At 50.7% G+C, this 276,558-nt stretch overlaps 4 protein-coding genes, 2 long non-coding RNA genes and 1 other non-coding gene across 17 annotated transcripts; 2 read left to right on the top strand and 5 right to left on the bottom strand.

The window, feature by feature from the left end:
- Positions 1-23,707: 23,707 nt before the first annotated feature.
- On the top strand, positions 23,708-128,681 carry FGD5 (FYVE, RhoGEF and PH domain containing 5). 2 transcript variants are annotated; one of them, XM_072941918.1, is made up of 22 exons: positions 24,688-24,702; positions 26,290-26,372; positions 32,019-34,659; positions 72,243-72,375; positions 82,016-82,074; positions 82,184-82,214; positions 98,390-98,550; positions 98,822-98,978; positions 99,585-99,672; positions 101,341-101,391; positions 101,955-102,013; positions 108,105-108,176; positions 109,198-109,266; positions 113,839-113,922; positions 115,281-115,360; positions 117,549-117,648; positions 117,909-118,046; positions 119,059-119,188; positions 119,916-120,046; positions 122,728-122,856; positions 126,509-126,663; positions 127,480-128,681. In XM_072941918.1, exons 3-22 carry the CDS (start codon positions 32,135-32,137, stop codon positions 127,514-127,516), a joined length of 4,389 nt encoding a protein of 1,462 aa, XP_072798019.1. In that variant the 5' UTR covers positions 24,688-24,702; positions 26,290-26,372; positions 32,019-32,134; the 3' UTR covers positions 127,517-128,681. The 2 variants fall into 2 exon arrangements, with proteins under 2 accessions (XP_072798018.1, XP_072798019.1); XM_072941917.1 differs by lacking the exons at positions 24,688-24,702; positions 26,290-26,372 and adding an exon at positions 23,708-23,985.
- Positions 128,682-136,063: 7,382 nt separating this feature from the next.
- Positions 136,064-226,435, top strand: NR2C2 (nuclear receptor subfamily 2 group C member 2). Of its 9 annotated transcripts, XM_072941911.1 has the most exons (16): positions 157,365-157,450; positions 157,536-157,726; positions 169,389-169,481; positions 191,359-191,469; positions 202,952-203,152; positions 205,138-205,240; positions 207,393-207,572; positions 208,372-208,519; positions 209,413-209,506; positions 212,398-212,531; positions 213,407-213,584; positions 214,661-214,782; positions 215,440-215,579; positions 216,777-216,914; positions 218,240-218,345; positions 220,783-226,435. In XM_072941911.1, the coding sequence occupies exons 4-16, from the start codon at positions 191,398-191,400 to the stop codon at positions 220,955-220,957; spliced, it is 1,791 nt and encodes a 596-aa protein (XP_072798012.1). In that variant the 5' UTR covers positions 157,365-157,450; positions 157,536-157,726; positions 169,389-169,481; positions 191,359-191,397; the 3' UTR covers positions 220,958-226,435. The 9 variants fall into 9 exon arrangements, with proteins under 9 accessions (XP_072798010.1, XP_072798014.1, XP_072798011.1 ...); XM_072941909.1 differs by lacking the exons at positions 157,365-157,450; positions 169,389-169,481 and adding an exon at positions 136,064-136,190; XM_072941907.1 differs by lacking the exons at positions 157,536-157,726; positions 169,389-169,481 and adding an exon at positions 141,536-141,839 and having other exon boundaries at positions 157,367-157,450.
- On the bottom strand, positions 140,085-141,236 carry LOC140686826 (uncharacterized). The gene is made up of 2 exons (XR_012060806.1): positions 140,987-141,236; positions 140,085-140,492 (listed from the first exon to the last, which is right to left on the bottom strand). It is a non-coding gene; the product is annotated as an uncharacterized lncRNA (long non-coding RNA).
- LOC116284050 (U6 spliceosomal RNA) lies at positions 145,313-145,420 on the bottom strand. The gene has a single exon (XR_004193836.1). It is a non-coding gene; the product is annotated as a U6 spliceosomal RNA (small nuclear RNA).
- Positions 218,724-220,785, bottom strand: LOC140686827 (uncharacterized). The gene is made up of 2 exons (XR_012060807.1): positions 220,505-220,785; positions 218,724-220,166 (listed from the first exon to the last, which is right to left on the bottom strand). It is a non-coding gene; the product is annotated as an uncharacterized lncRNA (long non-coding RNA).
- Positions 226,436-228,334: 1,899 nt separating the features above from the next.
- On the bottom strand, positions 228,335-240,205 carry MRPS25 (mitochondrial ribosomal protein S25). Its single transcript, XM_072941916.1, has 4 exons — positions 239,952-240,205; positions 236,222-236,328; positions 229,193-229,280; positions 228,335-228,704 (listed from the first exon to the last, which is right to left on the bottom strand). Exons 1-4 carry the CDS (start codon positions 240,083-240,085, stop codon positions 228,512-228,514), a joined length of 522 nt encoding a protein of 173 aa, XP_072798017.1. The 5' UTR covers positions 240,086-240,205; the 3' UTR covers positions 228,335-228,511.
- A 3,747-nt stretch (positions 240,206-243,952) lies between these two features.
- RBSN (rabenosyn, RAB effector) lies at positions 243,953-268,367 on the bottom strand. Of its 2 annotated transcripts, XM_031686189.2 has the most exons (12): positions 268,185-268,367; positions 265,912-266,229; positions 261,434-261,574; positions 259,274-259,374; positions 258,361-258,406; positions 258,082-258,243; positions 256,061-256,302; positions 254,755-254,825; positions 250,812-250,898; positions 249,885-249,987; positions 248,601-248,705; positions 243,953-247,931 (listed from the first exon to the last, which is right to left on the bottom strand). In XM_031686189.2, exons 2-12 carry the CDS (start codon positions 266,057-266,059, stop codon positions 246,789-246,791), a joined length of 2,349 nt encoding a protein of 782 aa, XP_031542049.1. In that variant the 5' UTR covers positions 266,060-266,229; positions 268,185-268,367; the 3' UTR covers positions 243,953-246,788. The 2 variants fall into 2 exon arrangements, with proteins under 2 accessions (XP_031542049.1, XP_031542050.1); XM_031686190.2 differs by lacking the exons at positions 265,912-266,229; positions 268,185-268,367 and having other exon boundaries at positions 259,284-259,374; positions 261,434-261,455.
- Positions 268,368-276,558: the final 8,191 nt, after the last annotated feature.

Below are 276,558 nucleotides of genomic sequence, written 5' to 3'. Positions count from 1 at the left end.
CTCCGGCTCCATCGAGGGTTAAGGGGCTCGGCCGCCTGCCAGGAGCAGGAATGAAGCATCAGTGCTCCCTATCTCGGAGCCATCTCCTCCACCCCCCAGCTCAGGCCCGCTAGGCTGGAGCTCACCGAGGGCTGCATCCTAATGACTTTCCCCGCCAGGGAGAGTGGGGTGGGCCCTGCGCTCTCGGCTCTCCCTCGCGTCCCCAGTTCTGGGGCTCCAGGGACCCAGGAGCTGCCCTCGAGCTGTCAGCTCGAGTGTGGAAGAGAAATTGGGTTGCTCCAGCTCCTGGCCCTGTGGGGTTGGAGGAAACGAAATGGGGTTGGGGTAGGGGAGCTGGGAGGGGGGATGGAGCTGCAGGATGCTGACGGTCTGGGGAGTAGCCAGTGGGCATGCCCCCAGCCCTCAGGGTCTCAGAGAACCAACACATCCTGCCGGGGGTCTAGTGAGTTATGAAATCCATTCAGTGGGTTGTGATCCGCATTTCTAAAGAGAGAACCAGAATAGAAAATTGGGTGTACCGCAGATAAGAAAGCGACAAGCTTTATTTCAGTCACCTTGAGGGTAGCGGCCAAAAACAGAGCTGGCACCCACTCGCCTGGCCCTGTGACCCCAGACACGTTACGCAGTTTTCTGGGCCTCAGTTTCCTTATCCGTCCACGGAAAAGAGTAGTCTCTAATGCCTGCCTCTTCTTCCACCTGCAGACTCTGGGATGTGCCATTTTTTAGGGTGACTTTGCCCAGTCCGAAGTCCCTACCCCATGTTTCCTTTGGTCTCCAAATTAATTAACTCTGCCTTCAGACCCTGCTCTGAGATCTGTCCTCACATGCCCTCCTTGGGGCCCGACCTTAGTCCCAGGATGAAGGGACTCTCCAGTTTTTAACAAATAGGCTTTGTTTTTTCAGTGCAGTTTTAGGTTCACAGCAAAAGTGAGCAGAAAGTACAGAGAGTTCCCATATCCTCCCTGACGCCACCCTGCACCCGCCACACACGTGAGCACAGCCTTCCTCACCAGCGGTGCCCTCAGGGTGGTACGCTGCTGACGGTGCACGTGCACTTACACGTTGTCATCACCCACGGCCAATAGTTTACGTTAGGATTCGCTCTCAGTGTTGTACGTTCTGTGGGTTTGGACAAAGGTAGAATGATGTGTGGCCACCGTCATGGTATCAGAGTAGTTTCCCTGCCCTTAGAACCCTCTGAGCTCCACCTGTTCACCCCTTACCCCCAGCCCCAGCTGCTGTGGGCTTCCCGTTTCCAGAATGTCATGCAGTTGGAATCATAGTTTGTAACCTTTTCCAGTTGGCTTCTTTCACTTAAGAATGTTCATTTAAGGTTCCTCCCTGTCTTTTCACAGCTTGGTGGCTCATTCTTTTGCGCTGAATAATATTCCATTTTCTGGATGTGCTACAGTTTATCCTTCCACCTCCTGAAGGACATCTTAATTGCTTCCATGTTTTGGCAGTTATTAATAAGGCTGCTACACATATCCACATGCAGGTTTTTGTTTATGCTTTGGAAACATGTGTTTTCAACTCATTTGTGTAAATACCAAGGAACGTGGTTGCTAATTCACATGGTAAAAGTGTGTTTAGTTTTGTAAGAAACGACCGAACTACTTAACGAAGTGGCTGCACCATCTTGCATTCCCACCAGCAACGATGAGGGTTCCTGTTGCTCCACGTCCTCGCCAGCATTTGGTGTCGTCCGTGTCCTGGATTCCGGTGATGTGAGCAGGTGTGCAGTGTGCTCTCATTGCTTTAATTTATACCTTCGCAATGCTGCATGATTTTGAGCGTCTTTTCACGCGCTCACTTGCCATTTATGCGTCTTCCTTGATGAGGCGTCTGTTCAGGCCTTTTGCCTATTTTTTAATCGGGTTGTTTGTCTCCTTGTCGAGTTTAAGAGCTCTTTGTGTATTGTGGATAACAGTCTATCAGGTGTGCCTTTTGCAAGTGTTTTCCCCCAGCGTGGCTTGTCTTCTCGTTGTCTTGACATTGTGTTTTGCAGAGGAGAAGTTTTTAATTTTAATGAAGTGTAGCCTGTCATTTACTTCTTTCACAGATAGCGCCTCTGGTGTCCTATCCAGAAGGGCATCACCCAAGGTCATCTCGGTTTTACTTACCCTGTTGCCGTCTAGGGGTTTTATAGTTTGCAGTTTGCATTTAGGTCAGTGATCCATTTTGAGTTAATTCTTACGGAAGAGGGTAAGGTCTGTGTCTAGTTTTTGGGTTTTTTTTTTTCCACATGTAGAGGTCCAGTTGTCCCAACCCCCATTTATTGAAAAGACTGTCTTTTCCCCATTGTGTTGCCTTTGCTCTTTGTCAAAGGTCAGTTGATTATATCTATTCCCAGGCTCTCTTTTCTGCTCCACGAAGCCATGTGTTCTTCTACCAATACCACCCTGTCTTGATTACTGTAGCTTTCGAGAAAATCTTACAGTCAGGTGGCGTCAGTCCTCTGTTTTTCTGCTATCCCCATGTTTTAGAAGTGGAAATTGAGACACCAAGAAGTTAAGTGATTTGCCCACATTTGGTCTGTGTTAGTTGGAGGTGCCCCTAGTCACCCAGGTGGAGAGCGCTGAGCCCACCTCCCCCAGGCCCCCGTGCGAGCGCACCCCTGCAGGTGGAAGAGGACCTCTCAGCTCAGGGAGGAGCTTTTGGGGACATGGGACACTGGCGCTCTAAGCTATAAAGGAGGTTCCGAAAAAGGTCACATGCCCTGAGAGCTCGGTGTGGCCAGATCCTGGTTTCCCAGCCTGAAGTCCAGGACCCTTCCCCAAGCTGGTCTGGGGGTCATGAGGGGAGGGAGGTCAGGAGGGGGCTCCCCGAGGAGGGCTGGCATTCTCACCTCTCTAGAATCTTCAAGGACGCTTGTCAGCTGTGTCACTGGCTGTAAGCAGTTCATTTTAGGTGGAAGCAGTCAGGGCCCATCCTCTCGTTCCATCCAGGAGAGTCCCAGGTGGGGGCTGCCCCGTCGTGGACACCCTTCTGACACTTGTTCATCTCCCTTCTTAGCCCAGGGGGAGCCAGTCTGAAGCTGAGCCTCTGCAGGCAGCAGGGTTTGGCTAGAATTTAACAGTGTTGGTCTACATTCGGCCCGCCCATTATGCGGTGACCGTGGTCGGAAGGCAAATCATGACAGTGATCGAAGTTTCTTTTAGATACATCCAAGTTGAAAGTGTGAATGGGTCTAATAATAGATATTCAGTCAGTAAATGTGGCAGACATCGCGGAGGTGCTGCGTAAATCCCGGCGCCGGGGGGACGCCCCTCGGTAACGTGTGTGCCGGGCCGCTGTGAGTTTTGCCGCTTGTCTGGGGCGCTTGCTGCGCCTGCTCCCGCCTGTGGTATTCGCTCCCTTCTTCCTTCTTGTCCCCGGGCTGTTCCCTCTGAGAAGGAGGGACGGTGGGATCCAGCCTTTGCCTCTCCACCTCGCCGGCTCTGGAGGCTGGGAACTGGCCGAGGACACTGGGTCCGCTTCCTGTGGTCGCCGGTCCACGAGGGCATCTCCGCACAGCCAGGCCTGCCCACACTTGCGCTGTCCGATGCTCTGACCCCACGCCTTGACCCCTGCTCCTGAGGGCTGGGGAGCAGCACCAGGTTTCCCCACCTGACGGCCAGGGTCCCATGTCTTGGCCCCACTCTCTGGACACTGTCACCGCTGCCTCCCAGCAGCCCCGGGACATGGGGACCAACGCAGGGCGGGCGGGGCTGGTGAGGTCTCCTGGCAGATGGGCACTGAGTCAGGGTGACAGGGCAGTAGTGGTGCCGGGCTGGGCCCTCGGCCCATGAGAGATCCACGTGGGGCGGGAGCAGGAGGGAGGGGCCTCGGGACGGCATCTCTCCCCAGACTCGGCCTCAGCCGTGGCCAGCGGCTGCCTGCCAGGCCTCGTCTGTTAGGGGCAAAACCAGGTCCCCCAGACACTGGGATTTAATCTGCCCCCCAGAGAGGGCAGTGCTTCACACAAAGGGCTGCCCTTTCCAACCTGTGAAAAGCGAAAGCTCCGCTCAAAGTCCCTCGACATCAATCATCATCTTGTTTATCACATTTACTCTGTATCGGGCATATTCTGAACACTTTACAGGTGTTAACTTGCTCATTTGTCCTAAATACTCTGTGATGAAGGTGCTTTGATTGTTCCCATTTGGAAGATGCAGGCACTGAGGCACAGGGAGGCAAAAAGACTCGCACAAGGTCACGCAGCAGGTCGGCGGCAGGGCTGCAAGTCAGGGTCAGAGAGTTTGGCGCCCCTCTTGTCCAGAGCCACGGGCCAGGCCTGTAAGGCAGCAGGGCCAAGGCTGTGGTCTCCGTTCCCACTTGAACTTGCTGGCCAGGGTCGAGGCCAGAGCCACGGAAGGTGGGGAAGGCCCTCGGCCACCTGCTTCCCACCTGGGCCTGTCAGCCCCTGACAGCGTCCCTGGTAGGCGGCGCGCCACCTTGGCTTGCCCACCCCCAGCGGTGGGAGGCTCACTCCTCCTGGGCGCCTCTTCCGCACCCTGTGAATCCAGCGCCTGGGGGTCTGGCACTACCCTGGGGGCCCCCCGACCTGCCTGCTCCCCTGTTCTGGGACAGCGCCCTGGCCCTCTCTGACCTCTGCAGACCCAGGAGGCTCTCCTGAGCTCCAAGACCTGTGACTGGGGCTCCACAGGCTCTAAGGGTAGTCTGGGGAATTAAAATGAGGACAGGGCCGCGGCCACCTGGACATGTACGTATGTCAGGCTGGTGGCTGTGCTTTCACTCCGCCTCCCCCCTTTGCGCCCACAGCGAGGCCAGCCCGGTGCACCGTTTCCAGGGTCTGGCTCTTTTAAATTTAGCTGCAGGAAAAGGCAGTTTGTGCAGGCCTGGAACACAGGGACAATCAGCAACAGGAAAAAGTCATCCGAGGGGAGTTTTCAATGAATTATGGAGGCATTGTTCCTGTGCCTAAGGAGCTGGGGCTGTTGGTCCAGGCCTCGCTGACCCAGCCCAGGCCTCTGGGGCCAAACACTGCCTGGAGCTGCGTCAGGACAACACAATGTAAGCGTCTGAAGGCCAAAAAAAAAAAAAGCAGAGGAAGAAAAATACTGGAAATTCCCTGTGTCCCAGCGATGGAAGAGCCTTTCTTGAAAATCAACACTAAGGGAAAGGTTACTGCCTGCCTAGGCAGGGGTCCTCAGGAACGGGAGGAAGTCGCAGGCGATATTTTGAGATATTTTCAGTCTGGGGTGATGCCGGTTGATTTTCCAAAACACGAGAGCCTCATGCTGGGGGGAGAGTTGAGATTGGACTGGGGTTGGCCGGGGGTGGGGCCGGGCTCAGGATGGGCCAGGACAAGGACATGAACAGAAGCTGACCCAGCTGGAGCGCACTGGTGCCCTGGCTGCCTGACGTGCAGACCCCTCACAGCCCTGGGAGGCCCGGGGGACAGGGGTCTCCTGTTGATCCAGAGGCCCTTCCAGATCTCATCCTGATGAGAGGATTGCAGACGAATGCTGGGAGCCCCTGCACAGAAAGCCTGCTAGATGGCTAGGCAGATTCTGCTTGCTTACCTCTCCTGATGGGGTGCTCACTACCTACTGGCAGCCTATCCCATCTCTGCACAGCTCAGGCTGGGAGGAACAATCACAGCACTTCTGAAGGGACCCAGTAGTGAACAAAACAGACAAAAATGTCTGTACTCACAGAGCTGACCTTCTAGTGAGGAGACACTGACAAATTCACAAAATTAATGTTTACAGCACGTTAGAAATTGTAAGAACTCCGAGAAGAGAAAGCAGGGGAAGGAGCAGGAGGTGCCTGAGACACAATTCTAAAAACGGGGGTTCAGGAGAAATCCCCCTTACTCTCAGCGGGAACTGAGCTCCCTGGGGTGTCCCACGGGCCCCACTCTGCCCCTGGGCCCAGAGCCCATGTGCTCCCACGTCCTGCAACAGCCCCGCTCTGTTCCAGGCTGAGCGGGGCCAGCTACTCACGGGAAGGGGCTCCAGCCCTTCTCCAGCAGCTCAGAATGGGCTGAAGGCCTCCCCAAGAAGTGGGCACCGCGTTTTAAACCCTGTCTCTCTATGAATGCACCTCTGTCCCAGTCTAGCTCTTTCAGAAGCTGTATCCCACCGTTGCCTCCTACAGAGCGCCCCACCTCTGCCGCCCTCCAGAAGCCCCACCTCCTCCTCCCAAGCTACTGCGAGTTTGTAGACCCAAGAACAAGGATTTGCGTCTATCCCTCTGCTTTCCTCTTCTTGGCTTGGAGGTGGCCACGTGTCAGATGGACAAGAGTTAATAGTAACATACAAAGAGTGCCTGAAAACACACAACGATAAAGACACACAGGCAAAGACTCTGATCAGGCCCCTCACCGCAGAGATGCGAACGGCCAGTCAGTGAGCGCAGAGCCGTCGGCTGCGCAGGGTGCCGTGGGAGCACAAACAGAAAGAGCGGTGAGGTGCCGCTTCTCCCCCCTCAGGCTGGAAAACAGCATTAAATATTGATGACCTCCAGTGCCAGCAAGGAGGGGGCAGCCAAGCAGTTTTGACACTGCTGGTGGGAGTGTGGGCTGTCGCAATCTCTTGGGACAATAATCCACAGTTTCCATTAAAGTTTAAAATGTGTGCGCTCTTCGATCCGGCAAGTCCACTTCGGAGGATTCATCCTGCCAAACCATACGGACGCAGGAGGTGATACGTTCAAGGGTGCTTGTTCAAGGAAAAGGAACATCCTAAGTGTCCCTCAACAGGGCGATGATTGAATCCTGGGACACTCATTCTATTAAATATTTCGCAGCTGTATGTGTGGACCTGGAACTGTGTTTGTGATATATATTCATGGGCAAAAATCAAGTTGGAAAGCCAGGCGTATGGCACGATCTTCCTTTTGTAAATATGTTTTGAAAGAGCAAAGAGTAGAATGGAAAGACGTAGTCACTCGGCTGCTGGCATTGTCCCCCCGGGGCAGGAGGGGGCTAGGATCAAGATGATTATGTTCTTGTGTCACTTCTGTATTGTTGGACTCTCACAGTAACTTTTTACAGCTCCAGTCATTTGAGTCATAAATACTTTTTCTTAAAAGCCGCTTCAAGGGGTCCTTATGGAGGTCCCTTTGTCACACCATCATAATGGACACGGGACACTAGGGCAGGAGGTCATCCTCTCTCCGCAGGGCTGGGAGTCCGGCTCACCGCAGACCCTCTCCTGCGCCCTCAGGGGACATTCCCGTGTCCACCCCTCCCCTCACGCAAGCTCACCGGCCCGTGAGTTCTCCCTGCCTCAGTTTCCCACATTCTACCTCCCCTGTCCTGGAAACTGTGCTGGGTCCAGAAACAGTGCAGAAGGGACTGGGCTGGGTTTCCTGATCTTGGTCAGAGACTCAGGGGTGCAGAGTCTCCGACCTGGACAACAGCCAGTTTCCACCTTGTGTGCCCACTCTGAACCGTGGTGGAGGCTGTTATGCAGAAAGGGACTCTGAGGCCGTTTCTGGGCTCCGCTGGTGCGAGAGCTGTGACTGATTAGCGATGTCTGCTCCATCAGGGGACTGGCGAAGATTGATTAGTGATGTCTGCTCCATCAAGGGACTGGTGAAGGGAAGCACCAATTACTGACGGCCGTGCTTGGTCTAGGCCGCAATTCCCAACCTGAAACATGCACCAAAATCAAGGGGGATCTTGCTAACACACAGACTCCAGGCCACCAGGTCTGGGGCAGGGCCCAGGATTCTGCATTTCGAGCAAGTCCCCAGGAGATTGGGTGCTGCTGGTCCAAGGACCACCCTCTGAGGAGTGTGGGTCAGGGATCTTTGTAACTCCACTCCTCCTACCTTCTCTTCTCCCTCAACTTTTCACACATTTGCAAGCAGAACTGATCAACCCCTCCCCGCTGTCCAGCAGTCTATATCTCTCACATCCCTGATTCTTGGAACAGCCCAGGTTGTTATTATCTTCCCTGACAGATGAGGAACTGGAGCTCTGGGAAGGGAAAGCACTCGCCTGCAGACCCCAGCCCCCGGTGGCAGATTGATGCCCACCTCCGCCACCCCAACCCATCTCCTTTCAGGCACCGGAAACCAGCCAGAAAGACCCTGCCACTCCCCCAGAGCCCTGCATTCATGGCCATAAATACAGGGGCTCGGCCACACCAGGTCCCTCTGCCTCCCTGAGCAACATTTCACAGCAGGCCGGGTCTGGGGCTGCCGTGGAGGGAAGGCAGGCTCGCCGACAGCGTGAGTTATGGGCTGCGGGAAGCCCATTAGTCACCGAAGCGAGAGGAGTTAACTCGAGCTTATTAACTCTAAACGTTTATTATTCACATTGATCACTGGCCGACAGCACCCAGCACCCGCCACCCCGCCCCAGAGCCGGCCCGCGCATTCTGATCGCAGGATGGCGTTGAGGGCTGAAGGGGCTCCAGAGTCCCAGGAAATGCAGGCAGAGCACACGCAGCCGCTTGCTGCCCCTTCCCAGAGGCAAGAAGGGCTTCTCAGCAGCGGCCTGTCACCGCTCTGCTCCCCACACATCTGCGTGTTCGGGGCCAAGCTCTCTCCCCGGTGCGCAATCAGACACCGTCTGCACCAGCACGAGCTGCCCACGCGGCCAAGGAGGTGGGAAAGCCTGGGGCTGGGAGCCCAGCCGGGGGTCTGCCTGGTTTGGTTTCCAGCTCTGCCCCTCGGTGGCAGGTGACCTTTCCTTTAAGTCATGTGACTTTTCAGAGACTCCACCTGTCAGCTATAAAGTGGGGACATATTCATTCATTTGATAAATATTTATCGAGTCCCTATGGAACATAGGAGCTCGCTGCTGGGGATTTGTGTTTGGAGCTGGACGCAGACGTGAAGCAACTGGAGAAAATAAACAGACAGCAATGCAGGTAGTGATGAGTGTGGGAATAGAAGAGCTAGAGGCTCGTGGTGGAGATGGTGAGCAGCACTGCGGGGCACGGGTCGGGGTGCCCAGGGACGGCCTTGCAGGGAGGCGGTATTTGAGCTGAGACGTGAATGATGAGAAGGGGACTCCCAGGGGGAGAGCCGGGCCGGGGAGCAAGCCGCAAGGACGAGGCCCTGCTCAGGCAAAGCTCTGCACTGTGCGCAGCGGTGGAGGAGAGGGGGGCGCCGGGCAGTTCAGGGGGATCAGGGAGGAGACAGACTGCGGCCAGGACTTCAGATTTTATTCCACTGGGGGTTTGGAGTTAAAAGGGTCATTAGGGCTGTAGTCCTCACCTGACCTCCCCCTGTGGCTGTTACGAGGTGGAGTGGACACCAGGTACTGTGCTCTGATCCCCGTTACTGGGCAGTGCCCCAGGCCCAGAACTGCAGTGATGTTGGCTGCGAACAGCTGGCAGCTGCCCTGTCCCTGGAGCGTCGCTGTCAGCTGCCCCCCTTCTCCAGGGCCCCCTCCCTCCAAGGTGGGGCCAGCTGTGCGGGGCTCTTGATGCCCCCGAGCTCCTGGAAGGCCAGGCTGAGGCCAGACTCCAGCCGGGACCACAGCCTCGCTTGGCGTTTTGCTCCTGCCGCCCCCACGTCCCTCACTCCTGCAGAGAGCACCTCTTCAGTAATTCATGTGCACCTGAATCCCTGACCCAGGCTCTGTGTCTAGGGGACCTGACCTCAGACATGAGGAGTAGATGGAGCCATGACCACAGAGGCTCAACCCAGTGCCTGCCGCACAGTGGTGACTCAGGGTGAGCCACTTATCCTGGGCTCACCAAGTCACTCGTGGTTTTAGCTCTGAGCATCCTGCCTCCCAGGAAACCTCTCAGTCCTGGGCAGACCCAGGTGGTTGGCCGCTGGTAACTGCTTGATGAGATTCGTTCATCCATTCAGCCAAACTGCCTGATGTGTGCCTGCGCCAGGCTCTGTCAGCGGAGCTCACGGTCTGGCTGCGGGAAGCCGGCAACATCAACAGATGCTTACTCAGAGCCATCCTGGGCTGGGCAGACGGGCTGCCCTTGAAGGAGAAGTTGTGCCACAGTGCATGGAGAGGGGTGTCCCGCAGGAGCGCCCACCCTGCAGGGCTGCTGCTCAGGAAAGCGCTGGGCTTCAAATCTCTAGATGCAGAGAGAGGCCGCATGAAGCATGCTCTCAGCTGCTCCAGGCCTCAGTTTCCCCATCTGGGAGGGCTCCTCCCGATCCAGCAAGAAAGCCCAGAATGTCTGCAAAGCAAAGACATCTTTGGGAGGAGCCCTCTGAGGCCACCAGGGCCCCTGGGCCATCAGTCAAGATGGTTAAGACAAGACAGGGAACATTCCCTGAGCCCCACAACAGCACAGACAGGTGAGTCTCCATCTTACAGATAGGGAAACTGAGGCTTAAAGAGGAGCGGCGACTTGCCCAAAGTCACACAGCCAGTGAGTGGTGCAGCCTGCGTGGGGCCCTGGGGCTCGGGCTCCGCGGCACTGGGCCCCCTTGTTAGTTCCAGGAGACGAGGAAGGCATCCCTGCCTACACTTGGTTCATTCCTTCCCACACTCCCCTTTCACCCAGGCGCTGATTCTAGAGGCGAGTGGACAAAGTTTAGCTTCCAGGGCCTGCCTGCCTGCCTGCCTGGTCCGGACCCCAGCCCCACCGGCCCCCTCTGTGCCCCAAGGGCCTTGTCGCTCAAAGAGAGGGTCACAGTAGCACCTCCCTCCGAGGGCTGCTGTGAAGATTAAGTGAGTTAACATATGGAAAACACTCCGAGCTTGGCACGCTGTCTCAGCTATCACTGCTGTTTTTATTGCCAGGACTTAGTGCAACAACGCAGGTCATAAAAATGAAACATTGGAAACAACCTAAACGTTCAGCAATAGGGGAGTTATTAAGCCAACCATGATGTATCGATTTCAGGGGACACGATAGTGATTAAGACAGGTGGCCTTGGCACAAAGGTAGACAGCTAGACTGAGGCAGCAGGACAGAAGGTCCAGAGCTAGGCCAGGCTGGGCGGGACCCCCAGATTTATGACGACGGAGACATTGCAGCAGAGTGGAATGAGGATGATGAATTTTAAACAAATGATCCTGGGTTAGTTGAATATGCTCGTGGGGGAGAAAAGATTCCTGGCTCCTGCCTCACACCTTACGCCCGTGTCTGCTGCAGTGAACTCCGTCATCTCAACCACGGTGTTGGCTCTGTGTGTGTTTGCCTAGTCCTGCAAGAACTTGGAATGAGAAAGCCACTTGAAACGTGTGCACAGACTCTGATATGGAAGCCAAGGTGAATTTCAGTGGCATCTGATGGCTTCACGTGAACCAAAATTTGGGCTGTGACAGTTGTCCTTTCAGTAAAATGAAGGACAGTCCTTTATTTTGAAGTTCGCTCACTCAGCGCACCCAGTCCAGGATAATCACAGAAGTAAGTAGGAAGATGAATTTTAGGCAACAAGTAGTCAATAAGAAAGTTCCGATTTCCTTCAGTGAAAGAGGAAAACATGTTTTGTTGTCCTCCGACAGCGAGATGGAAAAAAATAAAGTAACCAAGGGAAAAGTCACCCCACGCTTTCCTTGTGGCCGTGGGCCCCCACCACTGTGGCGCCGTGAGGAAGTCGAAGGTTGACCGAGCAAAACATGTTTTCCTTCAGCAGGACGTCTGTAGGAACTGTTGGAATCAATTATTGGGAAACACAAAAATACAATAAGCTTCAGCCTGTGGTAAACACTGCCCCTTCTTTCTGGGATCGGGAAAACAAAGGTCGGGATCGGGGTCAGCCTGGAACAGTGGGCAAGCGTGCCAGGCAGGAGGCTGCGACCCGGGCTTCCGAGAGGCCTGGCGAGGCAGGAGCTGTCCCGAGCCTCAGTTTACCCATCTGCAAATTCACGAGCCTGTGTCCGTCTCACAGAGCTGGGGGAGCTCGCTACTCAGCACACGTGTTTGGCTGCTCCTCTGTGCAGGCTGGGGGCTGCACGCTCCGCGACGCTGCTTTCCTAGCACTGGTGTGCGCAGGGCCAGCCGCATAGTGACCCGCGCTCAGGAGGGCCCAGGGCTGCGTTTAAACCCCCATGTTCTGCTGTCACCATCTGAAATTCTTAGTTTTCAGACAGGAGGCACTGCATTTCCATTTGGCCCTGGGTCCCACGGCAGTGTCGCCGGGCCTGGGAGTGAGGCAGGAACCAGCGATGCTTCCCCGTTGCTCCCTGAGTGTGTCCGACCCCTGGGGTTTCCTCCAAGGCTTGGCACAAAGAGGATGCTGGTAAATGAGACCGAGTGAACCTCAGAGGAGAGGCCAGGGTTACAGACACCCGCCTGGGGGTGCCCTAGCTGCCAGGAGCCCCTCAAACCCTCGTAAGTGCTGCAGCTGCCCCTGTTTTGGGGGGAGTCATCTTCGTTTTGGTTGGGGCGGGCCTGAGTTAAGTACAGTGGGACAATCCCCAGCTGTGTGGTTACAGCAGACCTGGGATCACAACCTTTGGCTGCTTGCTGCCGGTGTATTCCCAGGCAGGTCTCTGGACCTCAGCTTCCTCATCTGTAAAATGGGTATAATCATGCCTGCCACACAGGGTGCCCGTGATGACTAAACAGATTGTGTCTAAAGCATCACTGCTCCACCAGTGTGAGGAGGCACCGAGCCCACGTCTACATAGGCAGGGGCGTCTGCAACCTGCAGGCGGCAGAGCCTCTTCAGGCTTCGAAATGAAGAGCATGACCAGCTCCCGGGACGCTGTGCCATGGGGACCAAGGTCTGGATGCTGCTGTCTGTTCATCAGTGAAATGTGGACAAACTGTATTTATAAGTAGTTAAAAATTAGTTAACGAACTGTCAAGTCAGGAATGGCGTGTGGAGTAGACCTCACAAACACAGGCAAGAGTCTTCCAGCTAAAAGGCATTAAACCCGAGCGTCTGCTTTGTGCCAGGCGCTCCTGGTTAGTGGCCCTCAGCACCTACATCTAACACACGGAGCAGTCACTAGGTGCAGGCACCGGGCTCAGCGCGGCACGGTCAGTATCTTATTTCGTCTCCCCTAAAAGGCAAGTACAGTAGGTGCTAGAAATGCCCTTTTTCATACCTGCGGAGGGGGACGCCCAGAAGGGACAGGGAATTGCCAGAGGCTCAGAGCTGGGAAATGGTGGGGGGCGGAGGCGGGGGGCTGATGTCAAACCCCACGTGTGGTCCACACCCTCGTCCCAACCTCTGAGCTGTCGGAGCTCTGTTCCCAGATCACGCTGGGAGAGAGAATCGGATTCGTGAGACCGTGTGCAGAAGGCCCTCTCCCCAAGGGTCCCCCTGGGCTGGAGGGTCAGGTCCCAGCCCGCAGCCCCCGGTCGGAAGGCGGCTAGGAGGCAGCTCCTGCAGGGAGGGAACCGTGTGTGTTGACTGTGGCTCCTGCTAGAAGGGGGGGAGCCACAGCTGTGGGGCAGTGCGCCGGTGCTCTGAGTGCTGAGTGTTTTCACGGTGTTCCTGGCCTGAGCCTGATGCATTTCTCTTAAGTGTCTGGATTTCATATGGGGGGAGGCTCACCCCAGCAATTGATAGTGTCCGTGACAGGGGGTCACATTGCCTCCAGGTCCCTCCGCACTGGTGCACACGCGCTTATTAAGCTAATTAATACGTTTTTTCCAGAGCCGCTGTCTCCCGCCCTCTGCACCGGCCGGCAGAGACGCAGCTCCTCTCTGGAGCTCCGCGGGGAAAATAAATCAGGACTCGGCCTTGTGGCTCATCAAAATGCCTCTTTCCAAATCGTTGGTCTTGCTGGTGCATCAGGGAAGGTGACCTCCATTTCTGCAAAGCTGTCCCAGGAGGGGAGGACGGCCCTGTGAGGACGTGGGGGAAGTCAAAAGCAGGCGGTCATCGGAGGTAGGAGGTTGGAACTGATTGCTCGGCAGGGCAGGTGTGGACAGCTGCTGCCCCTCAGACGTTTCCACACACTGTTGGACTGTTAACAGACAGGTGCTCCTCTGATGACCCAGTCAGCACCTCAGGCTTCCTAGCTGTGCTCCTCCCAGACCAGTCTTCATGCACAACGGGGCCTCCACAGCCTTCACCCTGCGTTTTGCAAAGGGAAGTCTCTCCGCTCCAACCCCAGGCACTCCCACCGTACCAGGCCTGGGGGGGTGTTGGAGTTTGTGCTTCAGCCAGCCCAGAGGGTTCTTCAGGCCAGGAGGTTTGTGTTCCCCTGTCTTAACCCAGAGACGTGGCCAGTGGCAGTGGCCTTGACAAGCCCTCGGAGATTTTTCAGAAAGCCCGTCGCCTTCTCTCATCTGTGCGTGAAGCCCCTTTCAACTCTGCGGAAGGTTAAGGAGAACGGCCCAGGTTCTCGGGAGGGTCAGGCCCGGGTTTCCCCTCAACTCTGCCCCCTCCCAACTGTGAGGTCTTGGGCTCGAGACGTTGCCTCTCTGAGCCTCAGTTTCCTCATCTGAAAAATGGGGGTAGTGATTCATCCCTCCTGGTGTACCACAACACAGTGCTTGGTGATTGTAGCATTTGTGAACAAAATCCATTCCTTTATAGGGCAAACATTTAACCCTCACTCCCTCACCTCCAACCAACTCCTTGGGCCGGGAAACCACTGTGTCTTCACACTGTGGAGGTGAAGGGGGGTTTGGTGACGGCCCAGAAAGGGGGGAGGGTCTCTGTCCCTATTGTCCCTTTGGTATGCAGCAGAAAGGAGAGCGGTGCTCACCAAGTACCAGGCTCTGCTCCAGGTGCTCTGCCATCCTGGAGCCGGCATTCCAGGTGGGGAGACGGACACCACCCAGGGAAACAGATCAATAATGGGGCCATCTCAGATATGGGAACATGCAGGGTGGGCTAAGAAGAGGCACTGGGTGATGGGGTGGTGAAGGATAGGGGTGGGGCAGTGAGCAGCGGTGCCTCTGTGAAGAGGTGGCATTTGAGACCTGATGGGTGGGTGAGGGGGGGTCAGTCCAGCCACCAGAGAATTTGGGCGGGTGTTTCAGAGAGCAGGAGAAGTCCCAGGGGCTGGAGGGAGCTGGGCTGATTCTGGGATGGAGGGGAAGGCCAGCGGGCTGGAGCCCAGGGAGGGGGCGTGGTGAGGTGGGTCTCCGAGGCCCTGGCGAGGAGACCGGCTGCTGCCACAGGGCAGGAGCTGCGTCCACGGCATCCTTGCAGTCGCCCTTGGGCGCTGAGAGCGGGAGGGAGGGTGGAAGGGTGTATCCTGGTAGATGGTCCAGGAAAAGGCCGGGCCCCTGCCCTGCCACGCCCCTGACACCACCACGGACAGCCTCTCCCCAGGACTCGGGTCTCTCTGGGGTCCAAGGTCAAGGTCCCCCAGGAAACACTCCTTTAAGAGTCCCTGTCACTCTGGCTGTCTCCTCAGCCAGAGGGAGATCTTTAAAAATGTGAATCATAGTGCCCTGCCTGCTTCACCCTCCCTGGCTCCACCATGCTCTCAGATAAACCCAAAGGCTCTGATGACCAGCCTCTGCCGCCACCGCCTGCTCCCCACTCGCCCTCCCCCTGTGCCTTGCTGGTCCCCGACAGCACAGTCCTTCCCGCCTCCAGGCTTCCCCGGCTGCCCCCTGCCCGAATGCTGCCCAGGTGTCCTTGTCCCCCAGCGTCCACACTCCACTCCCCTGCCCCCTCACAGCTCCAGTCATTCCCTGCAAGTCTCCCTTCTGCACGTGGACCTGCTGGCCATCGGCCTCCCGAGTACGCGCTCAGCCTGAGAGGCAGGAGGTTGCTGTTAATGTTGTGGTCACTGCTGCAAACGGGGACCTAGACCAGCTCACAAGTAGTAGGTGTGGACAAGTCAGGGACCTCAGCACACATGCGTAGCAGCCCTGTGCCGTAGGCCCATTTCACAGGCGAAGAAACTGAGGCTGGGAAGGGTAAGCCATCAGCCCAGGGTACAACCAGCAAGGAGCCAAGACTTCAGCGGAGACAGCCGGACCCCACCATGTTCCCCACTGCACTCGGCTCGCCGTGTGGCCAAGCCTTCGCCTCTGAGTTAACCTCCACGTTGACGTCTGCCCAAGGGCTGTAAGACCCCAGCCCTGTCCTGCCCTCAGAACAGTGCTGAGACTTGGAGAATGTCTCCTGTACGGCGCTGCACCCACGAGGGGCTGGTAAGAAGGGACTCAGCCAGCCTCGACCTCAGAAGGGTTAACGTGGCCTCTTTGTCCCATGGTTGCCATGGGGACAGTTCCTGTCCTTCAGGAAGCAGGGAGAGCAGTTTCCTGTTTTGAAGAAGGCTCAAGGGCTGTTTTCCTCCAATCAGCCTGCCCAAAGAGGGGCAGGAAGCCTAGGGCTGGGCCACCCGGGCTGCTGGGTGTGTGGTAGAGCCATGCCCACGCCCAGCTGGCCAGCAGGGGCCGTGGTGGAAATGCAGCCTCGGGAAAAAGCCAAAGGGGCAGCAGAAGGAAAAAAAATGGCTGGCCGGAAGAGGGCGGTCACTTCCTCCACAGACCTTGGATCCCACCCAGTGGTGATAAAAACTCCGAGTGGCCCTGCCCAGCTCCAGACTCCCCTCCCCCAGGGCTCAGCCCTTCCTTGGGAAGTCAAAGGCCTGCTGGACAAAGGCCTCTGAGGCCCCTGCCTGCCTCTCTCCCCTAAATGCACCCCCACCCACCCACCAGACACATGGTCCCCAGTTCCCCCACCGTCTGGCATGCCCTTTCCTGCTCCCCTCTGCTGGTGTGATTTTTTTGGGGTGCAGAGCAAAGACTGGCTCTTCCTGGAAGCCGTCCTAGTTTGGATTTGAGCCCCTGCAACTGTGGGTCTGGAACATTCATGAATTTAGGCCCAAATCTCTCTTGAGGCCCCTGCCCCAGCCTCCTCGGGTCATCCCACCTGCAGGCTTGTCCCCTGGCTCCCCTCCCTCTCCAGCTACCACAGGTCTGACCCTGTCACTCCCTCCCCATTACCTACCTACAAGGTAAAGACCAGACTCTGGCCGGCCCTCGGAGAGCTTATCCACAGCACACGTCTCACCTTGGCCCAACCCTGCCTCCTCTTCCAGCCCCACAGGTGCTGCTCGGGCTGCATCCCTACCTGGAATGGCCACCCTACTCCCCCACCTGGAAAATGCCACTTGATCTTTCAAGCCCAGCCCAATGTCCCCGCCCCTCCTCTTGCCCCTCAGCCCAGTTCAGTCCATTGCTGTCACCCTCAGCTCTACTGTGTCACTGTTAGCAGACCCAAGCCCTTTTCTTGGACCAAACTGTGAATTCAGGGACAGGAAAGGGAAGAGAGGGGGGCTAACATTCCTTTAATCCTCACCACAACCCGAGGGAAGGGTCTCATTGTTCCCATTTTACAGGGGAGAAAATTGAGGTGCAGAGAAGTGAAGCGTCTCGCCCAGGGCCACAGCCAGTGACTGGTGGACTCTGGCTCCTCCTTGCTGGTGCCTGGCCCGGGTGTGTGCAGGGTGGGAGTTGGGGGGGGATACCTGAACCGAACCAGTCTTTGGAGCCTGGCAGGTGTCTGGCTGACATCTGCCCATTCCTGGATCCAGGAAGACAACTCAGTTACTTTCAAAGGGAGCTAAGCCCTGAAGTGGAAGATGTCACAGCCGCGGCGTTGTGGGGTGAGCCATCCAGGGGACCTGGGAGTGAACAGCCGAAGAGGCTGCAGGGCCAGGATCATTTCCTTTTTCATAACATGCATTTTATCCCTGGAGACAAAGGCATACCTGCTCCTTGTGGAAACTGGGAAATCCAGGGGGACTCTGCTGGGATGCAAAGGTGGCTGGCTTTGGGCCCTAGCTTTATGGAAGAGCCCCCATCTCAGGAAACAAAACCCTGATTGTTCCCCCGCCCCATGCTCCTGAGGGCACCCAACCTTGCCCACTCGCACGCATCCCAGGGTACAGTGGTTGCTCAGTAAAGGCTCTGCCCTGTCCCTCTCCCCCTCTGATTGTGGGGTCTGGGGACTCTGTCAGTAACGTTGACTGTACACCACCAGGTACTAGATGTGTCAGTGACAACGACCATTTCTTGGGTGCCTTCTGTGTCCTCCTCTTCCTCCTGAATGCTTTAGAGAAGATGTCTCACTTAACGAGCAGACACTATTATCATGTCCCTCCCGGGAGGCAGTGAGCTGAACCGGGCACGAAAGCCGGCCCAGAACCAGGGTGGAACTCCCACTACTCACCAGCTGTGTGTCCCTGGGAGAATGCCTCGGCCTCTCTGTGCCTCGGTGGCGCCACCTGCAACATGGGGTAATTAGCATTGCCTTCACCGTAGGTTTATTGAGAGGACTGAGTGAGCTAACATACGCAGAACACTCACTGAGCGCCCAGCAAACACTACTAGCTAGGCTGGGGAAACTGAGGGTGGGACGTGCCCTCCCGCCCAGGGCAAACCCAGGGCAGTGTGGCTCGTGACCCTGCGCGGCCAGGAGGTGTGACAGTGGGGCTCACAGAGCCCGAGCGCTCTCTGCTTCTGGAGAGCACGGCCACGCGCGGTGCTGCTGCCGCACTTGGCCCAGGCTGCAGGCAGGTGGGGACGGGGGCTGGATTCCAGCGGTTTCAATCCAAGGTCACCCAAGCTGTGTGCAGGGAGGTGAGTCACCCAGGAGACCTAAGGATCAGAACAAGACAGGAGACATTTGCCTACCTGGAGGGTCCTGATTTTTTACGCTGCGTTGTGTGTGCACATGTGTGCAGGACGGGGCTTCAGTGGGGAGGGGCCTCGGGTCTTAAAGGGTCTGGCGGTGGCCAGCTCCGATTCCGTCACCCCTCGGCAGGGTCTAAAGGCTTCTGAGGGGGATCGGGAGGTCTGTGTTCCCCGTTAGTGCTCCCATCAAACTGATGGGTAATTTGCCACTGGGTGTCCTGTTTCCACAGCCACCCTGGGGCTCAGGGAGGCATGGAGTGAGTCTGGCCTGTTAACCAGTACCCGGCCTAGTGCCTGGCGCAGAGGAGGCACTCTGCATTTTTATGGAAGGAAAGAAGGAGGTGGCGGTGGGGGTGGGGAGAGGCAGGGAGAGAGGGAAGAAAGAGGGCCGGGCACCTAGGATTCTGGTCCTGATCTGCCAGGGTGATCTTGGACAAATACGGTATAATGTCAACAGCACAGGCCTTGGGGACAGACTCCCCCACCGGCTCAGAGTCTTAAGTCTCTGACCTCTCTGAGCCGCAGTCTTCTCATCTGTGAAGTGGAGATTGTGATGCAATCACATTATCACAAGTGGCATGTAAAGGGGGCCCTAGTCATCAGACTTCATCACTGTCCCCAGTGTCACTGTGGCCGCAGCTCAGCACCCTCCAAGGCCCTTCCACCACATGCCTCAGGCTCTGAGGCTCCCACCTGGCTCTTCTGTGGACGTCTCAGAGCAACAGCGTGGGCCCCTTCGGACTCCCTTGCCCACGTTCCTGCAGATGTGAGCTCAGCCATCACTGGGAAGCTGGGAGCTACTGGCCAATCTGACCATCCAAGGCAGATAGGAAGGAAGAAAGAGGGAGAGGCTGGTCAGGAAGGCCCGACTCCTGCTGTGGATCTGCCTTGAAGGTGTCCCGCCCCCACCCTGCTGGGGTCCTGCAGGAAAACAAAATTCAAGGAGAAGGTGCAAGGTTTCAGGCTCCACGTGATTCCGACTTGGGCCTGGATGTCAGGAGGTGTGCATTCCAGCACTGGCACCCCCGACTCACCGTAGGACCTCCCGGCCAGTTATTTTCCCCTCTGGCCACGTTTCCTGATCTGTTGAGTGAACATAACACCTACCCCACGAAAACCTAGGCAGACTTTGTGCCCATCGCAGAGAAAACCACGTAGCTTGGTGGTTAAGAGCTCAGAGCACGTTTTCAGAGTGAACGGGGTGTGATTCCTGGCTGCACTGTAAGGGCAGGCCACTTCCCCTGACTGGGCCTCAGTGTTCCCATGTGTGAAGTGGGGTGATGACCATCCCTTTACAGGGTTCTTGGGAAGAACAGGTGTGTGAAAAGAGCTCAAAACCAGAGCAGTGATGGTCATCACCCCTACGCGGTCAGGTGCTGTGTGGCGGGTACCGCCGTCCGCAGACTCAGTGAGTGGTTGTGGCTCGTTCCACAGGGACCAAGTGAATCCAGCCGCCAGCGTTAGCACTGGACGTCTGTAAAGCCCTCTGGTCTTTCACATCCATTTTCTCTCATTAGGAAAAGCGAACAAAGGACTCAGCATTTCAGCCTCACAGCCCATCACTCCACACCACCGTGTGGTTCCAGCTGAACAGGTTCAGACCTGGGGTTTTTCCCAGCTGCCACTGGCGTGACGACTTTTTTAAGCAGACTTTGCGCTGAGCCTCGGATCCCAAATTCAACAGTCGTGGCAGGGTCTTAGCAAAGCACTGAGGTCTCTTCCTGCCCTCCCTTCTTCCCGCAGGCCCTGCGGGGAAGGGTAAGTGCCACTGATTGAATTACCTGGCCCTCCCTCTCCAGCTCTTGCCTCGGGGGTCTCAGGTTATTTGGGTTTTATTGCTAATTCCCAGGAACGGTCTCCATTTTTAAAACATTTTTTTCTTGCCTCAAATATCGAAGTGATTTGTCCACTCACTCATTTGTACCCATATTCAGACGCCTCCCACCTCTGCCATCAGCTCTGCCACCGCCCCCACCTCCACCGTCTCCCCCAAGTCCCCCATCTCCACCACCCCCGGGCGTCCCACTGCCTCCACCTCTCCTCCACCACCAACTACATCACGCCTTCCAGCTTCACCACGGCTTCCACAGCTGCTTCTGCCCCCACTTCGCTCCAACACCCCACTACCTCCTTCATCACCTCCATCACCTTCGCTACCACTCCCACGCAGGGATCCATAAAGTTTATTAAGAGCCTGTCTGGGGAGCACAAATTTTGCCATCTATTTTCTGTTCCAGAGGCAAAAAAATTTCTCCACAAAAGGCTGCAGGCTTCAGGACTCTGGGGAGGCTCAGAGATGAAAAGGTCCTTTCAAAGGATCAGATTCATTCCTTAATTTGGAGAAACTGAAGTACACTCTAGGCCCTTGCCTGAAGTGTTCAGAGCCTGATTCCATACTGTGGGCATTAAAAGAAAACGGCCAAACCAAACCTCCAAACCTGGCTAGGCATATCGAAGTGCTGGGTGAGTGTGAAACGCTGTGTGAGATTTTTCACAACGACGGGGAAGAGCTTCCCCTCCTTAGAGCCTTTCCACGTTACCTGACTGAGATGTACTGACCCCTGTCTTCAGTCTGTGTGCACTGAACGTCTGTGTGTCAGGCACCAACTGGCTCATGAAACACTTCGCATCAGACCTTCCTATAAATTATATATTTTTAGTGAGCACCTAATTATCTGCATCTGCTGGCTGCCAGCCCCCAGATAGCCAGAAACTTACCAGCCTTCCAATAATGTCTGAATAAGGAGACAGCGGTCAGAGGGTTGAGTTCTCACCCCAGTGGGAACCTGGGGGACCTGGGATGTCTTTTCTCTGCTTCTGCGTAACTTGGCAGCATATCTGGCCAAAAAGAAATGAGGTGTGTTTCCTAATGTTTCTCCAAACGTGCAAGCAGATCACCTGGAGGCCTTGCTAACGTGCCGAGTCTAGCTTGGCAGGTCTGGGGTGGGGCGTGGGACTCTGCGTTTGTTAGAAGCACCCGAGCGATGGTGATGCTGCTGCTGCTGCTGCTCCACAGGCCTCGCTCAGAGCAGCGAGGTGTTTCATCTCCGCAGCGAGAACATCTGGTTACCTGGGACCGCCTGGCCCAGAGGCTGGACCAGAGGTGTCTGGGTTCAGGAAGGACAGCCAAGGCTGTGAAGTGCCTCGTGTCCATTCGGAATTCTGCCTCCTCGCGAGCTCCTGGCACAACTGGTCAAAGTCACAAAAATTCTCACCTCTGCCACCTTCAATCCCAGAAAACCAAAGTGATCCCAAACAATTGTTTGAACCTCTGTCCTAGGTCTTCATTTTTGTGGACCACATATATATTTTTGAAGACCTACTAAGTGCTGGGTTCTACACTAGATGCCAGGGCTGCAGGGTGAGCAGAGAAGACACAGCCCCTGTCCTGGAGCCATCACCCTGGCGAGGGGTCATTTCTGGGCCTTTCTTCCCCATTTGGGGGACAGGAAAGGATGGTGATGGTAGTGAGGGGGTATGTTTCATGTTCACCCCCAACTTCCACATAGTGGAGACACTGGCTGAATTGCCTAAAATGAATCCAGATACCCCAGCCCCGCGCCCCTCCCACAGAGCTCTGGAATTGCGGAAGGCCTACACCCTGGCACACAGTGCGCTCACAACTAAACTACTAAATGACCAAGCCATACCTTTAAAATTTTTATTTTTAAATAACTTATTTTTAAAAATTATTTTAAACTTATTTTATTATTATTTTTAATGGAAGTACTGGGGATTGAACCCAGGATCTCATGCATGCTAAGCACGTGCCCTACCGCTGAGCTCCACACCTCTGTGCACCCCATCCCTGCAGGCCACACTTTGAGCTGGGCTCTGGATAGGCAGGCATGGAGCAGCCAGGGCAAGAACATTCAGGAAAGCTCATTTTAACTCAGTTTCCTGAGGGGAGAATTTTGATACCAGCTTCATAAGGTTGTGGTGACGCTTAAATGTGTAAACAGGCACATCCAGAGCTTAGCACCTCGCCAGGCACACAGTACATGTTCCACGAGTGTAGCTGCCAGTTATCCATGGAAGACGTGGTCCTGCCCCCAGCTGTCAATGGCTGACTGTATGGCGCTCAAAGCACCGCTCACCCCGACCCCTCTGTGCCCCAGAGATGCTGCCACCCTCTATTTCCCTGCTTTGCCAAACCCCTGAGGCTCTTCCAACAGGTGGTGCCTTCCACACCTCTAAGCCTCTGCCCACGCTATTCCCTCTACCTGGAAGGCCTTTCCTTTGCTGGAACCTTCTCCACTCCGCGTTGCCACAAGCTCCTGTGCATGCCCATCACCATCCCAGCACTTGTTGGGAGAAGCAGAACTGCGTGTGTTTGTGTGGCCAATCCCACAGGAGCTCAAGGGTGAAGGCGTGTTCTGAGTCATCTGTGTCACCCAGCACCAGGCCTGTTCCCAAGGAGGCGCTGGCCGGTGTGCACTGAGTGAACAAAGAAAGGCTCCCCATCCCCTGGGTCTCTCTTTCAATGTCACCTCCTCAGGGAGGCCTTCCGTGATCACTCATTCTCTACTTGAGTGGTTCTCAAACTAGCTTGCATCAGAAGGGCCTGAAGGGTTTGTTAAGCACGGGATTTCTGATTCGTAAGTCTGGGGAGGGTACTGAGAACCTGTATTTGTAACAGTTACCGTGCTGGTCGGCGTGCTGAGAGCCGCTGCTCTGCCCCACGACCCTGGTTTATCTCCCTCAAGGCCCTCATCACACTGAAATGATGTTTATTGCTTATTTGTCTTGTGTCTCCACTGACCTCCCATCTAACTTCCAGGTGGGAAGAATTTGGGGCTGTCTTGTTCTGCCCTCAGCACAGTGCCTGGCCCGTAACTGAATGAAAGCCCAAGGTTGAAAGTAAAGTAATAGATGGTCCGCTGGGCGAAGGACCGGCAAGTCCCCAGGGGCCCAGCCCGCCGGCTCCCTCCGGCCCCCGCCCCATACTCGTCCGGGCTCCCCCCGGCCACGGCCCCTTTAAATGTGCGCGGGGGCGCCTCGCCCCTCGGCTCCCTCGATCCCTGACGGAGCAGAAAGGGAAAAAAAAGCCTTCCTCTCCGGGAGCGGGAGGAAACGTCTAGGAGGGGGCGGAGGCGCAGCGGCCGCGGCGGCGACACCGGCAGAGGCGCGGCGACCGGAGCGCCGCGCGCGGAGCCGGGACCCGGAGCGGACGCGACGCCGCGGGCTGCCCCGGCCGCCGCCCCCGCCCGCGCTCGCGCCCCCGGCCCCGCCCCCGGAGGCCCGCGCCGCGCCGAGTCCCGCGTGGACGCTTCGCTCGCGCCGCCCCGCGCGCCCCGCGCTCGCGCCCCCACGGCTCCCGGCCCCGCCCAGCCCCGGAGGCTCGAGCCCCGCGCCCCCACTGGCCCTGCGCGCCGAGCCGAGTCCGGCGCGCGCTGGGGGCGGGGCGGGCGCCGGGGGGTGCGGGCCCCGCGGGGCGGCCATGGAGTGAGGCGGCGCGCCGACTCGCGCTCGGACGGACGGACGGACGCACAGACGGGCGGCCCGGGCTCCGCGCGCTGGAAGATGAACAGAGCAGGTAGGAGGCTCCGCGCCGCCTCAGGCGCCGAGGGACGCGCGAGGGGCTCCCGGCCCGGCGCTCAAGTTGGAGCCCGCGGGGCGCTCGGGGCGAGCTGCCCCCCGACCTCCCCGCCCGGCTCCGCCTCGGCCGGCGAGGGCTGGGCGGGTCCCGAGTGCCCCGGCCCCGGAGGCTGCGGACGTCGGGGGCCGTACGGACGCCTCCTCAGCCCCGGCGAGGCCGCACCCCGGCCCGTAGGGCCTAATCCGCCCCCCCCGCCGTCCCCACATTGAGGGTCCTCTCGCCACGCAGGGCGCTCCCTTCGCAAAGGCGGCTGGGTCGCGCCCCGAAACGCTCACGCCTGCTCCTCAGGGGTCCCTGCCTGGCCCTCGCTGGCCCCTCCGAGGCCCCTCGTGGCCGACAGGATCCGTCCGAGCTCTTGCCCACGCCGGAGTCTGTTCCTGGTCCCTCGGTTCCCCCGCGGCGCGCCCTCAAGAGGTCCCTTGCTCCCTTCTCTCTCCTAGACCCCAGGCTTGGAGCTCGCTCTCCGGTGGAACTGGAGAGCCCTAAATTACCACACCCCTCCGCAGCCCCCCACCCCCGCCCAGCGCCCTGGCCCGGAGCCCTCGATGGGCCGCCCCCGGGAACCAAACGCCTGGGGGACACCGAGGCCGAGCCGCGCTCCGGGCGTTCCCTCCCAGCCCTCGAGTCTCTGCCCTGCAAATCTGACTCTGCCAGGTCAGGGGTCCCGCGAAATCCAGAATGCGTTTGACAGTAAATAGCGATCCCTCCAGAGGCGTGCCATTTAACAGATTTATTAACTGAGACTCAGAGATGGGCTGTGCCTGGAACCCAGCTCTCGGGATTCGTGACTCCTCCACGGGGAGGGCAGAAAGTTCCCTCGAGGCGAGTTTGCAAGGCTGCAGTCCCAGCTAACTCCATTTGCCTGCCAAGGAGCGATTATCACTCTTTTAATATTTTTCTCTTAGAATTTAGTAGAAGGCAGCTCCCTCCCCGACCAACACCCTTGTCCGAAGCCATACTCCAAAACACACATCCCTAAAGAAACAGGAAGCCACCATTTTGGCTGTCTTGGAACCATATCCTGCTGCCCTGAGTGTGTGTATGTGTGTTGTGGGCTTTTTCTTTTTAGAATCTTTTTAGTGAAAAAAGTCATTGTCTTAGGAGTGAGATGCAGGTGGGAGACGTCTGGCTGCATTGAGCTGACAAAGGAGACACTTGGGGGCTTAGGACGGTGGCAGCCATCTCCCTGTGTCCAGGCCCTGTGTTGCTGGGCATGTGGACACCTGGCCAGTGGATGAGTTTGGTCGCAGAATAGTGGGGTGAGGGTGGGAACGGGGTGCCACCTTTGGGGAGTGGAAGAGGCTGGAGCAGGATTCCAAGGAAGAAGGTCGCCTTCTGCCTCATCTAGCACAGCCTGGAGAGAGGCAGGCTGGCTCTTTCCTACACTCCTAATAAAACTCACCCTGAAACAATAGTGAGAGCCGGTCCAGTTTTCCCACGTCTCCCTGCATGAGGCATGGGCAAGCCCTCCCTTCTCTGAGAATCTGGGGGATGGAGTGAGCTGGAATACACTGAGAGGCAGGTTTGGTCCCAGGAAGTCCCAACAGTTATCACTCTTGGGTTCAGCCATCCTGTAATATGCCTCCAGCATAAACCTGGTTACTTTTTAAGTCAGTTGGCAATCACAGGCCTCACAGAATGATTTCTGTGTGGCGTGCTCTGGGTGTCCTGCTCATGTAACGTAGTGGTTTACAGACTCTGTGGGACCGAATCTCAGAACCACCATGCACTTAGCTATGTGACCTTCTGAAGCAGGTTACTTAACCTCTCTATGCCTCAGTTTCTTCATCTGAAAAATGGAGATAATAAGACCTCTGTCATTGAGTTCTCATGATTGAATTAAACAGAGCTTGTAAGGTGCCTCACACAGTGTCTGGCACATTGTAAGTGACCAATAAATTACCAGCTAATACTGAACCAGGTGCTGCTTTTAAGTGTTTTACTTGTAGCAGTTCAGTTCTCACAGTAACCGTCTGGTGAGTGCTTCTGCTGTTCCCATTTTATAGGTGGGAAAACTAAGCTACAGGGATTTTTATAGTCACTGACTTAACGAGGAGCAGAGAGAGGATTGAAACAGACTGTCCAGCCCGAGAGCCTGCTTTTTGATCCAGTGCCTAACACATAGTAGGTTCACAGGAAATCTTTGCCAGTTGGCTTAATTAGGTATCTTAGACCTGTTGTTTCCCTTGGACTCAACAGCTTTATTTTAAAAAGGGGGTATTTCTTCCATTTTATTACCAGAAAGAAACCGAGGCTCAGAGAGGCAGAGTGATGTGCCCAAGACGACACAGCCGATGTGCAGCAGAGCTGGCACTGGAGTCCAGGTCTGTCTGAGCCCTGGGCCCATGTGCTTTCCACTCTGTCCCATGCTGTGGGCCCTCCAGGTCACGGGTCACCGGACTAGCTTAACAACAGCCTAATTAGAAATGATCAGGCTTGGCTCGGACGTTCCAGCAGGCACCCAGAATGAAAGTTAAATTAAGATGCAATTGGAAGGTGAAACTGGAAGATAATTACTCTTGGAACATATGGTTATGAGAGTTCCAGGGGGAGCAGAGTGAACTGCTGTTGAAACAGACGCAGGGGTTAAAGACGGGACTGTCAGGGGACATCGCCAGGAAAGCTGTGAGTGCCATAGGCTGCAGCCAGCCAGAGAGGAAGCACTTACTGTTTGGTGCAGTCCCTTCACTCTGCAGATGTGCAGACTGAGGCTTGAGGAGGGGTGGGACTGGCCCAAGGCCTCACCTTCAGTCAGCAGCAGAGCCAGGCAGGAGTGAAGACCAGAGCTGCTGACTCCCGGGCCAGTGCTCCTCGCAGTGCCCCTCCTGATTTAACCTCTGCATAGCTAACAAGGGAGCCGCAGCATGAATGTGTGAGTGACAGATATTTAATTAAAATAGAGAGGGAAAATATAAACCGGTACCATGGGGCTGGCTGGGGATGATTTCTATCACCAGGAGCTGTTAAAAATCTCTTTCTCCTGTCACTGTGACTCCCCATCCCCCAGTTAACTCTTAGCATCTCGGCTGGAAGGGTGTTCTGCATTTGAGTCATCCTCAGGCCCAGCAGATTGCCAGGAGGTCCTGGGCGTTGGTAACTCAGGGTGTGGAGCGTGTGACCTCCAGCCTCTGGGTACAGAAGAGAGAAGGTTCATACAGCCCCCAGAGGGACTCAGGAGGCAGCAGAGGGTCCAGGAGTTCCATCCATGCTGGGTTCTGGACAGTCAGAAAGTTAAGCTTCACCCAGAGGAGGAAACCCCTGCTCTGATTTATCCTGTAATCCCCCCATCCCCGCCATACTCTGAAGCTCAGCCAAACTGGACTCTACCAAGCTCCCGGAGAGCTTGCATCTAACTGCCTCTGGGTCTCTGCACATTCTGTTCTCTCTGCCTGGAACACCCAGCCTCTTTTCAAATTATGAAAATCCGCCCTGTCCTTCAGCGTGCACCCCAGTGTCTCTCTCCCCTGGGTCTTCTCTAGGCAGGATTGGTCTCAGACCAGCTAACTGAGTACTGAGGGCAGAGTGGTTGTCTGGTTCCTTTTCTGGGAGGGAGGCAGGGAGGGAGCAGGGCTGGAAGCTCTCACACTCACTCCATCTACTCTCCTCCCTCTTCAGTCTCTTCTGGTGGCTCCTTCTCATAACCTTGGGACCCCAGAGCTCCCTTCTGGGCCGCCCTCTTGTCTCTGCCCGCGCTCTTCACTTGGTGATCTCACCGGGCTGGTGCCTTATTCCATCCCTCTGATGGCTGCCCCCAGCCCCACCTCTCTGGGAACCCAGACTGTTCCATCCAAGAGCCCACTTGACATTTCCTCCCAGGTGTGGGATAGGAAATTCTGGTTTTCCTTCCCCGGCACCTGCAGCCTTCTCCAGTTCAGGTGGCAACTTAACTTTTCCAGTTGCTCCAGCTCAAAACCTTTGTGTTCTCCTTGACTTGTCCCTTTTTCTTATACCCCAAATCCAAACTGTTGGTAAATCCCACCAGCTCTGCTTTCATATTCAGAATCTGACCTTTTTTTTTTTTAACCACTTCCGCAGCTACCAGCCTGGTCCCAGCCTCCACCTCCTCTTCCCCAGATTATTGCAAGCCCCTCCTCACTGCTTCCATCCTCACCACTTCTGCTTAGTTCATCACATTAGCTGGAGTGTACATGTCCTTATGCTCAAGGCCAGGTGTAATCTGCACCCTCCCCGAGGCCCCTCTGGCCTCACCTCCTGCTCCACCCTTCACTCCCTCTCTCCCTTCCGCCACTCTGGCCTCCTTGGACACAGCAGGAGAGTTCTCTCTCAAGTCTTCACTCTGATGTCCTCTCATGTGGCTTATTCTGGTCACTCTATTTAAAATTGCTAAACTCTCCACCTCCTGGTCTTTCCCCACAGGCTTTATGATCATCATATGATAAGATAACATGTGATACATGACGTACTTAATCTTTTTTATTGCTTATCTCTCACCACTAGACTGTAAGTTCTTTGTTTTATTTGTTAATGTACCCAAAGAGTCTAGATGAATGCCCGGCACATACTAGATGCTCAGTAAGTATCTGTGTAATGGAATTAGATGAAAGAAAACTGGATGGGAGCAAAGGAAAGCCAGTCATTCACTTTCTGATCAGTTAGTCCTTCTGACTCAGCCTTACGTGACTTTCTCACATGGTTAGCTGCCCCTGGTCTCTCTGGCCTCAGTCCTCTGCAATTTGCCCCTCTCTGCTTCACCAGAAGCTGGGAGCCCTGAGTCTCCGCTGGAGAAGAAATGCTCAGTGGCAAAAGGGTGAAGGCAGAGGTTCAAGGAAGAAGTTCAAGTTACTGCACCAGGGAGCAAGAAAGCCCTGTCCTGCCGGGTCCCTGCTAGGAGCTCGCGGAGTGATCCAGGCCGGTCACCCGCCTGCTCTGTGCCTCAGTCTCCTCACCTCCTCACCTTGTCTGAGGCATCAGACAAGGCCTTTCTGACCGTGGCATCCTTTGATCTCAGAGAGGATGCAGGTGAAACGCGCGGAGCCCCAGAGCTGGGAGCGTGGACTCTGTGTACTCGTCACTCTCTCTGGCTCCTCTGGGGAAGGCATTTTCTTGCAGGATCACGCCTCAGGCGCCCACTGTAACCTTTTCCAAGGAGACGGCGCCCATGGATCAATATCTTGATTGGATGAAGGATGGGGTGGGGGTGGGAGCGGTGCAGCCCAGGTGACGGTCATTTTTCATGGCCCATCTGACCCTCCGTCAGGTCTGCTGGAGCCCATGCGAAACACCACCTGTTACGGATGAGAAATGAGAGCCCCCACCCCCAAAGAAGAGTGTCATGCGAACGCCTGACACCTGATGTTGCCTGACACCTGATGTTGAGTGGTGACACTAGTATTACTTTATGGATCAGTGCAGAGCGGGGACCTGTAGCAGGGGAAGGTGTCGGGTCAGGGAGCTCGGCTACACAGCAGCTACTGTTGAGTGATCCTACACGAAGTCTTGCTACTAAGCACTTTTAGTATATTACTTATCTTGTAATCTTTGTAACAGCCTCTTGAGAGTAGGTGTTACTATTGTACCCATTTTACAGGCAAGGAGTCTGAGGCTCGACTTCAATGCTTGTACGTGGCGAAGGCAGTATCTGAACTCAGATCACCAGGCTCCAAAGGCTTATTACTCTGTTCCTCCACGTGGACAGGGAGCTGAAGCTTAGCTGTTTAAGTTCCAAAATTTGTGGGTTTTTTTAAAAACTAAATTGGACAGAAGTTTTTCTAAATGAGGACATATTTGATTGCTTATGGAAATAAGGGGTTGGAAAGTCTCTTCTTTTATCTTGAAGACTCTAGGTTATTTTCTGGATGTCAGTGGCTGGCCTGGGTGTTGGTGCGGACAGATGTGGGTGTGGGTTAGGGGGCTGAGGCAGTGGGTGCTTTAGCCTTTAAATCCCTGACAGTGGTGCCCCTTCTCTCCCTTCCTTGCCCTCAGCTACCCTATCTTACAAAGGCAGTATTCCTGCTCTCACTGCCTCCCTAGACCCCTCCTCATTATCTGTGCACTGGGAAACCAGATGACTAAGTTCATTCGATTTATGTGCAGCACACAACTGAGGCTCTGAAATCAGGCCTTTTCAGGAATGGACTTTGTAACCCTATATGATTGCTGTTCTGGGCCTTTTTTATTTCCTTTAGGGCCTCCCCGGCTGCATTTTACATAGCTCTGCCAGTTTCAGGGAGAGGATACTGCCTTTGGCCTCAGACATACTGAAGTTGAGGTGCCACTTGGACAGTCCCACGGAGACGGGGTAAAATCAGCGAGCGCTGTGCTGGCCGGCACCAGAGCCGTCACCCTCGTGTGGCTGCTGAGCACTTGAAGTGTGGCTAGTCGGAATTGCCATGCGCCATAAGTGTGAAATACACGTTAGATCTCGAGGACTTGGTACGACAAAGAATGTCGAATGTCTCGGTAATAAATTTTGTATGTCGATTACCTGCTGATCCAAACATGATTCATTGATTACATGATAATATCCAAAAATGAGAATTTTGTGGATGCATTCAGTTGAAAAAAAGTATTGTTAACATTAATTTAAGCTGTTTCTTTTTTTTTTTTCAACTTGTTAACGTGGCTGTGAGAAAGTGTAAAATCAAGTGTGTGATGGTAAATGTGGCTGACGTTATATTGTCAGACAGCCCTGGACTCAAGATAGCTGGGGTTGGATCTGCAAGGATTGAGCTGGGAGTCAAGTGCATGGGGAGGAGGAGTTTGCTGACGGACCTCCCAGCCCTCTGCTCCGTCTTCCTTCCCTCACAGCAGGCTGGCACTCTGGGGCTGCTCTGTACCACACCCAAGGCGTAGTGGGGATGGAACTGGGAGATGGGACTGGGCTGAGGGGAGACTTGTCCATCCTAATCCTGGGCCGTGGGAGTGGGCAGTGCTTCTGAAGTGGAGGTGTCGGGATGGAGCTGCATTCCTGGAAGTCTGTGTTCCTCACTCTGCCTGCAGCGTGGAGGGGCTTGGATGAAGGGCAGGGGGCTGTGGCAGGAGAGATGCTAAACTTGGAAGTGGGCCCTTTCACTTGTCCAGGCCCCTCCCATCCTGCAAAAGTGAGCTGAAACTTCCCCTTCCCCAAGCAGGAGGTCTCCCCTGCCACGGCCACTCCTGCTTCTCTAGCTGCGGTTGCACGTCTTTTATTCTGCCGTGTCCACAGATCCTCAGCATCCACATGGGACAAGGCCTCTTGCAAATATCCATGCTGATAAAGACCGTATAACTTCTCCCATGAAATTTGGACACCTGTGCAATTTGGATGCACGGCAGTTAGCTGGACACCAGTCCTGAAACATACAGAATTCAGAGGTGACCCTCAGAAGAATCACATGCTGCCATCCCAAACCTTTGGTGCATCATTTTTTGAGGGCAGGAGATAATGGGGGGGGATACTGAGTCATAATATTCCAAGGATCTGCGGCTCGGTCCTCAAATGGTCCTGTTAGTCCCATCTCCCTGATTCAATTGTAAGTGCTCTTCTTGGCCCTGGAAGACCCTAACGTGCCCAGTGCTATGTGTACAGACAGTAGGTTTCCAGTGAACTAATGGTAGAATGAACGTGGGCTCCAGGAGGGCAGCCAGGATGGTGACGGTTTCCATCAGCGTCGTCTCACAGCGCCGGGCACATGGAAAGCCCTGAATACGCAGCTGTGGAGTGAGCAAGTGCAGCGAGGCGGACACTTACTTGAGGAGTGCAGGGCGTCGTTCGGTGGAGCTTTGTTGGCTGGGCTGTGTGGGCAGAAGAGAGGTCTGTTCACCTTGTTTACAGGGTGAACCTTTAGTGGAAAGTCTAGAGGCTCCAAAGACGCTGGTGGAGGCGTAAACCTGTGACGGAACATGGTCCATGGGGTTCTCATGGGCTGGGAAACCATCTTCGGTGTTCCCTTGAGGGCTGGCAAGTAGGAGCCTGAATGGACATGAAGATGACTGCTTTTTCTCTCCTTTTCTGTATTCTTACACTTTAGATTCACCCAAGCCACCTGTTGCTCCTAAGCCGAAGGCTGCCAGTCCCTTGACGCCAGTGACGGCACCCAAGTTCCCCTCGTCACCCCGGCCGGAGAGTCTTCACAGCCCCAACTCCATGTCCAGGGGGCCGAAACCCCCCATCGCCCCAAAGCCCAGGCTGGCCACCCCCAGCGAGTGGCGGGCCAGCTTCTACATGATCAATAGCCTGAGCCAGTGCAGCAACGGCAAGCTGCCCTGCGTGGACAGGGGCCTCTGCGAGGAGCCGCGGCCCACCCCCGACGATTACATCGTGGTCCCCAGGGCTCCGCCGGGAGAAGATGGACTCGGGGACAGGGGCTCTGTGGAGAACGCCGTCACGGAGGCCAGCGGGGAGGAGGGCCAGGAGGGAGGCGAGGAGAGTGACCAGGAGGGGACAGCAGCTACAGAGGACGTGGCAGCCCCAGCTGAAGCAGAGCCAAGTGGAGAGGGTGATGAAGGTGGGCCCCCCACGCCTGAGAACGAGGTGGCTGAGAACTGTGCCTGCGACCCGGGGGCCGAGGCGCAGGGCACGAGTGAGGAAGAAGAGAAGCCGGTGGAAGAACACCACGAGGACGTCCTGGAGGCCGGGAGCCCTCGGGACGGGGAGGCCATCTTCCCGAGCGACATCATTCTAATGCACTTTGGCGTGGAGGATCCAGCAGCTTGTGGCCCCGAGCCCGGGTCCTCTGGGACCCCCCGGGAGACAGAGGAGGATGGTGAGGAAGGCTGCACCGATGCAGAGCCGGATGAGGGTGTGGACTCTGGCGGGCCCGCTGAGGGGGACACCGAAGATGCTGGCAAGACACCCCTGGAGAGCGACGGATTGGTCACTGGCGCCCCGGAGACGGAGGCAGCCATAGACAGCCAGGATCCCTCCCAGGAGGAATGTGAGGACGCCCCCGGCGGTGGCGGCCAGGACGGTCAGGCTGAGCCTCCAGACCAGAATGAGGAAGCTGACCTGGAAGACCTGCCAGCAGTCTCCCAGGAGGCAGGAGAAGACCCTCGAGAAGGCGAGGAGCCCCCACAGGAAGAACCGGTGGAGGAGAGCTGCCAGATCGTTCCCTTCGAGAGTGACTGTGTGGACGACTTCGCGACTCCGCTCTCGGGGAGTCCCTACGAGCTCTTCCCGACTGAGAGCACCTCCTTCTGCAGTGAAAGCTACTCTCCTTTTCCCAAGTCGGCGAGGGGCTTAGAGTCAGAGCAGGAGCCGCAGGTGGGGGAACATGCGGGGCAGGACCCCGTGGCTGGGACTGGATGTGGCCGGCGTGGCTCCCTGCAGGGTGGTGCCGGAGACAGCCCCTCTGTCCCTGACGTGGTGGTCCTGCCGGAGGACGAGGATGCCATGGACGACGCACTCACCAACCCGTATGAGATGGGAGTTGGTGTGGTGTGCGGAGTGGACCCTGGGGAGGGGGAGATGCCTGAGGACCAGGCTGCCTCAGACACCCTGAGTGGTAATGGCACAAAGGAGGACGTGAGCTCTGATGCCGAGGGTGGCCTGGTCCCCATTGACAGGAAGAACGTCATCGCGAGGGCCAGGCCCCACTCCGGGAAGGTGGCTGGCTACGTCCCAGAAACCGTCCCGGAAGAAATGGGACCAGAAGCTGGCTCGTCAGCCATCAGTGTTGGAGGTGCCATCACAGAGGCGAGGAAGATGGGCCTGTCGCTGGAGGGGAAGCCCCTGGACGTCAGCAGGGCCTTGCCAGCAAAGCCCAGAGCCTTCACATTGTACCCTCGGTCATTCTCCGTGGAAGGCCGGGAGATCCCCGTGCCCCTGTACCGGGAGCCCGAGGCGTGCGGCTCAGACGCCCGCAGGATCAGGGGCAAGGACGACAGCCTCTCTCTGCCCTGCGTGATCGGCTCCTCCGGCAGCTTCTCCCAGCGGAGCCACCTCCCGTCCAGCGGCACCTCCACGCCGTCTTCTGTGGTCGACATCCCGCCCCCTTTCGACCTGGCCTGCATCACCAAAAAGCCCATCACAAAGAGCTCACCCTCCCTCCTGGTGGAGAGCGAGCCCCCAGACAAGCACGCCAAGAAGAAGAAGTCGTCCTTCAAGCGGTTCCTGGCGCTGACCTTTAAAAAGAAGACGGAGAGCAAGGTGCACGTGGACGTCAACGTGTCTTCTTCCAGGTCCTCCTCGGAGTCCAGCTACCATGGGCCTGCCCGGCTCCTGGAGTTGGACCGGAGGAGCCTCAGCAACTCCCCCCAGCTCAAGGTGCGGACCGGCAAGGCGCGGGCTTGCGACTCGCCCTCCTCCCTCATCTTCTGCAGGGACAGCGGCAAGAGGAAGGGTGTCCCCTTCAGCAGGACGGTGTCCAGGGTGGAGTCCTTCGAGGACCGCTCCCGGCCTCCCTTTCTGCCCCTGCCCCTGACCAAGCCGCGTTCCATCTCGTTCCCCAACGCCGACACCTCGGACTACGAGAACATCCCAGCCATGAACTCGGACTACGAGAATATCCAGATTCCGCCCCGGAGGCCCGCGAGGGCCGGGACATTTACGAAGCTGTTCGAAGATCAGAGCAGAGCCCTGTCCACGGCGAACGAGAATGACGGCTACGTGGACATGAGCAGCTTTAATGCCTTCGAGAGCAAACAGCAGAGCGCAGAGCAGGAGGCAGAAAGGTACGTGAACTCTGTTTCCTTCCTTGTTATCGGAGTGTCTGAGCTGTGTGAAAGCGTCTTCTCAGGTGCCGGATACGGCACACGTGTGAGCGTGTGTATTTCTGTTACTTGGGGTGCATTTCTCCACTCCTAGGTGCATGGCTTTGCTGCTCGCCTCAGGGAACGTCACCAAGGGAGAAGGTTCTAGGATCTTGCGAAACTAAATCTCTTTCACCATCAGGAAAATACCCTAAATTGAGACTGATACCTTTTTATTGTGTAAATATACACTCTGTTCAAGGGAACTGGAAAAGACAATTTATTTAAATTGCTTGAAGAGCTAAGGATGCCCTGAACTAAATTTCTGAATAGAGGTCTTTAAGAGGTACATCCAAGCTGGGTTTTTTTTTGGGGGGGGTGCTCAGTCACCTTGGAAGCCAGAATGAAACACTGCTATTATTGACAACAGCGGAGGCTTTCGGACCCCACCTTCCTGAGACTGACTGAATGCAGTTATTGATCGTCCCAAGTGGATAATTGCCAAATCTTGCTGTTCCTTGTACATCGCGGATGCAACTTAAAGGCACTGCGATTCAACCTCAGCCATTTACACCCTTGGGGGCGCCTGATCTGAATTAATTAAAAGTCAGAAAGGTGACAATTTTAAAGGAAACCCTGATTCGTTCCCCTCGTGCGCAGTAGCTCAGCCCAGTCCTCCACAGCTGTTGCTGCTAGAAGTTCCCCGGGGACTTGCGGTAATGAATAGACAAGAATGATTTGCAATTAGCATCAGCCGTCCCTGGAGTACAGACACTAGACTTGTTTGTATGCTTTATTCGCCTGAATTTTTTACATGGCTTCCCACCCCGACTCCATCTCCTCTCTGCCCCAAGTCTGGGTGAGGCTATTAATTGGTTCTTTCTAGGTTTGTTTGCCAGAGCAAAGGTAAACACCAGTGCTGCTGGGAGCACCCAGTTTAATTTGGAGCTTTAAGAGGGTGAGAGCGGCTAGGAGACAAGTTCATTGCACTGATAGTTATGAGCAGGGTTTGACGAGGCCCAGCCCTGGCTGACGCCTCCAACACTAGTGAGAACAGAACCATGCTTTGCAACCCTGAAATCTCCAGGCTGGGAAGGACCTCAAAGGGCGTAAGGTCCAACCTCCCACCTCTGATCAGTCTCTCTCTTAACCCAGTCTGTACTTGAATTCCTCAAGCCACGGGGAACTCGCCATGTCCCAAAGCTGCCTCGTCAGTTGCTAGGTGCTCTGATCCAGTTTTTCTTTCTGAGGCAAAAGCCATCTCCCCCTGATAACCCTCCCCCTACTCATGCTAGCTTGTCCCCCTCAAGCCAGGCAGGTGAGCTCATTTTCTCTTCTGTATGACAGCCCTTCAGAAATTGAAATCTGCTCCTGTAGAATCATGGAATTTTGTAGCTGAAAAGGAACTTCAGGCATTTGGTTCTGTTAAGAGGAGGAAACTGAGGCACAGAGAGGGAAAGAGACTTGTGTAAGGTCTCTCAGCAATTTAGTGGAGAGATCAGTGCTAAGACTCAGGTTTTCTGACTCCTGGTTAGGAATTTGTGGTGAGTTATGCTAAGGGATGCCGGGTCTGGTTGTGCAGGCTGTGCACTGCACAACCCCAGGGTCACACTTACCTTTTAGTCTATGTATGGTGCCCTGGGGTTGTGTAGTGCACAGTCTACTTGGCCATACACAAAGGCCCTGTTGCATTCATCTGTACTTTGTCCAAAAACCAAAAAAAGCTCCCTTCATCCAAACTAAGGTGATATTAAGGGAATAAAATACCCAAGAAAATGCCCATGTTTACCATATCTTGGCCGCTTACTGTGTGCCAGGCACTGTGCTGGGTGCTTTCCGCGCATTATCTCACATTTGATGCTACAGCCTGGGGTCTTGGTTGAGTATCCTGAACCATCAGACTCTAAATTTCAAAAGCGCTGTTGCCTCACTCTGAATTTATTTCACTGAAGGCCAGACTGACTGGGATCAGTCTCCCGTGCAGGAACCACATCCTCTAGGACGTCAATCAGTGAGCAAAGCTTTCTTCCGCTTTCCTGCATGAAACAGATGGGAGCAGGGGTAGAGATATCCCCGCTCTGGGCTGGAACACGTCTGGGCAGGGAAGATTTCAGACACATCAGATTGAGAGGCAGGGGGATCTGCCCTGGGGGTGGGGCCCCACTGCCTCTTTGCCTGAATGGGGGCTTTGAGAGTCAAGCGGAGGAGTGCTGCTGATCTGAGACACGTGCCTGGGGTGCGTGGGGTTGGACAGGATGGACGAGAGGGTGGGGAGACGGTTCCTTCTTTCTGCTGCTGCTTGTCCTGCCCCAGAGCTTACTTCAGTGTGAGAATCAGACGCAGAGCTGGAACAAATACTAGCAGTCCTGAAGGAGCGCGGGACAGTGCTCCGGGAGACGTGGCTTCAAAGCCTGCTCTGTCACTGACTTGCTGTGGGATCCTGGGAGAGGCTGGGCCTCAGTCTGCTCTTCTGTAAAATGGTAAGATTGGAGCAGACCTGTATTTCTCAGCCATGTACTGTCACTATTTTTGTTTAAATCAGCCCATCTTTTTCACTTAGAAAATGTTTAGAAAGGAAATTTTTTGTCGCTATTGGGAAATGGAAAAACAGTATTAGTTGTCATAAACAGAAGGCAATTGTAAAAATAAGATACAGAGAGAAATAAAATAGCACAGTTTGAGTCCAGCTTGAGGTTATCACTTGCCGTGGCCGTGAACCGGAAGCTCGGGCCCTTTGTTACGCAGGGAGAGGTGTTCAGGGCCGGCACCACACAGAGACCCTCTGCTTGGCGTAATCAGAAGGATTCAAATGAATTGAAACGGGAGTAACTCTCTCATGGTGTGATTCAGTGTTATTTAAATCCAAGTCCTTTTTCCACTGCAAGTGCCTCCCTCCAAGAAATGTGTAGAGTGTGTAATAGAATCGGAGTCCTTAGAGATCCCTAAATCCAAGCAGCAGCTCAGGCCCTGGTGATGATTATGAAATTTCTTCTATGCAGTTACTTCCTTTGAGATTTGTGTACACAGATAATAGCATTTTAAGGCTACAATAATATTCTTATTAACCATCTTCTATCTTATAAAGTAGAATTGTATACACTGTTACCTATATACGTGTTCCCTTGGTGTACGAAAAGTTTGTCATTGTTTAGTTTAAAGTGTATCCCCACAGCATTCTTTTTTTCCTGAATTGACTCATACAAAAAAAAATGTTTTCAATAGTGGTCTAGTCCAGCACTCGTCCTTTTCAGATAGGATGTTGTATGTCCTCAGTCAGGACCCTGGGTTGGGGAAACCCAGTCTTTACTTCTCAAGATTGCCCAGGACCTCGATATGCTGGTTATTCACCAGGAGCTTAATAAATGCATGTTGATGTGTCAGTGATTTTGAGCTTCACTAGGGGAAGGAAGTGTTATTTATTGTCTTTATAACAGTTCCAGGTGCTTTGTATACGCTTGTTAAATACCCATTTGATGCCAAACGCCACGCACCCTGGTTTGTCCTCAGTGTCTCATTTAAATCCCCGTAACTGTAAGTTTGGTTTTTGCACCGTGATGAGTCTGCTTTAATCACTCAGCATTATGCCTCGACACACATCCCTGCTGCCACTTTCCCCCACTTCAGTATGGAAATCTTTAAACATACAGAAAAGTTGGAAGAGTCTCACGGTGGATGTTCACGTGCCCACCAGCTAGATTTTACCAATGATGTGTTGCCACGCTGGCTTCTCCTCGTCTCTTTCTCTCCAGCGCTCCCTCCAGCTATTCACGCGTATTGGTTTTGATGCACCTAGGGTGGCTTTTCATGTTTACAGATGGGGACGCAGCAGCACAGGGAGCCTGTGAGAGCACAGGGCCAAGGCTGCAGGTCCCCGCCAAGCCACCTGGCTTTCCGCCCTCCACCACCTACTGCCTGAGTGACTGAGCGTGACTTACCTCTCTGTGCCTCTTCACCCATCAAGAGGTGGTAACAGTAGTGCCAGCCTCCTGATGTCACTGAGATGAAACGAGTTAATGCGGCCGGGAGTGAAAGGATCAGTGAGCACTAGCTGTTACTGAGTGTCGAGACTAGGGTCGCAGTGCTGGATACAGGACCGGAACTTGGTTCCAGGGGTGTGGGTGGAGAAGCTGGGCCCTTTCACTGAGTGGGTGTCTCTCTGTCTCTCTCTCCTACGGCTGTTCTGCCTGTGTTTGACTCAGCGTTCAGGACCTCACATCCATAAACTGGGACCATGAACTTGTGAGCTTCGGCCACGGGCTGTGTTGTCAGCATCACCTCTAAGCTCTGTGTGCGATGGAGTCAGGGCTGCAGCCAGCAGCCCGAGCAGCTTGGATGTGGAGTCAGGACCAGGGTTTATGATTCCATAGTCTCATAGCAGAGGGGCCTCTCTCTGCCGCTCTACCTATAGCTGTTATTTCACTTGTAATTCGTGATTAATTAGGCCCCTGAGGAATTTCCAGTCCCCATTTTACAGGTGAGAAAACTGAGGCCCAGTGAAGTGTTATAAGCCATCCTCCATCAAACCAAGACTCGAACCCAAGTCTTTCCGACTCCCAGCCCAGCACTATCTCCACTTCCCACACTTTCTCTGGCTGCGATGTTAGCTGGTGGTCTTCATCCAACAGTGGTGAAGCATCTCCCTTGCTGGAGACAGGCTGCCCCAGCCACCACTGAGATTTGCCCCAGAGGCTCAGGGAAAGTGGAAGGACCCTCTCCTGTCTTTTCTGGCGGCTGGTGGGTTTGGTGTTCTCTTGGCAGCTCATCAAGACTGACTGGCTTTCCTGGGACTTGCTAAGGAGGTGCTCAGATGTCTCTCCCTCCTGCGGGGCGGCGGGGCGGCGGGGCGGCGGGGCGGCGGGGATGGGGACCCTTCCCTCCTGCGGCCCTTTGTGCCTGAGGAGCAGCCGCAGCTTGGGGTTAGAGAGGCCATCTGTCCTGCTCGGTAGGGGAGCTGCACGTGCTTCAGCCCCGAGCCGCTGCCCTGTGGAGGGTCCAGCGCTTCTGGGCTCCCTTTCCGGGCTGTTCGTGGTCCGAGTGCAGCTCCGGTTACCTGCTCCAGCACGCACGTGAGGACGGGGTGGGGACATCCCGGTGCCTGACTGTTGCGGCTAACTGACAGCGACTGTTTGAGAAGTGAGTAATTCTGAGCAAGGAGCTGTGCCCCGTGACACGTAGATGGAGGTGGCGAGGCGGGCCTGGCCTCAGGGGACGTACAGTCGGTGGGGGGGTGGGAAGAGGACTTAGACTCAAGTCCCTGAAACGCAGGAGAGAAAATGCTCTGGACCCGAGGAGTAGGAGTCCAGGGGGTGGGGCGCTTCATGGACACGGGGGCATTTGGATGGACACTGAAGGAAAAGTAGGGTTTCGACACATGGAAGTAGGAGAGAGGTGCGAGAAAGGACAGAAATGTGGGACTGTGGGTTTTAGCAGGCAAAGCCACAGTGAAAAGGACTTAGCCTTGGTTCAGAAGGTACCTCGATATCTTTAGTCTGGAGAACAGTTCCCCTCATCTCAGACACAGAGCATCTGCTGCACGTCCACTCAACGGCAGCTGCTCTCCAAGTGCCAGAGGGTGAGGCTTCCTGCCCTCAAGGTGTTTCTGACTGGCTGGCGGGGAAAGTTAATAGAGTTTTTGTCAGAGGTCCATCCAGCAGTCTGGAGGAGGGGCGGCGGGCAGCCCTCGCTGTCGGGGGTGCCCAAGGGGATGGCTGGAGGAACGGGAGTTCAGGGTGGAGACAGACAGTCCAGGAGGAGCACGAGCCTGGGCACGAGTCCGGGGTAAGGAAAGACCGTGGGGTGTTGAGACGGCGCTCGGCGCCCACACCTGCGAGGTGGACGTGGGAAGGCAGCGGGGCCCTGCTAAGAAGGGCCTCATGCATCAGCTCTCGGAGTCTGTCCGCTACCCCAGGGCAGCGGGGAGACCTGGCGGTGTCCAGCGGGGGAAGCGGAGGCGGGGACGGTGCGTTGGCGCGGACGTTTTGTTGGCAGGATGGAGGGCGTGAAGAGCTGGGAAGCAGGGAGGTTAGTCAAGAGGCCGTCGCAGGGGCCCCTCCAGGGGAATGAGGAGCACGCAGGGCTGTGGCAGCGGGAAGGGAGGAGTGAATTGTGTCTCTAGGATGTGCCCAGCAGCCCAGCCTCCATTGTCACCCTGTGCATTTCTCTTCTCAGTCTCCTATTTCTCTTTTACAGTCTGTCTCGTCCCAAATAAATAAAAGGTTTGAGTTGGTTTCCAATAAAAGACATAGCAAGAAACGATGAGAATTTGGTCCCTGAAATAAAAGTTATAGGATGCAAGCCAAGTTAGAAACTGAGGGGAGGCAATAGCACAGACAATCCAGACCAAGGACAGCGACTCCAATTAAAATTCTGAATTCCAGCGCAAAATCCAGCTTGAGGGCCACACCTTCCCCCGTCCCTGGCCCCCAGCACCCCTACGTCTTTAGACTGCAGCAGCCGTTTGGGTGACATGACTCCCTGAGCGAGTGAAACCTGACTTATTTTTTCACAACCACGGACAGTGCTGCAGCAGCAAAATTACACCTCGTTGTAAAACAAAGGTGAGTTACGGCCTCAGACACACATCCTTGGGAGGGTATATGGCATAGCTGCAACCCAGCCTCCTACCGGCTAATTCCAACGGTGCTGGGAGCTGCGTGGCTGGGTTTTTGGCACGTCCTGGCGGTGGTGTTCGTTGGTATCTTTCTATCTGCCTGTAAGCCAGGAGCTTTCCTATTATTATGTTTTTGACAAATGAACCCATGCAGAGCTTTCATTAAGTTTCATTGAAAGGCCCTGGAAATGCCATAAAAATTATTATAATCTCAAAACCATCACATTCCTAATGCAGGCAGCTACGCTGCTTGTTGAAATTGACTGATGAGAATATTCAGTTTTTAATTTTCTGACTTAAAATAAGACCATCTGCAGCTGTTTCTTTTAGCAATAATTTTTAATTAAATGCAATAAAATTTGCAAGGAAGGACCCTAATAAGAAAACCGTGTCAGGAACACACTGTAACATTTACTAGCATGAGATTATGGCCCCCAACTATTTTATTTTCCCCTTGCAGAGCTATGATGTAGGCGAAACCCTGATCAAATGTTCATCACAGTGCGGTTTTACCTTCATAAAGTCAGGGTTTCCTTCTGAGGGAGGCGTGACAATAACTCTCAGTAGCAGCAGACCGTCTTCCTGCCCGGGCCCTTCGGTGAAATGTCAGCGGCAGGTCTCCCTGACCAGCTGAGCCCCAGAGGAGGAGCGAGGTCTTTGTTCCAGCCTGAGTCTGGATGGTGCTTGAGTCTCTGTGGGGCCTCGCTCCTCCTGGCCCTGCACTGGGGACAAGCATATTATGCAAAGGATGCAGCCAGGGAGCAGAAGTCATCTCTGTGTTTGGCTCATTTCTTCACTAAATACGTACCAGGTGCCTCCCGTGTGCCAGGTGCTGCTGGGGGGTGCGGTTCGGGTACGGCCGTGGTGGCGAGCGCTCAGTTGAGTCCCTGCTCCGGCAGAGCTGGTGCTCTGCTGGGGGGAGGCAGACGGTAAACAGACCGGGAAGTAAACAGGATAATCAGAAATGATGCGAGCATTCTTTTGTGGTGAGATTACTCTTTTGTGACAAAGAAGAAAAAAGAGCAGTGTGACAGGAAACAACTAGTGGGGGGGGGTGTTTCAGACAGGGTGGTCAGGGAAGCCGACAACTGACTGAAACCTGAATGGTGACCAGACATCGTCAGGGGAAGGGCATCCTAGGTGGAGGGAACAGCAGGGACGAAGGCCCTGAGGCTGGAGGCTCTTGGAGGTTTGTGGAGAGGCCAGGAGGCCAGGGTGGCTGGCGAGCAGAAGGCAGTGGGGAGAGTGCCCGGGGATGGGGTGTGCAGGGGCCTTTGTAAAAGATTTGGATTTTACTTTAATGAGACGCCATTGGAGGGAAGTGTCAAGAGCCAAAATGTTTGAGTTAACTGAACTCTTAAAGACTTGTATGTTTACAGTCATCAGCAGACAATTTGGAAATGGAGCAAAATATACCTGCTACTCAGGGTAGTTCTGGGGGTCTCCTTATACTCCCAGGATGTGGAGTTTGAACTTGGGTCCCGGCTCTGCCCTGGCTGTGTGATTCTTGAGCATCTGGGTCTCAGGTCTGTCTCCCACCTGTGACTGCCCTGAACTGGCTTCTGTGAAGAGCAGTTCTGTGCCCCCATCTGCGGGCTTATTACAGAAGATGGTGGTGGTCCCAGGAACCAAGAGGAAGCTGGCCCAGTCGCAGCAGAGGGGGCAGAAAGGCTGGGGAAGGTCTTGAGAGGCAGTGTGCTGCATTGGGACTTGTGCTCCCTGTGTGAACTAATTTGATCTGTGAGCCGGGGGGAGCTACTGAAGGTTTTAGAGTGAGGGGGTGACATGATAGCTGGTGCTCTGGCACAGTCATCGTCAGCCGTGGTGGGTGGCGGGGGGAAAGAAGCCCCCACGGTAAGATGTCTAAGTCTTCTTCAGCCTCTGTGGTGTGACGGCCTCCCAGCCACAGCTACTGCACAGTCACTTAGAGCAGGAGGACCCAGAGCTCCGGCTGCTCTGCATCTCCCCAGTGTGGGGTCCTCAGGGCGCCTGTCTGACAAGCAGAGAGGCAGCAGCCCAGCCGAAGGAGATGAGCTCTGGCCCATGTCATCCGATCTGAGCCTCAGTGTCCTCACTGGTTCAAGCGGTATGATGGCCTTCATCACTGAGCTGTCGGGCAGAGTCTGGGACGCTGCGCCTTCAGGGGCAGCATGAGGGCTTCAGAACTAACACCGCCAGCCATGGGCTTGGCTTCTGGGCGCCGTGCGCCACGGCTCGGGGGGTGTCGCTGCGTATTCACTGATGCCAGGCACCGTCTCAGCCCCTTTACAGGTGTTAACTCAGTTAATCCAGAGAAAAACCCTGCCACACAGGTGCTTTTTTTTAAGTCTACACTCAGCGGATGAGGAAACTATGGTACAAAGAAGTTAAGTGAAGGGCCCAAGGGCACGTGGCTGGCCAGCAGCACAGCCAGAGTCTGGCCCAGGCAGCTTCCAGCACCTGTGCTCCCAGCCATGCTGGGAGGTCCTGTATCACTCTGTGGGCCTCGCTTCAGCGAATTTGCTGGATGGCCCTTTGGGAGTAGTTATCCAGTCTTACTTTTTTAATAGAAGAGGAAACAGGTTCAGGGTGGTAACATGACTTGTAAGCCTATAAATGACTGAGCTAGGACCGGAAGGAAGGTGTCTCTAGGTATGGATTCCTCCCTCTTTCTGATTCACCCTCTCTGAGAGCAGCCCAGCTGGAATTGACCTCCAGGTGTCAAAGGCGAGGGTGCACAATGGGAATGGATCTTTAGAACGGAAATGTCCTCGTTACAGGCATTCAGAATGGACGGCCCGTAATGACTGTCCCCTTGCTTAGATCCTCTTGGCCACGCGATGATGTAAAAACTCTATTTAGAGAGAACAGTGCGCCCTGTGGCAGCAGCAGTCAGAGGGATGATGTTATGCAGGAGGTTAACGCTTCCTAAGATTGCCTGGCTGCGCTCAGGAAAGACCCTCGGGGAATTTATCATCTGTGCTCACCATACTCCAGGTCAACAGGACAAAAAGCTCATAATAATTTCTGAGTGATGAATTAATGTGTTTCATCAGGCTCCTTGAGAATGTCCCAAGACCGTCCATCCTCCAGGAGATGCAGACAACCACTCAGCTGTGTGTCGGGGAATTCTGAGCTTGCAGCTGAGAAGTGCAGTTTCCACGTGTTGGAGAGGCCTCCGTCTTTGGCTGTTTTCCTGTAAAACAGACGTCTTAGGGTTGAGATTGTTTTGGGGGATGATGTGGCTGGTCTCTCTGTAAACAGACCCATTCTCTACGTGCGTTGGGTTGATCTAGAGCCCTGAACAGGGCCCAAGAGAAGTTTCTCCAGGTCAAGGCATGATCTGAGAACTTGAAATTTCAGGCTTGCTTGCATGATTTTAATTAAAGAAAACAAGACACATGCATACACACGCCGAAAACAAACAAAACCCGAAAGCCCTGCCGTACAGGATCTGCACAGGGTCCGTACGTTCTGCTGTGCTGTCAGGACGGGGCTTCTTACACTGAGGCAGGCGTCCAGCAGGGGTGCCCTGTGCGGTAGTGAGCCTCCGTCATGGTCAGTAATTAAGCAGCAGTGGAAAGGAGGCCAGAATCTATCCTGACTTGCACAGGCCAGGAAGTCCGAGCTCGGGGGTGATTTTTGGCTGGGCAGGTAGAGTCCCCAGGAAGCAGCCCCGAAAGGTGTCCAGGCCTCAAGGCTGGAGAGGCCCCAGGAGACTGTAGGAACACTGAGTACAGCTGTGAGCTGGGTTCCACAGGCGCCTCCTGGTGCAGTGAAACAGGTCTTCAGGCCCAGTCCCACTGCACGTGAGCCCTCTGAAGTGCTGAAGAGGTGTGCGTGGCGGGGCTCCGGCCCTGGCCCGCCTGGAGGAGGAGAGCGGGCCTCTCCCGGAGTTAAGGGCCTAGATGCCTTGACGCACATGGGAGGCTTGGTTATTTAGGGCTCCCTGGGGGCTCCTCACACACTTAATCTTAGTGGTTTTCAAACTTTCTGTTGCAACAGCATCCTTTTTCAAATGAAATATTACTCAGAGCTGCAACATGGAAGGCAAGGCTTGCTGTTATAATTATCTTTCCTAAATTCAAAAGTTTGAAAGCCTTCATAGGAATTTAATTAACAAGAGTGTCCCGATGAATAGAAATCTTGGACACTGGGAGTTATGGATTGTAGTGCTCCCCTTTTGGCCTCATGAGAGGTGATGATTATGGGTGCTAAGTGTGTTTCCTAGAGCAGATGGCTGGGTTCAAATCCCAGCTCTGCCAGTTACTGGCTGTATGTCCTTGGGCGAATTACTTAACTTCTCTGTGCTTTAGTGGCCTCACTTGTAAAAGCAGTGACGATGGCGCTACCTACCTCAAGTGGCTGTTGTGAGGTTTGACTCACTTAACGCTTGCAGAGAATTTGGCTGGATCCTGGTCATCGTAAGTGCTTAGTACACTCTGGTCGTCACTGTTAACGCTATCGCAGTGTCTGCATCTGTGACGTTCCAGGCAAACATCTGTGAATCCTGGCCCACGAGAGCTCGGCTTTTCTCAGGACTACAGTTTGAAAACTGCAGCTCTTCTCACGTAATCTGGGCTGGCTTCTTTTAATAAGCGCTGTCTGCCATGTATACGTATTTGTAAGTCTTGTTCACCAATAATTTAATCAGATTTACAGACCCCCTGTGCCAGACACAGTCCGGGAGGTGGAGAAACGGTGGTTTCTGCTCATCGTTCAAAAGCAGGCCTTTTGTTCTGCTGACAGGAGGGAGTGGTGGGTTGAGGAGCTGTTTAGGGGTCAGGAACTATTGGGCCGTGAGCTTCTGGACTGTAGTGACCCCTCACCATCCATTTTACAAGAACGGAAATGACACTAACGACACCGGTGGGGAAAGAGACAGCCCTCGGCAGATTCCGTGTCTGCCAGCAGTCACGAGTGTATGCGCCACTGCTCCATACACAGTGTCTCGGTGACTGTCAGCCCCGTTTCACAGGTGAGAACACTGAGGCCCCAAGGCATGCAGCAGAGGAGGCAGGCAGACAGGGTCTGAGAACACAGAGCCCGGAGCCAGGACCCACCGGGTGGGCGCAAGGAGGGGTCCTCGCCCCACTGAGCAGTGCTTGCTCCTGGCAGGAGCTGCCCCCACCTTGGGGCAGTGATTTGCCCTCACTGTGGGTGTGTGCAGAGGGGCTGGCTGAGCCCCTGCCAGACAGGCTGTCCCACCGATTCCTTTTGTGGGCCAGCAAGCTGGCCTGGAAAGTCCAGGAAGTTGGGAAAGTTGTGAAACCTTGATGTGGCAGCCATAGGCATGTGCACTGCACTTTACAGTTTGCAAGGCTTTTCCATGCCTAGTAGCTCTGTTGATTCTCCCAACAACCATCATTTGGAGTAGGCAAGACTTTGATGAAAAGCAAAATTTGAACAGAGCTGAAGGAGACCAGGAGCTTGTCAGGCAGAGTTGTTTTCTGCATGGGGCCTGTGGTTAGCATTTTCCAGGGATGTTTCCCCATGTCCTTGACTGGAACACGGGGACACCGGAGCGATAGGGACCTGATGGTTAAGAGGAGCCCGTGCCAGGCGCTCGGTGCAGGGCCTGGCATGAAGTGGGTTCTCAGTGAATGCAGTTCAGTTACGATGATCGAACCACACATGCAGATGGGGTCTGAGGAAGGACAGGAGGAGAAGGTCCCCATAAGGCTGAGGGTTTGGAAGATGTTGGGGAAGGGGTGGTAAGAGCAGAAAAGGACCTGGAGGCTGCAAGAGTATTGTCCAAGGCCACACGGCCGGCCAGTGGCAGAGTTGGACGTAGGACTTGGGTACCTGCGGCGTAGCCGTTGGGCCGCGTGTACCGTGAGGAATTGAGCTGAGCGAGGCGGACCCGGGGTGGACCCAGAACAGGCTGTGGTAGGTCCTGGGCACACCTGAAGCTGCGCTGGGTGATGGCAGAAGAACAGAGGTGCTGCCACGGGCTCGGGGCTGTTCCGGGCCCCTGCTCCCCTCCCGGGAGGCTCCTTGCAGATGCTACATCTGGCTTCCCGGAGATCCCTGGTCCAAGCCCAAGTTTCCTTGCCGGCCTGAGACCAGCAGAGGTCGAGGCTGGGTTGAGAGCCATGGAGTGAGTCAGTGGCTTAGCAGGGACCAGCGTTTAGGCAGCTGCTCGGCCTCTGGGATAAGGAGCGCCCCCAAGCCCAGGAGGCCCCGAGGCCTCCTCCGCGGCTGACCAGCGGCACGGTGGTGAAGGGACATTTGTGCACGGCAGCCTCTGCCCCGACTTCTGGTCTTTCTTAGACTCTCCCCTGTTCCCAGTGTGGGAGAGTGAGGTTCGGGGCACCACTGGCCTGTCTGAACTCCTCCACTTTACAGAGGGGAAAATTGAGGCCCAGAGAGGGGGCTTGGTCCTCAGTCTGCCTTCCACTGGGTGCCCTCCCGCCCTCGTAGATTCGTGAGGTGATGATGGAGAGGAGGATCAAGAGGGCAGCAGACGGAGGGCGGGGCACTCTGGTGGGGGAATTTCAGATGCGGTATTCAATGCTCAGGGCACTATTCTGGAACAGAAAGCCTTCTTTGTGTTGCCCAGACCCCAGCAGGTGAGCTCGGCCCTCCTGCCCTCCCCGCCCAGGTTGGGCAGCTCTGTGTAGAGTCCGCCCACCTATGTTGTCTGTGGAACCGTTCCTTTTACTGCACTGTGGGCCCCCCCGGGCATCACCGCCTCAGCTTGTCCCTGTGTCCTTGGCACCTGGCATTGGGCTTGGTACCCAGATGATGCCCAGTATGTCTGTTCAGCAAAGGGATGTCCTCCAGAGGCTGAAGGGCACTGTGTTGTCTCAGAGGGACGCACCACCCAGAAAGGACTGTACACAGATTCTTCCTGAGCCCCATCAGTGCTCTTGGTGCTGGGACGACACGAAAGACGGCAGATTGACAGTCAGCTCGGGGACTCAGACAGGAAGTGCCCAACTGCATACTTAAGTGTTTAAATTCAGCTGTTCTGAGTGCTCCAAAGACCTGCAGGCAATTCTGAGAGCTCCTGACCTACTTGTGGCTGGAGAAGACCTCTGAGAAAGTGAGACTGGGGTTTAGTCCTGAGCTGTGATGAGGAATTAACCTTATAGAGGGAGAGGGTTGGGAAGGACACCGTGAGGAAGGTACGGTCATCGCTCTGGTTTTCAGATGGGGAAACTGAGGCTCAGAGCAGGGATGTTACTTGTGTGGGGCCACACAAGTGGAGAGGAGAACCGGGATGTACACACAGGTCTGTCTAACTCCAGAGCCAGGCCCTTCCTCTTGCTGGCTCAGCCCTGGACGAGGAAGCCCTCGCTGGCCGTGGTGACGCACGGTGTGCTGGCCAGTGCCCTCACTTCCCCGGGGCGGGTCAGGCTGCACACCCACTGCTCTCTCCTCCCTTCCCGCACCCAGGGGCTCACTCACCCCCAGCTCCTTCCTTTTCTCAGTCACTCTGCATCTCACCTGTCTTGGCATCACCTGTGTGACCGGGGCCTCTGTTCCCTCTGTGTGCACCAAGGGGATCAGGCAACAGACTGTCTCAGGCTCCTGACGGTCCGGGATTTTACCACATGTAATTCTGACCTTGGGAAACATTTGTGAGCCTCACGTTCAGAAAGAAATACTCCAGCCAACTTCAGGAGCATCCACTGGGCATTTCCCTGCAGGATTGGGGGCGGGGGTCACAGATGCGGCTCTGGCGTACAGTCGGGGGGCGGGGGTATCCATAAACAGCTGACCAGGTGCGATTATGGTGCAGGAGGCAAATGAACAAGATTCTGGCAGCACAGAAGGAGCAGCCAGGTGCGTCGAAGAGAAGGCTTCCCTGAGGAGCATGCAGGGTTCAAGCGGGGCGTTTGAGCCAGGCTTGAGGGACGAGTCAGTGTTGGCCAGGTGAGGATGTGCGAGAAGGGCGCTGTGAACAAGAGACCACATGTGCAGGCGCACAGTCAGAGGGGCCCAGGGTGTCCGAAGACAGGACAGGGCACGGTGACCAGACTGCGCGCAGGGAGTGGCAGAAGGGGAGGGGTTCTGAAGGGCAGCGGGTGGATGGGAGGCAGAGTGTGGGACAGCTCTGGGTGGGACTCCCAGCCTGGGCGCCCCCTGCCCTACCCGCCCTCCTTATACCAGCCCTGCCTGTTTCAGCCTCCGTGGAAATTTTCTGGGATTACATGAGACTCCTCTCCCCCACAGTTGGAGCAGGGAGGGGGTGGATGTGACAATGTCTTTTGAGGCTGGGGTCCCGTCTGCCTCCCAGTTATCGCTGGAGTGACCACGGCTCAGCTCAGGGGGGCTTCGTTCTCAAGTAGCTTCTAACCATGGTGCCCTGGTGACAGGTATGAATTAGTTCCCCCTGAATAGGCCAATTAGAGCTAATCGCTGGGGGGGCGATGTAATCAGGTGGCTTTCGCCCAAGGACTAGCCTTCTCTAGATTGTGGCTCTTCAGAATCCTGGTCTCTGAGTCGGCCTCTGCCCTGTCCCAGCCTGTCTTTTTGGCCTGAGGAGTAGCTGGGCTTGGCATAAGTCAAGCCCAGCCTGCGTGGACTCTCCTCCCGCAGACATGGAGGCGGGCTGGAAACTGCTCGCGGGCTCTCTGTGAATCACTGCGTTGGAAGTGGCTGATGATGGCCGTTCACACAGGTGTTCTTGTGCTCTGCAGCTTGGTTTTGGGCAGGGAGCCCTGCGTCTCCTTGCGAGAGCAAGAACCAGCCCTGGGCATCTGGGCTCCTTGGCTCTCCGCTTCTTCTGTCTGTTGCATTCCGCTCTCTCAACCTCAATTTCCCCACTTGCAGAAGCGGAGGGTTCAGGGAAGTGACTTCTGAGAGGACATAATAGTTCCCTGTTGCTGCCATCAGAGTTTATCACACGCTTATTGGCTTAAAACAGCATCCACTTTTTAACCTCACTGTTCTGCAGACTTCTGACAAAGTGTAGCAGGCTGGGTACTCCACTTGGCGTCTCACAAGTCCAAAACCAAGGTTTCAGCTGGCCTGGGCTTTTATCTGGAGGCTGTGGGAGAGAATTCAAGGCCAGGGGCATTCAGGTTGTTGGCTGACCTCAGATCCTTGCAGGAGCAAGGTCTTCCCTACTCCTGCTGACTTTTGACGGAGGCTGGATTTGCTCCTGGAGGTGGTCTGCCTTCTTTTGCAGGTTTTCCATGGAGCCCCCTCCAGCAGCAGTGGGTTGACCCTTTCTCACACTTTGAATCTCTCACTCCAGCAGAGGAAGTGTTCTGTTTTAAGGCCCACCCAGATAATCCAAGATAATTTCCCTATGAAAGTGTCTGTAACCTTAAATACATCTGTGAAGTCTCTTTTGTCATGCAATGCAAAATATCGATAGGTCCCAGAATTGGGGGTTGGACATTTTTTGAAGGCCATTGCTTTACCTAGGATAGTCCACCCTCTGGCCCCCAAAGATTTGTGTCTGTCCCAAATGCAAAATTCACTCCATCCCAAGGTCCCCGAAGATCTCATCCCATGGCAGCATCCTCTCAGCGAATCTCGTCTGAATCTCATCAGCTCAGAAATCCCAGATCTCATATAAATCATCTCCCTGGATGTGGGTGAGGCTCTGGGTCTCATCCATCCTGGGTCATAATTCCTCTCCATCTGTGAACCTAGGAAACTAAAGAAACAAGTTGTCTGCTCCCCAAATACAATGATGGGACCAGTTGTATATATTCTGGTTCAAACAAGGAGAAGATGGAAAACAGGGTCATCTGACATTCCAGGGGACCCCATACCCTTCTCCCAAAACGAAGGAGAAAAAAGCACAGCTGGCCCAGCCCCCCAGCCCCGCCCCCGGCCCCCTGCAGCGGCTGGCTGTGTTCTGGCTTGTCTTGGGGACGTTGGGGGAATACATTTGCACAGCTTTGTGCCAAGTGATTAGAAGCAATAGAGAATGTAGTTGAAATATGGCAAAGGATTAGGTAGGACTTGAGTGATGCTTGATATGGGAAGGGTTTGTTAGCACCGAGAAAGGAAAAGCGAGTTTCCAGCACCTCGCCTTCCCTCTCCTCCAGGCCGGGAAGTGGGAAATGCACATATTTTCTGCATTAGATCTGCCACTTTGAAGCTGGGATTAGGGAATTCATCTCACCTCTCTGAGCCTCAGTCTCCTCCGCTGTGGATGGAGATAGTACTGTGTACCCCATAGACTTGATGTGAAGGTCCAGTGGAAACAGTCTCTGGAAAGTGTTTTGTAAACTTGGAACTGTTTGCAAATAGTAGCTGTATCTGTGGTCTGGGCCCTGCGGTTCTCCCCACCCCTGCCCCGGGGAGGACCCAGGAGGTTTGACTGCCCCAGACCTTGTCCTTCCCCTTTGGAATAACGCCCCCAACCCCATGCTGATCTGATGAGCTGACCTGTGTTTAGACGGCAAGAGGTGCAGGACCCCACCTTGGGTGGCACAGCACAGGGTCACGGAGGTCACTGCAGTGGCCAGAATTCTGCCACGAAGGAGGAAGTCATACTGTTGCAGTAGTCCAGCGGGAGAGAAGTTTGACCAGTTCATTTTGGTTCAAAAACCATTTTTTAAATGTTTTGTAGAAGGTAGCGTGCCCTTCAGAAATTCAGATCTGCCGCAAAACCACACCACTGAACTGTTTTCGAGCCCCTCTTCACATCATGTGTGTGCAAACATATGGGGACACACACACACAGCCTGACTCGACCCTTGACTGCTTCTAAACATACATGGAAGCGGATTGAATACACTCTTCCGACCCTGCTTCTGTCACCTGAGACTGTTCTCTGTCCAGGCACGAGACCTGCCCCGTCCTCTTTAATGGCTGCAGGGAGTTCCAACACCCAGTCACCCACTGACGGACGCCTGGGCTGTTTCACCTTGTACTCCTCTGAAAGTGCTGCAGTTACTAACTTGATTCACACATGCGCACACTTTTATGAAAATACGTGAAGGTTTAGAGAGAAGGCAGTCCCTCAGGGCCAGCTTGATCCCTGTCAGCACTGGGGTGTCCTTTGTCCTTGTCTGTGTGAGTGTCTCTAGTGTGTAACATGGAGGTAGTCGGGTTGCACGTAAACTCTCTTATCTTGCTTATTTTACTTAACTGCATATTATAAATATTTGCCTAATAATTGTTTAATCACTTACTAAATTTTTAAAAACTGACTAGGGGACGGTCTGTGCTAGGCTCTGCCGACACAGCGGCGCCCGGGGACGGCTCGGATGCTCCATTTGGGTGAACGTGCCCCGAAGTAACGTGCACTCTCCCTTCCACTGTGTCTGTAGGGCCCTGGTCGTTTCTGGCTGTGCTGTAAGAATGCTCAGGTGAACATACTTGTAATTAAAGCCTTCTTTGGTGTTTGGCTTATTTACACGGGAGAGGCGGCTGGGGACCGGGGTGCCGTGTTGCCAGAGTGCTCTCCAGAGGAGCCCTGCCCTGGGTCTGCGCCGTCAGTCCCGTCTGCGACGGGAACTGAGGATGAGCTGTGACGATCGTTCATAAGAGCGAGGCAGCAGGAGCTGGGTGGGCAGTGCAGCGTGTGCAGGGGGGTGCTGAGAGCCCGGCCGCTGGGCTAGACGCTGCTCTGCCCGGGTTGGTATCAAATTATCGTCAGCATGAATAATTCAAGAGTCTGAGACACAAAAGGGGTTGCTGGAGGGAGGAAGGAGATGAGCAGGCTTACTTAAGGAGAAGACATGTTTTCTAGGATAAGATTTCAGAGAAGATACAGGAAGTCAGACACCAAAGGGCGTGATTGTAACTGACAGCTGTCCTTTCTCCCTCATCCAGGGAGGACACAGATTGGGGGTGGGTGTCCCCAAGCCGTCTCCCATGACCTGGATGTGAAAGGAGGCACCGTCACCAGGCACCAGGCAGTGCTGACCTCACAGACAGGGCTGAGGGGCACCTGCCCCTCCAAACAGCCCTCTCCTGCCTGCTTCCCAGTTCTCAGTCACCTGAGAGTGCAACTCCCTGGGCTTTACCTGCCTGCACCCACCCCTGCAGGATGTCAGGGTCCCCGCCCCCCACCTACCCCTGCAGGGTGTCAGGGTCCCAGAGCCCCCCACCTACCCCTGCAGGGTGTCAGGGTCCCAGAGCCCCCCACCTACCCCTGCAGGGTGTCAGGGTCCCAGACCCCCCACCTACCCCTGCAGGGTGTCAGGGTCCCAGAGCCCCCCACCTACCCCTGCAGGGTGTCAGGGTCCCAGACCCCCCACCTACCCCTGCAGGGTGTCAGGGTCCCAGAGCCCCCCACCTACCCCTGCAGGGTGTCAGGGTCCCAGACCCCCCACCTACCCCACAGGGTGTCAGGGTCCCAGACCCCCCACCTACCCCTGCAGGGTGTCAGGGTCCCAGAGCCCCCCACCTACCCCTGCAGGGTGTCAGGGTCCCAGACCCCCCACCTACCCCTGCAGGGTGTCAGGGTCCCAGAGCCCCCCACCTACCCCTGCAGGGTGTCAGGGTCCCCGCCCCCCCACCTACCCCACAGGGTGTCAGGGTCCCAGAGCCCCCCACCTACCCCTGCAGGGTGCCAGGATCCCCGCCCCCCCACCTACCCCTGCAGGGTGTCAGGATCCCCGCCCCCCCACCTACCCCTGCAGGGTGTCAGGGTCCCAGAGCCCCCCACCTACCCCTGCAGGGTGCCAGGATCCCTGCCCCCCCACCTACCCCTGCAGGGTGTCAGGGTCCCAGAGCCCCCCACCTACCCCTGCAGGGTGCCAGGATCCCTGCCCCCCCACCTACCCCTGCAGGGTGTCAGGGTCCCAGAGCCCCCCCACCTACCCCTGCAGGGTGTCAGGGTCCCCGCCCCCCCACCTACCCCTGCAGGGTGTCAGGGTCCCAGACCCCCCCACCTACCCCTGCAGGGTGTTAGGGTCCCAGAACCCCCACTTATCCCCACAGGGTGTCAGGGTCCCAGACCCCCCACCTACCCCTGCAGGGTGCCAGGATCCCCGCCCCCCCACCTACCCCTGCAGGGTGTCAGGGTCCCAGACCCCCCACCTACCCCTGCAGGGTGTCAGGGTCCCAGAGCCCCCCACCTACCCCTGCAGGGTGTCAGGGTCCCCGCCCCCCCACCTACCCCACAGGGTGTCAGGGTCCCAGAGCCCCCCACCTACCCCTGCAGGGTGTCAGGGTCCCCGCCCCCCCACCTACCCCACAGGGTGTCAGGGTCCCAGAGCCCCCCACCTACCCCTGCAGGGTGTCAGGGTCCCCGCCCCCCACCTACCCCTGCAGGGTGTCAGGGTCCCCGCCCCCCCCACCTACCCCACAGGGTGTCAGGGTCCCAGACCCCCCACCTACCCCTGCAGGGTGTCAGGGTCCCAGAGCCCCCCACCTACCCCTGCAGGGTGTCAGGGTCCCAGAGCCCCCCACCTACCCCTGCAGGGTGTCAGGGTCCCCGCCCCCCCACCTACCCCACAGGGTGTCAGGGTCCCAGAGCCCCCCACCTACCCCTGCAGGGTGTCAGGGTCCCCGCCCCTGACTCTCTGCAGTCCTTTTCCCCAAGGAGGACTCGGGCAGTTGCTAAAATTCAGGCATTTGGCTTTCATCTCTGCTGTGCATCTCAGCCTGACAGGCTAATCCGGTGCCCTTGTTTCCTGGATGGGCATTCGGCTTGGGCAGCTGAAGCTTTCTGGGACCCAGGGTAACATCTCCAAGCTGAAAAAGCCAACTTGTCTTCAAACCAGGAGCAGTGTTCTCGGCAGCCCCTCCACCGTCTCCGCACAAGGAGCCCAGGGAGAGCTTCTCCCCTGACCTCAGGCCTCAGGTCTCAGGCACCGCTCACCCATCAACATGGGGCCAGCTGCTCCCTGGGACCGGGAAGGGCTTTCCTGGAGGGCCAGGCACTTCTGAGTGTGGCCTTCTCCTCCTCATCAGAGCGCAGGTCTGGTGGGTCACGGAGGCTGGCCGCATCCACAGCCGTGAGGCTTCGGAGGCCGACCCCTCTTTCCTCAGCTGGGGCTCTTCCCTGTCTAGACCTCAAGGCCTTGCACAGTTGTTGGGACCTGTTCCTGCCAAATCTCTGCTCTGTCCCTCAAGCGGAATTCCGTCCCGTTGCGCTGAGCGTCCAGCTCCCTGGCCCTTGCCCACAGCTGCACTGTGACTCTCTCTGCAGGTTCACATCCTCCCCAGGGCACAGTTCGACCTGTTTCAAGTCCCACCTTCTCCTTGGAGCCTGTGTTGTAAGTTTTGGCCACAAGTGGTATCTCTGCTGGCATCTGAATTTCCCCAGCAGTTTCCTTCTCTTACGGCTCCTGGGACTTTTGCCGCCTTCCATGTTTTGCGCCGCGTGCGTGTTACCGGTTGGAGGTCCCCAGGTCACAGACTCCCGCTGAGCAGGCATTCCTCACCGCTCCTTCTTGTCTGGCAGGAGTCTTGCATGTTCAGTACCGTGTATGGAGGTGAAGGTGTGGGTGCTGGGTGGGCAGACAGTTGTCAGGAGGGTGGGTGTCAAACACGAGTCCCTCTGTCCTTGGGGTCATCTTGTCCAGCGCGGATTGCCCTGTGAGACCTCTGTGTTGTGCTGTCTCCCCACCATCTTCGTCCTCACTTTTAAAATAAAAAAAAAAGAATTCTATTTTTAAGAGTTAGTTACATTTATCAAATGAAGTCTTTTGTTTCTTATTCTCAATTTAAAAATCCTGAGAGTTGAAAACTTGATGTTTCTTCAAGAAAACGAGAATCTAAATTAAGTTGCCTACTTCTTATGCTTGACATTTTGCTTGATTTATTTTTTTTCTTTTTAGACTCTGGCTCTCCATGAAAGGGAGGGTCCCCATCCAGAACTTAGCACAGCACTTGGCACACAGCAGGGTCTCTGTAAATATAAATTGCACAAGATGGACTGAGTTGTACTGTGCTCAGCAGCCAAGGAACCCTTGGGTCTCTGCAGCTTGGAGATTGTCCCCTACATGGGCTGCAAGTGAGTTTCTAGCTTGGAGGGGGAGTGAGGCTGTGTGCTGTGCCAGGTGTCCTCCCTGCTGTGGTCTTTTCCTTTTGGCCTTGAAATCTGGGCTCTCTTAAGGGCTGACGCCGAGTCAGACCCGGCTGCAGACAGCCCCTCGCCCCAGGGCCCTGCAGCATGAGTTGCACATGGACCGCCATCTGGATGCCAGGCAGCTGGCCCGCCCTGACTGGGGGTGTGCTGGGTCCACCCTGACCCTCCGCAGCCGCCCCATTGATGAGGTCACAGCCAGCCGCTCCCCATCAGGCTAGGTTCCCATGGACACAGTACCAGTTTGGGGCTGGAAGGAACGCAGGTCTCCTGCGGTCTACACCTGTGCATACCCAGAGAGCTTTCCTACCTCCCTTTGGTCCTCACAGCAACCGCTGGGTTGGAGGGAAGGGAGTCCTGTCTGACGGTTGGGGAAACTGAGGCTCAGGAAACAGAAGTGGCTTGCCCGGGGTTGCACAGCTGGGGGTCTGGGCTTTGAACCTGAGTCTGTTACCCATTTATCTGCAGCATTTCTCAGCTCTTACTATGCCTTTAAAAAAAATGCAGGTTTTTAAAATGCAGGTTTCCAGGACCTACACCCAGAAATTCTGATCCACAGGGTCTGGGGTGTGGCCCAGGAACCTGCATTTATAACAGACTCCCCCAGGTACCCCCAGTGCACCTTGGAGAAACGCTCCCCTAACCACGTGACTTCTCCTCAGCCAGCTGCGTGAAGAGGTCACCTCCCCCACGGTCAGGTCCACTGCCGAGGAGAGGCAGCCTTGGGGCCTGGCTGGCACTCCTGTATTTATGAAAAGGAAGGGATGAGGGACAGGTCCCTCCAGGGATGGCCAGCCTGGACAGGTAGATCCACGTCACAGTGCCTAAGCATCTTGCTGTTTAGTCGGGCAGACTTGGTGGACAACCCTGGCTACACAGTTTAACAGTGAGTGGTTTCAGGTCTCTGCATCTCAGAGTTGATGTACCTACTGCATCTACTTGTTGGGAGAACAAAATTAGACAGTGTCTATGAAGAGCTAGCGGTGTGTGCCTGAATACAAAAGAAACCTGATCTCTCCCAAGTAGGCCACACCCACCCGTCTCCATGCCTTTGTTTGGACTCTCCTTCCTGGAAAGGCCTTCCCTCAGCGCCCATCTTAACTGGACACTGCGGGTCTGGTCGGTTGCAGGAGCCCGTGACTGGTGTCTCATTACCTTCTAAGGTGTGCAGGGAAGTCCCTACCCCTGGGCTTTGCTTTGGAGTAGCTGAGAAAGATAGGTGTCTACCTCAGCTCAAGTTCTAACAGAAATTCTGCCTTAGCTCAGAAAATGCCAAGAGCTTCCAGGTTTTTTGTTTTTGTTTTCCCTTTCTGTCACTTGTACATGTCAACAAACCCCTCCTGATGTCGCTCACCCCACCCCACATCATTTCCATGGTAAGGGTTCTGAAGGCAGATGGCAACTCTCCTGCAGGAAGGATTTCATCCAGCTGCATTTTGAAGCCATCTTCAATTTGCCAGCCACATCAACTCATAACTTATTTTACCTTGGGAAGCTTAAATGAAAATGAATGAACTTAGTCACTTTGGGTTTGGAAGGGACTTTCAAGATGAGGGTGCCCCACCCCATCTGGGGCCCCATCCCACCACTCACTAGATGCTTCAGTGCTCACCAAGCTGTCATTTGAGTACCTGCAGGGACAGGGTTCTTGTCTCCCACACAAGGCTGTGGCATCATTGCACGTTTGTCTGTTAGTTCCTCTTCCTGCTCTCAGAGATTTGGGAAGTTTTTGGGAACCAGGGAGTCTGGGGACAGGTGATGCAGGTGGGATGAAGGGAGCAGTACTCCTGAGGCTGGGTTGTGAGAGAGTTTATCAAGACCCTGGGTTAGGGAGGGTTACACAGTGGGCTTCGTATCAGAAACAGCATGGGTGAGGAGGGCTCCGGAGTGGTGATCTGCCCAGTGTGCCCTGACCTACAGGCTCTACAGTGTGGACACCGCCTTGACCCACTTCTTATGTTCAGATCCTGTGGAGCTGAATGAAGTTGCCCAGTTCCTCCCTGACTAGTGGCAGAATGAGTCCGGAATCTGGGGAGAGGCTGAGACTGAAGCTGGTGGGGGTGGGCAGGTGGCGCAGCAGGTGGAGGAGGGACAGGGAGGAGGGCTGCTCAGAGGCTGGTGTGGGGCTGGTGCAGATTCATAGGTGAGAACTCAGCCCACCAGGCCCTGTACTTTCTTCCCTGCAAAGGTGACTCCCATGAAAACTTCCCTCAGGGATGGTCTCCCAGCTGGTTTCACAGAAGACTTTTCACCTGAATCACCAGCCAGGGGCAAACTCATCACTGAACCCGGGTGCAGTCTGAGCTCCCAGTGGAAGAGTATGTTTCAGCTGGCCTGGGAGCTCCGGGGACTGAGAGATGGATTCATGAGAATGGGGCTGAGGGAGGTGGGCACTGTGCCGAACCGTCCTCAAGGGCTGTTTTCCAGCTTATTGCCTCTTTTCCAGCACTTTCTTTCGTCCCAAGCCAAAATGGCCTGTGGGACAGTGGTTTTCCCAGCCTTCCAGTGTCGTCTCTGTCCTGGGCGTGTGGGGGAAAGGCTGTGCCAGCTGGCGTCACAACTTGACTCTCAGAACCCATGCTTCAAAGAAATTACTCACACACAGAGCAGGCTTAGCTGCGTGGCTCTAAATACTTCCAGACACCCAGCCACGGGCCCCAGAACTGCTCACACGGCACCTGGGGTCAGTGGGGGGAGGGTCTCCTGATGTGGCCCAGCCCTGATCGGGAACTGGAGAGGCTTTGTCGTGCGTGGGGGAGACCCCTCAGCCTGGGGCCAGGCAAGCGCTTCGTCCCCATGTCTACTTTCTACTGTGGGACCCTGTGGGCAGGTCGCCAGGCCTCTCTGGTCCCCATTTTCTCCTCTCTCAGCTGGAGGTGATGAGAGTCCGCTGAGATCAGAGACGCGGAGGTGTTTGTAGACTGTGAAGTGCTGGGCCGATACTAGTTTGGCTGTAAGGAACTCATGTGTGGCCCAGTCTTAGAGCATAAGCTATACAGTTGAAGCCTCAGTTTTATCATCCGTAACGTGGGATGGTAACACCCACTCGTAGGCCTGTCGCAAGGAGTCACGCAGTGAGAGGTCCCGCAGGTCGGTGCTTGGCCGGGGCTTGGGGCACAGGACTCTCTCGCCGTGGCTGTGACGTTAACCACACTCAGACGCAGTCAGAGTTTATCAGTGAAGATAACGTTTAGGGATGAGTTGCTTGGGAATGCCGGCTTCCACCTTAAATCCTGACGCGGTGATTTGCTTTCCTGTCCACTGTCTCGTTTATTCTCCCGACAACCCAGGATGTAGACAGAGCGGGGACTTTAATCAATCGTATTTTACAGGTGAGGCCGCAGAGGTGCAGGGGTGGGGCGTGGCCTTGCCCAGAATCACAGGGCCAGTTACTGGCAGAACAAGAGGCTCTTGACTCCCAGGACAATCTTTCCAACTCTGAACTGTGTTAAGGCTGGAAATCCAACCCCAAAACGCATCCCTGCTGGGCTGTAGCCTGCAGGCGTAGGTCTGTCCCGGAGGGAACGGTCAGTAAACACTTAAAAACCGCGACAGTGACGTAGCTACTATGTCCCAGGCACTGTTCTGGGAGATATACGAGTGTGTATGTATGTATATATACACAAACGTATGCCTCTGTGTGTGTGTGTTTATATATATATATATGTATGTATGTATTTCCAGTCACTAAATCCTCACAAAAACACAATGAGATCAGTACTCTTATTCTCCCCCATTTTACAGTTGAGGAAACTGAGGCACAGAAAACTTGCCCAGGGCTGCATGGCTGGTGAGTGGCAGGGAACCAGGTTTTGGAAACCCAGGCAGGCTGGCTCCTGAGTCTGTGCTCCCAGGCAGCGTCCTCACTTCTCGGACTGGCAGTTGGGGCAGAAGGTGCTGGTGCAGATGAGCAGGGCGTGACCCGCATTCCAGGCTCACTCTGCAACCCTGGGCAGACCTTCCCCCTCCACCCTACCCCCCAAGCCCTCCTCTGCCTGCCTTTGGCAGGAGAGTGTTGAACTGTCCAGCTCTAGCCAAGGGTGGCATTTCTCTGGGTCCCAGGGAAGGCTTGGGGTGTGGAGTGGCCGGTGGAGCCCCGGGCCAGCCATTGTGTGCTGGGCTCGCAGGCCGGGGTGTGGCCCCGCACCGCCAGGCCCTCCCCAGGAGGAAGTGTGGGTGTTGACAGGAAGTGCAGGACAAGGCCTAGCGGGTGGGTAGAGGAGGGGAGGAAGATGTGTCCTGAGGGCGGGTCCCCTCTTCCCACCCCAAGGACGAGGCTTTTTGTTGTTGTAGAAGGGAAAGGTCCCACTTCCTAGGCAGCCTGCCCCTCCACTGCCTCTTCCCTCCAGGACGGCCGCACCCCGCAGGCCTCCTCAACCCCAGGCCAGCCGACCCCTCCTCCCGAGGGAGCGTGGACAGAGCTCTGAGCTGGGTGGCAGGAGACCTATTGCTAGTCCTTCGGCTTTGGGCCTCAGTTTCCCCACCTGTTAAATGGGTGACTTGCCGCAGCCCTCACCAGTTCACAGCACAGCCGCAGCCCTCGTGCGGCCCACAGCCCAGCTGGGAGAGGCAGAAGGGCAGCCAACCCCGCTCAGCCTTGTGACCCCTAAGGGAGGTTGGCCTCCCTTAGGCCACAGAAGTGTGCCTGAGAAGCATGTGTGAACTGGCCTTTTGTAAAAATGCTCCCAGGTTGATTACACTGGGAGCACGGGCTATTTTTTAAAGCCTGAGTGAGAACTGGAAAGGGGACTAGCATTCACTGAGGCTGCCCGGGTGTCGGGGGCTGTCTCGTTGCTTTTACATCCCCAGCCTCACCCTTTGAGAGACGAGCGTTCTTTTGGGACCAGGAGACCTGAGCTTAAGTCTGGAGGCTGCGCCTGGCTTGCTGGGTCACCCTCAGCAAATCCCCCGGTGTCTCAGGGCCTCGGTTTCTCATCCGTGACCAGGACAGCAGCTTGCTGCTTCCCACACCGCCCCCTCTCATGGTCCTGTGGCCTTCCCTGAGCCCACCTCTCGCTGTCCCTCCACCCAAGACCGTGGCCAGCCTTCTCTAGTCCCCCTGCCCCCAGCGTGCCTCCTCCCACTGCTGTTCCCATGTGACGAGGGTGGACGCTCCAGGGAGCGCGGCGGGTCTCCCCCTGGCTAGAACCTTCGCTGGCTCCCATCAGGCCCGGGATGCACAGCCCAGGTGCATTTGAGACCCCGCTGCCTCACCAGCCCCTTCTCCCAGCCTTCCTCACCCCATAGCACACGGCCCCAGCGTTTCTCTTCTCTGGGCCTTTGTGTTCTCCCCAGGTTCTTTCTCCTGTCTGTCTCCTGCTCAGCCTTTGGACTATCAGCTCTCACCTTCCTGTGACACCCCTGCCCCCCCCACGTAGGTTTGGGTCCCTTTCCTGCACGTGCAGCCCTCACCACCCTTCTCTGCTTGTCGGTCTGCGTTCCCGCCAGGCTGTGGGTGCGTCGGGAGCAGAGAAAGGGTACCTCCTCCATCCCCGCGTCCCCCGCACCAGGCACGGGTAGATGGTGAACAGGTGTGAGATGTGCCGGGTGAGACGGTGCAGGCAGCGGCCACCCCGTCTGCTGCACATCGTTGTGCTGGGCCGGGGGGAGGTGACAGCTCTGATCTGGGGATGCCCAAAATCCACGTCTAATCACGGTGCAGACTTGAACCTGGCTGGAGCTGCTTCCCCCGAGAGTCCGTTAAAACCAGCAGGTGTTAACTGAGCACCTGCTCGGTGCAGAGTTCGACACTGCGGGCCAATGGGAAGAGGCTCACAGTCTGGAGAGGGAGAGAAACGCTGTGCACAGCTAAGGCCACAGGCCGGTGAGGCTGGGGTGCAGGGCCGTGTAGAGGGGAGCGGGGCCTCTGCAGGCAGGCGTGGCCGGGCAGGGGCAGATTCTGAAGCTTGTGTCATCTGGGGAGTCTCGTTAAGAAGAAGGCTATGCAGTGAAGGATATAAAATGGTCCGTAGTGCCTGAGAGACATGCAGGTGTGGGGCCCGAAGCTTAAGCCTTACGAGGTTCGTGGTGGGCCTGCCTCAGTGTTCAGGGAAGGCTTCCTGGAGTAGGAGGTGAGGTTAGAGCCGGGTCTGGGGTGGAGAATCCTAGGCCCGGGCTGCTGGGCTGATTGCTCAGGCATCTGTTCTTGACCAGCAGCCACACCCTGAGAAGCAGGGTAGACTCAGAAGCTCTTACGGGCCTTTGGCAAAGGAGGGCATGTCTCTAAAAATGCTTCCTCCCTGTTTGGGGCAGAGGAGGTGCGTGGAGTCGGACACAACCACAGATGAGCCACGTGACAAGAGTGTGTGTGGTGCTGGGAGTCTGGGTCCAGGGGGTTGCCCTGTGTCACCTTTCCCTTCTGGGTCTGAGCCTCCGTGTGTCCGTCTCTGTCTGGCTCTGTGTCCCCCCCACCCCCACCCAGGCGTCCCACTCCGGCCACAGGTGACTGGCTTGTCAGGGTGGCTGTCCCTGTGCCATGTGTCCACACTGCTTGCACCTTCTCATGTCTGTGTCCCCCGCACAGAGAGGGCAGCAGTGAACCAGGTGGATGCGCATGTCTGTGGGTGGGCCCACTGCGGAGCACCGGCCTGTGGTTCCTTCTGGGAGAAGCCAGCGGGAGGGGAGCACAGCGGGCCCTGGGCGAGGTGTTTAGCCTCCTGGAGCCCGTTCCCAGGTGAAGGGAGGGGACGATGGGGGTGCTTCCCTCACTAAGCAGCGGAGAGGGTCAGACGGGGTGATCCCCGGGGCGTGTGCAGGTGGCCGCTCCTGCTGTGGAAGCAGTGTAGACCAGCGGGTGAAAGGACAGGCCCAGAAGCCAGGCTCCCTCCCAGCTCTGCATGGACCCTGCCCGTCGTTTCTCCACCTGTGAAGTGGGCCTGTTGATTCCTGCAGGACACAGTGGTTGAGAAGACGCATAAAGTGCCTGGCACGTTGTAAGCACTAAAATCACCGGCTTCTGCCTCTGCTACCACGGCTGCTGTGTCCGTGTGGAGGGGTGTGGAGGGAGGGGTGGGGGAGGGGGCTGTTTCTCAGGCCACCGCACACACACACCGCAGAGGCCCCTCTCGTAGCTCCTGGCAGCTTCAGATGTGGTGTGTGGTTATAAAATTACAGCGCTCCTTGTGACTCTCCAGCCACGGCATCCTCTCCAGCTGCTGGGGTGGCAGCCCTGGCTTCCCCGCCCTTCCTGCCCCGCCGTGGTCTGGCTTCCCCTGAACCCCAGAGCAGACACGCCAGAAGGAAGATGTGTCCGAGTTCCCCCCTGCTCTGGGTGCCAGGGCTGACGGCTGTGGAGCCCATCTGCAAACTGAACCCACCTGTCAGCATCCATTGAAGCTGTGGATGAGCCAGATCCGGCCTCTCCCCCCCCCACCTTCAGCCATACTTGAAGCAATATAAAATTATGGCCTAATTAGCAAAGAAGCTCATTTATCCACTAAAGTTGGCTAGCCCCAGTATCCTCAGTTTCCACCACAGGTGTTGAGCACCTGCTGTGTGCCCAGCCCCTGCCCAGATGCACAGAAATGAAGCACGGCTCACCAGCAGTCTGACGGGACATCAGATGAATAGCTGGGGAGGCCGGTCACCCAGCACACACTTGCTGTGCACCTACTGTGTGCCATTCAGGGAAGACACAGAAGCGCATAGCGAGCCCTTGATTCCTGCCCTGAGAGAACTGGTGGCTAACGAGGACCTGATGCAGTGACATAGAGTATGGTAAATGGTGACAGGAGCTCCACCCAGCTGGAGAGATGGAGGAGGCTTCCTGGAAGAGATGGCACGTGGTAGGCTTGGAGGGGTGAGGGGAGAGGGACAGGCAGGAAGGGGAACAGAGATGAGAAGGTATGAGGTGTGTGTGGGCCAGGGAGTCAGCGGTTTGGCTGCATATGACGGCTGACAAAGGCAGGGACATGGCAGGAAACACTGGGACAGAATTCCTCGACTTTGCAGGGGACCCCTTTGGACACAGACTCAGGGAGCATCATGGTGGGAAGGCCTTCAGAGATCCTCTAACTCCCTTATTCTGCAGATGAGGAAATGGTGGCCCAGAGACAGGAAAAGGCCCACCCGGTGTCACACAGCAAGCTGGTGGCGGAGGGGGGACTGGAAGCCAGGTCTGTGAGCCCTCGAGGCTCTGCCTGATTCATTCAGCGCTGGCTTCAGCTCACACTGATTGTGGCAAATCAGAGCGCCAGGCTCTGTGCTGAGCAGCTCGCCTCTCCCGTCGTGGTCTCGTGCACCTGGGGGAGTAAATACTTCATCGTCTGCGTTTCACTAACGAGGAACTGAGGCAGGTCAAGCAGCTGACCTCGGGTCGCTGGGCTGAGAGCTGCAGGGCTGAGTCGGGGCCTTGGGAGGTGGAGTTCTGACACTCGTGCCCTCAAACACCGCCCCCTCCTGCGGCCCCAGAGCTGGCCAGAGTGCCGGGGTCAGCGGGCGGAGCCAGGCTGCTGCTTAGGGCCGCAGACACAGGGCTCCCTCCACTGCCCTGCCGGGGCCCCAGGTTGCAAGAGGGAGGTTCTGCCTCCTGACCCGGAGCCTGAGAGGCCGTCAGGGTGGGGAGCCTGGGGCTCCGGCTTATGGTTCTCTGCTTGTATGTTACCTCTTTATCTTAGTCTGTCATTTTCTAAAGATCTTCCAAAAGTTTTAGTTTTTCTCCCTGGACCTCTGAACCTCAGTTGATTGTCTGATAAAAAGCCTTTGTAGTCATTTGCTTCTCTTTGAATGGGAAACACAGTAGTGTGTATTTGGGGTGGGAGGAGGCCAAGCTGGGGTCAAGGGGGACAGAATTCCTTGACAGTCTCTGTAAGACCAGTTCAGACTCACTGGGAAGGCTAAAATCTTGAAAGACAGACAATATCAAGTGATGTTGATGAGAAATGAAGAGATCAGAATGCTCAGCACTGCCAGTGGGAATGCAGAATGATGCAACCGGAAGTAGCCTGCATTTCCTCAAAGCGCTACACCCGGAGTTACCGTATGATCCGGCCGTTCCTCTCCTGGCATGCCCACCCAAACACTGCTGTGTGAATGCTGCTGGGAGCACTGTTCGTACTAGCCAAGAGGGGAAACAGTCCAAGTGCCCGTCACTGAATGGACGGCTGAACAAAATGTGGTCCAGCCACGCAGTGGAATATTACTTGCTCACTAGAACGCATGAATTACTGGTTTCATGCTGTGGCAGGGATGGACGTTGAAAGCATTGCATTAAGTGAAAGAAGCCAGACACGAAAGGACAAATTGTGTATGGTTCTGTTTATATGAAATGTCTAGAATGGGCAAATCCATAGAGACAGAAAGTAAATTAGTGGTTGCCAGGGACTGGGGCGAGGGTGGAGTGTGATGGATTGCTAAACAGTACAGGGTTTCATCTTGGGTTAATGAAAATGTTCTAAATTAGACGGTGGTGGTGGTTGCACAACTCTGTGAGTGTATTTAAAAGCACTGATTTGCACACTTTGAAAGGGTAAACTTTATGGTATGTGAATTATGTGTCAGTAAAGGTGTTAGAACAAGAAAACAAATCCCTGTGAAGCCATCGAAGCTGTGCTTAAAGTAGAGGGTGGGGGCGTCGCAGGACAGAGGGCAAGGATGCACTTCTGTTTTTACTTAGTGAAAAATGGAAATTGAATTTTTTAAAAAGCCTCTCCTTCAATCATGTTTCTGGGAACCATTACAAGTACTATCCCTTGGCTGACCCTGGGTGTAGGCTGTGTTCTCTCCAAGGGAACGGAGCAGAGACTCACTCCAGGCAGGCAGCTGCTCTCGGAGCCTGGCCCCCGGGCCATCGGGTGCATGTGGCCTAGTCTCAGCACATGGCTCCACGTCCGTGGGCGTCTTGTTGTCCACCCCTATTCTACAGATGTGGAAACCAAGGCCCACCAGCACAGCCATGCAGCCCTGGTCGTGCGGTGGGTCAGCAGTGAGTCCAGGACTCCTGGGCCTCTGAGCCCCACCTTGGGCAATTTCCACCGTGTTGGATGGGAAGTTCCCGGTTACAGTGCAGGTGATATCTGTATCCATGAAAACCTCAATGTCCCTTTGAAGAAGGGAAACCTGCGAGGGGTCAGTTTTGAGTGACAAGGAAGTAACAGAGCAGAAGGGGAAGTCTGGAGGGACAGCTGCGTGAACTCTGAAGGTGCTGAGGGACTGGGGAGCGGATGAGGGACAGGATTGAAGGTCAGAATCTGGACGTCCGATTTTGTGCCCAGCCCTCCCCTCCGTCCACGCCAGGCTCTCCCAGCTGCTCCTCTGGTTAGGATGGTCACATTCACCAAGTCACTGTGTCTCCTCCATCTCAAACTTCCCAGCTCCCAAAGGGCTCAGCCCTGAAGCCCCCTGCCCCTCCCGCCAAGCTGGCGAGCTTCAGAACGTTCCCAGCCTACCTCAGCGGAGCCGGAGGATGTTCCATGTGCAGTTTTCACACATATTGTTGCACCAGCACGGGCGGTGCGTGGGGCCAGGGCGCCCGCCGGGAGGTTCCCAGTGAGGGGGTGTCCCCCTTTTCATGAGTTATTAGGCTGCTTTGGCCGTGCTCGGGGTTGTGGCTCCCAGTGCATGTCACACAGGATGGGATTTAACGGGCAGAGCTGGGCAGCCCTGGGCCAGGTTTCAAAGTGCTCACCCCCCGCGTGGGTGCACAGGTCCTTTTACAACTCTGGGCTCCTGAGAAAAACTGATCATTTGAAGGGTCGTTTAAGGTAACGAGCTTTGGGCAGCTTTAATTTATGGTCCTTTTAAAGCAAGCCAAGCCAGAGCGAGGATGCAGCTCTGTGGAGACTAGTCTGGGGATTTAGAACTTGGCTCTCCAGCAGGCTGGCCAGAAAGGACCTACTACGTGCCAGGCAGTGGCCGCTCTCACCGTCATGTTTGCATTTAATCCCACGATGAACCTACACAGTCATCCCCACTTCACAGATAAGAAACAGAGATTGGGTGACTTGCCTAAGGTCACACAGTGACTCTCCTTCATCTGATGCCAAAGTTCTAGTCCAGTTGGTCTCTAAACTTCAGTGCTGACCACATGGCCTTTTGCCTGTTTTCCCAGCGTGTGTCATTGCCCTTGATTTACAGATTAAAAAGAAGAAACACTGAGGCATGGAAAGTTTAAGTAACTTGCTTGAAGTGGTAGAGCTGGGATTCAGACCAAACCATCTGACTTCTGAGCCCACCCACTTACCCAGAGAGTCGCACCGTGCCCCCCCGGCGGCCAGGCAGAGAGCCCTGGTCGTCTTTAGTTCCTCCATGTGTCAGTGCTTGGAAGTAGGTGCCAATTTGTATTAGATGAATAGGTGAGTAAGGGGGTGGATGGATGGAAAGACGGATAATTGGGTAGCTGGAAAGTTGAGTGAGATGGAAGGGTGGCCACGTATGTGGGTGGATGCATGGATTCAGGGTGGATGGCGAAGCGGATGGGTGGCTTGGTAGATGAATGGGTGGATGAGTGGGTGGATGGAGGGATGGACGGGGGATGGGAATGGAGGGAGAAGGGGAGGGAGTGAATGATGAGCGGATAAATGGGCAAGTGGGTGAAAGAGTGTACAGATGGGTGAGTGAGCAGATGGGTGGGTGTTCAGGCCAGAGGGCTTTCTCGTATGTAGTGTATTGTGTGTTCAAAGAAAGTGTCTGGAGACAATGCTGGCTTCACTTAGTCACAATTATCATGGGCATTTTGACTAGAGTGGCCGTGGACCAGACAACATCTGTCTGTTCGCCACCCTATTACCAGTAACTACATACAGTACAGAGTCTGGAACATGGAGGGCTCTTAAAATACGTTTTTTTGAATGACCGAAAAACTAAACAGATAGGAACCAGACAGCTTAAAATACAGAGCCTTGCAGGCTCCTTAGTGCGTACCGTGCAAAGGCCCATGTCAGAGGTTTACGCTGACGGACTGGGGAGATGGATGGATCGTACCAGTCTGTCCCCAAGGCAAGAGTCATTACTCAGCCAGGACACAAGCTCTCCAGGGCCTGTCGGAGTGTTTGGGCAGAAGTTGTTAAGAAAACATCTCTCTGAGTGTCTTTCCTCCCTCTGTGTTTGAAGCTCAGCCTGGTAGCGAGCATCGGGCTCTCCAGAAGCTGCTCTGTTGACACTTGTGGTCCCAGACTGTTTCGATTTGCCTTTTTAACTAATGACTTCAGCCCAGGATGAGGCCTGTCACTTCAGCTTTCATCGACTCTGCCAAGGCATTGGGCTGCGCTGGCTCTTCTCTGTTGTGAAGGCGCATCTTTAGTGGCAGTTTGTCCCCGTCTGTTGTGCCCACCATCCCTACACAGGACAGTGAGACAGGCCAGGGTATCATCGGAGCGCCCAAACCCTGGTCTCCTGCCTTCCTGTGTGAGACCGCTCTAGAAAACAGAAGTGCGAGGGAGAAGGAGAGTAGAAAGAGCCCGGCCGCCTTTCTGACGGAGGCCGAGGCTGGACCGAGGGTGCTGGCCAGGGCGTCGGCGGGAACCGGTGTGTCTCTGTAAGGCCTGTGCGTCTTCCGTGGAGGGCAGGATCGCCCTCGTCAAGCATGTTGTAATTATATGGTTGAGTTTAAAAGGTCAGAAGAATGCGGACTGTGACTTCATGGGTATTTTCACTTCGGGGGAGGTCAGAATAGCAGCAAATGTGGAAAACGAGCTGGCTTTGGACAGTGGTCAGTGGTAACAGCCATGTGCAGCCCGGCTGAGCTGGCGAGGAAGAGCTCACGTTCGCGAAGTTAGTGTGCTGGGCACTGGTCTTAGTGCCTGATGTTACTTGACTCACTGAATCCCCCCCAGCAGCTCGGTGAATTGGGCGCTGCCGAGGCTCCGAGAGGTCAGATGAGGCCGGTGAGTGGCCGAGCCAGGATTCGGACCCAGGCAGCCCCGCCGGAGGGTGTGAACTCTCACTGCCCTGCCCTCTGCTGCCTCTCAGAGAGGAAATACGACCACAGAGAAGGAAAACAGAGCCCGTTCCGCCCTTGCAGCCTGAGACCCACCTCCGCACATCAGTGCACCGAGGGAACCCGGCTGGTCCTCTGTTTTCATGTCTCTAAAATGGGACAGGGTGCAGGCGGCGGCACCCGCAGGAGTGACGTGGAGAGGCCCAGGTTTGCCACAGGCCCTTGAGCCAGCCCTCCCCCTGTCTGGGGGCTTGGCGTCCATGAACTCTCCCCCCAGTGTCACCCATGGCTCTGCTCTGCGGCTTGCAGCCCCCTGCCTGGCCTGAGGTGGAGCTCCCAGGTTCCAGGATGCCTGGAAGCGTCTGATGCCAGGGAGAGTTCAGGCAGGATCAGGGCCCAAGGACGCCCACCTTCCCGCGCCCCGGGTCGAGCAGAGCCTTGCCAAGCCGGCTGAGCTGTTGGGGCCACGTATCTTTGAATGGTTTAAGCAAGAGGGTGATAAGATCAGCTTGGGTTTGAGAAGGTCGCTCTGGCCATGGGGCGAACAGACGGGAGGGCAGCCAGGGGGAGCGGAGCAGACAGGGAAGTAACTGTTACCGACGTCCAGGCAAGAGATGGCGTGACCACGAGGCTGCGATAGAGGTGCTGTGGAGTCAGGAAAGGCTGGAAGGCAAATTTGGGAGAGGTTTAATGCTCTTGCACAGCGGCTGGCTGTGCGAGAGATGTTCCGATTTCTGACTTGCTGCCTGGGAGGATGGTGACACCCTTTACCCTGTGGGAGGCTTGGCTGGGAACCCTGTCCTCCTTCACAGCACGTTCTGGAAGAGGCCCACCGCACCTTGTTTTCCTTGGTGAGGAGGAGGAGTGGTCTGGGCGCACGGTTAGCCACTGCACCCCTCGTCATAACTGGTCGTCCTCCACAGAACCCAGTGGCTCCTGCCAGGGCCTCATGTGGCTTTTCCTCGTGGAGGGACGGCACACCGCTGCAAATTGACGCAGGCAGCTCTGGAGGAGGGAGCTGGGGCTCAGTGAGACTGTCCACGCAGTCACTCCCAGCATGGTTCTGAGCTCCCTAAGCAAGCACGGTGTCCTTGACGTTTGGGCTGGGGACAGCTCCTTAGAGGGGGGCACTGGTGGTCCTGGTGGTGTTTTGAGGGGCAGTGAAAGAGGAGGAAAGTGGTTCCAGGAGGGGAGGCTCTCACGTGCCTTTGTATACCTCCACCGTAGACATCTTGTTGCAAAGTATGTTGTTTGCTCTCAGTTTGAAAGAAAAGAACAAAAAGTAAATTTTGAAAAAGAAGAAGAAAGAGGTGTAGCCAGAAGGGGGTTCAGTTGGATAGCAGAGTGGGTTGTGGCTTAGCCTGGGCCGGGGCTGTGCCTCTGCACCCAAGGGCCTGGCTACAAGCCCTCACTACACCCCCCCACACACACACACACATGCTATGGCAGCAGAAGCCTGGGCAGGAACAAACCACTTGTCCCTGATCTGTCTGGCCTCTTGGCCCCTGTGTGGACCAGGGGACGCTGCCCTGCTCCTGGCAGACCCCTTGTCTCCTGGGCTCGAGTTGCTCTGGAGATAGGTAGCCATGCTTCTGGGTCCGCCCATAGTCAAGAAGGAGCTCCAGGAAGGGCCTCTGCTTCCACTGTGGCCTAAGGCTCAGTGTCTCCTCTCTCGGTGAACCCCACCCCTGCCGCCCTTCCCCCGGACCAAGGCCTGAGGCCAGGAGTGTGCCTGCTCAGCTGCTCACGTATGGCCTGGACTAGAGTTAGTACAGCTGCTCCAGAGAGTGGATGCTCCGTCCTCACCACCCCTCTCCCACCCACCCACCCACCCATCCATCCATCAATCATCCATCACTCCAGCATCTCATTGCAACATTCCCAGAGGGCAGGAATAAGTATTTGATAAGAATTTAATGAGAGCAGATGCCTGCATTTTCAGTATGAAGAGTTTTGTGAGAAGTTGTCTGGGACCACATTGCTAAAGGCAAGAGGGAGTCATTGAAGGTTCTTGAGTAAGAGGGGTGGCATGCACAATCTCTGCTATAGAACAATCACTCTGCTATGTGCAGAGGGAGGCTGGGAGCAGGGAGGAGGCAAGGAGGCTGTTGTGATGGGTGAGAGCCTCCTCCGTGGGGAAGGTTTAGAAGGGAGAGAAGAGAGGGTTTTTCTGTTCCCGATTGGCTTATGTCACATGCCAAGCTCTTTGCTGCTTCAGTGCCTTTACACAGGCTGCTTCTCTGCCTGGAACACTTCCCTGTGCTAGCACAAGGCTCCTCCTCCTGGTCTCAGCCTCAGAGAAGCCTTCCCTGATCTGTCTAAACAGCAACCCCGTTCCTCTCTGTGAAAACGCCTCGTTCACATGTCACAATTTGTGATCATATGTTAGCTTTTCCCTTTTTGAGGACAGGGACCATATCTGCTTTATTTTTTACCCACTGCCTAGCTGTGTGCCTGGCATAAAGCAGACAATCAATAAATACTTACTGAGTGAATGTATTACTTACTTAATCAGTTAATGGCGATGGCTACGTAATAGTCAGTTGTACAGACATGAGATCATCACACGTGTATATGCTTTGTAAGTGTCAATCGTCGCAACACCTGCTGGGAAAATGAGACAGACATCATTACCCCCCCAGTAGCCGAGGTGGAAACAGGTGCCTTGCATGGTCTGGCTGATGGCAGGGCTAGGGCGAGGGGCTGCGATGCCCATCCCTGACTCTCTGCCACACCATCACATCCCTTCTTCAGGCCCAGAGTACATGGCCACCTTGAGGACTGACGCTGCTGCCTGACCAGGCCAGTCCAGGCTGCCAGACCAATCAGACCTCTTGCCCTCATAGTAATTATCTATACCTTCCTTCAGCATCACACGAGGCTGTCTTAGACAGCATGTGTAAAGGCACTGAGGCAGCAAAGAGCTTGGCATGTCCAAGAAACTGCAAGGAGGACAGGCTGGTTGGAGTTGGGGCAGGAAGGAGGTTTGTGCCTGATTTTATTCATTTCTGGGTCCCCATGGAGGACATAGAGCTCTGCATACAGAGCACTTGTGACTGGCTCGTGGCGTTAGCAGGTCTCCTGGCCCATTCACTTTCCCTTTGCTGGACAGGGAGGTCTAACCACTCTCTCCTCTGCTCTGACCCCAGTGCCTACACAGAGCCCTACAAGGTCTGTCCCATCTCAACAGCAGCCCCCAAGGAGGACCTCACGTCGGATGAAGAGCAGGGAAGCTCGGAGGAGGAGGACAGTGCTCCAAGAGACCCCAGCCTCACCCACAAGGTAGGGCGCTCCCTCCAGGCCTGGGGCTGGTGGGAAGTGCGGGTTTGGGAGGTGAGGGTGGAGAGAGGATGGTAAACCATCCACCTCTTGGTGTGGAGGGAGCTGTTTGCAAACAGCTGTCCTCAAGCTGGATACAGAGGCTGAGTCTCAGACCTGCTGAGGCTGCAGCTTGAAGACACATGGCAGACACAGGGGCCGGAGTTGCTGATACAGGGTGATTGCTGACGTCTCCGGGCTCCGAGGAAGTTCAGGGCTTCCCAGAGCCTTTGGGGATGACGTGGAACATTGTTGCCTGGCTTGAACAAAGTCAGATCTGGATTTCCAGTGACCTTGGGCCGCTGGGGCTCAGTTTTCTCATCTGTGAAGTGGAAATCGAGAGGGTGAGATGGATTAAGGGGTATGAGTGAGTTTCATTAAGTGAAAACAGTTTTAGAATGAGAGCTGGTGTCCCCGTTCCCTGCAGTGATGCTGAGAGGGGCAGGACCGAGGGATGGGCTGTCATTTGTCTAAAGGCGGGCAGTGACTCGGGGTCCAAGTCTCAGTGAAGGCCCAGACCTTCTTACTGGGCATCGGGCATCAGGCAGGGACCCCAGCTCATCCTTGTCCCCTTCCCCTTCCCCTTGTTCCTGCTCCTCCCTGGCTAGACAGTGAGCTGTCTGTTCTCCACTCCTTATGACTTTGGAGTTAGTCCCATTGTCCCTGTTTTGCAGCTGAGGACACAGAGGTTCAGAGAGGTTAAGTAACTTGCCCAAGGTCACACTGCTGGTGTCCTGCTGGGGCCAGAGCTGGGTGGAGCCGGTGGCCCTGGGGACAGGGCCCACATAGGGAGCCACGCTGGGGACAGGAGCATCCTGTCATTCTGAGAGCAGAGACGGGGAAGCCAGACTCCCTGCAGCAGGTCGGTTCACTCTTGGGGGCCCGGCCTCCTCACCTGCCGCCCTCTGCCCTCTCGTCCTCCCTCACAAGGCCTACACGACTTAGCAGAGGTGACACCACCTTCAGAAGTCAGGTCTTCGCTGCTCAAGGCGTGCTCTGCTAGACTTTCCTGAGGACGTGTGAAGTCACTACAGGCGAGGGTGGAAGTGCCCGGGACCCGCCTTCCCAGCCCTGTGCCCTCAGGGGTAACTGTGATGCACAGCTCGGTGTGTGTCCTTCCAGAACTTTCCCCTGTATTCACCTGTGTGTGTCGTTCACTATGACGGGAATGGATGGTATCGGCTGTGGAGGTGCTGTTTTTCCATACGTCACAGCAAACTGTAAGAAACCCAGGGTGGCTCGGTTGGGTTCGTTGATGAGAACCTCAGGGGCCTTCCCACGCTGGTGCCCAGAGGTCTGACTGCGTTCTCAGTGCTGCACGGCGTCTCAGCATGTACACCTTCTGCCGTTTATTTTGCCATCGGCTGCTGAGGGGCATGACAGAGTCCCTGATGTCTTTGCCTTACTGACCACGTTGCAGGACACTTTATCATGCACCCCCCCCACACACACACACGTGTTTTCCTCGAGGTGGATCCGGGAGGGGCCGGTGGACCAGCGAGCAGGCACGTTCAGTCTTCTACCTGCTGTTAAATTTCCCACCCCCGCCCCGAGGCTGCCACAGCACAGTGTGCTCCTGGCAGCCCAGCCGGCAGCCCCGGAGCGGGATTGTTCCAGATCCCTGGTGCTCCCCAGAGTGAGCAGTCTTCCCTGGCTCTTTTGGTGGGGCGGGGTGGGGAGAGGCGCATTTACTCCTGATTCTTTTGTCTTCCATTCTTTCCAAAAATTCTGTTTCTCCAAAATGCAGACCTCTCCTCCCTGTGCCTCCGTCATGTCCTGGGGGAAGTAGGACCCAGATTTCCACCTCCAGCCGTCCCAGGGAGGGCAGACCTAGACCAGGTGTGAGTGGTCAGGACGGCGCCCCTAGGGCCGTGGGAGGACGTTTGGGGTGTGGCGGTGAACTCGTGAGCTCAAGAGCTCCACCCTCCTTGCAGTGTGATAAGGTTTATGTAACAATAAATAAAAAGTGGTGAGCCCCGCCCTTCCCAGATGTTCTGGGGTGACCGAGTCGGGAGGGGAGAGGTTTTTGGAGCAGGACAGGAAGCTGAGCCCAGCTGGTCCACCCACCTGTCTGACCTCTCTCTCTCCAGCTTGCAGACATTCAAAAGGGATGGGTTGAAGAAAAGAGGGGGCAAAAAGATGAAAATCGAGAAGGACAAAAATAGATTTAGCAATGAAAGAAGACATTGAGAGGCTGGCCGGCGAGTCGCCCCTCCCTGACAACGAGCCGGGTTTTCAGACTAATGGGGACTTTTCAAGCTAAATACCAGCTCCCCGAGACCAGCCCAGGAGCTGGGGGCCCCTCCCTGCTCCCTCCTCCCTGGCCTCAGTCCTGTTGTCACTCCGTTTCCCGGACGGGTCCACCCCTGAGCCTAGGCAGAAGGCTGCCCTGTCCTCTGGAGCAGACCTGTCCTGCCACACCCTCCCTGGCCCCCACCCACGCAGGATGTCCCCTCCCTGACTGCACGGGGAGGGGGGAGGCGGCCTGGCCTGACCCCCCTTGCTGACCTCGTGCCCCCAGGCCTTGCACCTGTGGCCCCGCCCTGACCGTCTGCCTGGGTTAGCGGGTCAGCTTGCGTCCTGCCTGTTTCCCTCGCGGCGGTCCTCAGCCTGGGTTCAGTGCCTGCCCGCTCCGCTCCAGGGACTGCGAGCCCCCTAGTTCCGGCTGCGTGCTGGCTCCGCTGCGGGGGCGCGGTCCCTGAGGCCCAGGGGAGGCTGTACTAAGCCTGCAGCAGCTTCCTCAGGCTGCAGCCTGTTCTCCGTCCCAGAAAATAGCCCCCTCTCGAACTTGAACTCCCTCCCTTCTGCACCTCAAGCTCTGTCTCCTCACCCAGTTTCACCCGTCCCTCCTAACAGAAATTTACTTATTTACTAAGTGCTTACTGAGCGCCTACTGTGTGCCAGGCACCCTTCTAAGGGCTGAAGGTACAGCAGCCTCAAGTCAGACCAGGTGCCTCCCAGCCCTGGTGGGACAGCCAGCCCGAAACTGTTCAGGTGGGTGTAGGAGGTGAATGTGCTTATTCTGGGAGCAAATGCTCAAACCATGGGGGCGGCAGACAGAGCTCGGGCTCAGGAGAGGGGACTGGAAGGCCGTGTCTCGTGTGAGCCGCATGCTGGCCTCTGCAGTGAGAGCTGCCAGTCACAGTCAGCGCCGCTCTCCCGGGATCCTAGGAGCTGAGAGAGCTGACAGGCATGTAGAGGTCACTTTGTCGTGTGTTTTGCTGTGATAAGAGCACCTGACATGAAACCTGCCCCCCGTGCCCGTCCAGGAGTGGGCGGGTAAACAAAGTGTGGTCTCCACGTCAGATGGGGTGTTATCCAGCCTTTAAAAGGAAGGACATCTTGTCACGTGCTGCAAGGTGGATGACCCTGGAGGACAGGGTGCTGAGGGACGTAAGCCAGTCCCCGAAGGCTGATTCCTGCACAAGTCCACTTACAGGAGGAGCCTAAAGCAGTCAGGTTCACTGAAGCAGAGAGCAGGATGGTGGTGCCAGGCGTGGGGAGAGGGAAGGTGGGCGCGGAGTCGGCTGTGCCCGAGGCAGCGCTGTCTTGCAGGCAGGGGCACACGAGCTAGTGCTGGCCGCTTGTCCAGCACCTGCAGGCAAAGCCAGCAGTAGAAGTCAGGGTTCCTGGTGCCTTTTTCGGGGCGTTCTGGGGTAACACGCTGCTGATGTGTTACAATTTGCACCCAGAACCAGAGTTTTTCCAAAACTGAAGGTTTTCTAAAGTATTCGGGCTAGACCCTGACTCACAGCAGCCTATGCTCGGGAACTGGAAGCAGGCAGGGTGTCAGCATGAACCAGAAGCCGACCACTTGGTCCTTGGGGAGCTGGGAGGTGGGGCTCTGGTTGGTCCCACTTTCCTCCCACGCTGTCCTGCAGGCGTTGCCTCTCCTTTGCCCTCCTCAGCCCTTCTCTGCCACCCGTGGGAACACAGCTGGGATGAAAATGAGCCCTCTCTCTCTGAGCTCCTGTCTGAATTTGCCAGCAGCCGTTGAAAGCTGTGCTGGAAACTCGGTCTTCATTCCAAGGGGAAGGATGATGTCCATGCAGGTGGTGCCCGGAGGGGCCTTGGAGACCATGTTCTCCTGAAGGCTGGTGCCGCCTGCCAGCCTGTCTCCCTGAGCAGGCCCCCGTCTCCAGCAAACCCCCTCACCGGGACCCTCAAAACAGCGAAGCCTGATTAAGACTACTCCCCCAGGGCTTGAAACAGCTGTGGACGGCAGCCCCTTCCCTCTTCCCGGATGTGGTTCCCCCGCCTCCGACGGGATGTGTGGCAGAGGAGGCTGGCAGACACGGACCGGCGGGTGCCTGCTCTGGCGCTTTGCCCAAGCATGTGACTTAGAGACACTTATTAGATCACAGGGAAGTTTTGGCCACAGGAACCTGCATGAGCCAAAAAGCCCGGAGATGGGGGAAAACAAAGTGGGCTTAAGGAATAACACTGAGTTCTGTGGGGCAGGGAGAAATGCAGGAATGGTGCCTGGAAAGGCTCTTTAGGCTGAGACACAGGTAAAGGGTAGGACTTACTTGTGCCTCAGTTTCTCCATCTGTAAAGTGGAGGTAATAATAATAGTACCTCATAGGTGGTTGGGAAGATTCAGGGAGATAACCCGTGTGAAAAGCTTGGAGCCAGACTTAGCACGTGCTGAGTGTTTGGCAGACACCCGCTGTTGTGTGATCAAGCAGGCGTTGTCATCACCCCTGTTTTACAGGTGGGGCTCGGAGAAGAGAAATGACTTGTCCAAGGGCGTAGGTTTAGGAAGGGGTAGAGCCCAGGACTTGAACCCAAGTCCTCTGACCCCACGGCACAGGCTCTGAGCATGGAGCTGGACGACACGTGCTTCCTGTGGGAGCTGGGGCCACAAGTGACCGCAGAAGGCAGCTTCCGCCACCTGAGGGGGTGGGAGTAGGTCAGAGGCTACGCCCTCGTGGGCAAGGGACGAGCTCAGCTGAGGGTGGCAGGGCGCTCGGGGGCCCAGAATCCCCACCCACCACCTCGGAGCAGGGCGGCTCTGAGCGGGGCCGGGGCCGGGGCCGGGTGGTGGAGCAGACATAGTTGTCGGGAACGCCATCTGAGAAGGAAGGAGGGCTCCAGGAGGCGAGAGGCTGAGGGCCACGACATGGAGGGGCCGTGCCCAGGTGAGCACAGGCGGGCGAGGGCGCAGGCGGGCCCTGGGTGGGGGACTGAGCCCAGCACCGAGGCGTCAGGACATCTGACAGAGATGAGGGTGATCACAGGCAGACAGGTGTGAGCCTGGGGGCCTGCCAGCGGGGAGAGAAGAGTGGCTAGGTTTTACATGGTTACGAGCACTGTTCAGCCTGGCTTCATAGGAGACCCCTGGATTCTCAAACTGTCTGTTGAAAATGTTGTTTTGGTCAACTTCAGTGAAAATCCGGGCTCACACAGTTGGGAGGGGGAGGCAGAATCCCAGAGTTTCTCAGAGCAGCCTTGGGGAGCTGCTGTTCTAGAAGGAGGCTAAGTACCCCTATTTTATAGCTGGACAAACTGAGTCACGGGCAAGGACCAGGACCCCTGAGTCCAGGCTAAACTGTTTAGCCTGGAGGGGCCCTGGAGGAGGGCTGTTCCTCCCAGCCGGCCCTGGTCCCAGAATAGCCAGCGAGCTTGGGCCAGGGGAGGAAGTGAGGCTGGGCCGCCCAGGGAGCAGAGCAGATAAGCCGCTGGGCCTCCGGCAGGAGGGCCACGGCTGCCGGCTGTAATGCCCGGCGCGCCAGCCGGAGAAATGCGATAGCACAGCCCGCAGCCCCGGAGCCCTGGGAGGGACCTGTTCCCAGAAGCCTGTCCCTGGACACCGCCGCCAACCTCGGGGCTCATTTCCTGGTTAAACAAACATCTGTGCTGAATGGCCCGGTCGGGCAACGCCCAGGAGCAGTTCTGAAGGGGCCTCCCTGTCCGGCCGATGAAGACACATCCATCATCGGCAGAGTCACTAACGCGGGACAGCCCAGGCGGCCCACCCAGAGCCTGCCCACCTGGCAGGGGGGCCGGGAGAGACGTGCAGAGCGGCCCGTGCCCCGACCGTCACAGGAGGCCCTCCCGACATCTTCGAGATTGTGAGTGGTCACAATGGCAACTCCAAAAGTTCAGGTGGGGCGAGACCACTGCCTCCATCATCTCATCATCTAGTCTTTGCAGTGGGGAGCAATGACCCGTCTTGTCCCGTGGGAAGACAGGCATCTGAGAGGGGCTTGCGCTCGGTCACGTAGGTGCCCGTGGGCTGGCTGGGTTGTGGATGGGGTGTCCTGACTTCTAGCCCAGGTCTCTTTGCTGGGGACCACGGTGGGCGCTGCTCTGATGGTGCGGAATCAGAAAGAGCTGAGGCCAGGGGAATTGCCTGGGGCCCCTGGAGTGCTAGACCCCTGCTACCGCCTTCACAGTGCTGGTAAAGCAGAGGTGTTCTGCGATTTTGAAAACTCCGCCTCCTCCAATGAGCAGAAACACCATTTACTGAGTACTTACCAAGTGCCAGATACGCTGCCGAGTGCTTGGATGTTGGAGCCAGACTACCTGCGCTTGAATCTTGGCTCTGCCACTTACTAGCAATGACTCTGGGCAAAGAGTAGGACATATTTGTGCCTCAGTTTTCTCATCTGTGAAATGGAGATCACAATAAGGGTACCTACCCTTCAGGTTGTAGGGAGGATTCAGTGAGATAATACATGGTAAAAACTTAGAGCCATGCTTAGCACAAGCCAAGTGTTCACTAAATCTAGCTGGTATGTTGTTAAGTAGGTATTGTATTATTATTATTAATCACCCACATATTACAGGTGGAGCTTGGAGAAGAGAAGTGACTTGTCTGGGGGCACAGGTGTAGGAAGGGGTAGAGCCCAGAACTTGAACGCTGGCCTCCTAACCCCAGAGCACAGGACTCAGCATCAAGCTGGGTGACAGGTGAGAACCGAATCGCAGGTCCCTGGAAGGTTGGAGGTCATCTGGACTCTTGGCCTCCTCTAAAAGGACAGACCTCCTTTCTCTACAAAGTAATTCTCTTTTTGGAAGCTTGACTACAGGGTTTTCCTAGCTGTTGAGGCCCGTCCTGCAGGATGCATTTCCGTTGTGAAGGTTGTGTTTACGAAGCCTTCCCCTGCTTGGGCAGTGAGCTGCTCTCGCCCACAGAGCCCTGCAGATGCAGAAGGCAGGCAGTGGACCTGGGTTGGCGCCTGTGGTCGGGGGAGGCCAGGGGAGGCTGGGGCCTCACAAGTTTCCCCCCTGCCCTGTGGCTGCTGTAAGAGCGGCGCCCACCAGAGAGGCGGCGGTGAGAGGCAGGAGGGAGACTGACCAGCGGCCCAGGTCCTGCTTTATTGGGTGGCCTTGGAGAGGCTGGAACCTCCAAAACCCCGTGCTCTCAGCCAGGGAGCCACTGGGGGCAGACCAGCGAGGGAAGGGAACTCATTTACTGAGCACCTGCTACGTGCAGGGCACTCTATCTCATTTCGTTTGTTCATTCAAATGTTTCTTGACCATCTTCTGTGTGCAAGGATAACAGCAGGTGGTGTGACTGCAGTAAAGAAAAATGCAGGGGATTCGGGGTGCAAGCAGAGATTCTCACCCCCATGAGCCCCTGGCCCCCAGGAGACGTTTGGCAACATCTGGAGACATACTTGGTTGTCACAGGTTGAGGGGGCTGCGGCTGTCATCCAGTGGGTGAGGTCGTGAATGCTGAACGTCCTGCAGTTCGCAGGCCAGCCCTTGCAGTGAAAAGCTGTGTGGCCCAAAATGTCATGGTGCCAAGGCTGAGAACCCTGGGGTAAGGATGACTGTGGGAGTTCTCTGCGTTGGGTGGTCATGTACGGCCACAGTGAGGATGTGACTTTTGAGCAGAGACCTGAGAAAGTCAAAAAGTAAGAATGCGTCACAGGCAGAGGGAACAGCAAAGGCAGAGGCCCAGAGTCGGGAGAGCATCACCAAGCCCAGGTCAGGCTGGTTGTCCACCATGTCTCAGATGAAAAAGACTGAGGCTCGGAGGTCGTGGTTTCCCAGCCGTCACACGGTTCCACGAGGCTGGAGCCAGGCTTTGAACTTGGAGGGGCTTGATTCCAGGGTCTGTTTGCTTCCCTCTGCCCCGACTGCTTGAGTCAGAGCAGTCGCTCAGCCTTCACTTTGCAGTTGAGGCCTTTTCCTACTTGACCCTGTAAATTATTTGTTCCTATTTCATTGCTGGGCACTTGGTTCTGTTCCTGGTACTGCCTCAAGGTGCCAGAACCACAAGGATGATGATACCCATTATGTCTGTTGTGCTGTGTGCAGACACTGTTCCAAGTGTCAGACACAGACACAGAGGGCGATGTGCGGATACGCAGAGATGGTCACTCTGTGGATGTGTACCCTCATTTATCTTCACCATCATGAGATGTGTCCGCATGACATATGAGAGACTGTTACACCACTGTGCCCATTTTACAGATAAGAAAATTGAGGTACAGAGAGGTTAAATGACTTGTTCAACTAATACAAGGCAGAAGCAGAACTTGAGCCCAGACTGCCTGGTTCTGGAGTCTGTGCTCTTAACCGCAGCCCCATGTGGCTGCTCCCCCGACATGGAGTGCGTTTCTAGTCCCTGGAGTGGACGGTCCGCTGACCGTGGCTCCTCGAGGTTAGCAACACCCAGGGTCGGCAGAGAAGGGCCTTTTCCAGTCGCTTTGCCCACACATGGGAAACAGGCCCAACGTCCCCACCTGTCCTGTCAGGCTGCCCCGCTGTCTCTGCTCTTCCGAGTCCACTGGCAGGGGTCTGATAACCAGCAGGTCTGGGGCCACAGCCTCTGCTCAGCCCCGCCTGCCCTTCTGGTTTATGGACAAAATCTCAGTCATCTGGAGTCTCGGAGTCTCGCAGGTGAGGAGGCTGGGGCTCAGGTGGTTTAAATGGCTCACCTTCTGAGTCAGCCAGGAGAGGCAGTGCTTCCCAAGTGGGACAAACATTCATTCATTCACTCACTCACTCCTGTGTTCTTTCACTAACAAAAGAGGACCAGCCCTGTGCCAGGCACTGCCCTGCACAGGTGCACTTCCGGGTCCCTGCCTACAGGGGAGACGCAATCCGTGTCCTGAGAGGGGGCTGCCCAGAAAGGATACCTCAGCCACCAGTTCAGGGAGGGGGTCAGGAAGGGCTCCGTGGAGGAAGTGATGGATACTGTGGCTGAGTCTTCTAGGGTAACTGGGAGTTAGCTGGGCAGAGGACGGGGAAAGAAAACCGAGCGGGTGGTACGTGCAAAAGCAAGAAGGGAGAGCTCGCCGGGCACAGAGAGCCACGGGGTGTTCAAGGCAGAGTCCACGGGCGGAGGCAGAGTCCACGGGCGTGCTTGCGGCGGCTTAGCGAGTGCTCACAGTGCACCAGGCACTGGGCAGAGCGCGAGCACAGCAACCTTCCGAGTTAGACACCATGAGCGTCCACATTCACAGGTGAGGCTGCCGAGGCTGAAGATGGCACAGGCAGTGAGTGCCAGGGGCGGGCTGAGAGGTGCGTGGAAGTTGCCTCCAGCAGCGTGACCGGCCTTCTGTAAGCCTGCACCGTGGAGCTAGGGCCCCCCTTCTGCTGCCCCCTCTGGTACTGTCCCTCCTGATGGTTCTGTTTCTTCCCGCAGGTGGAAGGACAGTCCAGGGCCCACGTCATCGCACAGGAACTGCTGTCGTCGGAGAAAGCGTAAGTCCCCAAGCAGCTGCCTGTGGCCTTGCGCTTATTAACGGCCCGTCACCCTCCCCGGCTTTCGCAGAAGGAGGATTAATGCACGCTCCACCCTCTCTCCCCGCAGGTACGTGGAGATGCTCCAGCACTTACATCTGGTGAGTTAATCATTTTAATTGTCCAAGTCTAATTGCCCTTTTACAAGGCTGTGATAGAAGAGGCAGAAGAGCCATGAGGAGGCAGAGATGACCTCCGCAAATGGAGGCCGGGATCCCCGAGGCTTTTCAGGGAAGTCCGTCTCCTGATTCATGTGCGTCAGGAGGTGAACAGCACATCCCTTCAGTGGATCTGTCTGTGCCTGGTAGGGGTAGAGGGGGAATCCTCTGGACTCTTAGAGGAAGGGAGGCCAGGTGCAGGGACCACCTGGGGTCCCGGCACTGCCACCCTCATGGCCCCCCAGATGGCCTGGACAGGCTCCCTGTGCAGTCAGTTCCATTCACTTCAACCAGCGTTTTTCTGGACACTTGCTGTGTGACAAGAGTTGGGAATAGAGAATCAGATCAGACAGGGCCCTTCTTGGGGCAGTCTGTCCAGGGGAGGACACAGACTAGTGAGCGAGTAACTACCCGGAGCACAGGGGGCGTGACTGACAGCCTCGGGGAGTCTAGGCAGGCTTCCCTGGGGGAAGACGTGGGGCTGGGTCACAGGGAGGAGCCTAGCATCTGATCCTGCGCGGCTTTGTGTTGTTCGCGTGTCTTTCCAAGCACGTCAGAGCTGGGAATGTCCATCCTGGACGTTTTGTCGGTGGTGACGTGATGGCTCAGAGGGAGTGACTTGGCTGGTGTCACATGGTAGCTGAGCCAGGATGAACCCCCGGGCCTCCTGCCTCCCAGTGCACTGTCGTCATGTTTAAAGTTAACCATGTGTCCCCGCCGCCCTTGGAGCTCCGTGGGGCGGGGGCCTCCCTGGAGGGAGTAGAGCACCCGGCACCGAGCCAGGTCTCCGGTCAAATCCCACTGAGGTCCCTCTCGGTGACATCACCTTGGTGTCACATTACCATGTGTGCAGGGGCACCCAGATCCCCAGGAGGTGGTCCACACTCCCAGCCCCTCATTTTTGCCCTACAGGATGAGGACTGTGTGCACATGATTAAACCCAAGCCCTGGGTATGACGCGTACCAGCCCCAGCACACACCTGAAAGGTCTGTCCTGCATCATCTCCCGTCTCTGATTCTCTCTCCCTTGCTCCTGAGCTGGCAGCGTGTCAGAGGGGCTGGGCATTTTTATTTTATGACTTTGTTAAGAGGATTTTAACTGGGAAACTTCCATCTGTGTTTGCACCACTTCCTGCCAGTTGGAAAGATGCTGAAGCCGCTGGTAATCCCTAACAACATCCTGAGGAGGCAAAAAAAGAGCCCATAAAAAAATCACAGTTTGTAAGCTAGTTGCAGGAAATTGTGGTCTGGAGCTGCGCCGTGACGTCAGTGCTTGTGGGGACAGAAGGGCAGAAGTGCCCCCAACGTGACTCCAGTCCTAGCCGGGAGTGCTGGTCTAAAGAAGACCCACAGATTTTGGGACGTTCTCTGCCTCTCCCATCCCTGCACCTTGTCTGACTGCTCAGGGTGGAGGGTGCTCTCAGGGTTTCTCCTTAGAGATCTGCTGCTGCTGGAATCCCAGGGCTGCCCGGTGACGGGGAGGGGCCGACTGTGCATTCTAACCTCCCCGGCTGGAACAGTCCTGACTCTACCGGGCTGTTGTGGAGAGTGGGGCGGGGATGGCCTCTGGCCTTGTGTGTTTGAAATTCTACTCTGTATGTCACATGGTAGATAGAGCTACCTCAGGGATTACTAAAAGTTCTGGTCACCCAAAATTGAATTCTGTTGGTCAAAATCTTGTTTTTGTACAGTCTATTCACTGAGCGAAGTTTACATTTTTTAAACATTTGTGAAAAAAAGCAAACAAGAATAATACATGACTGAGACCATATGTGGTCCACAAAGCCTGAAATGTTTATTATCTGGTCCCTTACAGGAAAAGTTTGCTGACTTCTGGTTTAAAGACATGCTCTCTCCTTCCAGGAACCCAGTCATAAATATGTTAATCCAACTGCCCATCTGTCTCTGTGATCAACCTCTCACACACTCATCTAACCAGGCATTCACCCACTCATTTGTCCTTTAATCTGTCCATGCATCTAACAATACATCCATGCTTCCATTCTCCACCCTGAGTTCATCTACTACTTGTATGTCCATCCACCCACCCACCCATCCATCCACCTACCCACTGACCCATCCGTCTATCCATTCACCCACTCATCCATCCATCCATCCACCCACCCACCCATCCAACCATCCACCCACCCACCCACTCATCTATCCACCCATCCATCTATGCATCCACCCACCCATCCACCTACCCACTGACCCATCCATCCACCCACCCACTCATCCCTCCATCCTTCTGGTTTGAACATCACAGGATGTTTACAGTGCCATAGACACTGAGATAGGTCTTGGAGCCCCACATGTGAAAAAGGCCCAGAACCTGCCCTTGAGGAGGTCTCTCGTTTTCTGTCGAGGGAAAGGGTTGAGGTGGGGAGGAGTACTATGTCAGTTAACAGTTATGCTGCTCTGTGATGATTATCATTTGTGCAAAATTCTGCAGGAGCTTGGAGGAAGGAGAGGCTTATTCCCTATTGGGGCGTCCAGGACAGTTGGCAGAAGAGGCGCCACTGAGATGGGCTTTGAGGGAGCCCACCAGGCCAGGGTGGTGGTGGTGAAGGAGGGCAGGTGGTCAGCACCGGCCCCTCGCGGACCTGAAAGTACACGATGTGTGTGTGGAGAAGGTTGCGTCGTCACATGTTGTTAGGATGTGGATACATTGAGAAAGGCAGGTTGGAGGGGGAAGCAGGTCCGGCGATGGGCCCGTAAACAAGGTTAGGACCAGACGGGGTGGCCCTAACGTGCCTCAGGCCAGGGGCCCGTGCTCTCCCTTGCATACAGTGAGTCACGGGAGGTTCTCAGCAGGTATGGCCCCAGACACCTTTAATTCTCTGTTTTCTCATCTGAAAAAGAATTCCTCTCCTAGCGGAAGCAGAAAACTCCTACTGTTGGCCCCTCTTTTGGGTTAAGGCATGAGGCCTGTTCAGAAGTCAGCCTGGTGGCTGGGAGCAGTAACTCTGGAAGTTAGTTATCGCCGTCTGATGGCCCAGGAGAGGGTTCCTCACCACAGAGGCCCTGAGTGATCCAGTCCCCTGCGTCTGCACCTGCGCCGTGACCTCTGGCCACTTCCTCCTTCATGGGCCTGGCCACACAGGCCTTCTTGCTGTCCTTCACATGCTGCAATTGCAGGCCCGTTGTGCGGGTTTTGCACTCACCCTTCCCTCTGCTGGCGTGTCCTGCCCCTGACCTTCCCAAAGTCAGTTCTTCCTTCTCATTCTGGCCTCAGTTTAAGTGTCTCCTCTCCAAAGAAGTGGTGCCCCCAGATTTTGTGGCATAAAACAGCCATGTTGTGATGCCCACAAATTTTCCAGGCCAAGAGCTCAGACAGGGCAAGGTGGGGACAGAGTGTCTGCTCCATGAGGTCTGGAGAAGGTTTAAAAACGAGGAGTGACCCGATGGCCAGGGGCTGGAATCGAACACACCCAGCTGCTGGTCAGTGCTGGCTACTGTTTGAGACCTCAGCTGGATGGGTGGCCAGAACACTTACTTGCAGTCTCTCTGCATGGGCAGGTTTGGGCTTCCTCCTAGCATGGTAGTTGGGTACCAAGAATGTGTGTCCCAAGAGAGAGGAAGGAGGAAGTTCATGGCCTTTTTGTGATCTAGCTTGGAAGTAGCAAGATCGTAAAAGCAGCACCACTTCCACCACACTCTGTTAGTTGAGACAGTCACAGACGCCAGGAGATTCAAGAGGAGGGAACATCGTCTTCGCCGTTCAGTGGGAAGAGTGTCAAGTTCACATTGCATGAAGACCATGTGAAATAGGAGATATTGTTAGGGCTATTTTTGGAAAATACAGTATACTACCGAAGCCTTTCCTAATAATTCTGTGTTAGTTAAAAATTGTGCTCAACTGCTAGTAATAAAAACCCAATATGCTGCCTTGCATAATTTAGAGGTACTTTTCTCTTGTAGAAATAAGTCCAGAAGTAAGAAAGATCCAGGTCAAGTTTGGCAGCTCCAAACAGTCTCAGGGACCAAGGTTCCATGTGTCTGCTGCCTCCATTTCCAAGGTTCCTTGTGAAACAGGATGGCTGCTGCAGCTCTCACCATCACATCCATGTCCCAAGCAAGAAGAAGAAGAGAGGCAGAAAATCAAAAGGTTGTGCCCCCAGCTGAGTTAGTTCACTTGAAACAGATTTCCTGAAAGCCTCTGACGACTTCTGCTTCCATCGCATTGGAAGGGATGTTGTAAGGGAGGCTGGGTCAACTGGAAGTCATTTGGCCAAAACTGGGTTCAGATCAGTGGCTGTGTTTCTTGTGTGTTTATTCTGGGGCCCAGGCTGAAGGTGCAGCGGGAACCCAGGGGAGGCTTTTCCCAGGATGACGGTAGGAGAGCAAGTAAAACACCAGAGGGCTTCTGAGATTCATGCTCACAACTGGGACGTTGTCACTTCTCCCCATCCCACTGGCCAGTCCCGGAGGCAGAGGACAGGGAGGTGTCTCCCCAGGGATGATGCTGTGGCAAGAGTGCGACGCAGGGAGGGTGAAGAAGCTCAGCTCCGCTGCCTCATCCGCACTCTCTCCTGCTCTGTTTCCTTCCCTTCACTGCACTTTTCACCATCTAAACCGATCTGATTTATGAATCTCTTCTGTCATGTTTTTATTTTCGTCGGTGTCACATACTTTCCAATTCCCCTTGTGATTTCTTCTTTGACCTAGGGGTTATTTAAAATTGCTTAATTTCCAAAGGAAAAAAAATTTTTTAAACTGCTTAATTTCCAAATATTTGTGAATTTCCCAGATTTCCTTCTACTGCTGATCTCTGATTCCATTCTCCAAAGTGATTGGAGAATATGCTTTGTGTGGTTTCGGCCCTTTTGAATGTACTGAGACTCGCCTGTGGCCTGACACATGGCGCGTCCTGGAGGATGTCCCGTGTGTGCTCGGGAGGGATGTGTCTCGCTCGGCTGGGTGGGTGTTCCGCAGACGTCAGGGTGGCGGCGGTGCTGTTTGAGTCTTCTGCACCCTGCGGTTTCCTGTCTCAGCGTGGGCCCCTCCCTGAGTGTGGGATAGTGACGTCTCCGACTGGGGGTGTTGAGTTGTCCACACCCTTCAATTCTGTCTGCTCTGCTCCGTGCATTTGGGGCTGTTTTTAGGTGTTTGCTTGTTGCCTGCTTCCCTCACTGCACTTGGAGCTCCTTGAAGGCAAAGAGCCGACAGATTTCATTCCCAGTGGTCTGTGATGCCCAGTACACTGTTGGTGCTCAATACATAACTGATGAGTGAGTGATGGCGGGGTCAGTCCTTCCAACGGTCTTAATGTTTGTTTCATCAAAATAATTTCCTGAGCTCCTCTTGTGGGCTCTAATGGAGGAATGACAAGAGGGAGGTCCCTGCCCTCCAGGAACTGACAGTCCAGGAGGAAGGTGGGCATGAAAAGAAATAATATTAATACAGTGGTGGGGGCACCCAGAGGCTGGGGAGGCTCCAGGGAGGTGCCTGCCCCAAGTTTCCAGGGCTCAGAGAAGGATTCCCAGAGGAAAGATGCCTAAGCTGAGACTTGGAGGATGGGGAGGAGTTAGTCCGGTGGGGAGCAGTGAGGAAGCCTTGCAGCTGGCAAAGAGATCAGCATGTGCAAAGGCCCAGAGGCCAGCTCAAGAACGGTGTGATTGGCAGCTGAAAGAAGTTCAGGCTGGCTGGAGTGCTGTGTGTGAGTGAGAGAAGGGTGAGCGTTAGGGCCAGCCGAGGGCGGGCCAGAGCCCTGCAAGCCCTGCAGGGCAGGTTTGGGGTTTGGTTTCAATCTGCTGAAGGTCCATGGGAGGCTGTTGGGTGATTGCAGCTGGGGTGACGGTGGACTGTGGTGCTGCAGGCAGGTTGGAGGGCTGTGTGCCTGGTGATTGGTGGGCTGTTGGGTGTAGGAAAGGGAGGCTGACCCCAGGTTTCTGGCTTGCTGACCCACTAAGGAACCAAGTGCTAGAGAGGGTCAGGCAAGGCTTGGGGACAGATGATGAGTTACGTTGGGGTGGGGGGCTCGAGGAAGGACATGCTAGTGGTCAGCTGGGTGCAGGATGTGCACCAGAAGTGGTCAAGTGTAGAGGGCAACTGAAGCTCCTGGAGAGACCGAGGTTTCACCGAGGGAGGCTGCAGAGTCAGGAGCGGGCTCTCAGGTACCCTGGGAGGAAGGAGGTGCCCTGGAGGGGGTGAGCCTGCGGACTGGCAGGCTTTCGTGAAGGGACGAAAGGACTTAGGGAGGAGTGTTAGGAGGACGCAGTGCAGGGCAGTGAGAGGCTCCCAGATCCTCCCCGCACCCCTCCCGCTGACCACTGATCGCACCACCCACTCTCCTCAGTGGTGGGGCCGCTAGAAAGGGCGCAGGGGCATCGGAAACACCGCAAGGACAGAGCCCAGCTGCTCACACTGCTCGGAGGAGAGTCATTCAGAAACCCTCCCTTATCAGCGTGTGGGAGTTTAATTGTCTGTGGCCTTGGTGCTGACATGACGGGCGAACACAGGACCTAGAGAGACTTGGTAGTGAATTTATGCGTTTATTTACCTAGATTGGTGTGCTAGCCCCCCTTCCTCACCCAGCCAGCTCTGGCTTCTCGTTGTAGTCAGTGTCCCATGTGCCAGATGTGGGGACCGGTGGGGGCAGGAGCATTTTTTGAGCTCCCATACGTGCTTGGCAGGTTACAGACATTGACTCATTTAATTGTACGTAGCTTGTGCTCAGTAAGCATTTCTCAGATGTTTGAATGGGTCCAAAACTGAGTCCCAGGAGAAGGTGAGTGACTTACTCAGTGTCACACAGCCAGTGAGAAATGGGGCCAGGGCTGTCTGACTCCAGAGCCCTAAGAAGGGGAGGAGACAACTAGATGTGGAGTAGTCCTCTTAGGTGGTAAGGAGCCCAAAGAGGGAGGAATCAGTGTGAGCAGGAGGAGTGAAGTCAAGGAAGGCTTCCTGGAAGAGGAGGTGTTGCTATGGACATGGATGGACAGGAAGTAGAAACAGGCCTTTCAGCAGGTAGGAGCGGCAGAACTAAGTGCACAGAGGGGAGGGCTTGGGAGTGTGGGGTGTACAGGGAGTATCTGGAGAGCTGGTCTTCAGGGAGAGCCTGAATGCTGGGACCTAGCGTGTTTCAAAAGGGAGTCATTGGAGTTGAGAGCCCAGAGGACTCCAGCAGGGCAGACGCAGTGCAGGAGTTGTAGGGAAGGTTGGTCTGGGGTTTGCTGGGGGTGGGTGGTGCTGGGGGCCAGACCAAGCCCTCACTCGGCCTCCTGCTGGGGAATGTGGAGCCAGGAGGATGTTGTGTTTCGCAGGGGCAGGGGGTGTGACTGTCTCTGACTCGTCTTTGCAGCCCCTGCCCTTGGGGTGGGGGGAATGCGGCAACTTCTGCTTCCAAGTCTTGGCTGGGCTGCTCCAGGGCAGAGTGAGCATGCTGATCTTCGGGAGGATCAGACAGAAGCAGATTTTATTTGAGTGTGAGAAAACATGCCTTTTTCCCTCAGAATTGCTTGGGGTGAGGGGGAACGGGGTGAGCTCCCCAGGTCGGGAAGGCAGCAGCTGTTGGGGGTATCTCAGTGGAGAAAGTGTCTACCCCAGGCGTGTGGCTCTTCCCTCTATATTTTTGTTCAGTCCAGGAAAAAAACTTGCTGTATAACCTTGAAAAGGCTCTTTCTCCTTCATCCCTCACCCTGAGATGGCCGGTGGGAGCTTGTTTTCAAGTGGAATTTTCCTCAGCGTCCCAGTGTGAACAGTGGGTGAAAGTGGGGGTGCTTTTGTCCAAAGGCGGGTGGAGGCCAGAGCTGGCTCTGCCTCCACCGCCCTTAAGCCGGGTCCCCAGCCGGGTCCCCATGGAGCACAGTGAGGGAAGCCCTCATCCACATCGGTGTGGTCCCCAGCCTGCAGCATCACCTGGGGCTGTGGGCATGCATATTCCTAGGTCCCACCCAGATCTGCTGGGTCAGAAACCCTGGGGGTGGGGCCTGGCCATCTGTGTTTTAAGGAGCCCTCCAGCAATACTGATGGACAGGAACATTTTACACCCACAAATGGGCGATCCTGTAAGGTCTTCTAGCACAGGCGGCCTGTGATTCCTGTCCCCTGGAAGCCAGCATCCTCTAGAATACTGGTCCACAGCCCTGGCTGTGCATGGGTCCCTGCGAGCTTTAAAAAAAATAGAGGCTCAGCTCCCACCCTCAGAGATACGTGTTTCATTGGTCTGGAGTGCAGCCTGGTGATCAGGAGTTGAAAAGCTCCCAGGTGATTCCAGTTTGCACCTGACACTGCGAACTTAGTGGGAAAGTAGCAAGCAGCCATCAGCGCAGTTGTGAGCAAAGATGGGCCAGTCTGAGGGCAAAACAAAAATGAGTGAGCCGTGGTCAGCTCTCTGCTTAACTGGAGGAGGTGAGTAGCCTGACAGTGCAAACTTCTGTAAAGCCATTGCCTTTCAGGCTGGGATGCGGGTGACCCCGCCCCACGTGCGCAGCAGGTGCCGGGGAATACTCAAGGCCACTGGAGAAACACAGCACGTTTTTTAAGAGCCTCTGCTTTGCTCTAGATATGTAATTTTAAGCAAATTAAATTGGGCATGGATATATTCCGGAGAATAATGTAAAATATGCATTAATTTTTAAGCCATAGTTTGAGACTTCAGAGACATTCTGGGATCAGGGTGGCGCCCTTCAGGCTGTGACCCAGATCTCTGGAGGCCGTAGGACACTTGAGAGTTCCTTAGACTGACTGCTGAAGTAACCCAGGAAGGTCTCGTGGTGGAGGTGGCGTTCAAAGCAGCTTTGAAAGATGAACAAGATATAGATCAGATGCTGGAGGCACAGAACAAAGACACAGGCTGGAAAAGAGGGTTCTTATAAAGCAGCAGTTCCCAAAGTGTGTTCCTGGGACCAGCAGCGGCAAGGACATCTGGGAACTTGGAAGAAATGAAAATTATCCAGCCCCACACCCGAACTACTGAGCAGACACTGGGGGCGGGGCCCAGCAGGCTGGGTTTGAATCAGTTGAGCAGGTGATCCCATTGCACACGCAGCTCGGAGAACCGCTGGTGTAAAGAAATGGGCATCGGGGCAGAGGTGGGAGGGACTAGCCCTCAGTGCCTGGCCAAGGAGGTTAACTTGGCTGTGAGGGCAGCAGGGACCACGAAGGGCTTGGAGGGGCGTGAAAACAGTAGGGGGCACTCGCATGTCCTCACTCCCCTCAGGGACCTCAGAGAACTATTTTGCTTTTTAGAAAATGTTTTGTAACTTACATACAGTTTAAGTTAAATCACAAATCTTAAGGGTGGGGCTCAAATTTTTAATATGTCCGTGTGTGTACACTTGCCACCACCATCCAGATAGAACATTTCCATTGCCCGGAAGATGCCCCATGCCCCTCCCTGGTCATTGTCTCACCTCCACCCCCGGCGGTTGCCACTACTTCACTTTCCATCACCTTCGATTGGTTTAGCCTGTCCCTGAACCTCATATGCATGGAATCATCATGAATTATGTATTCCTTTGTCTCTGGCTTCTTTGCTCAGCTTGGTGTGTGAGACTCATCCCCTTTCTATGTCGACTAGTGTTCGTCTGTATGGCTGTACCACCGGTGTGTGTCTGTCCGCCTGTTAAAGGTCATTTGGGCTGTTTCCCTTCGGGCTGTTGTAAATCTGCTGTGAGTGTTACGCGTGTGTTCTAGGGGAGACGGGCACTCATTTCTCCTCAGTGTTCATCTAGGAGTGGAATTGCTGGGTCACGGGGTAAGCGGTGCTTTAGCTTTACTCGAAACTACCAAGCAGGTTTACGCAAGGGTGGCAGCGATAGGCGCCCTCACTGGCGACGTGTGGGGCTGACGCCTCCGCACGCCCACCCGCAGACGGTACCGTCAGCCGTTTGGCTCGTGGCCCTTCTGCTGGTTGTGCGTGGCTTCTCTTGCAGTTTTAAGTTGCATTTGCCTGAGGATTAATGAAATTAAGTGTCTTTCCTGTTTATTAGCCATTTGAAAATGGTCATTTTTAAAAATACATTTTTAAAAACTTTTTAATGGAGAACCTGAGGATGGAACCCAGGACCTCATGCACGCTAAGCACACACTCTACCACTGAGCTGTACCCCCGCACTGGAAATTCTCATTTGAAAAATGTCTCAGGGTTATTTTTTCAATTGGGTTGTCTGTCTTTTTTCTCACTGATTTGTAGGAGTTATTTAAGTATTCTGGATACAAGTCCATTTTCAGATATGTGTATTCTGGTCTCCCAATTTGTGGCTTCCCTATTCAACTTTTTAACAGCTTAATTGAGATACAAATCTCATAGCATACAATTTATCTGTTTAAAGTATAAAATTCAACTGGTTTTAGTATGTTCAGAGCACTGCAGTCATCACCACACTCGATTTTAGCACGTTCTCATCACCCCAGAGAGACCCTGCACCTTTGCTCTGTCACCCCCAGCCCTCAGCGCCCCCCAGTCCAGGTCTGTCTCTGCACTGTTAACACCTCATGTGATCAGGGTCAGACAGTTGTTGGTCTTTTGACACTGGCTCTGCCATCCAGCCTCGTGTTTTCAAGGTCCATCCGTGTCATAGCCTGTGCTGTCGCCTCACTCCTGTTCACGGCTAAGGGAAATTTCACAGAGTGCGTAGACCACGTCTTTGTTTATCCATTCATCAGCTGATGGGCGTTTGGATTCTTTCCACTTTTGACTGAAAACGCTGCTGTGAGCATGCATGTACAAGTTCTCGTGTGGACATAGGTTCTCCCTTCTCTTGGGTGTATATCTAGGAGTGCAATCACTGGATCATATGGTAACTTTTTAACCTTTTGAGAAGCTGCCAGACTGTTTTCCGCTGTGGCTGTACCATTTTCCATCCCCACCACCGCAGCACGAGGGTTCCAGTTTCTCCACTTCCTTGCCGTGCTGGCTGTTTTATGTCTTTTTAATTCTAGCCATGCTGGGGGTTGTGAAGTGGTATCTCGCTGTGGCTTTGTTTCGCATTTCCCTAGTGACTAATCAGGATGTTAGGCATCCTTTCATGTGCTTCTTGGTTATTTGTTTATATTCTTTGGAGAAATGTCTTTTCAAGTCCTTCGCTCATTTTTCAATGGGTTGTCTTTTTATTGTAATTCTGTATACAAGTCCCTTAACAGATACGTGATTTGCAAGTATTTTTCCCCATTCCGTAGGTTTTCTTTTCGCTCTCTTAAGAATATCCTTTGAAGGAAGAAAGTTTTACATTTTGATAAAGTCTAATTTATCTATATTTTTCCTTTCGTTGCTTGTGCTTTTGGTGTCATTGCTAGGAAAGCTTTGCCTAGCCCCAAATCACAAAGATTTACTCCTATTTTTTAGAAAGAGTTTTACTGTTTTAGCTCTTACTTCTAAGTCTTTGAACTTGAGCTAAGTTTTGTATATGACCCAAAGAAGGAGTCCATGTTCATCCTTCTGCGGATATCCAAACAGCAACACCCTTTGTTCAAAGGGTTATTTTCCCATTGAATTTTCTTAGCACCCTTTGTCGAAAATCACTTGACCGTAAATATTTCTGGATTCTCAACTTTATTCCATTAATCTAAATGGCCTTCTGTTCTTAGGCCATTACCACGCAGTCTTGATTCCTGTAGCCTCGCAGCAAGTTTTGAAATCAGCAAGCGTGAGTCTTCCAGCTTTGTTCGTCTTTAAGGTTGTTGGGTTCTTCTGGGCCCTTTGTGTCTCCATACGCATTTTAGGATCAGCTTGTCAATTTCTGTAGAAAAGGCAGCTGGGATTTCGATAAGGGTTGATGTGAATCTGTCTCTCAGCTTGGGGAGCGCTGGGCTCTTAACAATATTGTATTAAGTCGTGAACATGGGACACCGTTCTGTTTGCTCAGGTCTTGAATTTCTTTCAGTGATGCTTTGTTGTTCTCAGAGTACAGGTTCTGTGCTTCCTTTGTTAAATTTATTCCTAAGCATTTTATTCTTTCTCATCTTAATCACTTGTAAAATTATTTTTAACCTTTTATTTTAAAACAGTTTCAACTTTATACAAAACTAACAAGGATTGTACACTGAACAACCGAATTCTCTTTTTTCATATTCACCTTTTGACGTGGAGTCCATTTTTTTCCCTCTATGGTTAGTAATCTTTGTATACAGTTTAAGAAATCTTCGCATGCCTCACAGAGAATTATTTTCAGGATTCCAAAGCATCTTCCCGTTACTGGCCAGGCCAAGTGACGTCATGCCTCCGGGACAGGGGCATGATGGTGACGTAAGTGGGTCATGGCTGACAGTGTGCACTTGGTCTCATGGGATTCTGGTGAGCCACTTGACTTCCAGCAGTGGCATCAGTGGTTTGACCACTTGCAAGGAGCAGGACATCCTGGCCACCCACCAACTGTTCAGCCCAGAGAGTGGAGATGCTGTGTCACCCAGAGAACACAGTGGTGGGTTTGGAGAAGGGGCAAGTGGCCAGGGGACCAGGCCCCTGAATGTGAGGTCCCTGCTTCCACTGCAGGCCAGCCTGGAGCAGGGTCCTGGGAGCCCTGAGAGTTCCCGGGAGACTCTGGGATCCACAGGCAGAGGCTGTCCTCACCTCGGGCTTCTCCGCCAGGCTGCCCCAGGGTCTCTGAGGTTGGGCAGAGCTTTGGCCAGGATTCTGGAGATCTGGGTTCCAGTCTCCCTCCTTGACCTGGGCAAGTCGCTCTGCCATCTGGCCAGTCATAAGAGGAGGAACTGGTGTGGAGCAGTGGGGAGAGCTAGGGCTCTGGAATCGGGCCCTCTTGGGCTCAGATCCCGCCATCTTGGTGGCCGTGGGCAAGTTACTTAGTCTCTCTGTCTCTGATCCATGCACTCTCTCCCCTCATGGGACCGTCAGGTCCTGGCCTCTCCCCTGTTCTCCTGGACGACTGGAACGGCCTTCTCACTGGTCCCGCTCCCAATCCGGCCACCGCCAGTTTATTTTCCCAAGAAAGCAAACTTCTTAAGACAGATTCCTGGTCACTTTGCTCCCCAGCTTAGCATCCTTCACTGGTTCCTCATCACCCCAGGATGAAACCCAAGTCCCTTGAAAAGCCTACAGGGCCCTGTGGGATGGGACCCCTGTCTGACCTTCCTGCATTATCATGTTCCAGTCCTCTGTGCAACGTGCACACACATGCCCACTCTTACCCATACCTCCAGCACCCAAACCACACCCAACTCAGGCCGTCCTCCACCTCAGGGCCTTTGCACATGCTGTGCCCTCACCTGGAGCACTCCCCCTCTTGTCTCAGTGTGGGTGTTGCCTCCCTGGAGCTAAGCCAGGCCTCCTTCCCCTGGTCCCTGTGCTTTTCCCCGTCCCAACACCCACTCCCCTGTGTTGACATCGTTTTGCTCACTACTTTGCCCCTAGACTGCAGACTGTCTGAGGGCAGGACTGCATCTCTCCTGCCCCCACCTTCCCCTCGGGGCTTGGGGCAGAGCAGGCACTCAAAATTGAGAGGATGAAGACTGTGTATCTTCTACCTCCCCGCTCTCTTTGCGGTGGCTGCCAGGCCCCCAGGGGCGATGACAGGCCAGGACTACTGGGATAGCAGAAACCTTCCAGGGAGTGACGGATGGAGCAGCGGGCACTCGGCTCTTCCCGCTGGTGCACGAGCCTGCAGAGCGGATGTTTGTGGTGATTCCAATTATGCTCCAGTTGATGGAGTGAGTTATGCTGGTGATGGCCATCCTGCCCATTGGGACTGAGTCAATTTAGTGAGAATTAATTACAGGTGAGAAAGCAGCTTGCAAAGCAGTTAATATCTAAGCTCCCTGGAGTGTGATACACATGCAGCCATCAGCCTTGTCTTTGCTTGTCCTCTCCCCCCTCCCCGTCCACCCACTCCCTTGTGCTCGGATCTGGGCATCAGGGTGACCCGATTCAGGTCTTGGCTCCCCCGTGACTCAGTCTCCTTTTCTGTCAAATAAGGGTCCTGCAGTCCATCAATCAGCAAGCGTTATAAAACTCTTCTGTGTCACATACTCTTCAGGACTTCAAAAACATGGGAGGCCACAGGCAAGCAGTGGCTCTGCTCTGAAGATGTCATGTCTAAAACAGAACCATTACTGCCATGGGGTAGCGCTTCACAGTTTACAAAGCAGTTTTAACCATCAGTATGAGCCTCTCAGGAGCCTTGTGTGATGTGTACCTGGTGGTACTGGTAACCCCATTTTACAGGTGAGGAAACTGAGGCACAGATAGATTGACAGCTTGCCTGGGATCCCTTCTGGGGTAGCTGGGCTGGAACCTGGCAAGGACCGGAGAGGGAGTGTGCAGAAAGTCCTCTCTCAACCGCTGCCCAGCAGGAGGCGTTACCGGCCTCATCAGCATGTTTTCTCTCTTTCTGTGGGATGCCAGGGCTGAGAAGACCTGCGGGGCTGGAGGCTGCGTCCTGATAAACACCTCGACTCACCGGGAAAGAGTGGGAGGGTCAGGAGAGACCCCTGGGCCAGCAGGGAAACCTCTGCTCCAGGTTCAGAATGACCCGTGTCCAGAGCCAGCTGTGGGCAGAAATAAGAGTAAAGCACCACCCCCCGCAGTGGGCCGGCCACCCCCACCCAGCTGCCCTCTCGCTGTCGTCCACACTCTCTCCGCCCTCTGAGACATGCTTTCAGGAAAGGCTCTGGTAGCGCAGGTGCAGTGGGATTCAGTTTCTGATTCTGGCTCAAGCCTGTGGCCTCCACTTAAGGACACACGTGCTTTCTGCAAAGAGAACCCACTTACTAGTTCAAGACCCAGCCCCCCAGGCTGACCTTAGTGATGGGGTGGGGAAGGCCGGCCTCGGGCAGGAACTAGCTCATCCTCTGCCCCTGGGACTGCAGGCAGGGTGGCCGCCCTCCCCGTGTCCCCCGCGGTTCCCGGCAGAGCAGGCCGCAGTGGCAGGAGGTCGGCTTGGGACATGATGAGGTGTTCAGGAAGTGGAGACCTTCTTAACCTCCGCATCTGCCAAGCCATCTGGAGCACAGTGGCCTCTTTGCAGATGTGCTGGGGGCAGTGCCCTGAGGTCTCCGTCAGCCTCTGCCCCTCCCGTTCTGTCTCCCTCCCTCCATCAGTGCCCTCCCTCTGCTTTCTCATGTTTTCTTTCTTTCCCTTTCCTCCTTCCCCGCCTTCTGCCCCTGTTCCACCTCCCTGCCTCTCAGGCTCACTCCCTGTTCAGATGTGTATGTTAAGAGAGTGACAACTCTTAAGTCTCTAACAGTGAAACCTGTTCAGCAGTGGGATTAGCTGTCTTGCCCCGCAGTGAGCTCCCCGTCAGGGAGGCGGCTGAACAAGGCAGAGATCACCCTTCCTGAGTGTTGTCAAGGGGCCTTGGCCTCCTGGATGTGGCCTGGCCCGTGACTTCTGATGCGGAGCTCCCCTGATGTGCACTGCTCACTGTTCAGGGCGGTTTCAGGATCCCATGTATTTAAGATTGGGCCTCCTGCAGGTGCATTTGAAGATCAGGTACTTCTGTTGTGAGAAAGAAGTCTTAACACTCTTCATAATTTTAATACTTATTAAATTTACTTTAATTTTTAAAGCACTGAATCATGCAGAAATTTTAGAAAACAGAGGCAAGAAGGAAAAAAGTCAGTCCTAATTCCATGCCCCTGACACTGCACTGTTCACATTTTATTCCATTTCCTTTTAGCTTTTCTTGGTTCACTTTTTACACAACTGTGTTCGGGTGGGGGCACAGCTTTGTACCCCCCGCATATCTTGGCACTACACGTGAGTGTTTTTCCAGTCGCCGTCCTCACCATTTCCACGCTCGGGAGCGGGTGCCTGTGATTTCTGTAGACTGTGCTGTGAAGTAGGGTGGCCTGTGAACCTCTTCAAAGATGGATACTTGTAAAGCAAGAGCTTTATATTTCTTCCGGGAAGAAATTACCCAACCTCTTAGCCATCTGGTAAAAAAATGTGCAGCCAGGTTCCCACAAGGAAGGGGAGAAATGACCGTGCTTTCAACCCTACTTCGTGCCAGGAGCTGTGTGGGGGCTCTGGCCGTCGGGTACCTGTAATCAGCAGGAGCGTGCTGTCACCCTTGTTTCACAGGGTCTGAGACGCTGCTGTGAGGCCCCGTGTCCTGGTCTGCATGGAGGCCAGGCCTCCAAAGCCGCAGGGGAGCTGCCGGGAAGGGGGACCTGTGCTCAGTCCTATCGACCCGTGTGTAACTGGTCTTTCGGGGCTTCAGGATTTCCACGGAGCTGTCTTGAGGACCTTGGATGAGATGGACCAAGAGGGCAAGGACACGTTGGCCAGGGAGGAGCTGAGACGTGGCCTGAGTGAACTCCCAGCCATCTGCGACCTTCACCAGGGGATCCTGGAGGAGCTGGAGGAGAGGCTGGTGCACTGGTGAGTGGCCCCTGGACCCCCTCCACCCGCCTCCTCGCGCTCTGGGGAATTGGAGAGAGGTGTCAGAACCCTACCCCCACGTGTCTCCTCCATTTGACTGACGGGGAAGCCAAGACACCAAAGTGCTGGGTCGTCGGCCCGAAGTAAAACAACTGTGGGAGGGTCGGCCCGGGACCCCCACTGGGGATGCAGTGCCAGCCCCCACTGTCTAACACGGGGTGGTCACAGGCTGGTTCTCACTGTCCTGTCCCCGCCTCCCCCTTGGCTGCAGGGAGAGCCAGCAGAAGGTGGCTGACGTCTTCCTGGCCCGGGAGCAGGGGTTTGAGCACCACGCCGCTCACATCCTGCAGTTCGACAGGTACCTGAGTCTGCTTGGCGAGAGCTGCCTGCAGTCCCCACGCCTGGCAGCTGCCGTCCGGGAGTTTGAGGTGGGTCCCTTGGTCCTCCACAAACCCACTCTAAGGATGCAGGGGTGTGGGTCAGCACGGGGGGGCTGAATGCAGATCAGTGGGGCTTCTTAGTAGGCCTGAGGCTGGGGCCAGAGGGGCCGCCCTGGGAGGGTGGGGGTGACCCAGCAGGGGGAAGAACCTACAACATCCCCCTTTGGGCCATCGGTGACAACTTGGTGAGCCCCAGGCATGGCCTCAGCCATGAGGAGGGTTTTAGTGGCCATTCTCCTGTCCCCATAGAGAAGCACAAAGCAAGCTGGGGCCCCAGCCATGGGAGTGGCCAACAGAGGGCCACCAACTGGGGATCCAGTTATTGGGCAGCCAGATCAAGGACTTTCTTCTGTCACTGACACTAGATGCAAAGCGGGGGCTGGGAGAGACGTGCTGCTGAGTGTAGCACAGTCTGCGAGCCCGAAGGAATGACCTGTCACGTGCGGCCGGGCGGTGCTAACCTGGAGAGGGGGCCTGGCTTTGGAGACGGGGAGGTGCTCAGCCTGGAGGAGGTGCTGATGGACAGTGGGGGGGGCGCCGGAGCCCTGTGGCTGGGTCTCATGGAGTTCTGTTCTGCTCGTCCCTTGGGAGCAGCGGAGTCAGCAGGGGGGCGGCCAGAACGTGAAGCACCGGCTGCTGAGGGTGGTTCGGCGCCTGTTCCAGTACCAGGTCCTCCTCACAGGTGGGCTGCGCGCGGGGTTGAGGCGCACCGAGGTGGTGCGGGGAGGAGGGCTCCTGCCGGGGGGCGGGGCAGTCCGGGCGAGCTGTGCCGTCACACCTCCTCCCACTGAGACGGGAAGGGCCAGGGAGGCGGCCCCCTGCCTGGCCAGCACCTTCCCTCTGGCTGGGCCTCGGACCCCCTGCTGCCACGTGGAAACCTGCCCAGTGGCCACCTCCTGTGTCTCCCTTCAGCCTCTCCCACCCTAACGCACAGGAACTCACAGCTTCCCTGGTTCTTTCTGCGTGTCCCCCCGTCTCAGTGGGTCTCATTCCCCCAAAGCCGTTGTTATCCCCGGAGCCCTCCTGAGTCAGTGGACGTTTGCCCCCTCCGACCTGCTGGCCCTCTCTGTGGCTTTGCCACTGACCACTTCCTGCTTCTCAGAGCCCTTTCCTCTTGGCGCTTCTGTGGTTTCCTCTCTCCCTGCCTCCCTCCGACCTCTCTGACCGCTCCCTCTCCGCCTCTACTGGCCACCTCTCCTCTCTGCGGGCCCATAAATGTCAGTGTTTCTCGGGGCTCAGTCCCAGGTCCTCTTTTCTTCTTTCTCCACGAACTCTCCCATGGGAATGTCATCCCCTCTGCTCCCTCCACCTGCCAGGACACCCTTACCTCTGTCCTGAGCATCTGCCTCCCGAGTGGGCAGAGACCCCTGGCCTAGGAGCTGATGCTTCGGTGCAGAGGCAGCACCCGCACTTAAAGGCATGCACATAACTCCTGGGAGCGGTCAGGCTGTGAGAACAGACGTTCAGGCCGGGGGCAGAGAACTGATCCGCCCGTTAATCATTCAGCGTTAATTCAACAGGTGCTCATTAGGCCTCTCCCATGTGCTGGGCCCTGGGCTAGGTGCTGGAGCGGTAGAAGTGAAGCAAGCAGTCAAAGTCTGTGATGCTGCGGAGCTTTTGCTCAAACAAATAAGGAAATGAAAGTGTAGTATGTCCGTGATAAGAGCTCTAAAGAAAAATAAAGCAGATTAAGGACTTAGAGGAGAACCTGGCTGCTGTAGTAGACACAGCACTCAGGGAAGACCTCTCCGAGGAGGTGACGTTGAACAGAGATCTTAGTGAAGTGAGGGCGTGAGCGGTATGGAGAGCTGGAAGAAGAAAGCACCAGGTAGAGGGGTAGTGAGTGCAAAGGCCCCGGGGTAGGAGCGAGCTCTGCATATTTAAGAACGAGTGAGAATGCCAACACTGCCCGGTGAAGGGTGATGTGGAGGGGCAGCGGGAGCGAGACCAGCCCGTGTAGAGCCCTGCGGTGTGCACATGTGGAAGGTCTAACATCACGCTCTACCAGGTCGGTGGTGACGTGCCTCCTCCAGCAGACTGCGTGCCTCTTGGAGGCAGGTTTCATCTTCGCATCTGTATCCCAAAGGTGTATCGCAGTCCCAGGCACACAACAGGCGCTTTGTCAATGTTTGTTGAATGACTGAATGACTGGCAGTGGTGGCCATGATGCTGTGGTGATCCCAGGGGCTTGGTGTGCTCATGTGTTGCTGTGATGGGGCAAACAGGAGGGGTGGGGACACCCCATTCTTCTGGAACTTTCCTTCCATCTCTGGAGAGAAGGCTCTTGCTGTGGACAGGAGGGGCTGGCCTCCCCAGGACACACTGACTCCTGCTCTTGCTCACTCCACAGACTATTTAAACAACCTGTGCCCGGACTCGGCCGAGTACGATAACACACAGGGTGAGTCCAGCGTGACCTCAGAGCCCCTCTTCCCTGACTCCAGACTCTACCCAGGTCCCAGGTGCCCGGCACGGCCCCCTCCCCACCAGCTGGGGGTGCAGGCTTCTGAGATGACCCCTCTTCACCCCAGCCACAGAGACTCCCCGGGAAGGGCTGACATCCAGTCAGGGGAGGAGAAGGGGTGACCAGAATTTGGTGATAGGAGGTGGGGCCAGGTCTGAAGCACTCACCCCAGACTCCCGGTTTCCTCCTGGTTCTGCGTAGCTGTCCCTGCATGTGACCTGCCAGGGCTGTCCCTATTTTAACATTCCATGTAAAGCCAGGGGAGCTGAGGCACAGAGCGGTCCTGTCACGTCGAGGTCACTTAGGCAGCAATGGCTGAGCTGGGACTGGGCCTGTGACCTGACCCAGCATGGGAAGGCTTGGTGCTTCCCATATACAAGGCCCTGTGACTGCAGCGGGGACATCAGGGGAGGGGCAGCCGACAGGGAAGAGGTGAGAATGGGGCAGTGAGACCGGCTCTCCCCAGAAGGCCCCGTGCTCTGCTCTGCTTCTCTCCGCAGGTGCGCTGACCCTTGTCTCCAAAGTCACAGACCGCGCCAATGACAGCATGGAACAAGGGGTAAGTCCGGCCCTGGGCACCTTCCCTCAGGTGCGGGCCCAGGAGCCCCGCACCCTGCCTGGGGCTGCCTTGTGTCTTGGGGAGGGGGCAGTGCGGGCAACCATGTGTCTCGTGGGATCGTGCAGAGAGCCTTGGTTCTGGCCCTGACACTTGCTGTATGACCCCAGGTCCTGTGTGTCCCTCTCTGGGTCTCCAGGTCATCATTTGAGTGATGAGGGAGGCTGCAAACTTGCACAGACACGGTTCTGATGCCCCGACTGTGGTCTGAGGCCATCTGCATCTGCACCTGGAATGCTCTTTGAACTACAGATTCCTAGGCAGGCCTTCGATCTTCCCAGTGGCACTTCTGGGGGTGGGGTCCAGAGACAGACATTTTTTACGAGCACCCCAGGTGATGTTTTGCCCACAAAAGTTTGAGAGCTGTTCATCCAGGGGAACACGGGAGCTCTAAGCACACACACAGTTCTGACAGGGAGCAACTGCTTTCGGGAGACACCAATCAGATATTATTGGGTTTCTGTCCAGGATGGCCAGCTTTATCCCACATCCTATCTCTGTTCCAGTGGTTTCCACGGTTACTCGTGTCCATGTATTTTCTGCTCCACTGAGATGTGAACGGGTTAGAGCTGTGTGTTGAGAATGATCCTGAGGCCAAGTCCTAGCTCTGTGGGAGAGAGTTCAGGGATCAGCTGGTGATACCTTGCACGGGCAGAGACGGGAGGGACGGTGGAATGTGTGCCGAGCAGTTGCTCAGCTTTGCTGTGGCAGAGGCACAGAGCGTGCTTGTAGTGAACCATCCGCAGGCAGAGAGAGTGGAAGGGAAATCACTTCTGTGGGACACCTGCTGTGTGTCAGATCTTGTGCCGGGGGTGGAGGTGCAGACAGAAGGCGTGAATCCCAGGCCTGGAGGAAGTCACAGCTTTGTGGAGCAGCAAACATGAGGACATGAAGGACCATGATGGAGGAGAGGAAGAAAGTGCCCCAAGGTTCAGAGAAGGGAGACGTTTCTCCAGCGGGGACTGAGAGATGTGGGAAGAGATGGTGCAGGAGTGCCCCCACACGGAGGGCTGTGCACCTACCGAGAAGGCAGAGGGAGGGGAGGTGGTCCCGGAGGAGGGCCTGGCCTGGGCACGGGCCTGGAGATGGGGAAGAGGGGGGATGTCAGAGTTCAGAGGGCCACCCGCAGTGGCTGGGAGATGGGAACAGCGTGGGCGTGGTTGGACCAGAGTCTAGGGAGAGAGGGCGCTGGTGGAGGGTGTGTACCACTCAGTGTGAATACCCAGCAGGTCAGACACGCCACTGTCATCAGGCCAGTCCACGAGCTCCCTGCACTTTGTCACTTTGGCATCTTGTGCGTACAGTGAGATTTCTCTCAGTGCAGCCAAAAACCAGAGGTGCTTTGGAGCCGGCGCCTTGTCACGGCACGGCAGCAGACGGCTGGGCTCTCCACACTTCCCTGTGGTGAGCGAAGCCTCTGCCTCCACGAGGAACAGCTAGGTCAGGAAGGGCTGCGTCGCCCCTCCTGCCACAAGCTCCTGTGCGCAGCGCCCTCCTGAAGCAGGAGCTGAAGTAGCCCACGGCTGCACGCCCTCCTGGCCTTGTCCAAGGGCCAGGCTGGCTGCTGCGCCAGGATGCACAGGCCGGCTCTTGTCTCCCCAGCTGCCGGTGGGCGCCACACCAGGTCTGCTCGGGGCCTGGGGCCTTTGCCTCCCGCTTGCTGGGGCGGGGCTAGGACTCTTCCCAGATAAGCCCAACCCTGAGGCAGAGCTCAGTGGTGTGAGTATTCCTGAAGGATGGGCTGGGCTCTGTCTCTGCTCCCACCCTACTCCAGCCACTTCCCAACTCAGGCTCCCTCACCTCCCAGCCCTGCCATCCCATTCTCCATCTGGCAGCCAGAGTGATCCTGTTAAAATACATCTACTGGTACCAGTCCCCCCGTTTGCAGTCTTCCATGCATCCACATGGCCTTGAGTGGAATCTGGAAAGTACTTATTGATCATGAGGACCAGGGAAGGCTTCCTGGAGGAGGCAACGTTCATTTGCGGTTTATGCTCACATTGAACCATTCCCACAATTCCTCACAAAAGTCATAGCTGGAGGTACGACGTCTAGGCAGAGCCAGATTTCACCATCAGACCGATTCAGAATGGGACCCACATACCACCCAACACCCAGTCTGAGGTGCCACATCCCCTCCTCCCCCCAGGCCCTGACTACCTCCATCCTGCTTTCTGAATAGAGTTCATTTTTTAGTGTTTTAGAACACTTTTAAATTTACAGAAGAAATTAAAATAATACAGAGAATTCCCATGTATTCCACACAATTTCCAGTTACTAACATCTTACATTAGTATGGTGCAGTTGTTGCGTTGAAGAACCAATACTGACATGGTATTGTTAACTAAAGACTGTAGTTCATTCGGATATCCTGAATTTTTGCCTGATGTTTGCTCCAGGTTTCCATCCAGGCTGTCACATCGCATTTAGGTGCTGCGTTTCCTTAGGCTCCTCTTGACTGGGAGTTTCTTTGATTTTGACGACCTTGACGGTTTTGAAGAAGGCTGGTCAGGTGGGGTGTAGGGTGCCCTCTGCTGGAATTTCTCCAATGCTTTTCTCCTTATTAGACTAGGTTTATACTTTGAGGGGAGGAAGATCACTGAAAGTACTACTTTCGTCACATCGTGTGAAGGGTACATACCGGCAACGTGATTTATGACCGTCGGTGTTGACCTTGACCGCCTGGCCAAGGTCATGTTTGTCAGATTTCTCCACTGTAAAATTACCTCCCACCTGCCCTGTCCATCCTCTTTGGAGGAAAGTCAATGTGCACAGCCCTGTCCTTGAGGGCAGTGTCTACCTAAATTATTTGGAACTCTTCTGCAAGGGAGATTTGTCTCTTCTCCCTCATTTATTAATGTATCCAGTAATTATTAATAAATAAGTTATACCAGTAAGGACTGATGGATATCTATGTTATGTTTGGGTTATAATCCCATCTACTTAATTTTATTTCTCAAATTGTTCCAGCTTTGGCCACTGGGAGACTGACCAGTTCATTTCTGTGCCCCTTTCACATACGCCCATTAGTGTGGGTTTGGGTGGGGATTTTTATTTTGTTTAGTTATTTTTTGAGAACTTCCTTACCTCCTGGAACTATAAGATGCTCCAGACTCATGTATATTTCCTACCCCAGTCTTAGAATCAGCCATTTCTCCAAGGAGCTCTGGTTCCTTTAATTGGATGATGGTATTAGAAACCAAGATCTGGGTATCAGGTATGCTCATTGCTCCTGGGGTGGCATTTCTTCTAGGTTCTTCTAGCTACAGAGCACAGAAATATATCTATATCTATTTCTATACATAACCATCTGCATCTGTAAGGTAAATATGAGTTCTAACTGGTATCTTCAGTTCTTATCATACCAGCCTCCTCCCCTGGCTTGTCTGTAAATTTCCACTCCAACAGGGAGAAACCTGGCTCCACCATCCAACATCCATTTACTTAATTGATCGATTTATCTACCTTCTTAAAAATATTTTTCCTGGGTTTGGAGATCTGGGTTGACCAATATTTTCTTTCACTGCTTTAAAGATGCCACTCCACTGTCTTATGGCCCGCATAGTATCTGATAAGAAATCAGCCATTTTTCCGTTTCTCCTCCTTATGTGATGTGTCCCTTTTTTTCTGGCTGCCTTCCAGATCTTCTCTTTACATTTGACTTCTAGAGGTTTGACTATGATGTCTGAATACGTGTGTTTTTAGTGGGGGTGGGTGGCATTTATCCTGCTGTGATTCTTGAGCCTCCTGGATCTGTGGTTTGTTGTTGTTCACCAATTTTGGAAAACTCTCTTGGATGCTCTGCTGCTGCTGCTGTTTTTGTTTTTCCCCACACTCTTTTCTTCTCTTTGTGTTTCGGTTTGGTTTATCTCAGCTTACTATCTCCATATTCATTCATCCTTTCCTCAGCTGTGTTCAGTTTGCTGCTAAGTCTGTCAAAGGAATTCTTCATTTCTGATACCACATTTCTTATTTTTCACATTTCCATTTGATTCTTTTGTATAGTTTCCATCTCTGCTGAAACTCCATCTGTTCATGCATGCTGTCCACCTTTTCCACTAGCTCCTTTAACATTTTAATCATAGTGACTCTAATGTGCTTGTCTGATGGTGCCAGCATCTGTGTCACCTCACATTCTGGTTTTCTTGAATGCTTTGTCTGCTGAAAATCAGTTGGGGTTCTCTTTTGCCTCTTGTGTGTTTCTCGTAGTGTCTGAATACCAGAGCTCATGTGTAGAGGAACTGAGGGAAGTGGTATCTACCCCCAGAAGTGGGCATGCCTCTTTTTCGGTCATGCCGTTCGTGTCGAGGGTGGGAGTTGCATCAGTCCAGTCAGCAGTTGAGCGGGGTTTGGGTTTCGTTGTCACCATCGTCACCTTCAGAGCCCCGCAGACTTCATGCTCCTCCAGAAGGGGGTTGCCATTGCCTAATGCTATTTGTAGGGGCCTGAGGTGCCAGAGAGTCTTCCTCATATTCCTACTCCATCCTCAGCTTTTAGCAATCCGTGCACCACAGAAGGGATCTCTGTGTGTTCTTGCCCCTTCTCAGAGGTAGACTGCTGGCTCCTGTTGCTCAGTCTTAAGTAGAGCCTCCGAGCCTGGCTCTGCCAGCATTCCCGTCCCTCCCCTGCAAGGCAGCTGAACTATGACACGCGTCTGGCAGGTCTTGGAACGGTTTCTGCTTTGTGTTGGTGCACGATCCTGGGCCCAAGAGGTTGGCTCTCTCAACTTGGGGTAGATAGCTGTGACTTCGGCCTTTTCCCCAGAAGCAGTGAATGGCTCTTTGCCTGGGCTCTGGGAGGGGGTGTTGCCTCGCCTTCCCTAGGGGCCGAAGGGTTTTATAGGAGAGAGGGGCCTGGGGAAGTAGGCAGGTTTTTGTGCCAGCCCCGCAATGACAGCCTGCATGCCTTCACCACCAAGGAGGGGTTCTCTCTGGCCCCCAGCCTTCCTTGTAAACACCTGGCAGAAGCTCCTGCAAGTTCCCCTTGTGTCTGAGCTCCCTGTTATTCTAAACGGTCCCACCAGCCCACCCCGACCTTTAAGAAGCCACTAACATGTTAGCCGCTTTCTGCCCACCCTCCGCGTGCTGCCAGAGGTGCAGTAGCTCATACACTCTCTCGTGTGTCCGTAGAGGGGCTGGTCTGTCTGTGGGATTCAGTTCACTTGGTGGCCTTGGGAGCCCAGCTCTCCAACTGGCATAAGGAGACCTACGATTTCGTAGGAGCTCTGGCTTTTTCTCTGTTCAGGTGGGGGCCTTGTCCTCCCACTGCTCTTCTGTCGTAAGTGGAAGTGGAACAACTTTCATACATTTCTAATGTGTTGGATTTTATGCCCTAAACTAGGGATGGTGCAAAGGCTTTTTCAAGGCATTTTCTCTACACACGATTTTCACCTTGTTTGTTAACTTTAGTTCCAACCCTGCATAAGGTTTTGGGGCACCTGCCCCATGGTTTAGGTGCTCGTTATTTGCAGTATTATGGGGTGGTGTGCCCAGGGGAGGGAGGCCTGTCCCTTCATGTATTGGGGATGCCCAGTGAGGGACTGACAAGGAGCTCCCGTGCACACTTGCTTTTCTTCAGGGAGCCATTTCCTCCCCACGATGTGTTTTCTTGGCTTCCCTCCCTCAGACGTGCCCCCACCAAGGCTGCAGGCCCAGAGAGCCAGTCTGTCCACAGGCACCTGTCACCTGTGGGCTTTTGAAGTCTGGATGCTCCAGGCCTTTCAGGGGACTCGGGCTAGAGTAGGAGCAGTGGCCGGCAGACAAGCAGCAAGGCCAAGTGACCACCCCTGTGGCGTACAGAGAGCTGGTGGTGTCCGGCCCCAGGCCCGGAGGGACTAGCCAACCGTGGGCAGCCCACAAGCTTGGCGTCCTGCTGACCGGGCTCAGTTCCCAGTCCTGCCACCGACAGGAGGTCGGACAGGGGGCGAGGCCCTCTGGGCTCCGTTTCCTCCTCTGACGAGGAAGCAGTGCCACTCCTTACAGAGCAGACAAGGGGCCCTGAGCATCTCCCCCCCACTGCCTGCTCCCACCCACAGGAAAACCTGCAGAAGCTGGTCCACATAGAGCACAGCGTTCGGGGCCAAGGGGATCTCCTCCAGCCAGGAAGGGTGAGTGCCACCCGCCAGGGGCAGGGGCAGAGGGCGGCCCGGCAGGCAGGCAGGCGGGCAAGGCCCTGATAAGCACCATTGTTCAGCTGGGCTGGCCCCATACAGGCCGGGCTGCAGGTGCTGCACCGGGGAGGGAGGTGGGTGGGGTGCGGGCTCTGTTGGGCTCCCCAGGCCCCCGGCTGCCACCCCTGGGCTTTTCCACTCTCAGGGCCTTTAAAGGAGCAGTGCCACTTGAGTTCAGTGTTCCCTGGGGCCTTGTCACCTCTGAGAAGAAGAGACACCAAGTGTTCTTAGTTTAGTTCAGCATTGCTGGGAAATCAGGGGAACCATCTCTCAGGAGTCCCAACAAAGCATTTTAAAAATTACATTTTTCAAGAGACAAATTTACCCACTTTAAAGCTTCCAAATGGAAAGCATAAAACTCAGCTCAAAAATAGTCAGAAAACATTTTTATGCAGTGAAAACTGTGTTTGTTACCTATTACAGTCCATAAAGGGCAAGAAGCAGAAGAGTGAGAGATTGTGCTCGGGAGATTTTATTCGACACTGGCAAGGATTTACTGGTCTGAGAGTCTGTAAAATCACACCTAGGGGTTTGGCCTGGGTCTGGAGCTCAGTGAATATTTATTAAACACCTGTCTCTATCCTCCAGAATGAAGGGGGCTATAGTAGCAACTGTTCACGGGTTTGCATCTATTTTAGCAAACTTTCAGAGGCTCTTCTCTGACTGGACCCCTTGTGGTGGCAAACCAAGGGGCGAGTCGCTGTTTGGACCGCTCTGGCTGGAACAGTGCTAGATCTTGGTGTAATTCAGGGCGGGTGATCCTGCAAGGCCAGATGCCTGTCTCCAGAGCTGCTCTTCCGAGCACAGACCACCTCTCCTACGCTGGGAATTCTCCCATCAGCCGCCCTGGAACCCTGGACCATAAATTGAGTTTTCCACTCAAAGGCCTCCCACCACCCTTCTCCAGGACAGTAGGGGGCATCAGCCTGACCCCCGAGGTCTGCTTCTGCCCCCACAGGAGTTTCTGAAGGAAGGGACGCTGATGAAAGTAACAGGGAAAAACAGACGGCCACGGCACCTGTTTCTGGTAAGTACCTGGCCCCCGACCAGGCGCTGGGGACTGTCCAGTTCTGCGCAGTGTTCTGGGGCCGGTATTCAAGGACGTCTGGAAGGGAGGGAGGAGGACTAGCCCAGAGCCGAATCCTTAGCAGGAGGGTCATTCTGTACAGCCGAGCTTTCCAGAAAGCTGAGAGCTTGACCCTTGGAAGCCACAACCATCCCTCACGTATTATTTGAATGATTTTGAGTGGAATGTTGCCAAATTTTAATGATCCATGTGCCCGTCTGAAGTATCCTAAAACTGGGAAGTCCTTAAACTGGGAATGACTGTTAACTGCCTTATCCAACACGTAAGGGGAGTTGACGTGGCGGATCTCCCAGCAGGTGGGAGGCAGAGGCCCCGAGGGAACCAGGGTTTGACCCGAGCCACAGCCTTTCTCCACAGAGCACAAGGCGGGCTATGGTGTAACATTTCTGGTGATTTACAGCCACAGCCTGGAACCGCAGGGAGTGACCAGGCCTGTGATGTAGCGACAGCCACCTCAGAGGCTGCTGAGCGGCAGGTGGCTCTTTGCCCCAGTCCTGAGACACTTTGCCATTTAAATTCTCCCTGCTCCTTCCCCGTGAGCTGTCACTTACTGTTACTGTCAGTCGTGGCTGCCTCCTTACACTTTGCTGGAGTGGTGTGCAAAGTGAAAGCAGGGCGGCTCTGATCCGGTGTCCAGGGCCTCTCTGTGCAGACATGTACTGAGCTGGCACCTCCTGCATGCTGGGCACTGGGAACCAAGAGATGAATGTCACGTGCCCTGGCCTCCTCCCCCCGCACCTGTTGTAAAGACTGAGTTATAAGAATGGTGGGGGCAGAATCTCGGAGCCGGGGAAGCAAAGCAGAGGATGCAGGAGCGGCAGGGAACAGAAAGCGGAGAGGCCCAGCGGCGGCTGACATCAAGTGTTTACTGGGTGCTCTGCGCTGTGCTGAGTGTGTCGTGTGTTTCCTGGAGAAAATGGTACCCGAGTTAAGTCCGCAAGGAAGGATAAGAGTTTGTCAGGTGCACGAAGGAAGGGCGTTTCAGGAGCGGGAACAGCATGAGCAAAGAGTAGAGGCGTGAGGAGCTCGGTGTGTTGGGAGGAGCTCTGTGGGTCTCGTGGAATCACTGGCTGCAGGTGGGCTCTTCCGCTCCCCAGGGGGGTCTACACCGGGGCTCAGCCACTTGGGGCTGAATCCCGGGGAGAGCTCATGGTCTGGAGAAGGGGATCCCGAGTCTGCAGCTGCCGGGCAGGTTAGCCGAGCTTGTGTCCCAAGGCCTCCACTGGGCTGCGTGGGTCAGTCTGCTCTGCACGGAGCACAGGTGGTCTGAGCTCAGGGGCTCCCCGCCCGCTGCTCCCTCCTAATAGCCACCCGTCACCTCCTTCGCCCTGGTCGGTGGTGCTGCGGTGCCCGGGGACATCTGGCTACAGGCAGAAGGAGCTAGGATCCCTGGGGAGCTTTGAGAGGGATCTGAGAGCCAACCACTGGATGCTCGGATTTGAGTTCTCAGAAGGGTCTTGAAGTCCCTGTAGATGCTTGAATCCCTTTCTCTCAGTAGTTTTTTGACCTCTGCTCACCGCCTGCTGTAACGTCACTCATTCTGCAGCTCCTGTCTGTCTCCTCCTGTGTCCCAGGATCTGTGTGGGGTGTGCAGGTGGGGCCTCCGCCCTGTTGTGGATCTTGGAGTCCAGTGAGGGAAGCCGTCCTTGTTCCATGTTAGAGTCTAATATTTGTTGAGAAGAAATGCACACCATGTGGGCGGGAATGAGGTGGGCTGAGCCGGTTAGATCCTCGCCAGACACTCAGCCCCTCTGCGGCCCTGACACAGTCACAGACGTGTCTGAGTCTCTGGTTTCCCACCAAGAAAGTGGAAATCCTAGGCAGTTTGGGGAATTGATTGAGAGGCCTCATGTGTCTGACGCATAAAAACCACTTATTTGATGAGAATTTCCACCCTTCCCTCTGAGGACCCACAGGACATGGGTCTCCACCCCAGGGCAGCCCCGTGGTGAGTTGGAGCCCACGACTGGGTCTCCTGAGTCCTTTCTTCTCCAGGATGGAAAGTGGGGAGGTCTGGGCTGGTAGCAAAGAGCATGGGCCTGGGAGTCAGACTGGGTTCGCATCCCAGCTCTGCTGCTTGCTGGCTGTGAGACTGCAGCAGACTGAGCTCCGTCTCCCCTCTGGCCGTGCCCCCCTTGTCCCTGTGCCTGTCACAGGGACATCAGATGCCAGGCAGAAACACAGTGTCACCATCTCCCCCTCCCCCACTCCCTCCCCCTCCTTCCCTCCCCACCCTCTCCTCCCCTCCCCTCTCTCCCTCCCCCGGGCTCCCTCCAGCATCAGTGTGGCCCCTCCCTGGAGCCTCTGTCTCACCCATGGACAATGAAAGGCCTGGTCTCTCCTTCCTCTTGTTGTTGGTCCGTAAGGCCCCCCCCAGGTCTGAACCTGGGGCCCCTTCTTCTCTCTGCCTCAGGACAGGACCTCCCACCGAGTGGGTGTTAGTAGTTACCCCCTGGAGGGGTAGGTGGGCGGAGGATGGACAGACAGACAGGCTCCTGGGCCAGCAAGCACCATGGCAAATGTACTTAAGGAAGAACTTTTCTTCCTTCTCGCATGCTAATTTCATAAAATAACCTTAACAGAGATTATCATGAGCAAAGTCAGGGCATCTGCCCACAGCATGCAAGGGCCTCCGTGATGCTGGGGGGGGTTCCCACAGTGGCCCTGGTGTCCCCTCTGGCCCCAAGCGGTAGGTGGGGCTGCCCACTGGTGGCTCCTTATTGAGAGAAATTCGCCCTTACTCTTCCATGAGGAGCCCCTCTTCCTCCCTCCACGGGGCTGTAAACACGCTTTGAAGAGGACGGGAGGTCCGCGGGCAGTTGCAAGGCAGCGTGGTCCTGAACCACCCGGGGGTGCCTCGGGGGCTAATGCCGTTGCCATGGCAGCAGGGGCAGCCACAGAAAGGCTGGGGCCCTGTGGTGAGTGACACCAGCAGTTCCCCAGGGTGGGTGGGGCCTGGTCACCGTGCGGGCCCCCCCAGCACACCACCCTGGACACTCGTGGAGGCAGCCTCGTTGACTCGCGACCCTGGCTCTGCCACAGAGGAGCTTTGGGATCCTGGGAGGCTATCGAGCCAGCCTGTGCCTCAGTTTCTCCCTATGAGAAAGGAAGATGGTGACAACAGTGTCTGCCTTTTGTTAGCGGAGGCCTGTTGGAACCCCGCCTCACGCATTCTTTTATGATCGTCTGTGGCTGTTTTTAGGCTCCAGTGGCCCAGTTGAGCAGTTACGACAGAGACCGTCTGTCCCACAAAGACTGAAATATTTACTCTCTGGCCCTTGACCAAAAAAATTGCTGGACCTGGTCTACTCCAGCTCCATGTAGAGACAGGCCCAGAGAGAGGAAGGGTTTGCCTGAGGTCACACAGCAGCTCCGTGCCCAGGCCAGGTCTCGGCACCACCCTGGCCAGAAGGGCCGGTGGTGCGAAAACTCACCCCTTCTGCTTCCTCAGCAGACTCTGCAGGGAGACGAGGGTGAATCCCGAGTTCTCGTCCTGTTTCAGACCCCGAGATGCCTGTCCTGTCCCATCCCCAGGACACCCTGGTTTACGTTGGCTCCCGTGTGCCAGGGCTCGCCAGCGCCACTCAGTGTTCACAGTGCGGTGGGGGTGGGGATGTCCCCCACGTGGCAGGTGGGGTGGCTGAGGCTCAGAGAGGGAAGCGGCCTGTCCGTAGTCACACAGCTGCTGCAGAGCAGGGTCAGGATTGACGGCCCACAGCCCCACCCAGAGCGTGACGTTGGCTCTTCAAGCTATAAACCTCTCAGCCGAGCAGGAACACTCTCTTAGGGAGGTGAGGTGTCTTCGCTGGGCTCCTCCTGTCTGCCCTGCGCGGCAGCGGGCAGCTTCAGCTGTTCACTCAGCAGACAGTAGTGGGGCGCCTGCTATGTCACTGGAGGTCCAGCAGCTCCCTGTCCTCGGGGACCTGCCTCCCTCCCTCTCTCCCTCCTGCCCTTCCTTGGCTCTGCCTTACGGAGGCTTAATTTATAGAGAGTAAAATGCATCCGTTTTAAGTGTACGTGTCAGTGTGTGTTGACAATTGCACACCATCGTGGCACCACCACCGGGGTCGAGATCAGGGCACACCCAGCCCCCCAGCACGGTCCCGGTGAAGCAGCGTGCACCCCTCCGAGTCCGGCTTCTCTCACTCCGTGTGTGCTGGAGGTCCATCCCCGTCGTCCTGTGTGTCACTTGGTTCGCCTGGTGGCTGAGTGGCTGTGCTGAGCAGCGTGGCTGCACCACAGTTTGTGTGTCCCGTCACCTGCCGGTAGACATTTGGGCTGTGTCCCTTTTGGGCCTCTGTGAATGTTCCCAGACCTCACTTTTTGTGAATCTCCGCCTTTGCTCCTCTTGAGTGTCTGCGTCAGAGCGGGACTGTGGGGAAGCGGCTCACGTTTCAGCCCAGAGCGGCTTTGCTCTCCCGCGGGGGTCCCTGGGGATACAAGGGATCCTCAAGGACACGCCCATGCAGCCCTCCAGGGCCAAGTCATGTCTGACGGGTCCCCTCTCCCCAGATGAGCGATGTGCTCCTATACACGTATCCGCAGAAGGACGGGAAGTACCGGCTGAAGAACACGCTGGCGGTGGCCAGCATGAAGGTGGGTGCCCGGTGCGGGAGTCCGGGGTGGGCGGGGAGACCCCAGGGGAAGAGGAGACCCAGCAGCAGAGGAGCCGGAGCCCCATCATGTGAGTTAAAGCAGGTAATCCTGGGAGAGCGGGGTGAGGGAGGGCTTCCTGGAGGCAGGGGGCCGAGTCCCAGAGTGGATATTTGGGTAGAGCTTGAAGGAGAGAAGGAAGGGAGTCATAGGAGGAGGAAAAGGTATAGGAAAGGCTTGGAGGAAGGAAACAAGCAGGTGTTAATTTTTTTAAGTGTGTTATAATACATATAATACAAAATTTACCATTTTAATCATTTTAAGTGTGCAGTTCAGTGGCACTAAGTACATTCACATTGTTGTGCAACCACCACCAGCATCCATCCCCAGAACTCTTCATCTTCCCAGACTGAAGCTCTGTCCCCATTAAACACTGACTCCTCTCTGTCCCCCTGACCCCCACCATCCTCCTTTCTGTCTCTATGGATTTAGTTAACTGTGGGACTGCCTGTGAGTGGAATCACACACTATTTGTCCTTTTGTGATGGGCTTGCTTCACTGAGCATAATGCCCTCAAGGTTCATCCTTGTGGTAGCAGGTGTCAGAATTTCCTTTTCAAGGCTGAGTAGTACTCCATCATATGTGGAGACCACACTTTGTGTACCTTTCATCCTTCCATGGACTGGGTTGTCTCCACCTTCTGGTGGCTGTGAATAATGCTGCTGTGAACGTGGAAGTACAGAGACCTGTTAAAGGGGGAAATGTTCCTTACGTGGGAGAGAGAGGCCAGCCCAGCTAGACAATCTCATGGGTGAGGTCGGAGAGGCAGGAAGGGCCGGGTTCTCTGTGACCAAGCTCAGTGTAACTTGGTCCCGAATACGGGGCCCTTGGGAGCTAATGGGGATTCGTGATGAGCAGGAAGTTTTAGAAAGTTAATTCTGGTGTAGTGTGGAGAGGTGGTCAGAGAGGGGACACAGGTGGGAGAACGGAGGGCGGAGGTGAGGGCGGAAGGAGCCTATAGAGGGCACCGCGGACCAAAGCTTCTGCTCAGGAGCCTGTTACAGAAGTGCTGCGGGAGGGTGGCCGCTGAGCAGGAGAGGTGCTGAGGGAGGGTGGCCGCTGAGCAGCGACTTGTCCCACACGATGGGCTCGAAGAGGGACGCTCACAGCCTTCTGAGGGGGACGGTGCAGAGTCAGAGTCACCCCCTCCTCCAGCACACAGCATCTGCCCAAAAGAAAGGCTTGCCCTTTATAGATGAGGAAGCTCTGGCTCAGGGAGGGGCAGTGGCAGGACCGGGAGAAGAATCCGGTCTGTGAGGCGCCCCCACTGCCCCCCCCTGAGGGCCGCTGTCGGTTTCCAGGTCAGCCGCCCGGTGATGGAGAAAGTGCCCTACGCCCTGAAGATCGAGACTTCCGAGTCCTGCCTGACTCTGTCTGCGAGGTATGGGGCTGGGGCGGGGGAGGATCTGGGGCAGGATTTTGACGATGGGAAAGTTTGGGACAACAGATGCTACACCTGTTACCATTTTCATTTCGGTATCCTTTTGGGTCAGAGGACTTCTGTTCTTTTCATCATGTCTTGTCCATTCTCGCGTTGCAGACCACTTTGAGAATCTGATAAATCTATGGCTTCTCTCCCCAGAAACAATGTGCATAACACATAAAACTTTACGTAGAATCTGAGGGGTTTCCAGAGTCCCTTGCTTAAATCTGACAATCACAATACCTCATGGCTGTAAAATCCTACAGATTATTGGGTCTTCACAGGAGTAAGAAAAGTTAAGGCCAGAGGAAAGTGCGTGGTGCAGCTCAGTTCATAAAGGGGTCTGCGTTTAGGCTGCCACGTCTGGAGAGAGAGAGAAAGATACGGGGTGAGCAGCCAGCACTGTGCTTTCCCTGTCTGAGGGTGAGGGCTTTCTATCAGGGACTGCTTTCCCCAGCCCTCAGGCTGCCCAGGGATCCGTCCTAGTCCTCCGTGGCTTCCCACAGAGAGGGAGCTCCCCCTCCCCTCTTCCAGGGCAAGCGTAGCTCCAGTCCCCGGAGCTCAGAAACGGGGGGGGGGGCTCCTGCCAGGGGCCGCTCTGGGCATGGGGGCGGGGGGCAGGGTTCCCTAGGTCTGTGTGTATTTCCTCCCAGCAGCATATGACAGGCGGCAGCAGGTCCCGTTGTGGGGTGGCCCTGGGCGTGGGACGGTACCCCGCCCTGGCGCACATTGTCTGGTGGATGCACTCACCCACTGAGCGTTTATTAGCTGCTCCCCAGTGTGCGGTCCTGTGCTGAAGACACAGACCATTTAAACCTTGGCTGACTTGGGAAGGGCCCACTTTATAGGCTGAGCTGTGAACCGGTTATATTGCGGAACGTAACTGCTGTAATAATTAGTAGTGGTGACAAAAGTGACATGCACTGGCACCTGCCAGGTGCCAGGTGTCTCCTCTGACCCTCACCACCACCTTGGAGGTGGGGTCTGCAGCTCCTCCCCTGCACAGGGAGTTGAGGCCTAGAGAGGTGTCCCCCATGAGCCATGTGAGGCAGAACTGAGGTTCAGACGCAGGACTGTGACCCAGGGCGCTTCTCCACTGCTGTCTCCTGCCTTGGAGATTCTAAGGAGTGACCACCCCATCTGGGGGAGTGAGGGAAGGCTTCCTGGAGGAGGTGATGTCTGGGTGGGGTTCTGTGGCCTCTCCTCTCCGGGTAAAATCAGGAGTGTAAGGAGGCTCAGGGTATGGTTCCTTTTGCCCAAACGTGAAACGAGGGTAGTGACAGGCCACGCTCAGCCCTTCAAGTGGGGCTGCCCTTTTCTCCTAGGCAGGAACACTGCCCTTTGGCCAAGTGGCCTCAAGGAGCCACTGTCACTGACAGGTCAGTCACCTTCCTGATAGCCCAGATGCTACACACTGAAGCTTCCAGGGGACCCATACACCTCCTTTTAGGGTCGCGCGGCATCTGGCTGCCCACCACCCTTCCTCCTAGGCCAAATCCTTCTCCCCGCAGAGTCTGCACACTTAGCGTGGGATGGGAGCGACACCTAGTGGGCCCTATGAGAATTTCTACCCCGCGGCCGCCCTTGGGCAGCTCAGCTGGGTGTGGCGCCCACCACTCAGGAGGGAGGTAAAGAAGTCTGCTTTCTGGATGAGTGAGTGTCAGGGAAGTTATTTGGGAAGATGAGGAGGAAGGTGGAGAGACTGGGGCCTTTGTCAGCATCTGTCTACCTCCCTTCCCTGTGATACCCTGCCCTCGGCCCCTACCAGCCCACACCCTAAAGCATGGGACCCTCTGAGCCTCCCTTATGCCCCTGGAACAGTGCTTTGCCATTGACAGAGTCCGTCCACACCCCACGGGTCCTTTCATCCCCACGGCAGCCCTGGGAGTTGAAGGGGTAGCGTTGGCATTCCCAGATTACAGGCGGGGCCCCGAGGACAGCTAACGTGCGGGGCTCCTGCTCATAGGTGGAGGGGCTGAGCTGCAAGCCGGGGCCGGCCTGGCAGGGGGCGGGTGCTGGATGGTGGGACTTCAGGTGCGGGAGGCTCAGCCGTGGGGGAGGGGCGGGGTGGCGAGCACCCCGCCCACCCTGAGAGGGTGGGAGGCAGAGCCCCTGCGCCCTGGCCCACTCCAGCTCGCGCCCGCAGCTCCTGTGCGGAACGGGACGAGTGGCACAGCTGCCTGAGCAGAGCCCTCCCTGAGGACCACAAGGCCCGGGCTCTGGCCGCCTTCCAGCACAGCGTGGAGGTGAGTGGGGCGGCCCCGGGGTTCCAGGACGACTTGCATCTTCTTCCGTCAGGGCACTGGGTCCTCGTTCCGCCTGGCTCGAGCCATCATTGTGCCGCCTACAGCCTGGCACCTCCAGCTCTGTTTCTCCCTGGAGGACACAGAGGGGCTTGCACTAGTAGGCTCCACCCTGGGCCACAGACACACACCCCGCGCAGGACAGGGGGTGCCTGTCCAGCTGGTCTCCTGACGACGCTGCTCATCCGATTCCGTTGCTCCAGATACGCGAGAGGCTGGGGGTCAGCTTGGGAGAGAGGCCCCCCACCCTGGTGCCTGTCACACACGTGATGATGTGCATGAACTGCGGCTGCGACTTCTCCCTCACCCTGAGGCGGCACCACTGCCACGCCTGCGGCAAGGTGAGCCTCCCTCACGGGGAGCCCCTGCACCGAGGTGGCGCGGGGTGAGGGCTGAGGGGTGTCCAGCGGTGTGTCGGGCCCAGACTGGGGCGTGTTCACACCCACCCTGCAAAGTAGGGGTTGTTCATTCCCGTTTTACTGATATCCTCAAACTCAGACTCCAGATCCCAGGCCTGATCCACTACACCACCACGTGCTCAAAAGAAAATTGTAGCGTGCATGGTTCTTGTCCTGGGAGAAAAAATGTCACGTCATGGTTAGTGACACAGGCTCATCAGAAACACAGACAAGCTTACAGCATGGTGACAAGAGTTAGTAATATACTGTGTATTTGAAAATTGCTAAGAGAAAAGTAGATCTTGAAACTTTTCATCACAAGAAAAAAGAATAACTCTGTGTGGTGATGGGTGCTAACTAGACTTCTGGTGGTCGCTGCATCATACAGTTGCCCCCAGGTGTCCAGGGCAGGACTGGGTCAGGACCCCATGGATACCAAGCCCTGAGGATGCCGAGTCCCTTATGTGAGATGGTGTGGATTTGCATATAACCTACACAATCCTCCCATATGTTTTAAATCCTCTCTGGATCACTTATGATACCAAATACAATGTAAATGGTGTTTAAATTGCTATAAAGACCAAGTAAATTCTACATAAGTAGTTGCCAGCATACAGCAAATTCAAGTTTTGCTTTTGGAATTTTTTTTGAGTGTTTTTGATCTACAGTTGGTTGGATCCGTGGATGTGGAACCTGCAGATTCAGAGGCCCAGCCGTATATGTGTATATTGAATCACTGTGTTGTACACCTGAAACTAATGTAATGTTTTCTATCATTTATATCTCAATTTCTTCACAAAGGAAAACAGCTAAGCACTTTCACAGAAACATAGTGACTGTGCTCAGAACACGGGGTCCTGGAGGGGTGGGGGGCCAGCAGAGTGGGGGACGCGCCTCTCTGCACGTGCTGGGAGACTGAGACCCCCCCCCCGACACACGTACCCCCCACCTGCAGATCGTCTGCCGGAACTGCTCGCGGAACAAGTACCCTCTGAAGTACCTCAAGGACCGCATGGCCAAGGTCTGCGACGGCTGCTTCGGGGAGCTGAGGAAGAGGGGCGGGGACGTCCCAGGCCTGATGAGAGGTACCTGGGGCCACCCTCGCCCTGCTTCCCCTCCTGGCTTCTCCCCAGCCCCTGGCTCATGTCGGAAACCGCTTTCCTAGGGAGGCTCAGAATAAAAGTAGCCCTCAAGGAAGAAATAGGACCTAAAAGCCACATGGGGTGGGGGGGCACCATTTCCCGACGTGTTGGTTTTGTGGAAGATCCCTAAGTGCACCCGGAGGAAGGGTTCCCGGGGCAGCTCAGTTTGGGGAATGCTGGGTCCGTGCGTCTCTGTGACGAGGACAGTAGGCAGGCACTCACGTCTTCTTTGCCACAGCAGCCCTCTCTGCAGGCCTGTGTCCTGGGGGACCTTTTGGGGATAAGGATTGTGAGCCAGGTAGCAGGGGTGTTATGCAGGGAGGAGCCGGAGGAGCTGAGCTCAGGGACAGGCTTCCCCAGAGCAGGTGGACCCTGGGTCTAAGACCAAGGACTGCCCCTCCCTGTCCACCCCCCCACCAATGCCCAAGGCCATTGGGGAGGACAGCCCAGCCTCAGGGAGACATGGAGGAGGAGGGTCGGCACCTGAGAAAGCCTGCCCCACCCCTGCCCCCTGCCTTTGTGTCAGCAGAGGGGGTGTGCCCATCTCTCTGGCCACACTTAACCCCCAAGTGGGGCTGGTTCCCATCTCGGGGGTGGGGGGAGGTGGGAGCTCTGACCTCACGGGCACCGCGCGGACACTCACCCCTTCCCGTGGCCTGTCCCTCTGCAGAGCGGCCGGTGAGCATGAGCTTCCCCCTGTCCGCCCCCCGCTTCTCGAGCAGCGCCTTCTCGTCCGTCTTCCACAGCATCCACCCCTCGGCCTTCAAGAAGCAAAGGAAAGTCCCTTCAGCCCTGACCGAGGTGAGGCAGGTGGGGCTGCCTGCGTGGGAGGCAGGGGATTTGCAAGGCTCTCCATCCCCCTCAGGGGACAGGCTCGGACCCCCACCCCAGCCGGACCCAACTCTTCTGGGCAAGAGGATCCCTAATGGGACACATTCTGACTCCAGTAACACAGGCAGCTGTGAGGAACAGCCCTGCCTCCTGCACGTGGCCAAGAGGACGCCTGTCGAGGGCAGAGGACAGGGCCCAAGGGGCTGTAGGTGGTGCTGGGAGACATCGCTCCCCCTTCGGTCCCCCCAGCGCTTTCTTTTCCTCTTCCCCGTAGTCTTGGCTGGTGCCCAGGGTTACTGCCCAGATCGCTTGGGCACTCGGGACTAAAGCAGCCAGTCCTGCTCCATTCCCCCACGTCAGCCCCTCCCCGAGCTGCCCCCCCCCCCCCCGTCTGCCACCCTGGGGGGTGAGCTGTGGGACTCTTTACAGGAAACCTCAGCATTGGCCAAACTCGATTCTGTTCTGCAGATAGGACCAGAGTATGTCTGCATTGTAATCACAACCACAAACAAATGCGTGCCCGGGAATGTGCAAGCTGTCAGAAGAGTGATCAGATGTTTCTGAGTTTGTTCATTAATATTCATTATTGAGTAGCAGGTGGAAAGGGTTTAAAAAGTGTTAGAGGTGAAACATTAAAATGGGTACAGTGCTATCCATTAACTTACTTCCTTTTGCATATTGAAAATCTTGGAAATAACATGTGATAAAAATTTTTTTCAAAACCCCGAAGACTACATGATGAAAAGTGGGTTTCTCTCCCTCCCCCAGACTCCTTCAGTCCCACTTCGCAAAGGTAACCACCATGAAGTTTCATATGGATCCTTCCAGAAATGTTTATGATTATACATAATGGAGGCGGTCACAGATCCTTTTTTAACCCATAAGATGACATAATTATGTTGAATCTTCTGCATGTTTCTTGCACTTAATTTATCTTCGATATCATTATTTCACATTAGTTCATACACAGAAATGTCACACTTGTGACGTCATTTACTTAACTCTTCCCTTTCTGCAAACAGAAAAGTTCACCCTCCAACTCCCACCGTGGTGTCTCTGTGAGCTGAGAACCGGAGTATTCCACGGGCGCAGACTTTGAGAACCACTGTTCTTACCCTCTGACGTCAGGCCATTCTGATCCTGGTGCCGTGTGGATCTGCCCCAGCCATGTTGGCAATTTTTGCCCTAAGTGACAGCCTTTTTATTATTCAGCAGAGACCGCACCCTGAGCTCTCCGGCAGCCCCAGGGGGAATGTGCCTCCGGCTCCCGCCGCCTTCCCCCTCCCCCCTTGCTCCGCCTCAGCAGTAAGACCTGCTTCCCATGAGACGGTCTGCGGGATCGCTGCCCCCAGCACCTGGCAGGAAGGGATCGCACGCAGAGCGGGTTTCTCTCACGCGTTCTGTCCAGTCTGCCTTCCTCGCTCTGAGCTGCTCCAGCAGGTCAAGCGTGGGGAGAGCAGCCGTGTCTGGTGTCAGGAGTCCTGGGACCAGTGGGCGGGCAGGTTCCTTTCCTGGTACTTCTCAAAGCAGTCCAGCTGGCTGCAGCATCCTCTCCCTGCACTGAAGTTAGCTGCCTTCAGGGCATTTGCAGAGAGATCTGAGTTCGAACCCTGTCTTCAGCCACGTCGGGCTTCAACCTTGGGTAGGTCCCTCCATTCCTCTGGGCCTCAGTTTCCCCAACAGTGAAATGAGACAGTCAGACGAAATGATTTCAAAACCTGGCCTTCTTGCTCCAATAGGGGAATCAGTGTTTGTGGAGCCCTAACTGTGGGTCAGGCCCAGTACCTGACAGGTCTGTCCCACATCACTTACGTCCAGTTTTACTGGACGGACACGAGGCTTAGAGGCAGGAAGGAGCTTGCCTGACATGGCCCACGTAGTAGCTGGTGGAGCCCGGGTTGGAACCCGAGATTGGTGTTGCTCCAAGCCTGAGTTCTTAACCCCCAAGTAAAGCCTTTCCCACAGACAGCCACCACTACTGTTGATAGTAAGAGGCGTTAACAGATTCATTAGGCAGGAGATCATAGAACCTTTTAGGTAAACAGTATAGAAAAGATCCCTTTTTATTTTTTATTGGAGTATAGTTGATTTACACTGTTGTGTTAGTTTCAGGTATACAGCAAAGTGATTCAGTCATTCGTATACATGCATATATTCTTTTTCAGATTCTTTTCCATCCTAGGTTATTACAAGATATTGAATATAGTTCTCTGTGCTGTCCAGTAGGTCTCTGTTGTCTTAATCTGTTTTATAGTAGTGAGTGTCTGTTAAGAAGGATCTCTTCCTAATTATAAGAAAGAGGTAAGTTGAAAAGCTTAAGAATCAGTTTTGGAAAGAAGAAACGTTCCCCCGAGTATCTGTGGTTTTGTAACTTGAGGGCTTGGGGGCTGGGGGAGAGAACCAGGAATCTGCAGCCCCCCTGGGGCAGCACCCCTGCAGGCAGTTTTTGTTCCTGGTCCCGTCCATGCAGTCAGTCCAGTCTCTCAAACACGGTACTGTGTTGCTGCCTTCGAGGTGCTGGAGGGACCCTGAGTCCTCATCCAAGGCTCAGACTGCAAAGCGGTGTAGACACTCTGCCAGCCGGCTTGCAGTGCTCTCTCTGAGCCCTGCCTGCCCCCTGCTGCCCTGACGGCGCTGCTTCGCTCTGCCAGGTGGCCGCCTCCGGAGAGGGCTCCGCCATCAGTGGCTACCTCAGCCGGTGTAAGAAGGGCAAGCGGCACTGGAAGAAGCTCTGGTTCGTCATCAAAGGCAAAGTGCTCTACACCTACGTGGCCAGCGAGGTAGGGTGCCCTGCTTTCTTCCCTCTGTCCCGTGGGGGCCCGCGGGTCACGCCCGCGCCCCAGAGTGTCCGCGTGGGGTGTGCGCTGCGCCCCAGCCACGGGCGGTGCGAGGCCTGCGTGTGGCCCCCGGCCAGTCCCTGCCGAGGGATGCCGTGCGCTGAGCGTTGCTGTGGATATGCAGCCGCACGTCTGTTTCACGTGAAGGATTTGCCGTTTCCCTGTGGGGATAAGGTGGTTCAGCAGGCAGGCCTGGGCCCCGGCGCATTTGGGTGTCGCGGGCTTGGCATCTAGGAAAAGAAAGCTCCCTCTGCTCTCCACCTCAGTCATTCCGACAAAATTCAGCAGCTTGGAGGAAACTACTGCACCTTTTTGTCTGTGCACTTTTCAGGGAACTATAGTGCCTCGTGGTAACTCTTCTACTAAATAAAGCTTACGTCTATATATATTACAGAACATCTTACATTTATGTCTGCCAAAATACAGGGGGGAGGGCCTTGGCCAAGCGCGCTCCTGGAGCAGACGGGTGTGGGCTTGGTTGTACAGCAGGGGATGCTCCGGTCCTGCCCAGGCTGAACCTGTGGGATAACGTGAGACATTCCTTGTCCAGGCCCCACCATCTGGTGGTCTCCACAGGCTAAACCCACTTTGAAGACAGGACTTAAATGCATCCTGCTCAGCTGCACAGAGTGGGTGCTTTACCCATGAGGACGTGCGGTCAGCTCAGGGCTGGCCCTTCTCCCTTGACCACCGATGCCGGCGACCGGGCAGAAGGCACTTCCTTCTTCGGAGTGTAAAGCTTTTCTCTTGAGCTCCCTGTAGCTGTGACGGCTGCGGTCAGCCGCGTCCTCAGGGATCCCAGCAGGGACACAGACCCTGAGGGGCCACTGTGGGCCTGAGTGACCCAGGCGCTGTGTGAGCCGGGCCGTCCCCAAGGGGCCCTTCCACTCATGAGGCCACAGACAGGGCTCTCTGCGCCGAGGAGAGTGTTGATCTCCTCCTCAAACTGAACAGACGGGCCACTGAGCCCGTCTGCAGGCTGGGGCAGCGTCTCCCTCATGGTTGTCCCCCAGAGCCACCCGCAGGGCCCTCTGAGAACTGGAGTCTGAGGGACCCTGAGGAGGCAGTGCCTGGACTTACTCACAGTCGTGCCTCTTGGTGCCTCATGTCTGAGGGTGTGTTGGGGTCTCCAGAATGTGGGGCGCCCCAGGCCGGCCTGACCACAGCCCCTTCCTCATGGGGAAGCCACTGTTGCACAGAACACACTTCAGAAAGAAGCGCTACCTTAGCCGGATGGACGAAGACTAGTGATAATTCACCAACCACCAGACAGAGTGGATCCTGTCCGAGAATGGAGAACCCAGAGTCTCCAGGCCCTGAGCAACAGTCATCGCAGAAGGGACAGTGTGGGCTGATTTTAAAAGACGGATTTAACTATGCTTCTAAAGCCATTTCTTCAGAGAGGGGAACTTGTGCAGTTTCTCAGTAAGCCTTGGCAGTGGTGGGGCCAAGCTTTCCGATTCCATCAAAGAGAGAGATCTGTTAAAGTGGGTAGCCAGTGTTCACCGTCTACACTACCGTGAGCCCCGTCATGCACCCCGAAGCAGCCCAAAGCTCATGCACTTGCTGTTAGGTAACAATTGTAGGAGAGAGTGACTGTCAGAAATACATAGAAATCCTTTTTACTCTTTCTAATATTTTATTATTTAGTTAATATATTTGTTATTTTATAACTTTTCAAACAAAAGGAAATGTTGAAACAATTTTACAATGAACTGTTTTATACCATCAACTAGACTATCAATTAGCATTTTACTATACTTCCTTTATGATCTATTGATTCATTCCCCCATCCACCTTACTTTTTGGTGCTTTTCAAAGTATCCTTCCCCCTAGAGTTCAGTATTTGTGTATCTTTTTTTTTTTCCTTTGAGGTACAATTTATATATCACAAAGTACACAGATCCTAAAGGTACTGTTCATTAGGTTTTGACTAAGGCGTACACCTGTAATTCCCGCCTCACCCTTTTCCCCAGAGGTGACACGCTGTTACGATTTTTTTACACCGTGTATTAGTTTTGTCTCCTTTAGATCTTCACACGAATAGAATCGTGTGACTTCTTCCACACATCGTGATGTTTTTGAGATTCATTCGTATGGTTGCATACAGCAATAGGCCATTCCTTTTTATGGCTGAGTAGTATTCCATCTTGAATTGTTGACTCTATAGATCAATTTGCGAGAATTGGCATCTGAGCAGTGTTGAATCTTCCAATCCATGAACTTGGGACAGATCTTCATTTATTCAGTTATTTAAATTCTTCTTCAATGTTTTGTAGTTTTCAGTGTAATAGTCTTACACTTCTGTTCTTCCATTTCTGTTAGGTTTATGCTAAAGTATCTTATTTTTGGATGCAATTTTGAATGGAGTTTATTTTCTAGTTATTCCCTGCTGATATATAAGTATTTTAAAAAAACTGATTATCCTGTGAGCTCACTGAACTCATTGTTAGTTCTAGCAGTTGCTTTGTAATCGAATATGTCCTTTGTGAGCACAGATAGTTTTACTTCTTTTCTGATCTTTATGTGTTCTATTTATTTTTCTTGCCTTAATGCAATGGCTAGGACCTCCAGTACAATGTTGAATTGAATTGGTCAGAGAGCACTGTCTTGCTTTGTTTCAGGCTTAGGGGGAAAGCATTCAGTATTTCACTGTTGAGTATGATGTTAGTGGTAGGTATTTTATAGATGCCCTTTGTCAGATTAAGGAAGTTCCCTTCTGTCCCTAGTTTAGTGGGAGTTTTTTGTCATGAATGGATGTTGAATTTTGTCAAGTGCTTTTTCTGATTTAGCAGTCTTTGAAAATTGATTCCCTTTGAACTGAACTCTTCTCCCCTTCCTCCTCCTCCCACAACCATTCTAATATGCTTAACTCATTATATCTCTCTGTGTTTGTGTGATTTTATAAAGTCGTATTCTTTAGGAATGTGGATTTTTACGTTAATGTATGTATATATAAAAATATCTCTATCACTATATGAAAAGCTTTTTCTTTTGCCACTTAGCACTGTGATGGTAAGATCCATCTGTGCCTCTGGGTACGTGTCACTGAACTGTCAGCTGAGTGGTCCCTGTGGAGGCGCTGTGAGCGAGGCCTCACAGTATGAGGTCGGGGAATGAATACAGGCTTCCTTAACTGGAGCAACTCTAGAGATCCAACTGAGTCACTAACTGATCGAGTCAGTGGGAAGAAAGTGGGGTTAGGAGGTGGTCATGGGTCCAAATGCTGGCTCTGCCCCTTGCTCGCTGTGCGATGTTGGGGGTCCTTTACCTTTCTCTGAGCCTCAGTTCCTTCCTCGAATGGGAGTGGCACCTTCTATGATTGTTGTGAACATTAAACAAGGTAATATGAAGGTGAAAATGCCTGGACCCTAAATGCTGTCACGGAATGTTCAGTTTCTTCCCTCCTTGTGACTGGTCCCAGTGGGAAGTGGGGGCAAAGGGTACGCATGTGGTTATTCCACGTTGCCAGAGCACGTGCCACGCAGAAGGGCTCGTCAGGCACGTGAACGTGGAGGGCGGCACCGGTGACCACTGAGCCGCGCCCTGGAGGGAGTGCCGCGTTTAACATCAGTTTCCCTCTGTCCCTCTGCAGGACACAGTGGCCATGGAAAGCATGCCCCTGCTAGGCTTCACCATCGCTCCAGAGAAGGAGGAGGGCAGCAGTGAAGTAGGACCTGTATTTCACCTTTACCACAAGAAAACCCTATTTTATAGCTTCAAAGCAGAGGATTCCAATTCTGCTCAGAGGTACCAGAATTAGCGCTGCCTCTCCTTGCCTCCCTCTCAGAGGAACCAAGCTGTTAACCCTGGGCTTTGGCTTCTGTCTTCTGTCCCGCCAGGGACAGCTGTCCTGTCCCACCAGGTCCCCTGGGCAGCAGCAGACCAGGTTCACGTCCACAGGCAGACCTCGGATATACCACGGGTTCGGTTCCAGACCACCCAGTAAAGCGAATATTCCAATACAGCGAGGCACAAACTGCATATAAAAGTTGTGTTTACCCTACACGGTATTAACTGTGCGATAGCAGTATGTCTAAAACAACAATGTGCAGACTTAACTTGAAAATGGTTTTTTGCTTAAAAAAAAAAAGCTAACCATCATCTGAGCCTTCAGCAAGTGGTAATCTTCTCGCAGTAGTAACACCCAAGATCACTGATCCCAGATCACCATAACAAGTGTAATGACAATGGAGAAGTTGGAAATATTGTGAGAATTGCCAAAATGTGCTGCAGAGACACAAAGTGGGTTAATAATGTCGGGAAAAAGGTGCTGATAGACTTGCCTTCGATTTGTAGAAAATGCAGCATCTCTGAGCACAGCAAAGCACGCACAGTAAAACGAGGTCTGCCTGGGTTATGACTCAGGCATGCAGGCGTGCGTTGATTCCACAACCTTTGCACTACCCTCCAGGCCCTTAGCTAAGTGCCAGGGAAACAAATACAAACAGGACCTGGTCGCTGACTTCAGGCTAATAGTAACGTCATCTAGTCACTCACGGGTTCCATGCCCAGAGTTCCAGGCAGAGCCACCACACCAAGCGTTCCCTCTCCTCTGTGTTGCAGGTGGATCGAGGCCATGGAAGGTGCGAGTGTGTTATAGCAGTTACCGAGCGCATGGACTCAGAATGCACGCCTAGGTTGATACGTGGACCTTTCCAGAAGCCGATCCGTGTCTCCACCCGTCCGGACACGCAGCTGGCTTCAGCACGGGACCTGATCTTTTCCGCCGACCCCCGTTACACCTTCACGAGTGGAACCCCTAAGGGATATTTATGGACCTTCCCGTCTTCATGTTTTCCACCCCACCCCTCCACCCTCGCCAGCCCTCCCAGCATAAACCGTTTCCATTTCTGGTGGAATTAAAATTTAGTAACATGAAGACACGGAAACTAATGGGAAAGTACATTTTAGAAGTGCAGGCTTTTTAGCAGAAACGAGGTGTTACAACTTTTGCTCCTGGTAAACACTGTCGCCTTTCATCTCGTTGACGTCAGTGCCTCAGGTGGAACGGGAAACAGCCGGTAAATGACAGCTACTCTCATCGAAAGCACTTTATTGTTTTACTGAGCAGCAGCCTCCAGTCTTCTGTTTTCCAAGTAATTTACTTAAGTTGATGGCAGTGGAGTCCTGTGGACTAATTTGCCACCAGTACTCAGCAAAGGCGTCCGGCCGTTGGTTTGTGCGAGCCCGGCTGTGGCCGGGAGTGTCCTTCCTGCGGAGCGGGGGCCCCGCTGCACCGGAGTGGGAGGGAGGGCTCTCCTCCCAGAGACCACTGACCTGCGGGCTGACATGACTTCAAAAGAGGAACCCCCTCCTCCCCACTGCGGTCCCAACACCACGCCCGTGCTGGAAACTCGGCTGCTGGCCCCTCCGGCCCCCGCCCTGGAGGTCGCTGCAAACCCTCCGAAGAGACAGGGTCTGCTTTAATTTATTGTGTGCCTTCCTGAGTTCACCCCACACGAGCCGACAGCGTGATGCGTATGAGAACTGTTCTTGTTATCCACACGGTTATCCTCCTGCTGTGTTAACAAAGCCTTGAAAGAGATACAAGGAGAGAAAACAGGATACGATCAGAGGTGGATGCGTGGTCTTGGCCGGTGGCTCTGGACGCAGCGAGGGAGCAGGGAAGTAGTGGCTTACGGATGCTCTCCTCCCGCCGATGACTGCTGCTCGCAATGCTGGACATGTTTTTACGTAAAGCAGAGTGGTGGGGGGACCCCTTGTTACTCTCATCAAAATAATAAAGCAGTCGTATCATTTTCTGATGTCCTGTCCCCTAAAAAAACACATTTGTTGACGGGCCTCTTGTAAAAAGCACCATCCAGGAGTTACTTACACTACATTTTTTCAGGGGAATTTTTTATTTTAGTTTACAGTTCTTCTTTAAAGCAGTTTGAGTAAACATTTAATTAATGATTCAAGCTAAGTGATTAGACAGGGCCTCTTGTTAATTTTTGAGGACTTGATTCCAGCGGAATCATTTTCATCATCGGACATATTTGAATGGAGCCTTTAAAAAGCGCAGCAAGACTCCAGCGCAGGCGGTGTGCGCTTCCCCAGCCTGCTCTGAGTCCCCGCCCTTTGTTGGTTTCTGAGCTCCGGGCAGAATTGTGTCTGAAAGTCATCTGAAGGCCTCTTTTACTGTATAAATCCTATTTCTGATACTCTGTAAAGAAGAGGTCATGGCAGGTGTGGGAATAGCTGAGTCGTAGAGCACGTACTTAGAACGAGGTCCTGGGTTCAATCCCCAGTACCCTCTGCTTAAAAAAAGAAAAAGAAAAAAGATAATACGGCTTTTATTCCTCAGTGAATAGTTACTCTAATCACATCACCTGGTTTATCAATAAAACATACTGGATGGGTTTTATAAAAGGAAGCAGCTACCAAGATCCTCCACAGCTGGTGTGTGGCCGGCAGGGAACTGCCTGGCTCCCTGGGCATGGTTTGCACCCATCCTTCCCATGGTTCTTTGCCTACTCGCTTCAGCCAGTTTCTACTGGCCGGCACTGCTCGTTGGTCCTCCCCTGCCCTTCTCTTTGTCCAGCCCATTTTACAGGTTCATGTCACCCGTCTGTCCACGGGGCCAGCCCAGAGGAGCTCGGATGAGACTGCCCACCTGGCCTGAGGTGCTCCTTCCCACTGGGCCTGGAGGCCGCACAAGTGGCTACCCGAGGCTCCTCGACAGCCTTTGCTCCCTGCTCCCCGGGCACAGGGCAGCCCTTCCACTGCACGTCCCCAGCAGTGGCTGTGTTTCCAGGGAGGGAGCGACGCTGTGCCAGGCTGTGCTGTGGCTCAGAAACCAGAACTCTGTCCAGTAGCTCTGAGCCCTGGTGCCTTCACCTGCCTGTCACGCAGAGAACAATCCAGCTTCTCAAAGAGTTCAGGGGGCGCTGCGCACCGCGGGTGGCTGTAGACGTGCACGGAAGGCCGTCAGCCCTGGAAGCAGGTAGCACCTACTTTACATCGTGTTGGCAGGCTGAATGTGTGTCTGCAGTCTGGACTGGTCCTAGGAAGTAGTAAGAACTCTGTCTGTTATCACTAACACAGAGCACACCAGGGGACAGTAGAGTTCGGGGACACTGATGGCATTCTTGGGTCTTAATCATAATTCTGCATTTCAGGCTGACAGACTGCTCAGGCTGACAGACTCACTGACCGCTTGCTCTCCCTCGGATGCGGCCTAGGCAGGTGAGGGGCTGTCACCCAGGTGGCATGTGGGCATGCACCAGTGAGCTGGTGCTGGGGACCCCTGTGGCCCTGCTGCAGCCACAGAAGCGAGTCAGAGTCCTTTCTCCATCTGGTCCAGCCTCTCACTTGACTGGCAGAGGCCCTAAATGGGGACTCAGGCCCCCGGGCTGGGAGTGGTAGGAGCAGATTGAAGCCCCAGTTTCCTTCTGCAACCAAGCGAAGTCAATGACATCCTGAAATATTCTCTGGTTAATGGATTCAGCCTGTGATACGCGGCTTCTATGATCAGGGAAACTCCTGAGCTTCCATGTATTAATGGTCAGGCGAGAGGACAACTGTGTCCACACTAAGATGTCTATTTTCAACAGCACTGGCTTAAACAGGAAATCAGCTCAGTAAGCGGAGGTGGGAAAGCGGGGCAGGCACAGGCTTAAACAGTGTCCCCCACGCTCCAGGCTCTTTGGGTTTCTCTGACCTGCTGTCCATCGTCAGCTTGATTCCAGGGCTGGTTCCCAAGAAGCTGGCTGGTGACTGCCCCCAGGGCGGGGGCTGCCCTCCGGCCTGTTCATAGGCCCCGAGGAGGGAGGGCTCAGCTCCCCGTAACCTTGTCTTAGCAGCCCCCAGCAGGCGCCCCACGGCCCCAAGACCGCACTTACTCTAGTCACTTCGAGGGCACCGCCCCGGCGGGCACAGACAGGCAGCTGGGGGCGAGGGCGCTGCTGGGGGCTCTCCCGCTGTCCGCCCCGGACCACGTCTTCTGGAGGGAAGACTAGTGGATCGGTGTGGTGCAAGGCCTGTGCCTTGCCATGGGTTTGGGGGATGTTCCGTGGTAGAGTAACGGCCATCACTCGGGCATCTATTATACATGTTTGCTAAGTATTAGCGTCAGTGGGACTGAGGAGGCTGGTTTGATGTTACTGATCTTTTATGTCCCTAGTCAACCACCGCTGTGAAATCGGCAGCCGAGCAGCACCGACCTCTCGCTGGCTCCTGAAAGACCTGTGTGACTGTCAGCTGGCGTCTTGGCAAGAAGCGCTCTAAGTGTCCTAACCCTGCCCCTTCCTTTAATTCTCCCAAGGACCTGTTGAGGTCAGTAGTTATTTATTATTATTATTATTATTATTATCATCATCATCATCATCATCATCATCATCATCATCATCATCATCATCATCATTCCTGTTTCGCAGATGAGGAAAGTGGGGAGTAGAAGCGTTCGGTCACTTGCCCAGCGTCACACACTCGCAACGGGCAGACCCACGCTGTGACTTCGCCGTAGCACCTCCCTTGAATGCATGTGAGCTGATACAGTGGGCCATTTTCTGATCCTTGCAATGTGAATTCCCTCCTAAAATTGACAGAAATCTGACTGCAGAGGATCAGTCAGTAGGATGTCTTCCTCCAAAGCCATAACACAGTGTTGAGTCAGCCAGAATCTTGTGTTTCTTTATCCAAACAGAATCCTTAGATGTTATCATGAAACATACAGTCCATGCATATAACCCAACATTATTTCAGTATACTGATTGCAACAATGAATACCGTTCTATTTTTCTGCAATCATATGCACAAGGTTTACCTCAATGGAAGATGGGGATCTGGAGATTTAAAACCCGAAGTACACGTTTAAAAAAAAAGTTAATGTTTTACACCTAGTGTATTCCGTAATTGACATGTTAGGTTGAACACTCAAGTGTGAGGGATTAAGGTAAGTGACTTTGGGGGTTCAGCTCACTTTTCTCACTTACATAATGGAACAGATTAGAATTCCTAAGATGGATTTGTAAATAATAATAGCCTAAAAATGGATCAATTACTTGCTATTCTCAAACCCTTTAAGAACGTACGTTGTGTGGTGCGAAGTTCAGCCTGAAAGCTGTAGTCGGCACGCGTTCTGTGAGAGCTGACAGGAAGTCTTGTTTGGGGAAGGAAGCCACCCGACCCTCGCCACACCAGCCCTGAGAGGAGGAGGGCAGGTGTTCACAGAACACCTCTTTGTCCTGGGGGGTCGCACCTCCCCGCCGGAGGGGGCTATTTCCAGAAGTGAAATCTAGCTGGGGCAAGTGCTGCATGGCCCGGAGCCTGTGGTCGTGTGAAGCCAGGGCAGTGTGTCTAGGGTGACAGACCACAAATGTGCAGCTTGCTGCAGCCAGAACCTGGCACTTTTCCAAGGCTGCCCCCCACCGCCCAGGCGAGGTGTGGAGAGGAGCTACAGAGGGACGGCTGGTCCTGCGGACTGCTGTGTGGGCTCAGACCCGTCTGTGGCCTGAGACAGCCACCCGAGGTCGAGCTGAGCACCCCCATGCATGCATGGCCCTGGGCTCCTCCTGTGGCCCACACGTCCCCTCTCTAGGCCTGGGGAGGGGCCCCAGTGTCCACAAGGGCCTCGGGAGGCTGTGGACGGGCAGAGTGGGGATCTGGGGTTGGGAGGGTCTGGGAAGCTTTCAAAGAGGAAGGGGTGGTTCAGCTGCATCTTAAGAAAGAGTAAAAACTCTGCTCAGTCACAGGCAGTGACCTCAGCTTGTGGCCAGACTTGGCATCTGGTGCCAGTTTACAAGGTCTGTCTGCAGTGTATAGTCAGACCCTCAGCTGGAGGAAACGAGACCCAAGAGTGTCTGAACTGTTTTAGGCATGAGCGCTGTCACTGGTTTCATCAGACAGGATTGCAAGTCACCTTTTGGAACTTGACACATGCCAGACATTCTCAGGAGAACTACACGGCCAAGGTGGTGAACACTGAGGGGAAGCCAGCCTAACTGCACCAGATTCGAGACTGCAGCGGCAACGCCTGGCAGGACAACATCCCCTTCCACAGAGCTCTCCTCTGCAGAAGCTTGACAACCCTGTGGCCACCCTCATCACGCCCTCGTGGGCGTGGAGCGATTTGCAGACCAGTTCTCTGCCTGGTCTCGGGCTCTTCCTTGTACAGAGAGTTGACGATGTCTTCTGGGAAAGGGTGTTCTGTGTTGACAGAGCAGAATGACAGCAGGCCTCCTCTCCGCTTGGATCATCTTCCAAGGGTTCCGTTACAATAAAGCCAACGTAGAGAGTGGGAGAGAGGCTTGGACAAGAGAAAATCTGTATTAAGAAAGTGTGGAAGGAAGGAGAAAAGAAAAAAGGAAGAAAGCAACATAATGAGGTTTTTTTATCCTTTTTTCAAACTCTGGGAGTGAGTCATGAAATCTACACAATGGGTCACGACCAGGACCCCACCCCTGCCCCACACACCAAAGAGCAGAGCAGAGGGCAGCAGAATATTCCATCATCCTTAAGGACCATTTCATGACCTTTTTGTTTCAATCATATCTGATTGTTGATGTAAAATGTTTATACCGATAGATTATGAGAAGAAAATTTTAATCACTAGCTTAAGACTATCAGATAAGGAAAAAAAATAAAGAGCACAAAGTTGCAGTTAGACACATAATGAGCCAAAATGGAAGACTTTTAAAGTCACACATTCAAATGTAATGACGTTTCCAGTTTTATTTTTTGAATGCTTCAGAATATTACAAAAGGGAAAAGTGTGTAAAATTCATGGCAAAGCAACACAAATTCTTTTCATCAGGAAATGGATACTGTAGCCATTAAGGGAAAAACCCTGTTATTAGTGTGTAAATTATAAATGATAAAATTTTCCAGGAGCTAAGAGTCACCAACATTATAGAACTTTTAAAATATAACGTGTTTCCTGCCAGCAGCGTTTCCGTAGTGACTCTGGTTTCTGGAACGATTCCCCGCTCAGGTGCTAACTGCCCTGACCTCAAGGTCTCCTCCAAGTCGAGCCCTCTCCTTCAGGGTGGAATTCACATTCCTTCCAAAGGAGGGCTCGGAGGGGGCTGTTCACCGACAGCTGCACCAGGTCTGTCTCGGGGCAAGTGTGGGCAGCAAGCACCCGCTCCAGGGAACGGCACGTGCATAGGAGAGCAGGATGTCAAAGGACTGCCTCCCCTAGTCAGGCCGCGGCCCTTCAGATCCGGCAGCCGAGGCTTAACCCTGCCGCGTGGGGTCCGCGAGGATCAGGGACCTCTGACCGCTCCGGTACTCAGCTGTGCCCGAGCCCTGGGCCCGGCTACTCCAGCGAGTGTAATTGTGAAGGTTGTTATAAGCACAGAATTAGGCAGCTCTTTAAAAATAGCAGCTGCAGGACCACTCACTGTGACCCTGAATCTGACTCTATGGGGCAAGGTGAAAAGTGACCAGCAATTGGTTCTCACTGTGACCATTTGACTAACTTCTCTTAAATCTCAACCTCTCACCTGCTCCACAAAGAGCCTCCATTTTTACAGTCATGGTATCGCTGTCTCATTCTGTGAATCCATTCCTCACAACACAGGCTCAAAAACGCACGCCCTCCAAAAAGAAGCCTGCTAAGTAACATTTTTAAAAAATGCTTTTCTTTTCCCAGATACATCCCTTGGCATTGTTAAGCTTCCCTTGTGAAAAAATTTAAAAGTCTTTTTCCTCTTTATTTAGGAAAACTATAGGGATAAAACCTCTCATCAAAGATGCAACAGTATAGTGTTTCTGGACAATTCTTTGGGGGAAGAATCACAATAGAACATTTGCTGAATAGCATATTTCAAGTTTTTAGGTAAATTTAACATAGTGCATTAGACATTCAAAGTCTCAAACATGATTTAAGGTGTTCCATTCAGGGCTGAAATCAAGAGTTCTGACCTTTGAGGTCCAGCAGCCTCTGTGGTCCTTCCTTCCACGCTCACCGCCCTGGTAGGTGGCACAGCCTCGGCCGATGCGGAGCCAACAGACTCGGGAGCTGGGTCTCTGGTCCAAAGGCCCAAGTCAATAATGGCGAATCTGGGCGGTGGGGAGACACCCAGGGTGCCCGCCCTCTGCCAGTGCCAGCCTTCTCGACGGAAACATTATGAACTTCCAGTTGCTGTGGAAACGGACTCTGCTGAATGCAACTGATACCCAGTGACTGGTAAGTATTGACTTTCCTAACCCAGAGAAGTGCCGATTTACCTAAATCATACCCGAAACATCTATGAACAAATCCAATTTCATGTTGAAACCTGGAGCCTCAAGAAACACGCATTTCTTTCCAGGATTGCTTAGCTGGAGAGCATGGTTCGTATGATGACGTTGTGTTCCTTGGTGCTAGAAACTTTGAGCTGAGTCCGTGGGGATGGAGGGGGGCGGGTGAGAGGCTGGCTGTCTGTGTGAGCCGGCGGGGGTGCTGAGGGGCCGCAGCCCTGGCGCTGTTTACTCAGGGACACCAGGCGGCACTGAGTACGGGACACGTGGCTGTTTACCCTGGGGAGCTCACATCTGAGACGGCGCCCTAACTCCATGGTAGGAGTGAGGCGGAGTGCGGGGGTGGGGGGAGGCCGATGACAGCCCTGAGCTATGTCAGGGAAGAGCTCCTGGGGGTGACTTCAGGGTTGGGGGTTGCCTCACAGGGAGAGCAGTCGGAGAGGCCCCTGGAGGCAGCGAGTAGAATGAGTCGGATGTGTGGGAGGAGGATGTGGCGTTCAGGGAACGGGGCAGTCCAGAAGGGCCGGGCCGCGGGAGGAAGTCACGGAAGCACACGAGACAGGAAGGGCGGCTTGGAGCCAGGTCGCTCAGGCCCACTGCACTTAGTTACGAGGAGACTGTGGGAGCCTTCAGATGCTTTAAAACAGGTAGGTGACCAGAACAGTTCCAAGTTTTAGAAAGACCACGCTGGTCTTCCATTTAAAGACAAACTGGACACCCGTGGGGTTGAGTCTATTCTGTCAAAGTCGGCCACCACCATAGACCCTCCTCCTGCATTTCTTCTTACAGTGTGACTTCAACACTCTTTCTGTGGAGTGGTGAAGTGTGTGCCCCTCCCCTTGAGCCTGGCCAGCAGCAGAGGAAGTGACTCCGTGTATGATGTTACTTTGTTCTCTTGTGACACGTGCTCTGGGAAAGCAGCATATGCTGTGAGGAAGCCCAGGCCACACGGGGGCCGTGGGTCAGTGTTCACGCTGCCAATCAGCATCGACCACTAGACGTACAGATGGTCCAGCCCCAGCCACTATCTGACTGCAGCCACGAAACTCTGAGAGAGGACCTCCTATCTGAGCCCCCAGAAGTACAAGGTAATAATCAGTGATTGTGGTTTTCAGGACATTGGGTTTGGATGTGCTTAGTCATGCAGTTATAGAAAACCAGGAAACATGCATTTTTTGGCTCCCTGCCAAAACCTACTAACAGGCCAGTGAATACCTGCAGAGGTATGACGTAAAGGACAAAGAAAGTGCAAGAGGTACAGGGTACGGGAATGGTCAGCTCCTCTCTGGAAGGTCTGACACTCATGGACAGTGGCAGCTCACTTGGCAAAGGAGAAAGCTAACGCCACAGTGCCCCCAGGGACAGGTGCTGGGGGACACACCGGCCCCTGCCTCTGGAAGGCTCTGGAACAGGAGGTACAGGGTCTGGGAAGGCTGGGGTGGGGGACTAGTGGCAGCACAGTTCAGAGTCTCTGTAAGGAGTCCTAAGACCCTCACCCTCTGACCCTATACAGACAAGTGACTGCCCTGCCCTGGCAGGAGACAGGAAGTTTCTTCTCTGGAAAAAAATAAGAACTGGAGGAGGAACAGGCCCCCACCCCCAACACACACACACTTTGGATTCAGCTTCTAAACAGGGGCCTTGTTTCCTGCCTGCCAAGTTCCCTCTCCTTGACAGTTGACAATGTATGCTCAATAGAAGGAATCAAAATTCTTACCGAGTGCAAGTGATTTTACTATCACTGAATGATGTTCTAACCTGAAAGTGTCTGAGAAGACCCACTGTGAAGGACTTTCAGCGGCCCTGGCTCAGGCCTTGGATTTTATCTCATTAGCAAAGGTCCCTAACTGATTCTGAGGCCCAGAACCATGCTGAGGAGATGCTGCTTGGCCTGCAGTTTAAAAGCCATTTGCAAACTGCCAACATTTTAAAGTTAAGAGAGTTCATTTACAAATCTGGACTTCCGGGTTCTCTCGAGAAATCTGATACACGTCATCTCTGAGCTATGTTCCAGGTGCTGATGAGGGGCTACCCCTTTTAAGTGGGTAGCGAGCACTCCAGGTGTCACTACCACCATTTAACATGCTAATGGTGTTTACTGACCTCCTTTAGATTATCCGCCAGACTCCTACCACAGCCCCCACTTTAGGCCTTTGAGTTTCCATTTTAGCCCTAAGCAATGCAGAACCATTAAAGAACTTTATAAACAGAAGAGGGCGAGGCCATTAAAGAACTTTATAAACAGAGGAGGGCGAGGAGTGGTTGATCACTCAGGCAGCAGCGGGAAGAAAGGAAGGATGAAACAATGGATGGGGAAGGCGGCCAGTTGAAGCTGGTTAGGACGGTTAGGAAGCCCAGCAGTGAGACACCTAAGGCCTAAACTAGGGACCAGAGCAGGAGGGGCCTAATGTGTGGGCAGAATGAGGAGGGTTGGGTGGTGTTTAGACCCTCAGTCCTGACAGTGTACCCTAACCTCCTGGAAGGCCAGCAGCCTCAGGCATCATACCCTCCCCGCAAGGTGCAGGTCAGGAGCCAAAGCAAAGCACAGAAGAGAAAGGCTTTTCCAAGGAACCTCTGGCTTCGAGGTCATTTCCTGGCCTGTAGTGAACAGGCTGTGGGGTTGAAATAACCCCTTCTTTAAGAAACTCAAGGAATGCTACTGAGTTTTTACTTTGTGAGGGAAAGGCTGGCAGTCCCCAGTAGTTTAGCTCTTCAGGAGGTGCTGGCCTCAAAATTGACAGTCCCTTTTCAGGCAGCATTAAAAAAAAATCCTCCTGAGCATATTCTAAAACAGGGGACCAAGGACAGGTGCATTTTTCTGAGAAGATCATCTGATTTTCCATCATGTTTCCAAGATACTTGAGCCAAATACAACTTTTCAAGGCACAGGAAGCCCCAGATCAGAAACCAAAGGGTCATGGCTCTCAGTAAGAGCCATTCTGGAGGGGCTCTGGACCCACTCGGGCAGCGTTCCTGTGTTCCAGAGCCACCCATTCACCGCAGGGTCGGTCTCTCTCCTCCTGGGAAGAACAAGGACCATTTACATAGAAGTTGAGACTTCTTCAAGTAGCCTTCTACTGTGACAACCATGGAGGTGGGTAGAGAGGGTTTTTGTCCTTTCAAAGTCCTCAAGGACAGAAGAAATAAGCAGAAAGAACTATTAATAAAATAAACATTCCACCACTTGCTAGCCATGTGACTTTGGAAAAGGCATCCTGTTTAAGGCCTCAGCCCCATAGTTGTTAAAAAAAAGATACTACCATCTACTTCACAAGGTTGTTATGAAGATTAAACAGGATAATGGTTAACGTGCAATTTGGTATTCAGTGATTACATCTGCTTAGATTCCATTCTTTTTAAAAAAGGCTAATAACAGTAATATGAGGTTTAAAAGTTTATTTTATAAACGTCATTACACAAGTAACAAGTTTCACAAAATCATTACTGTGTATAGTAATAAAGCATAAGCTATTACAGAAAAATTGATAAAGATGTACATAAGTACATATGAAGGTAATTGTCTTCCCATCTATGAAAATAGAAAGGAAAACCATTACTTATGCTATCACATAATCAAAACTTGATTCCCATTGACTTAACATTTATCATTTAAATGCAAATTTAAAATAAGCGTGGACAGCAAAAAGCATTTACTCTGTGTTAGGTACAAAATGAAACTCATGATATAGTTCCTGCTCTCAGTTAATAATTGCAGAACAGACTGGTTAAGTGTTTTGGGAAAAAAGCCCTGCCCGAGGACCACAAAAGGCAGAGGTCTCACTCACAAACACCATGCCAGGAGCCAGATGCCCCGGGCTCACATCACAGCTCCAGGAAGTCACCAAACCTTGTCTTTACCAAGTTCATCTATAAAAACGGGATGAGATGAACATCGTTCATCATCCACTGTTGCTGGGAAGTGCATTCATCCAGTAGATGCCGACTTCGTATCCACCCCGTACAAGGCACTGCCTTGAGGGCTGAGCAAGAGAGAGAGGAGGCACCTCTGGATACAGGACTCAGACTGGGTAGGTGCTGAGATGATGCACACACTACATACAGACACATCATTCCTGCCAAGCCCTGTCTCTCTGAAGGAGTCATCTTCAGGCATAGTCAAAAAATTAAAAAGAAAAAAATCTTTTAAATTGCATTCAAAAGGTTAAACAGAAAGTGTCTTTTTTTTTTTTTGCCATGCATTTTTGGAATTAGATCAGTGATTTAGGCCTGTAGAATGCATCAGAATGATCTGTGATGCTCGGCACAAGTGCTGATGCCAGGCCACACCCAGAGCTTAGTTTCATAACCAACAGGGCCTGGCAGTTCTGAAATGCACCCCAATCAAAAACACTGTATTTTAAAGGCTGATAAAACACTCTTAATTAAAAGCACTGTTAGTGCAAATGTGGATACTTCATATTAATGGTCAAAAAAAGTATAGCTATAAAAATACATGTATGTTTTTACACAGTGTGTATTTTTTAAATTATAAAATCCATCAAGTGTTCCAAAGTCACTAAGAGTTCTCACTAAAAAACTTCTATGGAAAACACAATGGACCAAAAAATGGGACTACGGCAATGCTGAACTCAGCTTGCAGGAGGCTGTTACCTGCTGTTACTAGTCTGTGTCATTGTACATGCTTCTGTTTTCAGGGGAAGAAAAGTGCTCAAGCACATCAAGATTATGAATGCTTGCTACTACTTTTAATATTAACATTAAACAACTAAACTTTAACCAGAAACTTACTGAATACTATTACAAATAGAACAAACCACTATGGCCTCGTTTACAACATATCCTTTAAGGTCAAAAGGACAAGATCAGAGTCCTGGCTTCCTTTTCTGCACCTGTAGCACTGGGAAGCTCACTTCACTTACCTGGCCTCAGTTCCTGCACCTCAGTAAAATGAAATAGCAGCGCCTTGTTCACAGAGCTGCTGAATATTAAATGGAGAAAATTAAGAAAACTATGAGCCATCATAGAAACAATTATTGTTTATTATTCATTTCAAAATCTGGTACAACTGCAATGTGTTTGCAAAAAACCTCACTGATGTGTGTAAAGCTATATCTAGATGGATTACATAATATTAAAAACTTAGTTTTTGAAAAGGAGTACACATTGAAAAAGCAGTCCATGTTTACAAGGTTTTACCATCAAAATACAGGGTTATCTGAGGCACATCACTTGACCTTTCTGGTTCTCACCCATTTCTTTTTAAAAATCTTTCTGACAGAAAACGATTTGACGGTATCATCTCTTGAGATCTCTTCCAGATTCAAGACTGTGGTTCACCACGACGTTATAAATTTCTCTCGTTTCCCCACTTACTTCCTTGCAAGGTGAGAACAAGGGAGAAAGGAAAAGGAACGTACTTAAAGCGTTTCCTAGCAAATAGAAAAATTACAAGATTATGGACAAAATACTCAAAGTTGGTGTCACCCTTATAAAAGCCCAAATGGGTACTGTTTAAGAGAAAAGATTAACCCATCCATCTTGGGAGTCAGTATTTATTCATAATAAACAAGAAAAGTGAAGGGAAAATCAATCAGCAGGGGATCTCCGCCCACAAAGCACAGTGATCAAGGGGCCTAGCCTAAGCACTTCAGGGCAAGTAGGATGAAACAGCGGTCAGCGCCTTCCAAAGCAAGTCAAATCATAAATTAAAAGACAAGTATCTAATGCAAGCCTACAACCCAAGATCCATAGGATCAAGAGGAGCAATGATACGTATACATTTAAGCAATTCTGCACTCTCTCTAAATACACTTAAGCATCGCTGTTGACTAGTTCCAAATCGCGAGAAGACGCACGGACGTTTGGATCACAGGTTCCTGAAAAGACCATAAATAATAGGTTTGGGAAGGTTTCAACACTTTACCTGATACTCCCAGAAGCTGGTGCATCCTCAGACCTTTCAAACCCAAATTAAAAACCACCTGTACCGAGCAGGGCACAAACGGTTCAATACCCGCCCGACAAACCACCCACTTCCGACCCGCAGGCGCTCTGCCGCGTCACTGCTGCTTCAATCAATAAACAGGCTTCGGCGCGGCGGAGGCCGGGGTGGAGGAGGTCCCGGCGAGAACACAGCCCGCACCCGGCCTCCGGGAGCTCGCGGGCCCCCGAATAACGGTGCCCGGCGTTTCTGGCTTTTCGAAACGACCAACCGATCCTCTACCCTGACGGCCGCGGCATTTAAGCTCCACTGTGCCCCACGGCGGGGCCGGCCGAGTCGGGGCCCAGGCGCCGCCGGACTGCGAGGAGCCAGCGCCCGCGCCCGGGCCGCCACGGGGCCGGATGGAGCGGCGCCGGCAGCCGCGTTCCGGTGCGCGCGCGCGCCTCAGCCAATCGCGTGCTCGCCCGCCCCCCACGGCCGCGGCGAGGCTGGCGCTGGGAAGAGGAAGAAGAACATTCGCCCTCCTCCTACCAGCGCGCGGGCGGCGGCGGCGGCGGCACCGGGGTCACGAACTCTGACCTTTCACTGACAAAAAAACAATAACAAACCCCCGCTTCCGCGCGACCCCGGCGGCACCCCCGGGCCCGCCCCCGCCGCCCCGCTCCCACCTCGGCGTCTCGTCTCTCCCTCGCTGCCCCGCGAGCCCGCGGCCCGGGGCTCCCGCCATCCGCCGACGCCGGGAAGCCGGCCTCCCCGCGCCCTGCCCTCCACGCCGGGGGCCGCCCGCCGCAGACACGGGACCTGCTTCGAGGCCGCTTTGGCGCCAAATCCTGAGGTAAAATTGAAAAAGGGCCGGGGCGGGCTCGGGCCGGCGGCGGAGGGGGCGGGCCTGGCGCGCGGACATGGAGGCGCCGCGGCGGCGGCTGAACCCGACCCTTTTACCTTTGCCACGGGGCGGCGGCGGCGGCGCCGGGCGCTTTGCATAGTGGGCCGGGCCGCTCCCCTCCCCTCCCCTCCCCGCCCGCGGCCGGGCGAAGAGAGCGGGCTCCCCCTGACCGGCCCGGCCGGCGCGAGGGTGGGGGCGGAGGGGGACGGCCGCGGCCCCGCCTCACAGTTGGCCCTCCGCCAGCGCCGCCATTTTGTTCTCGGCGGCGATGGCTCGGGCTGGGCCGGGCTCCCCTCCTCCTCCTTCATAGCCTCCTCCTCCCTGCAGGCCCTCCTTCCTTCGCTCCCCGGCTCCTCTCCCCTCCGATTCCCGCCCGCCGTTGGCCGCCGCCGTGGCCCAACCGCCGTTTTTCCTGGAGGGAGGGTGGAGGAAAGAGAGGAAGGCGGGTGCGGGGCGCGACCTTGTGATCGACGGGTGGGCTGGCCAATTGACGCCCAGATAGGTGGGCCTGGTCCGGCGGCTCCGCCCCCTCGAGGCTCCACTGATTGGCTGTGGCGGGAGGGGGCGGTCCCCGAGCGGCGCGGCAGCCCTGGCTGGGCGGGAGCAAAGGCCGCGGCGCGGCGTGGGGCCGGGGCGCCTGGGGCGGGGCGCGGCCGCGGCGAGCGTGGGGCGCGGGGACGCGGTGAGGCACGGGCGGCCGCCTCGGCCTGGAGCGCGTCCAGGAGTGCGGTGGAACAATAGTGGTCAAGGTGGTGGAGCGTCCCGAACACGGGCGCCGGCTCCTGGGAGGGGCTCTTCGGAATCCGGACACCTTAGGGCTCCTGCCTGAATTTTCTGCGCGGCCGCAGGCCAATCCCCTTTCTGAGGCTCAATTTCAGCGGCTGTAAAGCGGGAGGATGGTTCTCGCCAGGCCAGGCCTCCTTTTTCAGGATCGTTTGAGGGGCTCAGCTGAGCAAATGGAGTCCAGGCCACTTTGTGAACCTCAAAGTCACGTAAAAACGGTGTTGCTGTTGAAAACGGAGTGTGGAGCCGCCGGGAGTGGAGAGCCCAGGGGTACTGAGGGCCTGAGGGAGCACAGGTGAACCCGGCTGTGGTCTCTGCGCGTATGAGCGGAGTCATCCAGAGAGCCGGCCCGACCAGGCCCCGGCCCTCCTGGGTTTGGGGGTGCGGTGAATGGACAGTTAGAGGTGGTTTCCGAGAGTGCTAGCCCCGCGGAGGAAGTGAAATGAGACCGGCTGGCGTGTTAAGGAGGGTCTGGGGAGACCTGGATGGTCGGGGAAGGCCCTGTGAGGAGGTGATGTTTGAATGGAGGAACCGAAAGAAGGGACAGCGTTCCCGAGAGAGCCGGACTAGTGCAGAGCCCCGGGAGGAAAAGCGTCTGGTGTGAGCGAGGCTGGAGAACTCTCTCACTGTCCTTGCCGTTACCTCCTCTACCCCCGGGCTGAAGTCTGAACTACGGCAAAGGCAGAGGAGAGTAACTCTCCAACTTAATAGTCAGTACGAGTCAAGGAAAATAATAGCCATCAGGTGAATTCATGGCATGGCGGGGCGGGGTGGGGGGGAGCCTCAGGAAATGAATTTACTTCCAGATTCGAATCCTTTGTCATCCTCTTATATTCATCGTCAATTCCTCAAATATTTGCTGAGCCCCACTGTTACCCAGGACTGGATAACTAAGACATTGATTGGTGTCAGGTATGTGAATGTAGTTCTATACACCTGAGTTGTGTTCTCTCCCTCTCCCCCAAACATACGTAATACGTACACACCTGTAAAATGTTGTAGGCAGAAGCTAAGTAGTGTTGTGGTTAACAGTGCCAACGTTTACTAGTGGTGTGACTTTGGGCAAGTTGTTTAGCTTTTTTGAGCCTCAGTGTCCTCATCAGGACAGTAATAGAATCTTTCTTCTAGAATTGAGGATTAAATGCATTCATGTAAAATAAAAAGCTTGGGAAAGTGCCTGGCATATAGTAAATGCTCACGATTGGAGTTACCGTTGTCATGAAGCACTAGTTGTCTGGAAAAGACAATGAACTAATTAAGTGATAGAGTGAAAATTGTAGGCAGTGCGCCGCAGGGATAAAACACTGGATTAGAACCCCGTACTGCTTTTGGCTCTTCTCCTTTCGGACAGTCATTTGGCATCCCGACCAAAAGTTTAGAAGACGAAGTAGTGGAACTAATAGTATTCACAAAAACATGGGATACTTCACAATTTTCAAAAATTTCTTACAGGCATTATATTGTTTAAGTCCTACCAGGATATAATGGTAGAGGTCCTTTTCCTGCTCCCTGTTTTAAAACCTTTCTAAGACTTTTCCCTGTACCCCTAGCTCCCTGTGCACTACACACACTGGCCTGCCTTCGGCTTCCTTGACGATGTGGCTTACCTTTACCCCAGGATCTTTAACATGCCGTTCCCTCAGCCTGATATCCTCACATGCCCCCGGCTCCCACCCCCTACTTCCTGCCAGCACCAGCTAAAGCACCACTTCCTCAGGGAAGTCCTTCCTGATGCTCATTGCCAGTCTAGATGAGATTTTAACTTCACACGGTGTTCTTTTCCTTTATAACATTTATCTCACTTTGTAATTATGTTCTGTAATGTGACTGTTTGATTGGTACCGCTCCCCTTATTTGACAAAGTATTTTGTGCACCATTATATCTCTAGCTTTTAACTTAATAGCTGGCACTACTTGGTGAGTGGAATGAATTGTTGATGATATATGGTATCACAGATAACTAAGTTGCCGCTTATTAATGGTGCCTTTATATGTGGCCTTGTTTGGCAATTCAGATAGCAGTGCCAGCAATAAAATAAATAATCCGTTAGGGTATTTGGATGAATTTAGAAAGTGGTCCCTCACATATACGACACTGCCTGGAGATGTAAATATAGGTAAGATAACCTAGATGAATTCTTTTTACCCACTTATATGTTGATTTATGTTTTTTTAAGGCAAGAAATAGATAATTTAATAATTAATTGAATTACAAGGTAAATTACACGAAAGTTAATGAGTTCACATGGAACTCATTAGTAAACAGCCTGAGTATTATGTTATTTACTTTAACTGAAAAATCAAAGTATCAGTTTGATTTTCTTGCAAGAAAAATGCTGATTTCATCTATCACAGGGATCAGAGAAGATTTAGTGGGTTTGCAGAGACTTGGGAGTTGAAAGTCTCTATAGTCATTAATCTAAAATATTTATCTTTGCAGAGATAAATTGATTTATATAATGAAATTATTGAAAATCACCTTGTAACTGCTTTACCAAAGTTATAGGTAGATTTTACAAAGTATACATCATAAGCTTCTGCTTAAAATTCTGGTGAATAGAGCACTTTTGTTGACTTACATAATACAGATTTTACAAATAAAATTTTATGTTATTTTTAAAACAACAGTCATTTTTTTTTTTAATATGGAACGCTTCACAGATTTGCATGTCATCCTTGCACAGGGGCCATGCTGATCTTCTCTGTATTATTCCAGGTTTTAGTATGTGTGCTGCTGAAGCCAGCACAACAGTCGCTTTTACTTAGTTCTTTAATTGTTTGTTTTTGGATGTTTCTTTTCTATCCTGTTCAAGGATTTTTTTGTTATCATTTGTTCAATCCAACACTTTTGATTCCCTGGAGGGAAGGTTACCATGCATGAGGTCCTGGGTTCAGTCCCCTGTACCTCCATTAAAAAAAATCAGTCAACCAGATTACCTCCTCCCCCCAAAAAACCAAACAACACTTTTGATTTCCTGAACTTCTTACTCAGAGTAACCAGAGAACTGATAGTTTAATGAAAAAACTATATATTCTATACCATTAAATTACTTATTTATTGCTTTTACTCATTGTACTTATGGTGACCTTGAAATTTTCTTTTTGGCAACATGCCTTTAAAAAGGAAGAAAAACCTTATGTGTAAAAACCTCACTTTATGAGGACTTCTGGGAAGTTTTCACATTTTCTCTTAAGTGACAGCAGAGCATCGGTCTCTGGAACCTTGGGTGGGTTGCCTCTCTGAGGTGTACACATTCCCCACTTATAAAATGGGCAGGTGGGAGATGACATTGAGGTTGGAGCCAGGAACAGGGGCAGCTTGTTGTCCAGATGGCCTTGAGAGCAGGTCAGGTGGGCAGGGCCCCCACTGACCTCAGCACTGAACCGCTGGCCTCATGTGCCTTGCTTCCTGAGTATGTCTGCACATAGTGAGGGCTCTCATTTGGATGTTTATCCTCCAGTTCTCTTACCTGTGTGCCACATGCTCATTTAGTTCCAAAGCACCTCCTAGAGTGGACACTAGGCCCCCTTAATCAGTACTGTGGGGGAAGAATTCGTGAAGGAATCCATCTTAAGGCTCATCAAGTCCAGCCTCACACCTGATGCAGAATTTCCCTGCCTGAGGTTACTTTATCTCTTCTCACCTTATTGCTGGTTATGAGGAACTTAAATAATGTGGACTTCTCCCCTCTCTGTGTAATTATCATCTTTCACCTAATGGACACTCATACTCCTGTCACACATTGTAAAAGATATGCTCTTGTTGGAGTTTCACTTGCCTCAACCTGTTATGCCTGAGTGCTAGAGTTTCAAGCAGCAGGAGCTCTGGACCAAAAGGGAACAACAGCTTATAACTAGCATGGCGCACAGTGACAGTGATAGGGAGAGGACAGAGAACACGAAAGCCCAGGTCAGGGCATCCGCATAGGGCATTATTAGGGAGACAGTAAGAGCAGAGTCATACCGAGCATCTGGGAGTCTTGGAGCCAGAGGGATGGGAGGTGAATTGTTAAGGACAAGAAAGGAATAGTCTGGCTCAGATGCTCAGCTGTCATTCTGATTACCCCTGGACTCCAGGTAGCCTACAATGATAAAAGCCAAACTAAAGGGCAAAGTGTGATTTTTAGGGACAATAAAAATTACCTTCTCCACTGTAATAAGAGCCCAAAGTCCACAATGGGAGGTGAAACTTTTCATTCCAAAGTTAGCAGTAACCCTGAAGATTCTAATCCCTGGAAATGTTAATTTGTCGATAGGGAAGAATATATGCTAGCGATAAGAAAGGATGTCATTGTCTCCTGTTTGGATTAGTGGAAGATGTGAGAGAAGATATGGGGGCCTAGAAAATGGGGTGGATGCTACCCAAAGAGTGAGGAGGGTTTCTTACCTGACTGCCCATACATGGCTTCCAGTGAAAACTCCAGTAATTGCACACTTCTGTGTGGCAGTCAGGTCTCCACTGAGAGGGATACACAGCTGAGACTGGAGGGCATTTAAGAAGGTAAACATTGCAGACAGACTTCAGGATGCATTCCCCCGGTGGCATTTATTACATGGTGAATCTGATTAGTATTTGTAGAACATTTCAGAAATATCATTTTTACTGCCCTCATTCTTTCTCTCCGCTCCTCCATTGCTTCTGCAATAAAGCATCCTTTTAATAGGTTGATAAGGGGAATAAGCCTGGAATTACTGAAAAATCACTTTTTACCGAGGTTAAAAGCAGGTATCTCAAAGTACATGTCAGTCCTTGGCTGAAGAGACTGGGAATTAGAATATATTTGTCGACATATTTAATATAACACATTTTAATATAAAATTTAAGTTTATAACATAATTCTTTTCTGAAGAAGTAAAAGAAAAATTTTTTAAGTAGGAAAATTTTCAAATGAAAAGATAGCATTGCGTCCAAAGGCACATACAGATAGATCTTCCTTGACTTATGATGGGGTTATAGCCCTAATAAACCTATTATGAGTTGAAAGTATCACACTTAGAAAATGCATTTAATACATCTAACCTACATCATAGTTTAGCCTAGCCTACCTTAAATGTGCTCAGAACATTTAAGTTAGCCTACAGTTGGGCAAAATCATCTAACACAAAGCCTATTTTATAATAAAGTATTGAATATGTCAAGTAATTTGTTGATTACTGTACTGAAAGTGAGAAACAGAATGGTTGTCTGGGCACAGAATGGTTTGAAGTGTATTGGTTGTTTGGTTACGTGGCTGGCTAGGAGCTGTGGCTGGCTAGGAGCTGTAGCTGCTACTGCCTGGCATCCCAAAGGAGGATCAGAACTGTAAACCGCTAGCTCGGGGAGAGATCAAAATTCAAAAATTGAGGAACAGTTTCTACTGAATGCGTATCACTTCCACACTATGGTGAAGTCTAAAACCGTAAGTCGAACCACTGTAAACCACTGTAAGTCGGGGGCCATCTGTGCTGGAATGTTCATCAGCTACAGAATGGATGAATAAAGTGTGGCATTGTTGCCATGTGTTGGAATACTATACAGGAATTAAAATGCACTAACTACTCATGGTCATCACAAAAATAATGAACAAAAGAAGCCCCCCCCACACACAAATACATTACATAGCTCAAAAACAAGCAAAACAAATCCATGATGATGGAAGTCAGGAGAGAAGGAAATTAAGTGACTGAGGGGGTACAGGGGAGACTTTTAGGGTGCTAATAACATTCTGTTTCCTGATGTGTGTTACATGTTTGTGCTTACTTAGTGAAAATTCACTGAGCTGTTTCATTTATGATTTGTGTGCACTTTTTGTATTTGCATGTTATACTTCAGTAAAATTTTTTACTTTAAAAAAATGGTGAAATTATCCTCACTGTTGCATGTTTGTTTTTTAATCCTCACTGCTTTAATCAATATGATTATTATGTAGGTAAAATTGTAAGGGACAACTGTGTTAAGTTCTGAAGAAACTCATGTTACTGTCTGGGTGGTGCTAGGTCAGGAACTTCTGTGAGTAATACTGAAACATAAATATAAATTTAGGAATTAGTGGTTAACTAAATGAGTTATTAAATGATCTTGATTATTAGTCTAAGCAGTTTTTTCTTTTGGATGATTAAATGGTCTCCTGCACCCTTTAAAATTCCTTTCTCTTGACTTCCTTTTCTGCGAAGCTGTTTTGAAGGGCATTTGGGGTACAGGGAATGCTGTGATTTTAGAGTCAAAGAAGCCTGAATTAGTTAGAATCCTAGGGTCACCGCTTACCAGCTGGCTGACTTGGAACAAGTTGATTAAACTTCCGAGTCTCCGTTTTTTCTGTCTGTATTTGTGAAGCCAGTAATACCTACTCAGAAGGCATGTTAAGGATTAAGTGATGCCTGGTTTGATATACAGCACATGATAGATGTTCAGAAAATCGGCCCTGCTTCCCTTCCATCCATCGCTGGGTCATGCTAAAAAAAAAACAAGGAGGGTCCATTTTACCCTCACACTTGGGCCCTTGGTAATGGGAGGAAAACCACCCATGGTGTACAGTGGTATTTTATGGGAGATCTCCACATGGAAAATGGTAGCGTAGGAACTGTGTAGTTGAGAGCCACTACTCTCCCCCACCAGTCACTCCTCACCGACCTCCCCAGCCCCCACATCCCGTCGCTACCGCTTTCTTATAGTCCAGACTTGTAATATGGAAGAAGCAAGTTTCCTCTGAGGCAGGAAATCACCTGATCCGAAAGCTGAGTAATCTTTGAGTCTAAATAGTGGCAAGGTTTCCAATGACAGGATGTATGTCTGAACTTGACCCTAGAGGCATCCCCGTGAGCATCCTTTCCTGTTTTCAGGTCTTGAGCTATGTATTTCTCATATTTTAATTGTCACTCAGCCTATTTTTTTCCTTCTGTTTTTATTTTCCCATGAGTATAAGGAGACTTCTGACAATCACAGAACAATAAAATTTACACTGAATACCTTGTCCCTATCAAGAAGTTGTATACCCAGTAGTATTTTGCAAATAGTTATTAGGTGTTGATTGATTTTTAAATATTTGTGAGATTTATGCTAATTCAGCCCTTTCATTTTGCTCAGTTGTGCAGTTTAACAGAATATACACATGTATATACATACACATACACATACACGCATGTATGCAGTTAAAGTTTGTGTGGATCTTATGTCAAAGTAGGAGACCTATTCCTGATTACATTACACACTTTACAGTTTGTTGTTGCTTTCAGATTCCTGTAAGAAAGTAGAAGTGTACCATCTCCTTGTGGCCATTGGCTCCCATGCATCGCCTGCCCACTGTGTGCCAGGCACAGTGCTAGGCACTTTACATGGGTATTAAGATCTGTTTTTAACAATAATCTGATGCAGTTCAGTATCAGAGAATTAACGTAGTGCCAGAGCCTCAGAACTTAGGATTTGTTTAGATGAGAAAATACCAAGAAAGTAAATATTTTGAATGTTACATAATTATGGACCACAGAATACATAAATAAGGATGATGTGAATCAGTTGATTGTGAAGGGAGAGGCAGGCTCAGCCATTCCTGTCAATGAAGACATAGTTTCCTTGTGCTAGGACTTGTTTATTGTTATTTGAGACGCTGGCTTCTAAGCCTGCCCCTTTGGAGAGCTTATCTGGGCTGTTTTGGCAACTCAGTGGGAATTCAGGTGTTCCCAGTCCTAGCCCAGCTTTCCCTTCAGTAGGATCTGGAGCACCCCCCACTGAAACCAAAGAAACTCTGCAAAATTTGGTCAGCTGTACACTTTTTGTAAGTCTGAAGAGCTGATTAAAGTCACCATTGTGTTCTCTGCTTGTTTGTTAAGAGTGATATTGATCTTGTATTTGAAAGAATTTATGTTATAAAACCTAGTGCCACATAAGGCCAATCAATACATTTTACGCCATCATTCTGTAGTTTGCATGACACTTCAGGTACTGTGCCCTGCCCTGTTGTCATCGCGTGCTGTACGGGCAAGAGTCACTAATTCAAGTTACATTTAAGACTCTGCCTTCATTCCTAGTCTTTGTTGCCACCACTTTCTAACTGGCCTCCTTTTCTGTCATCTCCACACTTGCCCAAAGGATTTTTTTGAAGATCCTGATGTGATCATTTTTTCATTTCTCTGCCAAACCTCTGTTAGTTCTTATTCTCTCCTCCCCTGCCCTCAGGCAGTTCCCCACCTGGTGCCTGCTGTTCCTCAGCTCTGCCGGTCTCCTCATACCTGCCAGTTTGTCCGAGCTCTGAGCTCCACTGAGAACTCTGTCCCATCCTCCCGGTTTGCTAAACTCCCACTTTCCCTCAAGGCCCAGTGTAAATGGCTTCTCTCTGGTGAACCTGTCATTGCTCCCAGAGTGCTGCTTCCTTTGGACACCCTGTAGCATTTACGCTCTTACTGGTTTCCTCCTGAAGTTCTTCAAGGTTCAAGGACAAGGACTTTTTTTCTTCCCCCTCCTCTTTTTCTTATTTTTCTTATTAATTCTCAGCAGCCAGCTTATTGCCTAATTATTTTGAAAGGATTGATGGAGGATGAACTTCATGGGTTAAAAACCACAATTGGAAAATATCTGTAACAGGTTTTATTTCAACTTAAGATAGTTTTATAGCTCTTTAGGTAATTGATGGAGGCGGGGGCAGTCCTCCAGGGCTAGGGAGCCAAGTGGGTCAAGCGCCAGCCTTTGAAGACTCAGGTTTCTGTACCAAGAGCTACTTCAGTGTTCTGTCCACAGTGCTTATTGACACAGTGCTGGTGCATAGAAACCACTCACATAGTGACTGTTAGTTACTGTTGGCATTGTCATGCTAGCTACCAGCTAAGGTGGTTTTTTTAAAGTGCTTTGTCTACTTTGTAGTATTTTTAGTTCTGTTTTGTAGAGTTTTTTGGTTCTGTTTTGTTTTTCAGATTTCAAGTGCAAAATTATATTGTGCTAATAAGTATGATTTTTCAAGCTATGTGTAGACACAACCCACTGTTCCTTGGAGCTTCTCATTCTAGAAGGACAGCCCCTAATTGATAACCATTTCCCAGTACCCTTTCTAAAACTTTATCCTTCTTCTCACTATGTGACCTTTGTGTCTCTGCAAGCTCTCAGGTGAGAGTCTGACCCCCTCCCATCATCTTTTTTCCCCTGGGGTTCGCTTGAGTTACATGTTTTCCCTCACTTCCTGACGTCACTGGAGGACTTTGTTTTACTTACTTCTTACATTGTGATGTCCTGCAAGAGGAAGCCTCTGTCTTGGTTGATATATGAGGATAAGTTATTTTCAAAAATGATGAAATGGAATAATTTTTTGTTGTTGTTTTGTTTTCTGAATTTTTTTTTACATTTTTTATTGATTCATAATCATTTTACAGTGTTGTGTCAAATTCCAGTGTTCAGCACAATTTTTCAGTCATTCATGGACATATACACACTCATTGTCACATTTTTTTCTCTGTGATTTATCATAACATTTTGTGTATATTTCCCTGTGCTATACAGTGTAATCTTGTTTATCTATTCTACAATTTTGAAATCCCAGTCTATCCCTTCCCACCCTCTACCTCGCCCCCCCTCCGGTAACCACAAGTCTGTATTCTCTGTCCATGAGTCTATTTCTGTCCTGTATTTATGCTTTGTTTTTGTTTGTTTGTTCGTTTTTGTTTTTTAGATTCCACATATGAGCGATCTCATATGGTATTTTTCTTTCTCTTTCTGGCTTACTTCACTTAGAATGACATTCTCTAGGAGCATCCATGTTGCTGCAAATGGCATTATGTTGTCGGTTTTTATGGCTGAGTAGTATTCCATTGTATAAATATACCACATCTTCTTTATCCAGTCACCTGTTGATGGACATTTAGGTTGTTTCCATGTTTTGGCTATTGTAAATAGTGCTGCTATGAACATTGGGGTGCAGGTGTCATCCTGAAGTAGATTTCCTTCTGGGTACAAGCCCAGGAGTGGGATTCCTGGGTCATATGGTAAGTCTATTCCTAGTCTTTTGAGGAATCTCCACACTGTTTTCCATAGTGGCTGCACCAAACTGCATTCCCACCAGCAGTGTAGGAGGGTTCCCCTTTCTCCACAGCCTCTCCAGCATTTGTCATTTTTGGATTTTTGAATGACGGCCATTCTGACTGGTGTGAGGTGATACCTCATTGTAGTTTTGATTTGCATTTCTCTGATAATTAGTGATATTGAACATTTTTTCATGTGTTTTTTGATCATTTGTATGTCTTCCTTGGAGAATTGCTTGTTTAGGTCTTCTGCCCATTTTTGGATTGGGTTGTTTATTTTTTTCTTATTGAGTCGTATGAGCTGCTTATATATTTTGGAGATCAAGCCTTTGTCGGTTTCACTTGCAAAAATTTTCTCCCATTCCGTAGGTTTTCTTCTTTTATTTCTGGTTTCCTTTGCTCTGCAGAAGCTTGTAAGTTTCATTAGGTCCCATTTGTTTATTCTTGCTTTTATTTCTTCTAGGAGAAAATTTTTGAAATGTATGTCAGATAATGTTTTGCCTATGTTTTCCTCTAGGAGGTTTATTGTATCTTGTCTTATGTTTAAGTCTTTAATCCATTTTGAGTTGATTTTTGTATATGGTGTAAGGGTGTGTTCTAGCTTCATTGTTTTACATGTTGCTGTCCAGTTTTCCCAACACCATTTGCTGAAGAGACTGTCTTTATTCCATTGTATATTCTTGCCTCCTTTGTTGAAGATGAGTTGACCAAAAGTTTGTGGGTTCATTTCTGGGCTCTCTATTCTGTTCCATTGGTCTATATGTCTGTTTTGGTACCAATACCATGCTGTCTTGATGACTGTAGCTCTATAGTATTGTCTGAAGTCTGGGAGTTATTCCTCCAGCCTCTTTCTTTCTCTTCAGTAATGCTTTAGCAATTCTAGGTCTTTGATGGTTCCATATAAATTTTATTATGATTTGTTCTAGTTCTGTGAAATATGTCCTGGGTAATTGGATAGGGATTGCATTAAATCTGTAGATTGCCTTGGGCAGTGTGACCATTTTAACAATATTGATTCTTCCAATCTAAGAGCATGGAATATCTTTCCATTTTTTAAAGTCTTCTTTAATTTCCTTCATCAGTGTTTTTTAGTTTTCTGTGTATAATTCTTTCGCCTCCTTGGTTAGATTTATTCCCAGATATTTTATTACTTTGGGTGCTATTTTAAAGGGGATTGTTTCTTTACTTTCTTTTTCTGTTGATTTATCATTAGTGTAAAGAAAGGCAACTGATTTTTGAACATTAATTTTGTAACCTGCTACCTTGCTGAATTCTTCGATCAGCTCTAGTAGTTTTTTGTGGACCTTTTAGGGTTTTCTATATATAGTAACATGTCGTCAGCATATAATGACACTTTTACCTCTTCTTTTCCAATTTGGATCCCTTTTATTTCTTTCTCTTGCCTGATTGCTGTGGCTAGGACTTCCAGGACTATATTGAATAGAAGTGGTGATAGTGGGCATGAAATGGAATAATTTTTGTGAATTACTTTCTCACTTATCTGCTCTCACTGGATTTAAATCTTTATTGAAATCTTTTCATAGTTTCTCTTTCAGTTTCTCTCTCTCTCTCATTCTCATTGTCTCTGCTTGTTTTTCCAGAAGGTGCACTTTCCTCGTTCATTTTTAAGCAGCTTCCAAAGCTGCTGTTGATGTTACCTGAAGCTCCTTTGGAGGCAGAAAACCAACAGTGAGATCAAGAATTGTAAGAATTCAAGTGTATAAAGAAAGGTTACTGCTCTTGAGTATTGAGCGATTGAGAAAGTCCAGGAAGTTGATGTGGAAATGAGAGCAAGGTGGGGGGGACTCATTATAGAGCGAAGGTAACAGTAGTGGCATAGAGGAGGAGAGCAGTGGTGAGCTAGGACAGAGAACCTCGAATTATATCCACACATACGGGGAACCTGAGATATGGCAGAGGTGGCATTGCAGATCAGTGAGGGAAGGATGGATTGTTCAGTAAAGGCTGTTGGAAAACTGATCATCTATATTGAAAGAAAATTAATTGGATCCTAATTCCTCATCAGACTCAAGAATTGATTTGCAGATGGATTGAGGACTTAAATGTGAGAGACTAAACTCTTAAACATTTATAAGAAAATACATAAAATTATGCTGTGACTCTGCGGGGGTAGGACAGTTTTCATAAATAAAGCCTAAAAGTACAAACTGTAAAAGAAAAATATTAATATATTGAGCCTCATGAAACTTTAAGAACTTCTATTTGTCAAAAGACACCGTAAAGAAAGTAAACAGTTGAGCCACAGAGAGAAGAAAATATTTATAATTTATGTAGTCAACAGATAATTAATATCTAGAACGTTTAGCTTTTTTAAGCTCAGCAGTGCCCTGCTGCTTCTCTGTGACCCAGTGTCTGTAATCATCGGTCACTAGCAGTCATTGGGACAACCATGCCCTGTCTGAGGTTGACTGGTCCTGCAAATTCAGTATTAAAGTTAGTCATTTTAGAAAGTTTTCTGAGTTTCTAAGTCTCTATCAGGCCTATAAAATCCACTTCAACTCAGAACTTGAAAGATCAGGCACCTCTTTTAGGGAAATTCAGTAGAAAGATACGCCTTTCTAATACTTTGTTATTTCTGTGCTACTCAATAACACTTCCTGAACCATATTTCTGTAATATTCAAATTCATTATTTTTACATCAAACTGCAGCTAACAGCAACAGAAATGCTAATAATACCTAAAAGCAATAGAATTCATACTTGCAGTTGCATGTTTGGGTTTTCTTCCTTCCTTTCTTAGTGGAGGTACTGGGAATTGAAACCAGGACCTTGTATATGCTAAGCATGCGCTCTACCACTGAGCTATGCCCTCCCCCCTGGATTTTATTTCTTAATATATTGTCTATTTGCTATTTTTATCCACTTGATTCCTTAGCTCTTTGTCTGTGTTTTGGGGGGGAATTTGTAAATTCGTTTCTAGAGGAGGTACTGGGGATTGAACCCAGGACCTTGCATATGCTGAGCATGCACTCTACCTCTTGAACTATAGCCTCCCCCTCTCCTTAGCTCTTATTTAATGTTTTAATAAAAAAGATTAGAACTCTAGGCTTTTCCTGTGCAGTAATTGTGTTTTTAACAACAGTCTGTTAACTTTTCTGGTACATGTGAAATGATGTTTTTTCCCTCCATCCCTTATTAGTTAGAACCAAACTGTAAGTAGGGGAAAAGACCAGAGTGTTTCTCTATGCTTTTTCTTCTAGAAACAAAGAAAAGTAAACAAAAGTTAAAACTGTTGACTACTTGTTAAAAGAATACATAACCAGAAACACTTCCCCCTGTCTTGGACCTGACCCTGTTCTATGAGATGATTCACTACTGACACTGGTGACCTGGGATCTTTGTAGCAGTTGGTGTGGCACCTGCCCTTACAGGGTTTTGACTCCTTGAACTGGCAGAGCCAGTTCTTTTATATTTGTCAATCACAGTTTCATGCTCTCCTTTCTCTCTGATTACCATTTTGGCAATAAACGAATCTGAAGGGGAATTATGATAATAGAAGTGGCTATTTAATAGTGGGTGGAATAATACAGAAAGTTGCCAGAGTGTGAGGAAGTTTTATAGACTTTAGTGCTGATGAATATAATACTTTAGGTGAGAACTACAGGAAACTGTTTTATAAAGTTGCATTGCAGAACAGTCCAGTTTGTGATTGAGGGAGGGGCCAAGCAGATGAACTGTGTGCATTTGTGTATTACACACTGGGTAGAACTGTATAGATTGTATATGTAAATGCTGGAAATAAACTACAAGAGTTTTAAGTTCCTGTTAACCATACAACCTGTGCAGTCAGTGATGAACTCTTTGATTTGTCCAGGAATTAGGTCCAAAATGGGATCCCTTTATCCTGAATTCTTTGTGGTAGAGTTACTGCACAGAGTTTAGGGACAAGTCAGGGGAGCTATATTTTATGACCTGAAGAGAGCAGGGAGTCTGTTTCATCAATAGTGCTTGCACTCAAGTGATCCTGACCCAGGAGACGAGCATACTTTTTGGTCTTGAGATGATCTTTCTCAATTTTGAGACAAATGAGGGCATACCTTTTCTGTTAATAGAAAGCTGAATTAGCTGGTTTCCTAATTTAATGAGGACTTTAAAATATAGATTGATAAATTTATGGGTACCATGTTCTTAGCCCACGTTAGTAATGCAGTCTCCTTCTTTCCTTTCTTTGTTAGTGCTAGTGTTTGCCTTTCAACCTAAGAGTGAGCTGTATTAGCACCTGGGCAGGGTTTTGCTCCTCGCTCGGGTCACTAGTAACAGAAGCGTAGTTGATGATAGCAGTCTCCTGCTCTGTATCCGAAGTCGATCTCACACTTTGTCAGATAGCCGCCGCCTTGTTCAGTATACATGACGGGAGCTATCCAGAGAGGTGTGATCCCGCCTGCCTGAGAGGTGAGCCAAGCTGTTACAACCCAAGAGACCCAGTAATTAAAGTTTCAGATTCATCTTCATCTGTATTTACCAGGGGAAGTCTTGTTTCCAAATTGAGGTGTTTCTGCTGATTAATTTTGGTGCCTGTAATTGAAGGAGCTGGTACTGCATATCCAGATATGCTCAGCCTGCTAGCTCTGTCTCCTGTAGAGGGCAAAATCTGCACAGGACAGTGCCAAAGATGACTTTTGATTACTGATGTTTTTCACGTAGCCTGGTTTCTCCCTACCTGATGGAAGTTGCTGCATCTTTCCGAACAGGTTCTCTAATGATCTTGCTTCACCATGGCTACAAATATGGAGGGGCTGGTTCAGCACAGAGTGGGGACCCAGCAGGTGGCTGAGGTGAGTGACAGGGGCTAGCACCATAGCTGGCACCCTTGCTTTTAAAAGGAAAAGTAACTCCATGTGCTCTGTTGTTTCCAAACAGTCCCGAAGAAGTCAGCATGTGATCCAAGTCCAAAGCAAGATGCTGCCGTAGAAGAAAAAATTACAGTCACAGGAACATTTACTCCTAAAGTATCTTTGCATGAATAGGCTGGCCTAGCTGCATACAGTAAGGTGACTTGAAAAAATTTCACCTTGAACAAAAAGTAAAAGAATCTGACGCTTATCAAACTTGTGAGTATAGTTTTAAGTCCAAGGCTGTTAGTTTCTTGCACATTTGATACTCTGTTAATACTGCGTATAGTGGAAAGCTGGATTCTGTGTATTCTGTAGTCATTATTGACCATCTGCCATGTACTGGGGATTTTGCTAGATGCTAAGAAATACAGAAGTGAATGAGCCTCCTTCCTTTAGTGCTCTCGAAGCCTGCTTAAGGAGTAGTTACAAAGCAGTGAGATGTGTCTCTCCATACGAGGAGGATGATCCAAGTAAGTATTTGTTAGACAGACCCGAGGATGCAGGTAGGAACCCGTGGCAGATGCTGGGAGGGGGCATCCTAGCTCAGAAACCTGTGTAAAGGCAGGATGGAGACATGAAGTAGCTTGGTGTGCTCAGGCAACTTGAGGCGTAAAGGAGGGACGTAGGGCCAGATCTTTTCATGCTGTGCCAGGCCCTCTACAAGGACTTCAGTCCTCGGCAACCTTTTGAGGTTGATATGACCACTGTTCCCATTTAATAGGTGAAGAAACCAAGGCTCAAAGACAGAAGTAATTGGCCAAGGGTACAGCGACCCAATTCTGTTCACTTCTTCCAAAGCTCCTCCAATAAACCACATATCACACTGTGCCATTAGAAGGATTCAGATTTTGCATTTTTTGAACCAGTGCTCATATTTCTAGGATGAAGATACAGACTTACCAAAGAACAGACATTTAAATAAGGAGTTTAAAAAATAAAAACTAAGTACACACATGCCAGTTTAAACCAATAAAAATGGTGAGCAGGTTTTTCAGATTTTAGTTCAAACGTTAACTTTAAGGCAACAGTATAATCATCCAGCAAATAATGGTTAATATTTAGCTGAAGATAAAGCAGATAGATTTTGGTTTTTTTAATATTATATTTTTGAAAGAGCCACAGAACTCTGAAAGTAAAATGCTTGTGTTTTATTTGTTGCTTTAGTTTGTGATAGGAATGATTACCTTGAAAATCATTGTTGGTTTTTCATCTGTTTAGGGTTAAGTTTGCATTTAATGTGGTTTTCAGTTGAGGGCGACTTGGAGACTAGTATATGGACCACTGCCCAAGAGATCATCATTAATTCTTTAGGGAAAGAGGTTAGTGTAGCAACCTGTGGTAGTAACCTATAGTAATTTTATAGGGTAATACAAATTTTGTGTATGCATTCAGAAAATTTGTTGGCTAAAATTTTTTATCAGAAGCCTTATTTCTGTCAGGAAATGGAATTTCATATATTAATTTAGTGCAACTATTGTTTCCCATGGCAAAAAGTACATTTTTAGGAGACTTCCAAAATAACAGGAGGCATTTACTTTGGAAGGCAAAAGCAATCGTCCTCTTTAAAATATTACCTAGATTTCCATGCTGTTATTTTGAAAGTTCAGGCTTAACGACTTGAAGCTGCATATAACTATACGTAACATTAGATCAGCTCAATGAGTGAGCGCCTGCAGTTCATCATTTCAGTGCTGAACAGTAACTGAGTGAGAGGAAAGTGCAGATCAGTAGTCATTCACAGTCAGTGTGGGGTGGTGCTTTATTCAGTCAGCAGACAGTGGAGGAGCAGACCCCCTCCCCGCCGTTGGCCAGAAGCAGGCACGGGTGAACAGTAGGGCGGGCATCTGCTCACTGGAGCTCTCTGTGAGGGGTCAGGCATGGGATGAGTAGGCAGGGACAGGTTCTCCAAGTGGAAAGGGGGGTCTCTAGGGATCAGCCAGATTGCGGTTTACATCCCGGCCCTGCCATTTGCTGTCTGGGTGACTGCCTTGTGCCTCAGTTTCCTCAATTCAAAAATGGGAATAGTAATAGAACCTGTTTATCTCGGGGTTGTTGTGAGAAGTTATTGAAGTAAAAACAAATAAAGGGCTTTAGCAGGTGCCATGCTTTTGCTCCATGAATGAGATACAGCAACATTGTTAATTGTGTAAAGGATTTTACCTCAGGTCTCCAGAGCAACCTTTTCCCCTGTAGATCAGATAAGTCACATTACCAAGGTTAACTACAAAAGTCTAATGACGCAGTGTAACAACTTGATACCCTATAACTGCTCAGATTTTTTCAGTTATTCAGAGAGACAGTTTAACATAGCGGTCAAGAGTATATAGACTTGGAGCCAGATTGCCTGGTTTAAATCCTGGCCCTGCCACTTGCAAACTGTGTGATGCTCTGTGTTTTGGAATTGTTGATAATGTCTGGTAGAGTTCAGCAATGACGCCGTGTGGCCGGGCTTTTCTTTGCAGGGAGTTGTTTTGTTACTAATTTAGTCTCTTCACTTGCTAAAGGTCTATTCATACTGTCTTTTTCTTCTTACATCAGTTTCAGTAGTTTGTGTGGGGTTTTTTTCCCTTTTTTTTTTTTTTTGAGAATTTGTTCATTTTATCTAAGCCATCTAATTTGTTGGCGTACAGCTGTTTACAGCGTTCTTTTCATAATCCTTTTTGTTTCCGTAGGTCAGTAGCAATTTCTCCTCATTCATTTCTGATTCTCGTATTTTGAATCTTTCTTTTTCTTGATCAGTCTAGCTAAAGATTTGTCAATTTGTTGATCTTTTCAAGGAACCACCTTTTGGTTTCAATGATTTTTTTTCTATTGTCTTCGTATTCTCTATTTTATTAATTTTTACTCATCAGAACCACAGTGCGATACCATTTCACACCCACTAGAATGGCTAGGAAAAAGAAGGGTCGGATAGCAAGTGTTGGTAAGCATACAGGGAAATTGGAAGCCTCCTGCAGTACTGGTGACGCTAAAATGGTGCTGCCACTTTGGAAAACAGTCTGGCAGTTCTTCAAAAAGCTAAACATGGAGTTCCTGTATGACTCAGCAGTTCCATTCCAAGCTGTACGCGCAGAGAAATGAAAACGTATGTCCATGCAAAAACTTGTGGGCCAGTGTTTATAGTAGTATTCTACAAAATAGCCAAAAGGTAGAATAGTCAGATGTCCACCAACTGACAAATGAATAACAAAATATGGTACATTCAGACAGTAGAATATTACTCAGTTATAGAAAGGAATGAAGTACTGACATGTTCTGCAGCATGGATGGACCTCGACAACATAGTACCAAGTAAAAGAAGCCAGTCACAAAAGACAACATACTATTCCATTCACATGAAGAGTCCAGAACAGAGCAGTCTGTAGAGATAGAAAGTAGATGAGCGGTTGCCTAGGGCAGGGTGTTGGGATTGATGTCTGAAGAGTACAGGGTCTCTTTTTAAGGTGATGAAACTTTCTAAAATTGACTGTGGTGGGGGGAAGGTATAGCTCAGGTGGTAGAGTGCGTGCTTAGCCTGCATGAGGTCCTGAGTTCAGTTCCTGGTACCTCCTCTAAAAATAAACAAACCTAATCCCCCCCCAAATAAAATAAATAATACAATAAAAGGTAAACAAAGTACTTAAAAAAATTGACTGTGGTGACGGTTGCACATATCTGTGAATGTACTAAAAGCCATTGATTACACATTTTAAATGGGTAGATTGTATGGTAGTGAATTATATCTCAATAAAATTGGTTCTCAAAAACAATATATGAGAGCAGCCAGATGCTACTTCCAAAATTAGGAAGTTATTTTCCAAATAAAAGAACAAAAAGAAATTAAAAAAAAAAAAAACGGGATTTGTGACAACTTCCACTTCTTAATTAGAATTATATACTTTCCAAAATAGTAAAGCATGATGACATATACAATAAAGTATGCATTAAAAAACAGCAGAATGTAAGTTTGATTCCAGTTTTTAAAGTATGTATGTCTGATACGTAGCCATAGCTATATGCCACGTACAGTGCACGTGATGTGCTGGGTGTCACGCTTAGTTCGTCACCTCGTTTAGTGTTTCCATTAACACTATAAGGAAAGCATTGTTTCCCCTCCTTTAAATAAGAGGAAACTAAGGGTTAGATTACTTTGCCACATCTGAGTAACTTCAGAGCCCAGGATTTTACACTACACAATAGGTTGATTGTTTATTTTATTAAAATTTTTTTCTTTCAGTTTTATTGAGATATAGTTTACATGTAGCACTGTGTAAGTTTAAGGTGTACAGCATAATGATTTGAGTCAAATACATCATGAAATGATTACAAGTATCATCTCACATAGATACAAAATTTTAAAAAAGAAAGAAAATACTTTTTCATTGTGATGAAAACTGTTAGGATTTACCACTTAAAAACTATCATATATAACATGCAGCAGTGTTGATTACATTAATCATCTCAGTGCATTGCATCCTCAGTACTTCTTCATCTTACAGCTGGAAGTTTGTACCTTTTGGCCGCTTTCCTCCCATTCCCCCTTCCATCACCCTCACCCCTGCCTCTGATAACCACAAATCTGATCTCTTTTTCTGTGAGTTTGTGTGTGTGTGTGTGTGTGTGTTTTGAAGTATAATTGGCCTACAACACTGTTACAGGTGCACAACATAGTGATTAAATATTTCTGTACATTACAGAATGATCACAATAGGTTTATTTTTTTCAATACCTTTACTTTCCAAATTTTAATTATAAAACTTTTAAAAGTCAATAACATGCTTATTTCAACAAATTAAACTTAACTATTTCATTCTTTCCATAGTTACAGTGTCAGAAGCATGGCTAAATCCAGGCTTCTGCTAAATCTGTGTGCTATGGAATTGACTATGAAACTTGATAAAGAAAAAATATGTTAATTTTTTTTTTAAGGATAGTTGACAGTTGAGAATTTGTAGCTGAAGCAGTGGGAGGTTGAATCACATCTAACGGCATTAGTTTTGCTTTTCATATGTGAAATACATTTTTCTAAAGGGCTTCAATATTTTTTAAGCATTTAAAATTTCCCTGTGTAACTGGAAATTTAAAGCACACGTATACACACATACTGTATGTTTTTTCATCATTGCCTAAGTGAAATAAAGACACTTCCAACTCTACAAGACGTTTTAAGTCAGGAGAAATTTAAAAGTTATTGGAGCATTTTAAGTCACTTCCTGATTGGCAGGAGACCACTCACACCCAGAGGGTAAGTTGTACGCGTGTTTACGCAGTGGATGTGACGTGGCTTTACAGATCTTGGCAAGGCTTTCCCCTGGGCCCTGGGCTGTCTGAGTGGCTCTCAGCCGACAAATGCTCTTTGAACTGGAAGATCCCGTCACCACGGAGAAAACAGCCAAAATCTTACGACCCTTTCCTCCTTTTCTTATCGGGGCTTGCATCACCATTGCAGAAAACTTCATGCTTCCACGTAAGGGAATGGTTGAAAACATAGGGCTCTCCCAGTTCTTGAGCAAAACTCAGCATTGGCTCCATCCTCAAGTGGAAAAAAGCAAAGTCACTGCTCGGGTTTCAGGTTTCCAGTGTCCTGGAAAGACTAACTCACTACGTTTCGTTATTCTGCCCTCTTACAAACTGGCATTTAAGTTTTCATCTTCTTGTCAAAGAAGTACATACACATAGATTTAAATGTTGGCCAATACTGTGTTTGGTTTGAAACAAAAAACAGAAATCTCCTGACCACCCACACCCTTATCCTCAAGTCTCTAAATTTGATTTATTCTGGTATGTAACTCCTTAGTCTAAAACTATCTCTATCCTGCCTTTAAAAAAAAATCACGGTTAGACATTACCCGTTTTTGAAAGAGATTTTTTTTAACTGTGGTAAAATAATAAATTTACCATCATAACCATTTTAAGTGTACAGTTCTGTAGCATTAACTAAATTGTTCTGTAACCATCACCACTACCCATCTTGGGAACTTTTCATGCCCCCAAACTGAAACTGCCTGTTAAACACTCACACCCATTCCCTCTTTCCCTCTAACTCCAGCAGTATTTTATTTTTTTTAATGCTTTTATAAATGGAATTGTTTACTTAATTTTTTTAGCATTGTTCATAGTTACTGTGCAGAAATACAGCTGATTTTTATGTGTTGATTTTGTATCCTGCAACTTTGCTGAATTTATTTATTCTAACTGTTGTTACAGTTTGTGTGTGTGTGTGTGGAGTACTTTGATTTTCCTACATGGGTGATTGTGTCCTCTGTGAATAGATACAGTTTTACTTCTTATTTTCCAATTTGGATGCCTTGCATTAATTTTTCTTGCCTAATTGGCTAGAACTTCTAATAAGTTGACATAGAAGAAATCCTTGTCATCCTTGTCTCCTGATGTTAGAGGAAAACTGCAGTCTTTCATCACAATGCAGTGTTAGCTGTGGGATTTTCATATGTGACCTTTATTATCGTGAGATAGTTTACTTCTATTCCTGGTGTGTTGAAGGTTTTTAATCATGAAAGGGTGTTGAATTTTGTCAGATACCTTTTCTTCAGTTGAGGTGACCTTGTGTTTTTTTCTCCTTTCTTTCTGTTATTGTGATGTGTTGCATGGATTGATTTTTGTATGTTGATCCATCCTTGCATTCCAGGAGTGACTGCACTGGATCATGGTTTATAATCTTTTTAATATGCGGCTGATACCAGTGTGCTAGTATTGTGCTGAGGAATTTTGCATTGGTGTTCCTAAGGGATGCTGTTACCCAGTATTCTCTTCTTGCAGTGTCTTTGCCTGCCTGGTATCAGGGCAATGCTGGCTTCATAGAATGAGTTTGGGAGTGTTCCCTTCTCTTCAGTTTTTTGGAAGAGTTTGAAAAGGAGGGTGTTGATTCTTTAAATGTTTGGTAAAATTCACTAGGGCTGTCCAGGGCTTTTTGGGGTGGGGTGGGGCGTTGATTACCCGTTACAGGTCTACTCAGATTTTCTGTTTCTTCATGATTCAGTCTTTGTAGGTTGTATGTTTCTAGTTTATACATTTCATCTAGGTTATCCAGTTTGTTGGCATACATTTGCTCACAGTACTCTTACAATCCTTTTTATTTCTGCAAAATCAGTTATAATATTTCTGCTTCCATTTCTGGCATTATACATGTTCTGACTTAGCAGGCTCTGACTTACAGAAGCTGCAGTTTTCACTCAGTGCCTCACTCCTCTATCTTCCAATAAAATTAAATCCTCTTTGCGTAAGTTAATGTTGTATTACCTAATTAGGATACTACCACAGATACTTCCCAGTGTCTCCAGTATATAGAACCCTCTGAATACTATTTTTCATACAAACAAATCAGAGGAATTTTCGGTTTCTTGTTATTTTCCTGTGAAGACATTCCTTCTAAAGTCCTCTGACCTCCTGCTCCAGTCCATACTGATTGCTCTGTAAGCCTGCTGTGCAGCTGTCATCCTTTACTTCTCTCTTGTTTTAGATTCTTTGTTTCCTTGAGTTCCTATTGGTTTTTTTCCCTTAAAAAAAGTAAATAACATGTTCCAATAGCTTCCAAAGAAAGGGTGCATCAGAGGCAAATTGTTTTTAGACCTTACGTATCTAAACATGTCTTTATTTACACCCACATGATTGATAGTTTGGGAATAGAAATCTAAATTGGAAATAACTTTACTTCAGAATATCGAGGCATCATTTTATTGCCTTCCAGCTTTGAGAAGGCATTCACACCTTGGTCCTTGTAGGCCCTTTTCTCTCATTCTCTCCTGCCTTTACTGCCTTCCCCTGTGCTGCCACCTCCCCGCACCCATTGTTAAAATCTTCTCTTCACCCCTGTTATGAAATGAAACAGGAATGTCTCTTAGAGTGCTTATTTTTTCATAAATTGTACTGGGCACTCAGAGGGTCTTTTCAGTCTATAAACTCATGTCCCCCTGTTGTAGGAATTTGTTTTAGACTAGTTCTCTGATAATTTCTTCCCTCAGTACCTTTCCGGTCTCTCTCCAGAATTCCTAATTAATTAGATCCTGGAGCTCTTGGACTAATCCTTTCATTTCCTCATCTTTTCTCTCCTGTTTCCAGCTCTGCTGCATCTACTTTCAGGGAGATTTCCTGGCTTAGATCTGTCTTCAGCTCTTACCAGTTGCTTGAGTATGTTCTTTAACCTGCTGTGCCAGCGTCTCCAGCCAGCCAGCGGGTTAATGACTGTACTTACTGTAGGGGAGCATTGTGAGGCTTCAGAGTCGCTGTGGGTAAGGCCTGGCTGGTAGCAGGTATACACTGTGGCACATAGTAACCGCCCAGCTCCTGCTCTTCTTGTTTCTACAACTGTTTTCCTTTTTGCTATCTTATTTTTCATTTTAGGAACTTTTTTTTTCTTTTATAGCAACTTTTTTTCCTTTCTCAGTTGAAATTTTATTGGTTGTTTTGAGGATCAGTATGCAGATGTTTCAATTTGTATTTGTTATAATGTACATTCTGAACATTTACAAAGCCATGCAGTTGTGAGATTTTTTTCTAAACAGTTATTCTCGCTTAAACTTTGGAAGAAATTTTTTTAAGAAGATATCAAGTACCAGTATCTTCAAATGTTGATAAACTGTTACATCATAAGTCCCACTAATTCACATTTAATATATACATACTCACATTTTCAGTCTTTTGCAGCGCATTAACAAAGTTCCTAGGAAAACTGGACAAGCATGACCAAAGATGTTACAGAGTACAGGCAGTTCGGACAGGCAGAGCCAAGATCAAGGAGTGGTTTTCTCTAGCAAACAGTTTTACTGAAAACAAGAGAGCAGAACTAATTTTAAAATGCTGAAGGAATAGTAAATGCACTGCGACTCAAAGTTGTCAGGTTCAGCGTGACTGATATAATAGGACATGAAAAGCACCCTTATCTGTGACCTTTTAAGCTGACACCCAAGACAAAGCGTCCCGTATTCAGTACCCAACTGTTTCCATTACTGTCTGGTTGTACTGAAAACAAGCAACCAGCAAATGGTTCACTTCTCCAAACAAACAAAAACAAAAAACCAGAGCATTTACGCTTGAAAAATGGGATGTGGTGGGATTCCCTCCTTCCTAAAAATGTTTCAAGATCTACTAAAAAATTTGTGTTTACAAAATAGCAGACAACAGTATTCCTGTGGGTTGTACAAGAAGTGACAGGGACTACTGATAAGATTTGGTGTGATTTGGCTTCTTTCTCTCCTGCTTCATCAGAGGCTGGACTCTCCGCCTTTCAGTTCTGTTTTCTGCAGGTAAACCTTCAGTTTCTAGTTCTAGTATAGAAACTTCTAGTCTTGAAGTGGTAGGTAAGCCACTTTGGCCTGTTTTTCCTTTACTCCTGAGTGGTTTTTGTTTTTGTCTGAAGAATTATCCTTTCTCTTTTTGGCTTTGTTTCTATTTTTGCAGGAGCAGGTTTAGCCCACAGCCTTGTCTTTTGGGTTCCTCCACCTCCACCCCTGCCCCTCAGGCGTGGCCAGGAGCCCCGGGGCAGGTGCCATGCTCTTCCCTCCCTCCTCCGCCCAGGCCCTGCCACCCGTAACCTATGGCAACTTTTTCTTGTCTCATGGATGCAATAATTTGTCCTCTTCCTGTGAGGGTGTTCATTGCAGTTTTTGCTCTTTTTAAGTTTTTGTTTGCTTCTTACATAGTTGCTGTTTTACCCAAGCTCTTTTTTGTTTTATGTGGAAGCTTTCTTCATGTGGAAGCTTTCTTCAAGTAGCTAATGTTCCTTATTGTTGGTTCATATTTAAAAGTGGAGCACTTAAAACTGAAAACAGAAACACTTTCCGAACATAAGTAAGTTTTGTCAACTTTGGTTTGATTTTACTTTGGGGTGATTAGATACACACCAACACGTTTTGTTTGGACGGTGTCACTGGCTGTAGGTTTCTTTTCTGTGGCCATTCAGTTTCACTGGGCAAGAATTGTTCCGTTTCCTGTCTGGGGATATATGCCTTGTCGCCAATATTTTTGTTGCTGTTGATTTTAAAGCTGTGGCGCAAGATTGGTGTTTGAGGTTCACCTTCAGTACTTAATCTGCCTCTTTGCAAACTGAAGAATGGGGGCTTCCTCCTCACTGCGAAGATGGTTTCATGTGTCTGGTCTGGTGCCCTGTAGGCTGCCCCTTCCCTGCAGGGGAAGGAGGAGGTGTGGCCATGGTGGCGAGGTGTTCGGCCTGTCTCTCAGCCCAGCTTTCTGTGGGACCTCCGCATCTAGTACTGCGCCTTTCCAGGGCTCTGGGGCGGGGATTAGCTTGTTTGTCATTAGTATTCCCCTCTAGCCACTTGGAGTTCAGCTTTGTTCAGCCTGCTGAGTCAGCTTCCACTCCACCATCTGCTTTCCATCTTCCTAAAATGTGTTAGTATTTGTGACCCACTGTCATCTCCTTGACTATTCCTTTTGTCCTTATGCATCTATACATTTTTTAAAATCCTTTACTCTTGCTTAAATGTGATCTGATAAAGGAACAGAGGTGATAAATGCATGTGAGTGTTTGCTGTATTTAACTGGAAGTCAGGGAAAGTATTACTGGTAAAGCAGATTGAAGTAGTTCATTGATAGACTTCAGTGTGCTCCGTAAATACCCCAGTCATTGACTGTACCAGGAAGTATTTAAGGCGTGCTTACTGTGTGCAGTCTGTTAGGATTGTTGTGATTTTTAAGATACTCTGCCCACACGATGCTTCTCTTCTATTGGGAAACAACAAACATCTAAAGAAACGAAAAATGTCGAGAGCAGTAAGTGCTATAAAGGAAAGTGAGGATAGGAAGTGATGGGAGCACATTCAGGGAAGACATCTGTTAGAAGGTAACGTTTAAGTGGAGGCCTGAACGCAGTAAGAGAGTGACTCGGGTGTGAGCGTCGGGGCGTGGGGTGTGCTCCAGGAAGGGAAGAGGAGCGCGGGCCTGGCACAGTCGGGGGATGGTGCAGAGGCCTGTGTGGCAGGGGTGCAGGGAACCAGAGGGGAGGCAGTAGGAGACGAGGGCAGGGTGGTAGGTAAGGCTGGACCGTGGATTATATAGGCCGTGGCAGGAATTTGTATTTTATTCTGTGTATGTTGGGAGCCATTGGAGAATTTGAGCAGATTGGCCCATCTTTGAGAGCTGAACCAGGAGCCTCCTGATCGTGCAGACTGCTGCACTGAGTTCCTGACCGGACAGACCACACTCTCCTCCCTGATGGTGGGCAGTTGGAGGTACTCCCTGTTTTTAAACCATTGCCACCCGTGGTCCCTGCTGTGGGATTCACCTGCATGGCCACGTCCATACCACACTACCCCCGCTCACTCCTTGGTCTGAAGTGGCTTCAGCCAAAGTATGTCCCTAATAGACTGAGTTGAACTGGTAAGATTCTTACTCGTAACAATTGGAAAGCAAGCATTTCTGTCCTTACATGAAATAATGCATTTCTGAAAAACCGTATGTTCTACACACTGAAAATAACAGAGCTTATGGGAAAATAGCATTCAGGGTCACCCAGAGCTCTAACAAAAATAATAATTAATCCTAATAAAAATGCTAATATAGTTTAAAAGATGTTAAGTTCCTAATAATCAAACATTAGAGTAAATATAGGATTTTGTCTTAAAGATAAGGTGAAAGTAGCTTTGTGGAGGAGGCTATAAGGAAGGGTTAAAGATGCTGAATTGCTGCATAAATGCATAGACTGGGAAGAACCATGCGATGAGCTTTTCCAAGAGAGAGCTCATGGCCAGAATGAGACAAGAGGAAGAACCTGGTGCAAACAGGCATCTCTCACAACACTGAATTCCTGGGAGCTTGAATGGCAGTGTGCTTTGCATTCTGATACAAAGTGTTAAGGGGTTGGGAGCAATCACTTGTAAATCAGGATGATCTCAACTGTTTCACGGTATCATTTCTCTGTTTACAGCTTTGTAGACTCGAATTCACATCCCAGAAATGATCTTGCAACAGAGCATGCTTTGCTAACAGTGATGCCTATTGAGCCCTTACTGTGTGCCAGGTACTGCTAAGCTCTGTGTATCGTCTTGCTTGATCTTAACGTGTACCTGTGAACTGGTGCTGTCACTTTTCAAAGTTAAGGAAGCCGAGGTTCAGGGGAGGGTTAAATGACATGTCTGCTGGCACATACATGGTCAGTAAAGGGCGGCAGTAGACGCTGGAGTTAGAGGATCATACAGTGTCGGGGCTTGAGCTGATGCCAGGTATGAGCCCAGGTTGCGGGGGAACATGGAGTGAGAGAAAGCCGGCCCTCAGAGAGAAGGCGGAGAGTGGCGAGACTCAGAAAAAAGCAAAGAGGAGTGAGCATGTGGCCTCAAAGAGATGGGGAGACACTGCCTCCTAGCACTCCACTTCCCAGGGGGCACGGTCGCACATCCTGAGCCTGGGTTCTGAATGTCCTTCCCGCAACTCTCCCCTTCACTTTAGCAACGTTGTGTGTCAGTTTTAACCAAACAGCCACTGCCAAAGCACCCAAACCCTGCCAGTTCTAATATTTGATATGTGTCTGGCATGTCACATTTCAAGGATATAAACTTCAGTTTTCAGTAAATAGATTAGTTTGACGCATTTTCCCTATGGAATTGGGTAAGTTATCTGTTGGGGCTCAAGCCTGTGGCTCTCGGCTATGTGCATGGGTTGGTTTGGGGTGGAGAGGGTGCTGTGGAGACAGGGAAAAAAAGGTCAGGAACCGAGGGAGAGGGCTTGAATTAGCTCCAGTGTTTTGTCTTTTTTAGTTTCTTTTTGACATGAAGGGTCAAGTGTAATCTATTCTGAAGTAACTGTGTGTGACCATTGTCCTGAATTTTATGGAGCCATTTCCTTTTCTCTATGACTACCACCTGTATATATGTTGCTCCATTATTTTTTCTAATTTTAAACTTCAAATCAAAGTAATTCTTTTGTACATCGTCTCTTAGTTGTATCATTTGCTCAATGTATGTTTTTGAGATTTGGTCGTGTTGGTGTGTGAATCTACAATTGCTTCCTTCTCTCTAGGCACAGCTACAGTGTTCCATTGTGTGCCTGTCTCATGTATTTCTTCTGCTGCTGGTGGACATTTGGACTGTTTATCACTCCCCCTTTGAGGGGTGACAGGGTGATGGTGAGACTGGGAACAGCATTTCCGGAAACCTTCTTACACATGTCTCTAGTGTACATGAGCAAGAGCTTCTCTAGTTACATGGCTGATAGCTGGCTGGCTTGCTTGAACAGGATGTTCATGTTCAACGCCAGACTGTTTGCAAAGGGTTTTACCCCGTCCATTGCCATCAGCATTGGCTGGATGAGAATTACCGATGCTCCACGTTCTCGCTAATGTGTAGTAGGATCTGACTTTCTAGTTTTTTGCCTATCAGGTGTATGTGAAATTGTTGCTCAGTATGGTTTATTTACATTTCTTCATTTATTAGTGACATTGAGCATGCTTTTTTATTTTTATGGGCTGCCTCATTTTATGAAACTGTGTTCTTAAATGTATTTTTGTTTTGTCTTTTCTCATTAATTAGTAAAAGTTCTTTATGTATTTGTGATGTTAATCCTTTTTGGTTATATGCTTTGTGAAAATATTCTCAGTTTATGGCTTATCTTTTCATTCTTTTTACAATATGTTACATTCCTCAGTTGTTCCCTTTTTTGTTTGCACTGTCTGTGTCTTAAGAAATTCATCATTACCCCAAAGTCACAATTGTTAAATTGTCTCCTAAAGACTGAGAGTTTTTGCCTTTCAGAGTTAGGCCTTGGACCCCCTGGAACTGACATTTAAGTATTGTATGAAGTTTTATAATAAGGGTCAAGTTTCCCTCACTTTATTCTTTGTCTTTAATTTAAGAGTGTTGGGAATATCCTTGGTCCTTTGATCTTCCGTGTAAATTTGTTAATTAATTTATTAAGTTATGTATACATAAAGAAAAAAACCTGCTGGCTTTTTAAAATTGGAATTACATTTACTTTATGAATGAGTTTAGAATTTGTATCTTGATGACACTGAGTCTTCCAATCTATGAACATAGCAAATCTTTCCATTTATTTAGTTTTAATTTTTTTCTGCAAAAATATAGCGTATCTTTCATTTGATTTGCTTCCCAATACTTTGTTCGATGATGCTGTTTGTAAATACTATAATAAAATTTTGTTTTCCAACTCTTGCTGGTACACAGAAATATGCAAGTGATTTTGTTTATAGATTTTTTTTAAAATTCAGCAATCCATCTCTTACTCTAATAATTTCACTATGTATTCATTTGGATTTTTTTTTTTTCTTGCCTTTCTTTCTTGGCTAGAATCTCCAGTACAGTGTTGAATAGAAGTGGTGAAAGCAGGCAGGGTTGTCTTGTTCCTCGTCTTTAAAAGCAATGCTTTCAGCAAGACAGTCTCTTCTGTTCCTAGTTGGAAAAAAAAGTTGTTATACTCCAGAGATGTTGGGTTTTTATCACTTTTTAAAAAATCTACTGAGATAGTTATATGATCTGTCTCTTTTGATCAGTTAATACAGTGAATTAGATTGATTTCGGTTTTTTGGGGGAGGCAATTAGGTTTATTTGTTTACTTATTTATTATTTTTTAATGGAGGCACTAAGGATTGAACCCAGGACCTCGTGCATGCTAAGCACACGCTCTACCACTGAGTTGTACCCTCTCCCCAGATTGATGTGTAATGTTAAACCTATCTTAATTCTGGGGTTAATCTCAACTTAATCATGATTTACACAGGCATATTTTAGATTCAGTTTGCTAAATAACATTTTGTTTAGGAATTTTCCATCTGTGTTCATGAGTAAGACTGGCTTTAAATTTTCTTGAGTTTTGGTAGCAAGGTTTTGCTAGCTTCATAAAATGAATTGGAAGACAGTTCCCTCCTTTTCTACTTTCTGTAATAATTTATGTAAAATTGGAATTACTTGGTTCTTGAATGCTTGTAAAACTCCAGTTAAACTACTAGGGCTTGGAAAGATTTTTAGCTACTGATTTAATTTCTTTTATATTTAAAGGACTATTCAAATTGTTTATTTGTAATGACTCAGTTTCAGTAAGTTATATGTTTTCCTAAAATTTTGTTTCAACATCTAAGTTTTCAAATTTATTGTCATACAGTTGTTCAGAATAACTGTGTTTTATATTTTTAATGTTTGAAGCACCTCTGGTTACAGCTCCTTTCATTGCTAGTATTGCATTATTTGTGTCATCTCCCTCTTTTCTCCTTGCTTGCTTTTAACAGGGCTGCGTTCACAACTTCACATGTGCTTACCTGCCATCCGTATGTCATCTTCGATGAAGTGTCTGTGCAGGTCATTTGCCTGTTTTTTTTTTTAAGTTGTTTGCTTTCTTATTATTGAGTTTTGAGAGCTCTTTATATATTCTAGGTACATATCCTTTATCAGATACATGGTTTCCAAATATTTTTTCCTGATCTAGGCTTATCTTTTTATTTTCTTAACAATGTCTCTTGGAGAAGTTTTTTATTTTGAAGAAGTCTAATTTGCTTTTTTTATTTTATGACTTATGCTTTTGATGTCATATCTAAGAATCTTCACCTAACTCGAGATCACAAAGATTTTTCTCTGGTATTTTCTGTAGAAGTCTTATAGCTCTAGGCTTTACATTTATGATTGTCTTTTGTTATTTTTAGCTTAATCACAGTATAGTAAGAATCTGGTCTATATGAGTCTAATTTTTTGAAATTCATTAATTTTTAGTTTGGTGTGTTACCTTCTGGACTTTTTTCCTAAGTATTTGTGTTCATACATTTGTAACTCTAGAAATATGTAGGTTTTCTACTTTAAAGTAAATGGAATCACACTAGATAGATATGATGTTCTGCAAGTTGCCTGCTCTACTTTGTCTCAGATGTAATGATATATATATACATAATTCTTTTTACTATCATAGTATTGCATATATTAGAGCTACATTTATTTAGTCATTCTACTTTGAAGCACATTTAAGTTGTTTCTGCATTTTCTCAAACATAAATAGTGTTACAACAAACATCTTTGAATGTGACACCTCCTGGGCTCACATGTTGGGTGTATTTCTCTAGACTTGAAATAGAATTGCTGGATTGAAAGCTATCTGGGTGGAATTTTATCTTCAGAGTTTTTCTCTTTTTCTTTCTTTTTCTTTTTTGTTTTTAACAGTTTTTTCATAGTCATTTAGCCTTACATGCAAGAAGTACCTGGGCCCCACTGGTAAGCTCAGTTGTTAATTCAGGAAGCATTCAGTGAGTACGTACCGTGTGACCCTTCCTTCTAGGGGTTTTCAGTTCCTTTCAGACCCAGTGCTCCTACTTACTGCAGTATTTTTTAATGACCCTTTTGCTATACTAGAAAGATATTCATAGGAAATATAACCATTCATGCACAAATAACTTCAGAAACATCACTAATACAATAACTATATTTAGGAGAAATAAAAGGAAAGCAGTTTATTATAAAGTAGTGTGTATTTTGTGTAAATGCCTGGGCACAGCTGTCATGGAAGATGTAATGGAGAAGTCAGGTGGTTGCATGTGAGCTATGACAAGAGTAGTAAGATGAAGCTATTTTGTAGGTGAAATATAGAGAGTGGATTTGGAATAAAGTTAGTTTAGAATAAGAGTAGACCTATTTGTTTGTAATACAGTAGGAGAAAAAGAGTTACACAGGAAATGAGGAAGTATAATGTCTTGTGAAAGAGCTGAGCCTTACGTAGAAGGATTGTGTCAAAATAATTTCCTCTGGTTTGTCTGTAACAGGATGAATGGTGACGATCTGTCAGTGAGGACATCTCCTTTCTTAAAATCTCACTGCATTTAAGGTTTATACCTTTAATGTCTCATACTTAAAAAGGGCTTTGGATACGACACCCTTTTATTGGTCCCAGAATAGTGGATTAGAAATTTTTTTTATCTACCCAGAAAAAAAACAAAAACCAAAAAGCTAAACATTTTTTATAGGAAGAAATAACATCTAACTCAAGATCAGTAGTTTTAACACTGCACTTGATTTCCTCAGAGCAATTGTACAGGCATGCTCTAAGTTTATATAACACGTCACACTTTGCATTTATTGCCTCATTTAGTCCTTCCAATGTCCTGTGATGAAAGTGGTATTAACCTCAATTTTACAAATGAGTAAACAGAGGCTTAGAACAATTAAGGGACTTGTCCCAAGCCACCTAAACGGGATCTGGCATTGTATCTAAGTGTGTTTGCAAGTAACTAACTGCCCACCAAGGTGTTTCTGTCTAGATTGTAGTTGCAGAAATGTATAGCCTAATTTTAAAGTATCTTCACTGGCAGTTCTTTGTTTTGGAAACAGGTTTTTTTTTTTAATTGATTATAAAAGTGATAACAACGTTCTGGAAATTTTGAAAAAGAGAAGAAAATCATATTTCCACCATTTTGACACATCTGTCACTATCATTTTATTACTTTGTCACCTCCCCATGTAAAATAACAACCTTTCCACCAGTGACTCTGTCACTGTGTCTTCCTTACTATTACTTTCCTCCGTAAAACCTGACACACATATATACCTGTTTATCATGTAGAATGTAAATTCCAGGGAGGCAGGAACTTTGTTTCATTCACTGTTGTTTTTCCAGTATCTAAAACACAATGTCTGGAACATAGTAAGCACTCAGTGTTAAGATTTCTTTATTGAATAAATAAACTTACTCTTTTTTGGTCCTTTTTTTTTTTCATACACATGTCACCCAGTTGTAATTACCCTGTGCATAGAACTTTGTGTCTTTTGATTTCACAGAATGTTAATTTCAGACTGTCATCCTTTCTATTGGTCACTACATAGGCTGCAATGACCATCATTTTTCATAGCTACATAATTTTGTATCAACGGAGCACAGTATAATTTACTAACCTGTCTCCTAGTTGGGGACATTTAAGTTGCTTCTGACCTTTTTGTATTATGAATTAACAGTGATAAATATATTCATGCTTTACCAGTGATGAAGGGGTCTAATAGCAAATAGCAACAGAAACCAACTCTTGCTGATTTAAACAAAAATGAGATTCTTTAAAAAACATTAAAATATAAATGAGGACGGATGGATAACTTGACAGAATTACCCGAGGACTGGAGAAGTAGCTTTGCAGCTAGGAGCTACACCCAGAGCTCATGGAAGAGCCGGTCTAAGGCCGTGGTTGTGCACCACCCCGAGGCCAGACCCGGGCTCCTGCCATGTCTGATTGACCCCTGCCCTCCTCCAGGGGAGGCCAGACCTGCGAGTATCTGGCATTTCCTGCCTCTGCAGTTGGAGGAGGGCTCTGCCTCATCTGAGCCTGAGAGGAATTCCTGCATTACCTAGGAAAAGAATTAGGGCTACACACGGATAAAGCCATTTCTGTTCTTCGGGCGATTTGTGTAAGGTGGGCTCCTGGAAGTAGCGTTGCCGAGTCAGAGGGCATGAGCAAGTTTTTTTGATGAGAGAGCAGACTGGTTGATCTCAATAGTTAGGCCTTTCAGCTTTTTGCTTCCTGGGATTAATCTTTCCTTGACATGTCATTTATTGGCTGTACTTAGTGAATAGAGTGTTTCTTAGAACTTTAAATAGTTGTTGAAGTGGAAAGACTTTTAGTCTCCCCTTTAAAAAAGGAGAATCATCTTTTTTCCCCTTGATTTTTCCCTTTTGGGTTGTGGTGCCTAGGTTTGTGCTAGAATCTGGAAGATGGATGGCATATGGTTTTACCTTAGATTGTTTTAAGTTAGCATACATAGACTTGTGTTCATTATTTATCGCAGTGATGTGAACTTATTTTTTTTAATTTCCTTCCTTTTTTAATCCCCTCCTCCCATCCTATATAAAAGTAAATTTCCCTAAAATCGCCTTCTTCCTAGCCTTCCCCCAGGCCTTCATTTGTTTGGTTTGGTTTTTGACAAGTGATCAGGAGTCACTTGATGTAGTTGTTTGTGGGAGCCTTAATGAGGTAGTAAGTCTCCGTGTCAGATGCAGACTACAGCTTGGCTTAGGGCCAAGTGCTCTTAGCCCCCGGCCAGAGAATCTGTCGTTCCAGCTCCACCTCCTAACTTTCTGTGACCTCCCTCAGGAGCTCCCTTTCCTCTGTGGCCTTGGGGAAGAGGGTGGTGGGAGGCTTGCATTAGAAGCCTGTTCCTGTCTCTCACTCGCGCTCACTACAATGGGAGGCTTGGGTGGCTAGAGCTCAGACCTGAGCAGCAGTCACATGCCTGGCACTGGTTGGGTGGAGGTAGTCAGGTGTTGGTTAAATGAACCCGATGCTGTTATTCTTGTGGTTTTTCAATATAATGCAGACTGTTATGCTGTTGCCTTCCCTTTGAATGAACAAGAAACTTGCGAAGACCCCATATACCTTTAAAAATACTGCCTTAATGTCCTGTGAAGTTGAAAATGCTGTATGCAGAATGTGGTACTTCTGAGTTCTCCAAATCTTCCCTTTACTCCTTGTAGTTTTAAACCTGTTTTGAGTTGGTGGGACACCATGGTAACATTCTTCCGAGCTCTCGTTCAGGAAAGGTGGTCTGGAGGGGGTTGTGGGGAGGGTGGCATTTAGCAAAGGCAACAATCTAAATGAAGGGAGACCTTCGTCAAGCAAAGTACATCTTCCCTAGAAACAATTAATCACGTTATTAGACAAACTGCTTCAGCAGCTGGTGGAACAGCAGGAACATGTCAGTTTGCTTCCTTAGTTACAGAGAGTGATGGTGTACCTGACCTTCAGCAGAGCGGGGTCACAGAGAGGGCATCTCTACGCAGCTCCGCCTGGTCTTGGTGGAGGGATCTGCACTGGCAGATGAGTTCCCCCACCAACCCTTGGCTGTTTTGGTTGGACTCTCTGGCCGGGAAGGTTGCTGAGGAAAAATGTAAATAAAGCTGCAGAGAGCCATTGGCATGGTAAGTGTAGTGTCCTGAAGAAAAACAAGCCTAATTTTGAAAGCGTTCTCATTCTTTCTGTTTCTGGAGGGAAGCCTCCTTGTAATGCAGCGTGTTTCACAGGCACTTGTTTTTAGAGCAGTTGGTAAAACAGCAGTGGGTTTAGATGCCTATTATGTATGTGAAGGAAATCAGTTTAGTGTCGATTGCTATTCTTAGCACCTAGCAAATTATTTCTTCACAAAAACTTGTATTTGAGTGTGCTGGGTGGATTCAGGGGAGGCAAGAGCTGTTTGTTGTTGTTTTCAGCAAGTTAACCTGCCTCTGAACAGTGGTGGTGAACCTTGTCATGCTTAAACACCTCGTTTTATATAATTGGGGGTAGTGGCTGTTGATTTTGGTTCTTTATTTTTGTGCCCAAGACTGTAGAGCTGTAGTTTTATCTTTCTAAACGTATTATCAACTTGCAAATTTAAAAATTAGTTAAGTCTGATATAAATGAGGCTGATTTATAATGCTAAGAGTTGATGCCTCCATTGACTTTAGTATAAAGAAGAGCTGGCCTTCCCGCTCATCAGGCGTAGGGTAGGGTCATGGACACTGGTGACATAGGCTCTGGTCCTTGGTTGGAGGTGAGAGGTGAGCACTGTGAAGACCAGCAGCCTTCTCTGGATTCGTCCTCTGTGATACGAGTTGCAGCACAAAGGAAGGTTAACTGCGCACTGACCCTTCACCACGCTTATTATTTCATGGTCCTCTGAAATACAAGTAAAAGGAGAATGTGGTACATTTCAGTTCAGGCTGGAGATGGCCCCTGCCTGAAACCCTTTACCCACTTAGGTATTTGTTTACATTGTTCAGTATTCCACTAGAAGTCGGAAGTTCCTGATTGAGACTAGTAACATGTTGGGTCTAAATGACCTGGATCCTCCCCACCCCCTGCAGGGTGTGAACCTTGTTGCCCTATTAGTAACTCATGGGAATGTTGCAGCCAAAAACCAGAATAAATTACAGATTTAGAAACTCTTAATTTTGCTCCTTAGCTGAATGCTGTTCAACCTAGTTGTTCATCCTATAGCAAATGACTGCATGTTAACACAAATTTTTTCTAAAAATTATTTTCTTAAAAAATGCTGCCAAGGCAATGTCATGTTATGGTGGAATAGAGACGGTTCTCACTCCAGTATGAGCCTTCCCATCAGCCTCATAATCCCATATGTGTCAATGGAAGCCAGTACACCTTGGTTTATTTATGTAATAAACTACCAAGGCAGGTGTTGTTTGGTACCTGCAGAATGTTTAATTAGCCAGCAGACACAAGAGTGGAGTAAAACTGAAAAAAAAGGTGTAGGCGGAGTCCCATTATCAAGGACTATAAAAAGGACTTCTTTATTCCAAAGTTAGAAAGGGCTCATTCTCTAAGCAGTCATTGTGGGACTAATACGTGCCTGACCTTGGGAGTAAAAGAAAATGTTCCTTCCTGCCCTCTGAGGTGGACTTGAGCAGTTACAGGAAGGGCCCTGTGGAGAGTGCTAAGATGTAGGTGCTCCGGGGGCCCAGGGCAGGACATGGGTGCCAGGGTCCCAGGAGTCCTGGCAGGTTGGCCGAAGCAGCAAAACTTTCCTGAACTCTTAGACGGTAAACATTTGTGTGTTGGGTAAGTGTAGTTATCTTTATTTATTTATTTTATTGAAGTATAGTCATTTCACAATGTTGTTTCAATTTCTGGTGTACACACACCCACACAGCATAATGTTTCAGTCATACATATACGTACATAAATTCATTTTCATATTCTTTTTCATTATGGGTTACTGCAAGATATTGAATGTAGTTCCCTGTGCTCTACAGAAGAAACCTGTTGTTTATCTATTTTATATATATAAGTTAGTATCCGCAAATCTCAAACTCCCAATTTATCATTTTCCACCCTTTCCCCCACCCCGGTAACTATAAGTTTGTTTTCTATGTCTGTGAGTCTGTTTCTGTTTTGTAAATAAGTTCATTTGTGGGGTGGTTTTTTTTTTTTAATCCCACATATAAATGATATCATATGGTATTTTTCTTTCTCTTTCTGGCTAACTCCACTTAGAATGACATTCTCCAGGGCCATCCATGTTGCTGCAAAGGGCGTTATTTTGTCATTCTTTATGGCTGAGTAGTATTCCACTGTATAAATATACCACAACTTCTTTATCCAGTCATTTGTTGGTGGACATTTAGGTTTGTTTCCATGTCTTGGTATTGCACACAGTGCTGCTGTGAACATTGGGATGCATGTGTCTTTTCAAATTAGAGTTCCTACTGGATGTATGCCCAGGAGTGGGATTGCTAGATCATATATTAAGTCTATTTTTAGTTTTTTGAGGAATCTCCATACTATTTTCCATAATGGCTGCAAAGCATGGTTAACTTTAGAAAGGGTGTGAAATGGAACTGCTGATTTTACCCTTTAAGTGTGAGTCAAGGACTATGCTCTGGAAGACCTGTGTCGAAACATACTTTCACGCCCTACTTGCTCATGGTTTGAGTCCTTTGGATTAGCAGTTGTCCTGTCAAAGTGCCAGTTCTCTGGCCACGTATAACACAGGCATTAATACTTCAGTGTGAACTAAATGATCGTGTTCTTTGCAGCTTGAGCAGATTGAAGGAGTGGATAATAGGCTAAGGCAGAGGGCCAAGACTTATATCAGGTGCTGAAAAGGTCGGCAGGAGAGGATGGAGAGGAGAGCTGCCACTAGTCAGAAATGCATCTACTGTTTTCAAGCCTTGTTACTAAATTAACTTTCTATCACTGTGCTAAGTGATATTCAACAAAATGCTTCTGAAAGAAAAAGTAGACTCCCTGCCTTGGTGTCTGTTCATAAAAATTAGACTCTAAATTCACACAGCTGCAGGAGTTTCTGGGAGGTCCCATCATGACATCACTGGTGCCAGTAGAAACACTGTCTCTTTAAAGGCCGTAGGAGTAGGAGATCCCAAACATCTTCCCATTCACCCATCACTTCTGGAATGAAGCATCCTTCTGCTAAATCCCAGAGAAGGTTAAATCTGTTCACCCAATGTAAATTGATTACTGAGCTACAGGGAGCCTGTTGCCAACATGACCCATGCGAATTTATAGAGGCCCTTGGGCTTCTCATACAAACAGAATCATAAAATTTGAAAACGTATCCCATCGTGTGCGGGAACCAGAATCCAGGACATTTAAACTGTAGCTCAGGCAGGACTGGAAAGCTGACAGATAGTCTTGGCACCAACCTACATGTCCTCTGCTGTAGCTGTCCACCCTCCCCCACAGACGCTGGAAGGTACAGCCACTTGGATTGCTGGGCACACCCAGCGCACAGCCCCAGGGGGCACAAGGTCAGTGCTTAGCAATTCTAGGGAAGTGTGGGCAAGAGTCACTGTGGCTTACTAACTTAGAAAGCTTCTCTGAGTCCCTGTGGAATACTTTTTGAATACTGTTATTCTTTTAAGTAAACTTTTTTATTGCAATATAACATACATTTGTTCACAGTTCATAAGTGTGGTACACAGTAAATTACCACAGAGAGAACAGTCTCATGCAACCACTACCCAGGTTAAGAACAGAATAGAATTTCCTGGCCCTCTCCCAATTACTGCGCCCACCCTCTTCCCTAAAGGTGACCTCTATCCTGACTCCTTACACCATGGAATGAATAATTGTTTATTTGTTCATCATTTGTTAAAAAAAATTTTTAAGAGCTCTATTAAGATGTAATTCATATGCCATACAATTTACTTAAAGTGGACACTGTTCTGTGGCTTTTAGTATATTCATAAGGTTGTGCAGTCATAACCCCTATCTAGTCCCAAAAAATTTTTCATTATTTCGAAAAGAAATCCTTACACCCCTTAGATATCCCCCTCCCTGCCGTTTTACTGTTCCCCCAGCCACAGGCAACCACTAATTTACCTTCTGTCTTTGTCTAGAGTTGCCTATTCTGGAAATTTCATGTAAGTGAAATCGTACTGTATGTGGCTGTAGTGTGAATCAGTACTTCATTCCTTTTTATGGCCGAATAATATCCCATTGTGTATATTTACCACATTTTGTTCATTCATCAGTTGGTGAACATTGGATTGTTTCCACTTTGGAGCTATAAGGAATAATGCTGCTACTGGTGTACCAATTTTTACATGGATATATGTTTTCATTTCTCTGAGGTATACACCTAGAAATGGAATTGCTGAATCATATGGCAGGGCTAAGTTTAACTGAAGAACTGACACTTTTGCAAAGTGTCTGTACCATTTTGTATTCCCACCAGCAGTGTATGAGAGTTCCAGTTTCTCCACATCCTTACTAATACTTGCCTTCCTTTTTTTATTACAACCATTCTAATGGGCATGAAATGGTGTTCTAATGTGGTTTTGATTTGCATTTCCCTAATGACTCATGATGTTGAGCAATTTTTACAGGCTTATCGGCCATTTGTATAGCTTCTTTGGAGAAATGGTCTCTTCAACTCCTTTGCCCATTTTTTAATTGGCTTTTCTTTGGTATAATTATTGAATTATAAGTGTTCTCCATATGTTCTAGATACAAGTCCCTTATCAGATATGTGATTTACAAATATTTTCTCATTCCGTGGGTTCCTTTTTACTTTTTTTATCGTGTCCTTTGAAGCACAAACGTTTTTAATTTTGAGAGAACCCATTCTATCTTTCGTTTGTTTATTTTTCTTTAAGTATAGCAGCTAATAAATCATTGCCTAATGCAAGGTCATGAAGATTTACACCTGTGTTTTCTACTTTTTGTGTATGATGTGAGGTAGGGTTTAGTATTTTTTTAATTAAAAAGAAAAAGAAAAATGGAAAAAAGAAAATAAGAATTTTTTGTTCAAGGAGACCCTCAGTACAATTTATCATGTGTAACAAAGATACTTATACACTGTTTATAATTTAGGTTGCTTAAAACTTAGAAAAATTTTTCAGGAAGTTTGTGATAGTATTAATAGCAACTATGTACTGAATGGAATTAATACTTAACATACTATTTATTAACCCTCTCATCAATCCCATAAAGTAGTAACAAATATATCCATGTTGAATTTGAGAAGCCTGAAGTTTAGAGAGTTTCAGTGACTTTGGTCAGGGTCAGAGTACATGTTTGAGAGCCCAGGTCTGGCTGATTCTGTAGCCTATGAGTACTCAGGTAATGCTGGTTACTTTAAGACTTCTAAAAAATAGAGTGAGTATCCAAATCAGAAATTCAGCATACTGTTTTATCAGTTAAGAAATTAAAGTATCTGAAATGGGTAGAATTAACTGGCAGAGTAATAATAGACTCAACCAAAATTCTGTATGTTCATTATTGAAGAAGGATTTAATGTCTTTGCACTGATAAGGTGACTGCCAGCCTTTTATTCTTAATTAATTACAAATAAGCATTGCTAGCAGATATGTGTGCATGGATGCTGAGAGATGCGTCTGCCAGATTTGAACCACATCAGCCATCTCTAAGTGGTTTGCGCCTGTTGTGCCTGTCTCTTAACCAAGAGAAAACTAATTTATAATATAAGCATTTTGTAAACCAAAAATCACTGTGAGAATATTGCATTCTGTTATCTTTTTCTAGTGACTTTTTTGTTGGTAAAATTAATGCTTATGAAAAAGTATTTTCTTAACTGTCCCACTAATTTATTATGCTGTGCTTTATAAAATTGAGATATAATTCACTTACATTAAATTCACCCTCCTTGAAGTGTACAGTTTAGTAGTTTCTGACACCTTCACGAGGTTGTACAGCCATCACCACTGCCTAATTCTAAACCATTTTCGCCATCCCCAAAAGGACCTGTATCTGTTAGCAGCTGTTTCCCTTCCCCCATCCCTTCAGCCCTGTTTTCTACTTTGTGTGTATGGGGTAGCCACTGATCTAGCTTCTATCCCCATGGGTTTGCCTATTCTGGTCATTTTATGTAAAAGAAATCATGCAATATATGATCTTTTGTGACTGATTTCATCCATGTTACAGCGTGTATCAATACTTCATTCCTTTTTATTGCCAGTGATACTCCATTCATAAATATATACCACATTTTCTTTGTCCATTCATCTGTTGATAGACATGTGGGTTGTTAGACATTTGGATTGTTTCTACTTTTGAGCTGTTACGAATAACGCTGATGTGAACATTTCTATACAGGTTGCTTTGTAGACATAAGTTTGCCTTTCTCTTCAGTATATACCCAGGAGAAGAGCTATTGGTTCATATGGCAACTCTATGTTTAACCTTTGAGGATTGGCTAGACTGTTTTCCAAAGAGGCTGTACCATTCTATATTTTCTCCAGTAGTGTATAGAGTTCCAGTTTTTCTACATCCTTTTCAACACTTGTTATTGTCCATCTTTTTTGTTGTAGCTATCCTAGTGGGTGTGAAGTGTATCTCATTGTGGGTTTAATTGTATTTCCTTAATAACTAATGACGTTGACCATCTCATGCTACTGGTCATTTTTATATCTTCTTGGATGAAATTTCTGTTCAGCTCCTTTGCCTCTTTGTTTTGTTTAAATATTATGTTGTAATAGTTCTTTATAGTCTATGTGTACATGTCCGTGTGTCAGATACATGATTTGCAAAAACTGTCTCCTATTTTGTAGACTGTCTTTTCGTGCTCTTTGAAGCACAAAATTTTAAAATTTGGATGATGCCCAGTTTATCTAATTTTTCTTTTGTTGCTAATGCATTGGTATCATATCTAAGAAGCCATCACCTGATCCAAGTTTATAAATATCTTGTCTCACTCTGTAGGTTGCCTTTTTACCCTATTGATATTATTTTCTGTGCATAAATTTTAAAAGTTAATTTTGTTTAATTTGGTTTTTTTTCTTTTGTTACCTGTGCATTTGGTATCATTCATCATTCATCATATCAAATCCAGTGGTAATGATATTTTTCTCCTGTGTTTTCTTCTTAGAGTTTTATAGTTTTAGGTGTGACATTTAGGTTTTTGATCCATTTTGAGTTAACTTTTGCATGTGGTATAAGGTAAGAGCTCAGCTTTGTTCTTTTGCACGTGCATCTCCAGTCTTCCTGGCACCACTGACTGCAAAGACTGTCCTTTCCCCGTTGAATAGTCTTGGCTCTTTTGTCAAAAAATCATTTAACCATCTATACGTGGGTTTGTTTCTGCAATGTCTATTCCTTTAGTCTATATGGCTGTCTTTATGCCAGGACCACAGTTTTGTGACTAGCTTTGTAGCACATTTTGAAATCAGGAAGTGTGAGTCCTCAGCTTTGTTCTTTATCAAGGTAGTTTTGTCTATTTTGGAATCCCTTGTGATTCCATATGAATTTTAGGATAAGCTCTTCTATTTCTGCAAAGAACATCATTGGAGTTTTGATAGGAATTGCATTGAATCTGTAGATCACTTTGAGTAATACTGTCTTTTTTTTAAACATTTTTTATTGATTTATAATCATTTTACAATGTTAAGTCTTAATATTGAGTGGTATTAAGTCTTCCAATCCATGACTATGTTTCCATTTATGTCTTTGATTTCTCCTAGTGAAGTCTTATAATTTTTGATGTACAAATCTTTTACCTTCTTGGTTCAGTTAATTCCCAATTATTTTATTCTTTCTGATGCTATTGCAGTTAGAATTGTTTTTGTAATTTTCTTTTCAGATTGTTCATCATTTGTGTATACAAACACTACTGATTTTTGTGTGTTGGCTTTGTATTCTACTTTCCTGAATTCATTTATTATTAGTTCTAAGAGTTGTGTGTTGGTGTGTGTTTTTTAACATACTAAAAACCATTCAGTTTTATTAATTAACATAGATTAAGTTCACGTAGTCTAAATAAAGCCTTTCACAATGCACTGTATGATCCTAAGTCAAAATACAGATTACAGGAATCCAGAGGCATTCTTGTTCCTCCTATACACTGATCTGGGGATTGGGGATTGTGATTTCTGTGGTTTACAAAATAGAGGCTAATTATTTAGTAAACATGAATGTACAGTAATTTGATGACCATTTAGGGAAGAGTTACTTTTCCTGTGACGATGTCTTTATTTGAAGTGTGTCAAATAATATTCATGATGTCTGTTGCTTTTATAAAGATACACGTGTGTGTGAGTGAGAGAGAGAAATCTTCAGGATTCTCTGTGTATAAAATCATACCATCACCTCCGGGAAGGGGCAGGGAGGGGCGAGGCTACCGTGGATGGGGCTCCCCGACCCTTGGGGACCCTTCTGGATCTCTAGTAGGTGTGGCTTCCTAGGACAGGGTATGGGCAAGGCTACTGATGTTGAGGCGGAGCTTTCAGGAGGAGTGGCTTCAAGGAGCTTTGGCTTGAGCTGGGCTAAAATCCAAATATATGTAGGCTGCTTGAAAAAAGTTTTACTTATTTTCCAATTTGGAGACCTTTTCTTCCCTTTGCTTGCCTAATTGCTCTGGCTAGAGCTCCAGTGCAGTGTTACGTAGAGGTGGTGAAAACAAGCATCCTTGTCTTGTTCCTAATCTTAGAGGAAAACCTTCCGGTCTTTTACCATTGAGTAGGATGTTTACTGTGGGGTTTTTTCCCACATACGGCTTTTATTATGTTGAGATAGTTTCCTTCTATTCCTAGTGTGTTGAATGTTTTTATCATGAAACATGATAAAACACTGTTTGTCCCTAAGTTGAATTTTTTCAAATGCTTTTTCTCCTATTGAGATGATCATGCCTTTTTTCTTCATTCTGTTAATGTGGTGCATTGGATTGATCAGTTTTTGTATGTTGATACATCCTTGAATTCCAGGAGTAAGCCCGGCTTGGTCATGGTGTGTAATCTTTTTAATATGCTGCTGACATTAGCTTCCTAGTGTCTTGTTGAGGATTCTTGTATCAGAGTTCGTGAGGGGTACTTGTCTGTATTTTCTTTCTTCATAGTATCTGCCTGGCTGTGATACCGGAGTAATGCTGGCCTCCTAGAATGAGTTAGGAAGTGTTCCTTACTCTTCAGTTTTTTTATGAAAGTTTGAGAAGGGTCCTTTAAATGCTGGTAGAAATGACCAGTGAAGCCATTAGGTCCGGGGGTTTTTCTTTGTGGAGAGATTTTTTATTACTGAGTCAGTCTCTTCAGTAATTAATAGGTCTATTCGTGTTTTCTGTTTCTTCACTGTTTAGTCATGGTAGGTTTTGTGTCTCGGAATTTGTCCATTTCATGTAGATTATCCAAGCATACAGTTGATCATAGTATTCTCTTTATAATCTTTTGCATTTCTGTGGAATTGATAATAGTGTCCTCACTTTAATTTCTGATTTCAGTAATTTGAGTCTTCTCTCTCTCTTTTCCTTAGTCCATCTAATTGAAGGTTTGTAATTTTGTTGATCTTTTCAAAGAACCAACGTTTAGTTTTGTTGATTTTTTTCTCTCTTCTTTATTAATTAATATAAAGATTATTACTTTCTTTCTCCTGCCATCTTTGGATTTAGTTTTGTTTTTTCTCCTTAGTTGTAAAGTTGTAAGAGTTAGTTTGTTCATTCGAAATCTTGTTTTTGAATGTAAGCATTTATAGTTCATAAATTTCGCAACGTCCCCAAAGTTTTGGTATGTTGTGCTTTCGTTTCTATTCACGTCTGAGTTTTTTCTAATTTCCCTTGTGATTTTCTCCTTAATGCATTGGTTATTTAAGAATGTGTTGTTTAATTTCCACAAATTTGTGATTTTTTTCCAGTTTCCTTCTGTTGGTGATTTCTAACTTCCTCCTTTTATGATCAGAGAGGATAATTTGTATGGTATCTTTGAAAATTTGTTGAAACTTAATTTGTGGCCCAACTTACAGCCTGTCCTGGGGAATGTCCCATGTGCCTTTGAGAAGAAAGTGTGTTTGTCGTTTCTGGGTGGGTGCTCTGTATAGTGTTAGAGCTAGTTAGTTTGTAGTGTTTCCTTACATATCTTCTGTCTGACGGTTGCGCCATTATTCAGATGGGCTGTTGAAGTCTCTAGTTGTTGTAGAACTGTCTGTTTCTTCCTGAAGTTCTGTTGTTTTTGGCTTCACGTGTTTTTCTGGTTGTTAGGTGTGTGTTTGCTAATTGTTACATCTTGCTGTGTTGAATCTCTTATTATTATAAATATCCCTGTCTGTCTCTGATAACCTTTTAAAATTCAAAGTGTTTTGTTTGATTTTAGTATAGCTCTGCTCTCTTCTGGTTACTTTGGCATGGAATATTTTTTTCCTTCCCTTCATTATCAATCTATTTGTGTCTTTGTTTCTAAAATAAGTCTCTTGTATGCAGTGTATAGTTGCAACATGAGTTTCTCTACAGTATTCTACCAGTATCTCTTTTGACTGCAGAGTTTAATACATTTGCATTTACAATAATTACTGATGAGGAGGGACTTCAAAGTGCTACCCTAGTGTCTTCCCATTTCACCTTGCAGGACTCCCTTGAGCATGTCTTGCATGGCAGGGCTAGTGAGCATGAACTCCCTTAGCTTTGGTTTATCTGGGAATGTCTTGATTTCTTCCTCACTTTTGAAGGAATTTTGCCAGGTATGGGATTTTTGGTTGGCGGTTCTTTTTCTTTGAGCACTGTGACTGTATAACTGTCTCCTGGCCTCCAAAGTTTCTAATGAGAAATCTGCAGATTATCTAATTGAGGGTCCCTTGTACGAAACAATTTGCTTCTCTCTTGCTGCTTTCAAGATTTTCTCCTTCTCTTTGTCTTTTGGAAGTTTGATTATAATAGGTCTTGATTTGGATTTCTTTGTGTTTTTACTTGGAGTTCCTTGAGCTTCTTCAATGTTCATGTTCATGTCTGATCAAATTTGAGAAGTTTTCAGCCACTGTTTTCTTCAAATATCCCCTCTGCCAACCCCCTCCCCCCAAGACGCCTCTCACACAGTGCACGTACTGGTGTGCTTACTGGCGTCCTGCTGACCCCTTAGGCTCTGGCCACTTCTCTTCAATCTTTCTTCTTTTTGTTCCTCAGGCTCACTAATTTCCATCCAGTTCACTGATTCTTCTGCTTGTTCAAATCTTCCTTTGAATTCCTGTACTGAATTTTTCATTTCAGTTAAACTTTTCAGCTCCAGAATTTCTTTTTGGTTTCTTTTTAGGTTTTCTATATTTTTATTGGTATTTCCCTTTTGCTCCTATATTATTTTCTGACTTTACCACATCTTCCTTTAGTTCTTTGAGTATCTTTTAGACAGTTGTTTTAAAGTCTTTGTCTAGTAGATTTGACATGAGATTTTTTCAAGGATAATTTCTGTTGATTTTTTTTTCCTTTGAGTGGACCTGTACTCTATTGGTTTTTATATGCCTTGTGATTTTGTTGTTGCTGTTATTGAAAACTGGACGTTTGAATCTAATAATGTGGTAACTCTGGAAATCAGATCTTTCTCTTTTCAAGTATTTGCTGTTGTTTGTTACCTTGTTGTTGTGTTGTTGTAGGCTGCCTCTGTGCCAAGGAACATCCTGACATGTAAACGTAAGATCTTCCAAGGTCTTTTCTAAACCTGTGGCTTTCCCTGAGCATGCACAGTTACTTTCTCATTTTCCCCATATGTGCAGTTGCTTTTGAATGTCCTTATGCTTAATGTCTGGTTCTGAAAAGAGGAAAAAGAGGAAAATGGGGAGGGAGAAAAACAATCCAGCCCTTTAAGTCCCCTGGAAATGACTTCAGCCAGAGACAGAGAAGCTTGCAACAGTAGGGAAGTACAGCGGCCGTGGCTGCCCTTCTTTGTCTGCACCTCTGGGATCAGAAGAAGCAATCAGCAGTTGGAACACAGGTGCCCAGTATTTGGAGGACAGGGGACCTTTTGCCCAGCCTGGCTCCCACAGGCTTTGTACAGGCTGCTCCTGGAACATGTGCCCAGCTGCCCGTTTTAGGGTAGAGGTGGGGGATGGGTAGCTGCTACTGTATTAGGAGCTGAAGTTGACCAAAATAACTAATCTGTTGTCCAAGGCTTCCCCTGGAAATTGCAAGCCTCCATAGAATCTAGAGTTACAAAATAGGTACATCAGACAGGTTCCACCAGTGAGGTTGTGGTCTAGGTAGAGACAGATTCCTGGTGCTTCCTGTTGTACCATCTTCCCAGAATTCTGTCTTGAGTTAACTGTCTTCCATGTAGTGTGAGGGTGGAGTCCAGTTTCATTCTAGGTTGTGTCCAGTTGTCCCATCACCATTTGTTGAAAATACTGTTCTTCCTCATTGAATTCTCATGACACTTTTGTGGAAAATCATCTGACCATATATGTGAGAGTTTATTTCTGGGCTCTTTGTTCTATTTTTTTGGTCTGAGTGTCTGTGTTTTATGCCAGTGCCACACTGTTTTGATTTATTGTAGCTTTATAATAAATTTTGAAACAGAAAGTGTGAGTCCTCCAACTTTGTTCTTTTTCATGGTTGTTTTGGCTATTTTGTATTTCCATGAATTTCAGGATGATCTTGTCAATGTATACAATATGGGCACCTGGAATTTTGATAGCAGCTATGTTGAATCTGTTGATCAATTTGGATAGTATTGATACTTAGCTATTAAATCTTCTGATCCAGAAATACAGATGTTTTTACATTTACCTAGGTCTCCTTTAATTTCTTTCAACAACGTTTTATTATTTTTCAGTATACAAATGTTGCGCTTCTGTTCAATTTATTCCTAAGTATTTTCTTGTGTTTGATGGTATGGTCAGTGGAATTGTTTCCTTAATTTTATTTTCTGATTGCTCTTTGCCAGCATATAGAAAGATAACTGGTTTTTATGGTTTTTATGTGTTGATCTTATAGCCTGCAACTTTGAAACTTACTTACTAGCTAATCGTTTTTCTGTGGACACTTTAGGATTTTCTGTAAATACAAGATCATGTTGTCTGCAGGTAGAGATAATTTTCCTTCTTCCTTTCCAAGACTGGCTGCTTTTGTTTCTTTTTCTTTCCTAACTGCCCTGGCTAGAACTTCCAGTGCAGTGTCAAGTAGATGTGGTGAAAGCAGACATCCTTGTCATGTTCCTGATTTTAGGGAGAAAGCTTTCACTCCTCAACCATTAAGTATTATTTTGGTTATCTTTTATAGGTACTCTTTATCAGATTGAAAGCTTTCCTTCTATTCTTAGTTTGTTGAGTGTTTTTACCGTGAAAGAGTGTTGAGTCTTGTCAAATGCTTTCTCGGTGTCAGCTGAGATGACCTTGTGGCTTTTGTTCTTGGTTCTTTTAATACGGTGTGCTATGTTGTTTGATTCATATGTTGAATCCGCTTTGCATTCCTGGGATAAGTCCCACTAGTCATACTGTATAACTGTTTTTATGCTTCTGGATTTGTTTTGTTAGTGTTTTGTTGATGGTTATTGCATTTATATTCATAAGGAGTGTGCTCTGTCATTTTCCTGTTATGTCTGGTTTTGGTATCAGGTAATAACGGCCTCATGGAATGAATTGGAAAGTGTTGCTTTCTTTTCTATTTTTTGGAAGTTTGAGAAGTGTTGATTTGTCATATACCTTTATTCAAGGAAGAATAACATCTGCTCACTTTGGGTGTCCAGGTGACCAATCAGAGCCTTGAACCTTGTGTTTGGTGGGTATTGACCTTGTGTTATTGATGAGCTTTTTTCAGTTTCATTCCAGTGGGTATGGGAGGTTGTCAGACTCGTTCACTCATCTCAGTAGTTTTCAGCGTAATTCTGGTTCTGCTTGCCGTTCTCTATGGTGTTGTGAGGACCTTTCTTCTGATAACTGTCATCTTAAAGGAATGCTTTACAGCTGGCTTTGGAAAGTGAAAAAATTCAAAGATCGTCTCTAAGAAGTTATTTTGGTAGCTTTTTATTTTATTGATGTTGTGCAGAGCAGACCTGAAAATTCCTTTTTTTCTTGCATTTTCATCATTAGAAGCAGCTGTTATAGCTGTTTTTTTAAGGCCATCCTGTGGCAGTATCTCACAGGTTCTTGTGTCATCCAGAATCATGCAAGTTTATCATTCCAAGCCACAGTGAAAGCAAGAGGCATGGTCCTCCGGCCACCACTGGGCATCTTTCTGAGCCCCCTTGTGATCCAGCCCGCTTCTCGCCCACAGGTACCACGTATACAGACTACTCGGCCGGAATCTCCAGGGATGACCAGCCCCTCCCCGCGCATCCAGATAATCTCCACTGACTCTGCAGTAGCCTCACCTCAGCGCATTCAGGTACCTGACCAGTCCCATGTGGCTCCAGCCACCTGCCCAGAGGCAGCCCTACCTTCCCAGAATCGTTTCCAAAGACAACCTTGCCCAAGGGTTTCACTAAGAAGCTGTGCTTCTTGGGCATCAAGTACAGTACAGTCTCATTTATTAAAAGAGAAAAGAAGAAAAAATTCACATTTACTAAGCTAGCTAACTTTTAATGCAAAATTTTAAATTCTGGTTTCAAACTATTGGAATGAAATACCATTTTATTACTTACATGAGTCATAATTGAGAGGCAGTATGTCCTAATAGTTAAGAGTATGGTTCCCCCAGAAGTCAAATCCAGCACCTCACATTACAGCTCTTTTGACCTTGGAAAATTAACTTTTCAATGCCTCGTTTTTTTCATTTAGTAAGTATACATAATAGCAGTACTTATGTCATAAGGTTATTGTGAGGAATCAATGGGTAATTCTTGTAAAATGCTTAGAATGGTGGATGGCACATAATAATGTTTGGTGTGTACTGAGAGTATATAACTGTTGTTTCTAGTGTTATTGTTATTATTAACTAGCTGATTTTCATTTGCGGGAAGTTTAGTCTTCCCCAGGGCTCTGAGCCTGCCTCTTGTCCATTTATCAAAGAGAAGGTGTATGCATCGAAATCATGGTCCACAAGCAGGAGGAAGGGAAAATGATTGATGACGCACATAGATTAAAGGTTCGTAGTTATCTCAGCACACTGGATTGAAAGGCCAAACCAAAAATCGTGAACTGAAACGAACGGCAAAAAACTCCACTTGTTATATAACATGAGTTTGAGAAAATACCAGGTGGACAGATACTTAGAGTGAGTGAGTGAAAGGACTGCTCTCACTCAGTTTGTTTCAAGCGCGGTGTAAGCGATCAGTATGCTGTAATAACGAAATGGTCTCTATAGTGTTTTCCCACTCTTAAAAGTGATTTCATGGGCTGTTATAAACCAAGCATCGAAGAGTTATAACAAGTAAGATGGAGTGAGTTAAAAATTATATTTCTGCTATGTCTGAGTTACATAATATTTTATCATAAATACAAAGTTCATATACTTATCAGTTTTTTAACTTCACACCAAATAGGAACCACATCTGAGTGGAAATTCAGAAGTAATGGATCCAGGATTAATGAGGTTTTACTGTTCCTCAGAATTAGAAACTTTATATAGATAAATTTTTTTCTCTTTTACTTTGTTCTTATTTGCTGATTATGACTTAAATGAGTTCTTTATAATTTTACGTAGTAAGTGTTAGGATCCCACCTACATAGCTCTCACGACTCTGGGAGAGGAACTGATTTTGTGCATTTAACCATGGCTGTTACATCATGGTTTCACAGCCACCTGAGGACAGATGAGAACATAGAAAGTTCCCCCAGAAGAATCTGTCAGTGGCGAGTGTTTATTTCTAGCGAGAGCACGCATCCCTCTGTATTGGTGTAAGAGGACCTTTCTGTTTCCTAAGGACTATTCAGGCATCCCATTCCGTACAGTGGGGCTGTTCCCGCCTGTGGTGCCACCACTGTCCCGGCTGGAATGCACCAGGACTCCTTGGGCAGAAGTCTCGTAGCATAGATCTTTAGTGTTGAGCTTTCAGTTTCTCTAAGGATGATAACCCTTTAGCATGTGTTTTATGTGGAGTAAATATAGTTGAAAATCTTTTCAATGTGAACTGTCAGTAAAATTGGATATACCTCAGTGCAGCTGAACTGAGTATTTCAGGGTTTGGTTTTTTCAAAAGAAAGTTACAGTTATAGAATGATTTCTTGGTTCTTGATGTTGGTGCTGATGGCTTTGATGAAGCTTTCATTTCTAGCCCTGACTTCAGTGATGGATATCTAATCCCCTGAGGCCTGGGAAGAGACTATGTTTTTCTGATGTTTTAATGAATAACAGTGCTTGGAGCTCAGCAGTGCTTGGCTTCTGTGTTAAGGCTGGGAGGGAAAGATTATTTAGTAAGGATGACAAGCTGTGGATCGTTTCGGAGCTTTTGGCTCTGAATGGAACAGACGTGGGGTCATGTCTTGTTTACACTCAGTGTGACCCTGGGGAAAGTTTCCATAACATCTGCAGCTGTAAAATGACAACAATAATAGTACCTATCTAATAGATTTTTAACAGGATGAATGAGATAATGCTTGTAAACCTATGGGAAGAAGACATCGATAAATATTAGCAGCTGTGTAGCAATTTTTTAATGTTTTATTTTCACATAAGTTCAAAGTTAGTGGAAAATACTACATGGAAATCCTGTGTTCCCTTGACACAGATTCACCATTTGTTTGCTGTAACATTCTGAATGTGTGTATGCGTCTTGTTTCTGAATCATTTGAGAATAAAGTGGAGACATTATGCCTCTTTGCCCTGGATATATTTCCTAAGAACAAAGGACATTCTCCTACATCATCACAAAGCAGTTACCAAAATCAGGAAGTTCCATATTGAAACATGCCATTATCTAGTCCATAGTACGTATTCTAAAATTTCATCAGATTCCCCAGTTAAGTCCTCTATAGCTATTTTCTTCGCATTCCAGGATTTATTTTATTGTTTTTGATAATGATAACAAAAATTAAGGCGCTAGTCAACACAAGACCAACATACCTAGCCATGCAGACCGCAGAGGGCTGCTCTGATGCGTAGACTCTTCCATCCACGGCGTGGGGTCCTAGTGGCTGCAGAAGGGCTTTAGGGCCAACTGGGAAGGGTGGCGGTCCTCAGAGCGGGGGAGGTAACCTTGTGAGTGGGGCTGAGAGGTTTTGTTTTTCTGGGATAAGAGGTCCAGCACACAAACTGTCAGGAGATGGAGGCATAAGGAGAGCAGTAGGAGAGCACCCACTTGTCTGAGGGGGAGGTGGGACTGGAGCCATCCCGTCACAAAGTCTGGCTTCTCAGGAAATTTCATGGGTTTTCATCAGGTGCAGTGTTTCTGGGCCAGTGGTTTTCAAATTGTGTTCTTAACTGCTTCCCAGATTACACAAGCATTGTGTTCAAATTTCATTTTTTAATCCAGCTTTCAAGGTGATTAAAAGAAAAACACACTTAAACATGTCATATACCAAGTTTGACATGCTAGAGGTCACGGTGCACTCACTTGTGCCGCTGTGTCCATTTTGTTTGGGCCAAATCTTGGCTTAAAGCTTCTTTTGCCACCTTTGCGGATTTTAAGATTCTCCATACTCCCCATTTCATGCCATATCTGCTGGTGGTGAATTTCTAAAGTTTTTCTCTAAGAAAGTCTTTATTTCACCTTAACTTTTGTTTTTAATGATTTTCATCAAAATACCTAAGATAAAGTGAACAGTTTGGTGGCATTTAGTACATTTGTAACGTTACGCAACCACCGCCTCTGTCTAAAGTGTTTCCATCACTCCGAAGTGAAACCCCATGCCTCTTGTACAGTGGCCCCCGTTCCTCCCTCCCTCCAGCCCGAGTCGTTGCCTGAATTCTGTCTCTGCAGGGTTATCAGTTCTGGATATTTCATGTAAGTGGAGTCATACAATATGTGACCTTCTGTGGCTGCATGTTCGTTTATCCATGTTGTAGCGTATGTCAGTGCTCCATTCCTTTTCATGGCTAGTGAATATTCCATTGTATGTATATACTGTAATTTGTTTATCCACTGCTGGACTCTTCATCACTTTTGAAGGCTACTTTTGCCAAATATAGAACTCTAGTTTGGTGGTTTATTTTAACACATTTGAAATATTTTGTACTACTAATTTCTGTCTTATGTGGTTTCTAAAAAGAAGTCTGCTTTAAATCTTTAATTTGTTTCTGTATAGTTGAGGTAGGTTCCCCCTTCTTTCCTCAGCTTCTTTCAAGATTATCTCTTTGGTTCTCTGCAGTGTGACTAGGTTCAGGAAGTATGAAAACTGGGGAGACCGCCTGTGTCAGCTAGTTGACTGGGGGAGGTAGAGGACCCCCATTGATGTCTTTGTGACAGGAGGGTAGTTAGCAGATGGGAACAAGGTGCCCACCAAGTTAGGTTGATCTAATGATTATGAAGATTTATGTACATATGGAAAGGACAGAAGAAAAAAATTCTAAAAGGAAAGGGAGAGTTAAGCTGATCTTTAATTTGTCTTTGGCCTTTATAAATAGGTTATGCCTAGGTGTAGTTTTTCAGCATTTTTTCTGCTTTATGTTTTCTGAGCTTTGTGGATCTGTGGTTTGATGTTTGTTATTAATTTTGGAAAGCTCTCAGCCATTGTTACTTTAAATATTTTTTCTTCATTCTCCTTCTGGTATTCCAATTATGCATATGTTATCTCTCTCTTTTTTTTTAAATTTACTTTTTGGGAGGAGGAGGTAATTAGGTTTATTTATTAGTTCATGTTTTTTAGAGGGGATAATGGACGCGAACCCAGGACCTTGTGCATGCTAATAAGCATGCGCTCTGCTGCTCTACCGCTTGAGCTATACCCTCCCCCTTTCATACGTTATCACTTGAGGTTGTCCCATAATTCTTGGATATTCTGTTCTTGGCTTTGCTTTTTGTTTGTTTTTTTCATTCTTTTTCCCCTTTGCATTTCAGTTAGGGAAGTTTCTATTGACCAGTTTTTCCCTTACTTGTGTCCAGTGTACTGATGAGCCCATCAAGGCATTCTTCATTTCTGTCACAGTGTTTTTGATTTCTAGAACTTTCTACTTTCTGCGAATTTCCATCTGGCATCCATTTCTCATCTGTTCTTGCATGTTGTCTGTTTTTCCTTCAGAGACCTTAACATACTAATGATGGGTTATTTTAAATTCCATATCTGATCATTCAGCAGTTGTGTCGTATTTGAGTCTGGTTCTGATGCCTGTTTTGTCTTTCCAGATTGTGTTTTTCTTGTGTTTTTGGAATGCCTGTAGTTTTTTTTTTTTTTTTTGCTGAAGGTCAAACATCATTGGCTGTATTGTATTAGGTAAAAGGAACTGAGGTGAATAAGCCTCCCGCATGACTGTGTTAATCTGGCTGGGAGCTTAGCTGTATGGAATGTTTGCTCTAGCTGTAGGTGCAAGAAGCTTTAACTCCTCTGGTGCTTTGGTTTTTGTCTCCTCTTGACTTCGGGCTTCCGTAGCTACTCCTCCTCTGAGTCTGTGTCTCAAAGCTCAGCTGTAATCCGTTGTTACTGTACAACGATTGGTGTGGCGGTCAGGTGTGAGGGAGGGGGAGCAGTCTGAAATCTCAGTGTTCTAGTGGGCCTGTGACCTTGGGCTGTGACCTTCACAAGTGTTTCTTAATTTCCGCTAGCTTCCCCTGCCCCCACTTAGATGGGAAAGGAAGGGTAGAGGGGACTGGAGTTAAAGAAACCCACTTTCCCCGGGGGGATAAGGCTCTGGTGAAGTCCTTTCCCCGGGAAGCAGAACTTTGTTGTGGAAGACACCTTGAGCCTATTTCACAAAGATGCTCTTCCCCTTCCCCCGCCTCCCCCGCCAGAGCCTCCAGGGCTTCTCTCTCCTCCCCACGAGAACCGCGCGGGACTCCCGGAGCTGCGTCCGTGAAGCTGCGGCCCTCTGTGGCTGTCATCCCCAGGAGTCTCTCCTCCCCGCCAGGAGCCTCCAGCTGCACTGCTGCTGCCGTTTGTGTGTCCTGCCAGCTTCGTTTCTGAGCCACATGAGCAGATCTCAGGCTTGGTGAATTCACCTCTCTCCAGATTTCAGTTTGCCTTGCAAACTCAGCTCTCTGATGAGCCCAAGGAAAGTCACTGATTTTCAGTTCTTCTAGCTTTTTCTTGTTTTAAGGACAAAATGATGACCTACAAGCTCTTGACATGTTGAAGATGAAACCAGAAGTATGCTTTGAACTCCAACTCATCTACCTGGTAGTTTACTTGACATATTCACTTGGGCATCTCATCCTTGGCAAGCCAAAACCAGATTTCTGAATTCCTACCACCTCTTGGCCCTCCACCATCCATTGCTCAGGCTAGAATCCCGAGAGTCATTTCTGACTCCTTGTTCTCCCAGGCGCTTACACCTCCCCGCCTGCACCTGCTGTCACTCCCCATCTTCTCTGGACCCACAGCCTCAGCTCTCCCTTGGGCCACTCCAGGGGCACCTAACGGTTCCTCAGCTTCCACGTGTTTAGGATCTGCATTTTTTCCATCCAAAATCCAGGGAGATCTGTTTAAAATGCAAAGCATTTCTCATTCCCTCACTTGAGTGTATTTCGAAAATACTGTTTTATATTACTCAAGGAAGAAAGCTTTGTCGAATATTTTATCTGCCTAAACTTGTAGGAATTGAGTTAGTGGGGCTCAGAGGAGAAGATACTTGTTTGATCATTGCCTGTGAGAACACTAACTATTCATATGAGCTGAAATTTATATATAAGGAAGAAACACATTTACCTTTTTGCACAGGTCAAAAAATTTTACATAGATTTATCTTACCTTTGTAATTTTAAAGTTAGTCATTTTTGGTGTTACTCTAATGTACCCTGACCTTAGTGATATGACAGATTTAGTGTGTTTATATAAAAACATGTGTAAGATAGGTATCAAATAGTATACGAAACTGGAAGACCTGACTGGGCAGGAAGAACCCTGGAGTGGCTCTCATTGTGCCCACGGTGGACTCCTCCCTCCCAGCAGGGCCAGCCCGCCTCCCTCTCTCGGGCCCTGGCCTGACTCAGTTCTGAGGCTTCCTTCCTCTTCGGGCTCTCCTGCTGCTGCAAAGTTTCCTGTCGCTTGGAACACACTGTCCCCTCAGCCTTTACCGGGCTTCCTTCTCCTCAGCCTTGAGTGTGGTTTTTAATGTCACCCGATCACAGAGGCCTTCCCTGGCCTCCTTCTGAAGTAAGCGCCTGTATCGTTCTCTCTCACCCCGGCCTGATCTGTTCCTTCACAGCATGTATCGTAAACTTCGATTGTTTACTAGTTGGTGTGTTTACTGGTACTTTGCCAGTCTTTTCCTCTGAGCTCCCAGCGAGGCAGGCACCAGCTCCATGGCTCTCGTGTTCTAGCCGAGCGCCTGGCACGGACGGAGTTCGCCCTTTGCCTGTATCTGAGGAACAAATGGCAGGAACTGAGCGGCAGTACGAAGTCCTGATTTTCTCAGCGGGGAGACTTGATGGCATGAAAGGGACAAGACTTCCCAAGTGAGGAGAGAAGTATGTGAGCTCAGAGGGAGGAAGTGCTTTTCTCAAGGTCCTGTTATGTTCTGGGCAGCGTCCCAAGTACTGTCACTTTCCTAGCAGTCCATTTTTGTAGATACATAAACAGAGGCTCAGAAGTCAGAAAGCTTGCGTGACTGCCCCACGTCGACGCGGCTGAGCAGCAGCAGAGCAGGCCTTCGGTCCCTGGCTCTGGCCGCAAAGCCCTCTCTCAGGAGCACAGGCCCAGGTGGCAGCAGAGAAGGAGGGAAGGCGGCAGGTGGGCAAACCAGAGAGCTGTGCCCCAGCTAACAGGGCCACCACACCCAGCCAGCTGGTGCTAGAGCTGCTCATTTGTCAAAAGAACTATAAATCTGATTTTTATGGGGAATATTCCATTTTTAGAGTTGGCAATGAATTATGTTATTTTATGTTAAATTTTGAGAAATCAAACAAAAGTTACCTAGTGGCTGGCTTCTACCTTCAAGCTTCCTTACAGCAGCAACAATGAGCCCAGCCTGGCCGGGACGGAGTCCTGGCTGGGACACAGAGTGGGCAGGTGGAGAAGGGCAGTGCGTCTGGTCATGCTGAGGTCTTGGGGTGGAGCTGCAGAGAGAGGGAGGCCCTGGGCTGGTAGAGGACAGTCAGCTCCGCTATCACGTGACAGGTGCATCCTGCAAATTCCCACCCTCTGCGGAAGTGTTTGGTGAAGCTCCCGGGGCTTGTGGGAAAGCTGAGTTGAGTAGCACAGCTCTCGGAAGCTGCTGGTGACAGTTAAAAACAGGTATGGATTTAGTAAGAACTGCGTAACTTACATACGTTAATAGTGAAGAGACACGTGGTGACCGCGGTATCGCAGCGCTGTGCCTGAGGGAGGCCTGGGGCCGCCTCTCCCGCGCAGCTCGCTTTCCCGGGCGTCGTGCGCTCTGGGTTCACCTGGTGCTTCTCACGGGAGGGACTGTGTGTAAACAAGCCGCAGGTTCACGGTAGACTCGAGTTGTTCGTAATCTGTCGGTTATGTTGGAACAAATGCACCTTTCCAGAACCAGCACTGAAGCAGCGCTGGCTGTAGCCAAGCTACGGGAAGCCGTTAAAGTCACAGAAAACGACGTCCCTTGTCCCTTCGTTCGGTAACTGCCCCCCCACCCCACCCCATTTGTTACTCTTCACAGGCGGGGAGTATGAATAATTGCTTCCAGTAAAGAAATTAAACAGAGAGTGCTTGTGTTAGTTTCCAGGGGCAGCCACAACAAATTACCACAGACTGAGGGCTTAAAACAGCAAAAATCCTCCCTCTCACAGTTCTGGAGGCTGGAAGCCCAAAATCAAGGCCTTGGCGGGGCCGTGCTCTCTCTCACAGATGCAGGGACGCACCCTTCCTTGCCTGTCCCCAGATCCTGCACGCCTCGGAAGTCCTTGCTTGTGGCGTGTCACTCTAGTCTCTGCCGCTGTCGTCACATGGACGCCGTCTGCGGGCACCAGTCCTTGGATTTGGGGCCCACCCACATTCGGGCGGGCCTCATCTTAACTCAGTCGCAGTCGCATAGGCAGTTTCCAGATAAGATCACATTCACAGGTCCTGGGGGTCAGGGCTTACACTTCTTTTTGGGGGGTGGGCATGATTCTCCCCACACCACCTCTCTCCCGCTCCTGCACAGGAGACCCAAATGTTTGGATAGATCCTCTCAATTTGACGTTTCCTCGGTCTCATTAAGCAGGGGCCTGCCTGCCCATGTTAGCAGGGTCGTTTGCCTCGTGGTCACCCTGGGCTTCCAGCAACGTATTTGAGGGACTTTTTTTTCTCTCTCTCTACTTACATTTTTAGTTTTTTCATGGATTTTCATTCAGTTTTTTTATTTTTCTAAATGGAAAATGCAAACATCTTATGAGGGGAAGGTAAACAAAAAGACAAAAATTTGTGAGTAATTCACTGAACTTATGTGAGTCTGAGTTTTGGGGGGGGGGCAAAATAATCTGGGCTTTTGGATGTGTTACATATAGCCACCAAGAGCAGCTGTCACCATCTGGATCAGTCACTGCCCCCATCTCCTGCCCCGACCCCCCGCCTATGCCCGCCAGGCCTCCGCCAGAGGACTGGGAGCGGCAGGAAAGGGAGTGGCAAAGTGGCATGTGCGCTCCGCGTGGGGCGTGCCGCTCGGAACACACGGGCAAGGCCGCAGCCGCCTGCCTCGGTCGAAGCAGGAAGTTGGAGACCCCCCTCGGTCCCAGGACTGTTCATTTCTTCACACAAAAAACATTTTGGGAAGAAAACAAGAACCAACAGATGTGAAAAGGAAATCAAACGTTTGACTCTCGGGTCTCAAGGTTGTGAGGGCCTTTCAGAATCCATTTTGCTTCCCTCCAGACCGAGCAGGAGTCCCCTCCGTGGCAGCTGAGGGCAGCGTGTGGCACCCAATCGGTCACCATCCTCCCGCTGAGCGGGGAGTGTTCTAGCAGTTCTTCTTACACGGTTTTCTGTCTCAGGTTGTGCTGCTCCGGGGACTCTCCACCGCTTTCATAAAGGAAGGTCCTTCCTTCCCTTCTCTCTGAATCTTCAGCCTCTGAAGATCTTGCTTGCCATCACCTGGAAGTGGCCCTGCGCTGGGGCTTGTGCCTGGCCGTCAGCCAGGCTCTGTGCCCAGCCTGCGGCCCCTGGTCCTGTGTTTGCTGGGCCCGCAGCATCTCTGCACAGCGTCTTCTCTTGCTCCGTTCGGGTCTTTGTCCAGCGTCGCTGCCTCAGAGATGTTGCCCCTCTGCCTCCATCCCCATGTCGCATTTTACCTACTACCTGCCTTTTGGTTTTCTCCGTGGCACTTGTGCGGACTGCACTCTTCGTGGCACAGTCTGCCTCCCCTGTGGAAGGTAGCTCCCCGCCAGGTTCCTGTCTCCTTCCTCAGTACCAAGATCAGTGCTTGACACGCAGTGGGCACCCAGTAAACACATGTTAAGTGAGGACTCTTTCCTTGCCTGTGTCATTTTCTTTTCAACCAACCAGCATGGTCTGATTTTCCATATTGGACTGTTGTCGAAGCTGTTGTGTTGGACTCCATGGGAGTTTGCTGTCTGAACCTTGGGATGCCACGTTACAAAGCGAGTCTGGCAAGAGGCGGGGCTGGCGCCAGACTTGCCCGTAACGTGCTGCCAGGAGCTGAAGTCCAGCCAGAGATGCCCCACATCTTGTTGTGCGCAAGGCCCAGCCGTGATTCCCCAAGGAGTCCTGTTTGCAATGAGGGCCTGCCGGTGTCCTCGGGGAGAAGGTGGGCAGTGCTCCAGGCTTGGCCCTGGGCCTGGAGGAGAGGCAGGAAGGGGACTAGAACAGCTTCAAAGCACTTCATGAACGGAATAGGGGGAGTAGCTCAACCATAGCAACGATTTTAATTGTGGCTGGTGCACTTAGACAGGATCGCTGTGGCAGCTGGGCACCTGAATGGTGGCTGCCCCAGAGGAGCCAGGGCCAGGACTTTCGGAAGTCAGCGCCCACGGCCTCCAGTGTTGCCACAGGCTTCTGTTGAAGCCTTGTCTCCAAGTGCCAGGCCTGGTGCAGCCCTGACTCCGGTGTCAGCCCTGTCTTTAAGGACCTCTGAGTCAGGAAGTGGGAGAAATTGGGTGTGTGTCAGCAAGGGACTCCCTGTATTCAGTCACTCCAAGGCCGGGTTGTTTACAGGGCCTTCCCTTCAGAAATAGCCCTTCTTTAAGGCAGCCATTCCGAGGTCTGGGGATTTGTCGATTAGCAGCATTTCAAAAAGGTTAGCGTTTCCCATGTTTCTATTATGTGTGGGACAAGGATTTTTTTTAAGTTAAGTCTGTGATCTACTGTTCGTTATTGTCTTCATTTCATGACAGAAAGGGCCTTTCTTTGTCCGGTTTTGTTGAGCTGTAATTGACACGCAGCACTGCGTGTCGGGAGCGCTGTGCAATGACTTGACTTGCACGTGTCGTGAAATGGTTGCCACGATAAGTTTAGTTAACATCCACCATCTTAAAAAGGAAAGCTATTTTTTTCCCTTGTGATAAGCGCTCTAAGGGTCTGCTCTCCGAATAGCTCTCCAGTACACCGCACAGCAGAGTTAACTGCGGTCGCCGTGCTGTGCGTCACGGCCCCAGTGCTTATCCTGTAAATGGAAGTTTGTACCTTTTGGCCACCTTCATCCAGTCGTCCTTTCCCCCCACTTCCAAAGGGCATTTTAATTGTAAAAATCGTAGGGATGATATCATCCTAGAATAAAATCAGCTTTTGAAAACTGGTTTCTGAAAAGCTGCCTGTTGTCATCTTTTTCTCATTTCACCCAACACTGGTGAAACTGTCCCTACCCAGCACCGACTCCAGGACGGTGTTGGAAGCCACTGCGTGTTGCTCCGTGAGAGCAGCTTCCATGTTGTGTCTTGTAGATCGTGACAGACCAGCAGACAGGACAGAAGATCCAGATAGTCACCGCAGTGGACGCCTCCGGGTCCCCCAAGCAGCAGCTCATCCTGACCAGCCCAGATGGAGCGGGAACTGGGAAGGTGATCCTGGCTTCCCCCGAGACCTCCAGCGCCAAGCAGCTCATATTCACCACCTCTGACAACCTTGTCCCCGGCAGGATCCAAGTAAGACCTGTTGACAGGTGTTTGTTTCAGCACTTCCGCTACTGGACTCGTTTTTGACCCTTACCTCTGCCGTGGAGGCCAAATCTATCTCTAGGAGGTCCTCTGGGGACCCGCACACATAGCAAGTTGCTGCCTCAGCTAAAGGAGTGAGCCAGCATGTGAGTGGGGGGAGCAGTGCTCAGATCGGGGGAGTTGAGCTGGGCACAGTCAGTGGCCCCACAGGAGACCGACCCGAGCACATGGCATGAGGCCACTGTAGAGTTGTTCTCAACTAAGGCCACATGGTGACAGCCCTTGGCCCGTGATGTTAGGGACACCACCAAGGGATGACCCCAGCCAGGCAAGGGCTGACTTGTTCCTCATCTTACTTCGGCCTGGCCCAGCTCTTCATTCAGCCTGTGTTCCTGTGGTTCTGGTCTCCACCTCTGTCCTGGTTCTCCCTGCTCTGGCAGGCGGGATGGGGTTGGGGCAGGTACAGGAAGGAGAAGAGCAAGGGCTGGGAGGAGAGCAGGCTTATCGGGAAGCACTGAATTTCCAGGCCATGTGGAGGGACAGGCACTCACGGCGAGTTCCTGTGAGGCCAAGCAAGGAGCACATTTAGTCTGGGTCACGATGGGATCCATAGTTTTGTTTGGTTCTAGTTTTTAATTTTTAAAAAATTTCTGATGACATAGATTTTGCCGTCTTAATTGTTTTTAGGTGTGCAGTTCAGTGGCACTAAGTACATTCACGTTGTTGTGCAACCACCACCAGCACCCGTCCCCAGAACTCTTCATCTTCCCAGACTGAAGCTCTGTCCTCAGCAAGCAACTCCCCCTCCTCCTTCCTCCAGACCCTGGCAGCCACTGTTGCACTTTCTTTGGACTTGACTGGCCTAGGGACCTCACATGAGTAGAGCTCTGCAGTGTCTGTCCTTCTGTGGCTGATGCATTTCTCTGGGCACCGTGTCCTCAGGTCCAGCTGTACTGCTGCGTGCGTTGGCGTTCCCTTCCTCTCACAGGCGGGACGGCAGTCCACTGTGTGCAGAGACCCCTCTTTGTTTACCCAGGCACCTGCTGACGGACACTTGGTCGCTTCTCCTCCTGACTTCTGTGAATGAGGCTAAGAAGCCCTGTGTTCTGTGGGTTCTACTGTGGGAAACATTCGGGGAGGAAAGGCTTTTTCCTTCTGCTGGAGCGAGGCCCAGAACACCGGCGTGTTCAGCTTTCAGGGCTGTGCTTCTGAGACGCCTCGCCGTGCAGTTAGTGCACACTCCGCACCCTTCTTTCCCAGGGTGCGTCCCCCTCGTCTGGAATCAGAGCTCCTCCTGCTCGTTTAGGCAGCTTCTTGTTTGTGAAAGGGAGGCTGAGGATTCTGGTGCATGTCTTACGAGAGGTCACACCACATAATGATTTCTGTGTGTGTTCCCACCGTACGTAAATCATCTCAGGGCTTCTTGCTGGCACATTATTTAGTAAGAGCTGTTTTTCACTTTTTCGTGTTGACACCAGTTACATTACTCTTCCAGGAGAGCAGCGCTGTTGGTCACCAGAAAGTCACCTACAAGTGAAGGTTTCAGGGGTCACCTCTTCTAGTCCTTGCGCCCCCAGCGGCTTCATGAGAGAGCTAGTTATTTAATCAATAAAGCTTAGTTATTTCTCTCCCAAATATACCTCCCTGTGTACTTTAAAGCTGTTTCATGGGAACAGACAGGAAGACTGCGGCATCTTCGTGTTGGAGCGTCTGCACGTGATTTCCCCCACGGCTCTCATCCGGAGAGGAGGGTAGATCACTGAAAACCAGTGTCTGACTCTGGACAGCCCCCACCCCGCCACCGAAGGGGCTTGGTCCTGCTCCAGGTGTCAGATCAAGTTGCCAGGTGAACTCTTCCCGGTGCTGCCCAGAGTTCTGCTTAGAAATCCACGACTGGGAATTGAGTTAAACATTACTTTGCTTCGTGCTCTGGTTTTCCATCAGCACCCTGCTTGTTTGCTGATTCTTCTTAGATTGTCACTGACTCTGCTTCTGTGGAGCGTCTGCTGGGGAAGGCCGAGGTCCAGCGGCCCCAGGTGGTCGAGTACTGTGTGGTGTGTGGCGACAAAGCGTCGGGTGAGTAACCCTGGGGCCCCTGGGTGCGCGTCAGGGACCGGCCTCACGAACATCATCGGGGAGGAGGGTTGTAGGTCTGAAAACATGAACTCCGCTTTTCCTGCTGGGGTGGTGGTATGAATAATAAGCAGACCAGTTTGTCAGATGGTAAGAATCAAAAGGAAAAGTCGGGAAACCATTTCTGTGCTGTGCAAGGCGTGGCTGAGTGCCAGGCACTGCTGTACTGCTAAGAAAGGAGTCGCTTCTCGGCTCGAGCTGTTATTTGGACACAGTGGTTGCCGTTTCACCAGCTGTTTGCTGTCTGTTCCTCCTTCGCCCGGACTGTAGCTGCCTGTCAGCCCTCACTGAGACAGTGTGAGGCACAGGAGGCCGTGCGATTCTGGCTGGTGTCCTGGGGTCCAGAAAGGGCCTGGAGGAGGTCGTGGTGGTGACCTTGGTGGTTGAGTGTGTGCAGTCAGGTAAAGCAGAAGCGGGGCTCCAGCTGGTGGGGCCAGGGCCCAGAGAGTTAACGTCCAGACCACTGGCTCTTTGGGGAATCGCTCCTGAGCGTCCATGGTTAGGGTTGTGCGTACAGGGAGACTAAAGAAGGTGTCTGACCGGAAAACTCAGACTTCAACCCTAACGGCAGGGAGCCATGAGTGATGAGGTCGTCAGGAAGAAGTGGAGACGCATTTAATAAAGCTGCAGGGCCCTGGCCTGAGTTCTGTAATGACTGCTTGGTCTCTTTATTCTGCGGTCACTATATTCACAGGAACTTGGGACACTGTGGTCCTGGCTTTAAAAAAGAAAGAAAAAAAAAAACAAAACGCTGAACCAAGCCTCTTAAGAGGAAGGCAGCCCCCCGGCGAGCCCCCACAGTGGGCCAGCCACTCCAGCCTTGCCGGCTGTACTCTGCCCCGCCCCACCCCGCCCCGCCCCTGAGGCCCTCACCTGCCCCTGCAGGCGGGGGCCAGCGCTGCCTCCCCCATCATCGCCCTTTCGTACAGACCTCTCTGGGCATCGTGTGTGTCCTGTTCTCACCGCTGCTTACAGGCCTGTCTTCCTCACCAGAGTGTGCTGTTTTTGTTAGAGCAAGAACCATGACTGAGCCCTTCATGTCTTTATCCCCATCTTCTTGCTCAGCAAGGAAAGTCACTCTGCAAACTTTGGAACAAATGAGTGAAGCGTGAACATAACAGAGGCCACCAGATCTGCTTGGCTTCCCTTTCTTGGCTTGAAGGAAAGGCTTCATCACAGGCTTGCAGTGCTGCTGTCTCCAGATATCAGAGATCACTCTAAGGTCTAGCTAGAGAGCCCAGAGAAATCCACTGCGGGGAAGGAAAAATGATGTCCACGTGGCCATCTAGCATGACTGTTCTTAAAGGCACACAGTCGAGACCCTCCAAGTGCACACTGGGAGAGTGCCTCCAAGTGCCAGAGCTGAGGACGATGGGTCTGTGATGAGCCTGTGAATTGTCCCCCCGTGATGTAGCTGTGCCCTGGGTTACACGAGACCACCCACGGGAGCGTCGCCATGGTCGGTCCCAGCAGAGCAGAGGCAGGCTGGGGCTCTCTTTAATGTTGGAGGTAATTAGAACGTAGAGACCCCAAAATAAACAAGCTTAGGAAAAACCTGTCTTAAGTAAATGTATTTCCAGGACTGCATTTTCAATACCCAATGCCAGTGAGCACCATCCATGGCAGCCTTCCTTGGGCCTGGGCCCCCCAGGTCTGGTCCTACTCTGCTCCCTCCCCACCTCCGCCTCAGTCTGGGGGTCCAGGGATGACTCACAGAGGGAGAAGTGCAGGGTGAGACCCTGCCAGTAAGAGAGCATGAGCTTGTGTTGTGCCTCACGGTGGGACAGGGGAGGTGAGGGGCTCCGCAAGCCCGGGGCTGCAGAGCCAGGACCTGGTGCGCCCAGCGGGCAGAACACCTCAGCCTGCGGCCGTGAGCTCCTGCTGTGAATTGGAGCATTAGGGCCATGCCATTTACCAGTGGTCACATAGCCTGTCTGAGCTTCCGTTTTTCCATCACAACCTCACAAGGCTGCTTTAAAGATGGTAGAAAGATTATATGAAGCCCTGGGCACCATGGCTGCGCTCCCTGAAGCACAGGGCCCATGGCAGGTGCCTCTGCCTTTGGGGAGCTGCTCAGGCTCCCTTTCCCTTTCAGGCCGTCACTATGGGGCTGTCAGCTGTGAAGGCTGCAAAGGTTTCTTCAAAAGGAGCGTAAGGAAAAATCTGACCTACAGCTGCCGGAGCAACCAAGACTGCATTATCAACAAACACCACCGGAACCGCTGTCAGTTCTGTCGGCTGAAGAAATGCCTGGAGATGGGCATGAAGATGGAATGTGAGTATTAGGGCACGTAGTGAGGTAGTAAGGAGGGAGAGGGCGAGGTTTCCACACCTGGCTTTAAACACTCTAAGAAAACAGCACCTGCGGAGGCTTCATCGTGGCTCACCTTCAGGGTCAGCTGGGCGATGCTGTGTCAGCCCTGCGGGGTCGGTCAGATTCCGTAGTGGGAACCTAGTCCAGACGGATCGGCGGCAGCCAAGGAGTGGGATGAGCGCGGTGCCGGGGAGGAGCCTGCCCCCAGGGCCTCACTCACATGTTGGGTCTGGGCTCATCTTTTCTTTCTTTTGAAAAGGTCTTTATTTTCTTCGGTGTTTCTGGCACGTGTGCTTGCTCTCATACCAGACTGCAAGAGGGAGAGGTCACTGGCGTCACGTGATGTCGCCCCCTTTAACCGTTGGCGGAGGCTGCACAGGCTTGAGCTGGACGTTGGAGTGGCTCCTCTGCCAGCAGAGCGTGGGCAGCTCTCTGGTGAGGGGTGTTCTCCTGGAGAGGGTCCCTCCGTCGGCCGCAGGAAGTGAGGCCGCACAGACGCCACGCTGCACTTTCTCGGCGGTGCCGCCACCTTGAGCCCTTTCTGTGGCTTTATTTGACGACACTGTTTGGCTCTGAGCATTTCTCTCCTTTGGCTGCATGCAGAGTCCGCCGTGAGCGTTTAGCCGTAATGCGTCTAGCACCAAGCTTACCCCTGTGGTGATGGGTTTCCGCAGAAGGACCTGTCCCTCCCCATGAAGGATGAGGTTTCTACTGATTGGAATCTTCCCTCTCAACATGCGTGTTTATGTTGTGGTTTAAGCTGTGCAGAGTGAACGGAAGCCCTTCGACGTGCAGCGGGAGAAGCCGAGCAACTGCGCTGCGTCGACTGAGAAGATCTACATCCGGAAGGACCTGCGAAGCCCTCTGATAGCCACGCCCACGTTCGTGGCAGACAAGGACGGAGCAAGGTCAGTGCCCGTCTTCACGAAGGGCAGCACCCTGGGCCGCCTCTGGGCCTAGCCAGAGGAAGCGCGATGACCCTGGGAAGGGCTCACGTGGCTCCCCCCGCTGCAGCCTTGATCTTGTTGGGCCTCATCTCTCTCTTTTTGGGGCCACTGCAGCCACACCTCTGGACAGGCCTGAAGATGGCTGACTTAAGATGGGGTCAGAATTTCTCCTGTCTCGGGCTCAGGTTACGTGCTGTAGCTCAGGTGTCATTCTTGTGGGGAAACAGCTGTTTCATGATTCAAGACTGGGGTTTTGTGCAGTACAGATAAAAGACCTAAGACCCAGGTGTGGTCCTACATAGTGCCACGGTTACTTTTATTTTTGGGTAGAGGTCTTTAGGTCTGTTTATTTATTATTTAGTTGTTCTTTGTTTTTTGTTTTTAATGGAGGTACTGGGGATTGAACCCAGGACCTCGTGTGTGCTAATAAGCATGCACTCTACCATTAGAGCTATACCCTCCCCCTCATACATTCTTTTTAATGTAATCTATTGAACTTAATTTTAAAGGAACAGAAAGGGAAAACAAGAAGTCTGCAATGTATCATAGCCAGCACTGGAGCTGGGAGTGCCTTGGTGATATTCTGAGGTCAGGTTAACGCTGTCAGCAGAGCAGCTGCAGTCTGGGGTCAGCATGGAAGCCTGGGGCTGTGCACCTGTGTGCACCGTAGACCCGACTTAGTGCACGTCTGATTGTAGAGAACAGGGGGTTGTACAGTCACCCAGTGGCTGAGTCTAGTTAGAGCGTTCCTTCTGCTCGGCGTTGCAGGTGTGGACGAGGCAGGTAAATGCAGCATGATCATACTGTACATTAAATGTTGGAAGCTACTCTGGGTTTCTTTATGTCTTAAATAGACAAACAGGTCTTCTTGATCCAGGGATGCTTGTGAACATCCAGCAGCCTTTGATACGTGAGGATGGTACGGTTCTCCTGGCCACGGATTCCAAGGTGACGTTCTCCACTTAAGCTTTCTCCTTCACCTTTACGTCGCGGTGCAGGCTGCTTCTCTGAATGTGTGCACCTCCTTCCTGGCCTTCAGAGACTGTGTTGACAGCGTGGCCTTCTGCATCTCCATTTACTTCTGATACAGCTGTGCTCTGATTTGTTTCAGGGATGCCAGTGTCTTTTTGGAAACTCAGTCAGGGCCGGCTGATCATGGTCATTTTACATGGCAGGGTCTAGAGTTCTGTTCAGTGAGAAGTCTGTGGTTCTCTCCTCTTTTAAGGCTTTCCCCTGGTACACACATCGGCAAACTCTTGGCGAGCTGAGAAAGGAGCTACTTACCCTGAGATGGCCTTTTGCAGAAGCCTCTGGTTCCTTTTTATTGGATGATCTGCAGGAAGAAGTTCAGCCATGATTCTAACAATTCTAGAACGGACAGAGCAGATCAACCACAGGGAGTTTAACTTGTGGACAGAGAGATGTTTGTCACCCCGAGAGAGAGGGCGAGCTGGCTGTCTCCTTTGGAGATAACCGGGGGAGGGGGGCTCCAGGCACGGGAACCCGGTGTTTCTCTCACCCTCTTGTCCCTGATGCGACTTGAGCAATGGTGCAGCAGCCCCAGCATCTCTGCTCTGGAAGGAGCAGCTCGGGAACAGCGCTGGTGCTGCCGCCGCCTTCAGAGCCAGAGCCAGAGCCAGGCCTGCGGGCCTCTCTCTCGCCGGCTCTCATGCACACACAGGGCCTTAAGGAACATCCTCCTTTGGGAAAGAAAAGGCAAAAATGGGAGCTGGTGGCCAGCACAGAGAGCTGCCCTCTGCCTGTTGGTCCTCAGCTGGGCTTCGAGCCCCCTGTCCTTGGGCGGTGGTGACAGATCATGCCTGGCTCCCTGCCATCACCCAGCAGACAGTGACTGACTACTTAGTTGGGTAGGGACACCATCCTGAAAGTTAGGCCCAAACCACCGTAAACTCCTGGTCACCAGGGCCCGCCCAGCCCCTGTTCTGCAGTGCCATCCGTGCGGAGACTGACTGCAGGGCCAGCTGGCACTCCTGGTCGCCCTGTGCCCTCCCTTCTCCACCTCAGGACCCCCACACAGGGGTGCTGGGAAACTCGAGCGAGGCACTTTTATAAAGCACGTGGCACACGGTGAGCCCTCAGTACATGTGAACTGTTGAGGTTCGTGGTGGTCGCTGGGTGGAGTAGGACAGTGGTGAAGACAGAGCTGCAGAGTCAGGGCCATGCCCAGCTGTCCCCCCTTCTGCCCTGGAGTCACAGGACCCGCCCAGCAGCCTGTCATGAATCTCAGGCACATGCAGCGCACCTAAAGCTGGCTGTTTCCAGAAACTAATTTTTAAACTTTTTACTTTGAAATCATTATACATTCAAAACCGTTTGCTTTGAATAAGTACAAAGATGCTACAGCGACCCTTGCACGCGTTACCCAGTCTCTCCCGCGGCTGCGTCCCGCACAGCAATACAGAACCAAGGCAGGCGTGGTGCTGGTGCGCGTGTGGGTGCTGTTCTGTCTCTCCCTTCTTTTCACTCTTCTGCAGCGTCCTCCCTCCAGCATAGCGGTCTGTCCTGGGGACCCACGTCTTTTAGCAGCTGCGTGAAATTCTGTTATATAGTTGTTCTGTGGTTTATTAATCAGTCGTTCATGATCTTTTCTGCTGATTCTAGTTTTTCGCTTTTATAATCAAAATACAGCAGACATTCATGTATACACATCATTTGTGTATACATATTTGTTTGAGTGTATCTTTGGCTTTCTTTCCCTTTTTTAACTTGAGATCTAATTCACATACCAGAAAATTTTCCCGTTTAGTGTACAATTCAGTGGTTTTCAGCTTGTTGTAACATCCCCCACTACCTAGTTTCAGAACATTTTCATCACCCCAGAAAGAAACCCTGAACCCATTAAGCAGTCACTACCCCCTCCCCACTCCCAACCCCTGCCAACCACTCATCTGCTTTCTGGCTGTAGTTTGTCAGTTCTGGGCATTTTATATAAAGGGAATTATACAATATACGGCCTTTTGTGCCTGGTTTCTTTCTCTTAGCTTAATGTTTTCAAGGTTCATCCATGTTGTGGCATGTATCGTGGTTCATGGTTCTTTATTGCCAGATGAGGTGCTGCTGAGTAGCTGTGCCGTGTGCTGTTCATCCATTCGTGAGCTGATGGACGTTTGGGGTGTTCCTGCTTTTTGTCTTTGAGGAGTAATGCTGCTGCGAGCGTTGCGTGCAAGGTGTTCTGTGGAAATGTTTCAATACCGCTTATGTATGTGCCTGCGAGTGGGACTGCTCTTGTCATTTACATTAGACGAGTCTCTGCTCAGATTTCTGAGGAACGACCAGGCTGTGTTCCCCAGCGGCTGCACCATTTTATACCCCCACCAGCAGTCTGTGCGTGTTCTGCTTTCTGCACATCCTCTCAACACTTGTTATTATCTGTCTTTTGGACTGTGACCATCCTAGTGGGTGTGAAGTGGTATCTCACTGTGGTTTTGATTTGCATCTTTATCACTGAGTTGTAGAGTTCTTCAGATACTCTGGCTACTAAATCAGATGTGTGATTTGCAAAACTTTCTTCCCATTCTGTGGGCTGTCCTGTGTGGTTGAGGGGGAGAGGCTGTCTTTCTACTTTCTTGATTATGTCTTTTGAAGCTCAAAGGTTTAAATTTTGGGGACATCCAGCTTACCTGTTTCTGTTCTGCCATTTCATCGCACGTGTAGATTTGTGTAACTACTATCACCGCCAGAAGTATTTCTTCCCAAAAAGCTCTTCCCCGCGCTGTCCTGTCCTGCCTGCATAGAAGCTGGCTTTAAAGCAGCCTTATACCTTCATTGCCCTGAGTCATGTGTGTGCACCTTTGACGCTGTTACTTTCTGATTAACAGGCTGAAACAAGCCAGGGGGCCCTGGGCACACTGGCAAACGTGGTGACTTCCCTTGCCAACCTAAGTGAGTCCCTGAACAATGGTGACACTTCGGAAATGCAGCCGGAGGACCAGTCTGCAAGTGAGATCACTCGGTACGAGCCCATGAGGCTGGAGGCCCCTCCCGACGCGCGCAGGCGCTGCCTCGTGAGGGTGGGTGGCAGTGGCTTGACGCCCACCCTGTGTTTAATCAAGGATTGTGGGATCGTCACGGGGCCCCTCACGTCTGTCGTGGGAACGTGGACTCACTGATACCACAGGACATAAAACAATCTCAGAACTTTTTATTCCAGCTAATAAAGGAAATTGAGCAACTCACTGGAAGTAGGGGGAAAGCTGTTCCTTGTACTGGTTGCTGTTTATGGTGCCTGAGCATCAGTCGTGCAGCCTTTTTCCAGGCGGTGAGTCTAGAGCTTAGCTCGACTCACCAGGGCAGACAGACACTAGCTGTTAGACGGCGCCGGCTGGCCCAGGTGCCTGCACGCGGCTGCGAGGGTCAGGGTTTGCTCCTTTCCCGTTGGACCAGCCACTCCTGCCATCTTGCCAGGCCAGGCAGGTGCGTGGCTGGGGCCACTGGAGGGCGCCGGTCCTCGTGTTCACTTGTGGTCTGATAGAAAACCTAGATCTAGATCCGATGGAAGAAGGAGGGGATTTGAGTTTGGGAGAATTCTGGTTCTACTGCTTGCTACGTGGGTGGTCATGGAGGAGTTAGCTTTCACATATGTGAAATGGAGAGAATTCTGCCTCAGAGAGTAGTCGTGAAAAGTAGAACTTACACACAAAAGGAACACAGAGCTCAGTGCCCAAGATGCTGTGGAGACAGCACGTGGAAGCCGCGTTCCTCTTCTCAGCAAGGGGAAGTTAGTTATCTTCCTGATGCGTCGTTTTCCTAAATTATGTCTCAGCTGGAGCTCTCCTCCTCCTAGAAGCCGCGGATTCATACGCTTGCTCGCCTCACTTTTGCTTGCAGGGCGTTTGACACCTTAGCTAAAGCACTTAACACCACAGACGGCTCCTCGCCCCCAAGCCTGGCGGATGGGCTGGACGGCGGCGGAGGGGGCAGCATCCATGTCATCAGCAGAGACCAGTCCACACCCATCATCGAGGTCGAAGGCCCCCTCCTCTCAGACACTCACGTCACGTTTAAGGTGAGGGCAGTCACCCTGCTGGGGGAGGGGCTCCGGCCTCAGCCAGGCTCAGTTTAAAAACCAAACCTTGACGTGAGCAAATTTCCACACAGTGGTGCTTGGTCAGGACCTTGTACTGCAGAGCAGTGTCCCCATTCTGCAGCATTTTCACTCACCTTCTGCTTATGTGGCCATTTGGCTCTGAAGGTGACCCTGAAGCAGGCCTGACCGCCTATCATTGCCAAGACAGGCTGATGCAGGCTGCCCAGCAAGGGCCACTCTGCCGTCTGCCTTCCGGTGACAGCTTGGCTTCAGCATAGGCTCAGGCAGGCCCTTTGTCTATTGCAGTGAGTGTTGTTCCCAGCCATTGGGGCTGACCTCTTGCCCTCTAGAGCCCCAGAAAAGAGAGCTCAGATAGGCTAGAAGATTGCCGCCGGGTCCTTGAGCGTCTCCCTGCCCTTGCCCCTCCTGGCCTCACTTGTCCAGGACACTCCCAGCTTCCCCGAAGCTCCTTAGTCTCTGGGTCTCCAGACCAAGTCTTCCAGTTCCCCTTGTATTCTCTGCTGGGAGAGGTCTGGCCAGTCACTTAGGAAGACGGGGATTCTGCCCGCGGTTGTTCCAAGGGTGCCGAGCTTCAGAGGCATTAGAGCCCCTCTTAGACACTGACATCCTGTCGGTGGGAAGCCCTCCTGCCCTCGGGGCTCCTGCTCACTCTCCCCCGTTACTGAGGCCGCCTGCCAGATCCCTGCGAGCCCATGAGTGACCCCGTGCCCCGACCTCAGTTAGACTGTGGCTTGAAATGGAATCACCTTAGAACAAGTAACAGAGTACTTGAGGCAGGAGTTGTGTGGGTGAGCTGGGAGGTCCCCGTCATTCCACATTCCTGGGGCCATCAGAGCCTGTTCACTGGGCAGGACAGCACGGGGAGTCAGTGCGGCCCCTGCAGAGGACACCTGCTCCGCACGGCTGGTCTGTACGGGGCTCCAGCGTCAGAGACGGTGACTCTGGCGGCCACGAGTGTTGAAACACGGCAGGGATTCGTGTGTTGACAGAGCTGCCGTACCTTGGTCCCCCGTGCCGTGTGCTCTCTCCCCCAGCTCACCATGCCCAGCCCGATGCCGGAGTACCTCAACGTGCACTACATCTGCGAGTCCGCGTCCCGCCTGCTCTTCCTCTCCATGCACTGGGCCCGGTCCATCCCGGCCTTCCAAGCCCTCGGGTAAGGGCTCTTCTCCCTGTGTGTCCTCAGGCAGGTCCCCCCCACCTCGCCGCTGCTCTAGGAGCTGCCGGGAAGATCTCTGAGGGCCTTTCCAGTCTGTTTCCTTGGCCTGATTTTTCTTGATAAGTGTAGTCAGTAGCCTGATAGCAAGGGGACCACGGCTGCCAATGCTGCGACGTTCCTCAGGCCTTTCCTGTGCCTCCTCCACGTGCCGAGGGTTTGGTGTGAGGAGCAGGGGCCGGAGTGGAGTAGGCAGGAGTCACCCTGAACTCCACGTAGGAGGCTCTGCATCCAGGGGCTCCTGAGAGGAGGACAGGTGGTTCTGTGGGGCAGCGGCCGTGCTGCCCCGAGGGTAGATTGCCCCCGCAGCTGACCCTTCCTCCCTGCTGCAGTCCCAGTGTCTGCCCCTCAGAGCCCACCCGCGGCTGTCCGTCCTCTGATCGCTGTAGCCTCTCATAAGCCACCCCATGGCTGTTAAGAGACAGATCGTTCATCCTTAGAGGGACTTCACTGAAGACATTCATAGACAGTGGTGTCGATGGAGAGTGACCCTGAACATTCCGTAGGCCTTCAACAAACATGCTGAAGCAGCTTCAGGGCGTGGGGGGACTTGGGGACGTGCCACGGGCACCCTCACCCACCCGCCTCTGTCTCCAGGCAGGACTGCAACACCAGCCTGGTGCGGGCCTGCTGGAACGAGCTCTTCACCCTCGGCCTGGCCCAGTGCGCCCAGGTCATGAGCCTCTCCACCATCCTGGCCGCCATCGTCAACCACCTGCAGAACAGCATCCAGGAAGGTAAGCTGGGGCTGCGGCCAGCCCGTGTCCCAAGCATCCTTAGCGGAGGGAAGTTTAACGTTCACATCACGGGACCCTCACGGTCAGAAGGTTTAAATTTCTACCTGACTGCCTTTTTCTCATATAATGAAGAGAAAGGAAAAGGAGGTAATTGGAAAAAGGTGTCATCTTCCAATATGTAGCCATGCAGTAGTAGTTTCAGAACAGTCACAGCTTGTTTTCATCTTCACGGACAGACTGCCCTTTCATGTGTGGTGTCTCCCAAATCCTCACACCTGGAAGTAGAAACTGCTATCTCAGGGTTACATTTAGGGAAACAGGTCCCACAGAGCTCCCTGGCTTGCCCGGATGAAGCAGCCAGTGGGACAGCTGGGAGCTGGGGCACGCTGCTGCATCACATGGAGCCCTAGTCCGAGGTGTGAAATGAACAGGTGCCTCCCCTGAATGCTGCGTGGTCAGGTCCCAGCCGTGCCAGGACTGGGACGAAGCCTGTGCGGCCTCCGCGTGCTGCGCGTCCCGGCGCCCTGAGGGCGCCGTGGAGGGAGCACACGCTGCCCCAGGGTCCAGACTAGCCCGGCAGAGCCGCGCCTGTGGCCGGATTGAAACTGAGCACCCAGGTGTGAGGCCTCAGAATGTGGGTTACCAGTCACTCCTTTGTTTTTCTAGTTATTCCTTTGGATTGGTTGTATAAAGGTGATTTTTAAAGCCCTGCAACATTTTACTGAATCTAAGTTAGGTTTGTTCACAAATGAGCTCTAGTTTTCTTTGTTTTTAACTGAATATAGTAACACTAACAGTGATCCTGGACATCCCACAGACCTTCAACAGTAAGCTGTTGTCACGAGGACTAAATCAGACAACAGATAAAATTGTTTCGACAGCCGAAAACTGCCAGCATGTTCAGGTTGGCAGATACTCCTTCCGTGCCCGCAGAGACTTAGAAGATCTAACCACTGCTGCGAACTGGCACGTGGCCTTCAGCACAGGGTGAAGGGAGCCGGCCCTCTGCGCCGGGGCCACTCGCCTGCTGGGGCTGGCTGTGGAGGCAGCGTGTGCGGTGGGCTGGACTTGGGGTGTGCGGCTCTTGAGGGAGCTGGTTTTTTCTTTGCGTGAAATCATTCTCATCTTTTTTCAGTCTGTGGCTCTCGTGCTATTCTCCCTGGCCCTTCTCAAAGGATCTGTGGTGTTGATTTCTAGATAAACTTTCTGGCGATCGGATAAAGCAAGTCATGGAGCACATCTGGAAGCTTCAGGAGTTCTGTAACAGCATGGCAAGGCTGGACGTGGACGGCTACGAGTACGCGTACCTTAAAGCCATAGTTCTCTTCAGCCCCGGTAAGACGCCCGGGGGCGCGCGGGGCGGCTTCCACCTGTGTCCGCTGGTGTCTCTGCGCGTGGGCGCGTTGTCAGGGGTCGGCAGTGTAGAGCGCCCTGGCGAACGCTGTGTGACTGGAGGTTCCCACGGTAGATGCGCTTTGCTAGCTCACACCCATGCGTACGTTCTTTTAAATCCTGCCTTTACCCTCCCAGAGAAACCCACTAGAGTGCCAGCCAATGTCATACACTGACTGGACCTCATCTGTGTCCTGACTATAAGCCATCGGTCAAACAGGATCTCGGCCAACAAATTTGAGTGTACAGTTGGCCCGCTATTTCCATGGGTCCCACATCTGTGGGTTCAGCCAACCACGAATCGAAAATATTCAATGGAAAAAAAATCCAGGAGTTCCAAAAAGCAAACCTTGAATTTGCTGTATACCAGCAACTAAGTACAATTGTTTACATAGCATTTATATTGTTAGGTATTAGAAGTAGGCTGGAGGTGACTTAAAAGTACACGGGGAGACACGCTTAGGTTACAATGCCACACCGCTAATGTGAAGAGCATCCGTGGATTTTGGTGTCCGTGGGAGGTCCTGGAACCAGTGCCCCGTGGGTGCCAAGGGACCACTGTGCTCCCCATCCAGCTCCCTTTTTTGTTTTGATTTGTTTTGTTTTGCTCTCTGTCGGTTTTTAGGTATGTTAGACATATAATGCAGCCAGTCTGAGACCGCAGGAGTCCCCCTGGGCCCTAGGGCAGTGGCAGCTGCAGGGCAGCCACAGGGCGTGGTCACAGCACTGGGACAAGAGGTGGGAAGTAAGAGTGGACCAAGCTGGCTCACTCCCCCTCAGCCGTTCTCCTCGGGCCTCCTAGAGGCTGCTCAGTGAGCGGTGTAGTGTCCTCAACAGCAGGGGCTGGACAGTGTGGACACCCCCCCCCCGCCCTCCACTCACCAACAGAACAGGTGATACAAAATGGGAGATGTTACGTGATTAAATGTCTAGAAAGCAGGCGATGATTTCTCGTTTCATGTGGTGTGTGCTTCCCAGAGCGAGCAGGCAGCCGCCCCAGGTCTAGAACCAGCCCGAAGCGGGTGCTGCTCAGCCAGTGTGGCCACCCAGGAGGCCGTAGCCCGCTCCTGGGAACCTTTTGGCTTTGGCAGGACACACAGGAGAAACCAGCATTCTAGCAGCAATATCCAGACCAGCCCAGCCTTCAGGGTTCAACCTGCTGTACCTGAGAAATGTTTCAGAAGTTTGACTAAAAATAAGTACTAAGAAGTTTGCAAGTGAGGCTTTCCAAATACAGAGGGCAGTTTAGGGTATTTTTCTTTTTTCAGATCATCCAGGTTTGACCAGCACAAGCCAGATTGAAAAATTCCAGGAAAAGGCCCAGATGGAGCTGCAGGACTATGTACAGAAAACCTACTCGGAAGACACGTACCGGTGAGGCACCCGCAGCGCCAGCCGTCCGCGCGCAGCCCGTGGGGCTCCGTGTGGTCACGCTCAGTCCTCGCACCTCCCAGCGGGTCGTGGCGGGGGGTGCTACAGGCCGTCGCGTGCCGCTGGGTGAGGCCTTGGGGGGCTCCTCTGTAATTTGAGGGGCTGGAAGTTGTGATCTCCTTTGGGGCTTGAGGTGCGGGTTCTCACGGAGACCCCCTCGTCCACAATAGTCAGAAGCTCGGCCTCTTTGTTCTGCATCCAGTGAAGAGGCAGTACTAGCCAGAGTGTTTGACCAAAAAGTTTTCGTTGACAGAAACCAAGTCCGACCCCTATAAAGAGTGAGGGGGTTGTACAAAATAATAATTTCACCCTCAGATTAACTGATTTTTAAGAGTCCCTTTATTTGAGTGAAAATTTATAATGTTTGTGCAGCAAAAAATACATATATATGCCTTTTTCATGCAGATTTGAATAGGAAGGTGTTTTGAAATAGGGCAGAGTGTACTGGCAGGCTTTCCTTCCAGCCAAGTGGAAGAGCTCTTTCCTCGCGATCAGTTCTTGACCCACTGGAGGCCCATGTGGATTCTGGGGCCCCATCAAGCATTATATTCCCCTCCCCTTTCCCCCTCGTGTCTTCTGCAAACGGACCTCAGTCAGCAGGTGCCCTGTGAACTTGAGATGCCCCAGCCCCAGGGGGACTGTTTCTCAGGTGTGGCTGGGGGCCTGTGGCTGACCTGCCTGCTTTAGCCACACCTCGACGGCCCAGACACAGCTTTTGCCAAAGCAGGATCGATCCGTTCTCTCCTGAAATTGCTGAAGAGCTCACAGTGAATCTAGAGTAACTCCAGCTTCAACACGCACAGAATGGGGCTGTCAAGCGACACACCCTCAGCCAGGGCTCGTGCGGGCACACTATCCCGAGGCGGCCATGGGCCCACTCCCACACAGCCTGTGGCCGGAAGAGGCCCCTCTGGGGGCTGTTCGGTGAGCCCCAGCACACGGGAGTCACCGGGAACGGTAGCTCTCTGGCCTTTGAAAGTACATGTTTCTGAGAAGTCCTGAGTCACAGCTGGTCCAGTCCGGGAGCCCGGGGGAGGGGAAGCGGGCAGGCCTTACATGACAGCAGGGGCCTCTCACGGACTCTGAAGCACCGAGACCGCTCCCCAGGGAGAGGCCCTAGGGCGGCCGTGGCCTGCTTCAGCGCGTCACCGTCTCCACCTTTCCCGTCCTCAGGCCTTTGCTCGCGCCGTTAGCTCTTCCTGAAGGGCTCTCCTGCCCTTTGCATCTCTGCCAAGATTGCGCCTCTGGTAGAAACCTGGGCCAGCATCTTAGGGCCAGCTGCGGGGTCCTCCCTGATGGCCTTGCTGATTTCCCGAGACCCTGCAGCCCGTCGGCCCCTCTGGCACCTGCAGGGCCCACAGTGGCTGGGCGGATGGATGGCGGTGCTGGAATACCGCTTGCATAATACAGATGTATTTTCCCTTTTGAAAAATAACTTAATATTCACTCTGCAGAAAAAAATTAGCACATTCTGGAAAGCAAAAAGAAAACTTGAGTTCTGTGTGAATACCACTGCTCAGAGATACCTGTTAGCATTTTATGTATTTACTTCCACATACTTCTCATGTATGTGCAGTCGGAATCATAAAATAGAAATACACACTCATCATCCTTTGTGGCCAAGGAGGCGCCGTAATTTCCTTACCACCTCCCTGCTGATGGAAATGCCGGTCGTTTCTGGTCTGGGCTGGCCCTGCCGAGCGCGCGCTCTGGGCACCAGCTATGGGGCGGCCCGTCCACGGATGCTTCAGAGTGTCCAGCGACCTGCCAGGACAGGGCCGTGATGTGCCCTCCCAGGGTCTCTTCAAAACAAAAGTAATCTTACTGCTGTATTTTAAATTATAAAATGCTAAATGAAACTTGGAAGTTAGAGAACTATAGAAAAAGCGTGAATTGGTTAAGTCACTCCAGATCCCAATGCCAGAGGCCAGCCATTGGCGCTCTGGTGACCGTCCTTCCAGAAACCTTGCCCCCTGAGGTGCACATGGGTGACACGTGCTGGGGAGGTCGCACCGTGCTCACCGCCGCGCGGCCTCCCCCACCCCCCCCATGAGTACGCAGTGACTGGTTACACAGAGACACCGCCCTTCATTTTAACCCACCCTCCAGTGGCAGGTTTCCAGATTTTTCTTGTCAGTGTGGTTGCAGAGAGTTGTTATAAACAATGAAGGGGACATATTTGTACATAATCTTTGCACTCACTTGTGATTTTTTTTTTCCTCGTGATGAATTCCTGTAAGAGACAAATCAGACAAGCAGGGGTGGAGAGTGAATGTTTTGTTCCCTGCTGAGCCGTGCAGGCAGGGCCCCAGGAGCCCATCCAGGACGAAGTCTGACGGCAGCGGACCCCTCCTCTGACAGCCCTCCCTCCTTCTCACAGGTTGGCCCGGATTCTCGTCCGCCTGCCGGCGCTCAGGCTCATGAGCTCCAGCATCACGGAGGAGCTGTTCTTCACCGGCCTCATTGGCAACGTCTCCATAGACAGCATAATCCCCTACATCCTCAAGATGGAGACCGCGGAGTACAACGGCCAGATCACCGGAGCCAGCCTGTAGCTCGCACGCCCCCGCTGCCGGGCCGGGCCAGGCCCATCGCCGCTCGGACAGACAGACAGGTGGCACCTGGTACGTGCACGGATCTCCAGTACGTTAGCTGCTTCCTGCCAGGTTTCTGTTAACCCCAGACAGTAGCAACTGAAAGACTAGTAGGATCTTTTCCTGCCATAAGAAATGTTTTAATGCCTTTTGATGAAGCAGCAGATTTTGGAACAATCTTTTAATTCAATTTGTATTTAGAAATTCTCAAAAGGCAAAAAAAGAAAAGCAAAGTTTTATAACGTCAGAGACTAGTATTAAAAAAAACTAAAAACTAAAAGAACCTAAGAGAACAGTATGTGTATATATATTAAAAATGTCCTTGGAATTAATAGCTACTAATTACCAGGGTAATAATATTAGCACTTTCTAAGCACTTCTTATCAATGTGTAATGTTCGCAACATCTTGCCTTTGTGCAGGGCAAATGGAAAACTGTGTGTCTTTTGCCGAAATGCTAATGATTTCTGTGAAAATGCAATAGGGTACAGGAGACAATCATTTGTGTTTAAGGAAGGCAGGCATCATTCCTAACTGTACGCGTACATCGCTGGTGTCGAGCTCGGCTCCGAGGAGTGGGTGAGATGTGGCTTATCTGTCCGTGCGGTCAGTCGGGGTGTGGCAGCACGACCATGGTGACCCAGACTCGAAGCTTCCTCAGCCAGAGCGCATGCTTGTCGGGGGCCCTGGCCCTGCCTGCTCTGACAGGCCGCGCAGGCTTCTCCAAACCCGGGCTCTCTTCTGGTGACTGGTTCTCAAAATTGGATTAAACGAGTCAGACGTTAACTGCCAATTCCTGCAGCGACCGAAAACGTCCCCAGCACATCTCCGCCACCCGCAGCTGATGAAGTGTTCTGACCGAAAGGTGCAAGGTGGGCATTGTGAACCCTTAACAGGACTTCCTGACTGCAGTGTGGGGGGCTGCACGTGGCCAGGTGGAGGAGTGGGAGGGCTCCCTTCTCAACAGTTTCCACCCCAGATGCCCCCTGAGAAGGGCCTGTGTTCCTGCAGTTCGGGCAGAGGTGGGTGTCGGCACCCAGTGGGACGGTTTTCAGTGTCTCCAGACTCAGCACTTCTGTCAGCAGGTCTCTTGGTGGTCCTGGCGCCTCTCGCACTTGGGTTCCACAGGGTTGTGCCCGCAGACACCCCTGGAGTGTCCTGGATGGTGGGTGCAGAAGCAGGCCGCCTGCTCCTCAAAACCACCCCTAATTCCCAGTTACCTTCTCCTTGTAAGTTACAGTGGCCGTCGCTTACAACACAGAATGTGGTTTGGGGGCAGTGGTGTCAGAGGAAAGCGCCCGTAAACTCCCACAGATGTGAATAAGCAGTGAGGCTGGGTCGGTACGTGGTACTTCCTTTCTGTGTAGCCCAGGTTAAGAAAATACAGCGTGAGGCCAAACTGGCATGTCTCGAACCTTTCATCAGAGGATGTCCCAAGCACTCATGCCTCCAGGTGTCCTGGTCCGTCTGGACGCGCAGCCCAAAGCGGAGGGGAGCGAGGCGGGTGCCCGCGGCTGTGCGTGGGTGCTGGGCTGCTCACAGCAGAGCAGGCCGCTTTCCTCTGAAGTTATCGGCACCATTTGGATTTGATTATATCATTTGTAGTTCATGCTTTGGGAGCAAATTTGAGAAATGGTAGGGGTGCCCACTATAAAATGATGGAAAGGATTTAATTTTGCCAGCTTAAATTCTTGGTTTTCTAACTTTGAAGTGATTTAAATTTCAAAATTAAGATAAAACTGGCCAAGAGGATGGCCAAGGTAGGTGTGTGTCATTTCTGCTCGTGAAGGATTTTCGCAGAGGGCATTTTGAAGCACGTGTGCGTGTCTTACACAGCAAGTTGCCTATTTTTCTGTTCTGGTTTTTGAATGTAAGCATGTCTGTGGGTGATGTAGCAGCTCCCTGGGAGCACATGTCACGTCTGAGCTCTTGGTGGTGCAGAGGTCAGTGCTGGCTGGCTCCCCTCCTTCCAGGGGCAGGCCTGTGTCTGTGAGGCTTAAACCTAGACTGAGGTCCTGAGCACGGCACTGTGGAGACGTGTCGGGATGGGGAGGCGTGAGCACTCGGGCAAGAAGTGCCACGCTTCAGGAGGGCCACCGGTTCTACCCGGCCCTGCCCCCGAGTCCCTTCACTGGTGACAGCTGATTCCAGTGGACCGCTGTGGGCTTTGTACACGCACTAGTTTCCCAGAGCCTCTTGGCCAGACCTGGAAGTGGGTTTTTCCTTGCGAATCGGCTCCAGGTTCCCTGAATTCTTGCTGCCCCCGTCATCTTAGGCCTTTGCCAGCAGGTCCGTTCCCTCTCTTGGCAAACTTACTTAAGGAGATTGTAAGCAAATATTTGGGCTCAACTTTCACAAGGGTTTTAACCTCTTAGAAGTTTGTTAAACTCTGGTTTAGTGATGTGAGACCAGCCCTCTGCCGCCTGAATCTGAGCGGAATACACCAGGAGCGGGTCCTTTGCCACGGAGCGCGGTCCCAGGCCACCTTCCCCATCCCCATCCCCCCTTAGCAGGGGGGTGGGACGGACACACCGTCACTGCTCAGTGACGTGCGCTCTCTTCCAGAGCTGTTTCAGATGACGTTGGACAGTTAGGTGTTGGAATTTGTGGAGTTCATTACATCTAATCTCAAAACAGAACAGGAAGAGATTTAGAAAAAGACCAAATTACTCAAGCATTTTCCAAGTTATTTCTGGGAAGTATTTTTGCAGAAGTGTGTTACCGCCCTTGATTTGAGATGTCTGTATGGGGTGGGGGGGTACATTATTTATTGTCTAGCCTTTGCTGTGAGGCTGTGGTTGGGGTTCCTTTGTCATTTGGGTTTTGTATTTAATTTCAGGTGTAGTCACTTGTAAGATGTTGTGTAACTGCCCTCAAGAGGGATTGTTTTCTAGCCTGTCAGTGTCAGTATTAAACGTGCACTCTGTCTCGAGGCGGTGGCGATGGATGCGGTGGCGATAGATGCGGCGCCGGGATGTGGGGAGCCATGCACTGGAAGGGCTCGCGCTGTAGCGGTGCCGTGACTCGGGGAAGAGGGGCACGTCTGCCTCACCAGCAGCCCTTGGCTGGGGATCCAGGTGCCAGGGCCTGATGAGATTAGATCCTGGCAGCGCCCTGCCCGCCTTCCAGTGGAAGTGACCCAGGTGTGGTGGGGCCGTCGGGGACATCTCAGCTCCTCTGAGTCCAGGTCGTGGAAAGCGGCATCTTCCAACGCTCACCTTTATTTCGGAGGGTGGTGCCCTTCAGAGCCTGGGAAGGTCCAAGAAGGCAGGGCAGAGGCCCACGTGCTCCCCTCGTCCCACCCGTTCTCTCTAGGCCATGCAGCGCTTTGAAAATGTCTTAACTCTGATGTAAATTTGCAGAGCCAGCCCCCCACTGCGGCAGGGGGTGGGCGTCTGTTCACGGGTCCTGGGCCTCCCACGTGTGCCTCCCTCCGGCGTGCACGCGTGTCCTGCCCTGGGTCCCCGCGGCAGCGCCGTGCGTGTACAGATTTATAGGCTTGTGTGACTGGATGAATGTACATGTGTTTATACCTTCTCCGTGTACAGTGTACATAGCGTGTGTGTACATAGGTGTACATTATGTATACAGACATGTAGCCACGTACCCAGATTCTGCTGTTTTACAGAGAACCCGTGACAAGAGTTGCCACAGTAAGTTGCTGTGGGTGTCCCAAGGTCCCAGGACGGGTCTGCTGAGATATCCTTAACTCCATTTTCCTTTGGGTGAGCCTGGCCGGGAAAGGCCAGAGGTCAGAATCGCTACACCGGGAGTCCCAGACAGAAAGGCCCTGGCAGGACCACACTCGCTTCTCCAGGCTCAGACAAGGGCTAGGAAGCTAGAAGGCAGTCTATCCTCATGTCCGAAACCAGGTGGGGACCTTGAACCTAGTCATTACACACCGACCTGTGGCCTGAGCGAAGGAACTGGGCTGTGAGAGCCGACGCCATCCTGCCTGCGTCTGGGCCCGACTCCCAGTGCGGTAGCAACAGCCCACCTGCCCTGGGCTCGGTCAGCAAAGGTGGGCACCGCCCTGTGACCATCTCCCTAACACAGTCGAAAGACAAGTATTTAAAAATAAGCATGAATAGTGATTGCTAACTTTTATAACATAAAATTATAAATTACAAATCATAATTTACTTCTCTAAATGTAGCACGTAAATGAAGCCCACTGACCTTGTTTCTGTAAATTATGATTTAAAAATCTTTAAATTTCAGATAAAAAAAGGATTTTAGTATGGATGTAGGCCCTTAAAGCCACAGATGCAAATGTTCCTCATCCCGCTCTATCCTGACAAGTCTTCCCCATTAATCGGGCTGTAAACTGAGACCCGGCCCAGCCGGAGAGGCTCACAGACCTGGCAGGCGGGGGCCTGGCGGGGGCGCCACGGGGTAAGTGCAGAAACTCATCGTCCACAGGTTGCTTTAAAAAAAAAAAAAAAGACATGTTTGAAAACCCTTCATTGAGACCACAGTACTCAGTGCCTTTTGTGAGACGGCGCATCCTCAGCCTTCAGCTTCCCGCAGCGTCGGGCCTCTCTGCGTCCTGGCCCGGCGTGACAATCACACTGTGGGAGGTGGCTTTCCAGTTAAAGTACAAGCGGGAGGAAGCCTGACAGCCTCCAAACGGATCTTTAGAAGTTTCCCTTTGGGGCTACTTTTCTTAACTGTAATCTAAGAATAATTAAACTGTAAGTTTAAAAAAGGCGTCCTGGGGGTGGGGTGAGGGAGGTCTGAGGCGTCTTTAATGCCCAGCTGTACTTGCAGTTAAGGAGCCAGCAGTACTTTTGAAATGCTGGGGAAACGGCTCAGCAGCATTTATCGGCTGACTGCGCTGAAGCTCAGTACCTAGGATGACACCTGGAAATAGCAGACTCCACATTAAAAACGGCTTTTCCTTAGGAAAGTGTGATCGGTTATCATTAACACCCGGGCGCTCATGGACTCTAGTGCTGGACTATTTTTCTAGTCTCTCCGTTCTCCCAGTTACCTTGTAAACCAGTGTTCAGCTAGTTTTATAACTGAAAGATGTACGTTTTTCATAGTACAAACCATAGTTTTTACCTGTAGTTTGGACCTCTCTGTTAAAATGTAGCTGCACTACCAGGCCTTTTGAAAGAAGTCTGTTAAAGGAAATTTGGGTGTTAGATTTTCTTGGGACCGTTTCTGTAACCTCTGCCCTTCACAACATAGAAAATACTGTTTATGCCATTACAGTTTAATTCCAGGTTTAAAATCTGTTGAAGGCTGTAGCTTGAAATCAGCTTTGTTTATGTGATGGCATTTAAAAAATAGCATGTTTCTTTTTAAACTGAATTTTATACCTAATCAATGTCTTCAGTCTTGGAGAAGAATTTGCATTGTTGTGTTTGTATATAGTGTATTGCAGTGCATGAATTAGCTTTATGCATTTTATTAAATGCTGTTTCCATGTGGCATTATTGTTGTGGCTTATTTACTACTACCTAAATGAGGTTTATACTATTAAAGTGAATTAAAGGCTAACGTGTATCCTGCTCATTTCTCCTCCTAACAGTAATACCGGTAGGGCCTGCCCCCCACAGGCACCCAGCACTCCCTGCCAGAACCCAGGTAGGTGGCGCGTGAGTGCCCTGGTAGTCAGCCCCACTCTCCCACCGCACCTCAGCCCTGGCCCAGAGTGCCTTAGCCCTTGACGGTCCACTGGATGGCGCACTGGACTTAGATACCTTTACTGGAAAAGCATCTCCTCTCCCTCCTCCCAGTGGGGCCGCTCCTCGGTGTGGCGGCCAAGAAGCCTCACAGACATTTCAGGAGCAAAGCACAGCTTGGGCTGCAGACACAGAGCCAGGCCTCAAACCCGGAGACACATCCTGTAAGGATATTTGCAAGCCAGGGTAAAAATGTGTTCTTAAAGTTTCAAAAGTTAGAACCTGCTCATTATGTTGTCTGACCTCTCGTTTCACAGGTGAGGATTCTGAGGTCCGAAGCCAGATTTGTGGCAGAACTCACTGGCTGTCAAATAGCTTTAAATGGCTCTGCCAGGTAGAACTCAGAATGAAAAAAGAAAACCGGTCACTTGCCTAAAACAAGGCCAAAACCCATCTGGTGACCATTGCTTATGCAAATAAAATTAAAGTATGTCGGTTATAAAATCCTCATAGTAACCTTTACTAATTTCTTCCCGTTTCTGTAAGTCGTAAACCCATCTTCTTACCACCGATAAAGTAGGGAACAGACGGCAAACGTTTAAGGAGACTTCACTCCATGAACGTCACCTGCCACCTACGAAACAGTCCAGCAAACAGTAACCCACAGTGCCACCCATCAGGCACCGGACGTTTCTCCTCTCTCTAAAGGGGCCAAAACCTGGCTTGGGTCAGGGCCATCTCCCCCGAGCAACCCTTGGGGGCCCCTGTGGAGGGAAGGACCGTCTTCCCAAGGCCATGTCTCACAAGCCCTGGAGCCAGACCAAAGGAACCAACGCTTTCTGAAAAGCCCCGTGAACCACTGTGACAGCCCGGGCGGCCATCGGCCAGCCGTGGTGTCAGAAACGCAGCAGGGCTCCGCATGGAGGACAGGAGTTTCCAGCTACCCTCCAAAATGGTGCTGCGGTGTGGTCATTCAGGACCCCTGCCCATTTCCACACGCCCACGTTCCCTCCCAAGCCTCCCAAGCCATCACCCTGCACACAGGGCTGGTACAAAACCACAGCGACCCACAACCTGAGCATCAGACGTGACAGCAGGCCAACTTCTCCCAATTCAACGGGGTAACCTCCCACATTTACACCAGACACCCCAGTCCCCCGCTGCCCACGGCCGGTGCCTCAGGGGGCAGGCACCGCCTTTCTCCCCGTCTCGTGGCGAGCGTTAGGCCGAGGCCGAGGCTCCAGTCCGCAGAGGAGCTCAGACGGCCCCGCTCTTCTAAGCACCGCGGTCTCAACCTCCACACGGGAGCCGGAGGGCAAAACTGGCCGCCACCAGCCCTCGGGCCAGGGCCCGAAAGTCCCCGCCAGGCGGGCTCCCCAGGGAAGGGTGTGCCTCCACGGGCCGTGTCTCTGGCACAGCCACACCCGGAAGTCAGGTGGCCTTAGTTTAACAAGCAGGCACTGCAGGGAGGCTCGCCCAGGGATCTCTGAAAAGTCCCAAAATGCCTGCCTGGAGGGGCGTCTACACGACCAGCCGGACGGCTCCGGCCAGACCCCTGCACAGCAGCGCAGAGCAGGGTCAGGAAGAAGAGCCGAAGCCCGGGAGACCAGGAAAGGCCGCAGGGCCAAGACGGGGCATCCCCAGGCTGTGGCCTCGCAGCCTCCCGATCCCAAACCCGTCCCCACGCAGGGCGGTCAGACGCCATGCTGCTGAGCGAGCCCGGAACGTTTTATTGCCCTGAAGGCGGGGGTGTTCATGTTCACTGAGCAGCACAGCCGAAGCCCCCCTCCCCCCACGTGCTTTCACACAGGTGTGTGAAGGGGCCCCTTTTATCGCAGAGAGATGTTCAGAGTCTCTGGGGACAGAACCAGGGGCCCCGGGGCCTCAGTCCTTGGCTGCGGCTCTCAGGGCGGCTTTGTACTTTCCCCTCATCTCTTTGGGCAGCGGCATCAGGGCCGGGCAGGGCACCTGCCCCTCCACCTCGCAGATGCATTCCCGCAGGCAGTACTTCCGTGGCCCAAAGTGGGCCGGGTGAGAAAGCTGCTGCTTCTCCTCCTCCTCTCTCTTGAGGGTCTCCCTGCCAAAGAGCAAGACGGGCGTGGGCAACACGGCTCCGGCCACCTGCCAGGGAGACCCACCCTGCTCCCCGGGCCTCCCGGGGAGGGAGCAGCGCACAGGGAGGCCGGCACAGCCGAGGGGCCCGTGGGAATCAGGACGGGGCCGCCTGCGCTTTCTCGAAACAGACTTTCCTGTCTTTCCTCCTCTGTTCATGGAAAGAAAAGGCGCTGGGGCCGGACCCCTACTAACTCTAAGCTGAGGTTCCCAAGGAGGGGCGCGGTCACAGCCACGAGGGCCTGTCAGCTGCATCTGCTTGATGGTCCGTGGACCATCCCTATCTTCCAGCGGAGGGAGCTGCAGCTCTGACGCTCAGTGACAGGGGGCTCCGGGCCCCGCTCCCTGGCCAGTCTGCCCTCTGACACCCCTCCCGGCACACTGTCTCCTCCCTCTCAAATCTCCAGGCTGAGGAGACCTTTGCGCCCCTCCACGTCAACCCCAGCAACTCACTCAGTCTTGCCCAGGATTTTTCTGATGTGCTCCATGATCTCCTTGTTGCTCTTGGTCTCCACATCCACCAGGACTTGCTCCCCAGAATCTGGAAACAGGAGGTAAAGGGGGAAGAAAGCTGAGAACTCAGCAGGGCAACCCTCAGCCTCGAATGGTGGTGATTTGGGATTTGCTTTCGGTGGAGAAACATTTTAACAGTAAAATAAATGTTTACATCACCCACAATTCTACCTCCATTTTTCCATAGTTCTTTAGGTAGGAGCACATATGAGCTTTAAGAATGTACAAAAGCATACCTTTGTAATGGAAAATATTCTATGTTCATGGATAGAAAGATTTAATACTGTTAAGATGGCAGTCCTCCCCAAACCGGTCTACGGATTCAGTCATTCCCTGTCAAAATCAGATGTTCTGTAGAAACAGACAAGTTGTGCCTGAAATTCATGCAAAGGACCCAAAACAGTCAAAACAACTTTGACAAGAAAATGGGAGGACATTGACTTTGCAACTTCAAATTTACTATAAGCTACAGTAAGTGTGGGACGAGCAGAACAGACTACAGGAGCAGGACTGAATCCAGAAAAAAACTTAGAAATTTATGGTCAAGGGATTTTCAGCAAAGATGGCCAGACAATTCAATGAGGAAAAAGAGCATATATCTGATAATGGACTGTATATCCCCAACTACGTAAAGAACTCTCACAATTCACTGTCAATAAGACAGGCGATCCAAACAAAAATGGGGAAAATATCTGAATAAACATAAAACAACAAAAAAATGGCTAATAAGAAGCACATGAGAAGATACTCAGTATCATTAGTCATAAGGAAAACACAAAACCACAATGAAATATTACATCGGCTGAGGTTTTTTAAAACAGACAACACCAAGTGCTAGTGAGGATGCAGAGTAACCGGAACTGCCCTAAATTACTGGTAAAAATGCAAAGTATTACAGCTCACATTAGCCAGTGAAGTAAAACCCACCAAAAAGGAAAGAAAAAGATTGGCATAAAGGTAAATAAGGGTTTTAAGAAGACTGGAAAGAAGTAAAACTGGCTTCATTTGTAGATGGAATGGCTGTGTATGTAAAAAATCCTAAGGAATTGAGAAAAGAAAAACTACTAGAAATGAGTGAATTTAGCAAGGCTGCAAGACACAAGGCCCATGTACACCACCAGCCGTCCTGTCTATACAGCCGTCTGCTGGGCACCGAGAACTGAAAGGTACATTGCAATCGTCTCAAAACGGACTCGATACTATTAAAATATCTATTATCGGGGGAGGGTAGAGCTCAGGGGCAGAGCACATGCTTAGCAAGGAAGAGGTCCTGGGTTCAATCCCCAGCACCTCCATTAAAATAAACAAATAAACCTAATCCCCCCCCAAAAAAGCACATTATCCTCAATGATCTGCAACAGAATTCCAATAAAAATCCCAGCAAACTTTTTTCAATCGACTGACAACAAGGTTTTTTTTTTTCCTCAAGATTTTAAAGTAAATGTGGAAATGGAAACAACCTACAAGAGCCGAAGTAATTTGGGGGGGGGGAGAACAAAGGAATTTATACTACTTGATCTTAAGGCATATTATGAATCTACAAACAGAGGAACTCCCAACAGCCAAAACAATCTTGAGAAAGAACAGAGCTGGGGAATCACACGCCCTGACTCCAGACTCTACTACAAAACTACAAGCATCAAAATCAAAGCAGCGTGGTACTGGCACAAAAACAGACACGTAGGTCAACGGAACAGAACAGAGAGCCCAGAAGTAAACCCACGCACCACGGTCAGTTAATCTACAACAAAGGAGGCAAGAGTGCACAGTGGAGACAAGACAGTCTCTGCAGTAAGTGGCGCTGGGAAGTCGGGGCAGATCCTCTGAGAGACTGAAATGGGAACACTCTCTAACACCGTGTACGGAAAGAAACTCAAAATGATTACAGACCTGAAAGACCGGCCACCATATAACTAGAGGAGAACACAGAGCCCTGACATACGTTGCAGCAATATTCTCTGGAAACAAAGTCAAAAGCAAACAAACAGGACTTAACTAAACTTAAAAGCTTTTGCACAACAAAGGAAACCGTAAACAAAGCTAAAAGACAGTCTGTGGACTTGGGAGAAAGTAGCTGCAAGTGACACGACCGATAACGGGTTAATATGCAACATACATGAACAGCTCATACAATTCAGCATCAAGAAAGCAAACCTGACTTTAAAATGGGCAGAAGAAATGAAAAATCATTTTTCCAAAGAGGAAATGCAGGTGGCCAACAGGAACATGGAAAGATGCTCACATCACTAATTACCAGAGAAACGCAAATCAAAACCACAGTGAGGTATCAGCTCACACCAGTCAGAATGGCCATCATCAAAAGACCACAAATAACAAATGTTGGGAAGGATGTGGAGAAAAGGGAGCCCTTGTGCACTGTGGGTGGGAATATAAATTGGTGCAGCTACTGTGGAAAGCAGTATGGAGATTTCTGGGAAAAAAAAACAAAACCTACTCTACTAGCAATTCCACTCTTGGGTACGTATTTGAAAAAAACCAAAACCTGAATTCTAAAAGATACACAACTGCCAAGATGTGGAAGCAACCTAAGTGTTCATCAATAGATGACTGGATAAAGAGGATGCAGTGTGTACATAAACACACACACACTGGAGAACAACTTGGCCATTAAAAAGGAATGAGATTTTGCAATTTGCAGCGCCACGGATGGACTTGAGGGTATTCTGCTAAGTGAAGTAAGTCAGATAGACAGACAAATACTGTATGGTATCACTTATATGTGGAATCTAAAAATTCAACAAACCAGTGAATATAACAAAAAAGCAGCAGCCTCAGACAGAGAGAACAAACTAGCGGTTGCCAGCGGGGAGTGGGGGGGCGGCTAGGGGTAGGTGAGTGACACATGCACGCTATCAGGTACAAAATAAGCTACGAGGATATACTGTACAACGCGGGGAATACGGCGACTATTTCATAGTAACTAAATGGAGTATAATCCTTAAAGTTGTGAATCACTATATTATACACCTGTAACAATGTTACTGTACGTCAACTTTACTTCAGTTTTAAAAATTTAAAAGGCAAAAACAGTTCAGAAATACATAGTCAAGTGATTTTTTTGTTGTTGTAAAATACACATAACATAAAATTTCCCATTTTAATCATTTTAAAGTGTTCAGCCTGGTGGGTTTTAGTACATTCACTCTGCTGTGCAAGCGTCGGCACTACCCAGATTCCAGCACCTCGTCATCACCCCAGACAGAAGCCCTGAAGCCCTGAAGCCGCCACCTCCTGGCCCTCCCGCCAGCCCGCGGCTCGGCCCGCGGGGACGCGCACCTCACGCAAGCGGGGCCACACGCTCTGGCCCGTGGCATCCGCCTCCTCTCAGCGGCCGTGTCAGGTTCACTCCTTTTCGTGGCTGTGGGGGTGCATTTACGGATTTCGTTTATCTGTTCACGGCTGACTGATTTTTGGCGAAGATGCCACGGAAATTCAGTAAGGGGGCGGGCTGTCTTTCAGCAAATCGTGCTGTAACACTGAACACGCCCAATCTAACAAAGCAAAACTAAACCTTGGTCCCTACCTCGAATAGCTCAAGTGGATGTAGACCTAAATGTAAAATCTAAGACTATAAACATTCTGAAGGAAACACAGGAGAAAGTCTTTGAGACGTCAGGGCAGGCAGAGATTTCTTGGGCAAGATACAAAAAGCACTAAACATAAAACAACCGATAGGCTGGAGTTCACTGAAATCAAAATTCCCGCTCTTCGAGAGACACCGTTAGGACCAGCAAGGGAAACCATAAGCAAAACAAAAAGACAACCCACAGAAATAGAAGAAAATACTTACAAAAGTTGAGCCTGATGAGGGCTCAATCTCCAGAATATATAAACGGCTCATATAACTTAATAAGAAAAAAACAAACAGCCCAATCCAAAAATGGGCAGAAGACCTAAACAGGCAATTCTCCAATGAAGACAAACAAGTGCAAAAAATGCTCAATATCGCTAATTATCAGAGAAATGCAAATCAAAACTACAATGAGCTATCACCTCACACCAGTCAGAATGGCCATCATTAGGAAGCCCACAAATGACAAATGCTGGAGATGCCGTGGAGAAAAGGGAACCCTCCTACACTGTTGGTGGGAATGCAGTTTGGTGCAGTCGTTAAGGAGAATGGTATGGAGAGTCCTCAAAAGACTAAAAATAGACTTACTATATGATCCAGCAATCCCACTCCTGGACATATATCCAGGGGGAACCTTAATTCCAAAAGACACTTGCACACCAATGTTCATAGCAGCACTATTTACAATAGCCAAGACATGGAAACAACCTAAATGTCCATCAACAGATGACTGGATAAAGAAGCTGTGGTATATTTATACAATGGAATACTACTCGGCCATAAAAAAGAAAAAAGTAATGCCATCTGCAGCAACATGGATGGACCTGGAGATGTCATTCTAAGTGGAGTATGCCAGAAAGAGACAGAAAAATACCATATGATATCATTTATATGTGGAATCTAAAAAAAAAGAAGACAAACTTCTTTACAAAACAGAAACAGACTCATAGATGTAGAAAACAAACATGGTTACCAGGAGGGCAGAGGGTGCAAAGGGTAATATTGGGAGTTCAAGATTTGCCAATACACACTACTATATATAAAATAGATAAACAACAAGTTCATACTGCAGAGCACAGGGAACCATATTCAGTATCTTGTAGTAACTTACGGTGAAAAAGAATATGAAAACGAATATATGTAAGTTCATGTATGACTGGAGCACTGTGCTGTACACCAGAAACTGACAACACTGTAAGCTGACTGTACTTCAATAAAAAATATATATATACCAAAAAAACCCCACCATTAGGAAAATGAAAAGCCAGACAGAGAAAATATTCACAATAAACCTATCTGACAAAGACTGAATCCAGAATATATAAACAATTCAACAGGAAAACAGCCCCAATTGTTTTTTTAATGGACAAAAGAGCAAAAGACTCTTTACAAAAGAAATACATGAATGGCCAATGAGCACAAGAAAAAGATCCAGGGAAATGCAAATTAAAATGTCAAGGAGACACCCACCCATGGGCGTGGCACACAGTGAGAAGACTGACTGTGATAAGAAAGGGCCCCCCACGCCCTCCTCCCGTCCCCCGGAACTTGTGAGCAGGACAGCGGACTGGCCCAGGGGCTTCTGCAGGTGCAATTAAACATCAGGACATGGATACAGGTAGATTCTCCTGGATAATCTGGCAGCCCCACAAGTCACAGGGTCCTCAGAGAACCTCCCAGGCGGTGCTCAGAGGGAAGGAGGCCAGATGTGAAGGCGGCTAGAGGAAGGGACCATGAGCCACGAACGTGGGGGCCTCCAGAGCTGGAAAAGGCAAGGAAATGGATTCCCCCCTCGAGCCTCCAGGAGGCTCGTGCCCGGGGGGAACCAAGGGCCTGTGTCCACACAGACACACTCCTTCTGCATGCAGCCCACACCCCGCCGGCCCCGGGCAGCCTCCCCTCAAGTGAGGCCCCTGCAGGAAGCCTCTGGGAGCAGAGCGCCCCCAGCTCTCCCCACCTCCTCGGCCCGACGTGGGGCCCCACTCCTCACCTGCGTGTGAGGGGTCCTCCAACCGGACCTCCTTCCGAGGCGGCAGCCCTGCTTCCCAGACCTGCTTCGCCCGCTGCAGACTTGCCCCCCTACATTTCCAGTAAATCTCACACTTGTCACTGTCCCAGCACCTAACACCCCCCACCCCGTTCATCAAAGCGACCGATAAACAAGCTGCAGTATCTTCCCAGAAAGCAGAACTACTCAGCGGTAGATGGATCACCTACTGACACACGCAGTGTGGGCGCATCTCAAAGATACGAGTAATGGCCACACACAAACAAAGCCGTATGGTGAGATTATCCGTGTTAACTTCTGAAACAAACCCAACTAAGCTATGGCGCAAGGACCCCCAACAGCGGCTTCCCCCCCCCAGACCCCGTGCAGGTGGGGAGTCACTGGAAAGCAGAGCCAAGGACTTTGAGGATCACAAGCTGTTTTGTCGGGTCCCTGGGGAGCAGCGACTCAGGCACGTGACAGCTGTCAAACGCATCGTTCTGTGCACAGGAGACCTGTGTGTTTTATTATGTGTAAATTATACTCTGTAAAGTTAATGTTTAAAAACACCAACACAGAGTACATGCACAAAACCGCCAAACCGCCACCCTCCTCCTCACCCCAACACGCTCCATCTTCCCTTCTTCACCAGCACTTATCTTCTAAGAAACCATGCTACTGAGTTTCTTATTCACTGTCTCCGGCCGCTGGAATATCGTCTCTACAGGGCCAGAGGCCCTTGCCTGGGGGGCCCTGAGACCCTCAGCACCTAGAACAGTGACTGGTCCGCCCTCCGCGGCGCTCGCTACCTATTTGCTGAATGAATGAAAAGGCATCATTTTGATGGCTGCGCGTTTCCCAGTCGACACCTCATCTGATTCCCGTGACCCTGTAGGCAGACGCTCTGCCTTCCCCGAGAAATACTGAGTGGGAACATCACTCGCTCAGGGTCAGCACGACTGAGTAGAGCCGGCGAGGACGCCTGGTCTCCTGACCTCCGGGCACTCAGCCAGGCTGAGCTGAACACACCTTCCCCTGAGCGCCTCCGGCCGGCAGGAGAGCGGCAGGGACACATGGGGGGTCCGAAGAGGACCCGGCAGACTTGTGCACGCCGCAAGCCGGCGCAGGGAAGGCTTCCTGGGGGACATGGTGCCCAAGCTGACTCTCAGAGGTTTATTTATTTATTTTTTTCAATTAAGCAATGAAAAGTAGAGTGGGGATTTCCAGCAGAGGGACTGGTGTGAGCAAAGCATCAAAGCAGAGTGTGGGGACAGGACCCGGAAAGACGGCCCGGGGAGCCAGGCCCGGGGATGCAGCTGCAGAGGGCGGGAAGGAGGAGGAGGGACGCGAGAAAGCGGGTCCTGGGCCACACGGAGGGCCCCGCACTCACCTAAATAGAACCGCAGGAAGGGCGACGGTGTCATGTTCTTAAACAGCATGATCTGCACCCAGGGGTTCTTGTACTGGATCTGAGGGATGTTGAAAAACACGAACTTTCTGCAAAGGGGAAGAAATTAAACTTGAGAGAGTCTTTAACCTAAAATTTGATACACTAGTATATTTCTTCTAAAGAGAAAGTCCAAAACTTTCACCAGATTCTCAGAGGACCACCCTCCCCTGAAAAGGCGAGCTGAGAAAAAGCAGTTCTCAGGAATTCACTAGTGTCTTCTCCCAACGTGGGGGCTGGGACTCCTACTCTGTCACTGGAGGGAAATGAAATCTGTAGCCCTGCCTCATGCTGCACACCAACCTAAAACTCACCAAAGCAATATAAATACAACAATGCCACCAAGCAATGTCCTCGGTGACGGTTACACAGTGCATGCACAGTGTGAGAAGCTGTGTGTCTAAAGGTGTGCGCTTTATGTAAATGATACCACGATTGAAAAATACATGAAGCCATGAAAACAAACATGGGGAATATTTTTACCACCTAGGAGTGGCGAAGCCCCTCAGCTTGGAAGTTTTAAAACACGTTTGACTACATTAAAACCTTGGCCTGGCAAACTTTACCAAAAACAAAAGCAACATGTGCCAAACCAGAAGAGAAGTGTTTGCAGAACACCCAAGAGGTTAATTTCCTTCACGTAGAGCTTTACACCCTCATTGACAAGACTTACACCAAACTCAACACCAAAGGCAAAGGCCACAAACGGGCAGAAACCCAGTGGCCTCTCACCCCAGGAAGGGTCCTCAGTATCTTCCCAGCAGAGTCACATAAACTGAAATGATTCTTTCTCACCTCTTAGGCAGCTTCAAAAAAATTAAAGTTATAGAAGTGGCGAAACATTTCCTTAAGTGTATGAATCGGCTTAACATCCCCGGAGGTCAGTTTGGAACCAGCACAGATCTCGACTCCACGATTTCGAGACCCTCTCCTCCAGGTATTTCCACACTTGAATGCCAAGACACGTGTGAGGTTACTGCACTATCTGTTACAGCAAAGGAGCAGAAACCACTGAAACACCCAAATGGTTAAATAAAGTATGAGTCAACTGTACGCCTGGATCCCTCTTCACCAGCTCTCCATCCCGAGCAACGGACGGATTTGGACTTTCTCGGTTCGCCCAAAGGGAGCACCGGCAAAACAAAGGAGGGAGAGCCCAGGCTCAGCCCAGCCTGCAGGCTTCAGTTAGGCAACGCTCTCCACCTCCAGGTCTCAGCAGTCATTCTCCCCCTCGCTTCCGCAGCCTAGACCTGGAGTCTTAAACTGCTTCCTGTGGTTTCTTTCACTCATCCTTGCCACATCTTTGCAAATAGTCCCTTGATTAAAAGGCTTCACAAATCTAAATGTGTCCTCTGCTTCCTGCGGACACCTGGCCACACACAGCAGACCAGGGGAGGGTGTGAGTGGTACCTTGCTTTACCACTTCCCAGCTGGATGACCCAGGGCAAGTTACTGCTCTGTGTCTCAGTGTCTGTGTCAAGAGTTGAAAGTTGTTGCTCTGGGGAGGAAGGGGAGGTGGGGTCCTACGTAAGCCTTGGAGACCACAGCACATGGGACTGGACTTTCCCAGGCTCAGGACGCCTAGACTCAGTTCCCACCCGACAGCAGAGCATCCCCGCATCACACAACGTCGTACAAATAAATCAGGGCACACCCTGCAGGAGCTTCTCACACCTAGAACTACTGGGACAAAAATTCAAAAGGGCTTTTTAAATGGTTCTTGCCAAAGCATGGGAGCGAGTTGATAACAGGTCACCTTTAGCTGAGCACCTGCTCTGTGTGCCAGACACCTTGCTGGCACTTCATCCTGGAATCCTCGCAGCAACCCTGGAGGGTGGGGTTTGACATTAAGGAAACAGGTCAGAAAATCTAAGTAAAGTGCCCGAGGTCACACGACCAGTAAGTCAGAGAGCAGGGGCTATGAGCACGGGGCCTTCAGCACACCGTTCTGTCACCAATGGGTGCTGAGGCCTGGGGCACAGTGAGTGCCAGACCAGCTGCTGGTACTTCTCCTACCGCATCTTAAAGGCAAGGACACCTGGCAGAGGTGAGCAGGCACTCAGCTCTCAGACACTGACTAAAGCAGCTCGCCACTCAGCAGCAGACACCCTGAGACGGGCTAGCCCCGGGCTGCACCGAATGAAGGGACCGCTGAATGCTGAGGGCACAGGAACAAGCAAAAGCCTGCGGGGCGAGACAGAGCAAGTCGGGTAGCTGAAACCCCAAAGGCCACCGGTGGGACAGGCAAGCCCTTACCGCTAGGAACAGTGGAACACAGAATGGCTGTTCGGCTGTTTACCTAGAGAGCATTAAAACACTTGAGCATGCCTGTGGGTGCAGGCCTATTTGACTGACGGTTTTAAAAACCAGAGCTTTTCATAGACATCTGAATTTCTGGCTTCTTGCCAAGTCAGAAATTCCCCATGGAGCCCACAAAGCTAAGATGAAGCCAAGCAGTGAACAGCCCCATGGGACAGGGCATGTTTTCAGTTTACTGCAGGCCCATCCAGACTGCCTCCCTCCTTTGTGGTGCCTGCCTGGCCTCTGCCTTGTGACTCCTGACGTGGATGGATGGGTGTAAAGTGGGTTCCGAAGGAGTATCTGGGTGCCCGTTCACCCCTAAGGCTGACTCTTCTAGGAAGCCCTCATCCCCGCTGATCCCACCCAAGCAGGACCAAGTTCTTGGATTCACCTGCGGAAAGCAAACTCCTAGGTGGCAGCTCTGGCTCTCCTGAACAGCCCTGCACTAAAGGCCCTGACGTGGGGTCCCCCTCCACAGGGAGTTGCTCTCCTGTCTCATTCTGATCCATCCCACACTCCCAATCCTAAAGTTTCTCAAGGACAAGACTGGAATTCCCATCAGCAGGCACTCAGTAAATGTATACCTGATACCTGAAAAGCCCAAAGCACTGCTGGGGCCTCAAGGTTCAATTCAAACCCTTCCCTGGCAAGCGTCCACTCACTAAGCCCCTACTCAGCTGCGGGCTGACACACTTTAAAGGGCCGGGCGGGGGGAGGGGGCTGCCACAGCGCAGCTGACACTGACGCGTCCCGTAATTAGAACGGTGAGGAGACCTTCCAGAGAGAAGCACTCTCAAAGCTACCACTCACTAGCGGGCTGGGGCACCCTGGACAAGCAAGTTACTTAACTTCTGTGCGGTTCCTCATCCCTGGAGGGGGGAGAACAGAGGGGTTTCTATAAACATCAAATGAGCTAATGCACGAGAAACACGAAGACTCAATAAATGGCAGCAGCTGTTACTCCTCTCACTGCACCCCCACATCGGCCCTGGGACACAGGTGTCATCCCCGTTCGGGACCCGGAGGGGGAGCAACTCGCCCAAAGCCAGCAGGTGGAAGAGCTGGGGCCGAGGCAGGTCTGTCGGCCCCCCACCCACCCCGGGGCTGGGCTCCACCCCGCCCTCCGGGCACCGGAGGCTAAGGAGGTTGCGGCCTCCCCGGCCCAGCCTGGCCCCGACCCGGCACGGCGTGGCCCTGCGGTCCTCTTCTGGCCGTGGAACCCGGCGCGGCTGCCCACCCGTGAAAGGGGGGCAACGGCACCCACCTGGGGGCTAGCCCCACGCCTCGGCGGGCGCCCCGCGCAGCGCCTGGTCTTAACCCGACGCGCACGTTATTAGCGGGACCGCGGGCGGCCCCGGCGGCTCCGACTGACCTGGCGCCCTCGCCCAGCTCCCCGTGCGTGTTGTAGTTCACCGTCATGACCTTCACCGAGCTCTTGAACACCACGTCCCCCTGGCTGAGGTACTGCAGGGTGCGGCGGATCGGGAAGCGACCCTTCATGGGCATCGCGGCGGCGGGGGGGAGGGGCGGACAGCCCGCCGCGAGCAGAGCGGCGCGCAGACACGAGCGCAGCACACGCCGCCCGGCAGCCCTTGCGCCGCCGCTGCTCCGCGCTGGATTCCACTTCCCGCGCAGACTCTCAGGAGACGCCTCCCGGCGGGCGGCGCGCGTCGCGGAGCAGCCTGGGACTTGTAGTCCCGGCGGGCGGAGCTTAGCTCGGGCAGGGGCGGCGGGGCGGCGGGGCGGCGGGGCGGCGGGGCGGCGGGGCGGCGGGGCGGCGGGGCGGCGGGGCGGCGGGGCGGCTTGGGGCGGGCGTGTTCGCTCCAGGACGCCCCGCTCTTGGAGCCTCTGAATCATCTTTCCTCCCCTCCGCCAGGGGGAGATATTTTACACAGGCTCAAACTTAACAAGCTTACAGTAGGAGATAATTCAGCGGAGCTCAGCTTGAATACCTAGTCGACTAATAACTTTGTGTTCAACCTCAGATACGTCAGTTTTTCTCTCTCAATTTCTCCAGTTTTGAAATGAAGGGTTAGGACAGCACAGTTTCTAACACTGACTTAAAAAAAACTTACTTGCAAAAGGAAAAAAAGGCAAGTTTGAGGACTACCCCTTCGTAATTCAGCCGCTTCAGAGCCCTGGAGCTCAATTTCTTCAAAAGCGAAATGCGGGTGAGATGCATTTCTGAAGTACTCTTACAGACCTGAGACGGTTTTTACTCCTGCACTTTGAAGGATAATTTTGCCAGATAGAGAACTCTAGGTTGAGGGGTGGGAGAGGGATCTTTCAACGCTTTAAATATTTCACTCTACTTGTTTTTTTTTTTTTTTTAACACTATTGTGGGGTGCTCACGGCAATTAGGTTTACTGATCTATTTTCTGTTATTATTTAATGGCAGTACTGGGGATTGAACCCAGGACCTCATGCATGGTAACCCCTACCCCTGAGCTATCTATACCCAACCCAACTGTCGTTAATTTTAGAAAGTTCTTGGCCCTTGTTAACTCAGATATTTTTATTTTCTTGTTTTTCCTCCTAGTATTCCAATTACATATATTTTACCTCTTTTGAAATTGTTCTGTAGTTCTTGGATGGTCTATTCTGTTTGGGGCTTGGGTTTTTTTTTCCCGCCCCCGTTCTTTTTCCCTTTTGAATTTCAGTAGCGAAATTTCTATTGACCCATCTCCACGCTGATTCTTTTCCTTGGCTGTGTCCAGTCCACTGAGGAGCCCCTTAGAGGCATTCTTTGTTAGTGTTTTTCATTTCTAGCATTTTCTTGCAATCTTGCATAGTTCCCTTATCTCTGCTTACATTACCCATCTGTTCTTACATGTTATTTACTTTTACACTAGACTCTTTAACATATTAATGTTATTTTAAAGTTCCTGTCTGATAACTCCAACGTGTGTAATATCTGAACCTGGTTGTAATGAATGATTGGTCTTACCAGACTGCGGGGGTTTTTCCCTTGCCCTTTTTAGCACACTTGTAATTTTTTGTTGAAAATCAGACACTATTGGCTGTATTAGGTAATAGGAACTGAGGTAAACAAGCCTCTACTGTGTGGAGCTGCTATTCTGGTTAGGAGTTGAGCTGTGTTTAATGTTTGCAGTAACTGTAGGTGCCAGAGGCTTCAAATTCCTCTAGTGTCTTTGCTTTTGTCTTTCCTCTTGACTTTGGGCTTCCCTAGAAAGCCTGTTTTGTATCTCTTCCAGCTGTAATCCACTCTTACAGTGGAACTGGCCTGGTGGTAAGGTGTGGCAGAGGGGAGGCATTCTGTTTTATGATGAAATCTCAGTATTTTAGTGGGCCTGTGTCCTTGGGCTGTGACCTTTGTGTTCCTTAACCCACTATGATATTGTGATAAATATATTCAGTCTTTGTTCCCAGCTCCTTGCCAGAGCTCCTAGAACCCTTGTAATTTCCTCAAGAGTGATAGGAGCGTCTTCCATCATACCTCATTTTTGCCCGTCCCTGAAACAGCCCTGGAAAGATAAAGGAGTGGCTTTTGTTGTTCACATCAAGCCCCTTTCAGTAGCACCAGAGTTTGTGTTAACGAGCTGACTCTTAGAAAGCCCCTAAGCGGGGCTTGTTGCCAGGGGAACTAAATGATTAGAGGGTTGGAATTTTCAGCCTTCCCTCCTTATCCTCTGACCTCCAAGAAGGTGATGGGGCTGAGGGTTGAGTTAATCACTAGTGGCTTAAAGATTTAATCAATCATGCCTGTGTAATAAAGCCTCCATTTAAAAAACCCCACCCGAGGGACTGGGAGAGCTTCCAGATGAGTGAGCACACCACAGTGCCGGGGTGACCTGCCCAGAGCGCGCACGGGAGCCGCACACCCCTCTCCACACCTTGCCCTACACATCTCTTCCATCCAGCTGTTCCTAAATTGCATTCTTTTCTGAAAAACCAATAATCTAGTAAGTAAACTGTTTCCCTGAGTTCTCTGAGCCATTACAGCAAATTATTAAAACCATGGGAGGGATTGTAGAAACCCGATTCACAGAAGTTCGGAAGTACCAGAGGCCTGCACCTGTGACTGGCATCTGGAGAGACGGTCTTGAGGGACTGAGCCCTTAACGTGTGGGATCTGGTGCTAACTGCAGGTAGTGTCAGAACTGAATTGTAGGACAACCAACTGGCGTCAGAGACCTGGTCAGTGTGGAACCCCCTCCACACACAGTTAGTGTCAGAAGTGTGTCAGTAGTCAAATGTACAGAAAAGCATGAGCTATCTTTTACCCTCCCCACGCCTGGACGAGACAGTAAGGCTAGAGTGGAGGGGCTGGAGTGGTAGACATGCCCTCCCCCAGGTGGGGTCAGACTCAGGTCAGTCTCCCACCCCCACCCCTAGGCCTTTGTTACCGAGAGAATGCTCTGAGTTTATTTTATAAAGGTTACTCTTCCTCTCCCCCGGCTAGAGCAATTACCTGTGAACACCAGGGGAGGTCCCTGGAGATAAAACCCGTAAGAATGTGGGGTGTCCCTTAGGCTGTGGCCCCGGGGTTTCTCGCTCCCCTGTGAGTCCACACTCGGCCTCCAGGGACACATCCCGGCTCCTACCAGTGCCGGCTCCGGCTGCTTCTGCTGCGGGTGAGCAGCTCTTGCCGGTGACTGCGCCCCTCTCCGGGTTTCTAGGGGGCAGTAGGCCCTGCAAACTCAGTTCTCTGATGGGTCCAGAAAGTTGCTGATTTTGAGTTTGCCCAGCTTTTCCTTGTTGTAAGGACAGGAGTGACAACTTCCAAACTCTCTGTGTGCCTGAGCTGAAGCCAGAAGTCCTTTCTGAAGTATTTCTTAAAACCATGCTAGGCTACTGAAGCATTTTAGGCAGAAGGGCTTTTGACCTTCAAGTTCAGAGGAGGTGCTTCCTGTGGATGAAACCTCGTACCCCACGTTAGAAACCTGAATGTCCGCACGCACGGCAGGCTGGGGCCACATGGGTTCTGGAGTCAGGGAGACCAGACCTGGGCTGCAAGCCCAGCGGTGTAACCCTGAGCGTGCTTACCCTCGCCCTCCTTCCACCACCGACTGGCTCTGCGCGCCCCCCCGCCCCCGCTCACCTCTCTCAACCTGTTTCTTCCGTGTGTCAGCTGCGTACCTGAGTCACCACCTCAGAGGGTGCTGCACTAGCCTGGGGGAGATGGATCATGTTGCCAGCACTGCAGGAGAAACAGGGCAAGGGCAGAACCTGACCCCACGTATCCCCTGTTAGGAGCCCAGCGACTGTGACTTTGTCCAGAGGCCTTAAGCACACAGGTAACACAGGAGCTGGGGCTGTCCTCTCATACCAGATGGTCAGGAAGGAAGGCGGGGAGGGATGTTATCTGCTGAGCCTCACAACAGGCGTGCACATACACACACACACCCCCAAACACTAACAGATGCTATTTTATTTTTTAAAAAGGTTCCAATACAAGGCCCCAGAGTAGTGCATGCAGATCAGTAACCCTCAGCCTGTCACTGTCAGACGGCCAGCACAACCTGCTACCGCAGTCTGTGACCTGGCACACACACCAGCTTCGTAACTCAAGTCCCGTCACCTCAATATGCCGGTGCCCAACCTAGCAGGTGGCTCTTGATGACCTGGGTGCACTTTAGCATCTGAACAGCAGAAACACGCTGAGTTCTAAGTATAATGAGTAAGTGTCCGTAGTGTATTAGCCGGGGAGAAACACAAGGCATAAAACGGAAAAGCCAGCTTCGTGTGATGCCTGAATCCCCCAAAGTCCCTTCCATACGTGACCCGTGTCTGGGGACATCTGCCAACGTCACATCAAGGACTCGCTCATTTTCTGATGAGATGGAGCTGTTTGCCTTGAAGGACTGCAGGACGGGGGAAATACTCACAAGAGGTAAGAACTTGAAGCTGTGATTTCAATTCATGGGCTGTCTTTCCCCTGACATTAACCCATCTCTGTAAATCCAACTTTTGCCCGTGTGAATTCCGAGAACTGGTACAGCTGAGGGGTAGAGAGTTCTAACTCCTGTCGTGTCTGTGATTATGGGGGAATAAAGCCACGGAAGAATCCAATCACATCAGAGGGCTTTAGTTTGGTTTAGTATATTCAGTGATTTTTAAATTTAAAAACATGTTTATTATGTGTGTGGCTCTCAGTGCTCTTAGCTACTTACAGATCGCCACCTGCTGTTGATTTCAGGAAAAGGGTATGATTAGTAAACTAGTCTTAACTTGAAACCACCAGCTGACTGAGAGAGAGACTCTCATTGGAAAAGTCATCATGAGGGAGAGCAGCATACAGCTTCTAGAAATACCTGCTTTCAGTGCAGGGAGCTTCCTTCTCTCCAGTCAGAGAGAAATGACAGGCTGAGCAGGGAGGAGCATGCAGCTATCTGGAAGTCCCTCCAGAGCCACAGCATGAAGGGCTTGAGGAAGAAAAGATGCCTGCAGCTGGCAACATTTTAGATGCCTGACTTCCCAGAACTATGACAGTCAGTGAGCCTGGCAACCGGCAGGCCTTAGTAACCCATTCAGTCCTCTGGGAAAAGAACCCAAATTCCAGGGGTTCTCCACTACCCACTCCCCATTCCCGCGGCCCTGTACAGGACCCTATCATTCAGCCCAAAGAGCCAGCAGGTGCCAAAGAAATGTCAATAGTGTTAACACAAATACAGATTACTTTTACACCACACAGTTTTTCAGACACTCCCAACATCAACAGGGGTCTCCCCAGAATGTAACAACACGAATTTCAGCTCTCACACCAGTAACCAGGGAGAGTATGACCCAGAGTTAAAGGGGCATAAAGTGACTAGTGGTAAGTTATTGTTCATTAATTAACAAGCGTAACTGCAGGAACTCTGCCCGAGCTGGGCACACTCGGGTCATCATAACATCAGACACCACTTAAGGGCTATGCTTCTGTGAACCTAGGCACCAGAGCTAAGTTAACAGCTTCCCTTTTTGCCCTTAATTGATGAAGTTCAAGTGCTGCAGTTCTGCCAGAATGAGCCCAGCTTGTGCCTCCTTCAAACATTTCAGATTCTCAATACTAACCATGGGTAAGAGCATACCTCACCAGGGCCAAGGGCAGGACAAGATGAACCAAAAGGGAAGACGGCTTGTCAGCTCGCCTCGGAAGTCATTTTAATTCACCTTCCGACTCCGGGAAGCTCCAGCTCTTCTGACCACATTCCACAAACGCTTCCTGTCACCAGTTCCTAGACCGCAGGCCGGGCCTTGGAAACAGCCCAGGTCAGGGTAATTTTGCCGGAGCTCTAGAGGGAGCTTCTCCAGGCACAGACACTGTCCCAGCCCTCATTCAGTCCCACAGAACGGAACTCTGGCTCTTCTCCCAAATTATACTACCTCGATCAACCAAAAGGTGAACCCCTCCTGTTTTCTAGAAAGCTCATGAGACTCACAGTGATAGCCCCGCACTGGGAGAAACAAGGGTGGATGCAAAGTGAGTAGGAAACAGACTCCCATCGGGTGGAAACCCCCATCACCCCCTCTTAAAAAGAGATGCTGGGCTCTCCTGGGTCTAAACCACTGCCTTCAGAGCAATAACCTGCCCTTCCACTGCACAGGCAGGACATGCCCAGCAGGGCAGAGGGCGCCCAGGTGACGGGACAGACCTGCCAGCGCCGAGGGAGATTTAAAGGAGTCTATCTCATCTGTCTTGCCTGAAGGAAGGGCCCCTGTAAGGCCGCCCTATAATACTGCATAATGACCAAACACCAGGTGGCAGCAAATGGACGCACGAGGCGCAGGGCAGCCATTTCTGCCCAGGGCCCAACAGAACTGCACTTCGTTGCATCTGGGCAGTGAAGATTCAAAGTCCCTTCTAAAGGGAAAACCCAATTTAACATCAAAAAAAAAAAAAAACCGAACAGGAAAAAACAGCAAATGAATGCTGATTCTTCCTGTTCTAGCTCCCATTTTATTATTCAACTGCCGTGGAAGAAGCTCCAAGTGCACAGCACGAAACAGCAGATTCCTCCCCACAACCTGCGTGCACCTTCATTCTGGCCCTTCTTCCTTCCGCATCAACCCCAGCAGCCGTCCCTGCCGCTTCCCTGGCTCCCACCAGCCCCAGGGGCACCCTGCCTGCCACAGTCCATGGTCAGTGGACGCCCTGCCATCTATGGTTTGCAGTCAGTGGGTGCCCCGCCCACCACCGTCAGTGGTCAGTGGGTGCCCTGCGCCACCACAGTCCACAGTCAGTGGGTGCCCTGCCCACTATGGTCAGTGGGCGCCCCCCTTCTGTCTGGCCAGGGTGCGCTTCAGCTCCCTCAGATTCTCTGTCAGCACCTCCACCTCGTCCAGGCGGCCGCACTGCTTGGCGTCAAAGATGTATGCCTTGATGTTGTCGATCTGCTGGAGGAGGAGCTCCTCCTCTATGGGCTCCTCGCCCTCCCGCCCGCTGTCGCCGTCCACCTCGAAGGGGTTGGTACACAGGGCCTCCTCGAAGGGGTTGCCGGGAACAGGGGGACCTGAGGGCCTCTGATGGGGACACTCATCTTCCTCGTCGAAGGGACTGGGGACTGAGCTGTCTGGGTCAGTGAAGGGATTCCCTGCCACTGCCTCCTCTTCTTCCTCTTCCTCAAAAGGATTGTATTCTTTGTGGGCGCGGACTGCAGAGTCACAGGGAGGCTCTGCCACAGGAGGGCTGGCCGCGCCCTCTGCCGCGGGGCTGCAGAGGTCTTCCTCGTCAAAGGGATTCAGGGAGGGCACCTCACTGTGCTGTGATGTGATGCTCTGGGGGAGGAACCCCGGGCCAAGCGCTGGGGGCCCAGACCACACTCTGCTGGGCTCCAGAGCTGAGCTGGGTGAAGGGGTCTTGCGGGCTGCACTGCCTGGAACTGGGGAAGAGCCCAGATCCAAAGCATGAGCCAGGTGGGTGCGAGGCTCTCTGCCTGGCTCCAGCTGAAAAGGCCTGCTGTCTCGGAAGTCCAGGGACCGAGTCCGCGTGTGCAGGGATGCTGCCTGGAACTGCTCCCTTTCTCGCTCCCGCTCCCGCAGCATCTGCAGCTGTTCCCGCTGCAGGTCCTCCTCCTCAGCCTGCCTCCGGGACAGCTCGATGGCCTTCTCTGTCTGCTGCTGGTCATACTCGTCCTGCAGTTGGCGCAGGTTCTCCTGCAGGGTGCGCACTTCATCTGTCCGGCCGGCAGCCTTAGCCTGCCTGATAAATGATGTGATGTTGTGGATCTGCTGGAGGAGGGGGTCCGAATCCTCACTCTGCCTCTGACCTCCGGACAGCGGGAGCCAGCCCTCAGCCTTTCTCAGAGGGGCAGGGCCCCTGCGAAGGGACGCCACCTCCCCATTGGTCGCACGAGACGCCAGGTCACTCTGCCTTTCCTCAAGCCTTCGCTGGGATTCCAGGGCAGCCTAGGAAGAAACCAAAGCCACACAGAAGAACATGGTCACCAGGCCAACAACAGCCACATTGCCAGACACCCTCTGCGGTCCCAATATCCCTGCACCAGTAGGACTCCAACTCCTCACCTCAGGACTAAGATATCCAACTGCTAAAATCAAATCATGCTTTTTTATCGGAAGGAAAGGAGGGGCAAACCCTGATTTTCAAGAATAAAATAATGAGTAACAATTAGTTAAGAGATAAGCATTTCTCAGCCTTAGATTCCCTGGCCTTACACTTGCCTTAAAGCTCTGAGGTCTGTTACCCCTCCTCTACACCAGAATCTCACACGAAAACACATGTTACTCTGCTCGTCCCAAAGTGCTCTGCAAAGAACTGCCTGGTGCCTGGGCCCCTCAGCCTGAGCTGGAGGGAGGGGTGCCCATCTGCGTGGTGTTCTGCCTGCCCAGGAGAAAATCAGCAGAACCTCTGCAAGAGAACTAGGACCTGGGTAGAAAAACAATTATTCTGGTTTCTAAAGATGAGAGTGAGGCCAGAACAGAACAGAAGGCAAATGCAAACTAGAGAGTGAGCAATTCTGACTTAGGACAGCCTCACGGGAGGGAGGCCTGTAGGGGCCTCTCTGCTCCTAGCGGCCGCGCGGAAGCATCCGGACGCCCGCCCTGCGCTTCCCTCACCTCCCTCTCCAGGATCCTCTTCCTCTCCAGTTCCTGCTTCCTTTTCTTCTTCAGTTCCTCAAACTGCTCTTTGGTTGGCAGCGACATCAAACCAAGCAATTTTTCCTGCAGGGAGTCACAGACAATTTTACACTGAAAGCCTTTCAGGAAACGAGCCTGACCCTCTACAGTGAGAGCCCACTTGCGCTAAGCCGCTCCCTCCAGCACACGCACGTTCATCAGCAGTAGCAGGAAAGGACCTCACCCCGAAACTGGCCAGAGCTGACTTCCAGACAGGCCGGCCTTCGCCCTACGGGATGCTCAGCACCAGACCTCCCAGTTACTCACCTCTCAGCAAGGCCTTCTCCGGCCGCCCTGTCCACACTCCTGAGCCTCCATCCGAGCCCCGCCCCTTCCCTCTTTCCATTTCTCACAGCCCTTCTCACTGTCTGATAAGCTATGTATTTCATTTGTTTCTTGTCTCTCCCCCTTTATAAGCTTGATGAGAACAGGAATGTTTGTCTTTGCTCACAGGACGCCCACACCTGGAACACTGCCTGGCACACACAAGAACTCACTGATGACCAGGAAATGCAGTCACACATCAAGAGGAGGAAGGGCCTAATTCTCTGCATCATGGTGTTGTAAAACTACTCCAACAGGACTGTTGGAGCCCTCTGTCAGGAGCCCAGGGGGCATGACTCTGACTCTCAAGAGGGCTTTCTAGGTACAACAACTCGGATCCAACCACCTAGGTCCAGTCTGCCTAGCACAAGCAGCTGCTTCCTCCAAGCAGCAGCCCAGGAAGAGTCCTGTAGGAGCTCATCCCCAGGAGGAAATGCTGCGTGCAGGTGTGTCCATCAATACTCACAACAGCAAAAAATGGGATCCGTCAGTGCCCACTGAAAGGGGGTGGTTAAATAAGGACTGTGTACCCAGTCAAAGCAGCATCCTGTACCCATTCAAAAAGAGCTACTGAGGGCTATATTAAAAAGTGCTTATGATCTAAAATTCAGCAATAAAACAAAAAGAAAGAAATTGGCAAACATGCACTAATTATAAATACTTTTACAGCCAATACAAAAGGAATAAAAAAGAAGGAAATATGTCAGAATGATGATGATATTAGGGACACAGAACTAAAAGGAGTCTTTTCTTTGAAATCCAGATTTTTCTCTAAATGTGGCATAATACAGTCTTAATTTTAAAAAGTAATAAGTGTACAAACAGAAAATAAAGAAGCCATCAGCTTCTGGGTGGCAGAAGAGCAGGGAGGCGCACCTCTGCCACCCGGGACGGCTTTACCTGCACGAAGAGTGTGGCTGAGTATCTGATCATCCTCTGCAGCCGCAAAGTGTTTGGATGTGGTGGAGGGTCCTGCTTCAAGTCTAAGGTTAAGATCTTCTTACTGAATCGGAACAAACACATCAACGCAACAAGCGCTGCAGCCTCCGAAACGGATGAAAAGTCCCCGGCTGCCAGGCCTGCACGCCGGCAACATTTGTGGAGAGATGGGTTAGACTCCACTGAGGTGTCCTTGAAGGTGAAGCCTGTTTCTTACCCATTGGTTGTACCCAGAGCCCCTAACAAGCACGGGGTGAAGGACACTCAGCCATCGAGACACTGAGCCCCCTGTGCAGGGCCAGCTGTGTGGGTGGCTGACCTGAGCAGCAGAAGAGCCCTGCACTTAGTTTAATACTCTGCTATCACTGTCTTACAATTCTCAATAATTTTGAACAAGGTACTTGCATTTTCATTTTGCACCAGGCTCTGCATATTATATAGCCAGTGCTGCATGCACGATGGACAAGGATTCCACATCTCTGTTCTCTGAGTCACTGTACTTCCTAGGCTGCAAAGGGCTGGTCTAACCCAACAGTCCACGGTTAAAAAGAGGTCAACTTGAAGGAAGAATCTGGGTTTCCATTGTGGCTCCAGCACTTGTGCAAGCTGTGGTGCATCTTCTCACCTATAAAATGGGGGTGTTAATCCCTACCCCCAGGGTAGCTTTGGTAAAGGAGCTGCTCTGTGTGGAAACAGCCAGTGGCTAGCACACGGCTAGTGTCGATAATCAGCTCCTATTCCTTTAGGAATCCTCAACCAGGAGCTACGGAGATGTGGCAGCCTCCTCCTCACACAGACCCTCTGGCACAAGGACTGGGTAAGCTCAGGTCTGCTAGCCACCCACCTTCACTCAGGGCAGTGGGGAAGCCATCACCTAACAGACCTCACCTTAAAGCGTCTATGAGCTCATACACTCTCTGAACTTCCATGCGAAGGTCACTGGCATGTTCCAGACTGTAGGTCGTCTCACCGGCACTAGGGAGAAATCACGGAGATGTCTGATCTAAGCTCCATCGCGCTGAATGAAGACTGTGGTGTAAAAGGACTCTGAAGGTTTGGGGCTCACAAAAGGGGAGGCAGTGTTTTCCAAATAGCATTTCAGACTCTTTTGTATAACACAGTGCTTATTCCTTTTCAAAATATAAGTGCTAATCAACTGGAAGTTGCTTATAATTTGCAGGCACCGCAGGGGCACACTGGTGCCAAGGCCTATGAGGTCCAGCTCCTAAGCTCATCGCCAAAATGAACGTGACAGACTCTACTCCAGCCTAATCTCCCCAAACAGTTTCACTGCACCTAGTGAGATGCATGAAGTGGTTACTAAATGAGCTGGTTACACTATGTCAGAGAAGGCGCACGGCTCTTCTCACCCAAAGACTGCCCAGGGAGAAGAGGGACAGTGCGAGTGCGGAGCGAGGAATCCGGGCCTCAGCCCGCAGCACGCCGCGCCAGGTGCCCGTGCTTCTGGGCCTCGTGAACAGATGCTCCCTGGATGAGAAAAGCACTTGGACTCCAACTCAAGAAAGGAGGTGAGAGGGAGTGACTCTGCCCAGGGTGGAGGAGGACCTCAGGGCAGGCCAGAGGCAGCTGACCCCAGCCTCAGAGGAACAACAGCAGTTATCGTGTGATCTCAGAAGGGTTCATTTACAAGTCTGCCACTCCCACCAGACTGCTGAATTCCAAGTACAGTGATTAGGGCTTTTCATTTTTATATCTCTAGTAACTAGCACATGGGACAGGCTTAATCAGTGTTTACTGAGACGAGAAACATTTCAGACGATCTCTCAGCTATTAATCCAGCCTCAGCAATGGCCACTCAGCTCCCTTCCTGAGGCAGCAGCAATTTCAGTTACATAAGCAGAAAGAATGGCCGCGTTTACCAATTTTCCCATCTACAAGGCAGTCCTAGCTGGAGAAATCTTGGTGTGTGCTGTAATCTGAGGATTCAGTAAAGTCATTTCATCATCTCTAACTGCACGGTTTGCAGAAAGAACATCAGACCAGAACCGAGAAGACTCACACTTTGTCTTGATGTCACCGAGTCATGTGGAATGTGGCAAGAGTGGCCCAAATCTACAAGCACTGCCCTGGTCACAGTCCCATCAGCCAGCTGTCTGTCCCTCAGGGCGCCCAGCATGCCCGGCTGACGCTCTCGTCCCCTGAGCACCTGGTTATGGTCTGCGGTCCCACCACACTGAAGCCCACGAGAGTGAGCTGTCCTCACTGTCCACCGCTGCAGCCCCGGCGCCCAGAGCAGTGCTCGGCACGTAACCAATGCTCGATGAATACCCACTGAATGAATGAGTGACAGAATGCAATGCTCTGACTTACAGCCCTTGAGAACTGGTCTTTGGAGAAGCAGGAGCTACACACCTGGAAACGTGCTCAGCAGTGGCAGTCCCCCCTTGGTAGGGAAGCCCATTACTCCACAATCATGCCTGAGGCACAAAACAAAAAACCAACAGGACTCGGGGAGAGGAGCCCCTGGGTGTCCCGAGCTCACGAGGAAGCGCTGGCAGCCAGCTTAAACTGCCAGGGACAGAGCCCTCCTTGCTGGCATCCTGTAGAAGGTAGTCCTGCTCTAATTTCAAACCAACAGGCAGGGGAGTGGAGAGGGCCGGTGCTGACTCCAGGAAGTTCCAGGGAGTTCTAAAGAAGCACAAGACAGATGCTCCAAGCCAAGGGCTCTCCATGTCAGGGAGGTTTGCACCAGAATCACCCAGCTGCTGCCTTCACCCTCCTCACAGGGAGGGCAGTATACTTCACTGAGTGAATTACTGTTCAGCGAACTGCAGGGGGAGAAGAAACTGTGTCCTTTCCCTGCTGTTCTTCAGAACCACGCCCTAGGTAAAGGAATGGAAAGAGGACTGGGGTCTGGCAGGGGCAGCTAGAAGGGGGTTGGCCTAGGACAGTGGTGGTGGAGAAGTCTCGACAAACAGGGATTCCTCTCCTCCCACAGTCTGCTGCTGGGGCCGTGGGGAAGCGGGGCAGGGCCTACACAGCTTCCCTGCCTCTTTTCCATTCCTTTCCCAACTCTCTTCCCTCCCTGTAAGCTGGGAAGCACTGGGGTGAAACAGGGAATGGAAGAAGAGCCCCAGAGCAACAGGAGAGGCAGGGAGAGATGCAGGGGAGGGGGTGTTCTTGCCACAGACCACTGAGTTTAGCCTTTCATATTTTGTAAGTCAGACATTTACAGAGTCAGAAGTCAGGAAACTCCTTAAGAACTATACAAACAAAAAGTTAACTTTTTTGTATGTGACACCCACCGTGGGCTTTGAACGTGGTCACTGACATCACGAAGGATTACACCCTTTGTTTTTTGGGACCACTGTACAGTATTGCTACAGTAAATGTCCATGTAAAAATATAGGTCAGTTCCAAACAAGGTACTAACTCCCCACGCATCACTGCAGAGGTGGCAGGTGGGCAACACAGGCTTAAAGCAAAGGAAGACAATCCTCCAAGTGAGAACACTGGACACCGTGAGTAATTTGCTTTTCTGCGGGTTGGGAAAGGCGTGCGGGGTCTGGTCCTAGAAGTGGCGCATTCTAGCTCACACATCACCAACTTCCAGAAGGATCAGTGCTCTTAAGAAAGGGCCGGCAGTTGCTTTCTGTCAAGAGCCAGATCATTATTTTCAGTTTTGCAGGCCACGAAGACTCTGTTCCAACGATTTAACTCTGCAGCAAAATCTACAATAACCAAACAAATGGGCGTGGCCATGTTCCAGTAACATTTAATTTATAAAAACAAGTGTCAACAGTAAGTGTTGGGGAGGATGCGGAGAAACTGAAACTCTCATACACTGGTGGGAATGTGAAGTGGTGCAGTCATTTTGGAAAACAGGCAACACCTCAGAAAGTTAAACACAGAGTTACCATATGACCCAAGAACTCCACTCCTAGGTATATCCCCAAGAGAAATTTAAAAATATGTCCACAAAAAAGCCTGCACACGAATATTCAGAGGCGTTATTCCCAATAGCCATAAGGGGAAAAACCGACATGTTCATCAAGGGAGAATGGATAAACAAACGTGGCCAGCCCACACAACACCTTCATGCAAAGGGAACGAAGCTCCGGTACACACTCCAGGAGGGATGACTCCTGAAAACGTTACACTATGTGCAAGAAGCCAGACACAACAGATCAAACACTTAGGATTCTATCTTCATGAAATGTCCAAAACAGGCAACTCTGGACAGAAAGTAGACAAGTGGTTGCCAGGGAAGGGGAGAAAGGGCAGTGACTGCTGGTGGGTATGGGGTTTCTCATTAGGATGATGGAAATGTTTCAGAATTGAGACAGTGGTGATGGCTGTACAATCTTGTGAATGGTTGAGTTACGTGTGATGTGGCGGCTGTACTAAAACCACTGTACACTTCAAAAGGGTGAATTTTACGGTGTGTAAATTAATTCTTAATTAAAAAAAAAGAAGCAGATGATAGGCGAAAGTTGGCCTGCAGGCCAAAGTTTGCCAACCCCTGCCCTAAAGGAAATGCCTGTTCTCAGCCCTGACATCTCAATGTCACCCTGAAGTGGCATCTACCCAGGCATAAGCATGAGGCACGCGGCCCTTGGGAGGGGTGCCCATCGTCCGAGGCCCTTCCCAGACATGCTCAACCAGAGAGCTGGGGTCACCTGAACACGACTGCACAGGACTGTAATGAGCATCACACAAAAATACAGACATGATAAGGAGTCTCTGTGGTCCGTGGCAGGAGAAGAGCATGGACAGACTCAGGACTTTCATTTTCAGCTACTAAAGCAGTGACCTAAACTGCCAGAGAACCGTCACCAGTGAATGAGAAAAACAGAGAGGAATAGCTTACTTTAGTGAGGCTGCCATCCTGATGTACTCAGGAGCTTTTTGGTCAACTTTCTCCATGCAAAGTCGTAATTTCTAAGAACAAAAAGAAGAGGTGAGTTGTGCTCTCAAGGTACAGAAAAGCCTACCCAGAATTTATGCTGCATCAACAGAGGTGTTTAAAATGTGTGGTTTTCTAAAATGAAAAAAATGCAGAGTTCTCTTGTTTTGATTGTTGTTATCAATTTTCTGGTTTGCAGACCAAGCAGAAAATCTTGCAGGAAGGAAAGACAGTGAGGGTGAACTCTGACCAGATGTTTTTGAGAGGAGCAAGGCCTTCCAGGACACGGGTCGTCTGAGTTTACCAAGGCAGAGAAAAGAAACTAGTTGCAACATCCTTGCTCTGCCAGGTGATGCCAGACACCAGCACAAGGCATTGCTGGGGATCACTTCAACAAAGGTGGAAGCAAAAAGCATGGCAGCTCATTACGAAAACAAGTTATCAGATCACGAGCTCCACGTCAAGGACGGACAATGGCTACATCTGCAGCTCAGCAAAGGTTTAACACCATTTCTAGCAGCCTGAGTATTTTCACCTGATTCCAGAAACAGCCTCTATGACCTGCAGAACTGCTAACAGTGACCACTCAGTGATCATCAAACAGCAGCACCTTCCTCCTCTGCTCAGTTCTGCACAAGCTGCATCCGCTGCCTGGGCTGGCTTCCTCCTCCCATTTCCTACCGGCTCCCTGCCCACCCCCCACCTGGCTCATCCTCTCGGCCTGCAGGCCTCACCTGGCCATCAGGAGGCTGAGCCAGGCTCACTCCTGGTCTGACTCTAAACCCCATGTTCTTATACCAGCTATGTCCCTTTGACACAGGGTCTACTGAAGGCATTTTGGGGTCGCTAGTGGTAACGAGAACTGAGGTATCTGAATGGACTTAAAAGGGAAGCTCTAAGCCTCTGGGCAGCCTCTCAAACTCCCAAGTGAGCATCCCAGGACTCCTCTGGCCCACTGTTCACCACCGGCCCCAGCGTCTGCCCTCACTCACAGGACCTGGCCACACCCCACGGCAGCCCCCTTCCCCCTCCCACCCCTGGGCCACCGAGGCCTCCAAACTCCCACTTTCAAGAAGGCAAGGAAGGGGAGGGAACAAGTCTGTTGCAACATGCCCAGGGACTGTGACTCATCCAGGGCCCCAGCCAGTGCCCTCTGGCAGAAACTAAAAATGACTCAAAGTAACAGCTTCCCAAAGCATCTCCAGATCTGCAGGCACACAGGGAGCACACGGCAAGGCCCGCAGCGCGGGCCAAGGCCGCCGCGAGTCACCTCGTAGAGCTTCACAATGTCGGGGGTGTGCTCCTTCTCGTCCATCTGCTGCTCCCTCTTGAGCAGCGTGTCCTTGCAGTGCGTGCAGCAGCGGATCCGCTCGTCGTCCTTCTCGTCCAGGACCGAGCTCACGCTGCTCACGCTGCTGATGCTGCCCCGGCGGGAGCCATGGACGCTGCTGGGCGACTGGCTGGGGCTGGTGTGCGCGCTCAGGGAATCCTTGCTGGCACTGGTGAGCTTGTCTGTAAGAGCAGCACGGGACAGGCAGCAGTGAGCCCGCAGCCTCCAACCACCCAACTGCCTACGGACTCCACGGTGTCAGTGCGGTGGGAGCAGGCTCTGCCTACAGGCAAGAAGCCCCCGCACCTCTGCTCCCTGGGCTCAGACTCTGCGGTGGGACAGACGCCACCGCAGCCAGGAAGAGCCAGACAGCCGAGGACAGCCTGTCTGGGAAGCTCCAAGGCCCACTCCTAACCTGGTCTAACCACCTCCTGCCCCGCCTCGTTTACCACATGCCTCACGCACAAGCTGGGCTCTCCCAGGACTGTCCTCCACAGCCTTCCCCCACGCCCAAACGCCCACTCCCGCCCCTTCCAAAGCTCAGCTCCAACAGCACGTCCTCCAGAGAGCTCTTCCCAGTTCCTTAAGGCAAAAAGTCTGCCCTTCATTTCAGTTCCTACCATGTCACCCCTGCCTCCCACCTTCCACTTTCCCCCGCGTGACAGCTGCCCTAGGGATCTGCGACTCCGAGGGTGGGAACTGTCTTCTTTAGACTTGTACCCCGACATCTCCACCAGGGCCGCCCATAGCAGCTGCCCAGTAAGTCAGTTAACTAGCCCAAGAGTGCCCTCGAAGCACAGCTTATAGTCTTGGGTGAGACAAGCAGTTGTCCTGGGGAGAAGGTAACATGTTGAGGCAACGTGTGCCCGCAGGACATCAGAGCTGGCCAGAGGATGCATCTGCTTCTCCCATGTCGTCCAGACACCCTGCAGCCAACAGCACGAGCAGCGTCAGCGGAACTCTCTAGGGCCGCAAACCACCCGGGAGTCCCAGAATTAGCAACTTTGAACCAGCTGAGATTCAAAGTTCTGGACCATCGGGTTCCACCTGACCTCTGCAGTCTCGTTCCCACATCCTCAAACAGGGCTCCCCCTGCCCCCACCCTGACTCTGTACTAGCTGGTCTACTCACCTTCCCTGGCCTTTCCACGTTCCCTGCCAGGGCACCTGCTCTTCACTCCACTTTGGACGCCCGCCTCCCCACCTCCCTGCAGTCCCGGTCATCCTGCAAGGCTCCCCTCACGTTGTCACCTCCCGACCCTCGGCATCCACGCACCCCCTCTTCTCCAGCCTCCACAGCACCTGGGGGCTCCCGTACTGTGACATGACAGCCTGCTCCACATGGCCCTGAGCTGTTCGTGACTTTCTGCTCACAGGAAAGGACTAGCCCGCTGCTCATTTTTCAAGACCCTCTCCTACAGTCTCCTCTCAAAGCCTCACCTGTACTTCAGCAGAGCTGACAGAGATTTGGTCAGCTCTGCTGCGTGCCTGACAGCTCCTCCCGTCATACTTGTCTCTTTATAAAGTGACTGTGAGCATCCCCTGCTGGATGCTGGACCCCTTGGGGGAATGCACGATGCCTATAGACCAGAGGTGGGCAAACAACAGCCTGCGGGCAAGTCCGGCTGGTTTTTGTACGGCCTGCAAGGTAAGTGCGGTTTTCACACTTCAAAAAGGCTGTTTAAAAAAGAAGAAATGTCAGAGACCGTACATGGTCTATAAAGCCTAGAACACTTGCTGTCTGGTCCTCTGTGGGGAAAGTTTGCCAACCCCATTACAGGCTTTTGTATCCCTGGCCCCTCGCACTGTGACTATGCTGTAATGGGCTCCAGGGAATTAACAAGTAAATGAATGAAGGGCCACTCATTTAAACAAAAAAATCCCCAAGTCAGCCAGTGAGGATTAGTAAGCAAGCCGGTCTCAGAGGAGAGGAGGGTCCAGGCCCCCCTCCACATCACCTACATGCTAAGGGCAGGCTGACGAGCTCCATGCACTTCTTGCACATGATAGACCCACAGAGGCGGCAGTGGTGGCGGCGGTTACGGATGCTGAACTTGTTCCCACAGTCTGGACAGAAAGGGACATCCTGGTCGTTGACCCAAGGCACCACGGACTTCTCTATTGCTTTGGGAAGAACAAAATAAGAACCAAACAAACAAAAGAGCAGGCTATTTTGAAAAAGAGCTCTGGTCAGGCAGAAAGACGAAGAAGGGAGGGAAATGAGCAAAGTTCTCGAGTTACCTCGGATCTTAGCAGACTCGGTATTTGTTCTGTCAAACGCAGTAAGCTGACAGGGAGAAAAAGGTGCCGGAAGAATTAGTCTGGTGGTACACACACTCTCCCCAGGCAGAGGCAGCAAGTGGGAACGAGCGCACCCGCGCCTCTCAAGTCTCCTCCATCCTCCCCAAGCCCAGGGTCACAGACGCAACTTCACGGGGGACAGAGTATTCGCGTGGCATTCAGAAGGCACCTCCCTTCCCGCGACCCATTTCCAACCTCTTTGTTGTCAGTTACCCATTTAAGCAACAACCAGGGGTGGGCGAGGATGGGATAGGATGGCTGCTAAAAGCAACAAGGGCCCCCCAATTCTCCACAGTCCTCCCGGACAATGAAACTGACCACATACTTCTGCTCTATAAAGTACACGCCAAGAACTGAACCTGTGGTTGCGCACCACGCAGCCTGGCTTACACACAGCAAGCATTTCTAGGGTCCAAGTGAAACAGAGCAAACAAGGTACTGAAGACGCACTCTCATTCCACAGGACAAGAGGTTCCCACACTGCACGCTGTCCCTGCACTCCTCACACACCTGGTCACCAGGCTCTCTGTTTCCATCAAATGGTATCACACACTCTGCCCCACTATATGATGGTACTCGGGACACCCCAGCCAGGAAAGGACTGAAGGCATAAAGGTTTTCCAGCAGCCAAGTGGGCGTCATAGGGAGGAAAAGGGAAGCTGGATATGAGGCCAGTCGTCAACCTGGGCCCAGGCTGGAACTGTCCACCACACCCTCCGCACCTGCTGGGGCGTCTCCCTGCCTGCACCAGACATACACCATATACATGACACATGCTGCAGAAAGGTAATTTTTCACCCCCAGAAAATTTGTACTTGCAGAAAAAAAAAGTGTTTTAAACAAAAAAATTTACCTTCTCTAACCTGATAATTAATTTATTGACTTCAACAACATAGTGGTCAATTCTGGCAGCTCGGTGTTTTTTGAAGTCGGAAAGATGGCTTCTCACAGCACCTAGAAGGAGGCGAGGAGGGGAGACAAGTGACTCGTCATTTCTCTGGGGGAGCCTCTCTACCTGCTGCTTATCCTCAACAAATTTCAAAAGCAAGTAAAAATGCTAGGATTTTAGAGTTTTACTGAAAATTTTAAACTAGAAAAGCAAATGAAAGGAAATTTGCTAAGTTGTTAACTAGGGTTACTTCAGGGCCAAAAAGTATGGCACGAAAGGCCTCGAGGACAGAGCTTGGACTCTGGAGCCAGCCTGCGCTCGGTTTCATTTTTGCCACTCACTGTACGACCCTGGACAAGTCCCTCAGCCCCTCTGTAATGTGGAGTCGCATTTATAACGTGGAGGAAACAGGGGCACCTACCCAAAGGGTTGTTATCAGGATTAAATGAGTTAAAATTTATACAATCCTCAGAACACTGCCTGGCACATAAATTTGTGTTAAATAAAAAGGGCAGTAACGTCATGGGTGATTTTTTTTTTTTAATCTCTCATACTGTTCAGTACTTTCCAAAGTTGGTACAACATGGTTTCTCATCAGAATATAAACAATCCTCTAGTAGCCTGTTGTCTGAGTGTATCTGAATATCCCCGCTCGGTGTCACCTCTTCTGAAAACCCGGCCCTGCGCCCCAACCCTCCCAGCACTCAGCTCATTTCTTCCAATGACGGCCTACTCATCTATGTACCTTCCCGCATCCGGAGTTTCTCACACGCTGCGCTCCTAACCATCCTCTCTTCCTTTTCTTCCCTAGCCATACTCTAATCAAATTTTAGTTTCAAATTCTCAGGGCTGACAATAAACACTGACTTTTAAAATCTGCCATTCATTTGACCATCCACAATTTGTGACTTCCTTCAGTTGCTGAAACAGGCAACTAAACTGAAAAATCACCCTGATAATTTAACAATGGCAATCATGAAATAAACTATCAAAAAGCTAGTAAGAATTCACATGTTTGAAATGCCTCCTTCATGTTACTAATTGTCTTTCATATGTAACTAATAACTATATGTGTACGGTCTTGTTTTTAAGCCGTTTTCTCCTGTCATGATGAAAATGTTTCCACTCTCCAGTATGGTAGGCACTAGCCACACGCGGAGCTTGAGCACTTAAAATGTGGTTATGGAACTGACTTTAAATTTTACTTAACTTTAATTTATTTAAATGTAGGTAGTCACATACAGTTAGTAGCTGTCACACTGGACAGTGCAATTCGAGGACTTTCCTCATGCAAGAAGACACATTCGGCAGCGGCACCACGTGGTAGATGAGCCCAGGTAGATACCACTGCCCTTCTTAGAGCCTGTTTCCTCACAACTCATCCCACCACACGAGGCTCTTGTGAAAGGTGAACAAGATAATGAATATCAAAGTGTAATAAAATGTCATGGAACAATCATTTATCCATTGCATGGACAGAAAATATTAATGACTGCAATCACGGAACAGTGCAAGGACACGTAGGATTAGCTAGTTCAGCTCTGGGTGGTGTGATCTTTTTGATAAAAGCTTTATTGAATTATCATTCAAATACATATACTCCACCATTTAAAGCAAACTAATTCAGTGGTTTTTAGTATATTCACAGGGTTGTATAACCATCATCAAAATAAATTTTAGATTTTCATCACCCCAAAAAGATGATTATTTTGAAAGTCAGTAAATGAAACTATAATTACATGCTTCAGAAAACTGAGTTGCACAAACCGTGCTCACGAGGCTGGTAACGTCTCCATGAGAAGAGACAGCCCCAGTCAGCGGACGGTGCCGGGGCTGCTGACAGAGACCGGGATCCTCCCCACGACCGGGGTCTCCCAGCTGTCTGACCCTGGGCAGGTCCCCAGGGAGTGCTGGGAGGCCTAAGCGAGAGTCTGCTTGTAAAGCATTCAATGCAGTGCCTAACAGAGAAGGTGCCGGCTCATCCTCGTCTGTCTTCTGCCCTCACCAGGACACAAGGTCCACACGAAGCTTGAGGCCATTCAAGGTTTACTGGTGCCTCTTCAGCCAACTCTTAAAACATACAGATGCTCAATCATTTGCTGAATGAATGAACAGATTTCTTACCAAGCTCCTGGGGCTCCCACAGGTAAGGGTCAACCCCTCCATAGCTGAAGGACTCATATCCCTGGGTCCCCGCCTCTGCTCGGTCATCTCCTTCCCGTTTCAACAGCCTGTTCTTTGCTTTCCTAGCCTTCTGGACAAGACCTTGAAAAATGGAACAAAATCATAAATGAATCCACAAAGAATCCCAGTAAAGAGTTGAGAGAAATCTCAAAACAAGAGTTGATGAAATAATTATGCTTTGTTTAAAGTGCTCAAGAAAACTCTGGATCCTAAACAAAATGCAATGACAAGTACACAATCGCCTTAGTACAAATAATCACAGAGCGATCCATGAATCGGTCAGTCCTAGCAGTAAGTTGGTTCAAGTGGCCGACACATAGCTAAATTACTGCTCGTTGCCACGTTTAAGAGCCCAACAGAAGGGTTAAATCAAATTGAATGAGGGGACGAGGGTGATCGAAATGTTTTCTTCTATATCTTAATTGGAGAGGTGGTTACATGGGTACATACATTTTTCAACTGACTGAATTGTACATTTAAAAACTTATGTGTAAACGATACCTCTGTGAAATAAAACTCATATTTTATGGCATGACAAAATAATTTAAACATAAAAAATGTTCTCTGCCCTTTGACTTCCTCTCTCCCTGCACTGTGCCCAGAGTATCTGCATAATGCATCGACCAAACCTCCTCCACCAGCAGAAATACCTGCTCAACCATAAAGAGCAACATTTTCCTGGCATCAACAAGACGCTCCTTAAAAGGTAACACTCCTTCTTGATCTTATAAGGGGCCATGACGACACTTAGATCTGGATTGTGTAAACTGTTAACGTGCCTGAAGAAAACTTATCTCTATGCCTTGACTCTAATGGGCAGAACAGTTCTCAGAGCTTTCTGAGATGCTGTTCCCAAGTAATAATTCTCATTTTGGCTTGAATAAAATTTTCCATTTCTTTCTTAGATCCACTGAGTAATTTTTCATTGACACTTCAATTAAAATAAAAGGTTTCTGGGTTTTTTTTTTAATCAAATCTACAGTACTAATTCACTTATCCTAGGGACTCATGAGTAAACATTCCTCATTTACCTATAGGATGGGATTCAGTCAAACCAACATCCCAAGACGGTGTTCCCCATCATGCGCAACTGTACATGGACTTCTTCCTCCACTCACTTACCGAATGCATGTGTTAGAATACTGACAAAAAAACTTCAAGAAACGAATATAAAACTTACAACATAACACAAAGAAAACTAGACTTGGTAAGAAGAGAACATGAACGTTTCCTGGGTTGATTCCTTGTATGCACCAGGCACAAAGCAAAGTGCTATCATATACGTGATGCCAGTTCATGCTCACAGCAGCATGATGCAGGTGGTAACCCTCCTTACAAATGAGGACTTGACATCAAAGAGGGGGAGAAACTGTTTCACCCAAGATCACAGAGCTTACAGGCAGCAGGGCTGGAACTGGAAACCTCATTTATCTGAAACGAGAGCTCCAGCTCTCCCCAGACAGCACTGATTTGAAATCTGTGCCTTTGCAGAACAGGGGTTCAGCCACCTACACTGAGGTGAGAGGACCTGCTGTAAAAATGGAACAACAGTCAACTGGTGAGGAAAAAAAATTCTCAGTTCCAAGTTTCTCTCATTAATGTTCTTAAATCTAGGTGACTTCTATCCATTTCTGCCACTAGAATATCAGATTTAATACAAAATGATATAATTTCTTTTACATTTAATAGATCAATACTTCATGGAATTCTCATGATTTTGACGTGCTCTGTCACTTAACGTTAAAAACACCCCCACAGCTTTTCAAAAATCTAGGTAAATGCAAGGGGGAGGGTATAGTTCAGTGATAAGAGTGCCTGCTTAGCATGCAGGAGGTCCTTGTTCAATCCCCGGTACCTCCACTAAGAAGCAATAAAATAAATAAACTTAATTACCTCCCCCTCGCAAAAAATAAAAAAATAAAAATCTAGGTAAATGTAGATATGGAGGGGTTGCTAGGCAGGGGGTGAAACTGATACAGTTAGAGATACGCCTTTGTTAGAAAGTCACTCTGGGATGGCTTTCTCCAACTGGAAAAAATAAGGCCCACCAGAACTGAACAACACCTTCTAAAACAATTAGTCTTTCTTAACAATAGGAGAGGAAAACAAAGAATTCAGCAGACAGGAAACTGGAGTTAGCAAACACAAATTCATTTTTGCAAACAAGAATCAACTGTAGACTTAAATAGACAGGCCACGCCATTTAACCATTTCAGGACGCAGAGGAAAGGAGTCTGGCAACCTTTTGGGGTGGGTGTAGTCCTTCAAGAGAGGGCCAGTTAAGAATAATCCCATATGTTTTTTTAAAACGCCTACAAACTCACAGTTCATTTTATCCACCTTTTCTTCTACTTACTGTAAATGTGCTAAACTGAAGCTGAACCAGGCCTGGGACCCAAACTCACTGACCACTTTTTTGTAGTAACACGTTTGTATTTTCTTTTTTAAACTGCCCCAAAATCTGATACCAAGGTTTACTCTTTTGCTTTAACATTTCACTTGCCTGAAACTAGCAATGTCATAAGATTTCTAAGAACCAGAAGACCAAATGCAGAGGTGATTTGCTTTTTAAAGGACACTTCAAAAACCTTCAGTGTCAACCTTCAAAACTTTATTTTCCTGATTCTGAAACACAGAAAACTGCAACACAAGCAAGAATTTCTTCCTGACTGAAAAAATGATCATTAGTAGTACTAAAGGAATGCTTAACTCAATCTCTTAGTTCTTCTGAGGTACAGATGGGGGGGGGGAATGGAGGGGAAAACACATGAGAAGTCTCCCAAGGTACTTTCACAAGGAACAAGATTTCCACTCTAGTATTCTCTGAATACACTCCCATATCTGTTATTCCCTAATCTTACATGTTTTCCCCTAATAAAAGGGTCCGCATCACAGGAACGTGAGGACATTCTCTCACCTCTCTACCCACTGGCATCAAAGTCTTACTGAAATCACAGTATACGAGTCAGTTCAGGTGACACTAAGACTGGACGCTCACTGAAAATCAGGGAGGCCCTTCAGCTGTCCAAAGGACACTTAGATAATCAGCTTATTTTTGTGTTAGATTTCCAGCTGCAGTGCATGCTGTGATTGGAATGCACGGCCTCACCTCATCAGTGATGCCACGTACAAAGAGCAGCACTAGGCTTAGAGGTGATGTAGGACATGGGGTCAAGGCGTAGCTCTGTGGATTCCTATGTGCCCTTGGATAAGTCACTCCACGTCCCTGAGCCTCACTTTTCCTCTGTAAAATGAGACCAACATCTTCCTGCAGGGTTGTCGGGGGGTCAAATGCAGTAACAATGTATACGAAAGAACACAGATTTCTCTCTTTCTTTTTTTGCCTCCTAAGAGTTACAACTCGGCCTTAGCCGCTACAGCCAGAAGCCACCTAGTCCATCACAGCCCTCAGGATGTTTGAAAATGATTGATTTTGTCATGTTTTTAACAGAAGTTATAAAGGTTAGCACTTGCAACAACTCTTTTTTTCTGAATTGAAAAGTGAGACATGGAGTGGGACTATTTGATTACAGGAAGCATGTGACTCACATGTGACTCACATCTGTGGAGGCCAAAGTTCACTTAGGAATACATGATCATTCCTTCTCCCCCACCCAAAAAAGAGCTGTGGATACAGTATTAGACCTTTTTAGTCCCACTGCCTTCAGACACGCTGCCGGCGGTTGGCTGAATCACTAGGAGACGCAGTTCCAGAGCAGCGGCATCGTACTCAGAAGTCAGAATCTAAAGCCTGGGAAGTGAATACTCTGTAGAGTCAAAATGACTTTGAAAAATTATTTTTGCAACCCTCCAGGACCTGAGGGTATTTGGAAGCTCAAAAACCAAGTTTTAACTTTTTGGGTTTTTCTCCTTACATTTCAAGTATGCCTTCCTTTTCCTGGGCTAGGAGGACAAGGTCTAGTTGAAGAAGTAAGGACGGCAGGAAGGCCTGAATTTGTGATGGGTAAATGAGTGTACAGCGTGCCTCCACTTACACAACAAAGGAAAGGAATTCTGCCCCAGAACGCTCTTACGCTGGGAGTTAGATAATTCAAATAGTCTAGCAAGAGACAGCAGAGGACAGCAATTACATTTACTAGGTTAAAAGCCAGGCTCTACTTCATTGTGTAACTTAAGGCAAGTTATCTGTGCCTAATCTCTCTCTGCCTAGTATCCTCATCAGTAAAATGGGGCTCAGAGTCACATAGTTACTGTGAGGATAAAACGAAGTTAATACATGGGAAGCTTCTGAACAACATCTGGCTCATGGAAGGCACTAGGTATGTGTTCTCTATTGTTACTATTAATTTACTATTGTTTATCATGTTCTGGTGGCAATGTGGAAGCTGACGAAAACCATCCCATGAGTTAAAGTTCCCAATGACAGAATGGGGTAAGCAGAAAACCCTGGCTCTTACTTTTAATTTGTCCTTTGACATCACGGTCTTCCCCAGAGTGCTCTTCCTCATAGTGTGACTGCAGCTGATAGAAAGACTGCAGGTCCTTCAGGCACAAAGGGCAGAGGAAGCCCTCCCTCACTTCCCCTGGGTCATCCAGAGAAGCCATGGCAGGGTCCCTCTCAGCCCCCGCAAGGCAGGGGCCTCATGCCAAGAGTCAGCTTGATTCTTCCACAAGGGACCAGGGCTCCCACAGGACTAGCTTAACCAAGCAGCACACAGGTGATGGGGAAGTGGCATCATGGTCCCAGATGCGGCTTCCTCTCTGGAGTAGAAGGCCTAAGGAAAGAAAGAAGCAAGGGAAAAAAAATAAAAATCATTTCAGGCAAGTTAGCAGCAACTGAAAATTTTCTTTGTTCTTCTCACAATTCAGCAAGGGCACTTAATGTTTTTCAGTGCAAGCATGAGAACACAAACTGCTTTCTCAAATCCTTAGCCCAAAATACAGAACCTTCTAAGATGTGAGAACATCACTGGACAATGGCAACTCAATGAAGGGGGAAGCACAGATTCTTGAAGATAAGAAAGGAAAACACAACTTCAAGAGTAAACACAATACCAAGGCAATTCATTCCAATGATCCGACTTCATAATTTGTATGCCACGTTAGCGGGTGGGGAAATGTCGAGGTAGTTATCAAGCAGAAGTTTTATGTGACTCTCTTTACCCTGATCATTTTTGCAACCACATATACTGAGCTCTTGCACTTACGTCAAAAATGCACTGATGTAAAAGGGATAGCGTCTGCCCTAAAAATCAAAAATAAAAACCAAACCAAACAAAACTCCCAATCTCAGTCTAAGGAGGAGCACCAGAAATCTAGTGATCAAAAAGAAAGGTCTCTACGTTTGTAGAGTACGTTCTCTCCAATAAACTTACTAGGTTTTATACGCCAGCAAGCCTAATGTTCTCACTGCTTCAAAAAATAAAAGGGTTTGATGCTGAAACAATTCAGGACTTACTAAGTTAAATTTCCAGTTTTACTGGGCCATGGCAAAGTCACTTCCAATGTCACCGTAGAAAGACTCCCAGCCATACGGAGAATCCGGACAAAACCATCCCACAACAGAGAAATTTCTCCCCAAGAATGTGAGGCCACAAACCAGAGTAGAGAGTGAAGGGGAGTGTATGACCCTCAGCTTTGAGCTTTGGATGGCCCTGCTTAGAGGGCCACGGAGGAGAGACTGCCTCATTCCCAAATCTGAAGGGCGGCAGTGATCCAGAAAATAAACAAATGAAACGCCAGGTCGCTGTTTTCCTCCTCCGCTAAAAAGCCCAATCTACATACGTGCAGATCTCAGCCTCTCTTCCAGATGGTCACGGAAATAGCAGCTCCCGTCCCCTCCCCAGACAGCGGTTCACCTGAGCCCCCTTCCTTCCCACGCACTCAGACCGACCAACCGCAAATCCAACCCACACCACTGTCCACCTCTCAAGGCAGCCTCACTCCCTCAAAGAAATGCCTTCCTTGAGGCATTCTCCCGTCGGACAGCCCCGCACGTCTCTTCACAGCACTGACCTCAATTTATAATCACAGGTACACAAAGCAAGTAAATTCATAAGCCTGCAAGCTCTATGAGGGCAGAGGCCATGTCCACGTTCCCCAGCAGGGAGGTCAGTGCCTGGCACCAACCACGGAGAAACGCACTGCAACGCTCCACTTGGGAATGAATGGATGGATGAATGAACGAACTCAAATCGTATAACCAAACACCCACCACAAACCAAAGACATCCACCACACACCATCAAGCCAGGCTCCGCGTTCATAACCTACGCAAGCTCCTCACACTCTAAATCATGTCCAAAATCCAGATTAAAATCTCCATGTCCTGCACTCTCCGTCCAGCGGGAGCGCCGCCGGCCACACGCCGCGGCGACCGCACACCCTGCGGCCGCCCTCCGCTCAACTCCACACGACGTGCACACGTCGCATCGTCACGCGCGCCGTGAAAGGCTCATCCCCACGGAGCACACATGACAGCCTCACAGACGCCGCACAAAACACCGCAGACGACTCCACACAAGCCGCGAACCCAAACGCCTCGACCTCCCACAAGCGGAGACCCGAACGCAACCGCGCGGGAGACGATCCCCCGATGCCCACTACCAGCCGCGGAACCACACACAGCTCACACGGCCCGCGCGACCACACGGCCAGGGCCCAGGCACCACAGGCACACGAGCGAAACGCGGCCCGAGCGCCGCGGCTCCCACCGCGCGCGCCACACCCACCACAACACCCGCGTCCCGCGGCCGCACGGTCCGCCCGCCTCGTTCCCGAGGGGAGCCGCGCCCCGCCTCGCAGGCCCGCCCGGCCCTCTGGACCGCGCCGGGCTCCCGCGGGCGCGCAGGCCTGTCCTCTTCTCGGACCCAGGCTCTGGGCCTCCTCGGTCCCTCACACAAGCGCGGCCGCCATCTCCATCGACTGCTCGGCGCTCGGCAGGCGCGCCTGCGGCGGCGCCGAATCTGAAGGGCAGGCTGACAGACGCCGGAGGAGCGCCGAGTCTTCGAGGAGCCCGGAAGGATTCCCCGGGCGCGGAGCCGCGGCGGCTTCTGCGCAGGCGCTAAAAGAACCGGCGCGGCGAGTCTCGGTAATTGTGCGACGTTTTGACGCCCGAGGCGCCGGACGTTAAAGCCAGCAGCTTGCCCTCCACCCCATTGTACAGATGGGAAAATCCAGACCGGTGGTTCTTTAGGCCTTGACCGAGGTGCGCAGTGAATGAGGCAGCAAGGGGTCTTGAATGCCTCCTATCGCGCCCCTAACTGTAGTTCTAAATTAATTTGATTCCATTAAAGTTCCTGAGAGCTAGAGAGACGAGGAATATTCAGGAGACCTGGAGGATGTGGAAAGGCCTGGAATACAACCACTTGAGACTGGTGGGGCTTAGTATCCACCCCAAGCGTGGAGCGCATGGTCAGGAAAATCTGCACCGTTTTCAAACGCGGATCAAAACCCAATGAGATATCTTCCTCACACCTGTTAGAATGGCTGTTATCAAAAAGAAATAAGTGTTGGGGAGAATGTGAAGGAAAGGGAACACTTGTGCACTATTGGTGGGAGTGTAAAGGGGAGCAGCCACTGTGGAAAAGGGCATGGAGATTCCTAAAAAAATTAAAAATACCATATGATCCACCAATTCCACTTCTGGGAATTTATCTGGAGATCACAAGACACTAACTCAAAAAGATATCTGCACCCCGGTGTTTGTTGCAGCTTTATTTACAATAGCCAAGAAAGATATGGAAACAACCTGTCTATCAATGGATGAATGGATAAAAACAATGTGATATATTTAAAAAAGAATGAAATCTTGCCACTTGCAATAATGTGAATGGACCTAAAGGGCGTTACACTAAGTGAAATAAGTCAAACAGAAAGACAAATACCACATGAGCTCACTTATATGTGGACTCTAAATACCCACATGCATACACACACACCCACAAGCTCATAGATACAGAGAACACATTGGTGGTTGCCAGAGGTGGGGGCTGGGGGGAGGGGGCAGGAGGAATGGGTGATAGGATTCAAAAGGTACAAACTTCCAGTTACAAAATAAATAAGTCCTGGGATATAATGTACAGCATGGTGACTACAGTTAGTAATATTGTACTGCATATTTGACAGTTGCTGAGAGCAGATCCTAAAACTTCTCATCATAAGAACAAAATGTAACTATATGTATTGGCAGATGTTAGACTTAACCATTCATCTGCATGATATACAAATATCAAATCATTATGTTGTACACCTGAAACTGATAATAATGTTATATGTCAAGTATACCAAAAAAAAAAAAAAAGGCAGGATGCTCAATCAGCACCCACTCCATGCCCTGCGCTGTGCTGGGTACCACAGGGTATACAGGGACAAAACCCCGTCCCAGTCCTTGGGAGCTATGTGCTTTGTGCCCTGCACAAGTGCTGGCCTTTAGCCATGCCCTGGGCCCCAGAAGAGGAGCTCCAGAGCATGATGGAAAGATCCTGAGCTTTGGGGTCAGAAGTCGACCGCGGTTCGTGTTCCAGCAGTTTTACTCGACCACTTTGACTCCTAGTATCACAATCTGTAATGTAGGGACAAAAATCATAGTTGCCACCTCATTGGATTTTGAAGACCGAGTGAGGTTATGTGGGATGGAAGGGGTGTGTGGGGGTGTACTTAACACTGGCTCTGCCTCTGGGCAGGAGCATTGATTCTGTGACCAGCCCTGGGCCTCCATCACCTTCTGTTTAAGGACACGAGGCTCCCAGCATGGAGAGCGTTGAGCTTTTCGAGGGTCATCACCAGTGAAAGGGCAGGAGCTCAGTTTCCAGAGACCTGGGATCTAGCCCTGGCTGCATCTTACTTTGTGACTTTGAACAGGTCCTGTCCCCTCCCTTGGCCTCAGTTTTCCCATCTATACAGATTAAATGGGTTCCAAAGACTTGCAAGCTCTTTTATTTTTTCAACCTGATGGCCACATTTTTTTTCACTTTGCAGGGTTAGAAGGTGTGGTCAGGGACGCCCCACCCGCCTTGTGTACTGGCACAGACAAGAGAGTTGCCAACCTGTCGGAAGCAGAGCAACTCACTGGAACTGCCTCTGTCGCTCGCCTCTTCCTTGGGTCCTGGTAGCCAGGACTGGGGAGTGAAAACACTATATTGCATGGCTGGGGCTAAAGGGGTCCCAGAACAAGCCATGCTCCCAGGCAGAACTATGTCTGAGGTCAGGTGATGAACCTTTTACTAAACCATCATGATTTTGCCTGTCACTCTATGATTTACAAAAGCTGGTGTCACAGTCACCATTTCCTATACTCAAAAAAGCAATGGCAATGTGGCCCGCAACTTGTGAATTATTTCTGGAAATTATGAGGGATCAGCCACTTCCATTCTATTGATATTTTAAAGAACAAGGGCAGCAAAGACCTTCCTGTATGCTTTACAGTTTATCAAAAGCACTTTCATTAGTCAAATCCTTTGGGCAACTATCTTACTATTTCCATTTTAATAATAATAATAATGATGACTAATATTTACAGAGTGATTCACATGTGCTGGTCACTGTTCTATGTGCTTTACACGTCTTAACCAATTCTCAAACAAATCTATGTGGTACAAACTAACATCATTCCCACTTTGTAAGTGAGGACTCTGAGGCACAGAGAGGGTAGGTGACTTGCCCAAGGTCACGCAGCTGGTAAGTACTGAACCCAGAGTCATCTTGTCTTGAGATTTCCAAACCCTACAACTCCTCCCTCTGTGAAGGCCTGATATCCTGATCTCTGAGTCCTTCTGCATCTCTCAGCATTTTCCAGGCCCCAGCCATGGACCGGGGATAGAAATAGAAGGTGTGAGGAGGTTAAGGTAAGACAGTCTTAGTCTTCGAAGTGGCCTCCACTGGCAGGGGACACAGATGCTCATAAGCCAGTTAGTTAGAGAAAAAGAGGTGTGCACACGTGGGCAGCCGCTCTGGCATTCAGAGGGAGGCTGGTGACATCCTCTGCGAGAATTCAGGGACAGTTTCCCAGAGGCGACAAGCATGAGCGGAGCCCTTGGGTGGAAATGACAGGGAAGGGCTTCCAGGCCAGGAGAACAGCACGTGCCGAGGCACGGCCACGGGGAAGAGCATGCCTTCCTGAATCCTTTGAGCATCTTAGGAAAGTTCCTGCACGAACTGAGTGTTTGCCCGACACTAAAGGGGCCGCTTCCCATGGCTGACACTGGACGTCTTCTCCTTTGCCTTCCGCCTTAGGGCGCGCGCTCTCTCCCCCTCCCTCCCTCCCTCGTCCCTCTCTCCCTCTCTGATCTCTTTCTTAATGGCTCCTTATTATCTAAGTCCACCCCCGGCAGCGCGAGATGTCTTGGCATCACAGTAAAACCGCTGAGCAGGGAAGGGGAGGCACGCTGTGGGGACTGTCGTCAGGGGCGCGTTTGCAGCGTGTCACGCGGCTCCCCCGAGCCCCGGTTCCTCCCCGACTCCCTGGCCTGGCCCAGCCCCAGTTCCCAGGCTGCTGCCACCTGCACTGAAGTTGGGGACAGAGGTTGGCACCCGTCTGCTGGCACAGGGAAATGCGAGTCGTGACGAAGGACAGGCGGGGCGGCGGGAGGGAGGCTTGGTCTGCGGAATCCACAGAGGATGAGCCAGGCTGGGTGGTGTCCAGGGGAAGCAGCTGGCAGCCGCTCAGGGTTAGGAGGGAAGGAAGCAGAGAATGGGGAAGGAGAAGAGGGAAAGAGGGAAGGAAGGGGATGATAGAGAGGGAAAGAGGGAGAAAAGAATAACAGGAAGAAAGTTCCAGGGAGGGAAGCGTCGCGGTTCCAAGTACAGGCTCGGGCTTCAGTCCCAGCCCTGTTGCTGTGTGACCCCAGGCGGGTCGCTTAGGCTCTCTGTTTTCGTTTCCTCTCCAGCAAAATGGGATCACGATAGTACCTCCCTCCTAGGTTGGAGGATTAAATAGGTCCACATTTGGAAAGTGCTGGAACAGTGCCTGGCCCACAGGAAGGACTATGTAAATGTTTGGTAACTAAAGAGAGGGAAGGAGGTGGCGTTCAGATGGCTTGGCAGTCCTGTCAGGCTGAGTCAGAAACCACCAGAGGATGTGTGAGGGCCCAATCTGGTTCATGGAAATATTTTTGAGAGTCATGGCCCTGGCAGATGGGAACTCAGAAAGGAATCAAATAGTAGCTACATTCGCTGAACCCAGTGAGGGAGGGGATGGGAAGTGGCAGCCTCTGCAGATCTGAAAAGGAGGAAATTCAGAATTGACTTGGGGGCACTCAAGTGGCAAGGCCACCCAATTTGCAGGTCACAGGCTGGCATTTCCTTAGACTAAGCAGGGCTGCCACCAGTCCAGAGAGATCCTCGGTGCGTAAGAGAGAGGCCCCCCTCCATCCAACAGACGTAGCCCCGTGCCGGGACTCAAGCCCTGGGCTTGGAGAGTGGGGAAGGCATGGAATTCTGCTCCCGCTCAACCCCTCCACTGTGCTGTAGACAAGAATAAGTCAGCATGGTCCTCAGGTCATGAGAAAAAAATCACATCACACTAGTTGGTTGCAACTTCAGATCTCTTTCCTCTGACCGAAATCTCTGGAGATGCGCACGCTCAGCTGGTAGAGGGGTTAATCCCAGTTTCGGCCCAGGATTGAAGTAATCTGTGTAGACGCAGTACTTTAAGTGTCTGAGGTATTTAGGAGAGTTTGGCATGTAGCGCATCTCACACATTATACTTGTGCCTCCAGTTTAAAATGTGTAACTCAGAATTGACTTAGGATTACAATTTTAAGTTCATTCAGTAAACTGTGTGTGAGCACCTGTCCACATAGTGCTTGAGATAAACCAAACTGACAGCGATTCTTGCCCTCCTAGAGCTGACATTCTAGCAGAGAGACACAGACACTAAATAAGCACATTACACAGTATGTTGGAAAGTGATAAGTGCTATAGAAAAAAAGAAAAAAATAAATGGGAGGGGAGGGCCAGGTGGCCATATTTAGCTGGGTGCTCAGAGCAGGCCTCCCTGAAAATGCAACGTTAGAAGACAGACCTGAAGGCAGCTAGGAATGAGCCATGTGGGTGTCTTGGGGAAGAATGTACCACGAAGAAGGAACAGCCAGCGCAAAGTCCTCAAGGCAGGGTGTGCCTGGCAGGCTGAAAAAAGTGATGAGGCCAACACTCGTGTTCACAGCAGCATTAAGAATGGTAGCCAGAAGGTGGGAATGACCCAAGTGCCCACCAATGGATGATGGATAAACAAAGTGTGGTTCATCCACACAATGGAATATTATTCAGCCCTGAAAATATCTGATATCTGATATATATATATATATATATCTGATATATCAGATATCAGATATTTGATATATGCTATAACATGGATGGACCTTTTTCATTGTGCTTAGTGAAGTAAGCCAGACACAGAAAGACAAATCCTGTACAATTCCACTAATGTGAGGTTCCTAGAATACAACTTCACAAAGACAGAAAGTTGAACAGAGGTTGCCAGGAGCTGAGGGCGGGGAAGGAGAGGGATTTGGTGTTTCATGGGTGCTGAGTTTTTGTTGGGGATGATGAAAAGTTTTGGGTGTAGACAGTGGTGCCAATTACACTCAATTGTGAATGTATTTAACACTGAATTGCACACTTGCGAAGGGTTAAAGTGATAAAAAATTATTATACTTTATTGCCTCCTACCCCCACCAGAAAACTAAAGAGGCCAATGTGGCTGGCAGAGGCAGCGAGGGAGCGAGTTACAGGAATCCTGGCCTACAGCTCGCGGGCAGAGGGCAAGTGACGCCTATTGTAGGGACTTTGCCTTTACTCTGAGGGGGATGGGGACCAGGGGACGGGTTGGAGTAGGGGAGGGACAGGATCTGACCTCTGGCTTCCATATTGTGAAGAAACGGAGAGGGCAGAAATGCCAAGTGTGCTTGGCACATAAGTAAATCCTCAGTAAGTGTCAGTTGAAAGGTGCATGCTGAGTCCCTGAAAGGAAACACAAATTCCAGCGGCGGTTCCTCTGGGGTGGGGAGGTGGAGGGAGACCTCCTTTTTCTAACGTACTCTCTTTTCGTGGGCTCTGCACACAGGGCGAGCAGAGGGCTGCGAGGAGCCAAGCCAGCCACCAGGGGGCGCCATAGGACCGCGTAAGACCCGCGCAGCCGGCCGGTCCCGTCCTGGGCCTTCCGAGGCTGCCCCCTGCTGTTCAGCAGAGGAGGGTGCGCACCCCAGCGGCCGGAATTTGCTGGGACATTCGTCTCCTAGATTCCTAAATGCCTCTCTCCCTCACCTCCTTCAGGCCTCTGCACTAAGGACCCCTCATCCCCGACCGCACTATCAAAGCAGCACGTCCCAGGCAGCAGCTGGGAGCAGGCGAGGCCAGTAAGGCACCCAGAGTGCAAAACTGAAGGGGACACTGGCTCCCAGACCGTGCACCGCTGGCCTCCTTGCTGCACGCAGGGAGCCTCACCCTCAACCTGCTCCTGGTCGCACCCGACCCTTTTAAAGCTGTGCGCATGCCCTGCATTCACTTCCTTCATCACTGATGATGTGTGTTGATCTGAGATGCCAGTTGCGCGCGGTCAGAAGGTTGCCTCATTTGCTGCTGCACCCCAGCCTCCAACTGTGCAGGCACATAACAGACCCTCAATACATGCTCGTTGCGGGACTCTGAATGAATATGTGACCTGGGGCAGGTGGGCCAGTGGGTGGAGGAGGGACCTCTCACCACGCAGTCATCCATTCCCTTGGGGACTGCAGAACAATAAAGCCACTATCAGCTTCAGCACACAGCCTCCAAGGTCACCCAGGAGGTGATGTCCAGCCAGGAGATGGAAGAAGAGAGAGTGGAGAAGACACATCCACTTTCATCCCTCCGAGCTGGGAGAAGCTCACATCACTTTCTCACACCTTCGCTGGCAAGAACTGGTCCCACAGTCCACCCCCAGGATCCAAGGAGGGCTGGGAACTGTCGTCCCAGGCTGGGCAGCTACATCCTGGCAACAGCTCCACCCACCAGGAGGAGCACACATCTCTGGTGGACAGCTGGCGTCTCTGCCCCAGAGGCCTCCGATGGGGTCCGTACTCCACGAGCCTCCAGCTGGGCCTCTGCCAGGCTGTCAAGTCACCAAGGTCAGCCAACTGGCAGGAGAAGGGGTGGCTGCCTCCACCGCAGGTACCCACTGTGTACCCCCGCTCAGGGAGGTGAGCCCCTGGACTGGAAAAAGTAGCAGTACAAGTCCCATGGGCTTAGCGTCTGCCTCTCTCTCCCTCCTCTCTGGATCCTGAACCTATCTTGAAGGCTGGGCTTCTGCCCTGTACCCTCCAGCCCAGCAGATCAGACAACCCAGGACAGCAAACCACAGTGAACTTGTGAGGAGCAGAAGACCCCAAAAGATGAACAAAACGGAGAAGCGTCTGGGAGAGGCCAAGTCTTCCCCAACGAGTCTGGGCTCCTTCCTGCCGACTGTGCGGGTGGTCAGATCTCCCCTACCGACCACCGTTTCTTCCTTTCCACATCATCTGTCACCAGCAGAAAGTCAGTTGTACGACAGCCCAGAAAAAGCAGCCGCTGCCGTTCAACAGCAGCCTGAGCTCAGGAGTGTCATTCAGCTGCCGTGCAGCTTCAGTTGGCCAAAGCAAGTCACAAGACCAGCCTAGACTCAAGGATGGAGAAGCAGACTCTTCTCTTTCTGGGAGGCACCCCAAAGGGCAGCACATTAGTATGCCAGGCTGCCACAGCAAAGTGCCACAGGCTTCAGTGACTTAAACACCAGAAGTGTGTTTCCTCCCAGTCCCAGGGGCTGCAAGTCCAAGATCAAGCTGTCAGCAGATTGGTTTCCTCCAAGGCTTCTGTCCTTGGCCTGCAGACGCCCACCTTCTCCCTGGGTCCTCACATGGTCTTCCCTCCGTGTCCAGGCTTCCTCTTCTTATAAAGACACCATATTGAATTAGGGCCCACCCGAATGACCTCATTTTAACTCGATTGCCTCTTTAAAGACCCCATCTCCAAATGCAGTCACATTCTCAGGCACTGGGGTTACGTCTGCAACTTATGAATTTGGGGACACACATCTGGAAGCTGAGGCTCAGGGAGTGGGTGAGTAAGTGCCTTGTGGAGCCAGTTCAGAAG

The sequence above is a fragment of the Vicugna pacos genome, chromosome 17, assembly GCF_048564905.1.
Source record: "Vicugna pacos chromosome 17, VicPac4, whole genome shotgun sequence".
In the NCBI taxonomy this organism is placed as follows: domain Eukaryota; kingdom Metazoa; phylum Chordata; class Mammalia; order Artiodactyla; family Camelidae; genus Vicugna; species Vicugna pacos.
Note: the sequence above shows the minus strand (reverse complement) of the source record. Positions and strands in the feature narration are given on the sequence as shown.

What these genes read in the sequence shown, in the direction of transcription:
- MRPS25 (XM_072941916.1), bottom strand. Translation starts at nt 240,085, where the DNA reads ATGCCCATGAAGGGTCGCTTCCCGATCCGCCGCACCCTGCAGTACCTC. An exon ending in GAGCTGGGCGAGGGCGCCAG is followed by an intron (nt 236,329 to 239,951) that starts GTCAGTCGGAGC and finishes TCCCCTTTGCAG; the next exon opens with AAAGTTCGTGTTTTTCAACA. An exon ending in CTTCCTGCGGTTCTATTTAG is followed by an intron (nt 229,281 to 236,221) that starts GTGAGTGCGGGG and finishes TCCTGTTTCCAG; the next exon opens with ATTCTGGGGAGCAAGTCCTG.
- RBSN (XM_031686189.2), bottom strand. Translation starts at nt 266,059, where the DNA reads ATGGCTTCTCTGGATGACCCAGGGGAAGTGAGGGAGGGCTTCCTCTGC. An exon ending in GTGGGAGCCCCAGGAGCTTG is followed by an intron (nt 259,375 to 261,433) that starts GTAAGAAATCTG and finishes GCCTCCTTCTAG; the next exon opens with GTGCTGTGAGAAGCCATCTT. An exon ending in TAATTATCAGGTTAGAGAAG is followed by an intron (nt 258,407 to 259,273) that starts GTAAATTTTTTT and finishes TCTCCCTGTCAG; the next exon opens with CTTACTGCGTTTGACAGAAC.
- NR2C2 (XM_072941907.1), top strand. Translation starts at nt 157,391, where the DNA reads ATGGCTACAAATATGGAGGGGCTGGTTCAGCACAGAGTGGGGACCCAG. An exon ending in GGACCCAGCAGGTGGCTGAG is followed by an intron (nt 157,451 to 191,358) that starts GTGAGTGACAGG and finishes TCTCGCCCACAG; the next exon opens with GTACCACGTATACAGACTAC. An exon ending in ACACTCACGTCACGTTTAAG is followed by an intron (nt 213,585 to 214,660) that starts GTGAGGGCAGTC and finishes TCTCTCCCCCAG; the next exon opens with CTCACCATGCCCAGCCCGAT.
- FGD5 (XM_072941917.1), top strand. An exon ending in TGCTCCAGCACTTACATCTG is followed by an intron (nt 82,215 to 98,389) that starts GTGAGTTAATCA and finishes TCGGGGCTTCAG; the next exon opens with GATTTCCACGGAGCTGTCTT. An exon ending in CCTTCCAGCACAGCGTGGAG is followed by an intron (nt 117,649 to 117,908) that starts GTGAGTGGGGCG and finishes CCGTTGCTCCAG; the next exon opens with ATACGCGAGAGGCTGGGGGT.